The 258,862-nt window shown below is 39.3% G+C and overlaps 1 protein-coding gene and 1 long non-coding RNA gene across 4 annotated transcripts; one reads left to right on the top strand and one right to left on the bottom strand.

Annotated features, from left to right (window-relative positions):
- Window positions 1–2,674: 2,674 nt before the first annotated feature.
- On the bottom strand, window positions 2,675–18,249 carry LOC122430067. Of its 2 annotated transcripts, none has more exons than XR_006266221.1 (3): window positions 18,133–18,249; window positions 12,902–13,070; window positions 2,675–8,439 (listed from the first exon to the last, which is right to left on the bottom strand). It is a non-coding gene; the product is annotated as an uncharacterized LOC122430067 (long non-coding RNA). The 2 variants fall into 2 exon arrangements; XR_006266222.1 differs by lacking the exon at window positions 18,133–18,249 and adding an exon at window positions 15,751–15,877.
- Window positions 18,161–210,006, top strand: PTCHD4 (patched domain containing 4). Of its 2 annotated transcripts, XM_043450848.1 has the most exons (4): window positions 18,161–18,293; window positions 18,629–19,040; window positions 72,101–72,581; window positions 207,650–210,006. In XM_043450848.1, the coding sequence occupies exons 1-4, from the start codon at window positions 18,289–18,291 to the stop codon at window positions 209,281–209,283; spliced, it is 2,532 nt and encodes an 843-aa protein (XP_043306783.1). In that variant the 5' UTR covers window positions 18,161–18,288; the 3' UTR covers window positions 209,284–210,006. The 2 variants fall into 2 exon arrangements, with proteins under 2 accessions (XP_043306783.1, XP_043306782.1); XM_043450847.1 differs by lacking the exon at window positions 18,161–18,293 and having other exon boundaries at window positions 18,615–19,040.
- The last annotated feature ends 48,856 nt before the right edge of the window (window positions 210,007–258,862 follow it).

Genomic DNA, 258,862 nt, shown 5'->3' on the forward strand with positions numbered 1-258,862 from the left:
TGAACATAGAGATACATATACATTATAATTGACCCTTGTCTTGGCTGCCTAACTCTTTAATAATTGAGAACTGAGGGAAATAACAGTTCACACAGTAGCAGATTAATTCTTTTTTAGAAAGTTATAACGTTTTCGTTTACCTCATCAGGTTTCTCTTTAGAATCTATATACAGGTTTTGGAACAAAAAACATCTGGATTGAATCTAGGGTCTGCTATCTAGCAGTTATGAGAACTTAAGAAAGTCGTTTATCCTCTGGGCGCCTCAGTTAATTCAACTAGAACCCTATAATAATGAATACCGTCAACTCAACACTTTTGTGAGAGCAAAATCAAACAGTGCATGCAAAGGCCCTGGCTCTTAGTAAGAGTGCCATGAATGTTCATTATTATGATTGGAATCATTAGTATTATAATTGCTTTATTAATATTGTTGCTGTTCAGTCTCCAAGTCATGTCCAACTCTTTGTGACCCCATGGACTGTAGCACACCAGGCCTCTCTGTTTCTCACCATCTCCCAGTTTGCCTGAGTTCATGTCCATTGAATCAGTGATGCCATCCAGCCATCTTATCCTCTGGCATTCCCTTCTCCTTCTGCCTTCAATCTTTCCCAGCATCAGGGTCTTTTCCAATGAGTCAGCTGTTTGCATTAGGTAGCCAAAGTATTGGAGCTTCTACTTCAGTACAGTCCTTCCAATGAGTATTCAGCATGTATTAATAAGAAGTATTATGATAACACAACTTGGTTTATCAAACTTGTTATTGTATCACCTAAAAGCATGAGGTATTGGTTTGAGTACCTGTCACAGGGCCTGAAAACTAGTACTAAATATGAGACTCTGGTTACTGGGACTTCTGAAATCATCAAAGAGGCCAGAAGAGGAAAGCATTGAGGGTTGTCACAAGGGACAAACACCAAATCCCATTTCACAATTTATCCAGGTTCAGCCTAGTCCTATTCTGAAACAAATGCTGTGTCGTATCACTAAACAGATAAAGCCAGGCCTAACCCATTTCAGTACTCTTGCCTGGGAAATCCCATAGAAGGAGGAGCCTGGTAGGCTGCAGTCCATGGGATCGCTAAGAGTCAGACACAACTGAGCGACTTCACTTTCACTTCACTCTCACTTCACTCTCATGCATTGGAGAAGGAAATAGCAACCCACTCCAGTGTTCTTGCTTGGAGAATCCCAGGGACGGGGGAGCCTGGTGGGCTGCCATCTATGGGGTCGCACAGAGTCGGACACGACTAAAGCGACTTAGCAGCAGCAGCAGTATTTAAAACATTTCAGAAGACATGGAGGCTGCTCCCAGCTTCACTCCCATCACCTACCCATTGCCCAGCTACCCTTTCTTGCTGCTGCTGCTAAGTCACTTCAGTCGTGTCCGACTGTGCCACCCCATAGACGGCAGCCCACCAGGCTCCCCCGTCCCTGGGATTCTCCAGGCAAGAACACTGGAGTGGATTGCCATTTCCTTCTCCAGTGCATGAAAGTGAAAAGTGAAAGGGAAGCCGTTCAGTCGTGTCCGACTCTTAGCAACCCCATGGACTGCAGCCTACCAGGCTCCTCTGTCCATGGGATTTTCCAGGCAAGAGTACTGGAGTGGGGTGCCATTGCCTTCTCTGTTTTAAATACTAGGCTGCTGCATCCCTGCATAACGTCTCGGTTCAGTTCAGTCACTCAGTCGTGTCCGACTCTTTGCGAACCGATGAATCGCAGCACGCCAGGCCCCCCTGTCCATCACCAACTCCCGGAGTCTACTCAAACTCATGTCCATCGAGTCGGTAATGCCATCCAGTCATCTCATCCTCTGTCGCCCCCTTCTCCTCCTGCCCCCAATCCCTCCCAGCATCAGGGTCTTTTCCAATGAGTCAACTCTTAGCATGAGGGGGCCAAAGTATTGGAGTTTCAGCTTCAGCCTCAGTCCTTCCAATGATGTCTACTTTGGTACAAATAGCCCTTTTGTATTTACAATAAAATTTTGAAAATTAAGAGAAACAGAAGCTTAGATTATTAAGATAAAGGGATTCTTCTCATTACCTCCTTTAGATTAACAATAATATTGATATAAATGATTTCTTATTTGCATTTTAGGAAAACAACAGGGATTACAAAATCTAGTACAAACTTGATCATTTGTACAAAAACAAAACAAAACATAGTAGTTGTAGAGAGTTGTGGTGGGAATGTTTATTTCCTCCTGTATATGTGATATTTTCCTCTGCAAGCATTCTCACTTTCTTGAGCTGAAGCATTCCCCCACCCAACTAAAATTCAAAAGTTTAAAGGGAAAAAAAATCCAAACGTCACTTTTCATTTATGTTAATCTACTGCCATCTCCTCATAGCGACCTGGATTCTAGTTCATTAGTTCATCTATGAGCAGAGATTGCCCTGAGACATAAGCCAGTGTCCTTCTCCTTTAACCTCCATACTCACCATTTTTCCCAACTACTTTTGCACTGAAGCTTATTAAAAAAAAAAAAAAGACAAAAAATAAGTGGTGAATATTTAGTGGTTTAAGTTTATTTGGAGAAGGAAATTGCAACCCACTCCAGTATTCTTGCCTGGAGAATCCCATGGACAGAGGAGACTGGTGAGCTATAATCCATGGGGTCGCAAGAGTCGGACATGACTAAGTGACTAACACACACACACGTTTATTTGAAATTTTTGATCTTTTATTAAAGGATATTCTTCTGGTATAGGGGTCTGCAAACTACAGCCCAAAGGCCAAATCTCAACTTCTCTTTTTGTTTGGATTATGAGCTATGAATGGGCTTTTCCTTTTTAAATCACTGAAGCAAAATCAAAAGAAAAATAATTATTTGTAGCATGTGAAAACTATATAAAGTTCAAATGTTAGCATCCATAATAAATGTTTTGTGAGAATTCAAACACATCCATTCATTTACACATTGCCTATGGCTGTTGCCTTGCTCCAACAGCGGAGTTGAGTAGTTGTGACACAGACCATATGTTACACTCTTTTTGCTTTGCACCATTGCTTCTTTCACTACAAAATCACAGTGACAGTTCTAATTCTATGGCATTTCTGATGCCATGCACATCACTGTACCACAACATTTATTTTACTACCATGACAGATCATGTCAAAATAAGAACAAAGTGGACTTTGAATATTGCAATCTAATGGTACAGTAGACTATAGATTATTTCATTATCAAATTAGATGACAAAATATCTTTTTTATTAAGCAATGATACTTAATAAATGTTGATCTTTTCAGACTATGCACTCATCACATCTCCTACTCATGGAAAAACAACCACCAGGGGAAGTAGAAAATTTTAAGTAGAATAATCACAATAGAATTTTTTCACAAAAATTAAATAAAAATGAGGCTACAGTAGAATTCCTCAGCAGCTTACTCATTAACCAAGCAAAAAATGCATTTACCAATATTAACTTAGCAATTGAAGAAATGTAATGAGAGAAAGTAAGCAAGACTATCAAATTTTTAGCAAGAACAGTTTCTCAAGGCATTGGAAACAGTAACATCAATAGTCAGTTATAAACAAGGCAGATGATCTTGAGCAGCCTATAAACAAGGCAGATGATCTTGAGCAGCGTTCCTTGGCACTTAATGTCAAAAAATGTTACTACTACTAATCAGCTGTCACTTATCAGAGAAGTAATTGAAGAATTACTCTCTGGGACCAATCTGGATGGAACAGATGTAGGTGAGAATATTTTCAAGGAAGTTGAGGAAAACTAATTCAGTACAACCTCAAGTGGAATCTGCTAAAATGTGTTACCACTGATGATGGTAAAAACATGTGGAGCAGAAAAGGGCTTTTTTTTTTTTTTAAATTCACAGACCTTTTGATGAATTCAAGTGTTTAAAGCTTAAGGTTATTCCCTGTATTATTCATCAACAGGTACTTGGAATACTGAATATTTGAATCTCTCTGGTATCACTGAACCAGTGGTGTCAACAGTGAACTTCATTCACTCTTGTGGACTTAATCATTGTCAGTTGGATGACTTTGAACTCAAGACCAAGAATGGAATTTTTGTGAATGAGAACTTCTCTTAACCACTATTATCAAATCCTGAGCAGCTTTGAAATTAGCTTTTGTTGCTAACTTGATAATGTTTCTTAATGAACATAAAGAAAAGCAAAATAGTACTTCTATGTAAAATGCATACTTCAGTATGGTCATTTACACAACAACTGATGTTGCGGAATCACTAGTAATATCAAACTTTTTTTTTAATAATCCTTATGCTGTCAAAAGTTAAAACAACAAGCTAGATCTCCATTCTTAGACAAATTGGTAGTGGGCTAACTTACAGTTCTGAGCTAAAACTACAATCACAGTAGTATTTGCCCTTGATGAATATGCAAGGAAATTTTCCATATTTTGAAATCAATTTAATGGTACAGCTGAGGAGCTTCCATCTAAGTTTCTTCAGGTGTGGTCAAACTGCAAGGTAATGACATGTTAAAAGGCAAACATTAAGAAGAGCATCTATCAGTCTATAAAGTCCTCCCAAGAGATGAATATGTTCAATTAAAAACCACATATTTGTGTATTGTTAACAGCATTTGGTAGTACCTACTTCTGTAAAAAGACATTTTATTGATGAAATATACAAAATCTCATTTCAGATCAACATTGACAGATGGATATTTCCAACAAATTTTGATGATACAGCAAACAAAATTTGAAGGTCCAAATTTTGTCGTGAGTTTTCAGTCACTGCTCTAACAAATGACCACAATTTAGTGGTTTAAAACAATACTCATTTACTATCTCAGTTTTCTAAGTCAGAGTCTGAGTGGCAGCTCAGACTGATGGCTCCGCTCAAAGTCTCAAAAAGCCAAAATCATGGTGTCTGCAAAACTATGTTCTTTTCTGGGTGCGCTGGGAATGATTTCATTTCTAAGCTCATTTAGGATGTTGCATGAATTCAGTTCCTTATGATTGTATAACTGAGGCCCTCATTTCTTTGCTGAATGCTGTTAAGGGGCCAATCCTTGCTTCTAGATACCCACCATAATCTTTCTCATGCCTTCCAAGTGGCCCCTCCACCAACGGGGAGTCAAGTTCTTCTCATGTTTCTAATCTTTACAACTTCTTCCACTGCATCTCTTGGTCTTGAGTCTAATAGTATTCTCTGTGCTTTTAAAAGCTCATTTGATTCAATTAAACCTACCCACCATGAATAATCTAGACTAATCTATTTTAACATCCATAATCTCAATTGTATCTGCAACTTCCCTTTTGATATACAACATATTGACATATATAGAGGATCTAAGGACCAGGATGTGAACATATCTGTAGGGTCATTATTCTGCCCAACATATATAACTAAGCAAAATGCTATTTCCCAAAAAGAATCTATTCTTTTTATTAGCAGATCTGTGTTTCAAAAATATTGTCCTTTATTCTTCTTCTTATTATTATTGTTATACTTTGCATTTTCTTAAATAAAAATGTGTGCGAATGTGGTTTCTCCCTTGTTATATAAATACCTTCTTAATATCTTCAATTTTTCCTTTGGCCTATAAACCTAAAATACTTACTATCTGATTCTTAACGGAAAGTTTTCTGATCCTGTTCCAGTGGAAAAATAAATCAGCCCAGACTTTCTGGAAGGATATTTAATAATGTGTTTCAATAACTAAAACCAAAAAGACAAAACCAAACAGAAAACTGTACTAGAAACTATATTACTAGGAATTTTTCCTAGGAAATTATGGATGTGTGTGTTCAAATTTAGCAACAGATTTTATTAGCATCATTTATAAAGGCCAAAATTTGTAGTTAAGTATGTACCAATAAGAGAATGGTTAAGTAGGGTAAATCTATTTAGTACTCAAATTATTTTGTAATAAATAAAGTTATTTTTATCATCATTGACTAAGGCATTTTAACGTTTTTAATTATGCCTATTTATAATATTTAAAGACATAACCATAATTAAGTTATTTTTATAAAAATAATTGACTTAATTTTGTGAAAACATTAAAAAAAGCAATAGAAAAAGGTCTAAAATGATTAATCCTGAAATAGAGCTCGATGACTATTGTTTAGAGATGTGGAGAAATCTTCCAGAAGAAAGGGATAAAAAATAATGAGTTGTTTCTCAGGAGTGAGACTGAAAGTAGGGATTTTTAGAGAAGAGAGCCTTGCTTTTCATTATAAGGTCTGTGTACTATTTGGTTTTACCTTGATAACAGTGTAAAAATAAGGAATTGTGCATGTGTGTGTGTGTCTGCGTGTATGTTTGTGGTTTCTTCTTTAAGAAATGTGGCACGGAGGCTATCCTTTCCTCAAGAAATCATTATATCCCACAAAACAGAAATGACTGAAGAATTGGAAATAGAGCTCATTACTAAATTTGCTCCTTTTGACCAAACAGGCCAGAGCTTAAGTGAAAGAAACATAAATTGAATGAAATCTCACGGGACTTGAAAACAATCTTTTGTAGGTCACATTTTCTTTTTGGTCCAGGCTGTTCTGTCTACACTCATTTCCTGAAGAGAAGTGTCCCGAATTCTGCTGTGTTGTAGAAAGCCCTTCTTTCCCACCAAAATAAGGGAAATAATTAAGCAAAGGTCTTTTTCTCCCCAGCGGGAAATTTGACGCAGGCGGTGGAATAATTCCCTTGAATACATGAGGAGGAAAAGCAAGAAAAGGTCAGTAGATAGGCAATTTTTCTAAACAAGGAAAAATCCACGGTACACTAAGAACACAGAAAATTCTATTCAGCCTGAATATCAGAATAAGCACATGCTTTAAAGTAGGGAAAACTGATTTCAAATTTCAATAATCCTTAAGCCTACGAACCTCAGTTTTAATATCTGTAACACTGAATAAGTGATATATAGGTCACAGAATTCTTTAGCAATTAATTAAATAATGAATATAAAGTAACTAGCAAAATACTTAGCATTCAATAATCATTCAACATAGATAAGGTTCTATGTCTATTAAGGTAAACGTCTCCCGTTAAACTACATCCTTCCAAGTATCTGTAATCATATAAATAACATCTAAACCTATCTCTATAGACACTTAGATACAACTTTTAAATAAATACAAATTTATCTGTTTTACTTTCAAGTAATTATGTGATTCCTTTCACCTTAAGTACTTGAAGGCAAGAAGCACATCTAATAATTCTCATATAACTCTACACAAACCTGCATCCTTCTATTAATGTATTTGAATATTTACCTTCAGTATTTCACTTTATCTGAACACTAGCACCTGAGGTATGAACTTGTATTACCCCACTGTTATAGATGAAAAGGCAAAAACTCAGAGTGGTTATTAAATATCTTGGCCAAAGTAACATCACTAGAAGAAGGAAGAAAAGGGGTCTGAGGGATTTGAACCAGATGTGTCTACCCAGATGTGCCCAGATACCCATTATGTGTACTGCCGTCACCTGTAAAACTGCAAGGAAAGAGTTGCTGGGCCTGTCTGAGCACGGGTTGGAAGAGAATTTCCAGGCACAGAGCATCGCAAAAGGGAGTGAGTTTATTAAGAACAAAGAGCAGAGATAAAGTGGGCACTGTGAGCGCAGTGGGCTGACAACTCCTGACAGGCCAGGGAGAGTCAACAGTTTTCATGAGTTAATAGCCAAATTTTTATAGCCTTGAGACAAAGAAAATTCCTGCTGGAAGGCTGGTGTTTAGGTGATTGGGGAGCTTTGGGGGTGTTTCATGAAGTCGGCATCTTGGCCTAATTTGGAGTCAGGAAGCCTGTTAGTGATGTTCAGGGGCTTTTGGCAACTATTACAAAGGGGTTCGATTAACTTTGGAGGTATCCTTGGTTCTGGGATCCGTTTCTGTGACCTTGGTACAAGACACCATACCTGGGGCCTGGGGCAGGACTCAACATTACTGCTGCTGCTTTTATGCTTATCTTTGTAGGTGCATTGAGGTGGTATACTCTGCCTTTCCAGTGTACACATCCACATTTAATCCAGCACCAAATTATATCTATTTTCACTTGCAAGGGACCCTCAAATCATTTCACCCCTTAATATCCCTGTCCCTATTACCTTAGTCTAGCATGCTCTTGTCATGGGCTCAAACAACTGCTTTGGCTTCCTCTTGACTCTTGCGCCATCAGCTCACTGTATACACTGCAGCAGGGCTGTGTTCTAAAACCCAATCTGTGTCCACAACACTTCAGTAGCCCCCACATGGCTCTAAGGAAGAAGCTCCAACCCTTTTGCTCCCCCTACAATGTAAGCGCTGGGTGACAGTAGCCACCCTGTCCAGGGTGCAGAGGAAGTTTTGCACATTTTTGTTATTCATTAACTCTTCAGTCAGTCCACGAACCTAGTTTCCAGCCTCTTTATGTTCTTTCAGGTGACCGTTCCTTCAGCTTCATCTCTTGCAACTGCTGCCGTTGAATTGATACTCCAGCTATCATGAATGTTGTTTAGAGTCTGAAAATCACCAAAAACAGAAACAGTTATCAGAAAAGCCCAACACTGAGAAAAAGAAAGGTAAGCTCCAAGACTCAGTCTGATAAAATGAGGAGAGCTGAGGCTAGTGACAGGGCAGTTAGGAGGGCCAAACAGAGATACTTGGGAACAAAGGGCAAATGGACAATGGACACAGGCGAACGGGAGTACAGGCCTATGTCATCAGCCACAAGGACCAAATCTCTGGATCAAATATTGTCTGTATACCTGTCCTACCTCCCTTAGTGCCTTTCGTTGATTGGAAGAGCCTTTCTGGAATGAGTTAAGTAGCTATTATGCTACTACATGGTTATTTTTGCAGGCATCCTGTTAAAAACTGAGGGTGCAAGATCAGTGGGTAGCAGTCATTGCAATGTATGTAGGAAGGCGATATTGATTATTTCAATACAATAGAAGACAGACTGCACTGCATTTTATAGCGGCATAGCAAAGGAGGGGTACTTTGCCAAAGATGAGGGCTCGCAGAAAAAGGTTTCATCTCAGTTTCTATAAATGTCTGTTGATTTTGCCTAGGTCAACAAGATAACTAAATCTCCCAATGTGTAGTCTACATGTTTTATGGACATGCACAGTTGTTTATGTAGAACAGGTAAATGGTCATATGAAACTTTTTATTTCCCTATTTGAATATGAATTCATTTTGTTGACATGGCTTTACCTAGCTAAAAGGCTGAATCCTTCCCAAAGGTCACAGAGGAATTCCTCACTTTGTTTGACAGGCTGAAGACCAAATTTTTGAATGTCAAGCACACTTATAAATAGTTTGAGTTTATCTGATGTCTAATGCCATTTCACTTATATATTTTTTTTCTGAAGAAATCTGTTTTCCCCGGCATGAAAACTCTATTTGAAATTAAGTCATAGGCAGGTCCTAAGGCACCAGGACTGAGGCTCTTCTGTGTCTCTCTCTTCAATCTCCATACCACTGTGGGAGGTGGGGAGATGGGGAGTCAGCCAAGGGTCGGGAGGTGCAGTCATACGAATAGGGCAACTCAGTCTTTCATATTATGATCCCAAATGTGCCACCCCAATATTTTCAGGAATATGCTGCATTGAATATGCAGAGTGGGGACTCGCTCAGAAATCACAGTTGCAATTCCTGGGAGCAGTGGTTTACCAGGTATGGGAAGAGGGCAGAGCGGTGGAAGCCCTCCACCTAAGTGTAGGCAGTAATAGCACTGGCTGTACAAAACCGAAAGAAATACTAAGGCTGATTAAAGCCTTGCCTGCTTTTTATTATCACCGTATATTGTCATTCTAACCAATGTCAGTGGTAAAAATCCTCCTTTCTGCTGAGTTAGACCATTCCCTCTGCACCACACCCTTCCTGCAAAGTCTCTTTCTCACTATGGCAGTCTCTCTTTCTCCTGCACCTGCTGAACAAAGGCTGCTGTTCCCAGAGACAGGAAGTGTTGTCATCTGCTGCTGTTTTCTTTAGAGTGGCATCGGTGTTGCTATTTGATGCAATAGTTACATTGCAATAGTAAACGTGGAGCTCTATCCCGGGCAACATCCTACTGCTTCCCTAGTAGAATATCTCTTCCCTGGCAAATAGGATGCCCACTTCTACTCAGCAAATGGCTTCACAAAATAAGTTTGCCAAGATCTGATGGGAGAACGGCCTTATCAGGGGATAGGAGTGATTTTCAAGTCAGGCCTGAAAGTGATGAGCACAGTAGCAAATGACTGCTGGTCCTTTAAGAACAGGTTTCTTCCTGGGGGCAGTAACACCAATAAAAGCCCAGTTCGGGGCTTCCCTGGTGACCCTGAGGGCAAAAGAGTCTGCCTGCAACGTGGGAGACCCAGGTTCAATCCCTGAGTCAGGAAGATCCCCACTCCAGTATTCTTGCCTGGAGAATTCCATGGACAGAGGAGTCTTGCTGGCTACAGTCCAAGGTGTTGAAAAGAGTTGGACACGACTGAGCAACTAACACTTTCACACTTTGGAAACCAACAACCCATTTCGAGTTTAAGCTCGTCTTTCGGAAAATGTATAACTTTTCAACAAATAACAGGTAAGTAACCGCCTCCAGGGTTCATCTGGAAGAAAAAGATATTTTTCAGAATAATCTGTAGAAAGCCTTGGTAGGAATATTTGAGCAAACAGAATTCATATTGAGAGGAAGGGAGGGAGGGTAAAAGAGAGGAAATAAGGAGGGAAGGGAAATGTGTAGGAAATTCTTCCATCTTTGTAGAGCAAAAGTGTACTGCATTTGGATTTTTTTTTAGAAAAAGCAAAATTAAATTAAAAAATGCTTTAAAAAAGTGTGGTCTACATCTGCCTAAGTTAGAAAATGTGTATTTAAATGGCTGGAAATTGACTGTGTACAAAGCAGCATGTCATCTTTTTGCATTGATCCAATAAGACTCTGCACTAACTGTATTTTGGCAGGCAGTTTTTAATCTTCAGCCCAGCTACTCCCCTGTGGCCAGAGTATTCTAAGTATTTTTCCAGCCTCCATCTATCTTTTTCTAGACCCACAGCAAAGCTTGTGGTCTCCTTGTATGCTGGGCCACTTCCCACCCTCAGAGATTCTGTGTTTGATATTGTGTAAATAGTATGGAATTCTCTAGATAAGAATAGTGGACTGGGTAGCCATCTCCCTCTTCAGGGGATCTTTCTGACCTGCGGATCAAACCCAGATCTCTTGCATTGCAGGCAGATTCTTTACCTTCTGAGCCGCCAGGGAGGCCCAAATAGTAACCAGGAAAGGGAAACTGAGACTTGGAAATCAGAGGTTACACTTGTTAAGATGTAGCAAACCTAGAAAATGAACCCCATGAACTCAAGTTCCCAAAGGATGGAGGCATCAAACCTGGAATGAAATTAACATCACTTTAGCTCAATTATAAAACTTAGTTTACAAATATAAATTGTAGGCACATGGACATTTAATGATTTGACCAAGGTGATACAGCAGTTAAGCAGGAGAAGAAACTAACTAATGACTAAGACAGAAGCAGAACCTTGCTGCATGAAATCTTCTCCAGAACTTTAATCATGTTCCACCATAAGAAAATAATAGTTCTGGCAAAAACAGTCTTGATGATTTATTTATAAATGGTAGAAAGTGGATGTCTAGAGCCTTCTGCTCCTTTTGTGAATGTGTAGTATGGATATTTTACTGTTAGAATGAGAACCGTTTTTATTTTAGGTTTTAAGTATACAGGGTGCAACAACATAGCAGTGAGAAGGAATACTGCCACATTTGATGCACAATCATATGTGAAAATATTTGGGTTATCAATTAATGCAAATCCTGTCTGAACGTCCTATAATTTTTACTAAGGCAAGATGTTTGCACAGACACCTGGGTCAGTCAGTTTCATCCTATACAAATATGGTGATCAGAGACAGTGAATTTTCTAGGAGAGTTAACATCTGTCTGTATCGTATTTAAACGAAGGCAATTTTAAGATACCAAATATTCTTTGTATACATAGCTTTTTAGCATAAATAAATTTCAAACCAGAAAAACAATTCCTTTGTTAGATTATAGCTCTAATTTCCATTTAGAAAATATGGTCCACCCCCCAAATAATTTCCTCCACACAGAAAAACGCAGCACCAAAGTTAGTGTCAGATGCCCCACATTCAAACATCCTTGCCATCGCACCATACTTCTTCCTAAAAACAAACAAAAACCTTTGCTTAAAATAAAGCAACAACACAAAACAAACTAACAAAATAAACCCACATAAACTTCTGTTTGAGGAAGTGCTCTGAGAGGCAGCTCACTCCTTTCTCAGCCACAGTGTGAGTCCAGATTGGTCTAAGTCCATTACTGTGTTATCACTCCTCTCACCAGTGACTGATTTACATGACGGTTTTCTGGGAAAGAGTTCCTCGCTCTTAGAAAAGATTAAGAGAAAGAGGTGGCTTCCTTTTCTTCAGGATCTTGCTTTGCCTGGATGTATGGCCCATAGAGTCAGCAGGCGCTTGGAGTCCATGCTCTAGGGATGGGTAAAGCAGAATGAGCTTCCCCAATGCCTCAGTGGCTAAAAACCCACCTGCAATGCAGGAGACACAGGTTCGATCCCTGGGTCAGGAAGATCTCCTGGAGAAGGAAATGGAGGCCCACTCCAGTACTCTTGCTTGAAAAAATCCCATCGACAGAGGAGCCTGGCAGGCTACAGTCCATGGGGTTGCAAAAGAGGGGGAGACAACTGAACAACTAAGCATGATGGATGCACAGTGCAAAGCAGAATGAGGAAAAAAAAAAAGTTGGATTCCTAATGACACCCTAGAACCCAAATTAACCAGCTCTATAACTGCCATACTTCTGGACATCTTGTTGTGTGTAATGAATGTTCTTATTACTTAAACTAGTTGTGACTGGAAACATCCAACATGATAAAAGACCAAAACTGTCTCTAAAATTTCCCTCTCAGACACGCTTTTTCTGGATACAACCAGCCTTACCAAGAGAGTGGGAAAGCCAAGGAAAGTTCCTTAAAGCCATCACAGAAGGAGTTCAATTTTGAGTATTTTCTTCAAGCCCCAAAGCCAGCACTGCTGGAACTGCAGAGCAGTGAGTCCTCTGTGAAATGGCAAAGGGCGCCAGATGTTCCCCTCGAACACACAACAGAGGCTGAGGGTAAACAGGGCAAGAGAGACCAGGAAAGGGGTGAGAGAGTTGGCACCGTGATCGCCATACCCATCCTTCTCCCTAGACACACAGCTGACCTGCTTCATTCAGCTTCTCTTGTGACTAATTGGAGGCATATAAGAGGAAGTGATGTATGCCTCTTTCCAGACTGAGCCATAAACCCTCCGGATGTGCTCTTCCAGACTCTCTCCCCCATTCAGCTGGCTGGCTAGAAAATGGCCTTAGGAATGACCCTGGAAGCCATGAGTTAAAGGCAGATGAGTGCTCCATGGAAACAGGCCTCTGTCCTCTATCTGTTCTGCTCAGCAGGAATATCCAAAATAGACTGTTCATCTTGAACGAGGTATAAACTTTTAGTGTTTTACACTGCTGAGTTTTAGTGTTTTATTTGCTACAATTGCTCATATTACAGCATTAATTAATGCAGCAGAGTTACAGCTTTGGTGAACAGTGATATGACAAGTGAACAAGTAGGTTAATAGGTTTATAAATACGGACAACCTGAGGCTCAGAGATTTAGTGTCCTGCCCAAAATATCCATGAACTAACTTGTAGAGCTGACCTAGAACTCAACCATTCTGTGTCCAAGTTCACCTCCTTCTGGTATCCTAACCTACAAAAGGACAAGTAGATAAAATCTGAGTGGGTTCCAAGTCTTGAAAATTCACCTTGGCCAAGATATATCAGAAAAAACAAACCCTATAACTAAACAGCACAGATTATTGTGTTATCACTGACTATTCCCGAATTACACTGCTTTCACCTTTATACTAAGCTTTATTTTACGTCAGATTCACTGGAATCATCACACAACTGGTATCCACTGAATGATTTAGTGCAAATTAACCTGTAGGTTGATCTAGAATATCCTAACATCTCCTTCAATTTTGGCATATAATTTATCTTTCTAATATGATATTTGGCATTAGCTTTTAACAGTATCAAAATTAAAAACCATGCTTTTCTTCCATACTGGTATTTGGCATTAACTTTTTGTAAAATTAAAATTAAGAAACCATACTTTTCTTCTTTCTCTTAAATATTTTTTTCTAATTAAAAGTTAGTATGCTTTCATTATAGCAATGTGATTTCAAAATTTCCCACAGAGTCAGTGTTTCGTTGTTGGAGGGGGAAGTTATAGGTAAGCAATGGGAAGAGGCTACAATTATCCATCTGGCAATAGATTATAGTTGGAGACGAAAGTATAAACTCATATTTAGCTTAACATGGATACAGAGAGTTACATAAAGAACTCTAAATATACACATATTAAGGGATTAGTACAGACCCATGTATTTCCTTTCTCTGTCAGCTGAGAGGGCTTAGAAGCAATAACATCCCAAGAGCAAGCAGCACATAAGCTGCCCAGATCTTTGTTTCTGTTACCACTGTACAATAAAACGAAGCATGGCCCCTTGGAAAAATGGATGATTTTAGAACTGGAGCAGGAAAGAGAGGAGATGAGCCTGGGGTATCTTATATTGCCAGAAAATAAGGAATACTTTTAAAAAAGATATCTCACAATAATGGGATATGTCAAAGGAGCTCCCCATCACCAAAACTGGAACAATTTGGGTAACAAAGTAAGCAAAGTAATATCAAAATTATAGCCCAAAATATAAAATAACTCTCTAGAAATATCCGTGAGTCTATAGTGATACAAAATATGGAATAAATGAACAGAGTAGAACAGACAAGTATTCCATGTAGAAAAATTCCAAATAACCTATGGAGACTCCAATCTCAAGGAGGAAAGAGGTGGACCATAACGCCCACTCCTTAAGTGTAGGTTGTACATATTGACTTCCTTCCAAAGAAGACAGTGTGGAAAGGCAAATGGAAGAAGAGTAACTTTAAAGCAGAAAAACCTAACAAGCACTACTTCAGGTAGGGTATTCAAGGTTCATATGCATAGTGACAAGTCACATTGATAGAGTGTACCCTCCATAAGCTGCAGTGAAAGCAGCACTTTACCTCTGTATTCTTCTTCAACAAAACTCCTTACCCCAGTCTAATCAGGAAAAAAAAAAATCAGACAATTCCCAGGTGAGGGATATTTTACAAAGTATGTGACCGGTACTCCTGAAATCTATCAAGGTCGTCAAAAAGGAGGAAAGTTTGAGAACTATCACAGCCAAGAGGATCCTAAGGCAATAGGATAACCAAATGCAATGTAGTATCCTGAATGGGATTCTGGACCCAAAAAATGGATGTTAGTAAAAATGAAGAAAATCTACAGTATGGACTTCAGTTAAAAATAATGTTATCAATATTGGTTCATGAATTGTCATGCAAGTACCATACTAACATGAGAAATTGACATTAGGGAATTGAATGTGAGATATAAGAACACTCTGTGTCCTGTCTTCACAACTTTTCCATAATGTAAAACAGTTCTAAAATTTAGAAGTTATTTTTAAAAAAAAAATCACATCTTAATCCTATCATCTTGCAATAGACAGACATTTTAATGCTGATTTAACCTTTTTTTTTTAAATGGGTCTATCTTCATTTTTCAAAGTGGTTTCATCCTGTACATACTTGTTCACTTAAACTTTATGTCATTACATGTTTTCATGTCATTATAATCTTACAACATAATTTGTATTTATATCAAAGTAGTTCATCTTAGGAATGGATCCAAAGTTATTTAGTCAATTACCTATTGACTATCTTTATTCTTCTGTGTGCATGTGCTTATTTGGTCAGTCGTGTCCAGCTCTTTAAGATCCTATGGACTGTAGCCTGCCAGGCTTCTCTGTGCATAGGATTCTCCAAGCAAGAATACCAGAGTGGGCTGCCATTTCCTCCTTCATGGGCTCTTCCTGACCCAAGGAAGCCATCTCCCGTGTCTCCTGCATTGCAGGCAGATTCTTTACCTGCTGAGCCAGTAGGAAAGCCCTTATTCTTCTTTAATCCTACTGAATTTACTGAGGAAGGAGGTATGGAAAATAGACAGAGTAAGAAGAGAGGAAACAATTCTGACCTATCTGTTCATTGTGAGAAAGAGAGGAACCAGCCTGATCCAGAGCTGCCAGGGAAAATGCATTGGGCCCAGAAACAGGAGACCAAGGCCAGTCACTGGCGTCAGCTCTGCAAATAACTCTAACTGTAGCCTTAAACTCACGTCACTCTACAGTTCTTTATCTACAAAATGTCCTTATCCATAATATAAACCAGGTAACTTACTTGACACCAAGTAAAATTCCATTCCTGAAGTCTATTCTTCTATATTTTGCAACAAGACTATTTCTTAGAAAATTTCGCATAGGTAATACAGCCAAATATACTTAATATAATGAAGAGGGTGTAGAAAATGGATGACAGATACATTTCCTCTTTGTTGTATAGCCAAAAACAATTCTCTATCACGTGGCACTAATGGAATACATTATATAAAGTGACTGTTGGATGCACAGGGAACCATTCCGGGTGAAAAAGAGGGAGAACTAGTCCATGAATGTTGCAAGAACAATGAGTTTAGCTGAACTTAAGGAAACTGTCTAACAACAGATTGGTTCCTAGAAAAATTAGTGAGCTTTTAGTTGTGAGAATTTGCAGCCTGGGCTGGATCGAGAACCACTGGGAATATTATAGAAAGTATTTCTGTCCTGGGTAGGAATTCAAGCTGAATGGTCACCGAGAACACTTTCCATTTTTAAGGGCTAAGATGTTCCTTTATTCTTATGAGCAACACCATCTTTAGTAGTGACTCTGTTTCTGAGCTCTCTCCTGTCTCCTTGGTCTCTCAGCTGAAGAACAGATCCATTAACAAAAATAAAGGCATCAATTAGGTGGATAAATCCTTTGGCTAGTTTGTATGCTTTGATGGGTGCATCTCTAAGCATCCTGTGAAGGATGTGATTAAGAGAGTGTGAGTGAAATCATCTCTATTAGGTCAATGTAAAAAGAAGAGAAACTTTGGAGAGCAGATCTCCAGTTCACCATCAAACTTTAGAATCTGTCCTCAAAATTTCTTCCTATTCTTTCTAGAACATGAATTTGTGAAAGTCCCAATAGATAGTAAACAGCATACACACACTTATTAAAGTTTTTGAAATTGATCTAATTTGCAGGTAAAGTTTCCTCACTTTTCCATATGGCGAAGGTGGCTGTTTTATACATTAATTGACTCCAATGTGTATCCCTTCTACCTAGCTCACCTTCTTTCTTCAAACAAAGACTAGGCGTTAGGTGTCCCAAAACGTTTGTTTCTGGAATTTCACTCCGAGGGTAAAAATCAGATAGATTCTCAGTCCTCAAGGATGAGGGGCAGAAGGGGAAATGGGAGAAAAAGACTAAAACCAGTTTTAGGAACTTTTGGTCCTAAACTTCAAAAGTACGGAAGTGAATGCAATATTTTATGAGAAACCACATATTGCCTGCGGATCTTCACTTCCAACACACACACACACACACACACACACACACACACACACACACACACACACACACACACACACACACCCGAAGCCGCAGGCACTTCCAACACACACACACACACACACACACACCCGAAGCCGCAGGCGACTGCTATTGGCAAATGCCTCCTCTCCAATCACCAGAGCAAGGAAGGATCCCTAGAGCCCCAACGCACCGCCAATAGATAGGGTCTCTGCAGCCCGGGGAAAGACAGCGTGGAAGGCTTTGCAAGGAAATCCCTTGCATGCTTTGTGGTGTGTTAAAAATGCAGCATCATCCTCTCAGCTCCCTTCCTTGGTCCGACAAGCCGAATTCGAGAGCACAGGGAAACGAGGGGCGCAAAGGCTGCCTCCTCCTGAAGCCCTCGAGTCCCTCCCTCCACGCCCCCCCACCCGCTTCTGAGGCTCTCCTCGCCACCGCTCCAATGGGCCGGCGGCGCCTTCCCCATCTCCTCTTCCATTCACTCCGGAGGGGAAGGAGGAAGAGGGAAAACAAAACTCTAAAAATAACTGTTAGCCTCTTCCAAAAAGGAGAAGCTTAGCTGCCCCCCTCCATCCCCCGCTCTCGCCCTCCCCTTCTCCCCACCCGCCCCCCCTTCGTGGGGCACAAGTCTGCTTCTTACAACGCCGAGCCACATGGTTCCAGTTAGGCGCCGAACCCCACCGGGACGGAGAGGAAATTCACATCTGTGGGACGCTCCGCGCGGAACCAGCTCCAGCGAGGGAGACCGGGGGACTGCAGCACCGAGATGAAGGGCTAGACCGCGGGATCGCTGCTCATGCGGTGAGAAGGGGGCGCGGGAGGCGGCCGGGGCGGGCGGGCAGGGGTGGGCCCCGGGGCCCTCGCAGCGCCCGCTGGTCGCCCCCGCGCGCGCCGTCTCTATCTGCCCGCCTTGCTGCAACTTGCTGCAGTGTTTGAAAGAGTAGTAGGAGCGCATGGAGGTGGGGCCGGGGAAAGACCGGGCGGAGGAGAGGGGGGCGCGGGGAGCGCGGAGGGGGCGGGGAGGCGGCGGCCGCTGTGGGGCGGGGGGCCGACCGGAGCGGGTGAGACCGGGCGTGGGGGGCGTGGAGAGAAGAGGGGTAGCCCGGCGCTTACACATGTCACATGTGCTTTTTAAGACGGCCGGGAGCGCCTGCGAGCTGGATTTGGTGGAGGATGCTGCGGCAGGTGCTTCGCAGAGGGCTCCAGTCGTTCTGCCACAGGCTGGGCTTGTGCGTGAGCCGACACCCGGTCTTTTTCCTCACCGTGCCCGCAGTCCTGACCATCACCTTCGGCCTCAGCGCGCTCAACCGCTTCCAGCCCGAGGGCGACCTGGAGCGCCTGGTCGCTCCCAGCCACAGCCTGGCCAAGATCGAGCGCAGCCTGGCCAGCAGCCTTTTCCCCCTGGACCAGTCCAAAAGCCAGCTCTATTCGGACTTACACACCCCCGGGAGGTATGGCAGGGTGATCCTCCTCTCCCCACCCGGGGACAATATTTTGCTCCAGGCTGAGGGGATCCTGCAGACCCACCGAGCCGTGCTGGAAATGAAGGTGAACCACAAGGGCTATAATTATACTTTTTCCCATCTGTGTGTGTTGAGAAATCAGGATAAGAAATGCGTGCTGGATGATATTATTTCAGTGCTAGAGGATCTCAGGCAGGCTGCCGTCTCCAATAAGACAACAGCCAGGGTGCAAGTGAGGTATCCCAACACTAAATTAAAGGTATGCTCCTCCTGCATGCTTCTGCCAATTAAAGAGGCAGCACTTCATTTCTTGCCCTAAACAAGCAAAGAAAATGCAGAGGTCTCATCCTTAAGACTCAGAAGCTGATGCTTCTTTCATTTTGGGGGGGCGGTGGGGAACGATGGGCAACCGAGTGAAGAAAACAGGCAATAAATGGCATGACTAGATATTAAGCAATTCAAAGCCAAACAAATGCCAAAAATGAAAAAAAAAAAAAAAAATGGACGGAAAAAAAAAAGTTGTTTCTGAGACCCTGCAATTACATCTTTGTTCAGGGTTAATAAATCAGTGAATGGAAGGGGGAGGGGGAATCCTGAACAATTTGGGGGATTTCTTTTCATTTGGGGCTCGATGTATTTCTTATTACTGATTACACATCCCACCTGGTGCCATATCGACCCCTTTACATCTTCAGCCTTGCTTGATTTTGACATGTAGGGAGTTTGTGCTTCGCTGCCCTGCGAGTGTGTGTCTGAAAGCAGTGGGCATGAATGGGTAAGGATTCCAGGAATTATGTGTGTGTGTGTGTTTGCATAGGGAAAGAAGCAGGAATTTTCTCTGTGTGAAAATGGAGATGTGCAGCTAACGGATGTAGTAGTTAGCTGAGCCCTGTTATTTCCTCCCCGCCACACACATAGACCCTAAATCCAAACCAAAGCAAGATTATTATACTAGCCCAATAGCAAAAGGAAAAATTCCACAGTCAGCGAAAGTTGTCTTGAATGATAATTCTGGCATTAAATAGACAGTACTTTTTAAACTCTCAATTCCGATTTTGTTGCTCAAATGAGATTTCTAAACTCATTCCACACTGTCAGGATTGAGCTGCTGCAGGCAATGAGGCATGCAGTCTCCAGGTGACTGAAGTTTCAGGGACAAATGTGACTTCCAAAAGAGTCACTGCACCATTTGTATGCTCAGCCTTGAGCAGCTCAGAGGCTGCACAGTCAAGAATTCCCAAGGCAGGTGTTTCCCAAGAAGAAAGAATTTTCTTTCTTCTAATGTGTATGAGGATGTGTGTGTGCTTCTAGGGAAATCATGGAATAGAAGTGATCCCAGTGTCAATGAATGGGTGGCCAGATATAGGAAATTGCTAATGTTTCTATTAATTTATTTGATACAATCAGCATCTGTACACAATTTAGAAAAATAAATTTCTCAGGATTTTTGAGGTAAAGGGCTCTTTTTCCTGAATTGAAGAAGTTAATGCACTTGGAAACTAGGGATTCCTCAGAAAATCCCATAACCTGCCTCCTTTTAACATATTGCCCTTGTTTATGGATCCAGAGGCTGACAAGGTTTCAGCCCCTTGATCGCAGGAGCAATCCCTTGGGGTTTAGTGAGACTAGACAGATGATTCATTAGCTTGAAGTCTAGGTAAGGGCTTGCCTGCCTCACACTTATTGAAGGGAGCATGATGAATAGATGTGGTCGGGTTGCATGCTTTTCATTTCCCAGACCCTTTGCCATCAACATTATTGCTTGCTCAAGAGAAGGATGTGGTGAAGAGGTGATCTTCTTCACCTCCAGATAGTCTTTAACTGAGTTCTTTCCTATGTCAAACATCGGGTGTAAAGAAAGATTTGAAATTGTGACATATTTAAATTTCAATTTGTTTTCCCTATTTGAAGCAAGTTTGCAGTTTATTAATATGCAGTCTTAATTGAGCCCCTTATTTACTTTAGTCAGCAGTACTCTCCAGATGTAAGGGCTCTGTCCAATCAGCCACCATGGGCATTTTGTTTATCCAGCAATATCATTCTGATATGCACTGTACAAACTCCTAAGGTCTCTAATTCACCTCTTTAATAATGACTGACTGTACTCCTGTGATTTACTGGGTGCTCTTCTAGGCACATGGGACAAGTCTGGAGCAAGAAAAGCAAAGTTCTTACCCTCAGGGGTCTTAATCATAGATGTCAATGTCCTTCCTTTGATTATCTGTAAGCAGGGACTCTAATCTTTGGATCCAGAGGTGTTCCATCTAAACTTTCTGGCTGATTGGTTGGTTCATCTACATCTTGATAGGAACCAATGGATAATCATAAAAGAATGGAGTAGTTGATTACAAAGGGCTATGTAGTACTAGTGGAATTATTCTGCTAACCATAATAAGAACAGGAGAATTATACACTGGCTGTCTGATCTGTAAAGTCCCTTTTCTGCTATATTCTATCAATAATATCAATGTGTCCTCCAGTGCATTGGCTTGACTCTTTCTGTGTGCAGTCAGTGGGGTCCTTAAGCTATTTTTGGGTAAATGAATTATTTCAGAATCTTCTGAGAGGAGTGGGCTTTCCTGGTAGCTCAGATGGTAAAGAATCTGCCTGCAATGCAGGAGAGCCGGGTTCAATCCCCAAGTTGGGAAGATCCCCTGGAAAAGAGAATGACAACTAACTCCAGGATTCTCGCCTGGAGAATTCCTTGGACATACCATGGGGTCCCAAAGAATTGGACATGACTGAGCGACTAACACTTTCACTTTCTGAGAGCAGTGGATTCTCTGAAGCATCCAGATGGAATATCACACATGCTAATGTAATATAAAGTACAACTGGTGGAATTCCAGGGATACCTAGAATCCTATCAGAGTCTCCAGGGACTTTCAGGTGAAGAACTCCCTCACACAGAGTTAAGTGAGATGGCCCTTTGTTTTGTTTATATGTGACACGGAAATGATTTTAATCCATACATGACAGTGATGCTCAAAGAATGTCCCTAGGATGCTGACCCTTAGTAAACTTCGAGAACTTCTGGTGTATGATATTTGAGAGAAATTTTATATTCACAGTTTTTGGCCCTTTAATTAGTGTTGCTTTCATCTGTTACACTTGGGTCACCAATCTTCCCAACTCTGGCCGGTATGGAAAATTTCAGTGCTGGATAATGCCATTGGTGGACAGAGAATCAATAGTTGAGGGAAAAGGCAAAATAAATAGCAGGGGCAGGATGGTGTGAATAGGAACTGGCAGTCTCCTGACATAAAAAGAGCAGTAGGTCAGAGCCTGGAGAAGTCTGAAGATGTATAAACATTGATTGACAGAAAGCTTAGGTTATGACAATTGGAAAGACATCTTCCAAATATTATTAAGACACCCAAGTAGTTCTGAGCACAGAAAGGTTTAGAACTTCTGATAAACATGATTATCTTGACAAGGTGATCCAGACAGGCAGGAACACAGGAAGTTGCTACTATGGAATTCTAAAGAGAGGCTCAGATAAAGCTGATATGAAAAAAGGAGCAGTCAGCTTAGAATCCTACAAAAGAAACATACACATTTTCAAAAGCTGTGTAGGAAAGGTGCCAGGATTGGAAATCCCTACACCTATGTAATACAAACTCTACAATTGTGCCTGTCATTATCATCTTTATGTTACTATATTCCTGAGTAGGCACAAAGGTCAAGTCTTATATTCCTTCTGTACTATTCACATCCCCCCAACCCAACCTGTACATTTCTATGCAGGCAGTATTTACATCATTGATTAGTCTATTGACTAATATGTTCATTTATACTGCAACATCACAAAGCTGTTATCAACCTTCACACCTCTATGATGTGCTTTTACTTTAAAGATATTCTGTATACTCTCCAGATTTCTGTAAATTTTTTGACCCTACTAATTCAGGGGCCATTTTTTCCCACCTATTTAAGCATACATATTGTATAAATTGATACAGTGTAGCCTGGCTGAATTTTGAAATTGAACACATAGTGTTGGAACCAGTCTCCTGATTAAAATGAAACAGGCACTCAAAATCCTTAAGCAAGGACTGCTCTGGACTCCAAAAAATATTGTCATTATAATTCAAGGGGCTCAGGTGGTTACAGGTAATATTTCCTTACTTCTTAGGTAGGCCATGATGACCTCACTTTTCCATCTGGCTAGTTCTAAGAAAGTACTAACTTCCATATGTCCCTGTTTCCTTAATTTTGCCACTGAAAAAGGCCAAGTAATGAAGAAGCAGAAAAATGTGGTCCATGGCAAATGGTAAGAAAGAAGTGAAGCAATCCCCTGCAGCCTGTCTTCCCCATTAAATTCCATTAATACATACCTCTGAATAGATGTTTAAGTGAAGTATGTATTTTCCAAGGTACCACATTTAAGAAGAGGAACAAAGATGGATTTTCCTGCTTCTTAAAAGAGTGTTTCTCTGGGCACATTTTGAGTACATCTTCCTAATTTGGAAACTGTTGCCATTAATTATTTAGTTCCAATCTCAATGGAAAGGCAATTTAAGCCAACATGGAAAGTAAAAAACAAGCATTACTTTTAAAGATTTCCAAGAAAATCTATTCCATAGACTCCTTTCCCTAATTCATCCTAAAACCTTGAAAACTAGCTATGTCAGGATCTTCTCTTAGATTTAAGTTTGCATTCCTGATTCTCTCTCTTAATAATGGAAAAAAATCACTACCTTATTGAATGCTTAGTTTGTGTCTTAACTGATGTGGTATTTCATACACAGCATGTCATTTTTGCAAGCTTATGAGTCAGGAAGAATATTTTTCTTCCCATTTTATGAGTTGGGAACCTAAACCTAAAGACCAGGAGATTAAGTAAATTTTAAGAGGTCCCCATGGTAGTTCATGTTGGAGCTTGGCTTTAAATCCAGGTCTGTCTGACACTGAAGTTTATATTTTTAACCATGAATACTGTATGAATACTGTATAAATAAGGTCCTTGCCTATCCTGCACCTTTCTCTGTAACAGCAACCCCTTGTATTAAGGAAGAACTAGGGCTGTAACTCCCAAGCCATCTCAGATCCACACTGTGTCCACTGCTCTTTCATACCAGTCCCCTTGCTTACTGGAGAGACCAGCCCAGATGAAGGTATAATGAAGCTTCTCTTCCCTTACTAACCCACAGGGAGTGATGCTTCCAGGCTGGGTAAACTCTGATGTTGACCCAGGTGCTGCAGGGGTAAAATATCTGTCTGCCAATGCAAAAGACACAGGGTTCGACCCCCAGGTCTGGAAGATCCCCTGAAGGAGGAAATGGCAACGGACTCAGGATTCTTGCCTGGAGAAGTCCATGGACAGAGGAGCCTGGCGGGCTACAGTCCATGGGATCGCAAATAGTCGGACACGACTGAGCAGATAGTATCTGTCTACCATTCATGTTGTGCATGGATTTGCCACAACTTAACAGATTCCTTACCAACATGTGAGTTCACCTTTCATATTATTTCACATCAACTCAGAACAAACTAATGATCCAATGAGAGTGGGGAAGCCTGACAGGTGACCGAGTTCCGGGCCAGGGTCTTATGTGCCAGACAGGCTTGAGTCCTTCTGTTTTAAATTGGCATCAGGAAAAAGAATTGATGAGATATCATGGGATAATACAATGCAGACTAAATTGAGAAATATTCAGGAGACCTGAGTTCTGACCCCAGTTCTCTAAAGACCAGTTATGTGACGTTGGACAAGTCTCATCACCAATCTGTGCTTCAAGCTCTGGGATTTCTCTGTGACATTCCACCGTGCCATAGATAAATACCATTGCAGTGGATCTGGGGGTATATTCTAGAATATTTCTTCTCTGGGGTGAAGTAGATGTCTTGATTAGTTAGATTTGAACTATGTTGTTAAGCAATAGTGATAGTTTCCTAACTAAATAGTTGTACATATATTTCCAAGTCACTGTATCAGGATCAGTTCAGGCATTAAACTTTTCTGAGCAACCAGGTGGGCAAAAATCTTGCCTGGTATTGGGACACAGATTCTGCTCTTTGGCTTCAACAAAGACCTACTTTAAACTAAATTAAGCACATTTTAGAATGTTCTTTTCATGCTTCTTTCCGTAGTTCTGGAATTTAAGGATTAAGGTAGAATTTTTTAGAAAGTAGAGAAATGATTTTCTCCATTCTAATTTTCTTACCCTCAGCTGAGCTGATTTAGTGCTTCAGAACCACCAAGGGCTTGAGGTGGGAAGAAGTCAAAACGACACACAGAACAAGACGGAAGTATAGGAGAGCCTAGAGCCATGTATGCCCCCTAAACAAGGAAAAAAGCAAACATTTCTTTGTTCTTACTGCTCTTAAGCATTGCTTTAAGCAATACTTAAATTTAATAGCTTCCTCCTTAACCTTTTCTACTTTAATGCTATTGTAACTGAAACAAGCTATGCTGTTGTGCTTTTCAAAATATATTGTGTTAGGAGAATATTTTCATTTTAATCCATTAGTCCTCACAGCATGATAGGGCTTTCCTGGTGGCTCAGATGGTAAAGAATCCACCTGCAATGCAGGAGACTGGGGTTCGATCCCTGAGTTGGGAAGGATCCCCTGGGAAAGGGAATGGCTACCCACTCCAGTATTCTTGCCTGGAGAAATGTCTACTGGACACGATTGGAACACATTGCTTTTATCTCAGTTTAGAGTTGATCCGTCATCAGATGTGCATACCTATTCCAGATACATCCAAACATTTCTTCACATGCTCAATATGAGCATTTTTAAAGGAGAAATTTGGAAATTCCAAGATTCTGGATTTGCATGAGACAGCTGTAGATTAAACAGCAGGTCTGTTTCTTCCCTAACTTAGTTCAACAGACAGATGAAGCCCCCTCCGCATGGAGGAGTCATGGAAGTAACTCCTATCTGTGGATTGTTTCTGCCAGGCTGCTGGGGGACAGCAAGACAGCTATCACAGCCCTGGCACCCAGAAGCATTACGGCAATGCTTCTGACTTAAAAGCGTGCCAAGCTGCATTGTAAGCTACAGAATTAATTTCTTTTTGTTTCTAAAACCTTGTTCCTCAAAGTGTTGTGTTTGGACCAGTGGTATCAGCATCCCTGGGGGAACTCACTGGGAATGGAAATATCCCAGGTCTCACACCACAGACCTACTGACCAGAACCTGTGTTTTAACCAGCTCCCCAGGTGATTCATAGGCCCCTGAGAGTTTGGGAAGCTCAAGTCTCAGATGCAAGGTTGACATTAGTGTTCCTTATTCACAGCTTTGAAGTCACGGGTGTCGACTTAGACCAAAAACACCCTAAGAAAATTCAGTAATGAGCACGCACCCATCTCATGTAGACGTGTGATAGAGACATTAGAGAAATGCCTCGAGAATTATCAAGGAGCTAGTCCACACAGAAAGGCTCACCCTTCTCCTCTGTGGTTGGGCCTGTCACCTGGTTGAGCTTAAAGCCTATTACTGTTGGTCAATATTTTCCAAAAACGTTGAAATTAAATCTAAACGTGTCTTTTAAGAAAAAAAATCAGCAGCGTTTTTCTCAAGCCTCTTTGCAATTAGTTTACAACAGTAGCAGCATTAAGCCCTCATTAGCCTAATCATGTTAATATTATCTGGGCGCACAAGGCATAGGAGCTATACATAGGCACAAGGGTATTTGGGGAAAGCGAAACACAAAATTAGAGTGGAGCGGGTTATTGAAGTGGCTTTGCAATCCATGCCTTTCTCAGACAGGATTATTACGGCAGAGCCATTCATTGAAATCAAGGCTCATTCTCTGTAATTCAGGGAAATTCAGGGCCTCTGAAAGGTACCTGATGAGCAGCACTTAAAATGAACGAGTCTGTTTAGTTACAGGCTTTGCGTTGGAACAGCCGATGTTTTCCCTTCAGAGTTCCCCTCCCTACAAAGAGAGGCTTCATCTGGGCCACGCTTACTTCCTCTGTTATCTCAAGGGCTAAAGGCAGAGGATGACTCGGCTTCTGGAAAACAGAAACCTGTTTAAAGGGTTCTTAGAACTTCAGGAGAGTCTGAAAGCAGTTCCAGGTGTTCAAGGTAGATGGAGGCTTGCCTGGACATTGAGCGCTCAGCCTCAAAGTTCTCTCTGCCCTTGGAACATTCAGGTCTGTTCTCCCACCTCACCAGGCTTCTTGATTACGTGGAGGAAGAGAATGTTCAGTTCTGATGGTCACTGTGGGTCATACTAAAGTAGGTGAGGTGCACGTTAGACTCCAAGCCATTCAACGATAGTTATACCTATGGCTGATACATATTGAGATTTGACAGAAAACAACCAAAATTCTGTAAAGCAGTTATCCTTCAAAATAAATAAATTTTAAAAAGCCATTCAACTGATGTAACAGAATGTGTCTGCTCCGTGCCACGCCCTGTGATGGGTGCCGGAGACTGAGTGAAGAGCAAAAAGAGACGGGATGCGTGACCCTCCAGGAGTCTAATACAAAAGACCAAAAGCAGCTAAATTTTTCATTACAGATTATCACAGAGGAAAATGGCCTGGTGCTGTGAGAGGGGAAATTTCATGGACAGAGGAGCTTGGCGGGCTACAGTCCATGGGGTCACAAAGAGTCTCACGACTGAGGACACACACCAGCTGTGAGAGGAAGATACCAAGTCATGGGCTCTTCCTTTCTTGAGGAAGGAACCGTGAGCTGATGTCGAGCTTAGATGGTGGAAGCAAGAGTAGGAAGAGTAGGACCTAGTACCTTAGGTACATTGAATGAAAGCCACTGTGGATGGAAGTAAAACGTTGTCGTGGTGAAGGTACTAAGGGCTGTGTTGAGAATTTCTTAAGAGTTGGTATCACACAATTTAGATCAAGATCTGTGAAGCCTGATAATCCAGTTTACATCTTTACTCTGTTCCGTTAGCTCTATGACTTTGTTCAGATGTTTAAACTTCTCTGTAACTCAGTTCTGTTAAGTAAGTGTATGATACTTAAAGAAGGGCTTCTCAAATTCTCATTGTCATCTGGAGATCTTGATAAAAATGCGGATTCTGATTTAGTAAGTCTGGGATGGAGTGAAATTCTACATTTCTAGCAAGCTGAGGCCTCTGGTCCTTGAACCACACTGAGCAGGAAGAGTATAAGCACTTAGAACAGTATCTGATTCTTTGCAAACTCTTAACAAGTGCTCTCAGCTTAGCTCTTCGAGCATTGATATTCTTCTCTTATTCAGAATTGGTTAATTGATTTTTCTTGTGAACTCTTTTTTTAAATTTATCTTTTATTGAAGTATAGCTGAATTGCAATGTGTTATTTACTACTGTACAACAAAGTGGCTCAGTAATAATATATACATTCTTTTTCATGTTTTTTCTATTATGCTTTATCACAGGATATTGAATATAGTTTCCCGTGCTGTACAATAGGACCTTGTTTATCCATTCCGTATATAGCATTTTGCATGTGCTAATCCCAAACTCCCATTTCAACCTTCTCCCACTTTCCTCCCCCTTGACAACCACCAGTCCATTCTCTAGAGTGAACTCTTGATTAGATGAAAATCTTTTTGTTTCGGTCCTCAAAACTGAAAATGTTTCTATCCTATTATAGTCATTGCTGTTTCCTTAGTAAGTAGAGTATGACAGGCGTAGATTCCTCTGATTTTTGCTCCAAAGAACTTGAGCCGCCTTCATTCTGAATGTGACATGTCTTTGCTAAGGACAGTAAAGGACAAATAAGGAAACTGTGAGACCTTGGTTTCAGTGCCCACTGGGTCTGGAAATATCTCAGAAGCTGTATATTCCTGTCACTTTCAGCACAGCTAGCCTTCACCCCTTTCTCCCCTCTGGGTTTCTGTGACATTCTCATTCTCCTCTTATATCTCTGATGGTTCTCTGCTTCTTACTGGCTGACTCCCCTTGCTGCTTCCATAGTTAGAATTATTCCCATGGAGCAGTCTTTTTCCTGTTGTGTTCTCTCAATATTCTCATTCAAGCCAAACATCAGTTCTGTTCCATGTCTATAACTCTTTGAATGGCATCTCTATTCTGTCGTTTACTCAGTCACTCTGATTAACTCTTCCCTTCCCTAGACTCCCACCCAACCGAGACATATAAACAGTAGGAGCTGATTCATTCTAGGCCAAGATGGCCCTTAGTTCAATAGCATCCCGATCGCCTGAAAGCTTGTTAGAAATGCGCATTCTTGGACCTCGTTCCAGATCTGCTGAAACTGAGGATCGGGTCCCACAAGCCCTCCAGGTGCTTCTGATTCCTGCTGAAGTATGAAAACTTCTCTCCTGCAGAAGAGATGTTCAGTCTTGGCTGAGTGTAAGAATCACGAGGGGAGCTTTAAGAATGTTGATGTGGGGATCTCATCTCCAGAGATTCTTAGTCAAGAGGTGGCATGGACCCTGAAATTTTTAAAATCTCCTCTGGTGATTAATATAATGGATTACCAAGGTTGAAGACTAAGTTCTCCTTTTCAAATGTATTTTCCTTTTCTTTCTTACTGTCTCTCCCTTGGGTTTTCATTGCCTTGTACCTGTTATATCTAGGCAATAATCTAATCTCTATCACATGATTCCTCACACCTGGAAGCTAACCTGTGTAATAGGGTCATTCACAGTTCTTGATAATATTTTCCTCTGACCAAAACCTGCAAGAGTTTCTCATTACCTAGAGAAGAAATAGCAAACTCCTGACCATAGCCATTGAGAACTTTGCTTAGCCAGGCCTCCAATTTGAAACTTGAAGTTTCAGGTTGCAGTACATCTTATGCAGCAGCCAAACCAGAGCAAACCCACCCTGAATTTTCCTGTTTTCTTACCTTCATTCATAATTCAGAAAAGGTTCCTTTGGCTTGGAATTTCTTTCACACTGTCCTTCTCCAAAGTGACTCCAAAGGTAGAAACCACTTTTATACACTTTAAGAGGTGCTTTGATGGCAATTTCCTTAATCACACTCTAACTTGTATTATAAACTTTTAAGAAGTCTTTGTTAAACTGTATGTGCCTGATGAGCTAGTAGGGCTGGTGGCTTTCACTACATACATTGATCTGCCTACATGGAGCCAGCTGGTATGTGGGCAAGCAAGGAAACAGAATAAAAAGCCCATCCCAGTCAGCCTCCCCTTCTACCAGTTCAGTTCAGTTGCTCATTCATGTCCGACTCTTTACATCCCCATGGACTGCAGCACACCAGGCCTCCCTGTCCATTGAATCTTGCTCAGATTCATGTCCATCGAGTTGGTGATGCCTTCCATCCATCTAATCCCCTGTCATCCCCTTCCCCTTCTACGGCTGTGCCTAAACCTTAAAGAGAGATAGCTACTGGTGAAGTCATTGAAAATTGCCTCTCTGAGTAGTCCTGAGATGCATGAGGCTCAAGCAAGATGTTTGGGGCTTAGGAAACAAGGGGCCACCGGAATAGGGAGAGTCTTTCTCCACCTGGACACCGTACACGCGTGACTGCAGCTCAGGAGAGCCTGCAGGGACGCGGCTTGAACACCTGGTAGGGTTCCCAGATTTAGCAAATAAAAATACAGGACATCCAGTTAAATTTGAATTTGGGGTAAACATAAATTTACGTTTTTGGTATAAGTATGTTCTAAATATTGCATTCTTCACTTATCTGAAATTCAGATTTAACTAGGCGTCCTGTATTTTTTCTGGCAGCGTAGCACAGTGGGAACTCACTGAATCCCATCTGAAGACCCACGCACAGACTTTCAGAATGTCAGGGGACTAGCACCCGTTCTAATGCACAGGAGTCACCATCAGCCAGGGGGCCAAAGAGCAGAGCGTGAAAGCCAATTTGGGAAATAATAAAGATATTAGGGGCTTCCCAGGTGGTGCTAGTGGTAAAGAACCTGCCTGCCAGTGCAGGAGGTGTAAGAGACGAAGGCTCGATCCCTGAGTTGGGAAGATCCCGTGGAGAAGGGTGTTGCAACCTTCTCCAGTATTCTTGGCTGGAGAATCCTATGGACAGAGGAGCCTGACAGGCTACAGTTCATGGGATGGCACAGAGTCAGCCATGACTGAAGTGACTTAGCACAACACAGCACAAAGATATTCTAAGGACCCCCAGAATGGGTAAAAGTTTTCAGGTGCCAGAGTTTCTGTCTTATTCAAGTAGGGATGCAAGCAGATGAAATTTAAGTTCCTTTTGATATGACTTCATATGTGTGTTCTGTCCTGAGGAAGCGTAACTTACACTGGTCGTTTTAATAGTTCCAAGTCTTCATTTGCTAGTGAAATGAAAACTGAATGGATAAATGAAAGAAATCTGTTCAAAACTGCACTAAATAAATATTCCATTTAGAAGATGTCTTTTGTTTTCTATTTTATCTATGAGAAGATGAAAATATTTATACATAAGTGGAACTATAATTAAAGAAACTAAGTTATAAGATAAATAAGTCTTGGGAGTACAAGTGTGCAGCATAGTGACTATAGTTAGCAATGCTCTATTGTATATTTGAAGGTTACTGAAACAAGGATGTTGACTAATGCAGTATTCAAACAAAGCAAATCATTAAATTGTATACCTAAAACTAATACAGTGTGATGTCACATCTATCTCAAATTTTAAAAATTTAAAAAAGAAAAAAAAAACTGCCCACATTTGCCACAACCATACCTATATTGAAAACATCAATGTATGATACATAAAATAATTTCGGTCAATAGTACGGTTTCAGAAGACTTTTGTTTGCTTCTTTTTAAAAAGGGTCCCTCAATTACTGAATTTTGAGAATCATTAGATTGGAGAGAGGGATATTTATTTAGCTACCCATGCTAAATGTAGGACTGAGAGTATCATAAGCAGAAATTCATCTTTCTTAGTGCTCAAATGGTAAAGAATCTGCCTGCAATGCTCAAGACCCAGGTTTGATTCCTGGATCAGGAAGATCCCCTGGAGAAGGGAATGGCTACCCACTCCAGTGTTCTTGCCTGGAGAATCCCATGGACAGAGGAGCCTGGCAGACCATAGTCCACGGGGTCGCCAAGAATCGGACATGTCTGAGAGACTGACACTTTCACGCTTTCTAAGTAGAAATATAAAAGTCTTAACATGTAAAGTAAGAGACTTTATCGTTTCTATTCATGTGATTGTAAAGAGTGAAATTGATTTCTTAAAACTAAGGGAATTGGTTAAAGAAGTGAAGAGCAGAGGTCCTGTGTCAGAAAGAAAGGGAGGGAGGGAGAAAGAAAATAGATGATGCAGCAGGTTAGTGAAAATTTGTTCAATGAGAATATTAGCAAGCCAAAGCTAAACCCCTGGACAGGATCGGTTACCCTTTCTGTGTATGAAATGCGGCATTAAAATCAAAGATGAAGCATGCTCTTAAATGTCTGTGCCACAGCATGAAGCACATGGGCTATTTAGAACCCTTCTTATTTTTCTTTAAGATCATCATTTTTTTTTTAATAATTAGATATGTTTTTATTGGGCTGTTGTTATCCTCTCTTGTGACATATGTTCCACTCAGAAAAATAACAGTCTTTAAAAAAGGATCATTTGAACAAAACTGCTAAAATTACCCTCAAAAATAATTTAAAAATGGGTAGTGAGTCCCCCATCCCTGCAGTGATAAACTTTCTGTTTGTAATTTATCTGCAAGTCACCTTTTATTTGTAAAGCAAGAAATCACCATCCTGTTGTATATTTTAATCAATTTTTTTGGGGGTAAACTTATATAATTACATATGTATAGTGAAAGTGAAGTCACTCAGTCTTGTCCGACTCTTTGTGACCCCATGGACTATAGCCTACCAGGCTCCTCCATCCATGGGATTTTCCAGGCAAGAATACTGGAGTGGGTTGCCATTGCCTTCTTCATTACATATGTATATATGTACATATATTCTTTTTTTTTTTTTCTTCTCATTTCACTTCTTGCTTAGAAAGAAATGGGAAGGACTTCCCTGGTGATGCAGAGGGCTCCGGTTCAACACCCTGGTCGGAGAACTAAGATCCCACATGCCTCCTGGCCAAAAGACCAAAACCTAAAACAGAAGCAATATTGTAAAAGAAATGGGCGAAAAGTCTAGAGCGTCATTTCTCCCTTCCCGGGATCCAGCTCTTCTTGCACAATGCAGTTTGGGGGATGATTTCTCTAGAGCAGACTCCTGGGTGGGCAAGGCAGAGCCTGAACAACGAGCGTGAGGTTAGGGTCAGTGGGGCCCGAGTAAGTGCCCCTGGAGACCGACACCCTGCTAAGCTCCCCGGGGGCGTGAGGAGCTCAATGGCTGTTCTAGTTTAATGACCCCTTTTTTGTAGATCAAGCATACCTCTCTAAGGGAATAGCACACAAAACTGCTACTAGCTGCTCGACTTTATTATCATTACATTCTTTTCAACCATTGTTCCTTTGGGGATTATTTTTAAGGGCTTAGATCCTTTCTAGGCTATGAAACTTTAGACATCTTTTATCAACTGATCACATCAGCATGTCTCTTGCTAAACAATGTTCACTTACATTTTTAGTTAATTTATCTCAAAATGTTGTTTATAAACTGAGGTTACCCTACTTGTCTTCCTGGCAGAAAAAAATATTTTCGTAGTTGGTAACTAAATTGACATAAGATTTTTACTTCCCTTCTTGCTCTCAGCTCTGCATTCTTAAGTTATTGATGATGTTAAAGTTATAAGCATTGACAGTGTGGCCCATTTAGCTTAAAACAGCATTTTTTTTTTAATTGAGGTGGGTCATAGTTGTTAATGGATTGAGGTGGGGGAGGCTCTGATTGAGCCCCTCTTTTGAAATTATTAAATAATGATGAAGAGGGTAGTAAAAAGGAAATAGATCTATATGTGAATCTAATTCTATCATTTATTACTGTATGACCTTAGATGTGTTATTTAATGTTTTTGTCCCAGTTTTTCTATGTAAAAATGTATTATTAATATTTTTTACATGACACTAAAAGTATTTTTAGTATCTGCTCTCCATATTTTGAAATTTTCAGACACTTAGTGGCTTAATAAATTGTAACTTTTTAATCTAAATCAGCATCAAATCAACATCATAGAAACACCAAGTGAAAACTTGCTCACAATCCTACTGACCAATTTTATAAACAATTGATTTCTAGTCTTTAACTGTGAAGTACATAGATGCTATATAGAGTTCATGTCTTTCTTGAGACTGTTAAATTTTTCCATAAAAATTTACATAATTATTATTTTTTGTAGCTCAAAAGCCTGGCAAGTGATTATAGCATAATTTACTTAATTGTTCATTTACTGTTATCTTGAGAGTAGACTAGGGCTGTTTTTGGAGCTGATTTCCACATTCCTTAGCAGACAAAAGGAAGAAAGCAAAATATTCTGGCTTGTCAACAGAAACTGGAGAAAAAGAGCATTTTCTTAAGTGATTTAAAATGTTGCTTTCGTAAGTGTATGCACTTATGCAAGCACGATACAAATTTAGGTCAACAAGTTCCAGGGGAGCAGGTGTCCCAAGAAAAACCTTGAATAGAAATTAGAAGGACCTGATTTATTTATAGACCAACTACAAAATGCTGTAAATTGCTTTGTTAAGGACCACATCCAAGAGTAAGCTTATAAGAGTACCATGTGGCTTGTCCTATTACAAAGTAATTTTTAGTGCTTTTCATTTGGTATATAGCTCAATGATTCTCAAAAGGAACATTTCAGGAACTTTCCTATTAAATGATGTCTAGGTCCCTTCCTCAGACCAACTGAATCAGAATCTCTGGAGAAGGGGCCTGAGAATTGGTGTTTTCTTAAGCTCTTTGTATGATCCTAGTGGATACCCTGATTCTCAGGTTGAGAAACACTGAGAGACCTTAAACCAGAAAAAGATCCCCCTGTCCTACTCACCTTCTTTATAGATTCGTAGGATGAAAAGATAAGGGAATGATATCGCTTCCTTTGACCCTCCACTTCCAAGTTGTAATCTGGGGTCTCAAAAAAGAGAGCATTTGCCTAGACACAATCAATCACAGTACCATTTCCTTGGCACGTAAGCTGCCTCCACAAGAGCTCTGTAGCTAAAGTAAACAACTTCATTCTCTCTTGTAATTTCCTAATCTGGTATGGATTGGCCAGAAATATGATGTCTTAATCATTTTGCTCTGCTCCAAAGATGTCCAGGATTGCCAATCGTTGGGAAAATATATCCCTTGACACTTTAGAAGGCATCCTTTCTTAATACACGTCTTCCAGGAGATTAATAAGAAAACCTGTAAATATTTATTATTATGGTGATAGAGCCAAAGGAAATGAATCTTGATAGCTCAAAGAAGTATATTTCAAGTATAGGCTTTCAATTCTTATTGTCATTAGCTCCTTGATTTCCATTAGGATGACCTAAATTCCTTCATATCCTAAGATAGTGTTTGCTACTTTGTAACCAGTTCATTAATACTATTCATTGTTGGCCCATTCTTGTAATAAGCATGTGGTTTAGTCACTAAGTCTTGTTCAACTCTTGTGACCCCATGGACTGTAGCCTGCCAGGCTTCTCTGTCCCTGGGGTTTTCCAGGCAAGAATACTAGAGTGGCTTGCCACTTCCTTCTCCAGGGGATCTTCCCGACCCAGGAATCAAACCCGGGTCTCCCGCATTGCAGGCAGATTCCTTACCGACTGAGCTATGAGGGAAGCCCTAAGGAAATAAAAAAATATGTATTGCATAAATGAAGGATCAAGTGAATTAACTATTTGGCTTTTTAATTGTCCCATATTAAGCTTTAAAGAGCTTCCCAGGTGGCGCTAGTAGTAAAGAAGCTAAATGTAGGAGATCAGAGACGCCTTCCCTGGGTCAGGAAGATCCTCTAGAGAAGGGCACAGAAACCAACTCCAGTACTCTTGCCTGGAGAATCCCATGGACTGAGGAACCCAGCAGGCTCCAGTCCATGGGGTGGCAAATAGACACAACTGAAGTGCCTGAGCACACTCAAGCTTTGAGAGTATCATATTAAAGAATTGCAAAATACTCCCAGCCTTAACTTAGTCAAAATTTACTTAATCTTCAACCAAATCCCACACCTTCTATCTTTTCATCTGTGAAAAGACTATTATCCTTTTCTATATGAATGGGTTCTGGGAAGGCTAACTATCTCTAGTTTTAGCAAGCTTGAGACTTCTAACTCTTTCATATAAATACTGTAAGTCCATTCATATAAAACAGTATTAACATGATGTCTAATTACAGAAAAAGCATGTTCATTAAAGTGCAATGAATATTTAAAGTAGTTCAAACTACAGAGGAGCCATAAAAATCTAAGTGCCTTTCCTGGGTCAGTAGAAAGCTTTCCATTGGCATCCCAGTGGGTTCACAAATCTTATACTCACTCTCTTATTATTTTTAAATGGCAATTACAAATCACTTGATACAGTGAGGTTAAAGGATGTTTTCTGCATCAATATGAATGATATGGGTATGCAACACTGGCCACCAGTAACTGGAAATTATACATTGCGAAAGGAAAGCCAAGCATTTGGTGTCCCCCTGTCACTTTCATATTAAATATTTTATCTTTAGCAAAAAGTAAACATATTTTACAGAGTTGAATCCATACTTATATTTTGCAGAACCATATATAATAAAATAAAGAATTGACCTTTCTTTTATTTACTGTTCTAGAAGAGAGTATTTTTTTACTTTTTCTTACTTTTTCACAAATAGTTACTGTGACATGCCTTAAGGGAGTTTGAACTAATCCTTGTTTTGTGTGCCCATATTTTTACAAGGCTTCACTGAAAGATATTTGGGAAGGTTATCTAACCTACATGTCTCAGATAGCCCTGTTATATATAAATTGCTTCAATAAACTACTCACTATCTCTTCAGAAGAAAATTACTCCTCATATCTACTTAAAACAGGTATTTCTATTTTTCCTTCCTTCAGTGAGAAAGAAAACTGGTCTTTGCTATCATTTTTTAATCATCCTATGACCTTGGAAATGACCGTTACTTTCTCTTGGACTTCTGTTTAACTGAATACTCTCCTAAGCATAGCCCTCATTTGCTACTACGCAGTCTTTTTGTTTTTAGCAAACTTTTAAGTTTTGGGAAATTGATGTCTCCTGAGTTTTGAACACCTATGTTGTGTTCGAAAGATATACAACTTATCTTCCCTGATCCAAACATTCTCTCCTTATTTGTCTTACCCCAATCAATAGCTTTTGTCAATAGAAATGTATGCTATGCTTATATTGCTTCAGACACTGGGCTAGGTGTTGGAGTTATAGAGAAAAGTTACAGACCCTCTTTTCTAGAAACCTACAGTCTAGTGAGGAAGGAGGGCAAGTAAATGAGAAAGTAGCAGTAGAGAATGGTAACTTGAATCTTAAAGGTTAGTTCAAAATGATTCAGAGCCCAGAAAAGTCCAGAACTGGTGTTGCATTAGATTCAGTATCCTCCAGGGCTCTATAATAAAAATAAATACTCTTTACTGGTGGGAGAGATCTTTCAGGAATGCTTATTTCAATTGGTAATGCATGTTTTATTTTTTGAAATGTATTCATTAAAACTAAGGTCAGGGGAGAGCTGCTTTCCGTCAGCAGGGAAATGTTTTGCCATGATTGGTTACTCTGAAGGTTATGAAGTCAGCATAAAATCCCAATAATGCTGTAGACTTAAAAAATGAATACAAAGCAGAAAAATTTTATGGGTATGGACCAAGAAATATCAAAATGAAAAACATGAGGGTTATTCATCATCCACAAGATCTGGCCAGAAGATTGTGGGATACTGGAACTTTCCATGATACCCTCAAATCCTCCTACCCTCAGTCTTTCTTCCTAAATGATAGTGACTGGTAAGGTAATTGTGTGATTATTTAACCAGCAAAAATAAAGGATCTATGCAAGTACAAGAGGGTTGTTTCACGATTTATTAAAGATGTCTTATACTTGCATAGATGCATCATTTTGCTGGCTAAATAATCCCACAGTTATCTTAACAAAATCGTAAAACCACTATTAAAACGCTGAGCATTTTTAATAAGGACAAAGAATAGGTTAATTCTTACTTTGGAGTGGGAGGCATAATGTCTGATTTAGTAAACATCTCTGACTTAATGCCTGCTTGGATGGTAAATCAGCATTTTTGTTTCCACTGATCAAATTAGTTAAATCTCTCTGGAATAGGATGGGTAAATAAAATCAACAAAATGTATCTCACATTTTTGCTGATCGAAAGGATGTTAGATGTATGCTTTGGAGAGTTAATGTTTATATTCAAATTCTAGGACTTTAAGTCTGTGTTAAGAAACATAAAATGAAAATGTGCCTTCTTTTTTCATAAGATTTTTTTGTACTAACAAAGTGAAGTGGGGCATTAAAAAATCACCCAGTGGGGAAAAAAAATAAAAAATCACCCAGTGAATTCAATCTTTATGGATAGAAAATCGAGACATAATTGTCTGACTGTCCTAAAGCCACACTTATTTGCTCTACTTATCTTAGTAATTACTAGTTCTCTGAGATTTTGTTGTTGTTTGTTGAATTCACACATAGTACGACTGAAAGTTGGCAATCCTCCTTCTTTGAATTTTTTGGAGGCAGGGATAGACCATGGTGTTTGTGATGAAGGTCCCTGGGAACAGTTCCAACATATAATGTGAAAGAGCCAGGACTCTGTTATGTGGAGCTTGTACCCTTCCAGATAACAGGCAGGAATTCATTTGATTCTCACCAGCAGCCGAGTGAGGTGCTACCTTATATTATCTTTTATCTCTTCACAAGGAGAAAACTGAGGCACAGATGGTTAAGTAACTTGTCAAAATTCATTCAGACTACAGGGGAGTCTGTATCCTGATTGTAGTGCCAGCCACTCTTACTCCCATAACCTCTGACCCCGCGGTTGACCACTGATCACATGGGTCCCTCAATCTCTAGTTTGGTTGCACATAATATTTCTAAAGTTATTCCTGACGGTTTTCATGGGAAACTCAAGATTAAAAGTGGAAAAGGACTCACAGTATCATCAAATCCATCCTCACCCAAAACGAATAAAAGTATATTCCCCATAGCATTTCTTTTCTGAAGCAATTTAGGCAGTTTTATTAAGCTCAATTTATGTGCATCTCACTTAATTGATCGAATTTCTGCCACTTTCTTGGAATAGCTCTCTAAAGTCCTCATAAACCTAACATCATGACACTTTTCTATTATGAATCTCTCTCTTTATTATGGCATTTCACTATTCCTTTTTCTATTAACAACTTAGATTGACCCTAAATAATTCTTCTTCTAATAAGTCACACTGATTCCCAGTTTTTTAAAAGACAAGCCCACATCCCACATCCCAGTTTTGTGGAATAGGAACCGTCGTAAATAGAAACATATTTGATGTAGTTTTTAAATGACCTCTTCCTGCCCCAAATTTAGACTGGAGGAAACTGGCGGCTAAAGTTCTTCTGAATTTTATTTAGTAATCACTATGCTGAGGGTACCCATAATATTTGAAGACATGATAAACATTGATAGAGTTCTTACTATGTGCAAAGTCATAGTTGACTGTGTGTTTCTGAAGCAGTCTTCTGTCCCTACCAGCAGGGAATTTGCAACTTCATTAACATGTCACACGTGGACACTGAGTGTATAAGGCAGTAAGTGCCCAGTGAGAATGCAGACACTGCTTGCTATAGAAATGAGTTTGGAAGAGTGATCACCTTTATCTTTTCCTAAACTTTAAGGATGAAGTAGGATTTGAGCTAGTTCCAAAAGCAGAAGTTAGAGTCAGCTGAAGAAGTTTAGGGATATCACTTGAGACAAAAGAAGAGCAAGTCTGCAGAGTGTGCCCACTGGGTAATAAGTCAGCATTTTTTATTTTTTTTTTTTTTGCATTAAGCAAATGAGAATTATTTTCTTTCCTCAAACTGGCCCTGGTAGGTTAATTAGACATATAGAAAGCCCTTTTGAAACAGTGAATTATAGGACTCCCTGAGTATGCCAACATTTATGAGAACTGAAAAACTGTAAGATTTCTAGGTACTCTTGACATTGAGTGTGATAATTCTTAGTTGTGCGGCAGTTCTGTACATCATAGGCTTCTCTGGTGACCCAGATGTTAAAAAAATCTGCCTGCAATGCAGGAGACTTGGGTTCGATCCCTGGGTTGGGAAGACCCCCTGGAGAAAAAAATGGCAAACCCACTCCAGTATTCTTGCCTGGGAAATCCCATGGATAGGGGAGCCTGGTGGTCTTCAGTCCATGGAGTTGCAAAGAGTTGAACACGGCAGAGCCACTAACCCTTTTTTCACTTTCTGTGTATCATAGGGTGTTTAGGGGCATCCCTGCCCTTTATTCTGTAGACTCTGGTAGTACTGGCTCTCTCCCAAGTTGTGACAGACATAAACAGTGTCTCCAGATAGTAAGCACCAAAAGGGTGCAAAATTGCTCCCCACTGAAAACCAGTACTCTGATTCTTTGAATATGGAAGGAAGGAGTCCTGTTAGAAATCTTCCCACCTTCTGTAACACAGACCATCAGGAAAATAGTCTTTTATCTAACCTGAAGCCCTCATATTGCATGTTGTATATCCTCTTCTTCAGTGGCCTGGGAGCATGTGCCTTGCATGTCAGGAGTACTCAGCCCACTTGGAGGGGCGTCAGGCTTTTATCTCCAGAGAATGTCTAGGATGCCTAGTGAAATCCACGAAGACATGCTCGCTGATATCTCTTCTCGGAGGAGAAGAAGCTCTTCAGGCTTGTTCACTTGTCAAAATTGTAGTCCATTTTAGATTAGAAACCTATTTCAATTGTAAATTCCATTGGTGGGAGAAGCTCAGCATTTAGGAGCAAGCACAGCTGGTGCTTCCTGGATGTTAAATAATTCATCTTCCTCATTTTTGGAGAGTCAGAAGCAGCCGTGGTGAGATGCTAAATTGTCAAGGTAATATCGCAAAACCTAGTCCTTGGCACCAAGGAGGGAAAAGGCCTCCTAAATCACAGAAGCCATCCTCCATGGCTTTAGGGGAAGCCAGAGAGAGGATGCGATTTGCTAATGTGATTTTTCCCCATTTTGGTAACATGGGGAAGATAGGTTTCCCTGGGAGAATTTTATGAGGCTCCTTTAAGCAAAATCAGCCTTTCCACGTTTTATACGTTGTCATGCCTGTGTCATTCACACATATATAGTTCATTTTTCAAGTGAAATACTTTGACCCTTCTAAAATATATTTTCCCCAGAAATCAGAAACTAATAGTGGAATGGGGAAGCACTTGCTAGAAAATAGGTGACTTTGAACAATTGCCTAATGATAAATATTTCTCATTAATGGTTCTGTTCTCACAGTTGGCTATTTATTGCATAATTCATTTCAGTCAAAATTGCCCCTAGTACCTGTCCTGAGCTCATTCTGAGATTTTCATATTATTTCTTTGAAGCAGTGTTAAATCTTCCAAAATGCACAGCTCCTCCAATAGTATTCCAGAGCAGTTCATTAATGCTTTTCAGCTAACTAGTAATCTTAGAACTTTTATTTATGTGCCCTGAAAGAAGTAACATTCTAACCATAATGCTTTTTTTAACGTCTTAATGAGACAGTGTTCTTCTTCATATGTGACAGGGTCTCCATATGTTACTGCACCCGTGTGCTCAATTCAACCAAGATTCTTGACTGTGGGATGCAAATGAGAATTTATAATGCCCCAGGATTATAGATGGGCGTCCCTGATAGTTCAGTGGTAAAGAATCCACCTGTAATGCAGGAGAGGTGAGTTCATTCCCTGGTTCGGGAAGATCTCCTGGAGAAGGAAATGGCAACCCATTCCAGTATTCTTGCCGGGAAAATCCCATGAACAGAGGAGCCTGATGGTCTACATACAGTCTGTAGGGTTGCAAAAGAGCCAGACACAACTTAGCGACTAAACAACAACAACAATGAGTACAGAAACCTCCATTTTAATCCAGGCTGCTTGAGTGGTTGATCCCACGTGATACAAATATCAAAACTACCAAACTTCCATTTTTTCCATTGGTTATTGTCTAAGAGTACATTAGACAAAGGTAATAGAGGAAGTTTGCCTCCAACTGTTGTGATTATCAAGGCAACACAGATTTATACTGTTCATTTAGTTCTTTATCCAGGGACATTTCACAGAGTACATAGCCAGACAAAAAATGGAGTTTCCCGACTGGAAATTGGCCAGGTGTGATTTGTAGCAGCTATGTTCTTTTGAAAAAGTCATTGTAGTCATTAATGCAAGAGAGAGTTCTAGCAAAAACAATCTCATTTTGGGTTCATTTATTAAAGTCTTTCTTCATTGTACAAGAACAGAGAGGAAAAAACTATCCTGGTGATTGGGCCCTGGGCCAACCAACCCAGTATTCAGGCTCTGACGGTTTGAATCCAGGACATCTCAAACAATGTTAAGTTTATGGCAGTGATGCCAGGGGACAGATAGAAACATTTTGTTTCCTTCATGATGTTTTCTTCAGAAGTTAAGAGTGTAACCTGAACTCCTCTAGCTTCTTAATAACTCATCTTGCTTTCATATACCCCAGAAAGGAGCATTTATTTCAAATAAGCCTTTGTTTTATTAAGTTTCAAAGATATGTTCCAGGGGAAACCTCATTTTATGTGTGTTTTATTGCATTTGAAAATTGGCAACTTGTATCATAAGTCAGATGTTATATTGCATGTTTTAATAAAGACCTTTAAAAAAAAATTGAAAAAAAAAAAAAAAATAAAGACCTTTAAGAAGGCACAATTGAAAAAGCTGTTCTAATGTATATTGTATCAGTAAACTTGGAAGCATACAATGGAAGGAAAATAGCTGAAGAAGTTTAAGGATCCCTAAATATAATAGAGTTAACACAGTTGAAATGCTAGTTTATGACTAATATTAAAAAGGTATGAAAGAATAAACCTATACATATAATTTATAAACCTATAAATTAAATGTATATTTGCTTAATCGAAATTGAAATCATGGTTCTGGGAATAAAACTGATGCTTTAAAATCTCCATTCAAAAGAGATTAGATTCTTCACTCAAAACACTTTGTAGGAATGGGCTTTCCCAACAGAACTACTTGCATCTTGAATTCTTTTATTTCTGTAAAGGAACAACTCCAATAGGAAGGAGTGAGAGAAACAGATTTAAACATGGGTTGTTGTTGTTCAGTTGCTAAGTTTGTCCAATTCTTTGTGATGCCATGGACTGCAGCATGCCAGACTTCCCTGTCCTTCACTATCTCTTGGAGTTTGCTCAAACTCATGTCCATTGAGTCAGTGGTGTTATCTAACCATCTCATCCTCTGCCACCCATAATCAGTTAATTAATAACCCAGCAGAATAGTCATGAAAAGGCCTTAATAATGAGACATTTGAAAATTAAGCTAGTTCGGAGATGGTAAGTTTTATTTTCCAATTTGTTCTCCCAAGTAACTTGTCTTTATTTGTTCCCTTGTATTACTTAATTTATAAGTGTGAGTATTTATTCTCTAATTTTTTGTTTTCTCTGAATGTCTGCTTCAGACCTGAAGAAAGTGAAGAAAGTGTTAGTTGCTCAGCCATGTCTGACTCTTCCGGACCCCATGGACTGTAGCCCTCCAGGCCCCTCTGTCCATGGAGTTTTCCAGGCAAGAATAGTGGAGTGGGTTGCCATTCCCTTCTCCAGGGGATCTTCCCGACCCAGGGATCGAACCCAGGTCTCCTGCATCGCAGGCAGATTCTTTACTATCTAAGCCACTTCCTGACATTCAAACAAATTGTGAAGTAGCCAGGCTTGCTCGGTCACAGCTAAACCAAGACATGACAACGGCTAGAGATGCAGCGAAGATTTTATGTAAACATTTCACACTTTGTTTAGAGTTGGTTGAGCTCTCCTTTCATTCAGCGTACATTTGAATAAGATTCTCTTCTGTATCAGAGTCTGTGCTGGACTCTGGAAAAAGAAGACTTAAAAACACAAACCCTGTCCTCCAGGCTGCAGAACTTAATGGACAAAAGCCCATCTCTGGAGTCAGACAAATCTAGGATCCATCCTGATCTTGTGCCACACTTACTAGCAGTGTGATATTGACAACAACAACAACTGAACTAATGACATTCTCTCTCTAAACCTTGGCTTCTTCTCTTCAAAATGGGGTGATGATAGGAATGATCCTACAGTCAATGGAAGGACTGAAATAAGAAACACTTTTCAGTATCTACAGCAAAATAAGCAATGAGTAAGTGTCAGTGTTCATGCTCTAAACTGAAGCAACACATTTTTAAAATGTAAAACAATTATACTGTAGAGGTCTCTAGAGGAGGGACACCAAGGATCTCTTGGCATCTCAGGAACAAGAAGAATGAAAATGAACCATCCTTTCTGAGTGGAGACATGGTTTAGTCACTAAGTCATGTCTGACTCTTATAATTGCGTAGACAGTAGCCTGCCACGCTCCTCTGTTCATGGGGTTCTCCAGGCAAGAATACTGGACTGAGTTGCCATTTCCTTCTCCAGGGGATCTTCCCGACCCAGGGAGTGAACCCAGGTCTCCTGCATTGCAAGCAGATTCTTTACTGCTAACCCACCAAGGAAGTGGAGGTATTGGAATAATCAAAACCTGCAATTTTAGAAATATGACAATACAAACATTCTTAAGTGAGTTCAAGGAATTATTCTGTTCCTCATCTCTGCTGAGTTAAATAAAATAGAATGAAACCATAATAAAAGACTCTAGAGATTGTTAGTAAAGTTCATCACCCCCCCCCAAAATGTATTTTTAGAAATACGATGGGTAGCTGTCTTGCCTGGATGATTTGGGTGCGGTGCTGACTGAAGCCAGAGGGGTGGAATCTCTAGGATCTTCCTCTTCTCCTATGATTGATGCAGGAATGACACGCAGAGTTGACAACATGTAATAAACCATCCTGGCAGAGATGGAAGGGCTGTGGTAAAAGGTCAGAGAAAGAAGCAGCAGTTATATTTTTAATAAGGAATAGAGCAGATTCTGTAATTTGTGGAATTGCACAGTCTTTCGAAGGTTTGATGTGGAAATATCAACATATAAATTCTGTTTGCAAATGTTGCTTAACATTGCAGCCTCCAAATCTTATGGTGCTGTGGCATAAAAGCCCAATAGCATTTCAGTTTGTAAGATGCTGTTTGACAAGATTTTGAGGACGGTGTCATTTGGAATGTGTCTCAAAAGTATCTGTTAATTTAAACCTAAAAATTCCTCTGTTCCTTCATTTTCAAAATGCATGTCACTCATTTCAGCCAAAAAGAACCACGAACCACGGGAATAAATAAAATAGGAACATACAGATATCTGTTTTACATTCTCTAAAGTTTGTTCCACGTGTCAGCAAGCTTTTCTGTAAAATTCCAGAAAATGCATAAAGAAATGAGGATGACTTTTGTACCAATTAAACTTTACTTACAGAAACTGGAAAGGGCTGGATTTGGTTGGTGGGCTGTAGTTTGCCAACTCCTAGTTTAGGTTTTTTTAAGCTAGGTTTTCAAAATGATTAATAATATCTTCTTGTGCTGAGTATCAGAGGCCCCCCACCTCAAATCTGGTTTACAAATCGGTTTTCTTCCAGTCTGCAGAATGCAGTGTCTAGAACTGCACTTAGACTAGGGAGTCTCAAAGAAAATTAGATGAATATACTGCAGGTCTGTATTATAAACTTGCATTCAGTTTAAAGAGAATTAGTGGACATTTAAAGGATGGCTGAGAAGAATCTAGTTCCAGTGACATGAAAATATCTTCATGGTGTATTAAAACTTTCTGGAAGCAGGGAAAATAAAATGTCATATTTCCCATTTGCATGTTCAAAATTGCTCCCTTCATGAAAATGTCTCATGAGGCAAGTGCAAAAATTAAAATATTAATGAAAATACATGAAAGAGCATTAAGCTCCCCTTGTAAAAGGCCTGATAAAATAAGACTTATGCTGGACCCTGCCTAAAGTTTCAATGGGGAAGAATGAGGTTTCCCATTTTATTCCTTTTTTCTCTCTTTCCCGGAAGATCCCTGAGTTTTTGCCATTCTAATTCTCTCGTGAAAGTGAAAGTGTTGTCACTCAGTCGTGTCCAACTCTTTGCATCCCCATGGACTGTAGCCCACCAGGCTCCTCTGTCCGTGTAATTCTCTAGACAAGAATACCTTATTCTCTAGACAATAATTGCCATTCCCTTCTCCAGGGGATTTTCCTAACCCAGAGACTGAACCTGGGTCTCCCGCATTGCAGGTAGATTCTGTACTGCTTGAGCCACAAGGGGATCCTCGTTGAAGACAATTTTGCTTTAGATTTTAGATCGGAGTCTAAGCCTGAACACTGTCTATTTCTGCCTGCAAGTGAAATAACATCTCATCCTTATATCCGCAACAGTTTCATGTAGCTGTTACAGTGCATCTGATGAGCTTCATATTCTCAAAGAGGCAGACAGCCTTACTTTATAAATACTTGGCATCTGGAAGCACGTTTTTAATTTTTGAATATTGTTATGAGCTTGGCAACTATTTTTGGTGGCATTTCTTAGAGACATACAGAGTGAGAATAGCAAACATTGGACTCCTTTGAATTTAAGATTATATCCATGCCACACCATATATAAACCATGCTTTATAGCAAAATATAAGTTGCTGTATGGTTGGAGGTGCAAGCAAACTCGTATTAAAAAAATATTCACTTATATAACTGTGATATAAGTTATCACTCCAGTGGCTTAAACTAAAAGTGAAGAAGTATACAGAAAGTGCAAATGAGCTTTAGGTAGAACTTTGAGACTCAGATGAAAAAGTGAGAAAATAAAACCTGGACATTTCAAGTCAGAGTCTTTTGATTTGGGGCAACAGAAAATGTTGCCTCTTAGCATGAAAAGAATAATTAAATACTTTGATAGGGAATGCATCCTATGAGGTGTATGCCTCAGATTGGCTTCTGGACATTTTTAACGTTGTTTTTGTTTAGTCACTAAGTCTTGTCTGACTCTTTGTGAAGCTGTGGACTGCAATACTGTTATAGATACTTAAAGAAGATTTTGGATCAGGAAATTGTAATTGTGGAAAAAACACTCTGGGAGGGTTTGGGATTAACATGGAAATTTATTGAAATGAAGGAAAATTTAAAGATAAATAGTACTTGTGCATATTTATCTAATGTTTGTGCCTCCCTGGCAATGAGTAATTTTTAAAATGCGGGTTTGCTTGCACCTCCAGTCCTTTCTAAAAATGTATGTGTGATTGGGACTAATTTGTCTGAATTCTAATATTTGTTCCCTCACTTTTTCAACTTAGTAACTAATGTTGTTCCTCTGTTTGGTACACAGTAGAAACTCAACAAATTTGTTTGATACATTAGCTGAGGAACTAGACCCAAGACTACTGATATTCATCAGAAATCAGAGTGGGCAGCAGTTTGGCAGTCTTTCTTTTTGGCTACTATTCCTTGGGTTAAAATTAAGCAAACGAGAAAATACAGTCAACTCTTTGTGGTGCTGGGTTTTGTTGGCAGTTGTTTCTGATTAATCCTTTTATTGATTGATGTGATATTTATTAAGTTTCCACAGCATCAGGTGTCTGTCTAAGTGCTTTGACTAAGGCAAGACCTAGAAACTGCAGAAAAGAGCTGCAAGGTAGAAAAATAAGAAGGAGGAAACTGCAATGCAGTGGCCTACGGAAATTGCCTGAAAGTGCTTCCAGCCAATGGCATCCAGAAAAAACAAGATTGGGTCAGTGATTTGGTTGGAAAGGGCAGCTGTTTGCATCAGTTTCCATCTCTCTGTCCAGAATACTAAGCTGATAATTCTACCACACTTTTCCGCCTCTGTGAAGAACTTGTTTTATAAGGAACAGGGCTCCTCTGGCCTGGACATGGGTTGGAGTTTGTATTTCTGTTGTACTCAAGTGTATTGCATTAGCATCCTCATTTAAAGATCAAATAACTAAGGTTCCTGAAATGAAGTGATTTCTCCAAGGTTACAGAGCTGGGAAAGAATGAACTCAAATACAGGACTTCGGACTTCAGGCTTAAGTGTTTGCCTTTTTGCACATTGCCTGATAGGAAACTGTCAGGAGCCATTCTTACTCCCATGGAGGAAGCCCCTGTTTGTGGACCTATATTCGAGTTAAAAATTGCTCAATATGGGTGATGATAATAAGCGAAACCATTAAAGAGTGACTTTCCCCCCCTCTTTTCTTGGAGTTAATCAATGAGAAGAAAAGAAAGTGCTTATACCTGACGTATCATTGGTTAATATCCACACAGGTTGTGAACTTTAGGAGACTAGTCTCTGTTTTGTTCCTATAACTACGACCTTGAGCACCAAGATTCTAATCAATTTGTCAATATGTTTCTGTGCATGTCTTAAACTATACCAATCAAAAGGCATTTTATAGTGAGTTGCCCTTTCTTCCAGCAATCTAAACATTTTGAAACTTTTTACTAGTTACATAAATATTCACAAATAATTTCAGGTGGCTTTTAAAAAGATAATGAAAACTGAAGAAAAACAAAAATGAAAATGTTACTACACATTTGCTAGCAACTGTGGCCAAATGGTTACTAAGTTTCAGCTTCATATTTGGATGGTTTTCTAGATGCTAGGACATACAGTTAAAAATAGTATGACCCTCTCAACAGGAAGACTATAATTCTATCAGTTTTCCCATCACTAAATCTTAAAGAACTGACATCCTGGATGATAATCCCAGTGACATTTTGGCAAGCACAGAGGGAAATTGTATGTAGTTGTTGCTATCAGTGACCTGTGATAAAAATGGAAAGCATAGCATTAAAACTTTTTAATGACAGAACCTCTGCAGAGCTCTCAAATTCTAATTGATACTAAGGAGAGATTTTAGCAAGTTCAACAGGGTTGGTGGGCAACATGTAGGCAGTCAAGTGTTACTTTACTTAGTTAAACATTTGGTAAGAGTTGAATTTCAGAGTGTTCCAAATTGCATGCTTTGATAGGGAACTTCAGAACTGATGGCCTATATTCCTAAGTATGGAACGGTGAATGCTTTTGGAAACCAGAGGAATGGTAGCAGGGTTTATTATGAAAATTGAGAATCCAGTGAAATTTTCAACTGGAAAGAGAGCCACTTTCTCTCCTCTCTGTGATATAAATTAGTTTACTCACTAAATTGAACTTGTCATCGCTAAGTTACCTGGGAAACAGTTTTTAAACAAAGCTCTTCTCACTGAAATTAAAAAAAAAAACAAACAAACTGATATTTATATATAATGAATTGATTTCTGGATTTTAGTTAAAACTTGAGAATCAGAATGAATACCTGCCACAATCATCACCAGAAGTTTTTGTATATATCAAAGATACAAGTTCTTAGATGTTTCTGAATAACCTAATGTGCATGGTGAAGTGAAAACATTAGTCAGTTGTGTCTGACTCTTTGTGCCTACCAGGCTCCTCTGTCTATGGGATTTCCCAGGCAAGAATACTGGACTGGGTTGCCATTCCCTTCTCCAGGGGATCTTCCTGACCCAGGGATTGAACCCGGGTCTCCTGCACTGCAGGCAGATTCTTTACCATCTCAGCCATCAGGGAAGCCCAATGTGCATGGTATCTCTCTTTAATGCTTTACTAGAATGAAATTTTGCTCCTTTCTAGAAGCTACAGGGAGGCAGTATGATGGGCCACAAAAGGACAGTGTCTTGGAAATTAGGTGATTCTCATTTTTACTCCATCTATCATGAGTTGTGTTGCTTTGGATAAGCCACTTGACTTCACCCTATAAAATGTGAAGAATAATAATACTCATTTCACGACCTGTAGAGAGAATTAAAGCATAAGAAAGCAACTAGCAATGTATCCAGCATACAGTACAAACTTGATAGATTGGTTTCACGTTTTTTTCTTCCTTACTCTCACCCACTCTTTTCCACATTGTAAAGCCTCCACGCTATAAAACACTTCACCATTCATAATTTAGAACCATCCTGCATGCATGCTAAGTCACTTCAGTCGTGTTCGACTCTTCGCGACCCCATGGCCTGTTACCTACCAGGCTCCTCTGTCCATGGGGATTTTCCAGACAAGTATACTGTAGTGGGTTGTCATTTCCTTCTCTAGGGGATCTTCCCGACCCAGGGATCAAACCCGCATCTCTTAAGTCTCTTGCCCTGGCAGGCAGATTCTTTACCACTAGTGCCACTTCACTCACAATGATCCTATTGACCCTGAAATTTATAGCTAATCATTATAATCACTTATGAAAACTAGAAAGCAAGTCACACTTGATAGTTTTTCCTTTCTTTTTGGTCACCCTGAGGCAAAACCTGACTTATTCACAGTATAGGTGCCACGAGGGAGGAAGGAAATTGCCTCTGGACCATGGTGGCTAGTCTTTAAGTTAGGATGAATACTTACTAGAAAAGGCCCTGATGCTGGGAAAGATGGAAGGCAGGAGGGGAAGAGGATGGCAGAGATTGGATGGCATCACCGACTCAATGGTGATGCCATACTAAAAGTATGGTTTTTGTGGACTTCTTTCCTTGTTTTCTTTTACAGTTTTTTCATAAATGAAAAAAAAAGTGTGTAAATGTATACACACTTAAATAATGATTGTGTTTCACCTTTTTTGACCACTATATAAATGGAATTTTATGGCATGTGTTGCTTGCTAATTCTGTTGTTTTTGTATAGTCGTGTCTGACATTTTGCGATCCCATGGACTGTAGCCTACCAGTCTCCCTGTCCATGGGATTTCCCAGGCAAGAATACTGAAATAGTTTGCCATTTCCTTCTCTAGCGGATGCTCCTGACCCAAGGATCAAACCCACATCTTCTGCATTGGCAGGTGGGTTCTTTACCACTGAGCCACCAGGGAAGCCCTTGCTAATTTTACTCAAGCTTGTATTTGTGTAAGTTATCCATGTTGATTTGTTTAGCTCTCATTGGTTTATTTTCATTGCTGTTGTAGTACTTCATTGACCACTGATTTCACAAGTTATTCTAATGTTGATGAACATTTGTGTTGCTTGCTCTTTGGAGCCGTTATGGACAATACCAACATGAACATTTGTGTACAGATCTCCTAGTACCTATGTGCAAAGTTGATCAAGGCTACGTAGCTGAGAGAGGAATCCCAGAGTCCTGGAGTCTCTGAATCTCCAATTTGACTTGATGATGCCGAGAGTTCTCCAAAGTGGTCCTGTCATTAACATTCACATTTACATGACAACCAGCAGAGTAGGTGAGAATCCGATCACGGTCCAGAAGAGATGTTTTCAGATGCTGCCTTGGTAGAGACCAGTGCGCTAGGTCCTCTGTAATTCTTCACCTGTCTGTCTGTGATTGTTTTTGCTTTAAAAACAAAACTCAAACCAACATGTCATTAACCCTGTCTCTTATCTTAAAATTGTTTACCCACTACTACCTGGAACGTTAGGTTTCCAATCAACATCAATCTTTATAGAAGCAGGTGAGAAATGTCTTTCCTTTTTTAAACCCAGATTACATTTGCTCATCCCCAGGCTCCTGATCCCACATCGTTCTCCATGGTTGCATCAACATCTGCTGGCAGCTCCTGTTCTCTTGGAACGGTGGGTGGTAATTAACCCAGGTCAGGAGGCAGAGCCTTTAGAAGCACTGCTCAGCGATGTTTTCAGCATCTTCTGTCCGTTCCTTAGCTTAAATTCCTTTTTCCCCACATTCTTCCCACTCCTCCATTCTCATAGAAACAGAAGACAAAAACTAAGTCGTAGTTTTAGTTGTCAATTTTTTTTTTCTTCTTTGTTAACCACCAGGAGATATATTAGGAGCACAAAGCCGTGGGCCTATTTATTCTCTGAACTGCTCCGTCCAAAGAAAAACAAAACAAGTCAAACATTAACAATGACAAACGGAAAAAAAAAACTTTTTTCTTCCTTTTAGCATTTTGGTGGCTTATTTTAAATGCAGCCTTCTGAAAATTATTCTTATAGATCCATGATGTTCTTTTAAATTACCTCCTTCTTTTCACTATTTGGACTTCTCCTTTTAAAAGTTAACATCATTGGAGAACATTCTGTGCCGTCTCATTCTCTGTAGGTTTCTTCTCTTTGCCTTCCTCAGCGCATTTTCCTCTATTAGCGCAGTCTAAGTGGCATTTTAAAGACTTTTCCAATTTCTGAGCTTTCTTTTTCTGTTTTGGAGCTGCATGACATAGATTATGTCAGCTTTTTCTTTAAACCTTTGAAATTCTTTCTGAAATTCACAGTGTATGCCTGATTAAGCATACTTGATCAGAATGATATTTTTTAAAAAGAAGGAAAAAGAAAAAGACACAGATCTCTGTATACTTCCAGTATGATAAAAGGACCTTTGACTTCTAGAGTTTGTAAACCTCTGTGTTTCTTCAGTATAACACACCATCATTAAGTACTTTCCTACCTCCTCACTTTAGTGTTTTCACTTTTTCTCCTGGCTGCCCATGAACCTCAATCTGTCTTATTAGCATAAACTTTCTCTTTAAAATTTTTTTTGTCTTGTTCCCTTCTTTAAACCATCTCTCTGCTAATATATACATTCTTAAGTTCTTAAGAGCCCCTCCCCGCAAATAAATTAAACTTCTAACCGTGTTTCTGATGTGAAATTTGACTCATCATCACCCATCATGCTAATGGGAAGATCCCCTGGAGAAGGGAATGGCTAGCCATTCCAATATTCTTGCCTGGAGAATTCCATGGACAGAGGAACCTGGCAGGTTATACTCCATGGTGTTGCAAAGAGGCGGACACAGCTGAAGCAGCTGAGCATCTATGCATGCAAGGGCTTATTAAAGTAAACATGACTCAAAAAAAGACCTCAGTGGGAAAAGAACCTTAAAACAAAATGGATATGTGTATATGTATAACCAATTCACTTTGCTGTACAGAAGGAACTAACAAAACATTGTAAATCAAATATCCTTCAATAAAAATTTTTAAAAAAAAACATAAAACTGAGCCATACTCTTAAGGTTTTGATTCATAGAAACAGAATTTTATAGAATTTGTATTTCTATCAAGTTCCCAGGTGATGTTGATGCTGCGGGGTCCAGGGAAACACATTTTGAAAATCACTGTAGTCAAGTGAAATACTAGAATCTTCTGAAAGATTGATTTTCCTAATTCACAGAGACCCATCTTCATACTTTGTTATTATTATAAAGTCTGAGTTGTTAGTGTGGGTTCATGTGTTGCCATCTTCTAAGTAAGTGTTTCAATGGAATATTAGGAAAAGGCATATTTTAACATCATATTTCTGTGCAAAATGAAGAGGTCATTATCTAGCACAAAGAGAATAATAATAAAAGATTTAAAGAAGAAAAGTAAGAAAAAAGCAGTTACATTTTGCCTTTGATACACAGTAAACAAGGACAGTAGTGCATCATGATGAAAAGGTCCCATTCTTTGAGAAAAAAGTCTTCTTTTGGTAGGGGTGGTAAATACAAAATGTGTGCAACAACTATTCTGGAAGGTACTTCACTGTCCCTGATAAGGTAGCTCATTGCCCAGATAGCTTTAACCAGCATTTTATTATTGTTCAGTTCTTCAAAACATTTTATCTTCTTCTCATTGTTGGGGGAGTGAGAAGATGAATGAGTGAAAAGCAAAATTTTCATTGATTGCAAAGGGACTTTATTCTGATAAGAGATGGTGCCTGCAGTAACCAGGTCTTGAGAGATAGACTTGCTGACAGATTTGGGAAAGTGCACAGGATGCCAAGCCTTAGACGGGAGCAAGCAGCAAATGAACAGAAAACAGGTCTGAAGACACCCTTTCTCCCACCCCAACACTCTGCCTGTTGCACCTTTTGTGTTAGTCTCTCAGTCCTTTCCGACTCTTTGTGACCCCATGGACTATATCCTGCCAGGCTCCTCTGTCCATGGAATTTTCCAGGCAAGAATACTGGAGTGGGTAGCCATTCTCTTCTCCAGGCGATCTTCCTGACCCAGGAATTGAAACTGGATCACCTGAACTGCAGGCAGATTCTTTACCATCTGAACCACGGGGAAGCCCAGTATGCTTTAAAATCGCAAACCTCTATTCAAATATTAATAATACTACAATTCTCTGAAATCATAAATGTTTTTGAATACTGTGCCACCCTCAGCTTTGTCCTATATGATGTAACCCAAAAGGTCATCAGGCAATCTTTAACTTTTTCAAAAGAAACTTAGAGAATGCAGTACAATTAACTTCTAATCTTTATCTATAGTCCTTAATTCTAGTTCCTTTTAGTGAGAGCTTTGCCCAGAAACCTCACCTCTCAGGATCTACCCTGGCAACCATACCCAGTCACCTAATCGCAACTTCCCTTAGCTCTCCTTATCCAAATGTGCCGTCATTCTGGTCTAAACCTGTCTGCTTAAAACCGACCATTTTAGGTTGTATGCACCTGTGGGCTTTCTTTGTTTTGGTTTTCATTTTTAGTAAAATAAAACGGACTACTGCATCAATCACACAAAAAATCCCACAGCGAATCTTAGTTAAAAGGGTACAATATGCTCAAGTTGCCTTTTCTTCACCCAGGGTTTCCTACGATGTCCTTCAGGGTCCCCTATGGTGGCCTTCAGGGCCCAGAATTCCTCAGGAGGTGCTGCCTGTTTGATTCTTTGAAACCTATTTATTGAATCGGTCCTTCTTTCAGGCCCTTGCTCTGTGCCTTCCAAGGTAACAGACTGACACTCTGGGCTGACCTGAAAAAGAAGCAGTATCCAAGGTAACCATTCCCATCGGGAATTAATATTCTTAAGGTTGATCTTCTGGGGAATGTTGCCTCCACCCACTTTGTCCTAACACACACACCTATAGTGCCTGTGATAAGAATTTGGCGCCCAGAGAATAGGTGAAGGCGAGGCTTGGAAATTAATGGAAAAGATATTTGAGAGAAAGCAGAAACCTTCTTGGTACCAGTCCGGCAACCATTTTGACATAAAGAGAAAGCCATGACTTACCTGGACCCCATCCTTCTGCCTGCAAATGTAACGTCCTGTCCTTCTCTTCTGTTGTGATCTAGTGTTACAAGTCTTCACACAATTCAAAAAGAAGAGTTTTTAGCTGATAAAGCACACATCACTCTTGGTTCAGTAACAGATTTTTGAAGAGCTACTCTGTGGTAGGCAATTACACAAAACATAAGATTTATTCTGCCTCTGGTAAATTTCCAGTTTAAAAAGGAGAAGAACTAACATAATGAAAATACCATATAATGATTGTAAATGCCATGGGAGCAGTCCAGAACATATCATAAGACTTCAGAGGAAAGCGCTTTCTTCCAATTTAAATTTCTTGAAATGTTTTATATCAGTTCTAACTTTTTATTTACCACTGATTAAAAAAAAATTATCTTACAGATGTTATCTCAGACAATTCTGAGGTTTCCTAAGAAATATTGTGGCTTTAATGGTCATATTGATTCAACTTGAAAATCTGTCCATTTTATTATTTAGTTATAAGCAGCACATGTAGCAAGTTGCTAAAGTTATTCTTATTGTAAATATGCTATTGCTTCATAAATAGGAGCTCATTTTTTTTATTTCCTTATTATTTAAACTAATGTCTGTCTCTTGAAGGTGTTGCTATGGCAAATTAAATTAAAATTTTGGACCCCTCTCCCCTTTGCACACTCACACACTGCTATTTTCTTGCTTAAAATGTACTGCTGACTCATGTTGCCCTGAGTGATCAAAACTCTTTTACAAATAATTCTTAGCATATTCAATGACCTAACCTAACTTGAGTCTATTTCTGACCTGTTCAGTCTTCACAGATGCCTGACTGTGAAACCGGAAACTCATGAGGTCACCTCTAAGGATTTTCTTTGTATTGTGCACAGCAGAGGGGAGGGTGGTGTTTTTTATACTTATTTTCCTTTAAATCTGCTTTTTAAAAAATTTCTGAATCTGTCATTGCTATATGCTAAGCATATGGTCCAAAGAAGTTTCTGCTTCTGTGGAGAGTAACCAAGTCAAGGACAGAGGGTACATTGTAATAATGAAATGCAAAGTTTTCATTAAAAGGCAAATCCTTCATCTCGAAAGATTGAACAGGATGCAACCTCAGTTGACTGGTGGGAATCTCCTATTAAAGCACTAAAAAAGTATTCCAACTGAAGACTATTTTTCGGATCTGTACCACTTTCAATGAATTGAAATATTTGAGTGCACTTTAAGCACACATCCTATAAAAATTTATTCTGGGATAAATAAATGTCAGCAAATGGGTTGCCAGCCATTATAATTCCTTCTTTGTTTAATAGGTATTTTCCCATCAGGGATTGTGACATGTTTCATCAATATAGACTCTACAAGAAATGATGCCAGTTTTCTGCATTGTTGGGCCTCTTAGTGAAATTTCCTGACCTTACTGTTCTCATTCCAGTGGAAGCTCACCATAACTTCCTTGTCTTCCTGTAGTCTGTTAGCTACATAATAATTTTGGAAGTGTTCATCTCTAGCCTGTCTTAAACACTCTACCCATAACTTTACTCATTTCTAAATATCTCCTCCTTGATGTTTTTCAGGTGCCTAATAAAGCTCAAACCCCATTCCCCTCATCCCAAATAAATGTGATCTTCAGCTAGGGTAGGACCACTGTTGTCTACAGGGCTGCTAAGCCACCAATGTGGAATCACCACCTCCTTCTCCCCCCTTCCATTTCTCACCTTCAGTCAGGCACCAAGTTCCATTCATGTGCTTCTTAAGTACCCCTTTATTAACTCTCCTCTCTGTTGCCATTTGCTCCATTTAGGGATTCATTCTGTCTCCTGGATTTCTACTGGAATTTACTCATCTTCTGCTGCCCTGTCAACATTGTCCTAAAATCCTGACATCAGTTTAATTAGGCCCCACTTGTTTATTTTTGTTTTTATTTTCATGGCTAACAAGAACCTACCGTGTCACACAGGGAACTCTATTCAGTGCTCTGTGGTGACCTAAATGGGGAGGGAATCCAAAAAAGAGGGGATGTATGTATATTACAGCTGATTCACTTTGCCATACAGCAGAAACTAACATGGCATTGTAAAGCTATTATCCTCCAAGTAAAAAAAATTTTTAAAAAAACAAGAAAAAGAAATAGAAGGAATCCAAATTGGAAAAATAAAATCCTGACACACACACACAAACATAAATAAATATGCACAGGCATTTCAGACCATCCCTCAAATTGCTACCAGAGGGAACTTCTAACATATACATCTCACCAGGTCACTTCTAGTTTTACAGACTTTTCAATGGCAACTCTTCCCAGTGACTCAGATGGTAGAGTCCGCCCATAGGGTGGGAGACCTGCGTTCGATCCCTGGGTTGGGAAGGTCCCCTGCAAGAGGGAAAGGCCGCCCACTCCAGTATTCTGGCCTGGAGAATTCCATGGACTGTATAGTCCATGAGGTTGCAAAGAGTCGGACAGGAATGAGCAACTTTCACTTTCACTTTCAAGCCCCTTTTGATGTCTGTCTTGGGGTGGGATCATCCTTTTCTATCCTAGGTGAGCAATAACAAACATCATTGCTCAAGCTGCTATTGGAGGGATAGTGGCCCTCATTGTCCTTCCAGGCAGGGATCCTTTATTATTCCAAACTGGGTAGCTTAGCCCTGAGTGCCATTTTATTCCCTTAGAACCTCACTCAAGATTTCCTTGTAAAAAGCCCCAATGTGGTGCAGACAGCTGTCAGCCCCAGTTCTCAGGAGTGCTGTTTTGTGTGTGTGTGTGTGTTATGACCAGTGTTTTTTAACAGTGCATTGACAGCAATGTTGTTTGGAAAGTCTCCCCTAAAAACCTGCTTATGTAACTGATTGCAGTGGCTTCAAGTAGCCCTGATCTTTTCAGCCAAGTCAGACACCCACTTACCAAGTTAACTCTGCTACCACAAAGTACCTCCGTGTAAATGAAAGATGTTAGACTTCTTTACATAAGCTCTGTAAAAAAGAGAGCCTCTCACCTTTTTTATAAGGAGGCCTGACATATTCACCGTGAATTCTCTCACTACTTGAAAAATTACAGGGAATTAATCTCTGTTGCAGTAAAGGAAAATGATGGTGAATAGTCTTAAGGAGAATGAACCAGCCTTTTATATTTTTGTGTCTGCAAAGTAGCTTCATTTGTAGCAGGTGCTTTAAAAGAGAAAAAAAAAAAAAGGCTAGTTCTTTGTTGAGTGAGCTTAGTTGAAAGCCATGTCTGTGTCCCCTTTTTGTATTTGCACTTCTTTGTAGGCATTTTTTTCCCTTCTCTTTACTTAGATGTAATGGACTCATTTGAATGAAGATATCTGTGATCAATGGGGAAGATGAATTACATGGAATTTTTATTGACACTGCATTAGACACTGTTCTTGGCGCCCTTTGAACAAACATCAGTGAAGCCTGTGACATGTGATAGAATATTGGAGAGAACACTGAATATCTGTAGCAAGCGTGAAAACTGGTACTCAAACAAATACATTAAAATCAAAGTTTCATCAAATATTTGGATGAGATTATATCCCTTGGAACGATCCAGTAGGGTGCTCAGATAGCACGTCAGAAAACACAAAATGAAACCATGTGAGTGTAGGGTCACTTCATCTGTCTTTTGTCTGCTGCCATTTTATATGTGAAATTTAAAGACAGGTGGTAAAATAGGGAAGTTACGTGAGGTGCCTGCATGATTTCACCAGGTGCTTTTAGTTACAGGGACTGGCAGTGGGATCTGTCTGTATTGTGCAATCTGGAGGTTTGATTCTTATTTCCATCGTAGTCTTGGCTGCAAAGAAAGCCCCAGAGCTGCAGCAGGCCCTCTTCTCACCGTGGAGTTTGTCACATCCAGAAGTCTCCCTGTTTGGTGCCTAAAATAACAGCACGTGGCAGAGAGATGCATGGGCCTGCCTCACTGTCTGACCCCGGTGGATGCTGGGAGCCCCACAGTGAAGGGGCATAAACTTCCCAAGCTCAGTTGACCCTGAAAGTTTGCTTTGACAATAGATTGTTTTCTGGATTAGAGAAATCCTATGTCCAGGTGATCATTTGGCCACCTAAAAAAAATTTTGAGCCAACTCTTCTAGATTTCCCGTAAAAATACCAGATACATTTTGTCTTCTGAACTTGGAGCAAGCTCTCAGTCATATGGTGAGTAGACACCCAGGATTGGAACACAAGGACAGGATCTTTTTGTTGCTCCTTTTAGTTAAATATACCCTACTTAGGGAGCCCTGGAAACTTCCTGTATTTGTACTGTAGGCTGGGGGTGGATGGAATATCTTTGGTACCAAGGGTCATGGTCTGTTTTTAATTCATTTTAAAATCACAGAATCCCTCAACCATCATTTTGTAATTAGATAACAACTGTCAATAGAGCCCTTACAAAATAAACACAGGGTGCCATCCTTCTTTCAATATCATAAAACATTTCTCATAATAAAGCTTATGAGATAGGCAGTCCTATTTCATAACTGAAGATAGAGGCTCAGAGAACCTAAGTAACTTTCTAAAAGTCACAGAGGTTCTAAGTGGCTAAATCAGCACTCAAACCCAAGTTCTTCAAACTTTAAAGTCAAGCCGTTCTTTCCAGCCCTGTGGCCCTTGATGCTGAAGTGGTTTTTGCTTCACCATCACCGTCACGGCAACCAGGCAACCATGACCTGTAATATGTGCTGTAAGTCTTTCCTCTGAAGAACAGGAGGGAACCTCAGTCCATTTTGTGCTAAGAGCTTTGGAAGAAATTCTCTCTGCCAAAGGTTTATAGTTTGAAAAGGAAGGTAGTGATTTGTTAAAGGGGGAAGAAAAAATGATTGTCAGTTTATGAGAAGTTGGGCTGCTGAAACTTGGCCCTATTTTGAAAAATCCAGAAGCAAATTGAAACCAACCTGAAAGAGGACTGCAATTTTGATTAGAAGCCTTGTCTCCAGACTCCATGAAATAGGGCTAGGTGACCTAAGAACTGACACAACGAAGAGGGAGATTCATGTCCGGCTAGAAACAGCAATCATGTTTATGTAGTGAAGGCAATTAAACTCCCAAAGGCTGGAGTGTGGGTTGGCCCACTTAAAATTGGCCTAATTTTGAATAGTAAATTTACAGTGATGATTGCTTTCATTATAATGAGACTGTCTGTCTTCATATTTTTCCCTGTTGCCTAAAATCTAAGTAAATCAATTGTCATACCTTCTAGCATTACACATTCTTATTTACCCATCATAACTTTCTACCACTTAACTTACTCAGGTTGCCATGTGATCCAAGCCAAAAGGGATATGCAATCAAATTAAGGACGCTAGTTTGTGAATATTATTAATTAAAAAGCCTCACATAGGTATAAGACTAAAAACACACACCTATAAGTGTTCCATGAATTGATCTTGTTTAAATAATAAATTACTAAGTTTTATCTGCCTTACTAAAACTAAAGTCTGCAGTCATTAGACATAACTTAAGTGCTTCTGACTTATTCCCTTGCTTAACACTCTCAACTTTATGAGTCATTTTTTCCTACATCAGACAAGCATTTATAAATGGAATGCCAACAAATTTTAATTAGCCTTAAACAAAAACAACCAGAAAGGCAACAAACCACCAGAAAAATTAAAGCAGAAATTTATTTTATAAACCTTTAAAGATTTTTGGATAATCTTTTTCTGGAAGTTAAGTTATCCAGCCAAAAAAAGCATGCACTTTACTTTTGAGTTAATTTTTCATTCAAGTGTTTTCAAAGTTTTAATTAATTTTTATTTGTATTTATTTTTATTATTTGCTATTTTTATCTTGTGGCTATGCCATGCAGCATGTGGGATCTTATTTCCCAACCAGGGATCAAACCCTCACCTCCTGGATTGGAAGCATGGAGGCTTAACCACTGGACAGTCCAGGGAAATCCCAAAAGTTTTAATTAATTTTTAAAAGTTTACCTCCCAAGACAGCCAGAGGCTCCTCTGTTAAACATCCAGGAATATAGAGCTAAAATAGCCCATATATTTGACTAAAATATGTCACATCAACTTGGAAAATGTTAACATAGTTGCAAAGTCAGTCATGGCAGCCTCATCTCTTCATGACACCCTCATCTCCTAGAAGTAATATTGAGCTCCCTCATGGAGCTGTGAGCTAGGAGAATATCTACTTTCTTGGGTTTATCAAAAGGCTTTCAATTATTTTAATATCTTTGAGACTGAATAGGTTGGTAGTGGTAAAGAGCAATTGCATGGATCTCATTAGAATGTATATCACACACAATACTTCCAAAGCAGGTCTGTCCTTTCAGAGATTAAAAAGAAAAGGTAATTTAGGGAAGATAAAATGGACTTAAGCAAGCGTTGTATTCTTTATCTGGCATTTTACTGACATAGTTCAATAATTATCCCTCGCTGTGGCTTTGTGGTAGTTGGCTTTCAAATAAAGGAAGGACAGAGCTGGGAGGGGGAAGAAGAGCAAAAGGAGGGGGAAAGGTCAGAGCGGAAGGAACTGAGAATGAGAAAAATAGAGAGTGCGCTGGAGAAAGAGAGAGATAGGAGGGGTAGGGAGAAAGGAGGTGGGATCAGGAAAGAGGAGGGAGGATGTTGATACAAGACCATGAGATACTGTGTTAAGGTCTGATTCATCTTCAGGACAAGTCAAAAAGAGAAAAACAAATATCGTATAATAACACATATATAGGGAATCTAGAAAAATGGTCCTGATGAACCTATTTGCAGAGCAGGAATAGAGATGCAGATATAGAGAATGGACTTGTGGATACAGCCCGGGAAAGAGAGGGTGGGAGGAATTGAGAGGAGCGTTGACATATATACACTTTGCTGTTGTTGTCTCGTTGCTAAGTCACGTCCAACTCCTTTTCGACCCCATAGACTTTGGCCCGCCAGTCTCCTCTGTCCTTGGGACTCCCCAGGCAGGAATAGCGGAGTGGGTTGCCATTTACTTCTCCAGTATGTATACTGCCATTATAGCAGACAGATAGCTAGTGGGAAGCTGCTGCATAACACAGCTCTGTGATGACCTAGAGTGGTCAGATGGGGGGCAGGGAAGGGCGGCTCAAGAGGAAGGGAATATATGCATATTTACAGCTGATTGACGTCGTTGTGCAGCAGCAACTAACACCATATTGTATTATCCTCCTACTAAAACATAATACTTTAAAAAGAAAAGATCTGATTCATCTTCAGTAGAGATACAAAGGTGCACCTTCATTTTATTAAAAGATTAAGACACAAGTAACCTCACCCACAGCTGCAAATAAAGGCTACTCCACTGGTTTCTTCTTTCTTAGTATGTCAATTTCTCTACATTTCGTTGAGATATATGCCCCAACTTAATTTCCTTTAGCTGGAAAAAGGTCCTACCTTCATTTCCTATCTTCAGTGAATTTGGAAATCTAATTGGAGTGATAAACAACAATGGAAAAAAAAACAATGCATATTAATTATTGGAACAGGCCCTTTGAATGAAAATTTTATACAACCTTGGAAAGCAAAGAAAAATAGAAATTAGTAAAATGGAGCCCATAAGTGGCAACATTGTTTTCAAACTGCCTAAATCAAATGGCCTGTCTCCTGGAAGTTTTGATCAATCTGATAGTGAAGACCTCTATCATTACAATTATCTGGATAATTTAAGAAAAAGAAATCAGCTTTTGCTTAGCTTGATGTTTTATGTATATCAAATCCTCAAAAAATATTTTTAATTTGATTGGTCAAATAATTTGGGTTTGTTTTCAGATGAAAGAAAAATGCATGGGAAGGAAATGTACAAAGACAAAAATTAAAGAGAACCTCATAAGGACCATTTCTGAACTCAAGTTCAATACAAGGAAAATGATATTGAGCTACCAAGGTCCTCATGGTCTTTTCTCTGAAAACATCATTAGCCAAGGGCAAGGTCAGATCACCTTGAGAGCTAAGTGAATGTTAGCGCTGTACTCTACCGTTAGAAGCCGGGAATCTGCTGTTACTCTAAGCCGAATACCATCATTCCTTCCGTCTCAGTAGGCAGAACCACAGTCCTTCATGAGAATGAATGAACCACCATAACTCGTTTCCTTAGAAGCTTAGAACTTGAATTCAAGTTTAGAACTTGAATCTGGGACTAAAGGACTCTTGATTCTTGGCCTTCCTCCTCTCCCACTCCCTGTTTGAGTGAAATTTGAAGTCTTACCTAAGTTTATCCCTCTCACCCCCATCTACCCTTTATTCAGTTCCCTTCACATGCTTATTTTTATTCCTTTTGTGGGTGAGTCAATAGGTTTTTAAAAGGATAATATAAAATAGCATAATTTAAAAAAATAGCATAATTAGCCAAGGAGGTAGACATGAACTATAATTTTATACCAGATAAGAGCCAATGTTAAAATTTTGATAATTTCCTTTGAATAATGATATGTGCATATCTAGTTTTACATGGTTGAGTTCATGCTCTGTGTGTATCATTTTGCAGCCCTCAGCAGTTACCTTGATTCTTCAATGGATGTCTCCTGAATTCTAATGTTGTATGCAGTTTTATTTTGTTACCATCCTAATGGGCTTTGTTTTCATAACAACAACATAAACTCTTCTAAGGAGGAGACTTTATTTAGTCGTGTTAGACTCTTTGTGACCCTGTGGACTATTATCCGTCAGGCTCCTCTGTCCATGGGAATTCTCCAGGCAAGAATACTGGAGTGGGTTGCCATGCCCTCCTCCAGGGGATCTTCCCGACCCAGGGATTGAACCCATGTCTCCTTCAGCTCCTGCACTGCCGGCAGATTCTTTACGGCTGAGCCACCCAGGAAGACCTCTTACATAGCACATGGTTATAAACTAGAGTCTTCGCCCAAAAGAAAGCCTATCACAGCAGACTTTTCAGTCCTTCTCTGGAAGGGAGCTTTCTGCATTCCTCAAACTCTGGCGTGAGTGACAGCCAGCTTCTTTTGTGTAGACCAGTGTCAGCACTAAATCTCTTTTAATAGTGGATACTTGCCCTGAGTGGTCATTTCATTTTGTGAAAGACTAATTTAAAATGAAATTTAAATGAATCCTTTTAAAGGAAATGTGGGGGATAGGGTCACTAATGACACAGAGAAATAAAAAGGTCGTTGTTACATGCTTCACATTTAATGTAGATATTAACTCCACTTCTACACGTTACTTACACGTTTGTGTAAAGATTTTGTTTGAGTTGAGTAGAAATTAAATGTATTTATTTTACTATCTGAATAAGTGGGGAGGATATTCATGAGATAGAGATCTGAAGAAAACATGAATTTTACTATCTAAGAAATAAATGAATTCATCTGAGCTACTGAGAGATGATTTCCATCTAGGTAAAATGGGGCAAAGTCTTGATTTTTTACCATTTGAGAAAAACTCTCTCTGGAAATTCCTCAAAGAGGAGAAAAAGCTACTTGGTTCAGATTTAAGAGAAGATAAAAAGCTTCTTGTTTCTATGGAAATGAACATGGGTCATCTTGCGTTTCTCCTTTCTTCTTATTTATTTTTTTCCTTAGGGCAGATTTCTCTAGCCTGCTTTGTAGTGTCTGATAACTTTACCATGGATGAATCATTAAATACAGAGCTAGTGAAATCTTTAGAGATAATATAAGCCAAATCTTTTATTTTGGAGATGATATAGTTGGCATTCAGACAAGGCATGTATTCTGTCCTCTGTCACCATCCTATAGAGCAGCATACTTGGAATTCACAACCAGTCTGGACCCTGGGCCCTGTGTTCTTTCTATCACATCACAGACATTTACTGGGAAAAGTGAAATAATGCTAGATGGCTAAGTAAATAAACAGTCCCATTCAAATATTTAATTGATGCCATGTTAACAATTTCCAACATTTTCTGGCTACTACTCTAAGTGTTTTATGTATATTAACACACCTGGTCCTCACAATACCTTATAAATCTTATTTTAGCCAATAATAAAGCTGATATGCCCAGAGCTCAGGAGACTTCCACAGCTTGATGGTGATGACATTGGAACTTTAAGTGAGACAGTGGCCTCTTGAATCTGTGTACCAAACTGCTACCTTGTACTTCCTTTCATTCAAGTATAGTCACAGATTATTCAAACATATGTGCAGGTGTGTTAAGAACATGAGCATTGGCATTAAAAACAAGAATCAGATGACTGGCTATACCACTTAGCTGTGTCATCCTACTTTTCTTCCTCTTGCTAGGTCCCTGTGTCCCAGGGGGTGACCTGAGGCTACTCCAGAATAGCACTTCCTCTGAGAGTGGCTGGAGAGTTACCTAGAACACAAATAAAGTGCTTGCATCTAGAAACTGAGTCTGCCACGTGTGTTAAAAATTAATAAGCTAGAGCGTTTGGTTAGACTTACTTTACATTCTCATTGGCTAAAGCTCACATTTTATTTCAACACTGAAACCTTACTTTTTTTAACCTTCCTCTTTGAAAAAAATTTAAAAATTTACACCACTTAGTAATGTCAAGCTTAGTAAGGTCACATAAGAAGTTTAATTTATTCTTTATTAGGGCATTTTGACACTTTTAAGTCTTCCTTCTGAAAATGGCTTTTAAAAAAAAGTCCAAGTACCTTGTGGGAACTTGCTTTCTCATTATTTGCTTGTTTCTACTAAACATAAGGCTCTAGAGAAGAAATTCAAGATAACTGAAGATTTTGTTTAATCCTACTTTGTGTGTATAATCAGTATTGAGAATAAAACAGGGATATGTTAAGAAATAAATATAAGAAAGAAATCTTATTTAAACAAACAACAAGAACAACAAAATGTACCATTCTTTTAGAAATGTCACTATCTGTACCATACACAGTGGTCTTTCTTTTCAGCAATTAAAGACTAGCGACCATCTAAAAATTTCCAGTATCCTTGCGGTGTCTACCTTATTGAAAATCAATGAGATCAAAAATACAGTTGTTCTGGACAGGAGCTATGCTGCCAAATTATCTTGTACAGAAAGTATCTTAATATCAACCTAGCACATATACTGAGCAGATATGAGACTTAGTCCCCTATAATTTCAAAGTGTCATTGAATAATTTGTTTCTCTGCACAACAGTTTAAAAATTAACATCTCCTTCCTCTTGTATTTCTTTGAGAATTTATTCTTTGATCTTGTCTCTAAAGAGTTTGATTTCATTTCCTACTGCAGAGGTGTGGATTGGGTGGGAGTAATTTTAAAAGCTACACAGTAGTAACCATAAACAAAATAAGACCGGAAGAATGGAAGTGTGTTTTTTTTTGTTTTTTTTTTCTGGCATTGCTGCTCCTGGAGAGTTAATGTGATAATGTGATGAGCTTCCTGGCTGTGAGATAGCATCGTGACCTGTAATTCCATTGATTCACCTTGGAACCATTCACCTACCAGAGACATTTTTTTTTTCATGCTGCATCGAGAAATTGAAATACTGCAGGGAGTTCCTAACTGACCTCCTTCGTTTAGAGTCACCCCAACTCCCTAAATCATTTCCCACAGTACAGTGAAAGAGTGCTCCAGAAAGCAAATCATGTCATCCCCTGCTTAGAATTCACCAGTGGTTTCCTATTACAAGACAGTAAGTCCAAGTCCTTTAATAAAGCTTTCACGGTCTTTACAGAAGAGGGCCTGCTTTCTTGTCTAGTCTCAAATCCCATCACTACTCCAGTTCCTTAAACATCATTTGCTGTTCCATGATGTACGTAATCCATGATCCAGCCCCACGATGTGAGTAAATGCCTTTTCCAGGGACTCCCCAAGTCCCCTGTCTGTTCGCTAGCTTATGACACATGCTTGCTTGTGCAGTGAAAAATAGAAGAGGAAACATATTTTGGACTAAGGTCACACTAGATAAAAGAGATTGAAACAAGGATAAAGTTTGTTTTCTTCTCCACCAACTTCTATTCTCTATATATACTATACCTCTCTATATCTGACTGCCTACTAATCTCAGACACTTATGCTATCTCTTACTTTCCCTGTTTTTAGGGAAGCAGCCTCTAAAAAATAACCTGTGATTAGTTAAATACCCTCAACATGAATCACTGAGTCAAATATTATGAAGTGTTTATTATATACCAGGCTTTGTTTTGGCTCAGAGAGATTACCAGCAAATAGGATGGTGTCAGCTCCAACAAGCACACATTCTAATGAAGGAAATGGAAGAGGAGGAACTAAATGATTAAATAAGATTGTTTCAGGTAGAAATAGTAGGGAGAAGACACAATATTTCTGTTACATCTGGAAAAATCTGAATGAGCTTTTAGGCCAAGCCAGTAGGACTAAGTGCTGGGAAGAAGGTGTCTAGTTAGGATTATGTGGTTCAAAGGGTCCCTCTGAAGCTAAGCCCTCTGTGAGGAAGAAGCCCCGGCCATAGAAGAATAGAAGCATCGGGCAGAGGGGTGAGTAGTGCAGAGGCCATGAGTTGAAAATTAACTTGGTGTGTTTCAGAGTGGAAAGAAAGGCCAGGACAGCTGGAGTGGAGTTCAGGAGAGTAGTGGGAGAGGAAGCCTGAGGGCTTAGCCAGCAGCAAGCCACGCAGGGCCTGGCAGACCTAGCAAGGGGCTCTTATTTTATACCTAGTACAAGCAGAAGCCAGTAGCAGGTTTTCGGTGCATAAATGATGTGAGCTTATTTAGAACTGTCCAGGCAGGTTCTGGCTTCCATATGAAGTATACATTGAGACAGAGCAGAAGTGGACCCAAGAATATGGGTTAGAGACCTAAATGAAGAGTCTGCCTGCAACTCAGGAGACCCAGGTTCTATCCTTGGGTCAGGAAGATCCCCTGGAGAAGGGAATGGCAACCCACTCCAGTATTCTTGCCTGGAAATTTCCATGGACAGAGGAACCGGGCAAGCTACTGTCCATGGGGTCGCAAAGAGTCAGACACAACTGAGCGACTAATGCTCACTACTTTCACTTTCACTTAATGATATTAGTTCAATTCATGATAGAGCTGAAAAAATTCTTCAGTATTATGCAAACATTTTTACTCATATCACTCTTTTTATAGATGAGAAAACTGAAACTTAGAAGGGGAAATGAACCAGCCAAGGATTTCTTATCCAGTTTTTAGGAGATGCACACTGCAGCCCAGGTCACATGATTAAATGTTCCCTCCATGAATCCAACCTGACTCCTTACAAACCCAGGGAAGTTCTGCCCAGAGAATAATTATTGTATTCTTTCTTTGTTTCTCCTACATAGAAGCACTCATGTGTTGGGAAACTAATTGACTCTTCTACCACAAAAGAGTAGAATTATCTCTTGCAAATAATGTACAGAAGTGTATTTCTGGAGTGTATTGAGTAGATTTGATTGGGCCAATGGTTTGTACAAGATGGTTTATTCAATAGAGCTTTCGATTCAAGGATGTGCAAAGACTGTTTATTTTATCCTAGTGTGTGAAGTAGAGCAGGTTAAGAGAGAGAAATGCATTCAATTTGTTACATTCATTTACATATAATGAGATGAAAGCATATCTTTTATGAAGTCATTTTTTAAAAAAATGGATATTAGACAATTTTAAAAGAAGCAGTGAGCAGCTAGCCAAACCCGGTATAGACCAGCTATTTAAAAATCTGTATTTTGCCTTCCTCAAAATTTTGACTTTTATCCAGATACATTATCAGCACCCTCTTTGATCCAGAATAATCTCCAAATGAGGCCCGAGGGAGACATAAATCTTTGTTCTGCTGCTAACAATCCCTCAGAAATCTTTTTGATGACAGAAATGAGTAAAGACAGAACTGCACTTTCTTAAGTGAATAAATAAAGCCTTTAAAATACTTTTTTTTTTTTTTCAAATAATTTGAAGCACAAGTCAACATCGCAGACAGGATTTCAAAGAAGTGGAAACAAGGGCGGAGCTAAAACCTATACCAAGCTTAAAGCAAAAATAAATAAGCCCCAAAGAGAAGCAAATTGACCTGTACTGAAGGAAACAGAAGCCATCCTTGCAAAACCTCTCAGTGCCAGGGCAGGATTTCCCACCTCCTTCCTCAACACTGCCCCACCTTTCCACCTGCAGCTCATTGGAGGACTCCAGAGAGTTTACTAAAGACAGACCATTGGGAACCTGCAGCCAGAATTTCAGTTTTATTTACACGAAAAAAAGATGGGGGGATTGCAGAGATGCCGTAGAGAGTGGGAAATAACACGAAATGAAGGGGAAATACTCTCACAACTCTATTTAGCAATACATTGTTCATTTAGAGTTAGGTTGAGTTAAATAAAAAAATTGTTTTTTTATTAATTTTTATTGGAGTGTAGTTGCTTGACAATGTTGTCTTAGTTTCTACTGTATAGCAAAGTGAATCAGCCATACATATGCATATATCCACTTCATTTTGAACTTCCTTCCCATTCAGGTATCTGCTGTTCATTAAGTAAAGTTCCCTGTGCTATACAGTATTCTTGCATTAGTTATCTATTTATATATAAGATCTACAGTGTTTATATGTCAATCCAAATCTCTCAATTCCTCTCACACCCTTCCCCTTTGGTATCCATATGTTATAGTGAAGTAAGTCATACTGAGAAAAATATTGTATATTAATGTATATATGTGGAATCTAGAAAAATGGTATCAGTTCAGTTCAGTTCAGTCACTCAGTCATATCCGACTCTTTGCGACCCCAGGAATCGCAGCACACCAGGCCTCCCTGTCCATCACCAACTCCCGGAATTTACTCAAACTCATGTCCATCGAGTCAAAAAATGATATAGGTGATCTTATTTGCAAAGCAGAAATAGAGACAGACATAGACTGTTTTTATTTCAAATGTTTGGAGGAAATGGGTATATGGAGTGACTATAAAATTTTTCTTGCAATTCTTGGTGATCCTTACTAATAATATTTGTTGTTGTTCTGTCTCAGTTGTGTCCAACTCTTTGCAACCCCATGGACTGCAGCACACCAGGCTTCCCCTTCCTTCACTATCTCCTGGAGTTTGCTCAAATTCATGTCCATTGAATCCATGATGCCATCCAACCATCTCATCCTCTGTTGCTGTCTTCTCCTCCTGCCCTCAATCTTTCCCAGCATCAGGGTCTTTTCCAATGAATCGGCTCTTCATATCACATGGCCGAAATATTGGAGCTTCAGCTTCAGCATCAGCCCTTCTAATGAATGATCAGGGTTGATTTTGTTTAGGATTGACTGATTTGATCTCCTTGCAGTCCAAGGTACTCTCAAAAGTCTTCTCCAACACCACAGCTCAAAAGCATCAGTTCTTCGGCACTCAGTCTTCTTTATGGTCTAACTCTCACATCCTTATATGACTACTGGAAAAACCATAGCTTTGACTGTTGGCAAAGTGATGTCTCTACTTTTTAATATGCTGTCTAGGTTTGTCATGGCTTTTCTTCCAAGGAGCAAGTGTCTTTTAATTTTGTGGCTACAGCCACCATCCACAGTGATTTTGGAGCCCAATTACATAAAGTCTGTCACTGTTTCCATTGTTTCCCCATCTATTTCCCGTGAGGTGATGGAACTGAATGCCATGATCTTAGTTTTTTGAATGTTGAGTTTTAAGCTAATTTTTTCACTCTCCTCTTTCACCTTCATCAAGAGGCTCTTTAATTCCTCTTCACTTTCTGCTATTAGGGTGGTGTCATCTGCATACCTGAGGTTATTGATATTTCTCTCAGCAATCTTGATTCCAGCTTGATCTTCATCCAGCCCAGCATTTTGCATGATGTACTCTGCATATAAGTGAAATAAGCAGGGTGACAATATACAGCCTTGATGCGCTCCTTTCCCAGTTTTGAACCAGTCCATTGTTCCATGTCAGATTCTAACTGTTGCTTCTTGACCTGCATAATAATTTGTACTCTCTGTAAATTTCTCAAGTGTTTTGTGTTTCAACACATTCTCAAGTTCTAGGGCTGCTTTGGTATATAAACAAATACTTCAGATATAAATATCTGATCTAACAAGTCCACAATAATGTCCCTTGAGTACACAGCGCCTCACAGCCCTGTGAAAATAGCGGTGGCGACCACAGAGTTGGATTTGTGACCCTTATCTACTACCTTTCTATTTCCTGTTCTGACTCTACACCTTTATATCTTCACAAGATAAACATCTTGCCTGATGTAGCAAGTGCACAATCTCTTCATGACATAAATTCACCTTTGTACCTGTGTCTCCTCCAGGACCTGATGCACATTTTCAGAACCAGAATCCATCCTGCAACCTGCCACTGGGTTCGATATTCCATCTAACAACCACAGCCATGAAAGTACATGACAGTTGTGGCAAAATTAATTAATATTTGATGATGGCTGTCTGGGATTTCTTTCTGAATGTACAGCACACTGGTTGAGAATTAATGGCTGTGAATCTGGCTAAGCAACTCGGTGTCCACCTTTTGAATACCCTACTCTTTTGATGGGCTTGCCTTGTGGCTCAGCTAGTAAAGAATCCGCCTGCAATGCAGGAGACCTGGGTTTGATCCTTGGGTTGGGGAGATCCCCTGGAGAAAGGAAAGGTCACCCACTCCAGTATTCTGACCTGGAGAATTCCATGGACTGTATAAGTCAGACACAACTGAGCGACTTTCACTTCACTCTTGATTTTGTCCACTCTACTTCATGTGAAATTCTGAAATGACTTTTGACAATCCCACCTGAAGTCTTATCCATCTCATTTGGAGGGTCTGTCCACTGTGTTTTCTGGTCAACCTACAAGTGATGTGTTACGTTGTAATGAGTGAACAAGTGCTCACATTATATTTAGTAAACATTTCAATGCTATTAAATTATTTGTTAAAAAGCAGTATTTTCTTTTACTTGTTCTGCAGTACACAGCTGTACCCCCAAAATATAAACAAGGAGGGAAGCTTATAATGCTTGGGTGTGTTATTGTATGTGTGTATTAATGTAGGTGTGTGCATTAATGTAGGTGTGTGTGTTAGCCTTAGAAAGTTTAGCATATATTTTTAAAATACATTATTATTGTAATTTTTTAAAGATTGTTAACTTCATGCCATGCTTCACTTTTGGCCAAAACTGAATAATTAAACTTGATCATGCATAAAAGTTGTTACTATTGATTATTACAAAAGGAAATGGTAAGAATGAGGTTATGGATGAGATCAACATAATCTGTATGTACATTTTCCTATGCATGCAGCGAGTCTTGTATAACTTCATGATACTCTTTGCATCCTTTCTAATCCCAGTCATCTTGCATGGTATCTCATGGAGCTCCAAAAGGTTGAATGTAAACTCATCATATGCCACACCACCCGCATCAGTTCCACAACTGCTATAGCCTACCTCTGCCTTTTGTGCCCCTTCACTTAGAGTAAGAATCTGTTCTCTGGAATTTGCATCCCCCTAGTAACTTCAGTCTCCCCTCTTTCTGTTTTTAAGGATGGGAGGAACAGTTTTATTGGACACCAGCTGGGCGGGGTAGTGGAAGTTCCAAACAGCAAGGACCAGCGGGTCAAGTCAGCCAGAGCCATTCAAATCACCTACTACCTCCAGACCTATGGCTCTGCCATTCAAGACCTCATAGGGGAGAAGTGGGAGAATGAGTTCTGTAAACTTATGCGGAAGCTCCAGGAGGAGCACCAGGACCTCCAGCTCTACTCGTTAGCATCCTTTAGCCTCTGGAGAGACTTTCATAAGACCAGCATCCTGGCCAGGAGCAAGGTCCTAGTGAGCATCATGCTGATCCTGACCACAGCCACCCTCTCCAGCTCCATGAAGGACTGTTTGCGTGGCAAGCCCTTCCTGGGTCTCCTGGGGGTGCTCACCGTGTGCATCTCCATCATCACTGCAGCTGGGATCTTCTTCATCACCGACGGAAAGTACAATTCCACCCTGCTGGGAATCCCATTCTTCGCCATGGGTAACTATCCATCCTTGTGGTAATTGGCTTCTTACCAGTGTGGGGCAAGGTAGAACATTTCTTGAATTCTCAGGTGGAAATCTGTTTTATTTTTGCATTGGTGTATCTGTGTGATGATGTGAAATTTGACTCAGGGTGGTGTCTGTGTTCCCTTAGTCCTTTTTCAGTCAACTGTAGACTGACCAAGCCATCTTCCCCTTTATGCCAGGGACTTTAATGCTGTTCAGTGTTAGTTTTTTAAAGGACACACTACTGGAATTCTCTACTCAACTTCTTCAAAGATTATAGGATGAAGATCATGGGGTGCAAATTTAAAGAGATCCCAAATCTGCTTCACATAAAACTTTATGCTTCATACTTGTCTTGAATTCTCAGATTAATGGTGGTGAAGAGTGGATATCATGGCATGAAAATTCTGAGAGCCACCAATAAGTTCTAATCTCAAAAAACTTCTTCGTGAAGTTTTGTCTATTAATTCATTACAAATATTTTGCAAAAATATACTCAATTTCCCCACCTCTATTTAAAATTTTCCTGCAACCACTTAAAGATGTGCTGTGTTGTGCTAAGTCACTTCAGTTGTGTTTGACCCTCTGTGACGCCATGGATTGTAGCCTGCCAGGAGTCTGGGATTGCCCATGGGATTCTCCAGGCCAGAATACTGGAGTGTGTTGACATGCCCTCCTCTAGGGGATCCTCCCAATCCAGGGATCAAACCCATGTCTCTTAAGTCTCCTGCTCTGGCAGGCAGATTCTTCACCACTAACACCATTTGGGAAGCCTACTTAAAGATGAGTCCTCTAATTTTTTGATACCTGGGTGAAAACAGTTCATGAGTAGCCTCAGTCAAGGTTATTCCTTCTTATGTGTTTTCCCCAGACAAACATAAACAGTGTAGAAAGTGGAATGTGCATGTGTGTGTGTGTTTCTTGCAAAGAGAATATCAAGTCTGGGAAGAAAAGTGAGTGATGGTTCATCAACAAGATTGATGGAGTTTATCAGAATAGATATGATAATGGTGATATTGTGGTACTGTGGAAGAGTTCTGTCCCTTGTTATACAATTCCCTACATAAAGCAAAGGATAAGCTGTGAAAATGGTCTCTAGATGGTGAACCAATATTCACAGGAGTGTTTTCAGCTATAAAATGATTGCTTTGCACTTCCCGGCTTAATATCAGCCCTAAATTATAGTTTCATTATTAAGTAACAAAGATGTAGGTGTGTGGTTTAAGTCTTCAAGGTGATATGGACTCTTTTCTTATTTACTGAAATGAACATTGTTGAAAACAGCCCTGCAAAGTTGATTTATCTGGAAACACATCTTCACTGCGGCCCTGTTAGCTCATTGCCTTCTCAGTTTCCTCTTGTATAAGAAGAGGATAAACAAAAAGTCAGTTCCAATTTGACCACCGTGGTACAATAGAATTCCTACTTAAAACTAAATAATAATAATGATAATTATAACAATAATAAAGCTTTGATTATCAGTTTAAAAATGAGGCTAATGATTGAATAAAGTAATGAGGATAAAAAATAAGTCAAAGAATTGTTTTCTGAACATAATAGAATATCCTAAAGGTATTAGTCCAGAGTAACAGAGTAGACACTCAGTAAGAATTATCATGTTAGTTTTTAACCAGGGGTGTTAAGTGCAGTGTATTCAATGATGAACAGGAAACAGTCCATGGCTTCAAGAAATTGAAAGTCTTTCTTGCATTCTGTGTATCATCTTTAAATGCGTGTTCATCTTGTTAATAAAAAGAGTTTTTCTATTTCCTGAAGGAATATATGAAATTTTTTTCCACAAGTGACAAGGATAGGTCTAGACTTGAACCATTTATACTTGTTATGTTTGGGAGCTCAGTGTTTGAACTTAATACAAGATTCTTATACATCATGCAACATGATTCATAAATGAAATATGAATCATTCAAGATGGACAAAGTAAGACACCTTAGAGCTGAGAAGGCTTTTTCTAAAACTGGTGGCAATCTAATTAGGTAGTGGAAAGATTTATCAGGAAAATTCTATAAAGTATGCAATTACATATTTTATATAAATAAGGAGAAAAATTGTCCTTAGTGGTGCTGAGTTGTATCCTACACTCAGAAACAAAATCAGTGATGTTTTCATTCCTTAAAGAAAGAATAAGAACACTGAAAGCCACAGTGAGGAAAATGTTCAAAACCTAAAACCCACACCTTTCACATTTTCTTCTCTCTCAGTAATCTTTATAACCATAAATCAGCCCTGGATTGGATTGCTACAGACTCCAGAAGCCCAGTGAATGGTTCCTCTTCAGTATTTCTGTAGTTCAAGTTCTTAAAATATTCTTAAAGGAAATTTTCTGCTATGTTCTGAAAACATGGCACCAGTAGACCCATAAACATATTATTGAAGATACTTACTCCCTCAAGGGACTGTTGGTTTTGTTATGTTTTGTTTTGCTTGTAAATGGATCCTAATATTAATAGTAAAGGTACCAAGATGGAGATCTAGTGAAATGAAAAGGACATGCCACAGAGCTCGGACATCTGGCTTTCCATCCCAGCTTTTTCACTAACCTTGTATGTTTTGTTGGGTAAGTTATGTATAATTCCTTTGTCCCCGTTCTTCATCTATGAAATGAAGGATTTGGACTCTTCCATCATAAATGTTGAAGATCCCATAATATTATTCATTTAATTTCTCAATTGAAGTTAGAATTTTTTCATTCTTTTGTAAAAACCTTGAAGGTATGTATCATCCTCAGACTTCTTATCTCCATTCTGCTTTGTTGACTTGCGTGTGCACGTGTGTGTGTGTGTGTGTGTGTGTGTGTGTGTGTGTGTGTGAAAGAGAGAGAGAGAGAGAGAAAGAGATGGAAGGGGGACTTTAGGATAGAAAAATCACAGCCTTGCATGCAGAGCCTCAGATCTACAAAGCACATCTTGGTGACAGTGGTGAGACGTATGTTATGTCAAGCATCCATAAGCTGAGTCTGGCAGATATGTACCTCCTGGTGGTACACACAGCATTGTTTAAAAGTAGTCCTTTGATGAATTAGTTTACATGGTGTCAAAACTGCACAATCCAATGTTAGTTGAATATAAGGGAAAGAAGCCCAGCTCCCAGCTCTTTTTATAAGCCTCTATTTCTGTGTTCCTTCACAGATTTCTTTAAGGTTGTGAATATTTGCTCTTTAATGCTCCAGGATTCAAGCCATTCATCCTCATTAGAACTTATCCCTAAAGCTGAGTATGTCACTGAGGTGTTCTATACTTCAACCATTTTATTTTCGACTGCTTGTCTTCCTTTTATACTTCATCTTTGTGTTCTTTTTTCTGACTATTCATCCACTTAATGTCCCCAATGTCATTTCAGAAGCTTGTGTACAATACTTCTGTATCCTGTATTTTTTAAGCCTGTACCAATTTTCATATTTTGTCCTGGTGTCCATATTAGTAGGGTTTCCCAGGTGGTGGTAGTGATAAAGAACCTGCCTGCCAGTGCAGGAGACATAAGAGATGCAGGTTCCATCCCTGGGTGGGGAAGATCCCCTGGAGGAAGGCATGGCAACCCACTCCAGTATTCTTGCCCGGAGAATCCCATGGACAGAGGAGCCTGGGGGGCTACGGTCCATGGGGTCGCAAAGAGTCAGACACGGCTGAAGCAGCTTAGCACATGTGTGTGCCCTGTAAGTAAATGTACATTTGTGAAGTTGTACATGCAAGATTTAGGTATAGAAAGAAGTTAAAAATAAGCATGTGTATTCTTTCTAGAAAAGATTTCAGAGAGAGAAATACAGACTTAATTTCTTTAAAAATGCCTAAAATGACCCCTTTTAGCTCCAGCCTAATGTCCTTTCTCTGCACAAGCATAAACCAATGAGAATGCCACTAATTTAATTTATAGCTCATTGTCAGCTTTTTTTTCACCTCATTTGCTTTATGTGTATGGGTTTCCTCTTTCTGGAAGGAGAAATATGGGCTAATATCACACACAGACGCCAAGCTGGCTCCTGCTGTATCTCTTGCTGATCTTCTGTGGATAGCTGCCAGGGACATTAAGAGCCTTGGTTCACTATTATTTTTGCTGTCCATCCTCAGCTTGTTTTCTATGCCAAGAGTCTTAACTTTAGTCAGTTTGATTCTGCTGGACATGTGCAGATGACTTGTGTTTTTTTTGTGTTTTTTTTTGTGGGGGGTCAGGTGAACCCAGGGTTTTCAGATAGAAGACTTTTTCATTCATTATCCAAAACTGAGCTCCATATTCATTTGAATTTATTCAAATATTTGTTGAGCACCTATCATGTCCTAGAGTAAAAGGTATTGAACAGATCTGATGAAGTTGTCACCCAAATGGATCCTACATTCTAAGCCTGCTAAGGCAAAATGTGGGGCAATAAACAAATAAATATAAACTGTTATATTATTGATAAGTAACATAAAGTATAGTCATAAAACAGGATAAGAGATAAAGAGCATAGATGGGCAGAGAAAAGCCTTTTTAAACAAGTAAAATTGAAACAGAAAGCTAAATAAAATGAAGTAAGAGCCATATACTGATAAAAGAGTGTCTCTAACAAAGAAAACTATCCATGCAAAGGATCTGAAATAGACCTTACCTAGTGAAGGTAAGGAAAAGCATGAAAGGGCATGTGGCTGGAGCAGAGTGGGCACCTGTCTTGAGTTTTATGCAAAGTAGCCTGGAGCCATGTCATATAGGGCACTGAGAACTTAAGATGCTAAGCTATCTGAAGCATTTTGAGAGGAGAGTGTGATCTGACTTACATTTTATGGAAATGAGTCTCAATGGAGCAAGAATGGTTATGGGTTATACCTCATACATAGGTAAGAGGTTATTGCGAAGTCTTCATGGGCTATAATGGTGGCTTGAAATAGCACGGGAGCAGTGACAGGAGTAAAAAGGGATTAGACTCAGGATAGATTCTGGAAAATAGAATTGACAGGATTTGCTGACAGACTGGATATGGTATGTCAGAGAAAGAGGAGTCACAGATGACCCCAAGCTTTGAGGACTGAATAATTAAGTGAAAGAAGTTGTCATTTACTATCATAGGGGGATCATGGGAGGAATACATTGTGGGGGAAAATATGAATTTAGCTCTCTATCTGCTAAGTTAGATGCCTCTTAAGTATCCAAGTAGGAAAATGTGGGATTGGCTATATAAGACAGTATACAGTTCAGGTTCAGAAGTAAAATCTATTCAGCTGGAGCAGAAAATATAAACTTTGGATTCATCATAACATAGCTAATAACAAAAGCCATTGAATCTGATAAGATCAACTGGAAGGATAAATATTGATGAAAAATAAAAGAAGTCTAAGAATCAAGCCCGGGAGTCTTCCAATGCTTGTAGATTGGGCAAATGAAGATAATTCAGAAAAGAACACTAAAAAGGATCGGACTCTCAAGTGAGATACAAAGAGAATCAAGAGAGAATAGACTCCTAGCAGCCAAGTCAAGAAGATATTTCATGAAGGAGCAAGAGATCAACTGTTCCAATAGCTGTTATGAAATTGTGTCTAGTGAGAACTGGTCATTTGATTTAGGAACTTGAAGGTCATTGGTGATTTGACAAGAGTTGCTTTAGAGGAGAGCTGAGGGTAATTTAAAGAGATTCAGCAAAGCTGGGAAGATAAAAAGTGAAGACAGTGAGTAAAGCTAATTCTTCCAAGGGATTTTGCCCTAAAGGGAAATAATGATTGTGTGCTTGTTGACCTGCAGTAGAAACAGCTTTATAGTAAAGCGGAGAGAAGAGATGGCAGAAGCAATGTCAGTGAGCAGAAGAGACAGGATGAGATTCAGAGCACAACTAGTCGTTGACTTTATATAAGAGCCTAGACGGCTCATCTACAGTTAAGAAAAGGGAAGGTAAAATATATGGACAGATCCAGACAGATTGGTACATGCGGGGGTGGAAATTATCTTCTGTGGCTTCAACTTTGTCAGTAAAAGAGGAAGCAAGTCATCAGCTGAGAATAAATTTGGGGAAGAAGGCGTTAATGTGAGGAAAGTAAAGGCATTTTGAAGTGTCACTTCAGAAAACTGGAGAATGAATTAAAGAAGAAAATTTAGGGGAACAAACTAGGAAGCACAAGGGCCCCCTTGAAATTACTGTGCATGAATTAAAAAAAAAGAAATCAGTCAGAGAGGTTGCTGAGTCAGTACCCTCCTCCAACCATATATAGCTGCTTTGGGAGGAGTTGAGTAGGCATTGAGTTGAATTTAATCAGATAGAAACTCCCAGAAAAAAACAAAACAAAACAGAGAAAGTGTTTATAGTGTATGTAAAAGAATGACTATAATGACAGATTGTGAAAATTGTAATAGTTAGATCAACTAGACCATGTTGCAATAACAAAAAATGTGTTGAATCCACTTAGCTTAACAGAACAAAGATCAATTTCTTGCTCGTATCACAGTTTAGTGGGGGTCAGGAAGCTCTCTTTGGCAACTCTTTTCCAACAGAGATTCAGGGAAGTCAACATCTTGACTTCTCAGAGTTTGTGCTCCAGCGCAAGAGAGAATACACAAGAGGGAATAATTAGAGAAATCACACCCACTTAGAACTACCATGTCTGTGAAGTGATTTAATTACTTCTTATCACATTCTGTTGGTCCAGAACTAGACACATGGCCATAAGCTGACTGCGAGGGAGGAAAGAAAATGTAGGAGCGCAAATGGATTATTTTAAGAGCATCAAATGTCTCTTCCACATAAACCAAGCCAAACAATCAAGGTAATGAGGATTTACTCTGCCTCAGCATCATGGCAAAACACTGGTAGCATCAAATCAGTATGATTCTTTGTGGGGTCAGAGAACTACCTTAGGTTAGAGTCTGTTCTGCTTATCTATTGCTATGTAGTAAACACCACAAGGGGACTTCCCAGGTGATACTAGAGGTAAAGAACCTGCCTGCCAGTGCAGGAGACATAAGAGACACAGGTTCGATCCCTGGGTTGGAAAGATCCCCTAGAGGAGGGCATGGCTACCCACTCCAGTATTCTTGCCTAGAGAATCCCCATGGACAGAGGAGCCTGGCAGGCTATAGCCCATAGGGTCACAAAGACTCAGACACGACTGAAGCAGCTTAGCATGAACGCACGTAAACACCACAAAACTGGGCAGTATAAAACAATAACCATTATGTTACGCTCATGGAGTCCGTGCGTCAGTAATTTGGAAATGGTGCAATGAGGTGAGCTCCTCCCCACCTCTAAACTGTCTAGAGCCTCAGCTGAAAGTGATTTGAATATCTGAGATCTGGAATAGCTGAGACTAGAACAACAGTTTTCAATACAGGTTCTTTGCTCACAGGGCTGGTAACAAGTCTGGGATTTCTGAAGGAGAATCTCAGATGGGATGGTTGAACACAGCATCTAAATGGGACCTCTCCAGCAGGGTGATCCCAGGGTAGTCAGACTTCTTATATGGTAGTTTAGGGCTCCAAGGAAAAGTGTTGCACAAGACAAAAGTCCCAGGGCTGGCCTAGACATAGGAGTCACATAGCATCATATCAGTCCTATTCTACTGCCTAAGTATTGGTCCAGATCCCAGAGGAGGGCCCTGGAACTCCACTTATTGAGGCGGTGGCAGAGAATTGAGAGAGTGGCAGAGTTACATTGCAGAAGAGCGTGTGGCATGGGACCTACTGTTGTGGCCATCTTGGGGAAATGCAGTCGGCACACAGTCATGATGTGAGTGAGAGACAGAGGTGGATTCTAGAGCTGCTTGCTACAAAGGTTTTGAGATGAGATTATTGCTAATGAAAATGGCTAGGATTTGATCATTTGGGATTGCAAGACAAATGTTAGATTAAAGACATTAGATGTTCAAAGGTCCAAATTTAACAGACTTGGGTATTCCAGGATCGCCAAGGCTCAACAAATGCGGCACCTGCTGCCCCTCTGACCTCAGGTCTAGCCTGTCTCTCTCTCCCCTCTCCCTGGAAGGCTCCTCCTTAGATGTTTCCTCCTCCTGCAGGTCTTTACACAAATGTTCCCTTTCTAGTTGGGACATTCCTGGTCATGCTATTCAAAACCACAAGGGCCTCAACAGTACTTCCTATCCCCCTTTCTGCTTCAATTGTCTCCTTAAAGTTCATCATTATCTAACATACAGTATATTTTATATTTTAATATGTTCTCCCTGCAATACAATGTAAGCTCCCAAAGGATGTAAATTTCCATTTGTTCCCTTCACTCCTGTTTTCCAAATACTTCAAATAGTGCTGGTCTTGGGTAGTTCAGTTCAGTTCAGTTCAGTCGCTCAGTCGTGGTCTTGGGTAGGCCCTCAGTAAATATATGGGGAACTAATGAATGGATGATCTCTTAGCGTTTCTCAAATGGGTTATGATCTATTGTGTGCATGCTCAGTCGCTCAGTCCTGTTGGGCTCTTTGTGACTCCATGGACTGTAGCCCGTTAGGCTCTCTGTACATGGAATTTTCCAGGCAAGAATATTTTCATGGGTTGCTATTTCCTCCTCCAGGGGCTCTTCCCAACCCAGGGATTGAACCCCCATCTCCTGCAGCTCTTGCATTGGCAGACAGATTCTTTACCACTTTGCCACCTGATAGGTCCTATGATCTGTTAGAGTCATTAAACTAATTTAACATATCATGATCCACATTTATATGTAACTTATGAGAAAAAAGAGAGTAGAAAGGGATGGGAAAGATCAAAAGATGTTGCACATCATAGTGTATTATTGCATCATATTTCTGCTATAATTTAATATACATGTGTACACTAGATATTATATAAAATGCTTTTCCTAATTTGGGTCAGAGTCAAAATTTTTAGAAAAAACACTGTCTAAATACTTCTTTGGACTAATGTCTTTAGCCTACATGGTGACAGGTAAGGATTTATTAATGAGGAGGCAATTGGGAAAACTCATCAAAAGCATAGGTAGCTTCTCTTCTTGATTCTTCTGGAGATAGGATCTGGATATAGGAAGAGAAGGTATTGCCAGGGATATAATGTGTTACTTCTTGGGCACTTTTATTTTCCTCAGTTTGAACCAGTACAATGTTTAACACATAATGAATACGCTAAGGTTTGATAGTTGGCTAAAGTTTTTTTTAACAATTGTATTACATTTTGAAGTGTTTCTCAATAAGCTGGTTTTGCCCCAGGACCTAATTTACTCAGGGTCATTAAGCCCATCAAGGGCTTTCCCACAATAACCCCATTGCTTGAAGCTTTCTCATTGGAGCTCTTTTTTAGCCATGTCTGTTGCAGCCATCCTGCTCTTGGTGATAAATAATTATCCCCTTGGGAAAAGGTTGGCCAATGATGTGAAACTATCTCTATGTTTAGAAGCTTGAGTGAAAAGACCTGAGGTCCAGTCAAGTGTCTCTCAGTTCAGGTGACTTCTGGAGCTGTGTTTTCTCTTTCATGAGATGAGGGAGTTGGACCCATTGGTGCTTGACGTCTTTTCCACCTTTACTCTTTAATCAGCGAATCATTCATTTGACATTTAAGCTATATGTATTCTATCTAGATTTTTGGCTTGTTGGGGGTTGAAAGTGGGTCTCTTTGGCATCTTTTCAAGTGTCTACTCAAAGTGCCCACAGAACGCCTTTTACAAATGCTAACTTTTGCAAGGGAAGGCTTAACTTTGGTTGTTTATCTTAATGTCTCTATTTTTTGTTATTTCCTTAGTTTTCATTTCTTTATATTGATCTCTGTTCTTTTTGTAGCTGTGAAATGAACCTCCTGGGACCAAAGTTTTTAATAAGTTAAAATGTTATCCAAATGCCTGGTATTTGTAGACATTTTGAAGGAGGTGGGAAGGGAGCAGATCTTGGCATAACAAGTAGGAAGCTGAATTTTATGCCAAGCATTTTAGATAGCATTGAATATGTACTTTGTATTGTGTAGCACTATCTAACATTGCTAATAATTATGTCCTTATTCCTTAAGATTCTTATGTTCTTTGGAATCTGCCTCCATCTATTGCACTTTTTACTGCTAATGAGCTTCTTCCAGTGGTAGATGGAGTTTAGGAATGAGGAAGAATACTGTTATGTAACAATTTTACCCAGAGTAAAGAGGATATAGGCCCATTTTGGTGATCATGTTTATCTCAAGGGTAGCTGATACGCTAGTTTAGATTTTTTAAATGGAAAAATTTGTAAATAAGCCTCATGCTTTCTAATATGTTGTGCCCTTATTTTTTTACTTCTTAAATCAGATAATGAATCAGGCTTGAATATTTAAGCAGACAGGGAAAAGAAAGAGCATCAATTTATCCAGGATATGGTAGAACTATTCCTCTGTCAACTCATACCACTTCTCTGAGAGTCTGGACATCTAAGCTTTTCTAAAATATACATCTATCACGAGCAACCCTAACCATTCTCATTGATTGGAGTTGACTGTTATATCAGAATGCTCGAAGAAAAAATATTTTCCTGATGCGGGAGAGCTGCAGTTGCCAACGAGATCGGGATTTTCTGCAGTGCTGCCTCAAGGCAAACACTGCAATTCAAACCCTTGAAACGTGAAGGGTAAAAACGCACTAAGCCCATGCCATTGCTTTTCTGAAGAAAAACAAAGTCTAATCCAGATAAAAATCATTTTACAAACTGGAGGCTTACTTCTGAGATTCAGTTCATTTTCAAGTCAGCATTTTTCATACTCCAATAATGAACAAAAAGGAAAATTAGCAGAGAAAAATGAGATAAATCTTGCATTGATGTGAAGATCCTAGAGGCTAGCCTTAGGTCTCTGAGAATTGAAGAATGCTTGTACACTGATTTTCATCTGCCTTTCTGGAACATGGTGATTTATGTATGCATCAAATATCTGTGTGTCATCATTGTTGGTTTCCTCTATAATAAAAAAGTCATGCCTTCATCCAGACCAAGGTAAAACTCTGTTATTCAAGCCTTGGCTTATGGATATCACTATGTGCACTTCAGTTCAGTTCAGTCACTCAGTCGTGTCCAACTCTTTGCGACGCCATGAATCGCAGCACACCAGGCCTCTCTGTCAATCCCCAACTCCTGGAGTTCACCCAAACTCATGTCCATCGAGTCGGTGATGCCATCCAGCCATCTCATCCGCTGTTGTCCCCTTCTCCTCCTGCCCGCAATCCCTCCCACCATCAGGGTCTTTTCCAATGAGTCAACTCTTCGCATGAGATGGCCAAAGTATTGGAGTTTCAGCTTCAGCAATGAACACCCAGGACTGATCTCCTTTAAGATGGACTGATTGGATCTCCTTGCAGTCCAAGGGACTCTTGAGAGTCTTCTCCAACACCACAGTTCAAAAGCAACAATTCTTCTGCACTCAGCTTTCTTTATAATCCAACCTTCACATCCATATATGACCACTGGAAAAACCATAGCCTTGACTAGACGGACCTTTGTTGGCAAAGTAATGTCTCTGCTTTTTAATATGCTATCTAGGTTGGTCATAACTTTCCTTCCAAGGAGTAAGCATCTTTTAATTTCATGGCTGCAGTCACCATCTGCAGTGTTTTTGGAGCCCAAAAAAATAAAGTCTGACACTGTTTCCACTGTTTCCCCATCTATTTCCCATGAAGTGATGGGATCAGATGTCATGATCTTAGTTTTCTGAATGTTGAGCTTTAAGCCAACTTTTTCACTCTCCTCTTTCACATTCATCAAGACGCTCTTTAGTTCTTCTTCACTTTCTGCCATAAGGGTAGTGTCATCTGCATATCTGAGGTTATTGATATTTCTCCCAGCAATCTTGATTCCAGCTTGTGCTTCTTCCAGCCCAGCATTTCTCATGATGTACTCTGCATATAAGTTAAACAAGGAGGGTGACAATATACAGCCTTGATGTACTCCTTTTCCTATGTGGAACCAGTCTGTTGTTCCATGTCCAGCTCTAACTGTTGCTTCCTGACCTGCATTCAGGTTTCTCAAGAGGCAGGTCAGGTGGTCTGATATTCCCATCTCTTTCAGAATTTTCCACAGTTTATTGTCATCCACATAGTCAAAGGCTTTGGCATAATCATTAAAGCAGAAATAGATGTTTTTCTGGAACTCTCTTGCTTTTTCAATGATCCAGCTGATGTTAGCAATTTGATCTCTGGTTCCTCTGCCTTTTCTAAAACCAGCTTGAACATCTGGAAGTTCACAGTTTACGTATTGCTGAAGCCTGGCTTGGAGAATTTTGAGCATTACTTTACTAGCGTGTGAGATGAGTGCAATTGTGCGGTAGTTTGAGCATTCTTTGGGATTGCCTTTCTTAGGGATTGGAATGAAAACCGACCTTTTCCAGTCCTGTGCCCACTGCTGAGTTTTCCAAATTTTCTGGCATGTTGAGTGCAGCACTTTCACAGCATCATCTTTCAGGATTTGAAACAGCTCAACTGAAATTCCATCACCTCCACTAGCTTTGTTCATAGTAATGCTTTCTAAGGCCCGTTTGACTTCACATTCCAGGATGTCTGTGCCCTTAGAGAAGTTCAAACTCTGAGTTTTTCTTTTTCTACTGCTTCTTCATGTTAACTTGGCCTAAAAGGAATAAGAATACATCCTGGCCAGTGATATTTCCAGTGATTATTCCCAATTTAAGTGGAACATCCTAAACTAAATATCACACTTAATAATATAAATCAGCAAATAATTAGTTAATAATATTTACTAATAGTGTTTGAGATGACATAATAAAAATCACAGAGTATAACCATGATGGTCAATGATATAAACCAAATAATGAAGGAAAAAGATAATTTTATCAGACAGAACTGGACATAAGAGTAGGTTAAACTATATTTTAGCAAAAAATAAAAAAGGAGAAAAAGATTAGATGGCTCATTTCATTGAATTAAAACCAATCGAAATCACAAATACACACACACACTCAAGGAGAAACTAGTGAAAGGCTCCTACCTTGTGGATTTTGGGGTGAAACTGTGATGTGTATAGTAAGGACTCATAATAATTAACAGCAAATTGACAAATTCACTTTGTAATTCAATCACCTTCCTTTTCCTTTCCTCTGTCAAAGTCAAGGACCAGGGAAACTTTATATAGTTTACTGTGTTGGTACAATGTTTTGTAACTAAGAAGTGCTCAATAATTATTTACTGAAGGAATGACTTGTAATTTCACTAGCTCACAACAGAGATAAAGATGATTTTTTTAGAAATAGATGACAAGCTGTGTTTGAAATTGTGCATGTTCTTTGAAAAATTTTAGAACAATGGCTTTTAAACAAAGCCTGTGAAATGATTGTGTAATGAGGAGACCGGATTTCCAAACATGAGTGTATAGTCTAAATGTTTTCTCTTTTGTTGCTGCATCCTGTATATTCAAGGGGCTTCCCGTGGTGCAGTGGTAAAGAATCTGTAAAGAATCCTCTTTTCAGCGGAACCTCCCATTTCCTGCCTCCTAAAGTACCACTTGGGCTTCCCTGGTAGCTCAGCGGTAAAGAATCCACCTGCTAATGCAGGAGACACGGGTTCGAACCCTGGCTTGGCAAGATCACCTGGAGGAGAAAATAACAATGCACTCTAGCATTCTTGCCTGGGAAATCTCATGGAATGGACAGAGGATCCTGGCAGGATACAGTCCATGAGTCATAGGACTTGACTGAGGGACTGAGCAGGTGTGAACACTCCTTCAAAGTATCGCTCTGACCACGTGATCATCAAAATGGCTTCCTTCTGGGCCCAGAGGAAAGTGGGGCAGCTGTTTCCATTAAATGAGGAGGTAGAATCATGAGCCCTAGTCTCAAACCTGGTGTGGAGCCAAGATCAGAACTTTTATTATTTGAGTTTTCCTCTGTGGTTCCTTGACTCTATTTGCAGTTCTCAAACTCAGCTCCAGGGGCTCCCCAGAATGAGCTGAGGGTGTGGTGGGCCTGGGAAAGAAGCCAGCAGAACTCCTGGCTACTCCTGCCTGCTTCCAAACATGCACTTTACTCTGATATTTTTACATTTCAAATCCCCATAGAGACTTAGTTTGAGGAAAACTTCTTATGAATCAAAAAAAGAGTTTGACAACTGCCCATCCTCTACCTTCCCATAGTGCCCCCTTCATAATAAAATGGAAGGTAGAAACTAAATTTGAGATGAATTAAGTATATTTTATAGTCTGAGTGGCTGTACTTTGATCACTTGTTGTATCCACAGACAGCTTGTAGTCTTTTTGCTGAAGTATTTCTAGAGGTGGGATGTCTACTTAACACCTTACCTTTATCTCTTGCAGATGAGTCAAGCTATTTTTAAGATGCAGAAAATCCAAAAGGATGGAGGCAGTGAGATTGTATGGTTTCCAGAACAGAGTAGGACTGCCAAGAGACTCCAAAGGGTAGAATTAATTGTAATTTTACTGTATTCTGGGGTTAGAATGGCTGTCTTACGGGTCAGGAAAATGCATTATAAAAACACAGTGGCAAAACTAGATTCTCAGGGAAAGAATCCCATTAACTAAGTTGACAAGGGTAATATGTTAGCCAGAATCTCTGCTCTGATAACCTTTTCAAAAAGTGATTTACATTGGCAAGGCTTCGCTTTCTCAAAATGTATTAAAAAGACCAACTATTGCTCAGAAGGCTATGTGATGAGCATAAAGTAAAACTCTGATGTCTGATGAATTTTCTTGTTTCCCCCAAAGAACACTGACAAAATGCCTACCCATGCCTCCCAGATTCAATGTCATTCTCCCCTGAGAAGTTCTGTGTATACAAAACTCACATTGCTAGACCTTCCATTCTATGTTGGCCACCACCATTGATAAGCTTTCTCTCTAAGATGACTCAATATTGCTGACTATGATAATAAATGAAGTATGTAAATAGTGGTTCTGTTGGGAGTAGGAGACATTCTTTCTCCTTTGATTATTGACGAAATGAGTTTAATCCTCAGAGAAGGACCGTCTTTCTGTGATTTCCAAGTGTTCAAAGTTCCTCCTTTCTGTTCTCCCTGTGAACTTTCTTTTTGGTTTTGTTTTTTTTTTAATATTTGTATATTTTTTTATATTTTATTTTTAATATTTCTTTTCAGTTGTGCTATTTATTCCAGTCTGTTTATCCCTTTGCCCATTCTGTTCATTCTTTTTCACCTTATCCTGAAAGATGAGAACCATAAAGGAGTAGCAGGTTAGGTGAGTCCCGGTATTTCCCCAACCTCTCCAAACATGGTTACCAACACCCCATCTACTCACTCAGCTCAGCACTGCCGTGTGTCTGTAGGAGTCTGGCCAAGGGGGACTTGTCTGTCAAAGGAGGCCCATGGGCTTCATCTCTTTGCAGCTTCTAATTCCAATTTCCTTCACATTCTTTGCTCAGACCAAAACAAAACTGCTGCATGCCTGCATATACAAGGCTGCTTCTTGTCTCCTGATGTTCCTTTTCCTAGAGAGTCCCTTTCTTGGCTTTGTTCTGATTTTCATAGCTTAAGTATCTCTTGCTCTATGGGAATTTTTAATGATTTCCAAACCCCTAAATAACTGACTTCCTTTTTTGCCTATCCTTTTTTGCCTTTTTGCCTATCATCTGATTTCCAAACCCCCAAATAACTGATTTCCATTTTTGCCTGTCATCACGTTCATGTTAGGTTGCAAAGCTTTCATTAGAAAGAATCCATTTTCTACTTTTTATCCTTAGCAACTAATAGTGGGTCTAGCACCAGACAGAGGACTTCCCAGGTGGCACACAGGTAAAGAATCTGTCAGCCAGTGCAGGAGACATAAGAGATGCAGATTCAATCCCTGGGTCGGGAAGATCCCCTGGAGGAAGAAATGACAACCCATTCCAGTATTCTTGCCTGGAGAATCCCATGAACAAAGGAGCCTGGTGGGCTACAGTCCATGGGGGTCACAGAAAGTCGGATATGACTGAGCACAGCCCAGCAGCACACTACAGGAAGTATTTATAAGGTATTTTTGGACTGAGCTGCCATATTGGTCCACTATGCCTAATTGGTCTTCACCTTGGATTCCTCGAAAAGCACTTGTGCCTGTAACTTTGTTTGCACTTATCATCATCATCAACGGATTTTCTTCTCTGCCTTTCTCTTCCCTGGTCTTTGTTCTGGAAGGCTGATTCCTATGAACTGTGTCACCTAAGCTCTGTTGTCCTCTGGCTTTGGCCAATAAGAGGCATCACCAGGAGACAGTAGGACAGAAGGAGAAAGAGGTCAAGGTCTTTCTTCCCTGCTCCCTCCCTCTCTGCATTGGCACTGTTTCTCTGGCAACAGCTGCCGTCTCTGACAGATAGCCATTCTTCTGTATCTGTAGCTCTTACTGGACCCTGGAAATACTATTTCCTTCCTTTATTCCTTTCGATTTAAAAGTGGTAACAGCTTCCTGACCTTGATAGTCTCTTGTTAGCTCAACATATACCTTGTTGTTGTTTTTTTCTTTGACCTTGCCGGTATCTCTGTAAGTAGTCTTTCAATTGAGGCCTTCTTATTTATACCATCAGAGGGATTTCTACATGTCCTGCCAAGCCTTTTAGTCTCTCACAAGATATATAGCATCTCAGCATCTTGTTGGATCTGATATCCTGCCCTCAAGTCCATCTGCCTGCCTTAATTCTCTGCTTAATTCTTGCCAAGCAACCTTCTTTAAGGGTACTGACTACTACTCTCTACCATCCTCACTCCTGGCCATCAGTGGACCTACGGAGCAGTCTGCCTTGTCTACTTGAATTTGCTTCCCAGTTGACATCTGGACATCTGCTGTCATGTTCTGCCTGCCATTTTGGACCTCTCAAATTCCCAGTGTCCCTTGGATACTGGGCAGTGTATCTCCTTTTAAAGGTGAGTCTTGTGTGAGGATTCCTTTCTCCTACGTTTATAATTCCTATACTTTGCTCCCTCCAGTGAGCCGAAGTCTTGAGGGCATGTAAGCTTCCTATGGTTCATGGCTATTATGCTATGTCTCTTTTTAGAAAGATTCTGCAGAGAAAACTTAAACATGCATGCTTTTACCATCACCCTTGGTAAAATTTCAGGCTGGCATTGACAGAGGTTATGCCCTCCACAAAGGAAGAATGACAAATGATCTTGTTGGAGAATTCCATACCACCATAGTCATTTTTAGGTCATGGTGGCTATTTTCTTCCTTGTACCTAGTTTAAGCTAAAAGTAGTTTGATATAAAATTGTTGCCTTACAGTCAGATTTTCCAAAATATATATAAAAGGAGGCTGCGTGTCCTTGTTTTGTGCCATGGGACCTGTACTTTTGCAGCTGAAAATAGCATCGTTGCTCATTCTTGGCACATTTTACTGCAAGCTTCTACCTAATTTGCTGTCCACACTCACTCCAAAGTCCTTTTCAGCACTGCTGCTTTCCAAGTATTTCCTTCCCATTGCCTATCTGTGTCTCGCTTTCCACAAAGCTATTCATTTTCCAGTTTTGAGGTTGATACACATCCTTCTACCAACCTCTTTTCTCGCTAGAAACTTTATTTTCTTATTCCTGGGTAGAAAGGTTTTTTTAAATTGCTTTTTTCCCATTATTACAAAAACAATGCATTTTTAGGAAAATACAGAAAGGCAAAGAAAGTCTAAAACTGTCATCCAGAGATAATTGTTGATAAAAATTTCATGTTTATCTTTTAACTATATCTGGACATAGATAAATATGTCAGTGTATAAAACGAAATGAGATGACTTTTTATATATACTATTATGCAGCCTATTTATCTTAACTCAGTGACCGAACAATTTCTATAAGTGCAAAAAGGTAAAAAGGAGTGGGTAGCCTTTCTCTTCTCCAGGGGATCTTTTAAACCCAGGTCTCCAGTGTTTTAGGTGGATTCTTTACCAACTGAGCCACAAGAGAAGCCCAAGAATACTGGAGTGGGTAGCCCAGAGATAGATAAATATGTCAACGTATAAAACAAAATGAGATGACTTTTATACATACTATTATGCAGCCTGCTTATCTTAATTCAATAACTGAACAATTTCCATATGTGCAAAAAGGTATGCAACCTGAATGTATACTATTTTCACTAGTAGTTGTATGTTAGCACATGTATGAATACTGCTCAGATTAAAACATGGAACATTACCGTCATTCCAGAAGCCTCCTTCTAATCAAGTCATCTGCTTTGCAATTCTGTAATCATTATCCTGACTTTTAAGATAATCAGTTCTTACCTTTTCTTTATAGTTTCACAACCTATGTTATAACATACGTACAAATATGTATTATTATCTCTTCTTGGTAAACTACTTTATCAATGTAAACTAAATGCTTTATCAATGTAAACTAACTTTCTATTCTCGAAAGACTTTTGCTTTAAAGTCTTTTCTTGTACTAATATAGGTTCATCAGAATATTTTATTTATACTTTGAAAATATGTATTTTTCCATTATTTAAGTATCAACCTTTTGTTTTCTTAGGTTTTCTGTGTGTGTCTTGTAAGTTGCATATCATTGGTTGTGGAGATTTTTCCTGTCTAATCATATTTGGCTTTCAGCTGAAGAACTTAGTCCCTTGAGTTCTTTTAATATAATTTTATGTATTTGGGAGTTTACATTTACCATTTTATTTTGTGCTTCCTATTTGTTTCATACTTCCTGTATAGATTCCTATCTGTCTGTCTCTCTCATATATGTGTATTTGTGTTTGTGTGTGTGCACACATGCACACGTGTGAGTGAAGATCCTTGAGCTTACAGTTAAAAAAGTACCAGTCTTTGACATGCTCTGGATTCACGTTTCATTAGACCAGATTGACAGAAAACACAATTCGTCTCTACTAGTCAAAACAGATCCAGTGACTTGATGATAGCAAACATATAAAGCATCTCATTTAAAGCCTGTGAAAACAGTTAACAGATACATACAACTCTTTATCAAAAGATTCTGAACTTAAACTCCTCAGGGGACAGCTTGCTAATACCGATGTGTTTATACCATAGTTGTTGTTCAGTCGTTAAGTTTTGTGCGACTCTTTGTGACCCCATGGGCTGTAGCCCACCAGGCTCCTCTGTCCGTGGGGTTTCTCAGGCAAGAATACCGAAGTGGATTGCCATTTCCTTCTCCTATGTTTACACAGATGGGTGCAATAGACTACTATAGGACAATAAAGAATGCTGGGGATTGGTGCATGAGAGAATATATAGGCAACCAAACTCTTTGAAATTTAATTTTTAAAAAATCCTCTATGTATATGAGATACTTCTGCAGGCAAGATTGTATGTTCAAGAAGTCAGGAAAACTGACAGTAGAGATTTAATAGTAACTAATGAAAAAGTTGGCTTAAAGCCCAACATTCAGAAAACTAAGATCATGACATCTGGTCCCATCACTTCATGGAAAATAGATGGGGAAACAGTGGAAACAGTGGCTGACTTTATTTTTGGGGCTCCAAAATCACTGCAGATGGTGATTGCAGCCATGAATTTAAAAGATGCTTACTCCTTGGAAGGAAAGTTATCACCAACCTAGACAGCATATTAAAAAGCAGAGACATTACTTTGCCAACGAAGGTCCGTCTAGTCAAGGCTATGGTTTTTCCAGTAGTCACATATGGATGTGAGAGTTGGACTGTGAAGAAAGCTGAGCGCCAGAGAATTGATGCTCTGGAACTGTGGTGTTGGAGAAGACTCTCGAGAGTCCCTTGGACTGCAAGGAGATCCAACCAGTCCATCTTAAAGGAAATCAGTCCTGAATATTCACTGATGCTGAAGCTAAAACTCCAATACTTTGGCCACCTGATGTGAAGAGCTGACTCAATTGAAAAGACCCTGATGCTGGGAAAGATTGAGGGCAAGAGGAGAAGGGGATGAAATGATGAGATGGTTGGATGGCATCACCGACTCAATGGACATGGGTTTGGGTGAACTCCGGGAGTTGGTGATGGACAGGGAGGCCTGGCATGCTGCGGTTCATGGGATTGCAAAGAGTCGGACATGACTGAGTGACTGAACTGAACTGAACTGAATATGTATTCAACACTTGGTATGTCTCAATAATAACATTTTACAGGTATTGATTTACCTAATCCTCACAATAATCCATTGTATCAATGTATGAATTTTGTTATAGATCAGAACAATGAGACAGAATTTTACTAATTGGCTGAAGGTCATATCAGATTGTATGTGTTAGAGCCAAGGTACAAACACAGGAGTTCTGGCTCTATCCACACTCTCTGCCACTAAGCGTATGTTCTCTCCAAATCTTGATAAGTACCTAATTATTAGACAAATTAATATTCTAGAAACAAAATTAATACTGTCTGCCAGATTCTCTCAAAACTCAGATGTATTTTCCATCTGATAAAAAGAAAAAATTTACATAATATTAATATAATATGTTATATTAATATATTAATTATATACAAATACATGTAATTACTCAGTTAAGTATAGTTTGAAATTGTAGCATAATGTAGGTCTGCTTTGGTCTCCACTCAGAAACAATTTGGATATTGAAAAATCAAACAAGCCAAAAAAAGCAAACAAAATTTTAAAAGGAAAAAAGTCACCTCAATATAAGAGAATATCACCATAAGTTTTTCTCACCATTTAGACTCCTTGCTAAAAATTGGATGTTTGCTAAAATATTGCTAAAAATATCAGTGTGTTTGAATGAAAAATGTCATGTTGAAATGTTAAGCTTTCTATACCTGAAATGAATGGTAAAAATAAGGCAGAGTAATAAAAAGTTATCTGAATATGGATATCTAACATAAATAGTAATTGAATCAGCATTAATTTTATTTACTTAAAACTAGATTTTTCACCTTCCATTAAATAAAAGATTTCTTCTAAGACAAGAATGTTAAATGGGAATAGAGTGTATATATATATATATACATATATATATAATATATGTGTATATAGAAGATATATGTCTATATCATAAATTTATCTTCCTCCCTTTTTTATACATTTCTAACTTCATAATACTAAAAATATTTTGACTAAGTAAATGGCTTTCAAACAACATCTCACTATATTGGCAAGTCCTTTGTTACTACAAATAATTTTATTGCTGCACAAAAATATTAGATCATTCTAGCTAGTTACTTAGCAGAATGCCATGTGTCCTCATGTCTGTCTTTGTACCATGCTATGCTCAGTCACTAAGCTGTGTCTGACTCTTTGTGACCCCGTGGACTGTAGCCTACCAGGCTCCTCTGTCCATGGGATTCTCCAGGCAAGAATACTAGAGTGGGTTGCCATTTTATCCTCCAGAGGATCTTCCTGACCCAGGTATTAACCTTGTGTTTCCTGCATTGGCAGGAGGATTCTTCACCACTGAGCCACTTGGGAAGCTCCTGTCTTTGTACCACTTGTAAATTTTTAGCATGACCTTCATTTTATGCTGTGTGGCTTTTTCCAGTATTTGCTTAAGGCATAGAGAACCAATCCTCTCACTATGATAATTTTTATTCAACTGTGTCAGCCTAAAGGAGCAGTAAGAATGGCAGCTATGTACAAGGAAAGCAGGAGTTGGTAAGAAGTTAGGGCCTGAGAATAATTCCTAGGAATCACATGAAGAGATATATTATGTTTTATGAATAAAAATCAGTTTTGAAAACTAAATGGAAATGTGTTAGAATGGCCACAATTTAAATTAGAAATTCCTGTATTATTCATTTCACTGCAGAGAACTGAATTAACCCTATAGTCACAGGGACAATTGTAACACAGTTGAAAACAGGAAAATTTGTCTTTAACCACAAACTTAAAGAAAATCTTAACTTATAAATTATTTAATTACTTTTCCTACCTTTGAAATTCCTCCAATCTATGTTATATCTCACATCTATTTTAATTTACATTGTAGATATGCTGGGTTCAGGGCAGGATTTCCCACACTGGGCCACAGTGGCATATTGATTATTTTGAATTGAAGTTGCTTAAGAAGCAGCTGATGAAGGAAACTCTGACCATTCTCTGTCTCCCTGAAAGAAGGAAATAAATCTCCCATATGAAAGATGCCCTAGCTGTATCTGGAATTAGAAGGACACGCTATTGCCAGAGATTGGGAATTTGGGGCTGAGATGCCTGTGTAAACAAATCTCATTCATTCTTTAATTTACTATCCCACCTAAAGGAAATCAGTCCTAAATATTCACTGGAAGGACTGATGCTGAAGCTGAAGCTCCCTACTTTGACCATCGGATGCGAAGAACTGACTCATTGGAAAAGACCCTGATGCTGGGAAAGGTTGAAGGCAGGAGGTGAAGGGGATGATGGAGGATGAGATGGTTGGATGGCATCACCGACTCAATGGACATGAGCTTGAGCAAGATCCGGGAGCTGGTGATGGACAGGGAAGCCTGGCATGCTGCAGACCGTGGGGTTGCAAAGAGTCAGACACAACTGAACGACTGAACTGAAACTCTGTTTAGATTTTTCAACAATTAAGTACTTCAAACCTAAGTTTCTTTTTTTTTTTTTGTCAATTTCTCACAAATTTATCTTTTTCTTTGTCTAAAAAGTACAATAGCTGCCTGCTTTGGCCATTTCTTAAGTCCTTATTTCTATGAGAGCTCCATGAGCACAAATTAAAATTTGTTTCCTTTTCTCCTGTTAACCAGTCTGTGTCAATTTTATTATTAGTCCAGCCACAGACTGAGGTAAAGGGAAAAGTTTGCCTTCCCTGATGGGTGAAATTGTGACACACTACATGTGCATTAAATTGTTAATTAAAACATACTCATAAGGTATTAATAGTTATTTTCCTTTCTGATGCATAATCATTCGCAAATATCTTCTGAAACTGTACCCATGTATGTTGTTCAGTCCAGGTCACGTCTGACTCTTTGTGACCCCATGGACTGCAACATGACAGGGCTCCCTATCCACCTCCCAAAGTTTGCCCAAGTTCATGTTCATTGAATCAGTAATGCCATCCAACCATCTCAGACTCTGTCGCCCTCTTCTCCTCTTGCCCTGTCTTCCCCAGAATCAGGGTCTTTTCCAATGAGTCAGCTCTTCTTATCAGAGGGCCAAATTATCATTGGAGCTTCAGCTTCGGCATCAGTCATTGCACAGAGTATTCAGGGTTGATTTCTTTTAAGACTGACTGGTTTGATCTTCCTTTCCAGGGGACTCTCAAGAGTCTTCTCCAGCACTACAGATCGAAAGCATCAATTCTTCGGCACTCTGCCTTCCTTATTGTCCAGCTCTCATATCTGTACATGACTACAGGAAAGACCATGGCCTTGACCATACGGACCTTTGTCAGCAAAGTGATGTCTTTGCTTTTTAACACACTGTTTATCATAGCTTTCCTTCCAAGAAAGAAGCAATTGTCTTCTGATTTCATGGCTACAGTCACCATCCGCAGTGATTTTTAGAGTCCAAGAAGAGGAATCTGTCCCTGCTTCCACCTTTTCTCCTTCTGTTTGCCATGAAGTGATGGGCCCAAATGCCATGATCTTAGTTTTTTTTTTTTTAATACTGAGTTTTAAGCTGGCTTTTTCACTCTCTTTCTTCACCCTCATCAAGAGGCTCTTTAGTTCCTCTTTGCTTTCTGCCATTAGAGTGGTATCATCCACATACCTGTGGTTGTTCATGTTTCTTCCGGCAATCATGATTCCAGCTTGTAATTCATCAACCCTGGCATTTCATATGATGTGCTCACCCATATATGTACCTTCGGTATTTTTTTTAAGTATCTATTGATTTGCATGGAAGCTCTATATGAAATAGTAGCTTTCTATTTAAAAGAATCATTTCTACCCTTTAATCATTGTTCTGAAGGTTTAATTTAATATATGGCAAAGCAGGGAATCCTTTTTGTAGTTTTAGTAATTATGAAGTCCATTATAATTGTCAAGTTATATAGTTCTGTAGAAATATTACTAGTGAAAAGATATTCATAATAAAAGACTTATTGACTATTAATGTTGCTATTCATAAACAGCCTCTCATTTCTATTTAAATGTACCATAATACAAGGTGAAGGAACTATGTCATTCTTTTTATTTAAAAATTACATACGTGATATGACCATGAAGTTACATAGGTACTGGGTTAAAAGGTCATTCTGTTTACTGACATGTTTGCTATTTACGATTTATAGAATTTTTGTAAATGCAAAACTAGAATTACTTTATTTTCTTGGTTCTAAGATTATAATGACAGGTTAGCATAGATTACCATCATATTTAAAGTTTAAAATTTTGAATTTCATAAGCTTTTGAACCTCTAGCATAGTTTGCTGAGTTTATTGGTAATTTACTATCTTCTTTATTTTTCCTTAATATGCTAAATTAACTTCAGGCATTTGTCAAAATTTTATTCCATTACACACAAAGACTGAGTGTTGCATATGGTTGCACTACAAAAGACTAAACCTGGAAATCTCAGTTATTTGCCCTTCAAATCTTGAAATAGCAAATGTGCTTTCCTAAATAGATATATATATATATATATATATATTCAAAACTGTTTTAATGTCATGCTTTTAAATTGCTTTCAGAATGTCTGCCTGAACTGTAAGAAAGCTACATATACCACTGAAAACTAAATCTTCCTGTTCTGAGATTCAAAAACTTATTTTGAATCATGAATAAATCCAACATTGGCATTATAAGGCATCATCAAAACTTTCTGTAGTCATATTCTTTTAACATGCTTAAATTCAAACCAAAAAAGCAAAAGTACTTTGCACACCAGTAGCCTCACAATTCTCTTTCTGTCCTCCATATTACCTCAAACACAGTTTTCTTGCCTTTGTCATTTATTCAACTTTTGACATCTACTTTTTAATTTTAACTTTTAGAAATGTGTAATCTATCTAAGTATCTTCCAAAATGTATTTCTATATTTAATTTTATTTATTTTCTTAAATTTATTGCTTCCCTGGTGGCTCAGTGGTAAGGAATCTGCCTGTCAGTGAAGGTGGCATGGGTTCAATACCTGGGTCAGGAAGATCACCTGGAGAAGGAAATGGCAACTCATTCCAACATTCTTGCCTGGGAAATCCCATCTACAGAGGAGCCTGGTGGGCTATAGTCCATGGGATCCCAAAAGGGTCGGACACGGCTTAGCGACTAAACAAAAACAACAAATATTTAATTAACTTTTTAATTCAGTGCCCTTCTGAAGACATTAGTGAGGTGAAAATCACTCAGTTGTGTTTGACTCTTTGCGAACCCATGGACTATACAGTCCATGGAATCCTCCAGGCCAGAATACTGGAGTGGGTAGCCTTTTCTTTCTCCAGGGGATCTTTCCAACCCAGGGATTGAACCCAGGTCTCCTGCATTGCAGGCAGATTCTTTACCAACTGAGCTATCAGGGAAACCCCTGAAGGCATTAAGGGCATGCTTATATATGTGCTTTGCCATATATATCATATATATTATTTTATTAGCCCTTTAAAATTTTTTTCAGAGTTATTTATCTTGATATACATTGCATGCATGTGTGCTAAGTTCCCTTATTTATGTCTGACTTTTTGCGACCTAATGAAATGTAGCCTGCCAGGCTCCCGACCCAGGGATTGAACCTGGGTCTCCTGTATTACAGGCAGATTCTTTACCACTGAGCCACTGGGGAAGCCGTAATATGCATTAGATGCCCTCAAAAAATGTAATTTGGTTTGCAATTTAGTTTATACTACATTTATGAGTTATTTTATTTCATTCAGAATTCTTATTGAACACCTATTGTCTTCCAGGCACTATGCTAGGTAGTGGGGGGAAAAGGTAAGTCAGTCTGATGTGGTTCCATCATTCATGGAGATTAATTTCTAATTTTTACACATTTTAAAAAATAGGGACTCATTTAGGATATAATCAGAGAGGTAAATAGTATGAAAGGGCTATAAAAAAAGAAATCACGTTGTGGTTGATTAGTTGAAGAAAATTCAAGGGAAAATACAACTTGATGTCAGCTTCATACATAGGCAATTCTTTTAATTAGAGATGTTGCTACAGACATTTTTAATAGCATTCCTCACTTCCAAACCACTGAAAGCAAACCTACAATCTACGCTACAAACTGTGAAGAATATCTGCACTTTTGGAACAAGATGAGTGGAAACAGTGACAGACTTTATTTTTTTGGGCTCCAAAATCACTGCAGATGGTGAGTGCAGCCATGAAATTAAAAGACACTTGCTCCTTGGAAGATAAGTTATGACCAACCTAGACAGCATATTAAAAAGCAGAGATATTACTTTGCCAACAAAGGTTGTCTAGTCAAGGCTATGGTTTTTCCAGTAGTCATGTATGGATATGAGAATTGGACTATAAAGAAACTTGAGTGCTGAAGAATTGATGCTTTTGAACTGTGGTGTTGGAGAAGACTCTTAAGAGTTCCTTGGACTGCAAAGAGATCCAACCAGTCCATCCTAAAGGAGATCAGTCCTGAATATTCATTGGAAGGACTGATGCTGAAGCTGAAACTCCAATACTTTGGCCGCCTGATGCAAAGACTTGACTCATTAGAAAAGACCCTGATGCTGGGAAAGATTGAAGCCAGGATAAGGGGATGACAGAGGATGAGATGGTTGGATGGCATCACCGACTCAATGGACATGAGTTTGAGTAAACTCTGGGAGTTGGTGATGGACAGGGAGGCCTGACGTGCTGTAGTCCATGGGGTCACAAAGAGTCAGACACGACTGAGCGACTGGACTGAACTGAACTGAGAGAAGATATAAAGTCAACATGTAGATATAAAGTCAAAGACCATCTCCTTGGTCTTGTAGCAGACTGCAAATTTCCTAATAGCAGAATTCTGAGAAGAGCTCCGACTCTTTCTAATAGCAGAGTGAGATGTTGAGTGTATGCTCAGTCTCTCAGTCATGTCCGACTCTTTGTGACCCCATGGACTGTAACCCACCAGACTCCTCTTTCCATGGGATTTTACAGATAAGAATACTGGCGTGGATTACCATGCCTTTTTCCAGGGGGTCTTTCTGACTCAGGGATTGAACCTGGGTCTCTCGGGTCTTCTGTATTGACAGGTGGATCGTTTACCACTCGTGCCACCTGGGAAGCCTCAGTGAGACATGGAAGCCAAGGCAAACCTTGAAAGAGTCAGAGCAATGTCCCGTAAGAACTCAGCCTAGTACTGTAAAGTGTTAGGGAAAACGGAGCAGAGAAAATGTAGGTCATTGATGTAGGTTAACCTGGTTGAGGGCTAGAGGGGGAAGTGTGGATACCTCTTAATCTCAGAGAACCTATCATTTCAGGAGGGTCTCCACAAGCCATCCGACTTCCTGAATAGCAAAAGGTAAAAGAAAATGGACAAGGTGGATAGAGGACAGAGAGGATTTAGCGAGGGAGGACTCTAAGATGGCCAAGTCCAATCTGAGGTGTAAAGGGCAAGCCCTCCTCACCTCTGCTACCACCCCCTCAGGGTTCAACAATAACTGCTCCAGATAGCATTGCTTCCATTTCATAACCAGGGAGGTGCCAGAACACAACACGAAGGAGAAAAGAATATGAGCAAAATACAGATGATGAAATTCTACCAGAAGAGCAATTTATCCCAGAAAATAACATGCTCCATGGAGGATACGAACACCATGACCTCACTAGGAACTACGAACATGTGAAAAATAGACACAGAAGGAAACAGAAAAACTGAAGAGACAATAAAAGAACAAAAAAGGAAAAATAAGTTGGTAGAACTTGGGGAGAAAAGGGAAGGAAAAAAATAAAACCATTATTAGAGAGAAGAGCTACTTTGAAAGCAACAAAACAAGTGAAAACACATTTAGAAATATGGAACACAGAAGTGAGGAAATCACATAAAATTAAATAAGAAAGAACAGAAATAGGAAAACAGTGTGAAGCTGATTGAGAGGGAGACAAAGGCATCAACATAATGACAAGCTATGATTCTGAGGGAAAATATAGAAATATGCAACAGAAATAAAATATTCATAATTTTCTCAACTGTCTTTCAAGCTTTAAGATTAAAGGTAAATTATCTCCTTTGCATAATAGCTCAGGAAATACAGCACACATAACCCTTTCTTTAGAAAGAAATTCCTTTATGTCACTGAAAAAGGAATCAGAATAAAAACTCAAGAAGGAGAAACCATGATAAAACTATGGAACCAAAGTTGCCCATTCTTATTATTATAGTTGTGATGTTCAAAGATAATGCTGTAAAATTCTATAAATATATGTTTTATTTATCTGTTGCTGCATAGCAAATTACCCCAAGACTTACTAGCTTACAACAATGAGAATTACTATCTACCATTTCTGGGAGTCGGGAATCTGGGTTTGGCTCTGTTTCAGGATCTCTTATAAGGCTGGAATTATCTTTCAACTAGGGCAGGATCCCTTCCAAACTCATTCAGTGATTGTTCATTGGATTTAGTTCCTCATATACTGTAGGATGGATGGTCTCATTTCATCAGTTGGCTAAGGACTGTCCTCAGTTGCTTATCACATGAAATTCTCCAAAATAAGAACATGTTTCATGGAAGCACAATAAATCTGTGAGCAAGATGGGAGCCATAACCTTTTGCAAGTTAATCACAGAAAGAGCATTCATCACTTTTGCTCTAGTCTATGTTTTAAAAACAAGTGCTAAGTCTAGCTCATGCTCAAGGGTAAAAGATTACAGAAGATTGAAAACAGCAGGAGATGGGGATGACTGGAAGTCACCTGAGAAGTCTGTCTACTACTATTGCTATGCCCAAATTCTGTTTCATTCACCCATCAATATATTGTGAATATTTTCCAATGCAATGAATGTTTTAAATTATTTAAAAGTCAGTATACCATTCCACCATATGGATGTGTGATAATACTGTCAGCCCTGTGTTCTTAATAATTATGAACAGAATCTAGAGATGCTTTGCCTGGGTTGGAATCTTGGTTCCCCCATTTAGTACTTGTGAAGCCTTGAAGAGTTACTTAACTTCTTTATAGCTTCATTTTTTCATTGGCAAAATGGAGCAAATCTTAATACCTATTTCAAAGAGTTAAGAACAGTTCCTGACACATAGTAAGCACTCATTGAATGTTATCATCATCATTATCACTATTATTCCAGTGGTTAAAATGCTGCTGTGATCATCATTGAACATGCAATTTTCTTCATTTCTCTAATTATTTTCTTATGATAAATTCCTAAAAAATGAAATTGCTAGGCAAAAGGATATATACCATTCATTGTCAAGTTACCTTTCAACAAGTTTATGGTAATTTATCTTCTTAGCAGAACATGACAATGTCTGTTTCGTCACACTCTCACCAGTTCTGGAATGTTTCATATTCATAACTGATGATGACTTGAAAAGCAAGAAAGTCTATTGCATTTTCATTTTAATTTGTATATCCTTATTGTCGACCCTAAATTCTTTTTCCATTTTTTGTGAAGGTATAACTGACGTGTAACATTGTATTAGTTTCAGGTGTACAACATAATGATTTGGTATTCGTATATATTACAAAATGTTCACCACACTAAGTCTAGTTAGCACCCATCAACATAATAGACACAGAACTTTTTACTTGTGATGAGAACTTTAAAGTTTTAATCTTATTAGCAACTTTCAAATATGCAATACTTAACTATAGTCACCATGATGTACTGTACATCTCCATGACTTACTTATGTTATAACTGGAAATCTGTACCCTTTTTAACTTCCTTCATCCATTTGTCTACCACTCCACTCCCACCTCCGACAAGCACAGGTCTGTTACCTGTATCTATGAACTTGGCTTTATTTTTATTTCATATATAAATGAGATCATGTAGTACTTGTCTTTCTGTGTGTGACTTACTTCACTCAGCATAATGTCCTCAAGGTCCATTCATTTTGTCACCTGACGTTTTCTTTGGATGACTAACCAGAGTGGAATTGCTAGGTCAGAGCCTGAACTTTTTAATCTCCTTATTGGCAGTATAAACGTCTTCTTTTGTGAATTACAATTCATATTCTCTGTCCATTTTCAAGTGGGACACATTATTTGAATTATTAATTTATAATTTCTACTTTCAGAACATAAACACCTCTGGAATATTTTTTTTTTATTTCTGTTTATTTATTTTACTTTACAATATTGTATTGGTTTTGCCATACATATTGATGAACTGATTTTGGCAGGCTTTTGGCTGGTTAGAATTTACTTCCCTTTGGGGAGCAGGTTGTTAAGGCTCTGAGGAACTCATCCTCTGTCTCTGGGAAGGTAGAATTGTGCGTTTGAGCCTACTCCAAAGACAGTCAAGAGCATGTTCATTCCATCTGTGCTGTATCATACCTGATAAGTGCTTTTTAAGGTTTTGAGGGCTCCAGCAACAAGCGGAATGAGGTATATCAAATGGAATACCCATTTCAGTAAGTGCTTTATCAAAGTTGAAAAAAATAAAAAGTTGGAAAGTGATGTGGTCTGTAAAAGTCCTCAAATGGTATGACCAACCTAGAAGAAGAGGACAGACAAGGCATCTGAGAACCAAAATGGGGGAGACATGAGATACAGGAGAAGATAAGAATTGAAGGTTTGCTGGGGGACCAGTCTCAAAAAATGACCCATCTCTTCTGGCCCCCGTCTTGTATACAAATGACTAGGGATGTGTGTGTAAAGTAGAAAAAGCATATGGCACATTATGCACTTTCCAAAAGCAAGACTTTCTGTGTTAATCTTTGTTTGCAGAATGTTAAGGTACTTGACTTGCACAGTGTCAAGGTACTTTAAAAGTATTATTGGTCTAACGCAAGAATGACTGTTGTGGCACAGTGAGGAAAAGGCATAAGTGGGTATAACAGTAATGCATGGATGCTTGGAGGAAGGGAGATATGGAGAATAATGATTGGAGGTGGGGTGTGGTTATCAAAATCAACCTCAGGGAGTAAAAACAGATACACTAAAGACAAGGCAAGATTACTTTACAATATGGTGGTGGTTATTAGCCTCCAATTTAAAATAAATTAATTTTTTAAAAAGGCAAGGCAAGATTAGTTAGGCAAACTGTCAGGAATTGAGAAATTAATGGAAACCAAGAACTGGTTGGGAATATAGATATTAAGAAACAAGGGCTTCCCTGGTGGCTCATACAGTAAAGAATCTGCCTGCAATGCGGGAGACCTGGGTTTGATCCCTGGGTTGGGAAGATCCCCTGGCATGGCAACCCACTCCAGTATTCTTGCCTGCAGAAACCCCACGGACGGAGGAGCCTGGCGGGCTACAGTCCATGGGACTGCAAAGAGTTCAACACGACTGAGTGACTAAGCGCACACATACAAGCAAACACCAAAAGGATGTCTTGATGTTGGGATTAAACACCTGCTTCAGCCAGGATAGTTTTATACATTTATTAGATTCTATAACATTAAGCATCTTAAAAGAAAATTAGTGATTTACTTACTTAATAACTATACATTGAGCACCCACAATGTGACTGAATATGCTACTTACTAGGTACGTTTTGGTGAACAAGGTACATCCTGTAACTTCAAGAAGCAAATAATTACTGCAGAGAGTCAAGGTCGTGATGGAATAAGGAGAGTTTTAAAGGAGTCTCATTGGGGAAGCTTACCTCGGCCTGGGGGTGATGAAGGCTTCCCAGAAGACATGAGACAAATAGAGATGATTGTGATGACTGACAATTCAGAATTCATTAGTTGAGCTGAAGGAGGAAAGTTGGATAGTATCGTCAGCCCTAAGAATCTGCAGGTTCCACGTCCAAGGATTCAAACAAATGCAGGCTAAAAATATTTGAAAAAAATTCAGAAAGTTCCAAAAAATAAAACTTCAATTTGTGGAGTGCTGGCAACTATTTACATATCACTTACATTGCATTTACACCTATTGACATAGCACGTTGTATTAGGCATTGTAAGTAATCCAGAAATGGTTGAAAGTACATGGAAGCTATGCATAGATTATGTGCAAATGCTGTGTGATTTTCTATAAGGGACTTGAGCCTCCACTGATTTTGGTATCTGTGAGGATCCTGGAACCAATCTCCCATGGATACCAAGGCGTGACTTTAAGTTCCTAAAAGGGGCAGGAGAATGCACTAAAATATGAAGTTGAGAAGAAGCTTGGAGCGCTCAGGGAACCTCATGTATTTTGGTGTGAATACAACCTGGAATCTATAATAGAAACAGGCATACATAACTGCCTGGATTTAATAGCTCAGTTGGTAAAGAATCCACCTGCAATGCAGGAGACCCCAGTTCGATTCCTGGGCTGGGAAGATCCCCTGGAGAAGGGATAGGTTATCGACTCCAGTATTCTGGCCTGGAGAATTCCATGGACTATGTAGTCGATGGGGTCGCAAAGAGTCGGACATGACTGAGCAAATTTCACTTTCACTTTCAAAAAATGTTTAACCACTAGTCATATTCTTAGTGGCATGACCTAAAACAACCACATTTCCTGAATATTATTTTAGAATTGTTATGGGTTCAAGGAGACATGAGAGTCAACGATCAGCTAGAACATACTGAGAATTTGCATTTTACTGTAATATGTGTGTGCAGACACAGACATGTAAGTTCTGTGAGGGACCAGACATAACTATCTCTTGCACCATCGAATCCCCCAGTATCTGGAATGGTGCCCAGTAAATAAATATCTGTTAAAGGAAGTGAAAATGAATGATGCTGCCACAGCTTGATTATAAAAATGTAAGCTTAGTATGAAATGTTTTAAATTCCAGATTGGCTTCTGGCAGCTATTTTTATATTTATTGGCCAGTTTCCCTGTTTGCCGATAATTTGTGGTCAGCAAATAAAAACCAATGTTAATATTAGCCTACTTTAGACACAATTAGAAAGGAAAGTCTGCAAGAAGTAAAAATACTATGCTTTCCAAAATCAAGTCTTTTTCTTAGAGTATTGCAATGTTCTCAACAGGAGGCAATTTCCCCAGCTCCCCACCCAGCCCCCAGGGGATATTCTGCAATGTCTGGAGATATTTTTCATTGTCAAGATGGAAGGGATCCTACTGGCCTCTGGTGGGTGGAGACAGGATACTGATAAATATACTTTGGTGCACAGGATGGCTGCTACAACAGAGAAATATCCAGCCTAAAAATGCCAGCAATGTTAAGGTCAAGAAACCATAGATTTTTTGAATCAGGATCTGCTTGTTTGGTGCAGATCATCAAGAGATGGTTTTATCTTTGAACTCTTTTAGCTCTCAAAATCTGTATTTTTATTACAATGAATATAGTTGGCTCCTTAATCAAATGAAATACATTAGGAAGTAGGGAGGAGAAAATGAATTTTGACTCTTGAACGAAGTATGCTCTGAAGAGTTAGCCATTTGCCTGCTGCTAAAATGAGATGAAATATTGAAGCCAAGTTTTTCTTCTGTTTGTTTTCTTTCCAGAAGGGAGCCTGGGAAAAATTAACAAGTAGGGAATGTCTTTGGCATTTCTCCTAACTTACTCTTATCATTACTGGTACTCACCCTCCTCCACGTCTTCATGCCTTCTCTTTGTGTGTTGTCACCTCACTCATAAAGGATCCTGTTATTTATATAAGGATCCCCTAATTGTAAATATATATGTCCCTCACTTTCCCAAAATTGCTCTTCTCTTGGTGTCCTGTTCTCAATCGCCTCATGGGGTCCTGAATCAGTGTTACAATACATCACGCTTTGATGTACATACTTGATAACTACATTTTCAGGCTTTTAAGAAAGACAGTAAAACTTAACCCAAAGTTATTGATCAATGATGGTAAGGTTTCAAGCAGTGACTTATTCGAAGACACTCTTTAAAGCAAAGTTTTAACTTTGTCTTAGTTCTTTAGGATTGAATTTGTATGTAAACTCTTAACTCTGTAAGCATAAGAATCTTTAAAGATTGGTCATCATCCTTGGCTATAGTACTGGCTATAGTTAGCCACCAATAGTGGTTAAACTACTAAAATATTTCCACACTGATAGATATGTAGCTGCTTCTCTAAGCCTCATAAAACTCCATCATCATCCCCAATGACCCAACCCCACTGAGAACCTTCTCCATCTCCCCCTTGTTCAGCAACTTCAGGGTTAATAATTGCCCCAGTAGATGCCTTCAGATCTTAACAGCTTCTGCTCTGACTGGCTCTTTTCAACTCACACACACACACACACACACACACACACACACACACACCAGGTTGTTAAATTGTTTGAACCGTGTTTTGATTACATCCCCAGCTGTAACTGTTGTCAAGGTATTCTATCATTATTGTTGATAGGGGTGGTTCTTATCTTCCTAGATCCCAATAAGTAAAAGTAGGTGGAAAGCTTCCTTTTCTTGATATTTGGATACTTGTTTGAATATTTTCAAGAAAAATAGAAAACCTCAGATATGAACCAAAACTTGATCTACCACAATATCTTTCTTAAAGCTCCAAAAGTATATATTTGTATCTTTCTGCAAGAAAATTAATTATGGTAAAAAATATCCATGGCAAAAATATTTCTATTCTGTTTGTAACCATTTCAAATATGAAAGACAGAGAATTATAAATAATGATATATGTTAAGCACAGTTTTCTGACTCATAGGGATAAAAAGTACAATGTAATTATATTTACTTGGAGAAAAATAGTAAATGAAGGAAATGAGCAACAGGAAACAAGTAATTTAAATTATCAGAGTGCTAAAAGCATATTATGAAAGATTATAATATAGAAGCATGATAAAAAGGGAATGACATCATTCAAATTTCAAGCACTAAAATTTATTAAAAGAAGATCCTTTTAATTTCAAAATTAAAGTTGTTTTAATAGTGATATCATCATTATTTTTTAAAAGTCCAATCAAAACAAGAGGTACAAAGACAAGAGTAAAAAATAATTTCAAGTCTCACCACTCATAACAGTCATCATTACCAACTGGTGAGCCTCGATCTGGATGTTACCCAATGCACTTCTGTAGACATAAGGATAAATAGATGGATGGATGAAGTTTAGATTGATGACAGATTGGAAAATAAAATGCTAACATGCTGTATTTTATCATAAAAGATTACATTTAATTTACTTTAAATTTGTAAGAAGCAAAAGAATTTTTGGAGCTAAAATTTTGCTAAACTTTACAAAATATTCAAAAAACACAAGAAAAATTCATTTCTAGAATTTTTACAAGAGAAAAAGCCTATGCAAAATATTAGGAATTGCATTTTTTAAAATATTTGTTTTCCTTTTTAAGGCCCCCCATCTCTTCCATATTATGAAACATTTTTAACTCAGCACAGTTTATCTCCTTATAGCTCTCTCATAGAAATATATACATATTTCTAACATAGCCTTTATGCCCCCAGTTGTTTAGTTTGAGTTCTACAGTTAAATAGAGTCCAGGCTCATCATTAGCCTTTTGTCTGAATCCATACACAATTATTCTGCTGTTTTGTCATTTATTTAATAATTGTCCATTATCTATTGACTTCCTATCATAGAATGTGAGCATTTAGCCTGTTTATACCACCTCAGCTGCACACGCTTCACTCCTGACATCTTTTCATTATGGCTATATCATCACATTGATTAAGTCAATGGTTAATGATTACATTAATATGACTAAATATTTTTCAGAACTGAGCCATGATTCCATTTCTACCCTGTTCAGATTTTTTCCTCAAATTAGTCATTGCCTTGCTTTTCTAGGTTAATGTTGCTAATTCTTTCCAAATTCAGTGTTATTTCCCACATGTCAGAATGCTTTAGGTAGTTGGTCAGGTCAAGTTTTCCCTCTTGGAGATGTTGCTTCTGGACAATATCTCCAGAACCAGTCAACTGATTACTTTCTAAGTCTGCTACACTATTGTCACCTTTGGCTGAATTTGATCTTGAGGATCCCCTTTTCTTATGTCCTGTGATGGTAATCCTACTTCCCAAATCTTCTGTCTTCTTGTTTACATCATTAGGCTTAATTTCAGAGATGGAGAGTCAGTAGACATAGGGATTTATTTGGGATTTATTAGACTGCAACACAGGAGATACAGATTCAAGAAAGCACTTGTTTTGTGTCCAACCAGATTACAAAATGGAGGAATCTTTTAAAGGCAAAACTGCAAAGCTACAGTTAGTTACGTGAGTTGTTGGTCAAGAATTATAATTGGAGCTGGCAAGAAGTAAGGGTGCTTGTTAAGCAAGGGTTGGTTGGGCTTGGAAATGGTTAGTAGTTACAAGGGGGAACTACCTTAAGACATAAGGTTGCAGCTGGCAGACGTTTTAAAAGCAACTGGTGTACTTGGGTTTGGTCTAGTTCGTAGAAAGTTCAAATTCTCAGGGGTGCAAGTAGGGTAGGATGTAGGGACCAGATCCTTAGCTGGAGGCCTTCAGCTCCATTTTGTACGGTTAGATTATGATTACATTATTACGATTTCAATCTGTCATTACATGGAGTACATTCCAAGAAAGGCAGCTTAGCAGGTAAATTTTTGAGATCTTTTTCTATCCTTACATCTTAAAAATAGTTTGGCTGGGCATTAGTCAGAAACTTCTTTCTGAAATTTGGAGGCATTTTCCCATTATGTGCTAGGTTCCATAATGTGGTTGCTACAGTTACCAGATGCTAGTTTAATTCCCCAGGCATCAAAAGTAACTTGATTTCACGTCTCTTAAACTCTATTGTTCTGAAATGTAGGGTTCTGAATTGGTGCGGATATTTTTTTCATTCTTACACTGGATGAACAGAAGGTAATTTTAGTTTGAATGACCTTTACTTATAAGTCTCCCAGAGGGTTTTTCTTTTTTAATTTCAGCAATCATGCTTTCAATTTCCAACGAGCTCTTTCTTTGTTTTCTTACTGTTCCTTTTGAAGTTCAGTTCAGTTCAGTTCAGTCACTCAGTCATGTCTGACTCTTTGCGACCCCATGAACCGCAGCACGCCAGGCCTCCCTGTCCATCACCAACTCCCGGAGTCCACCCAAACCCATGTCCATCAAGTCAGTGATGCCATCCAACCATCTCATCCTCTGTCGTCCCCTTCTCCTGCCCTCAATCTTTCCCAGCATCAGGATCTTTTCAAATGAGTCAGCTCTTCTCATCAGGTGGCCAAAGTATTGGAGTTTCAGCTTCAACATCAGTCCTTCCAATGAACACCCAGGACTGATCTCCTTTAGGATGGACTGGTTGGATCTCCTTGCAGTCCAAGGGACTCTGAAGAGTCTTCTCCAACAGCACAGTTCAAAAGCATCAATTCTGCGGCACTCAGCTTTCTTTATAGTTCAACTCTCACATCCATACATGACCACTGTAAAAACCATAGCCTTGACCAGATGGACCATTGTTGGCAAAGTAATGTCTCTGCTTTTTAATATGCTATCTAGGTTGGTCATCACTTTCCTTCCAAGGAGTAAGCGTCTTTTAATTTCATGGCTGCAGTCACCATCTGCAGTGATTTTGGAGCCCCAAAAAATAAATTCTGACACTGTTTCCACTGTCTCCCCATCTACGTCCCATGTAGTGATGGGACCAGATGCCATGATCTTAGGTTTCTGAATGTTGAGCTTTAAGCCAACTTTTTCATTATCCTCTTTCACTTTCATCAAGAGGCTTTTTAGTTCCTCTTCACTCTCTGCCATAAGGGTGGTGTCATCTGCATATCTGAGGTTATTGATATTTCTCCCCACAATCTTGATTCCAGCTTGTGCTTCTTCCAGCCCAGCATTTCTCATGCTGTACTCTGCATAGAAGTTAAATAAGCAGGGTGATAATGTAGAGCCTTGACGTACTCCTTTTCCTATTTGGGACCAGTCTGTTGTTCCATGTCCAGTTCTAACTGTCACTTCCTGACCTGCATACAGGTTTCTCAAGAGGCAGGTCAGGTGGTCTGGTATTTGAAGATATCATTTATAATTTGTGAAGTTTCTTCTGCTTTCTTCAGAATCACACTGCTCCCAATGTTCTTTTTCCTGTTTGAGTTTATATATTGCCTATGCAATTGTCTCCTCAAACTGTCTTGTGATCTCTTCCATGTCAGTTTTTTTAAAACATATTAGGAACTCTTTGTGCACGCTTGGGTAGCGCCAACCGGCACGCTTCATGGCCGAGTGCTCCAATTGGCATCAGAGTACTCTTGAGCAGTGGTGCTCAAATCTGAGTTTGAGATTCAAACCTTAGCATCTCAGACATACCTTGAAGGCTTGCTAAAACACAAAGTGGTAGTGCTAGGCACTACCCTTAGATTTTTATTCAGTAGGTATGGTGCTGGAAAGAAAAACACAATATGAGAGTTGTGAGTTAAGTTTTTTGGGGGTAAAATGAGGACTATAGCTCAGGATACCCCATTTCAGACTGCTCCAAAGAGGTGGAGGAAAGTATTATATATGATTTTAGTGGAGGAGAGTATGTACAACCAAGCACATATTTTGCCAGAGGTTTGCTGCTAGTCATGAGGAGCAGACTTTACTGTTAACGATTTTAGTGCTTTTTTAGATATGAGAAGATGCAGAAATTTGGACTCATAAAAACCTCCTGAAAATATCTTAACTATCTGAAGGCATGTTCTGCCAGTTTTTCCCCGCAATGCCTCATTCCCGATCTTCACTCTGAACCCCTCCCAGGGTGCGTTGAAGGCCAGCAGTTGCAATGGCTAGTCTCTTCATCCTTGTAGAGGCAGATGGAAGTGTCAGTCTTTAGTTGGCAGATAGAACTTGAGAATTTGTGCTTGTGAGAAGTTTGCAGGTGATGGTGGTGTTGCTGATCGTGGAGCCACAGTTTAAAAAGCACTGGTCTAGGGAAAGCTCAATTCGATTTCCTGCCTAATGGGGTTACCTCTGCTACTAGAAGCAGAGCAAAGGATCAGACTGGGAATGTCACTCTTCAATACTGACCTTTCTCTAAAACCTTCAGTTTTAGAAAGTTCTCATTCCAGAGCTTTTTTTGGTACCTAGTATCTTATAAATTACAGTCCCTCTTATAATTTAATCAGAAAATAAACCTCACCCTATTTGACAGTCTAGCTGTTCCTTTAAAGAGTTCAACTAGACTTCCTCTTTTCAACCCAACCTCCCATTTCCTGCCTCCCAAAGTACCACTTAAGAGTTCCCTGATGGTTCAGTGGTAAGGAATCTACCTGCCAATGCAGGAGACCTGGGTTAAATCCCTGGGTAAGGAAGACCCCTTGGAGGAGGAAATGGCAACCACTTCAGTATTCTTGCCTGGAAAATCCCATGGACAGAGGAACCTGGTAGGCTACAATCCATAGGTTCACACAGAGTCAGACATGACTGAAGTGTCAGCACAATGGCTGGTTCATTTTGTAGAAACCAGTATTCTTGCCTGAGAAATCTCATGGACAGAGGAAACTGGCAGGTTACAGTCCATGGGGTCACAAAAGAGTCGGACACATCTGAGCAACTAAACAACGACAAAGTACCATTTGACTCCAATTCCTGAATCCTTCTAAGCTCTCTGCATCTTAAGTCTGCCTGGCATCCTTCTGTTCAGACACACACATTTCATTTCCCCCCACGCTTAGTTAATTATTCTTCTTTCACCTGCTTTCCGTTTTCCTCCCACTTGTTAACATTTCATCCATTATTGTCTCTATTCTCAATTTCTTTTTTTTTTTAATAAAGTATATACCTTCTTAAAACTATTTCATGGAAATTATAGCCATTACCTTTTAATAACTGTTGAAGGAGTATAATCTGTAAAATTACTGAATCACAATGCTCTACACCTGAAACTAATACAATAAAAAATGAAAATGAAAATAATTATTTCATTTAATAGGGCTCCAGGAGGAAACATGTGTTCAATCTACTGTTTTATTAAAAATCTCTCTTTCCTTCTTTGCCTTCACCCTACCTCATTTCATAGTTTCTTTTTTCTAGAACAAAACAAAGTTATAGACAATGGACACAGTCATAAGTATATGGTTTCTCCTTTATGATAAGAGTTCTGTCTTATCCTGTGATATACCCATGAATTCAGACTGTGTTCTAACTTGTAGGGCCAGTGTGAACTACCCAAGGTTTTGGACAGAGTTATGTGTCAACTTTCTCAGCTCCTTCATTTATTTTGGTCTGTACTTGATGGTATTGTGATCACAGTTTATTATTTAAGTTGTGGATATGCCCTTGTTTCACTAAGGACAACTTTTTCTATAATTTTTATTTTCTGTTTATACTAGTAAACTTCAAGGAAGAAGACTGGATTAGAAAATTGCATTCGCCCATTTTCAGTTGAAGTTATGATTTATGAGAATTTTAAATACCCTGAATTTTTATGTAACCTAGCTTGAGATAAAATGAAAATTACCCACTTGGAAATTCTTTAAGCTCCCTGAAAAAATCTTTCCAATAGCTGCACAGTTTTACTTCATTTCTTTCCTTTATTAAAAAAATTATTTTAGAAAACTTAAATCTATTTCATGTATAACTTTAATATTTAAGTTTACTAATCTTTGAGTTTAAATAGAATTTTCCAACTTTACATAAATATATATCTATGAAAAGCAGTGAGTGTAAATTTTTAAGAAAAAAATATCTTTTAAGGATGAGCCAAAAATGATATAGCAAATATATTTTTTCAAATTTTCTGGTGTGATTCCTAAGATTATTAGATGTTCAAATATATTACCTGAACCAATGAGTGCAAAAACACAGAGCGCAAAAATGTACTCGCATCAAGTACAGGCATACTTGTCAGACTTCATGCCCAGTTTTTGGTTCCATCAATGTAAGCATGTCACTGGTAGGGGTATTCAAGAGGAAAACACAGCTATGTGGAAACAATAGCTCCCTCTGTACTTCTGAGATCCTAAAGTTAAAGGCTTTACATGTTCAGTAGCCCTAATTCCTTTTGTCTGAATTTAATGTGCAGTCCTGTCTTGGTTTTATTTTGTTTACCTCAAGAGCCGATGAAGTTTTATGAAGCAAGAAGTTTTACCAATATCATAGGGAATTCAAATCATATAAGATTATAAACATTTACTGATTATTGTAAAATGTATGCAATATATCGAAACTGTATATATCTTTTTACTATAGGAATTTTGCAGATTAATCAGTAAAATGAACATGACTCTAACATGATTCGAAATAAATCAAATCACTAGGATTTAGAACAATAACTAGAGAGATTGATGAAGGCCATACAGCACATTATTAGGAATGAATTTGTTCAGCACTTAATATAAAATGTGCCATATTACATCATTTTCTTTTCTTTCTCTCTCTTTCTCATATATATTCTTCCTAATATTTTCCTTGACTAGGTCTTAGAGTATAGTGTGTATTTATAGAGGAGTTCAGGTTTCCAAGACATCTTTTCCTGTCCACCTTCCTGCCTTCTCAAACATATCAAGATACCGTTTAAGGTGTTTCCCATACGGCACTAAAGCTGCTGTCTGAAAAAAGTAAAAGATTCAGAGAAACACCCTTTTCATTAGGCTACAGGCTCACAGGGAGTGTATTTACAAATATGACCAGTTGGATCATTTCTATTTCTTTGTGTACACAGAGCCGTAAGTTTGTCATTACTCAATTCTAGATGCTAGACTGTCTTTAAAGCAAGAAGCAATATTGTCATTTATTCTGGATTATATCATATAAACTTATATTTCCTCCATTTTTATTCCCCAAAATGCATTAATTTAAGGATGGGAACTTAGCACACTATTGAGTTCCTTCATACCAACAGTTTTGATTTTCCTAAGAAATAATTGATTTCACTTTTTTACCCATTATTACACTAACCCTGGGGGCTTCCCAGGTGACGCTAGAGGTAAAGAACCTGTCTGCCCGTTCAGGAGACATAAGAGACATGGGTTCTATCCCTGGGTTGGGAAGATCCCCTAGAGGAGGGTATGGTAACCCACACCAGTATTCTTGCCTGGAAAACCCAATGGACAGAGGAGCCTGGTGGACTACAGTCCATAGGTCACAAAGCGTTGGACATGACTTAGTGACTGAACACACACGCACACCAACATCTACACCATGATTTATAGATGCCAGGCCCCAAGTAAAGGTTGCTTCTTTTTCCTTTGAATTTCTTACGTCATTAATTAAAATTAAGCTTCTTTTAAAATAAGTGATTCACGCTGTTGTAATATTTTGGGTTATTCCGAGACCTACTTAAAGGAGAGTAATATTGAAATGCTTATTTTACCAGATCCTTTAAAAGGTACAATGCTGCTTTTAATACTTCAAGAACAACAGTGCTATAAAGTACACTTTTATTTTTTTAAGTATACTTTTAAGCCTGCATACCTACAAGTGGTATCTTGCTTTGTGACTGTTTTTTCTTGAAAAATTGTCTATCTTCAAATATATTCTAATAGATTTATGTTAAAAGTCAACCTAATTTAACACATGTTCATAGCATTTGAATTCATTTATTAAAGCACTCAGAGTGAGGCGAAACTATAGAGATTTTTTAATTTAAAAACATTTTCTCATTAGTATCCCATCAAAAAGGCACAAAATAATAAGAATAATGATGAGTACATGCAGCTCATGAGAAACATGAACAATAATGAAGTCCCTACTAAGTCTGGCAGGAACTCTGTTAGAAATGTGCAAGCAACCTAAATGTCCATCCACAGAAGAATGGGTAAAGAAGATATGATACATATATCAGTTAGTATCAGTTCAGTCTCTCAGTCATGTCCAACTCTTTGCGACCCCATGGACTGCAGCACTCCAGGCCTCCCTGTCCATCACCAACTCCCAGAGTTTACTCAAACTCATGTCCATTGTGTTGGTGACGCCATCCAACCATCTCATCCTCTGTCGTCCCCTTCTCCTCCTGCCCTCAATCTTTCCCAGCATCAGGGTCTTTTCAAAAGAGTCAGTTCTTCACATCAGGTGGCCAAAGTATTGGAGTTTCAGCTTCAACATCAGTCCTTCCAATTCAGGACTGATTTCCTTTATGATTGACTGGTTGGATCTCTTTGCAGTCCAAGGGACTCTCAAGAGTCTTCTCCAACACCACAATTCAAAAGCATCAATTCTTCAGTGCTCAGCTTTCTTCACAGTCCAACTCTCACATCCATACATGACTACTGGAAAAACCATAGCTTTGACTAGATGGACCTTTGTTGGTAAAGTTATGTCTCTGCTTTTTAATATGCTGTCTAGGTTGGTCATAACTTTTCTTCCAAGGAGCAAGCATCTTTTAATTTCATGGCTGCAGTCCCCATCTGCAGTGATTTTGGAGCCCAAGAAAATAAAGTCTGTCACTGTTTCCACTGTTTCCCCATATATTTGCCATGTAGTGATGGGACCAGATGCCATGATCTTAGTTTTCTGAATGTTGAGTTTTAAGCCAACTTTTTCACTCTCCTCTTTCACTTTCATCAAGAGGCTCTTTAGTTCTCAGCCATAAAAAAGAACAAAAGTGTGCAATTTGCAGAGACAGAGATAGACATAGATACTGTCATACAGAGTGAAGTAAGTCAGAAAGAAAAACAAACATTGTATAATATCACTTAAATGTGTTGTTATATTGCTTAAACGTCTTCTGAGTAGTAACATTAGATATATTAATGTCAGTCTATGGCAGAGATGTTTATGCTCATCATGCAATTTCCAGGCCCCAAATAGTTAAGCTCAGTAAATAGTTCTGGCCAATTAAATCCCACAAAGGATGTGTGTGTCACTTTGGGGAGTAATAGTAAGGGTCATATCGTTTGTTTATCATTTCTCAGAGATGACTATTGTTAATTGTCTAATGATCTAGAAAAGTGATACAGATGAATTTATCTGCAAAGCAGAAATAGAGACACAGTTGTAGAGAACCAACATATGGATACCAGGTGGGAATCCAGGAGGTGTGATGAGTTGGGAGATTAGGATTGACATATATATACTTCTATGTGTAAAACAGATAACTAATGGGAACCTAATGTATAGTACAGGGAACCTTACTCCATGCTCTGTGGTTACCTAAATGGGAAGGAAACCCAAAAAAAAGGAGGATATATATATATATATATACACATACATACATATAGCTGATTCACTTTACTGTGCAGCGGAAACTAGCACAACATTGCAAAGCAACTGTGCTCCAATAAATTTTTTTTAAAAAGAAAGAAAAATATGCAATAGTTATCAATATTGTACTGTCAAACTCCAAAAGGTAGTTCAGTTGCAAAAAAGAGCCACTTTCCTGTGATATTTTCAAATCTTCACAGTATATGGAATATGGCATAAGAAAAGAAATATTATTTCAAACTAAATGTTAGTGTTGGACTAAAGTTTATGCTGCTAACCACTGAGAGTTATCGCAGCCTTCGAACAATCAAATAGCTATGAAACAGATAGAAACAGACCTATTGTGATAGGATTAAGCCATTCATTCCCAAGATAAAACTACTTTATGTAAAAGGTTTGTTGTAGATACCAATTGGAGAAGGCAATGGCACCCCACTCCAGTACCCTTGCCTGGAAAATCCCATGGATGGAGGAGCCTGGTGGGCTGCAGTCCATGGGGTCGCTAAGAGTCGGACACGACTGAGCGACTTCCCTTTCACTTTTCACTTTCATGCATTGGAGAAGGAAATGGCAACCCACTCCAGTGTTCTTGCCTGGAGAATCCCAGGGACGGGGGAGCTGGTGGGCTGCCGTCTATGGGGTCGCACAGAGTCGGACACGACTGAAGTGACTTAGCGGCAGCAGCAGCAGTAGATACCAATAATTAAATAATCTGTGCATAAATCTAGAAATGCATTCGAGGTATTTAGAGTTGTCAACCTACATTTTTTTCCCAAGAGGAAAACATTCTTCCAAGTAGTAACTTTAGATACATTATTATCAGTCTATGGCAGAGATGTTTATGCTCATCATGCAATTTCCAGGCCCCAAAGAGTTAAGCTAAGTAAATAGTTCTTGCCAATTAAATTCCATAAAGGATGTGTGTGTCACTTCTGGGAGTAATAGTAAGGGTCATATCATTTGTTTCCCGTTTCTCAGGGATTACTATTGTTAATTGTCTGATGCCTATAGACTTCCTTGAATACCATTATTTCATATCGTCTGTCCAGTTGTTTTTAAAAAAAAAACAGTTATAATAACTGTTTTAATGTTCTTGTCTGCTAATTCTAATATTTGTTGTTTCAGGTAGGTGGGAATGGTTGATCTGGCCCCTGTGATTGCAAGTCCAAGCCAGTGGGCATTTAAGATTAAAATGCTACTACTACAAAATTTAGTCTATCCTGACTAATACACATATATTATCCTTAAATCATTAAGATTATGAGCACAGCATCTGTTTTGAATATTTGAAATAAAAAGAAAATCCACAGTGGTTTAAGACAAGTTCGATTTTCTATTCCTTTTTATTATTAATTTTAAGGATTTTCTTGTTAAAGTTATGAGACTTTCTATTAGTAGTAAGAGGGCTGTCTCAAATACTGAGGATTCTACACAATATATTTTTGAAAACTAAAGTGGATTTGATTGCCTTCAGCCTCCAGTGAACAGTCCTGCTTATTATCATTGAATTATGTGGACCTACTCTTAAATTTGAATGGTAGAAATACATTTACAGTATTCCTTGGGTTGGAGGGGGTGGGGTAGGAACATAGAATAACTAATTCAGATTAAACTTTATAAGAGATGCACCATATGTTGCTTGGTCTGAAAATTCATAACAGAAATAGAATGCACAGCTTTAGCAATAGTATTTTTGTGTAGTCTTAACAAGTCATGGAAATATGACCTGCAATAACAGATGTATCTTAGGTAATAAGTCTCAAAATGGGATTTGAAAATTCATATGCTACGCAGTCCACTTCAGTCTTTATTGAATGAAACTAGGCTGGTTTTTTTTTCTCTTAACTATCAAATTCTTTACATCATTTCCTTTTTTTCTGTTTAAAAATTATTTAATATATTATAGGCAATTTAAAAAATGATGAAAAGCATTTATGTTCCCACTACCTTAAGATAATCATTTATAAATGTTTTTGTTATCTTCCAGTCTTTATCTGTGTGTGTGTGTGTGTGTGTGAACAGTTTACACTGTAGCATAGTGTTTAAGAACTATGGATTGGATTCTGTACTGTACACCCTGGTTTGAAATCCTTGCCTTGTCATTGCCTAACTCTTTGATCCTGGACAAGTTACTTATCCCGGTATATCTGTATAACATGGAGAATATATTATCTACTGCATGAGGACAGATTGACAAGCTGATGGAATAATATTTGTAAAGTACTTAAAACAGAGGCAGGCATGTAATACACACTTAGTGCTGCAATTGTTACAGATATGTATTTCTATAGAATTTTCATAATTATTTATATTTTGACTACATTCTGACATTTTAAGGGTCTGTAATTTACTGAATTAACTTCTAATATTTATTCAAATTATTTCTAAATGTCATGATACAAGGAAATCTTCATAAATGTATCTCTGATTCTGTTGAAATGTTTCAGAGTAGGCTTATTGTGTAAAATGTTTTATAAGTGATGCTTTTCCAAAAGGGCTGCACCAATATATAATTGGTTTCTTGGATTAATTATTTTAAAAAAAGAATTGATATTTCTTTCATAATCAACTTAAAGCAGAAGTAGATTGAAAATCACTTCAAAATTTTAAATCCTTAAATACTTATAGATTGATAAGCTTTCTCTCCAGCCATATATAATAATATCTCTCAATGAAAAGAATATATCCCAGTGCAATATTTATTTATTCAGAAATAGCATGAATGGAAATAGAAGTAAAATACAAAATAAAGCTAGATATGCATTCTCAGATATCAAAAATTAATATATAATGAAACTAGTACATAATAAAAACTTTATTACATAGTCATTAAAACTCTCCCCTCAAACAGAAGAGTGCTTCATAAACTATTTAAATAAAAATCCAATTTAAGCAAAATGTGTGAAAGAGGGGGAGATGGGTCTAAAACTGTAGGAGTGGAAAGGTTCTGGAAGAGCGGAAGTACTGCTGTGGCCACACTTGTGTATCTACCCCACTGATACTGTAGCAGTACTGCTAGTGCCACAGAGTACTGATAATTCCTTGTATTAAAACTACAGTGTTAGTACTGTCAGTCAATACTAATGAAATTAAATGATGCTTGCTCCTTGGAAGGAAAGCTATGACAAGCCTAGACAGTGTATTAAAAAGCAGAGACATCATTTTGCCAACAAAAGTCCATATAGTCCAAGCTATGGTTTTTCCAGTAGTCATGTACACATGTTAGAGTTGGTCCATAAAGAAGGCTGAGCACCAAAGCCTTGATGCTTTCAAACTGTGATGCTGGAGAAGACTCTTGAGAGTTCCTTGGACTACAAGGAGATCAAACCAGTCAATCCAAAGGGAAATCAACCCTGAATATTCACTGGAAGGACTGATGCTGAAGCTGAAGCTCCAATACTTTGGCCACGTGATGCGAAGAGCCTGCTGACTGGAAAGACCCTGATGCTGGGAAAGACTGATGGCAAAAGGAGAAGGCAGTGACAGAGGATGAGGTGGTTAGATAGCATCAGTGACTCAATGGACCTGAATTTGAGCAAACTCTGGGAGATAGTGGAGGACAGGGGAGTGTGGTGTGCTGTAGTCTGTGGGGTTACAAACAGTCAAACATGACTTAGCCACTGAAGAAAAACAAGTTAATACTAATACTGCAGCTGGCAATGCCATATATTAAAACATATTATTAATACTAGTACTGCAATCCTTACCACATACCTCTGCGGTAACTGCCCCACCTTAGTGAACTTTTTGGTTTTTATGGCCATCTCTTTCACCGGACACAGGTTCTCTGAGAACAGGGTTTATACCCTGGTTATATTGCATTTCAAAACCTCGTAGAAGGCTTAGTGCAGAATAGGCACTTAATAATACATGTTTGTTGTACGGATCAAAAGTATGAATCATCACAAGTAATAAAACCGATGCGAAGAGCTGACTCATTTGAAAAGACCCTGATGCTGGGAAAGATTGAGGGCAGGAGGAGAAGGGGATGACAGTGGATGAGATGGCTGGATGGCATCACCAACTCAATGGACATGAGTTTGGGTAAAGTCCCAGGAGTTGGTGATGAACAGGGAAGCCTGGCGTGCTGTGTTTCACGGGGTCTCAAAGAGTTGGACACAACTCTTGAGTGACTGAACTGAACTGAACTGAATATACAGTCATCCCTCAATGTCCATGGGGTATTGGTTCCAGGGTCCCCCGATACCAAAATCTGTAAATACCCAAATCCTTCTACAGTTGGTGTCAGTGGGTTCCACATGCATGGAGGTTCAACCAACCCTGGATCAAAAATATTTAATGGCAAAGTGGAAAAAGAAGATATCAAAAGAAGAAACACGGAAGGAGTTAAAAAGGTAAACTATTGAGTTAGGATGTGAAGTCTTTCCCACAGGAAATGTTAGGGGAAAATTATACATTTGGAAGATACTCTGATGTTTAGCTTCTGCTCCTGCAATCCGTTTTGGCAGACAGCATTCAAAATTGAAGGAAGTTTCCAATTTACTCCAGATAGTGTTTTATGTGATGTTATCATTTAAGCAGTCAGTATTTTCTTGGGAAATTACTTCATAGTCCTTACTTACATCAATACATCACCCAAATACTTTTTCTTAATGGAATATTTTTGTATGTGCAAAGTGCTTTGAACAAGATATGCTTGGCCTCATTCTACTTGCCATTAATGCAGTTTATATGCTTTATGCTTTACATACTGATTCCAATTTTTAAAATTCTCCTGTGATTTTAATCTAAACCAATGTAATATTTTGTGTTCACATCAGAATGTTTTCTGTAGGGATACCTCAGATCATTTAACCTGATGGGATTCTTTCCAAGATATATAATGTAGGAGTGATATTACTTATATTCTAAATAAGATATGAAAGGGCCCAAAGATTACTTCTTTTTTTGTCTCCCCAAATATTACTTCTTGGTTAAAGATCTCAACCAAACTCAGAAATAAAACTCCCACTAGTTTGCAGGTAGTGCATTTTCTCAAAATGGTTTTCCCCACAAAGTAGAATTCTTAACTTTTGTTTTTTATAAGCCAGACCATTGGAAATGATGATGAAAGATAAGGACCTCACCCTCAGGAGTAAAAACAAACACACACATGCACAGAGTCAAACATTTTTATTGTTGTTGTTTTGCATACGATTGATTGCCAAAGCTATCCAAGCTCCCCAAAGAACATTTATTATCCAAAAGTTAAGGATGAACTCCTTGTTCTGGAGGGTATATTTTACCACTGATGTTGTCCTCACCACCATCATTATCATCCTCATCATTATAGTCATTTAGAATTTTCATTGTTCCTGAATCTATATTGCTTAATCTCAAAGACAAATTGTGTGTGTGTGTGTGTGTGTGTACATGTGTATAGGGCTTCCCAGGTAGCTCAGTGGTAAAGAACTTGCCTGCCAATACAGGAGATCCAGGAGGCATGGGTTTGATACCTGGGTCAGGAAGATCCCCTTGAGGAGGAAATGGCAACCCACTCCAGTATTCTTGCCTGGGAAATCTCATGGACAGAGGAGCCTGTCAGGCTACAGTCCATGGGGTCACAAAGAGTCAGACATGACTGAGCACAAACATGCATGTGTGTATACATACTTATTTTACTGTTACATTAGTAAACATTTGGTGAGTATTTTCTTTGCGCCAAGCACTCTTTTAGAAGCTAAATAAAAATGTCTGTCCTGAAGGAGTTCATATCTCTTAGTGTTGATAGACTGACAACAAATAATTACAGAGTAATTGGAGTACAAGGACAAGCAAGCTATAGCAGAGATAGATAAGTAAATGCTACAGCAGTGTAGCCCAAGAGACAACTAATTCCTTCCTGGAGGAGCTCCATCACCAAAGCTTACATTCCAACAGATGTGGAATATCAATATTTTATCAAGAAAATAAACTCAAATGACTTCTACCACCATTACCATTTATTTCATTGTCTGCTACTCTGGAAAATGTATTTATGCCCATTTTTTCCCCAATTTTTTTCTAGTATATGCACATACCCTGCCTCCCTGACCTACCCCCTCCAATACATGTCAGAAAAATTACAAATTTTTTGCGACAGCATAATCAGGGACTAAATGTTGCTTTGTCTCTCTTCTAAATGGTTTTCTTGGACAGGCAGTATATCTTTTCCTCTGAAATTTTCTCCTACCCTGAATCATTGGTGTATTATCTTTGTATGTTATACAACATCTCTATCTTGTTTTTTTTCTTCTCTAACTTGGGCAGCTTTTTGGGACCCTATGGACTGTAGCCCGCCAGGCTCCTCTGTCCATGGGATTCTCCAAGCAAGAATACTGGAGTGGGTTGCCATTTCCTTCTCCAGGGGATCTTCCTGAAGCAGGGAACAAACCCGGGTCTCATGCATTGCAGACTGTCGGTCAGTTGTATCTAACTCTTTTGAAATTCTTCAGACCAGAATACTGGAGTGGGTAGGTGTTCCCTTCTCTAGGGGATCTTCCCAACCCAGGGATCAAACCCAGTCTCCTGCATTGCAGGCAGATTCTTTATCAGCTGAGCCACCACCAGGGGAGCCCAAGAATACTGGAGTGGATAGCCTATCCCTTCTCCAGGGGATCTTCCTGACCCAGGAATTGAACCAGAGTCTCCTGCATTGAAGGTGGATTCTTCCCCAGCTGAGGTACCAGGGGAGCCCATCATAGTAATATATTCATACACAAACTAATCCATTTTTATTTTGTGCTGTTGACATTTATCTTCTTAATAGTCTTCTATTCTATTTTCTGGTAGACTGATACCTGACCAACTGTTTTTTCCTAGGATGTAAAGAAGGATCTTCTTATGTGGAAAGGATCTTCTTAGGTGGAAAGGTCACTTAAGCATCAAAATATGAAAAAATTCCCAGCCTTCCTTGTTTTGAGTTCAGACCATCCTCGGTTATTCAAGCAATAATTACTGAGTGAAGGATGGCTATACACATTGCAGGACTTAGTGTCAAAGATCTGGGACTCTTGTCCAAAAATTAAGAGTCTCAAGATGCAACAGCAGAACACTAAACCAAGTGTGGGGCTCTTCTCCGCATGAAGCTTGTCGTGATTGTACAGGTCACATTCCCATGAAGAGAGCCTTATCTTAATGTATACTATGTGCCTGGCACAGTAAGTGTCCAGACAGCCAAGAAAACCAGGAAAAAATCACTGCTTCCCAGGGAAAACAGACAGGTAAACAAGACAATTGCTTTACTATTTTAGTACAAATAAATCAGCACAGCACCATAATCTATAGAACCATAATTTCAGTGCCTAAAAAGCAATTTAGATATATACTGAAGACTTTCTCTAAAGTGCCAAAAGGAAATTAATCAATACATAGATAAAATTAGGAGATGTATCTCTTTTCTTTTCCTATGTTCCAAATTGGATGATCCCTGCCTGTTGTGAACTGAATATTTTTGTCCCCTGAAAAATTCACAGACCAAAACCCTACAGGCCAATATGATGATGTTAGGAGGTAGGGCTTTTGGGAGGTAATCAGTGTGAGGGGAGGTTGTTAGAGTGGGCTCTTCATTAATGGAATTAGTGTCCTTATAAGAGTCACAAGAGAGCTAGATTAAAGAAAAACACCAGTTGCTCAGTTGCTCAGTGGTATCCAACTCTTTGTGACCCCGTGGACTATAGCCAACCAGGCTCCCCTGTTCATGGAGTTTTCCAGGCAAGAATACTGGAGTGGGTTGCCATTTTCTCCTGCAGGGGATCTTCTTGACCCAGGGATCAAATCCATATCTCCTGCAGCTCCAGCACTGGCCAGTGGATTTTTTTACCACTGGCTGGTGGATTTTTTTGCTGCCTGGGAAGCCCCAAAGCACCAGTTAGGAGAATATTATAGAAATCTTGGCAAAAGACAAAGGAATAGAGAAAGTAGGACAGGTTCCAGCTCCTTATCCCATGTTGATCCTTTCTATTTCTCATTTTAAAGATAAAATTTACAATTATAAATCAACTATACTTCAATTTAAAAATCTAAAAGTTATAAAAAGATAAAATTTACAGACAGGTAGCAGTAAAAAAAATAAAGTTAGAAGACTATGTGTTTGTGGCAAAACTCTACAGTAACCCCTGTGATTCCCAGATCTTGATATTCATACCTTTGTGTGATTCCCCTTTCCTTTAGGCTGAGTCCCAGACCTATGGCTTGCTTTAAATCAGTAGCATTCAGCAAGGGTAATGGACGTTGTGGCCATCACTATGTTTCATAGCACCGTGCCCTCTGCCATGCACAAAGACTAGCTACCTTGCCAGCCAAGGCCCCAATTCTACAACCACAAGGAATTGAATCTAGCCAACAACCACGTGAGCTTAAAGGTGGATCCTTTCCTGGTTCAACCTTGAGATAAGATCTCAGCCTAAGCCAACATTTTCTTGTAGCTTTGAGAGATTCTGAAGCAGAGGACCCAGTCATTCCATGTCCAGACTTGTGCCCCACAAAAACCGTGAGATAAAATTATGCCTTGTTTTAAGCCTCTACTTTTGTTGTTATGTGTCTACGCAGTAATAGATAATTCGTATGACATAGGAAAAAGGTAAGAAGGAAAAGACCGTAGCGACTAAACATGAAAACTACAGCTTCTCAGAGCTGGGCAGTACCCTGTGAATTATAATAACAGTAAATGGCCAGTAAGGGTCTGGTGTCTGTACCCTTGGGTTTGGAGTTTGCTTTCTTTTATAGTACTTATAAGTAGTCATAATTATAATAATGTAAATTTCCTTTAAAAGAAATATTATATATTTATTTGTTTGGCTGCTCTGGGTCTAAGTTGCGGCGTGTGGGGTCCTTAGTTATATCGTGAGAGCTCTCAGTTGTGGCGTGTGGGATCTAGTTCCCTGACCAGAGATTGAACCTGTGCCCCCTGCAAGGGCAGGCAGATTCGTAACCCCTGGACCACCAGAGAAGTCCTTGGATTATTTTCTTTTCTAATATTTATTTTTATTTCTTTGGCTGCACTGAGTCTTAATTGTAGCCCGTGAACTCTTAGCTGTGGTATGTGGGATCTAGTTCCCTGACCAGAGATTGAACCTGTGCCCCCTGCATGGGCAGGCAGATTCGTAACCCCTGGACCACCAGGGAAGTCCTGGGATTATTTTCTTTTTTTAATATTTATTTTTATTTCTCTGGCTGCACTGAGTCTTAATTGTAGCCCGTGAACTCTTAGCTGTGGTGTGTGGGATCTAGTTCCCTGACCAGTGAGCCAACCTGTGTCCCCTGCATTAGGAACATGGAGCCTTAACCACTGGACCACCAGGGAAGTTCTATAAAGTAAGTTTTCAAGTATTTGCTTGACTCCTGTCTCTCCCAAATAGACTTTAAACTCACTAATACCAGGGAATAGTGGGGATGTGTCTTTTTTTTTTCTCCATTGTATCTCTAGGCTTAGCATAGGAGGAGTAGTCACTCAAAAGTGCATCTATTTAAAATATTTGGTGGATGAATAAAAGAATAAGCTTCATCAAGTTCCTGGGATCTAGTATCTGAGGTCCAAAGTGGTACTGTAGGGACATCTGACAGAGAACCCTGAGGATCTGGGTCTATGTACACACATGAGCAGTTACAGTATTTCGTAGAGAAGATCCGTTTTTATCAGGTCCAGGAAGATCTTGTTGAACTCTAGTCCATTGCAATTGAAAGACAACATCCCTTTGATTTTCTTTGTTCACCCCATCTCACCTAACTTTCAAACTGAAATGTTTCTCTGCTGAGTATTGTCTTTTGTCTTCTCAATGTTGAAAAGCAAAATATTAAACTATAGAACACTACTTTATGATTCATTTTTCACACTCTTTGCTCTGGTGGTATGTGTGTGACCTGCCCACTCACTCTTTAGGTCCCCAGACAGATTGTTCCATCAGGGTTTTAGGAAAATTGGCATCAAATCTGCAAAGACAGGTTTTTGCTCATTTCCAAATTCCCAAATGCCAACTTTTCACATCATTTTCTCTCCTAAAGTGTATTCTGAGACTTCTCACTGTTCTGTCTTCTAATTTCCGCCTCTTTGATATGGTATTATCTGTTGTCTTTTCGATTTTTTCCTTCTGTCCCACTTTATTTATCTACAGATCCAAGCACCTTTATTCTTTCTCCTTGATTATCAATGATGCCATCTCTAGTAGTTATATTGGAGTTTAATTTATCAACGCTATTGGAAATTTAGAGTAAATCTAGTGCTCATTCAACATAATCTTTTTTTTTCACTACGACCAAAGTAATATGCAGTCAAGACATGTAGATAAGAAACATGGGTAAGAAAAAGGAAAAAGTCCAACCATCAAGGAATAACCAATTGTAACATTGTAGTAATTTTCTTCCAATATTGCCTTGTGGTAAATAAGGAAGAAAACTGGACTATCCATTCTTCTTTACAGAAATATGGCAGTATGGAAAAGTGAAAGTGTTAGTCACTCGGTCATGTCTGACTTTTTGTGATCCTGCAGACTGTAGCCTGTCAAGCTCCTGTCCATGGAATTCTCCAGTCAAGACTACTGGAGTGGATAGCCATTCCCTTCTCTGGGGATCTTTCCGACCCAAGGTTGGAACCCAGGTCTCCTGCACTGCAGGCAGATTCTATACCCACTGAGTAGGTGGGTAAACCCCCAAAGAGTAACCTGTACCCTGACCAGGAATTGAACCCAGGCCACAGTGATGAGCTATCCAAGAAAGTTTCAACCAGGACCAACACCTAAAAATGCTACCTAGAACATTTTGTGAAAATCTTTTTTTATGTAGCAAAGCGAATCTGGCAGTGAAGGAAGAGAAAGATAAGAGGTTACAGATGACAAGGGAGCATAAATCTGGACTTGTAATTGTGCCTTGAAGTCAGCATTTGCCCTAAGGGAACTGCTGACCCCATGGCCTAAGGCTTGGGTTTCCATGATGCCTGAGCAAGATGGGAGAAAAAGCCTGTCCCCTGAGAAGAGAAGGGGCAGGATTGGGCTCTCACACCTGATCAGGAGCTTCAGAGCATGGTACCTTTTTCGGTTGAACTTGGAAAAATTGATTCTGCAGAAGAAACAGTGGGCAATGCATGTCTCTTTAGCCCCTGGTGCTGGGTGAAATGAAAACAGACAAAAAATTGAGGATTCCTATCTATAAATTCTACATTCAGAAGCAAACATAGATGCTTTTTTGAAAAATATACTTTAAGTGCCATCTTCAAATAAATTTCAGAAAATCAAGTATCAAAAGAGCATATGCTCACAGACAACACTGGGCCAGGGTCAACGGAAAAAACAAACTGCAGAGTCAGAGCTTAGAGATTGCAGGTCTTTGAATTGTCCAGTATAATAAACAAACTAGGAGTGTTACATGCATTTAAAACATTTAAAGAGGGCATTAAAAGATTGATAAGGGGATTTTAAGATTTTCAAAACCGATGAAGCATATTTCTAAAAGAACAAAATCGAATTCTAGAAATTAAGCAATAAATATAATAATTAAAAACTCAGTGGATGAGACAAAGAAAAGGTAAAGTGAAAAGTAAGAGCTAAAGAATTGATAAAATACTGGGCCTAGAGACCTAAATTATGAAAGAAAGGCTAAGGAACATACAGGATAGAATGAGAAGGTTTAATGAACAGTAGTTTATAGTCCCAGAAAGAAAGAACAGAAAGAGTAGCATAAAATTCGTACCTGAAGAAATAAAGAGTAAGAATATTTCAGAATTTATAAAAAGATTCAATTTCTCAGAGTCAGAAAGTTCAAAAGAACTTAAGCAGTCTAAATAAAAACATATCCATACCCAACCAACTACATTATACTGAAATTGTAGAATACTAAGGACAAAAGGAAGATTTTAAAAGCAAAAATATTAACTGGAATGAAAAGGAAGACATCACGGAATAAAAATTAAACTGACATTTTGACCACTGTGAAAAGTAGAACATAATTATCTTTAATGTACTGAGGAAAAATGACTATCAACATGGAATTCTATGTCTAGCAAAAAATGTCTTCTATGAGTAAGGGTAAAATAATGACTTTTTCAAACAAAAAAGAAACAGTTAAAAATGAATTAACACTAAAGGAACAGCTAATGAATGTTATTCAAGAAGAAAAAAAATGACCTCAGAAAGATGTGAGCTCAAGAAGAAATGTGAAAAAGAAAATGTAAACTTTTGGTAAACATTATATGCACCAATAATAATATCTGATAACAAATATGTTATATAACCAGTAACATCTTTAAAGAAAATTATTATTTTTTTGGGGGGGGGATGACAAACGGAGGGTGGGTAAAGGTATCAAGATGGAAATAAATGTCCGGGAGAGAGGAGACATGGGTGTACCTATTGTTGATTCTTGTTGATGTATGACAGAAAACCACAAAATTCTGTAAAGCAATTTTCCTTCAATTAAGGGAAAAAATATCCAAAGTCTAATTTGTTTTTAAATTAAAGGTATACTGCAAAATAAGTACATATTACAGAAAATTAATAACTAAAACTTTGAAGTACATATAATTGAATAATGGACTACAACTTAAGAGAATGTGTACAATGAAGCTAATATAATATTTAGAATAGCAGCTAAAATGTTAGGAATATCTTAACAAAAGATGTTTAAGGTTTTTATTGAAGAAAACTATAAAGATTTATATTTAAAGATAGTAAAGGGGACCAAATTAAATGAAGAAACTTGTGATTTTCATGGGTAGGGAAACACAATGTCATATAGGCATCTGTTTTTCCAAATTGATCCATATACAAGCAGTAAAATAAATGAAGGTAAATGAACTTCAGTTCCATGATTCAATGTGGGTTAATTTCAAATGTATGCTATGTGAAAAAAAGAAGAAGAAAAGAAAGAAAAGCTAATCTTAGAAAAAGATATGCAGAATGATTATATTTATTTTAAATGTAAGCAAAACTAAATAAAATATTGTTTAGGCATACATACGTATGAGGTAATGTTTTAAAGAACAAAATGATTAATATAAAAGTTAAGAGAAAGGCAACCTCAGGGAGGAGAGAGAAGAGGGAAAATTTAGGGAAGAATATTTGTAGTACTGAGATTTCTCAGGTGGCACAGTGCTAAAGAATATGTTTGCCAAGGCAGGAGACTCAGGAGACGCAGGTTCAATACCTGGGTCAGGAAGATACTCTAGAGAAGGAAATGGCAACCCCTCTCCAGTATTTTTGCCTGGAAAATCCCATGGACAGAGGAGCCTGGCAGGCTACAGTCCATAGGGTCACAACGAGCTGGACGTGGCTGAGCACGCATGCATGCATGCACTTTGTAATGTTATATTTCTTAGGCTGGGTGGGATGTATACAGATGTTAGGTTTTGTTTTCTTAAAATGCCAGAAACATGTTTAAAGAAAATTATACTTCTCATTTTGGGAAGTATAAACCTTCACCCTAAAAACGGAATTCTTAGAATATCAATTTTATATAAAATGTTTAAAACAGGTTACCATAATCCAGCTAATGAGTCCTGTACCTCATGATTGTAATAAAATATTGCTGCTCAGTTTCCAGGGAAGATAGTCTTCTTTTCCTATTGCCTTTTTTGTATCGTCGCCTTGCAGAAGTGAATGGATTCTGTCACCTTTAGATTTGTCGTTTGTTTTTCTCACCTGCTTAGCATCTACCTGTCTCCCTCTGATGATTTCTGCTGAACACGATTCATTTATCCACATTTTCAAATGGCTCTTGGGTCAATTTCCTTTTTCAGATTTTAAGCAACTGGAAATAAGAAAAGATGGAAAGAGGAGCTGTACAAAGAAGGGAAGAGAAGGAACAAAGGAAAGCCCGTGGATTCCCACTTCTCTTCCTTCGTGGCTGAGGTGACAGTCAGGGAAGACTCTGACCCCATAGTTTAGACCAAGTCACATTTTCCTGGCATGTCCTTGTAGGATTCCACATTCCCCTACCCACACTGGCACGTGATATTTTATTATCATCGCTTAGTGCCTCTCTTCACCCACTAAACCATCTGCACAATGAAGTGAGGAGCGAGTTTGCCTTATTCTGCATTGTACTTCCAGTGCCTCATTTGGTGTTTGGCAAAGAGCGGGTTTTCAATACATGTTTGTTGAATGAATGAATGGACAAGAGAGATGCTCCCAAGCTTCATCAGCAAGTATATAGGTTGTCACAGCAGCCTCAGAAGAACACAAGGGCCCCTGTCCTTTGCTTCCTCTCCGTCTTCTCTGCTCTTAGCAATACTTATTAGTTAAATGGAAATCTTCCAAAAGGGTTTGTTTTTAATTGAAGTGTAGTTGATTTATAATATCCTGTTAGATTCAGATGTGCTGCATTATAATTCAATGTTTTTGCAGATTTGATTCCATTCTGGGTTACTACAAGATAATGGCTATAATTCCCTGTGCAGTACAGTCTATCCTTGTTGCTTATCTATTTTATACATAGTAGTTTGTATCTGTTAATCCCATAGCCCTAATTTGTCCCTTCCCCCATCCCTCTCCCCACTGGCAACCACAGGTTTGCTTTATATATCTCTGAGTCTGTTTCGTTTTGTATATACACTCATTTATATTGTATTTTCGATTCCACAGTAAATGATAGCATATACTGACTTTCTCTATCCAACTTATTTCACCAAGCATAGTATTTTCTGGATCCATCCACAATGTTGCAAATGGAAATATTTCATTCTTTGTGTGGCTAATATTCTTCTGTGTGCATGTGTGTGTGTGTGTGTGTGTGTGTGTGTGTACTGTTGTTGTTCATTGTTCAGTTGCCCGGTCATGTCTATCTCTTTGCGACCCCATGGACTGCAGCACACCAGGCCTCCCTGGACCTCACCATCTCCTGGAATTTGCCCAAGTTCATGTCCATTGCATCAGTGATGCCATCCAGCCGTCTCATCCTCTTGCCCTCTTCTTCTGCCCTCAGTCTTTCCTAGCATCAAGGACTTTCCCAATGAGTTGGCTGTTGGCATCAGGTGGTCAAATTACTGGAGCTTCATCTTCAGCATCAGTTCTTCCAATGAGTACTCAGCGTTGAATTCCTTTAAGATTGGTTTATGTGTATTACAACTTCTTAAGTCAGTCATGTGTTAATGGGCACTTAGGTTGTTTACACATCTTGGAATATTGTAAATAGTGCTGCTATGAGCATTGGGGTACATGTATCTTTCGTATTAGCATCTTTATTTTTTCCATGTATATACTCAGAAATAGAATTGCTGAATCATATGGTAGCTCCATTTTTAATTTTTCAAGGAACCTCCAAACTGTTTTCAGTGGCTGTCCTAACTTACATTCCAACCAACAGTGTACTAGATTCACTTTTCTCCCAACAGTATACTGGGTTCCCTTTTCTCCACACCCTCTCCAACATTTGTTATTTGTAGACATTTTTATGATAGCCATTCTATTAGGTGTGAGGTGATACTTCCTTGTGGTTTTGATTTTCATTTCTCTAATAAGTAGTGATGGTAAGCATCTTTTCATGTGCCTATTGATCAGTTGTATGTCTTCTTTGGGAAAATGTCTATTCAAGTCTTCTGCCCATTTTTTAATTGAATTGTTTAGGTTTTTAGATTGCTTTGGGTTGTAAGTGCTGCTTGTATATTTTGGATATTAACCCCTTGTCAGTTGCATCATTTGCAAATATTTTATCCTATAGGTTGTCTTTTCATTTTATTTATGGTTTCCTTTGCTGTGCAAAAGTCTTTAAATTTAATTAGGTCCCATTTATATTTATTTTTGCTTTTCTTTTACCTTGGATCAGGAGACTGTTCTAAGAAAATATTACTACAGTTTATGTGCTAAAGCATTCTGCCTATGTTCTCTTCTCAGAGTTTTATGGCTTCAAGTCTTACACATAGGTTTAAATCATTTTGAGTTTACTTTTGTATATGGTGTGACAAATATTCTAATTTCATTGTTTTATTTGTAGCTGTCCAGTTTTTCCAGCACCACTTGTTGAAGAGGCTGCTTTTTCTCTACTGTATATTCTTACCTGCTTTTTCATAGATAAATTGACCATAGGTGCACCTGGGTTTATTTTCAGGCTCTGTATTCTGTTCCATTGATCAATTTGTCTGTTTTTGTGCCAATACCACCCTGTTTTGACTACTATAGCTTTGTAGTATTTTCTGATGTCTGAGAGGGTTATTCTTCCAGCTTTGTTCTTTTGTTTCAGTATTGCTTTGACAATTTGGATCTTTTGTAGTTACATACAAATTTTAGGATTATTTCTTCTAGTTTTGTGAAAAATGTCCTGGGTATTTTGATAGAGATTGCATTAAGTCTGTAGATTGCTTTGGGTAGTATGGCCATTTAAACAATATTAACTCTTCCAATCCAAGAACATGTGATATCTTTCCATTTTTTGCACCTTCAATCTCTTTCATCAATATTTTACAGTTCTCAGAGTATAATTAATATGTGTCCAGCCCATTCTCAGGTCAAAAGCTCACATTAAAGTTTTTATCATGTGTCTTTATGGTTCATCAAGACTAGGTAATTTAGAAGAAATAATTATTGCCGTCAAGTCTTCTGTTAATTTTTTGTTTTGTCTTTTATTCTTCAAGGGCATTTTTTTCATGTCATATTCACCTGCTAGAATTAATATGTGTCAGAGATGGATTGGGAATGCTGCCATGCTTTTTCATAGCTGTTTTTTGAAAGTTCTTTAAATAATGTATTATTTATTAGTATTTACTCCTTATTTTTGAAAAATAAAATTTGAGAGACTTGGATTTTTAATGGTGCAATTATAGTCGGTTTGTCTCAATCCTTAATTGATTTTCATAAAACTGTGGTGTGTGCTTGCTCCAGCTGAAGGTCTACCTTTTCATTTTAGCCTTTGCAGTTATTATTGTAGAAATATAGAGGTATGAGATATTGGTAAAGAATCCACCTGCCAATACAAGAGATGTGGGGATACAGTTTCAATCCCTGGGTTGGGAAGATCCCCTGGAGAAGGAAATGGCAACCTATTCCAGTATTCTCGCCTAGGAAATCCCATGAACAGAAGACCCTGGCTACAGTCTGTGGGGTCCCAAAAAAGTTGGACACAACTGTGTGATTAAACAGCAACAGATAATTAATACATTTAAATCCCCAGATTTTGAGTTCCTCCAGATTAGATTTACAAATCTGCGGGTCCTAGCACACAGCACCAAGATATAGTAGTTCAGTTCAGTCACTCAGTCGTGTCCGACTCTTTGCAACCCCATGGACTGCAGCACGCCAGGATTCCCTGTCCATCACCAACTCCCGGAGCTTGCTCAAATTCACGTCCATCGAGTCGGTGGCGCCATCCAACCATCTCATCCTCTGTCATTCCCCTTCTCCTCCTGCCTTCAGTCTTTCCCAGCATTAGGCTCTTTTCACATGAGTCAGTTCTTCGCATCAGGTGGTCAAAGTATTGGAGTTTCAGCTTCAGCATTAGTTCTTCCAATGAATATTTAGTACTGATTTCCTTTAGGATGGACCCGTTGGATTTCCTTGCAGTCCAAAGGACTCTCAAGAGTCTTCTCCAACACCACAATTCAAAAACATCAATTCTTCAGGACTCAGCTTTCTTTATAGTCCAACTCTCACATCCATACATGACTACTGGAAAAACCATACCTTTGACTATATGGACCTTTGATGGCAAAGTAATGTCTCTGCTTTTTAACATGCTGTCTAGGTTGGTGATAGCTTTTCTTCCAAGGAAAAAGCATCTTTTAATTTCATGGCTGCAATCACCGTCTGCAGTGATTTGGGAGCCCAAGAAAACATAGTCCGTCACTGTTTCCATTGTTTCCCCATCTGTTTGCCTTGAACTGGTGGGACCAGATGCCACGATCTTAGTTTTTTGAGTGTTGAGTTTTAAGCCAACTTTTTCACTTTCCTCTTTCACCTTAATCATGAGGCTCTTTAGTTCCTCTTTGCTTTCTGCCATAACGTTGGTGTCATCTGATATCTGAGGTTATTCATATTTCTCCCTGCAAGTTTCCATTCCAGCTTGTGCTTCATCCGGCCTGGCATTTTGCATAATGTATTCTGCATATAAGTTAAATAAACAAGGTGACAATATACATTGACTGTATATTGACTGATATACTCCTTTCCCAATTTGGAACCAGTCTGTTGCTCCATGTCTGGTTCTAACTGTTGCTTCTTGACTTGCATACAGATTTCTCAGGAGGCATGTGAGGTGGTCTGGTATTCCCATCTCTTTGAGAATTTTCCACAATTTATTGTGATCCACACACTCAAAGGCTTTAGTGTAGCATAGTCATTGAAGAAGAAGTATATGTTTTTCTGGAATTCTCTTGCTTTTTCTATGATCCAACATATGTTGCCAATTTGATCTCTGGTTCCTCTGCCTTTTCTAGTCATTTATTAAGTGTTAGTCAAATGAAAAATAAATAAATAAATAAATGTTAGTCAAATGAATGAATGAATGTATGCTTTGGAAAATTCCAGAAAAATCACAAAAATAAATAAATTTTGTGCACAATCATCAAAGAATAAAAATATCTACAGGCCTTTATTTACAATCTTTACATTAAGCATGCACAGCAGTGTACGTATTTAAATATGTAAATCTATGATTTGCATTTGTAAATATTTTAAATTTACAAAATAAAATGAGACTTTTGCAATCCTCAATCAGAGATTTTTCCTCAAACTGATAGTCTTAGCAAATTAGGCATATCCTAAAGACTCATCTTAATAAATTACTGATATCTGCATTCAACTGGGTTGAAATAGCACTAATAACTAAATCATTTCTCTTGCAAAACTCTGCCTAAAAAAATTAATCCACAACCAAGTTGCCAACTGTTGTCACAAGCTTCAAGACGTCTAGAGAATGCTTTCATTTTATGTTAATATAAGCACGTGAAAAATATTTTTCAGGTTATCTGACATATGCTGAGTTCCTCAACTGATGACTGAGACAGGAAGAAACCAGAGGTAATTTTTTTTTATACCTGAGAGAAAAAACAAGACAGAGTTTTGGTTTTTTTTCCCTCTTTCTCCCTGGGTGACATCTGCCAAGTAACAAAAAGTGTGTCTCACTTTGCAAAACTGAGCAGTGTCTCCTAGGAAATCACAGAAGGGTAAACGCTGGTTTGCTAGGAAACAAGGAAGCCTGCATTCTCCCAAACTAGAACTTGCAGGTATGTCTGTACCTGGAGGTTAGGGCCACCTTGCCAACTTCGCCAGCTGTGACAGAAGTGACAGAGAAAGATCACCATGACCCTGCAGCTTATATATTCTGTCCTGGAATCTGTTTTGTATTATTGTTTTGAGGTGCTTTTTTTTTTAATGGTGTTGTGTTTGCTATTTTCTACTCTTACTGTAATCCGTGAAAATTTATGAAGGACAACCACTGCATACTCATAAATTATTATAAGGTAGAAAAATTATTTTTCTTTAAATATATCAACCAAAGAGTTCTGTCTTTTTCAAGTTATTCTGAGAGGCCATGAGCTTATGCTGGTGATGGTGCCATTGTCCAGGGTGCATTTGCAGCTGCCCAGTGGGAATCTTTTCGGATTCTCTGCAACACTGTTTTGAACCTTTTTGAGAGTAGCAATGCTTTATCCTTTGAGAATGTGTTTGATTTGGTATAAACAGTCCCAAGTCTAGAGGACATGAACCAGGTGAGTGGCCAAGTTGCATAACAGTTTTTCATCCAAGGCTGAGATGGACTGCTGGGGAGAGATATGTCCTGGGGCTTGGGAGCTTTCTACACCAGAAAGGGAAGCAGAATAGAACTGGGTCTGAAATTGCAGTTTTCTTTCTTTTATTTTCCAAGATGCATGGCTTGTGGAATCTTTAGTTCCCCAGTGTTAATCGCTCAGTCATGTCCGATTCTTTGCAATCCCATGGACTGGATAGCCCACCAGGTTCCTCTGCCAATGGAATTCTCCAGGCAAGAATACTGGAGTGGGTTGCCAGTCCTTCTCCAGGGGATCTTCCCGAGCTAGAGAACTCCTGCATTGCAATCAGATTCTTTACCACTGAGCCACCAGGGAAGCCCTCTTAGTTCCCCAACCAGGGATCAAACCTGGAATCTCAGCAGTGAAAGCATCCTAACCACTGGGGTGCCAGGAAAGTCCCAGAAATTACAGTTTTCTAATGTGACTGCTAGACGGGGTGTCAACACAATTTCAAAAGTGTCCACATTCTAGGAATGTTTGCAGCATTGAAATCAGTTTCTAACTTACTTTGCAGGATGCTTTTAAGGGAATGTTCATGTATGCCTTTTTAATTGATCTTTTTTAAGCAAAAATCATATAGTACTAACCATTCCTTATCCTACAAATTTCACCAATATCAGTTCATTAAACTGCATAACTCAAGGAGATCTATACTCTCACTAACTCCATTTTACAGATGAGAAAACTGAAGTCAAATAACTTATTCAAGGTCAAACAACAAGCATTGTGTTTCAATGATCTTCCACTCAAGTTCAGCTCCAGAGCGTTTAGTATGCTTGTATGTGGCATTGATTTTACTGTCCTATGGCTATGCCTCCTATGCAGCATGAATTCCTAGGGTGAACCTCTGCCTCCCAATTCATGCTCTTTCCCCAGTCTGGGTATATCAGACAAGTTCCATCAGGAAAACGGATACTTCAAGCCAGAAGAGATTTAATATAGAGGATCAGGAGCTTCCAAACCACTAGAAGAGCCCATAAATGCAGAACAGGAAGGGCTCTGGAAGTCTTCAGGAAACTGGGAACCTGCAGACACGCCAGCGGTCTGTGGCTGCCTCCACACGGCACATCGCACATCTGCCAAAGCACACGTGACTTTTGCATAGACTGGAAGAACACAAAGGTATACACAAGTACATTCTCCAAGGTCTGATTGGAGAACTTCTAACCAGCAGTCCTGCTAGTAAACATTCTGGAAAATGTAGCTCCCATGTATATAGCTCTTGCTTGACAAAGGAGAACATAGAAGGGAGCAGTGATGCTCGTTGCTGACAGACAGGCCTGCTGGAAGTCAGGGAAAGTTTGTTCTAAAACAATCGATATTATGGCTCGCTAAGCAGGCCAGATAATGAAAGGTCTATACGTTAGCCTCAGTGTCAGAGAATCAATATTTATTAGTTATTTGTCCTGGACCAGCAATGAAACAGGTGCCATGGGAGATGTTAGATTTACAACCACCTTCCATATTTTAATATTGATTTGACTGTAAGTCTGGGATGGCCGATTCCTCCCTCTTTAAATTCAATAGAAAATCGTGTGAGTCCTGATCTTAAGCAGGAGTGAATAAAATAGAACGGAAAGAAAAATGGAAACATGTAAATTGGTTTTTCTCTTCCCTTATTCTCTGTGTGACTGCTTTCAAGCCACATTTTTCAAAGTGCTATTTCTCATATTTAAAAGCACAGGAAAGTGGCAAAGGGAAATGCCTGTTTTTACCACCTTTTAAAGAGTACGGAAGTTAAAGCTTTAAGTATTTATGGTTTTAATTTTAGGCTCAGATGCAATACAGTGACCTAGAAAGGCTAATGCTTCACGGTATAAAGTTTGAAAAATACTCGGCTGAATGAATATTCAGCTGGGGAACTCCCTTTGGAGATGGAAAAATTCATTTGTTAAATTGCGCTCTCGCTCTCTCTCTGATTTTATTTGGAAAGTCATTCACTAGGGTAAATATATATATCGGCAACCTAGACTCCAAGCTTTGCTAAGCACCCACCTAATACTTCTTCCAAATTACATTGCATGGGTTGTAATGCAGGAAACATGACATGGTAATAATTTAAATCCAACATACAGACTAGTTTCAATTTGTTACAATGCCCAGTGAGATTATATAATGACATTGGAGATGCGGTTGAAGTGTTTCTATGCATTTCTCTCTATTTTCATTTATGACTTTCTTTGTGGTCACTTGTGAGATCCAAGACAAAAAGATCATGAAAGAGCGGTGGTCAAATCCATTTCGACACTGGATGAGAAACCTTTGCAGAAATAAAACAACTCTGGTCATTATTATAGTTTACATCTGTGTAATGACAGTGATTTCATGTTACGTCACTGTTCTTTACAACATTTCTAGTTCAAAGGAACGGTATCTAAATCACATAAAGTTCCATTTGTTGTAGAATTCCAAATGAGGTTAAGAAAAGTATAGAGTTTCTCATCAAATCAGAGACAAGAGATCAGTTTCAGAGTGAGAGACATTTTAGGAGAGCTCATTTAAACAGAACAGGAAGAAATAAATAAATACCAGGTACAACTGTGTTGAGTCTGTTGAACACCATGTACTTCCCTGAGAACCTGAGCCTTTATGAATTCATTTATCCTCCCATCAACTTCTGCAGGTACATTTATTTATAGCTCTACTTTAGAGATGGGGAAGCAGAGAAACAAAGAGGTAAACAGCTGGTCCAAGATCACATAGCTGATAAAGGGCCAGCCTTACTCCATATGCCTCACATTGAGTCTCTTGATAAAAGCAGCATCAGAAGAATAAGACAGAAGTTTGCCCTGCAGTAGAATCAGACTATACTCCCCACTACAGCTCATACAGGCTGTTCACCCAACTGGGTCAGTCCTTTTCCTTTTGTTTGGGCAACTGTTTTAGCTCCAGATTCAGTGTCACTCTCTCCCCTGCTATTCGTATTTAACTCTTGATTTCGATGTACCTGTAGGACAAGGTTCCCAAACGTAGTTCTCCAACCAGTGACATCAATGCCACCTAATTCTCAGGCCCCACTCCAGATTGAAAGTGAAAGTGAAAGTCACTCCCTGTGTCCGACTCTTTGCAACCCCATGGACTATGCAGTCCATGGAATTCTCCAGGCCAAAATACTGGAGTGTGTAGCTGTTCCCTTCTCCAGGGGATCTTCCCAACCCAGGGATCGAACCCAGATCTTCCACATTGAAGGCATATTCTTTACCAGCTGAGCCACCAAGGATGCCCAAGAATACTGGAGTGGGTAACCTATCCCTTCTCCAGTGGATCTTCCTGACCCAGGATTCTTTACCAGCTGAGCTACCAGGGAATTAACTGAATTAAAATTTCTGGGAGTGTGGCCCAGTCATTCAAGCTGTCATAAGCTCTCGATGGCATCTTAATACCCGTGAAATTTTGCAACCACTGTGGGTGATCCACCTTCATGGCCTCTGAGTTCTCTGAATTCCTCTTACCAGGTGACTTTCTCCACTTAGCCTCAGGCACTCCCTCCTATGGCCATCAGCAAGTCCTTTCCCAGCACACTTCTAAATCTCAATGTCATGCCTTTGCTCTCTGAACACCACCTGTATCTTTCCATCTTACTCTTTCTTGTACCCCGAACTCTCCTTCCACCCCACTGTAACCTCTAGCACACTGCTTCTACCAGCTTGCACTGTCCCTCATCCCCTCATAGCCCCTCTTTCTTCCTTGAAGAGTGAAAGTGTTGGTTGCTCCGCTGTGTCTGACCTTTTGCAACCCATGAACTGTAGCGCACCAGGCTCTTCTGTCCATGGAATCTCCAGGCAAAAATACTGAAGTGAGTCGCCATTCCTTTCTCCAGGGGATCATCCTGACCCAGGATTCTAACCCACGTCTCCTGCATTGCAGGCAGATTTTTACCGTCTGAGTCACCAGGAAAGTCCTCTTACTTACCTAGCTTAAATTCCATGATTAATTATTATAATCAGTCTCTCAGGAAGACCCTCAACTCCCTGGTCCTTTCTCATGCGGCTGACCTCACCTGGTGAAATAATAATCATGGTTGAATCTAATTCTGCCTACTCTGCACCTGTGTTGCAGAACATGCTTGAACAAAAATACAAAAGCAAACTGACTTCTCTCTTTAAATTCGTGGACATGCATACCTGAAGTTGGTCCTGATGCTGCCTGGCCATCATCCCCAGTCCACTTTCTGCCCCACTCACCTAGATGACAATCACACCTTCTCGTCTTTCCTCAGAGATCCAACACCTTCGTCCCACGTTCACTTTCAACTCATGATCTCACTTTATGTTTCACTGAGAAATTAGGAATATTCAGCAGGAACTTCCTTGGATTTATCAACTGCCTTTTAGCATCTGTAGCCAATGCTTTCTCTCCCTCCCTACTGGTTTCTAGAGTCAGTCCCTCTGCTTCTTCACTAGATTATTGCTCCTCAAAGAGTGGTCGCTGGTCCAGCAGCAGTGATATCACCCGAAAGCTTCTGAGTCACACAGAATCCCAAGCACCATCGTTCCACCAGATAACCCTTATACAGTCTCTGATGACCCCCATGCTACCAAAGTCAGTGCTTAATTCTCAGTCCTCATCTTTCTCCACCCATCAGCAGTGTTTTACAATTGATGAGTTCCTCCTTTTTGAAGTGTTTTGTTCACTGACCTATCCATTTTCTTTCTTGGTTTTACTCCAGTGCCGTTGCTGGCTTTTCAGTCGCCTTTACAGGTGTCTTTTCTTTTTCCTCTCTTCTTACCCTGAGTGCCTTGGACTCAGTTCTTTGTCATCTTTTCCATATACGTTCTTTTTTTCTCAGTGATCTAACACAGTCCTTGGATTTAAGTTGCCATGTGCTGACAAATCCCAGGTGCATATCTCCAGCCCAGACGTCTATCCTGAACTCAAGCATGTCATGATGCTCATGTACCTAATAGCCGTTTGGTGCCTGACAGACATCATAAACCAACAGGTACAGAACAAAATCCTGACCGTCCCCCAGAGACCCGCTCTACCTCCTGCCTTCCCTATCTAACAACAAATTCTCCATCTGTGGAAAGTCCCTTGACAACTCTCTTTCCCTCACACAATCCATTAGGAAATAATGTTAATTTTATCTCCAAAATATGTCTAGACTCTCACTGCTTCTCACTCTCTCCTCTGTTATCATGCTGGTCCAGCCCATCTTCATTTCTCATTGTGCTACTTTAGTAGGTTCCGAATGAGTCTCCCTGCTTCTGTCTTGCCCCTTTACAGCCCATTATCAAAAAGCAGCCAGTACTTTCTACCCTCCTTATCTCTTCACTAGTTTTATTTTCTCCATAACATCTATCACTACCTAACATTATATGCTTTGTATATACTTATTTATTGTCTATCTCCCACATTGCAGTGTAACATCAAAGAGTGAGAACTCTTTTTTGTTGTTGTTGCTTTGGCCCAGGACCTATAGGATTCTTTTAAAACAACAGTCATATCATGCTTTTCCTTGGTTCGAAACCGTATAGTAGATTCTGATTCTACTCAGAGGAAAATCGCAAGTCCTCCCAGTGTCTGCAAAGTGTTGCATGACCTGGCTCCATGATCACTCTGAGACTTCCTGCAATTCTTATTGCTCACACCGCCCCAGTCATATGGGATTTCTTGCTATATTGTTTTTTTGTCATACTAGACTTGCCTTTGTCTAGAGCCTTCCCTAGTTCCAGCTGTTCCTTCTGCCTGCAACACTTTTGTATTTGATTCACTCACCTCCTGCGATCTACCTTGACTACTTCGAGGTTGAGACTGGAGTCCCTTTGAACAAATCTGTCTATCCTCTTCTACTTGTTTCCATCACTTGCATATATTCTAGCATACTAAGTACTTTACTTATTTCTTATATTTGTGTTTCGTATCCCTTTTGTCTGTCTAGAACACAATCTGTAGAAGGACCTTTGGCTGATTGTTGTGTCCTAACTGCTTAGAACAGTGTTTGGTACATGCTAATAGATGTTTAAAGAATAAATGAGTGGCTGACTAAGAAGATGAATAATGTGCTTCTGCCTTGTAGATGCAACTTGGAAAAAAACACCAAAGAGGAGGAAAAAGAGTGTTGCCTGGAAGCTAGGCCTATTTTGGATTTACCATTACTACCTGTGAACACGGAAAAGGAACCAAAATTTTATCAGCTTCAGATTACATGTCTATCAAGGGAGAATTGTGGTATCTATTTTATCTATTTTTTTTTATATAATCTTTGAGAAAATGCTAGGAAAACAAAGTGTTTTATAAATAAGGGGCCATATAAATTAGTCTAAACTGAAACACTTTTGAGAGTAAAAGAGGATACTCTTGATAATTGTAACCAGAGTGACCAGTGAAAACCAGGGCATGGTCATCTTACATATATCAGATTCATTTGAGTTCACCTTCAAAATATACACCTAGAATCTCATAGTTTCCATCACCACTACCGCTACTACCTTAGTCCAAGCCATCATCTTTTTTTCACCTGGTCACTGCAATAGCCTCCTGTTTTGTCCTCTCTAGTTCCCTATAAAGTGTCCTCACCTGCTCACTCTGAGTGATGCCATTAAATATAAATCAGATCAAGTCACTCCTCTGTTTCAAATGGTCCAGGGGCTTTGCATGTCTTCATGACCTCAACTACTTAGCATGACCAAATGATCCATTTTATCATTGACTTTCCCTCCAGTGACTACTTCTCATTCTTGCCCACCAGAGCTCCTGGCTATTTCTCCAACACGGCAAGCATGCTCCTACCTCAGGGCCTTTGCACTTACTATTTTCTCTGCCTGAAAGTCCTTTCTCTGCCTATTCACATGTCTCCATCCCCCTCAGCTCCCTGCTTAAATGCCACTTTATCACCCATATAATAAAATGACAAGTCCTCCCTCTGGACCACAACGCCACTGGCACTTTCTACCCTCCTTATCTCTTCACCTGTTTTATTTTTCTCCATAGCATTTATCATTACCTAACATTATATGCTTTTTATATACTTGCATATTGTCTGTCTTCCACATTGGAATGTCATAGCAAAAAGTGAGAACTCTGCTTTTTCTGTTGCTACAGCCCAGCACCTAAAACTGTCTAGCACCTAATCAGGAATCTGTACATTTGCTGAATAAATGAACAGATGAAAGAAATTGAAAACGTAATTAAATGCAAGAAGTCAGATATGGGTCAACTTGTATAAAGAAATCACAGCCAAGCTAGGGTATGCTGGTGCATTGGTCTTGATGAATTCCTCTCTAAATGTTTTCACGGTGTAAGGCCTCCCTTGATGTGATTTGGTATGTGGGGAAGGGACTATTAAGACAGCCGTGGTGGTAATGTAGATGAGAGGTGGCAGAAAGCACAGGGCGTGCCAGCTGGTGTTACTCCACTTGAGTTCATGCAGACATTTGAACAATGCAGAGCTCCCCATGGCATATTCTTGTTTTAAAAGAATCCAACATATGAATTCTTTCTCTAATTTGACTACCGTAAGAACAAATCTCTTAAAACAATGCAAAGTCACAAATGAAGAGGTAGTGATGATATACTTCATGGTTGATTTCATAGTTTAATTTAGGTATTTAACCTAAGAACAGCCTTACACAGAAAGACTATGTGCAATACATGAGAACAACATAAAGGGGAATGGCTTTAATTCTATGACAAGAGGCTCCTTCAAAAGATCTGGTTTCTAAATTTGTGACTCTATTACACAAAACAACTTACTGGAAATGAAATATTCACTTTAAATAACACTGAAAAAGCAGTTAAATGATATCTTTTTCACTGGAGTTACTTTGCACATGGACCTTGTTTAATTTTAGATTTAGGAAGAATGAAATACTTAAAGACTAAGTTAAATAATATTGTGCGTATCCAGTCATTTCAATTGTTTTATAAGATTTAGAAGTATGAGAATTTATTTAAAATCTCCCTTTTCAAAACTGACATAGATTTTACAGTCAAATACAAACAATTCCCTTCACCAAAAGATGAAAATAACAGAATCAAAGTGAGTGAAAGAGAAAGTGAGTGAATATATAAATTTGAGGGTTGCAATAGTGGTGGATGGAGTAAAGAGATGTCACTTCAATATAATCCCAAATTTCTGAAGCAGAAGATATGGTTTCAGAAGTTTGAGGAGGCTATTTAAAAAGAAAGAATATTGAGAAGTAAGCTAAAAATCATAGGGGCCAAGTTAAACTGTTTATATGTGCTTTAGCAAGTTAAATCACACACATGTATTTTTATACGACTAGATTATGTTGCTAGATTTACACCTATAAAATATGCTAGAAACCAAGCAGGTTAATTTTCCTTTTTTCTCGGCTTTATATTCAGAAAGCTTTCATCTGTAGTACCTTTCAATGTAATAGTTTTGTGAGGAATTTGGTGACATGGATGTACATGTACATAGGTATACATGAGTATTTTAAGTTGTTAGCAAATGACCAAGCTATTCTACAAAGCATTTATAAGGATAGCACCTCAAGTTGTCCTAAGTTTAGTGTAATAATCAAATCAAACATAGCAACTTACTCATTTTCCAAATTTTATCAATAAGTCATCGTTTTTTATAATGCATGGTAATCAACTGTTTAGGAAATTAATATAATCATCAGGCAAGTTTCTGTTGTTCAAAATGGAGAAGAAATAAGTCATCATTATCAATGTATTTACGGCAAGGCATTTTCCGCTCAATAATGAAGACTAGCCTCAATGTATAACTGATAACTGAGGACTTTTAAAAGAATGGACTTCGGTTAACTATTCGAATGTGATTAATAAAACCATGATTTTCCAACACTTGATTGACCTATGTGTTATAGCAAAACTAAAACTCAGTTATCCAGAGCTATATCTGAATCCAGTTCATCTTGCAGGATCCATTAGGAATTTGCTTAACTTAAAGGGTTTTCTAGTTTCTTAAGAAGTCATATGGTCAAGATGGATAAATGTTGATACTTGCTTTGAAAACTCTCTAAACTAAAATTATATCAACCAAGCTCTCTCTGTCACACAGAACTATTGCCCTTGAAGATCCCTGTGTTTCTTAATGGATCCAGAACTCCTTCTTGAGAAACATGTGGACTCCCCCTCAGGTAGAGCCGCAGTGCTCATTGTGGCGGGATGGTCTTCCTTTCACCATGTCTTCACTTGGCTTCTGATCTTCTTTACAGACATCAACCCAGCCTTCCACTTGGTTGATAATGAGCATATAGTTTCTTCTTTTATCAGTCGTACAGAATTTCTGCAGGCTAGGGTCTTGTCAGAAAGCGTAATCTCAAACTCGTCTCTCCTAACTCTGATCAAGAGTGCAGGAACAAGAAATGGTCTTTATTGTGTGTGGCTTAAATAGTGTGAAGTTTTTCTTCTAGATGCTTTACACTTTTTCCCTCTGATGAATAATAGCTTAAGCTTTGTGCCAGGGTGCTATTCTAAAGCCTTCACACGTATCAACTAATTTAATCCTAAGAATAAATCTGTGAGGTGGATAATATCATTACTCCTACTGTACAGATGACTACACTGAGCCAGAGGGATAAAGTACTTGTTCAGTCATACATATTCAGAAAGTGGCAAGGTTGGCGTCCAAACTCAGGGCAATTTGTCTCCAAAGTCCATGCTCTTAATCTTTGCACTATACCATGCACAACTAGCCATGCACTTGTACCAAAATATTCAAGTCCCTCGGAACCATGTCTTTGTTTAGCTTTCCTTTGGCATCAAAACACCTATTGTGTTGATGGTCATCTTAAGAAGTAGTTTTATAAAACTTAGCATTGGACATGTTGAAAGATACTGCTCTGGATATAGAGCTCTACATCATACCAACTACCCTTTAGGAAAAGGAATTTCTCAGGTGTCAAAAACAAACATATCAAAAAAGGTGTGCTTTCATCATGTGAGCATTAATCCAGTCTCATAATTTACTGTGTTTGTCCCTTTATTCCAGCCCCTGGAAATCTCCAAACCTAATTCCTACTCCACCTCTATCTCCCATCTTTGCCCTTTGTATTTTGTGCACTGACCCTGCCTACAAGAGTATTTGCAGCCTTATTTCCCTGCATTTGTCTTGCTTGTGCTGTTATTTGTGCCTCTTTAAATCACTTCAAATGCAGTTTTAAGAGCAAGCATGAAAATGAATTATCATTATTACTAAACAGATCCAGTAAAGATGGAATTTTCCACAGTTTATTGTGATCCACACAGTCAAAGGCTTTGGCGTAGTCAGTAAAGCAGAAATAGGTATTTTTCTGGAACTCTTGCTTTTTTGATGATCCAGCGGATATTGGCAATTTGATCTCTGGTTCCTCTGCCTTTTCTAAAACCAGCTTGAACATCTGGAAGTTCACGGTTCACGTATTGCTGAAGCCTGGCTTGGAGAATTTTGAGCATTACTTTACTAGTGTGTGAGATGAGTTGCAATTGTGGTAGTTTGAGCATTCTTTGGGATTGCCTTTCTTTGGGATTGGAATGAAAACTGACCTTTTCCAATCCTGTGGCCACTGCTGAGTTTTCCAAATTTGCTGGCATATTGAGTGCAGCACTTTCACAGCATCATCTTTCAGGATTTGAAATAGGTCAGCTGGAATTCTATCACTTCCACTAGCTTTTTCATAGTGATGCTTTCTAAGGCCCACTTGACTTATCATTCCAGGATGTCTGGCTCTAGGTGAGTGATCACACCATCGTGATTGTCTGGGTTGTGAAGATCTTTTTTGTACAGTTCTGTGTATTCTTGCCAACTCTTCCTAATATCTTCTGCTTCGGTTAACTCCATCCCATTTCTGTCCTTTATTGAGCCCATCTTTGCATGAAATGTTCCCTTGGTATCTCTAATTATCTTGAAGAGATCTCTAGTCTTTCCCATTCTATTGTTTTCCTCTATTTCTTTGCATTGATCGCTGAGGAAGGCTTTCTTATCTCTCCTGGCTATTCTTTGGAACTCTGCATTCAAATGGGAATATCTTTCCCTTTCTCCTTTGCTTTTCACTTCTCTTCTTTTCACAGCTATTTGTAAGGCCTCCTCAGACAACCATTTTGCCTTTTTGCATTTCTTTCCCATGGGGAGGGTTTTGATCCCTGCCTCCTGTACAGTGTCACAAACCTCCATCCATAGTTCATCAGGCTCTCTGTCTATCAGATCTAGTCCCTTAAATCTATTTCTCACTTCCACTGTATAGTCATAAGGAATTTGATTTAAGTCATACCTGAATGGTCTAGTGGTTTTCCCTACTTTCTTCAATTTAAGTCTGAATTTGGCAATAAGGAGTTTGTGATCTGAGCCACAGTCAGCTCCCGATCTTGTTTTTGCTGACTGTATAGAGCTTCTCCATCTTTGGCTGCAAAGGATATAATCAATCTGATTTTGGTGTTGACCATCTGGTGATGTCCATGTGTAGAGTCTTCTCTTGTGTTGTTGGAAGAGGGTGTTTGCTATGACCAGTGCATTCTCTTGGCAGAACTCTATTAGCCTTTGCCCTGCTTCATTCCATACTCCAAGGCCAAATTTGCCTGTTACTCCAGGTGTTTCTTGACTTCCTACTTTTGCATTCCAGTCCCCTATAATAAAAAGGACATCTTTTTTGGGAGTTAGTTCTAAAAGGTCTTGTAGGTCTTCATAGAACCGTTCAACTTCAGCTTCTTCAGCATTACTGGTTGGGGCATAGGCTTGGATTACCGTGATATTGAATGGGAATACCAGACCACCTGACCTGCCTCTTGAGAAACCTGAATGCAGGTCAGGAAGCAACAGTTAGAACTGGACATGGAACAACAGACTGGTTCCAAATAGGAAAAGGAGTACATCAAGGCTGTATATTGTCACCCTGCTTGTTTAACTAATATGCAGAGTACATCATGAGAAATGTTGGGCTGTAGGAAGCACAAGCTGGAGTCAAGATTGCAGGGAGAAATATCAATAACCTCAGATATGCAGATGACAGCACGCTTATGGCAGAAAGTGAAGAGGAACTAACATCCCTCTTGATGAAAGTGAAAGAGCAGAGTGAAAAGGTTGGCTTAAAGTTCAGCATTCGGAAAACTAAGATCATGGCGTCTGGTCCCATCACTTCATGGGAAATAGATGGGGAAACAGTGGAAACAGTGTCAGACTTTATTTTTCTGGGCTCCAAAATCACTGCAGATGGTGATTGCAGCCATGAAATTAAAACACACTTACTCCTTGGAAGGAAAGTGATGACCAACCTAGATAGTATCTTAAAAAGCAGAGACATTACTTTGCCAACAAAGATCCCTCTAGTCAAAGCTATGGTTTTTCCAGTGGTCATGTATGGATGTGAGAGTTTGACTGTGAAGAAAGCTGAGCACCAAAGAATTGATGCCTTTGAACTGTGGTGTTGGAGAAGACTCTTGAGAGTCCCTTGGTCTGCAAGGAGATCCAACCAGTCCATCCTAAAGGAGATCAGTCCTGGGTGTTCATTGGAAGGACTGATGCTGAAGCTGGAGCTCCAAAACTTTGGCCACCTCATGCGAAGAGTTGACTCATTGGAAAAGACCCTGATGCTGGGAGGGGTTGGGGGCAGGAGGAGAAGGGGACAACAGGGGATGAGATGGCTGAATGGCATCAATGACTCAATGGGCATAGTTTGAGTAAACTCCGGGAGTTGGTGACAGGGAGGCTTGGCGTGCTGCAATTCATGGGGTTGCAAAGAGTCAGACACAACTGAGCGACTGAACTGAACTGAACTGAAAGATGGAATACACATGTTGACAGAAAGGTACACTATTCCAGTGCTTGTGAAATGTCACGAGTATCTACATTTGCCTAGCAAGCATTTTAGGGTCAAGAGCTGGAGATAACTGCTCGCTATACTTCCACCTCGGAGAAGGCAATGGCACCCCACTCCAGGACTCTTGCCTGGAAAATCCCATGGACAGAGGAGCCTGGTAAGCTGCAGTCCATGGGGTCGCGAAGAGTCGGACATGACTGAGTGACTTCACTTTCACTTTTCACTTTTATGCATTGGAGAAGGAAATGGCAACCCACTCAGTGTTCTTGCCTGGAGAATCCCAGGGATGGGGTCGCACAGAGTCAGACACGACTGAAGTGACTTAGCATACTTCCACCTCATTGCTCAGTTGGTAAATCATCTGCCTGCAATGCAGGTGACCCGGGTTCGATTCCTGGGTCGGGAAAATGCCCTGGAGAAGGAAATGGCAACCCACTCCAGTATTCTTGCCTGGAGAATCCCATGGACAGAGGAGCCTGGCAGGCTGCAGTCCACAGGATCGCAAGAGTCGGACATGACTTAGCAACTAAACCACCACCACCACATACTTCTACCTCTGAGTTCACAGCCACTCAGGTTTCTGCTTATTCAGTAGAGGTGTTCAGACTTTAGGCTTACATCCAAAAACTGAAGGGAGATGAAGAAATTTGAGAGTCAAGCCCTAGATCTGGCTTAGAAACAAATGGAAAAGAACAGAGCCCATTTTAAGACCATAGAGGTAAGGAGGAGCTCTGGAAACATAGAGACAAAAGAAAAGGGTGATATTCTGGTTCCCAATTTACAATTAATGATAAACCAAGGACTCTTGGAATAAGCCATCCAGTCTGGGCTTTCCGAGAGTCAACTGAATTATATACATTAAGAGAAATACCTCCAAAGTGCCTCTCCCAGCACATAGCATCCAATACTGGAGATTCTTTTGGACGAATATGAAAACACTCTTAGTGGGAAGGGCCTCTATTATGTGACCCTGTTGACTAATATAGTTAGTTAGCTTTCCTAAGACCTTGCTGACATTAGCTGAATGGATTAGAGTTTTGATGAAAATGAGAAAACAAGAGAAACAAGAGGCAATCTTAAGCACGGGGCCCTTCAGAGAAATACTAGGGTGAGTGACATCTTTAGGGGGAGAAGTCAATAAAGGAGAAAAATACTGAATGCAGTTGTGAATGCACTGAATTTTTGGTGCCTTTAGAATATGTGAGTAAAGAGACTGGAAACCGTTTGATTATATGTGGCAGACACACCAAAGAGTGCTCAGGAAATCAGTTTAGAAATGGTCAGTTTAAGGGTTTGCTTGCTCTCAAGCGAGTGAAAGAGAGCATCTAGGAGTAGACAGACATTTAGGTAGAGGAGAAAGAGATCCAGAACAGAGCCCTGAGTGGGAGTAGATGAACTGGCCAGAAAGAGAGGCAGAAACCAGTGGAGATATACTGGACGTCGAGGACCAGCGTGTGTCCTCTGTGACCTGGCTCCATCCTCCCCGGGAGGACCCTGCAGCATGTGTGAGGCTCTCAGAGGACCACTTGCAGGACACAGGGCACTCCATCAGCTCTGGGAGCCATGCAAGGAAGAGGTCTTGTCTGAGACAGAAAGGCCTTCAGAAAGGAAAAACATCAGGAGCAAAGGCATGCAGGTGAACTCTCTGTGAGGCAAGTTTATAAAAGTACAGACAGTTTGCCTTTGTTGGAGAATAAAATGTGAGGGGAAAGCAGAAGCGAGGAGAGACTTATTCACACAGCAAACAAGCCTCAGCCTGGGCTCAACACTGTCCTAAGTATCCTCCATAAAGGAACATTGAATCCTGCTCGCAATCCCAGAAGCAGCAACGACGAGAATCCTCTTTATGGAGGAGGGAGTGAAGTTTAAGGAAGGGAGGTGGGTTGTGTGAAGTCTCCCCCAGCAGCGGACAGAATGGGCCTCCTCACCCAGTCTGGGTCCGGAGTTGATGTTCTTAACCACCTTACCCTGAAGCTTCCGCAACATGGAGCTAGGAGGAAAGAGGGAAATAGTAGGCACCCAAGAGCACGTTTCTCGAAGGAGGGAGATTCTGTGTGGAGAATAATGCCGAAGGGCTAGGTGGGAGTGGTTCCCATGCTGCATGGAATTTGAGGCCCCCCTTGGGTTTTGTGGCCCCACGTGGACTTCTGCAGTATTCAAAGTCACCTTCAGATCTCAACTCCCCCCCAATAAAAGTCACCATGGAAACTTCCCTGATAACTAGCGTCCAGTGGCTAACACTCCACGCTTGCACTGCAGGTGGCCTGGGTTCGATCCCTGGTCAGGGAACTAGATCTTACATGCTACAACTAAGTCCCAGTGAAGCCAAAATAAATAAGTAAGCAGATAAAAGTTAAGCATGTATCCTTAAAAAATATCACCGTGATACTGGGAGGATTTATGACCCACTACCTAGGAAAATTCCTTGACTCCTTCCAGAGGAGCGTTATTACTATTCCTGCCATTGTTATGTCATGATTATGCTAATGATGCCTTTTATCAGCTTCAGGCCAAAAAAGGAACCTATGCATTTATTCAAAGAATAGACAACCTAAATGAAAATGAGAACTTATTGTTTCTTCACATCTTACTTGGAGAATGTGCTTAAAAAGCAAATAGCATTTTAACAGCAAGTAAAAGAAGCATTTCATTGCTCTTCAAACAGTCGTGCTTGTACAATTACCGGCTTACCTCCATCTGAAATTACCACTAGGAGTGTACACCTTTACTCATGCATTTGATTTGTGGCTTTTCAGCTACTATTCGACAAAACACTTGGCTTTCAATGTGCACCTTCAATCCCGTGTTTGGCCATCTGAAAAGACTTCTTTTTCCAAAGACGGAAAAACTCTATTAAAGAGAAAAGTCCCGAATGCGTATCTATAACTTTCACTGGACCCTGGTGATATTTGCACGCGTCATGGTAAGGCCAACAAGCTGCCAAGGGACTTGGAGCAAGGAGGCGGACTCCAGGGAGACCTGGGTGCAGCTTCTGCTCGGTGGGGAGTTGGTATGCTCAGCAGGACACGGCCAGACCTCACACTCAGGGACCTCAAGAGTTGATTAATGACCCTTCTTGGGGAGATGCTGCCTTATAGAAAGTCTTCAGTGTCAAATATAAACCGAAGTGCTCTTCATAAATCATGTGAAATAAGGATGCTGCCATTTCCAGTGGCCTGACCAAAATCCCCTAAATGCACGTCTATCCAGACGTCTGTCCCCTAAATGTCTGTCCTGCTCGATGGAAGGAAAACAAGGACCCTCTAGGGCAAAATCATCAGATATTCAAAGCTCTCTCTCTCTCTCCCTTCCTCCTCCCCCCGTCACCAGCCTCTCTGTTCCTGGTTCTTGTAGCGTTCCTCCTTGACAGAAGTCACTAGGCCAAACCAGCTTCCCCGAATCCACACTGTGAAGGACTTGTGATCCAGCATTTACAGATTGACAGACCCAATTAAGTTTGGGCTGAAATCAATTCACACTAGTGTTATTTCGGCTTCAAGTTAAACCCCGTTATGAACTCTCTCCCTGGAACACACATACACCTTCTTAAAGGTATTTTTTTCTAGGTATCCTCAAAGAAATGAGAGGTCTTGGGAAGTTGTAGTGCAGAAGTTCCTGAGATCAGAGGAGACCGCTTGAAGGCCTTCCTTGAAGGGAAACCTGACTGACAGTTTATGGACGACAGAGGTGGGGGGCTTCAAGGCGACAGCAGAATCTGCCCACAGGTAGAGAAGGACAAGGTGATCTTCAGGAATTGCCTTTGAGCCTCCTCCAGCTGATGAATAACTGTTTCAAGAAGTAATTGCTAAGGACAAAAAAGCCTGTCCTGTTCATTTACCATCCCCTCTTAGAACCACATCCTGCTTTATCCATGGTCCTATGGGCACACAGCCTCCCAGGGTCCCTGCTTTTATGCAGAAGAAAAACTTAACCCCCCGTTCATTGCACCATTGAACTTAATCTGTGCTGTCCTCTGTCAGCTTTTCCCATCACAGATATGAATGCCTTTAACCTTGCATATCTAACATACCGATCTTTGTGTTTTTGGAGTTGAGCTCTCCTTCTCTGTTAATAAGAAATATGCTCTGCTGCTGCTTTTCAGACTCTAAGTCATGTCCGACTCTTTGTGACCCCATGGACTGTAGCACACCAGGCTCCTTTGTCCATAGGATTTCCCAAACAAGAATATTGGAGTGGGTTGCCATTTCCTTCTCCAGGGGATCTTCCTGGACCAAGGATCGAACCTGAGCCCCCTGTATTGGCAGGCAGATTCTTTACCATTGAGTCACCAAGGAAGCCCTGATATCCCTATTTCATACCTATTTCTAAGGGAGTTTATGATAAGAAAGAGTGTTCCTAAAAGCGTATTTCTTGCTGAATAGGAGTATTATAAGAATACTCATTTTTATATTGAGCAAGCAGTTGTGTCTTGGGAGTCCCCAGGTAGATAAAAGGCAAGTTTCCTTTCCTTAAGGAAATTTTATGAGATTACCTTACCACACACGCATGGGTACATGCTAAGTTGCTTCAGTCGTATCCAACTCTTTGTGACCCTGTGGACTGTGGCCCACCAGGTTCCTCTGTCCATGGGATTCTCCAAGCAAGAATACTGGAGTGGGTTGCCATGCCCTTCTCCAGGGGATCTTCCCTACGCAGGGATAGAACCCGTGTCTCTTACATCTTCTGCTTTGGCAGGTGGGTTCTTTACCACTAGAGCCACTTGGGAAGCCCTACCACACATGGCACAAGGTTAATAAGTATTAGCTAGTTATTGTCAACAACGTGTCCCATTAAACAGAAAGAGGAAGCCTGATGTTATTACACTTAAGAGGAAAAAAGGGTCAAATTACTCCTACTTTTGCCTGAATTCTCTGAAAAGTGAAAAACAGACAGAGTGTGTCCTGAGGAATCCAAGTAAGTGCTTCCTTACATCTCTGAATGTTTAACCATTTTTAAACAACCAGAATGAAAAACAATATAGAAATTCATATTCAGATGTAGTTCCATGGGATGTTTTTATGGCAAACAAGGTATTAGAGCAGGCATACTCCACACTCCCTCATAGGTAACTAAAAGGAAATTTGGAGTATAACATTACTCTTCATGAGTACACTAACTTCTTGATAATACTGATAGTTAGAATATGAAAGCACAAACATTTCCAAGACCTTGCCTATGTATGTGAAGTTGCTGGCTTACTCTGAGCTGATGCAGAACTATCACTTAAAGTGTAAGTTTTGACAGCACTCCACATACTTTCTAAGCATGCATAGCTCTTATAAATGTTTCATTTTGGGTTTTCTGCAAAGAAAATCTCCTAAAATATTTTCTTTAGTGCATGCTGTAGACCCCTGGAAATACATAGAAATATGATGATCTAGTGACACTGATAGCTAAAATTTTGTAAGACTTGATGTTGTGGAAACTAAAAAGAAACCTCTTGGATAAATTCTACTTTAGGAATCAATGTCCCTATTACTGACTTTCTGTCAGATCCCAGACATCTATGTGCAAGGCGAAATTAAAAATGTATCCTTGGAATTATTTAATATAGCTGAATGTTCAGGTGTAAAATATTGTCGTGTCTGCAGAACATCCGGCTCTGTTGCCCTTTCAAAGAGTGTGCCTCCGTGCTGACCCCAATGTGCTGCTTCTCCTCCCACTCACTTCTTTCTCCTTTTTCCTTCTTTTCCATACACTTCAGAAAAATCATGCTATTTTCTGACAGTTGATGTAAGGACGCTGACCCAGCTTCAACCACAGGACATGGAGGTGGACAGAATGCGTCAAAGCAAGTTTCTTACCTAAGATTACATTTTGTCACAGAAAAAGTGAATCTACATGGCTGTAGAAAAGCTATAGAAAAAAAAAAAGAGCAGGAGGCATTGCCCCATTGTCATGACCTCTGACTCATCCATCTGTAAAGAGGGTGGGCTGCTCCCACTAGTGTGAAATCAAAACTACACGAGGGATAGAAAGAGGCCACAGTCAACCACAAACAGATACCTAGATGTGAAGTAGGATGTCAAGGTGGCCAGTGCTGGAATCCAGTTGCAAACACACTTATTGTCCTTAAATCATCTACAAAATAGCACCAAAGCCAGCAGGACCCACTCCCCAGGCAATGATTCAAATCCCTTCTAGCAGCCTGGAGTTCCTCTCCAGAAATTCACAATTCCACATCTATGAACGTTTATGGCATCAGGGTGTCATAAACTAAAATGCAACTGGTGATTTGTCATTGTTTACAACATTTTACTTACTGCAAGAAGGGAAGGGATCAAGTTATTTATGTTTCCTTTAAGACAGGTAGATACTCAAAGTACTTGCAAGATTCAGGGAATAAGGGTTACAGTGAACTGCTACAGAAGCATCCCTTTGGGCTTATCAGGTTCTCTTCCTTATTATGGGTTTATTAATTATAAATGTAAAGAGTAAAGAAGGGTAACTGCCGATAGGTTCTTGATATTCAGTGACCTATTTGAATTTTGCTTACTTTTATATCTTCCTTCCTGGAGTTAAAATCCCTAATTCTTAAATAAGCTTTTAGTTTTAATATGTAAATTGTCTTTTTTAACGTGGATTACTTTACTTGCTTCACCATTTTTTTTCATCTTGTACTGATCATAAAGATGTTGCATATCAAGCTGCTTACATAACAGTTGATAGGAATTCCCATTTAAAATTGTCTAGTTATTGGAATTGTGTTAGGTACCAATTCATAACTTTAACAGCTTCATTCTAAATGTAGCCAATTTTAGAGCACTACTATCCAAGAACCTTCACTATATCCCAGATATGGCTAGATTCAACTCAAATCTTGTTTTCATTTATGAATTTCCACTGTAAGGTGGGAAGGCCATGATTACTTATAATACTTTTTCTCTCAACCACCATTATTATAAGTTCCTTATATTAGTACATTGCACATTGACTCACTCATTCAGCATTAAAAAAAAACAAACAAACACATTTATTGGGTATCAACTGAACCAAGAACTATCTTAGCTCCTGGGAGGAAGATTATTAAAATTAGGTCGCTGTCCTCAAGGCACAAAGCATCAAGTAGAGTGGGCAGAAATATATCAAGTCTAGGAATTTCTATGCACTAAGATAGATGCTCTAATGTGATATAGTATAACATTATGTAATACAATAGCTTAGGGTTATACACAATACATAGTGGTATAATAAAGATAGAAGACATCAGCTTTTTCAGGATTGGGAATGCTCAGGGAGATAACATTGTTTGGGGTGAATGCTAAAAAGGAGAGGTTAAATGGTAGACCAGTTACCTACTGGTATAATATAATTCAAATCAATGAAGACTAAAGAAAAGGCTAAAAGTAACTTTAGAGTTTTCTTCCCTAGTAGTTTAAAAAGGCCTTTTGTGAATTTCATCCCCAGCAATAGGTCCCTTCCTTAAATAAGATCCACTTTAACTCAGAATTTCTGTAGATTTATTTTTTCCTCTTTCCTATTTATGGAAATAATTGTCAGTGCCAATTTTAGAAGCTATTCCTTGCTAAATTTGAGATGAAAATTTTTCACTCAGATAAGTAATGCTCTTTTCAAAATTATTTGGATAAGATTTTTTTTTTTACTGCCAGAGGAGCAGTTTTTTTTAAACTCAGTGCATGTGTACTTCAGTTCAGTTCAGTCGCTCAGGTGTGTCTGACTCTGCAAACCCCATGGACTGCAGCACGCCAGGCTTCCCTGTCCATGCGTCCTTAGGTAAGCCAATATCCTAGAAAAACAGAGCTACTGAATGAGGAAGTCCCCCCTCCCCTCACACGGACCACAGATTGTTTATGTGAATAATGACAGACAAAACAAAACATTAAAAGCCTTTTATTTTGAAAAACTAACATAGTGTATTCAGTTCAGTTCAGTCGCTCAGTTGTGTCCGACTCTTTGTGACCCCATGGACGGCAGCCCACCTGTCCATCACCAATTCCCAGAGCTTGCTCAATCTCATGTCCAGCGAGTCGGTGGTGCCATCCAACCATCTCATCCTCTGTCATCCCCTTCTCCTCCTGCCTTCAATCTATCCCAGCATCAGGGTCTTTTCCAATGAGTCAGGTCTTTGCATCAGGTGGCCAAAGTATTGGAGCTTCAGCTTCAACATCAGCCCTTCCAATGAATATTCAGGATTAATTTCCTTTAGGGTTGACTGGTTTGATCTCCTTGCAGTGTCTTACCAAGCAAGAATAAGAATTAAGAATTAAAATAAGAAGGAAGAGAGGAGGAACAGGGAGAGAAGAGGCAATTATTTTTGTCTTTTTAATGCACAAACCTAGTAGCAAGATGGAAGTTACCAAATTATAAATTCCAGTTCAAGTTATTTCCTCTTTAACCATAATATTACAGGAAAATTTACATAGAAATAGAAACCATATTTCAAAGTCCATGCTCACATTTTTCACTCTAGCAAACAGCATTGTTTACATGCTTTCATTTGCACATGGGAATAAAATATTTCTCCCCAAAACCAAGCCTGAGACAAGTTAAACGTTTGAATTGTGTTCCTGGTGAGACCTCATCTATGTGCAGAAAGGTCCCAGAACTACCAGATTAGACCTGGGTACTGGGTTAGGTGGGCTTCCCAGGTGGCCCAGTTGGTAAAGAATTCACCTGCAATGCAGGCAACACAGGAGATGCGGGTTCTATCCCAGGTTGGGAAGATCCCCTGGAGGAGGGCATGGCAACCCACTCCAGTATTCTTGCCTGGAAAATCCCATAGACAGAGGAGTCTGGCAGGCTACAGTCCTTGGGGTTGCAAAGAGTCGGACAGGACTGAAGTGACTGAACACACACGCATGCACACACGCGTGGACGCACACACACACACACACACACACACACACTGGGATAGGTGGTGCAGAGGAAGACCATTCTGGGAAGGTAAACTTCAGATTGAAAGGGAATCTGGCCTCAAAATAGCCACACTTAGGAAAAGAGCCCTAGTAGAATGTTCTTCTCCTGCTCCCTTTTTTTTTTTTAAATGAGATCCAGTTCTGGCTTCTATACCATAGCATCTTATACCACATAGATTAAAAGGTGGCTGTTTTATCTGTCACTCTTTATTCTTGACACAGATAATATCAGGCAAAGAGCTCGGGTAAATGTGAGTAGCATCACTGGTTCCCAGCCGGAACTCATGGACAAAAGGACCAGCAGTGAATGAGAACCCTGCTAGTTCAGCATCCTGCAGAGAAAGACTAACACGGGGAGACTGCTCATCCCCACAGAGAGCTCCTGCCCTCTCATAGTTCTTCCTTTTTATCTTTTATTTTTTATTGAGGTGCTGTTGCTTTATAATATTTTCAGATGTACACTGTGATTCACAATTTTTGAAGGTTATGCTGCCATTTCTAGTTATTATATAATACTGGTTATATTCCTTATGCTGTATAATATATCCTTGTGACTTATTCATTTTCTGCATAGTACTCTGTACCTCTTAATCCCATATCTCTATCTTCTTCTGCCCTCTTTCTGTCTCCCCACTGGTAACTACTAGCTTGTCCTCTATACCAGTGAGTCTATTTCTTTTTTGGTATATTCACTAGTTTGTTTTATTTTTTAGATTCCATGTATAAGGGATATCATACAGTATTTGTCTTTCTCCCTCTGATTTATTTCACTTAGCATAATACCCTTCAAGTTTACCCATGTTGTTTCAAATGGCATGATTTCATTCTTCTTTGTGGCTGAGTATACACACACTGTACCTTCTTTATCCATTAATCTGTTGACAGACACTCAGATTGTTTCCACATCTTGGCTATAATGCTGCTATGAGTATCAGGTACGTGTATTTTTTCAAACTTGTGTTTTCATTTTCTTTGGATATATACAAACCCAAGACGAATTCCTGGATCATGTGGTAGTTCTATTTTTAGTTTTTTAAGGAACCTCCATAATTTTTTTCCAGAGTGACTGCACCAGTTTACAGTCCCACCAACAATGGACAAGAGTTCCCTTTTCTCCACATCCTTGCCAATGTTCCAGTTGCCACTGGACAATGATACTGGATTTCTGGGCTTCCCTGATGGCTCAGACGATAAAGAATCCTTCTGTAATACAGGAAACCCCAGTTCAATCCCTGGGTCCAGAAGATCCCCTGAGAAGGGAATGGCTACCCACCCTAGTATTCCTGCCCAGAGAATCCCATGGACAGAGGAGCCTGGCAGGCTACAGTCCATGGGGTTGCAAAGAGTTGGACATGACTAAGCGACTAAGTACACACACACTGGCTTTCTACCAAATGACCTTGAGTCTCAAGAGTCCTGCAACTGTATAGATTTTAATGAATTAATTATACTAGTTATCAGATTTGGGTGCCAGACATTGCATGTGCTAGTGCTTTACGTGTATCACTTTGAACCCCACGTCTACCCTGAAGCCAATATCATTTTCTCCACATTGTAAATTACAAAACTGAAGGCAGGTTATTTTCCCAAAAATTATTAGTGATGGAGCTGAAATTCAAATTGAGACCTATGTTCTTTCCACTACGTGCTATTTTTTGCATTTAGATAATAACATTATTTAACCTAGGAAATATAATCTTAGAATCTCAAAATATTAGAGCTGATGATCAGTGCTTCACGATGTGTAATGTGCATGTGAATCATTTGGGAACAAGTTAAAATGCAAGCTCTGACCCAACAGATCTTGGATGGGGCCTGAGTCTCTGCATTTCTAAAGAGATCCCAAGTCAAGCTGATGCTGTCTGTCCAAAGTTCATACCCTGAACAGAAATGCATAAGTTATCTTATAGATAACCTAGTCTTTCTGTAGGATTTAAGTGACAGAAAATCAGAGATCTGTCACATAGAAATAAAGGATAGTTATATCTCACTTTTTATCAAAGAAGTAGCTGTTTTCAAAAACAATCATATCTCTTTAGCATAATATATTGTATACCACATATACACATACACATATTTAACTGATAGACTTCATTTAAAAACTGAAGTTTCCCACCCTCAGGCGAGATATCTGCCCTTGGCCACTGTCAACCCAGAATTCACCTTTCCTCCTCACCTCGGTGGTGACTTTCTGACCAATGCCCTGTCAAGGATTCTACACTATCATAGTTACAATACTGAAGGGAGGACGTCCTTCACATGTCCTTTCCTAACACAAATGAGTTAAGCCCCAGGCCCCTTGATTACAGCATGTGTTTTGTGTCCGCTGGCCTTGACAGAAGGAGGAAGATGAGCCGGAGTCCAAGGCAGGGGTCCTGGAAGCCCCTCGGATGGCACCCAGATAGAACGGCCGCCTCTGAGCAACAAACTGCTCATTAGTTCAGAATGCTGCGATAATCAATCCCCAGAACCTGTTCTTTGCTCAACTGAAGAACCGAAATTAAAGAGGCCTGTTCAACCGGGAGCTAGTTGGGAAACAAGCCATGATGAATTGTCCCTGAGACTGAAAGGAGACTAAGTCGCAGTCCTGCATCTCACAGGAAGGAAGAGAAAAAAAGAAAACTGGACAGATGTCTTGAGAAGGAAAGAGACTAAAAGCAGTGGAGAAAGTCACAAAAGCTTTTGAATTCCCTGTTGAGGTTGACACAGGTCCTGGGCTCTGAGAGATAGAATCATGGCAAAATATGAAGAAGCTATGATGCTTCTGGCTTTCTTTTAGGGTTACAGTAAATCCAAAAGGGACTCATCAAGTTCTTGGGGAACAGAATCTTTGTTTCAACCACATGAGTTGTTGGCGTAAATTAAAGGACTTTCCCTGATGGCTCAGTTGGTAAAGGATCTGCCTGCAATGCAGAAGAACTGGATTTGATCCTTGGGTCAGGAAGAGCCCCTGGAAAAGGAAGTGGCAAGCCACTCCAGTATTGCTGCCTGGAAAAAAGACAGAGGAGCCTGGCAGGCTTCAGTCCATGGGGTCGCAAAGAGTCAGATACAACTGAGCAACTAACACTTTCATGACCAAGAAAACAGAGAATACTAGGAAAATGCCCTGCCAGTCATACCTAAACTTCTGTCTATATGTAGCTGCAGATATTCACCATAAAATCAATATATTAATAAACAGGAAGTAGGAAAAATGATTCATCATAACTCACCCAACAAATATTCATTCAATGCCTTCTTTGTTCCAGATATTCTTCTTGGTAGTAGGGATATAGCAATAAACCAAAGTCTCTTGCCTTATGAAGCTTAGATGCTGTGGAAGAAAACCACACTCTCAGTAACAAAAACCATACATAATATGATATCTGGTTACAAGTATTGTACAGAAAAACAAATCAAGATAAGGAAAAGAAACTGAACTGATGGGTAGTGCTATTTTACATAGAATGGTTGGAGGAATTTTCTCTTAGGAGGCAACATTTGAGTAGAGGTTTGAATTGAGTAAAAGGAAAGAAAGAAAAACTTAGAGGTAAAGGCTTGTATTTGTGTTCTTTGCTTGAAAACATTACAATCTGCTCTCAGCTGTTTTTTGTTGTTGTTTGGGTTTTTTGGTTTGTTTGTTTTGTTGAGCAATGCACAGCATGCAGGATCTTAGTTCCCCAGCCAGGGATAGAACACATGCTCCCTGCAATGGAAGCACGAAGTCTTAACCACTGAACCCCTAGGGAAGTCCTGAGCTCTCAGCTGTTTTTGAACAAGCCTCAGTAAAAAGTTCTTACAGGGTTCTGGGACCTGATCTCTCAAACTACCAGTTACAGAATGCGTGTTATGGGTCAGGTATTGTGCTAAGCAGGCCACATACTTTATCTCCTATAATCTTCATATGACTTTAAGGGAGATGCCATAATCTTTTCTTTACAAATGGGGAAACTGAGACTCGTGGCATTAAGAAACCTGCCCAGCATACTCAAAAGCAAGTGGCATGCTGAAATTCACTCCTGGCTCCATCCACTTGATGTCACCTCCAAACATGCTCCCTCATTTTGAGTGCCTCTGTACCACTGAGTTTCAAAGTCATCTTAATCTTCACGTTTGTAAAAATTTGAAGCAGCCTGTTAGACATCCTTCTCTTTCTCCTTCCCGTCCTCTCATGCTTATTCTGAAGTGGGTCTCCCCTCTCTGGGCTTTTCCACATAGTCAGGGTTCCACCAAGCTGGACGTCAGTAGGACAGTATTGACCAGGAGTGACCTGGACCAACCATCTGGCTGAGCAAATAAGACATGGCTTAGGAGAGGGCAAGGCTCAGAAAAGGAGACTGTTGATGTTGACCATGAGATTGAATTTCTTGCAGAACTCAGAGAATAAAGGATTCAGCGGGCAAGCTACGAGCCTACACAGGTAGAAATATTAAGGGCAGTGTTAATAAGACCCAGAAATGTCAAGGGGAGCTCTATCTGAGACAGTCTTTTGACTTCCATTCACACTTTGTTAGTGACAGCTTTCAGCCCAGCACTGCCAAGTACCACTCAGATATCAGAGGATTTCAAGGGACTCATACCCTTGGCTGGGACAGGGAGCTTGTCCCGAGAGGACTGAGGTGACACTGATCCCCTGAGCTGATTCCATGGAAGCTCTTTACCTTTGCAGTCAAACTTTCTTACATGTTCAAACTCATTTTTCCATCCAACAAATAAAAGTTAAGACCAGGAAAACCTAACAAGGAGCCTATACCATTTTCAGCAGATTTATAGGCACCATCATCTTGAACATGACACATAAATCTCAAATGTGAACTCATCTTTGCTCTTGGCATTGGAGCAGAAAAAGGAATCAAATGAAGGGCACAGGAACCACACTATATGGTTATGGCAAGTGGGAAAATAATAGTAGTAGGCGTTCCATTCTTAACCCCAAGGGCATCTGGTTGAAAATGAGAGAGAGATGGAGTTAGTCCTGGTTGTTTTACACTGTGCCTCATGCAAGTTGAATTTATGTGAGAGGACTCTGGAAAAACAGGACAAAAAATGTTTTCAATAATCTAACTTGTGTAAGGACAGAGATCTTTGGTTATATTGATGGAAAGAGTAGTAAGACAACTAGAATTTCTAAAAAAGAAAAACATACAGTATGTATTTCTAAGTCCCAGAAATTAAGAGGAAAGAGTATTAAAAAAATAAAACTATTTCCAAAAGCACATAGAGGAATCTGTCTATGGAATATTTTTATTTTCCCCCTTACACTTTAATGTGGAGAGTATTTTAAAATACCATTTCTATGATGAAAATATTTAATTCACAACTCAGGGACTACTCAATAAGTTTGATTAATTTCTGTTAATTAATTTCTGTATCCATTCCTGTCCCCCAGCCTGCATCAGTCTTAAAGACAGCAGCACAAGAGGAAGCTGAGAATAGGGACAATAAGAATCAAATACGTACTAAGAGCTAAGAAAAGCAGAATAAACAACCAGATAGGCAATCACAAGTAGGAGCTACCAGAAATGGTATCAACCACAGAGATATATGAGACAATAACTGAATCTCAGTAGGATTCTTGACTATAATCAGGAATAAGGTAAGCAGAAAGAATCGTTAAGCTGGAAAACCAATAAAAAGAGTAGCACTTGATGCTAAGTCCAGATGACTGTTTTTTGAAAGTAGGAGGTCCATATATATTTATTTTTACCAGAGTTACATTGCAGATGAGCTGAACCTGAAGATGAAGGACTGGCCGGTTGTAAACATGGGTATGTAGTTCATTGCACAAGGGCACTGGGCCAAGGGAATAAGTAGAGATTGAAAACCAGCCCAGGTTCTGCCAGCTAAACTATATGCTCTGGATGGGGTTGGATCCATCTGGAGAAAGGGGTACCTTCTTCTGATTCTCATGATTAATCCTTTTGCCAAGTCATGAACCAATGGCATTGCAACCATGTTGAACACACCCTCTCTCTCTCTCTCCTGCCTGCAAAGGGGCCGACCGAGCCAGAGGAAGCCCTGGTGAAGGAAAGCAGACACACACATATAGAGCAGGAATGTGATGGCGAAGAAAGGGACGACTAGGGAGAGGGAGAAGGGAAAAGAAAAGGAAAAGGAACAGTCAGAGTGAAGGGAGCAAATCAAGATATAAACTCTGAGAACTTTCTAGAATAAGTGTATTTCATGATCTCTCCCAACAATTATCTGGCATTCAGGAAGTCTCTCAAAGCTAACATTTATTTGAAAATGAGAAGTTAAATTCAATATCTATATTAGTTAAGATTAGGCTTAGCTATGAGCAACAGAAATCTATAAAATAGGAACTTCAACAAAATAGAAATCTGTTCTTCTCTCACATAGAAGTTTGCACAGTCCAGAGCATGTGCAGTGACTGTCCTGTGGTCTGGAACCCAGTGTACTTCCAGGCAGCCATCTACAGAGGCTGCCCTTGTTCTCAGCATCCAAGATAGAGATTCAGCCATCATACCCATGTATTTAGCATTAAGGTGGAAGAAGTACGTGCATAAGCGATCTGTGCCATTGCCTCTTAAAGAAACTTGCTGTAAGCTGATATACTGCATTTTCACTAACATTTCATAGGCTAGAATTTAGTCACATAGCTTCACCTTGCCATGAAGGAGGCTGGGAAATGTTTTATATCAACTTTCCTTGCATGCTAAGTCTCTTCAGTTGTGTCCAACTCTTTGCGACCCAATGGACTGTAGCCAGGCACCTCTGTCCATGGGATTCTCTGGGCAAGAATACCAGATTGGGTTGCCATGCGCTCCTCCGGGGGATCTTCCCAAGTGGCCTTAAGCACAGCTAAAAGCTAAGGCTTCAAAGAGGGAAGGATGGATATTTGGATAGGAAAAGCCTAAGGATATTAACAGCTAACTGACAAAGGATAAATGTTACCAGGTGGCAAATAGAGGGGTAAATGTGTTAATGTGCTAATATTTAAAGGAATGTAAATTGAAGGGTGGCACTTTTTCTTAGCAAATTAACCTCCCATAAAGAAAAAAATAAATAAATTTAGGGCATAGTTTATGGGACAGAGTAAAAGTTGACAGTGGTCATCTTGGAACACTGCGGCTACAAATAATTTTTTTTTTTCAAAAGAGCTTGTCTTAAATTTAGAGTAGTGACAGTAATAATCTTTTCTTTAAATGTGAACACTTTTTAAAAACTACGCTTCTTTAACTTTTGCTGTAGACAGTTTGAGACCTCATCTCAGCGACCTGAACCAACAGTGTGGTAAATGGTATTACACTTCGGGGGTCACCTTTTCTTCTTTCTATAATCTCAGCGACAATCAGCAGAATCTATTTAGCTGTAGTTAAGAGGTTCCCAGTCCTCCTGTCTTGTTCTTTTCTTTGACACTTGAGTGGTAGCCGTCATTCTGGGAAGAGAAGTTTAGCTAAAAGCCAATGTGTCTATCCATTCTTCACACTGTGTTTTACTTGCCTTTCCCAGCTCACATCTCTGTAATGTTCCTCTCTAATAAGATGTGTGTGTGTGTACCTTTATCAGGGTTGTGAACTCCAACAAAAGACAGTGGTAATAAGCGGGCACATTCAGGAGAAACAGCCTAGTCAGGGGACAACTACTATGCATACGGGCATTGATTTAGTCCATGTTGGATGGTTCCAAAACTGATCTTCAGCCCTTCCCTGTCCTCTGGGATACAGATGCACACAGCCAGCGTTTCCCTTTCAATGTGGAAGTAGGTGTCTAAAATGCATCCTAGCCAGAGCAGAATGCATGACCCCCTCATTCTACATACAGGTGCCTCTTCCCATGTCTCCCCACCCAACACCCACAGTTCATGAAATTACAAGCTACACAATTAATTGCTCAGGTAAAAATCCTTGCGTATTTGTTCTTTCATCTTTCTTATCTCCCTCTCATTCATCAGTTAGGTCCTGTTTGTTCCATTTTGCAATTATATCCCAAATCCACTCCCCACACTCTCTCCAGTGCTACCTTTGGTCCAAGCCAGGATCATTTCTGGCTTAGACTGCCACACTAGCTGTCTGTGCAATCAGGTTCAGCTACTGCTTCAGCAAGAAATATCCAAACTTCAGTGACTTAGCACAATAAAGGATGACTTCTAGTAAGGAGATTCTGCTCCATGCAGTCATTCAAGGACCAGGTTCCTTCAAGTAGACTTTGTCATCACTTACGTCCTCAAAGTGCAGCATCCAGTCAGAAGATGGGAGAAGAAAGAATTTGCAGGTATTCACAGGAGAAGTTTCAGGACTGAAGCCTTAAATTGACCTATACCATTTCCACCGAAATCCCGCTGGACAGAAGCCAGTCAGTCATAGGGCCCCGCCTGCCTGCAGGGGAGACTGGGTAATGTAGTCTTCCTGTCGGGCCAGCAGGAAAATAAAACACGCTTTGGTGAGCACACAGCATTGTTTTTGTTACACCCATTTCCTGCTTCTGTAACAGTGAAAGCATCTTTTCAGATAGATTAAAAGTCAGAGTATGCCGCTGCCCTTTTTAAAGCCTTGCAAAAGCTGCCCACTGCAATTCTATCAGAATGCAAGTTTCTCACCCTTGTTGTGAAATCCTACATGATCAGGTACCTGTGAGTCTCTCTGACCTTGGTTGCTTCTACACTTGCTTTTTGTTTACTGTTTTCTGACATTGCTCAGCAATTCTAAACTCACGGTCTACTGGGGCTATGGCATCTGCTTGTCCCCTCTGCCGGAACACTCTTAGTCTTGTTTTATTGCACTTTCCAGATATTATGGTGTTTTTTGTTTGTTTGTTTGTTTTACAAATTGAAGGGTTTTTGGCAACCCTGCGTTGCGAGGTGATAACAGTTTTTAGTAGTAAAGTGTTTTTTAGTTAAGGTATGTAATTGGTTCTCTTTTTTTAGACATAATGCAGTCTCACACTCAATATTGAATACACCTTAGTATAATATAAACATAGCTTTTATGTTACACTGAGACACCAAAAAGTTTGTGTCACTTGCTTTATTGTGATGTTCTCTCTATCGTGATAGTTCTGAACTGGACCTGTAACATCTTTGACATAAGCCTATAGCTCCTTCTTATCATTCTGATCTCATCTTAATTGTCACCTCTTCACAGAGGCTGTTCATAATTAACTCATTAAAAGTAGCCACCATACACACCTAACATCTCATTTTCTGTTAGATTACTATGTGCTATTCTGTTTACAAAATTTATAACTATATATTATTTATTTATTTATTGTCTAAAACCCCTTTACTCTATTAAGAGCAAGAAGCTGGTATCATTACAATAATGACTGGTAGAAGATATGCATAAACTATTAATTTGATGACTGAATGAGCAAGTAACTATTTCAGTTAGATATGTGTTTCGGTTCAGCTTAAACATGATTAAAACTTATTTCTCTCACCTGTTAATAATTCCTGTATAAGTATGTGCGTGCTAAGTTGCTTCAGTTTTGTCTGACTCTCTGTGACCCTATGGACTGTAGCCTGCCAGGCTCCTCTGTCCATGGGATTCTCTAGGCAAGAACACTGGGGTGGGTTGCTTTGCCCTCCTCCAGGAGATCTTCCCAACCCAGGGATCGAACCTGCATCTCTTAAGTCTGTTGCATTGGCAGGCAGATTCTTTACCACTAGTGCCACCTGGGAAGCCCCAATTCTGGTATAAAAAGCCATGTTTCAACATCAACTTCACAGAATCAAAGTACAAGAGCCTCTTCCTTGTTTCTCTTCTGGCTCTATGGGTTTTGCTAACCTGACTGGTCCACCATGGCTCATGCCTCATAGACCACCCAGCGAGCAGGTGGGGTTAAGCTTTTATATCCAGACTCAGAAGTTGAACACACCATTCCCTCTTGTATTCCATTGCCCAGAACTTAGTCATGTAGTCATACTTAGTTGCAGCAGTAGATGAAAACTGTGTATACTTCAGTATACACAGCTATGTGTCAAGATAAAAACTGCAGGTGAATGGTGTTCCGTTATTATAGAGGGGAAATATACCAGAAGAAAACTAAAAATCTCTGCCATAGTATTTGCAATAATTTTTTAATTTCATTTAGAATTTTACAAGGAAAAGTGAAAGTGTTAGTTGCTTTACAAGGGAAAAAACACCATTAATAACTGAACCTGCAATATGGATTGACCTCCGTAGTATTTATGATTGTTAAATAGCTAGTCAAGTAGAAATACTGTACAAATATTCTAACATTAACTGCCAATCCCTTTTAAGTATCTGTAATATCTTCACAAAATTCCTACTATAGAACTAGCTCTGTTTTAGCTCTGATTCAACTTATCTGGCATTCGGTTGCCCTGACTCTAGTCTCTTACTCACTCCTACATCCCACACAGTGTTATTTCCCCAGGCTGATCTGGGTTCTTCTTGGTTCAGAGCCCAGTGGACTAATTGCAAATAACTCGACCTCAAGTTTAATGCAAAGGCATTGCATCTTTATTACTTTGACTCTGTCAACGACCTTCCTATTCCTTTAGCTAGCTCTTTTTCTCCTTAGAAATGGCCTAATCTATGCAAATTTTAAAGTGACGTGAAAGACTCTCAGTCACATCTGACTCTTTGCGACCCCAAGGACTATACAGTCCATGGAACTCTCCAGACCAGATTACTGGAGTGGATAGCCTTTCCCTTCTCCGAGGGATCTTCCCAACCCAGGAATCGAGCCCAGGTCTCCTGCATTGCAGGTGGATTCTTTACCAGCTGAAACACAAGGGAAGTCCAAATTGTAAAGGGTGGCTATGAACATTTTGAAAGGGTGGCTTTGTAATACAAACATGATCTATCTCAGCTCCAAAAGCCTGTGAATGTCCTCTGCAACTGCTCTTGGAGGTGGGTTTAAGAGGACTTCTGGTTTCACACAGAGAAGATTAATTCTAGTTTGAGTTTAGGCTAGGAAAAAAAAAAAAAAATTACTGTGAAGCTCTTATCTCCAGTGGAAGTTTCCTGTCTCCTTTTGAGAGTTCATATCCATAGCTCCACTCACACACCCATCCCCAATCACTAGTAGACCTTACTGTTTCAACTAATTAAATTAAAAGTTCTGCTTGGGTTTTACTTTTTCTATTTCATATGCATTTTCAATGGTTGCAACTGTTTTTACCATCTTACTACTTGGATTTACTTTTTTCTTCCCCTTATGAGTGCCTTTAGCACTATAAGGATAGAAATAAATTTTCAGGCATATTTATCTCCAAGAAAGTAAGATGAGATCCCTGAAGATAAATCTTTCAAGCTTCCAATAACTCTACATTCAAAAAAAAAAAAATATATATATATATAGTATTCATTTGGTACCTGCAAGCCTTCAAACCTCTTTACTCCAGCGTCTCAATTTACTTGTGTTTGGGAAAATTTATTAAAGAATATATGCAGAAAAATCAAGTGTTTTCCTCAATATTGGCAGATGATAGAAATGGGTTATGGCATCCTTAAAAAAGGAAGGCTAAAAAGAAAAGCTTTCAAGCCCAGGACACCCCAATTTATGGAGTTCCTGTGTTCTGACGCATCAGCCTACACGATAATATGAATCATCTGTATGTCAGAGTCTTTGACCATTTCACTGGTGCATTTTACTTGGCCTGACTTGTTATTTGAATGGTGTAGGCTGAGTGGTGATACATACAGTTCTAGACTAGGCTTAAGACATGACCTTGAGCAATTTACCTTCTTTGTGGCTTTGGAATTTTAGAAGGAATGACCAATTTTTTTCTTCTGATTCTTTGAAAACATAGTACTTGTTTTATCCAAAATAGTAGTGTTGAAACTATTAGTATAAATTGAACTGTGAAAGATAAAATGGTGTTTTAAGTGCAGAGTTGCTCACTGTATGTTTTATTGTAATTTAGCTCAGAGAAGGAGTCTTTAGAAGACCAAAAACTGCATTTTATTTAAATTCTGATATTTTAAAATCAAAAGATTTCTTTAGATGATAGATTGAGGAGTGCCAACCAGAAGGATATAAGTACAAAGCAGTTTGATTTTTCTCCAATTATTGCCTTCGATATAAGCCTTCACATTTTGGACAGATTCTGTAATTTCAGATCAGTTTTAGGTGTTCCAACTCAGTCTGTTTCACTCTAAATCTTTAACTTTCTGTCCCATCAGCCAACATTCACTAGTTGTAGGATGGAACATGGCATACTTCTCCCCAACTAACCCCTTGGAGGGAATGTATATGTATGTGGTTATGGTGGATGGTGAATGGGAAGCTTTGGTTTAGAGATACCTGCTTCTGCCCTCTTTTCTAGATCTAGCTCATCCATAATTTCGAAGGAGAAGAGGAAATTAGGGAGAGCAGACCTTAAGCAACTGGGTACATGTAGCTGATGGGGAGAAGACTTCCTGCTGCGGCTCACAGTGGCCCCACGTGCTGCTGACAACATCCACAGGTGTAGTAGTCTCCGCGTGGATGATGAGGTGGAACAGGGTCTCCCTTCAATCCTATAGCATATAGGTTCCTACATGGAGTAAAACCTCATTTGGCCAGCTTTGGTTACCTATATCTGGGCTCCCATATTAACCTTTCTGGAACTAAAGGAACTGCTAAGATCTTCTTCCACCCTCTCGGAGAACCAGGAGAACTCAGAGGAGAATTCCACTACCCTCTTCTCCCAAGTCACACTGCACTTCAGTCCCCAATCATTCTGCTGATTGTCAGCAACTCCAGCCGCTTTCCCGTACTTGGTGGAACCGGCAGCCCAGAAGCAACCAACAGTCTCTGTTCACAATCACAACTTCCAGGCATGCACACACATCACACTCTCCCAAGAAACTTCTCCTCATACACTAGGAGACAACGCTAAAATGGACCTCAGAGTTTGCAGCTCAGAAACTTGATAGCTGGTATGTGAAAAAGATAAGCTTAGAGCACCGCCAGCCACCACCAGCCATCCTCTCTCTGCCCCAGATTCCTCACTTTCTTTCTCATGCCTAACTCAATGGTTTCTTTCAGACTGTTACTGATTTTGTGGGAGTTATGCATTTTCTCAGGATCCTTTCTGCTCCTCTGTCCCAGGACAGGGCAATTCTGAGGCGATGGGAAAAGTCCCAGTCTTTGTTTCTAATAAACATAGTAAATATACATGACAAACACTATAATGTATTATCAAATTTATCACAAATAGAACGGCATTATCAGTAGTCCAACTTTTAGTGTGTGCATTTTATTTATTTTTTTTTTAATTTTTTTATTAGTTGGAGGCTAATTACTTCACAACATTTCAGTGGGTTTTGTCATACATTGATATAAATCAGCCATAGATTTACACTTATTCCCCATCCCGATCCCCCCTCCCATCTCCCTCTCCACCCGATTCCTCTGGGTCTTCCCAGTGCACCAGGCCCGAGCACTTGTCTCATGCATCCCACCTGGGCTGGTGATCTGTTTCACCATAGATAGTATACATGCTGTTCTTTTGAAACATCCCACCCTTAGTGTGTGCATTTTAGATTTCACTCTTCTTTTGACTTTAATTTTCTTCTATGTGAAAAGAATTTCTCTTATACCTCCCATGAGTCAATTCTACCAACTCAGAAATTTCTGGAAACTTCCCATAACTTTAGTTCAGGTAAGATGCAGATTCCAATTACTCATCTCCATCTCCATTGTTAACCTCTTGGCCCAATCATTTAATTGTTAGTGCTTGTTTATTCATCTGTAAAAAGGGGAAATAATGTTACTGACTCGCTTCAAAGAGTCCTAGAGATGAAATAATAAAGAGAGAAAATGGCATAGGGATTGAACTTGAACTATAAGCTCATAAATCATCATTTGACAGTTGAGGATAACAAAAATATTTGTCACTTGGCTTACAGTAACTATTAGTTTTAAAATCCAGCCCTCCAAATCAAATACTTCATTTTTAACACTAGAGAATATTAAAATCTTTAAAGTCTTATTTAATATTAATAATATGTTGAGATAGGACTGTTGTTCTTAATGTAAATATGTCAAGGGATGGTGCACTGAATTCATAATGGTTTGCAGTAGTATCATATGAGCAATTTCCCCTTTAGGTAAGCATTCAATGCTTATTACCAATGGATGGCTCTTCTCCATAGCCAGGCATTGTCATTAATCTGTAAAGAAAATCTTTTCCTGTTTTAACCTGTACTTAAATTCTGACTGTGCCTCAGTAATGGGAAATACTACAATATGAACCTAATACAGAAACCCCCACACCTAGTAATGTAAAGAAGTACTGGCAGACTAAATACATTGTTTTCTTGAATAAATAAGAACTTAAAGATTTAAACTCAGGTTTTACAATTCATATTGACAAGTATTTGGGGGAGCCTGAGGCAACCCTCCTCCTGGCTCTACTTTTAAGCAGAGAGGTGGTAAAAAGTCCATGACATTTAATTAGGTTTCTTTTTCATGAAATTACCTTGTAGACCTTTCAATATGGATGGTTAATCACTACCTTAGGCAGACATATTTTATTGCCCCAAATTTGAAATGAATTCTAATAAAGGTTCAAGAAGTAGCTTTGGGGAATTTTGACAAAGTTGATAAAAGTGGAGAGAAAAAAGAACCTCATAATAAATACTGTGCTGTTTTCATGCTCTCTTTAGACCGACATGTGCAGTATTCATTCCTTTCTTTTTCCTTTCCTTTATAGATTGGCATAACTGTATTAGTCAGGGTTCGCAGAGAAACAGGACCAATATATTTATAAGGAAATAATAAGGAACTGTTTCATGTGATTATGCAGGCTGAGAAGTTCCATTATATGTATGCAAACTGGAAACCCAGGAGAGGTTACAGCACATAGTTCTGTTGCAGGAAGGGGAACCCCTTCCGGGGCCAAGAGTGGGCTTTAGTTTAATACTCCGAAATGAATTGGCCCGGAAGACACACATGCTAACAAAGGAAAATACTTTATTGGAAAAGGATCCCTGGGTGGAGAGCAGTGGGATAAACAACATAAAAGAAAAAAAAAAATCAGTGTCCTGTTAACACTTGTGAGTAAGGTATATTCTGAATTAATCAGAGACCAGCCTTCTAGATCTGGCGTATATTATTATTTTCTAATCGGCTTTTTTTTCCAAACTTTAAACTTTTTATTTTGTAATGGGTTATAGCTGATTAACAATGTTGTGGTAGATTCAGGTGAACAGTGAAGGAACTCAGCCATACATAGAGATGCATACAGTCTCCCCCAAACCCCCCTCCCATCCAGGCTGGCACATAACATTGAGGCAGGTTCTCTGTGCTGTACAGTGGGTCCTTGTTGGTTACCCATTTTAAATATAGCAGTGTGGACATATGTATCCCAAACATCCCCTCCTCCTGGCAGCCATAGGTTTGTTTTCTAAGTGACTGGGAGAATTTTAAAATCTGATCCAGAGATGGCGTGCATCAGAATTCTTTGTTTAAGAAGCAAGTTTCTGAAGTCCAGCTCAATCTACAGAAAAATGTCTGGGGAAGGGGTTTTAGAATCTGCATTTTAACACCTCTGCAGCATAAATCTCAAACATGCTGAAGTTTGAATCTCTGCTTACAGACTCTTTCTTTGCAATAAAATGAATTAAGTGAAAGTGATAGATGCTCAGTTGTGTCCGACTCTGTGACCCCATGGATATGGGATTTCCCAGGCAGGAAAACTGGAGTGGGTTGCCATTCCCTTCTCCAGGGGATCTTCTTAACCCAGGGATTGAACCTGGGTCTCCTGCATTGCAGGCAGAATCTTTACCATCTGAGCCAAATATGAAGTAACTGATGCCTAAAAACAGGAACTGGTGTGGAAAGAAAGAGTCGGGACTTTGGTTTTGAACTCTAGCCCCACCACTGATGGAAAAATGGCTTTCTAAAGGAATTTCTTCTTCAGAGTTTACATTTTCCCTTTAAGGAATCATGATTTCATCTGATCAAACACCAGTTCACCATGAAAATATAAAACCCTTTATTTCAATTCTTCTCTTTCCCTGATTTTTCACTAGACTGAAAAAAAAAAGTTGTAAAATAGAAAGAGCAGAACGTTGCCTTAGTTTTTTGGAATTACAGGTCACCCAGATTGAAGAAAAGCTAAACAGTGTGAAATGCTCATCCTCATTAGAGGAATGAGTTCAGATTTTTCTTGGTGGGGACAGTATCCCAGTGGAGACCACCATAAAGTGAAGTCCAGAGAACACATACCATCAGGATCCTCCACTGCTAATAAAGTCGATTTGTGCCAAGCAGAACAAAGGAAACTCCTTGAAACAGACAGGAGCTGAATTAACTATCACTTATAGGAGAAGCCACTGTTTTGCAAAGCCATGCTTTCTGAGTCTGAGGTTTAGCTCACTGCTGGACAAGACTATTTGCCTTTCTTTTGAAAAACTGCAGGAGAGAAGAATCCTAAATTATAGCAACTGATGAAAAAGTGAGAATTTAATTATAACCAAAGGCCATGACCAGAAATTTCAGGTAAGTCACACTGTATGTGTAACAATTTCTAAATAGAAACAAAGTTGCACTTGAGATATTTCTGATTTGTATCACCTCTAATGTAATCTCTATAAATATGTAAATGGAGATTTTGCTGCAGGGGACTAGTTACAAAGATGCTGGAAGAACTAGAAAATCAGAAGCAGAAGGGAGGACTTTTGTTGCTATTGCTGTTCAGTCGTTAAGTCATGTCTGATTCTTTGCGACCCCGTGGACTGTAGCCCGCCGGGCTCTTCTCCAGGCAAGGATACTGGAGTGGGTTGCCGTTCTCTCATCCAGGGGATCTTCCCAACCCAGGGATTGCACTGGCATCTCCTGCGTCATCTTGCATTGGCAGGCGTATTCCTTCACCACCGAGCCACCTGGGAAGCCCCACTGTCACATGTGCTGCTGGCAGAAAGTGCCCCAGAAACCACAAGGAAGAAGAAAACCACTTCTCCCCTTCCTGCTGTCTGCTCCTGTACCAGTGCCCATCTATGGAAGCCAGCTGGCAAGAGACTCTAGAAAATACATTTTCAGACAACCACCACCCCGCCCCACACACACATGACACAGAGCAGAATGCAAAGGAGTGGGGGTTGAGAGCGAGGAGCAGATGACTGTCACTCTGTTTGTACAATGTGGGGAAGAAATCAAGTTATGAGAGTATAAAAACAAGTGGTAGACAGAGACGAGGCAAAAAGACAGGAAATGTTTTCTTCACCTTTAATGTAACGGGAGATTAAATGAGGAAGATTTATGTAAGAACTTCTGCTTCTAGAATAAGCGGTCAATTTGGAGTTGAGACTTATTGAAAAATTCCCTGCAGTTGTTAATTTAGTAACTCACTGTTGAGTATATATTATGCTCCACAGCCATGCCAGGCAAGGGTAGCTGCTTTTGCAACTGCAAGGAGTGTGGTTTTCCAGTGCTGGGGATAAGATACCGTCTTATCTGTGCCTTTAGGATTTTTATAAACTGTATAATCTGGGCAGAGGATTTATAGATGTCTAGTAAACAAGTGCCTGCATCTAAACGAATCATTTTTCCTTATGGACTGTTCTAAAATGCAATTCCTTGGAGGGAGAGCGAGGGGTGGATTCACAAAGCTGCCTGTATGGAGGGGACCTAGCTTTTCAACAATGCCCTGCCTGAAACAAGAGAAAGGAGAAATGCCCTGGGTTTTCCCTCCCTCTTGCCCTCCAGGCTCCTGTTAATGTCTCCCTTCGGCCAAATCTAGCTGGGAGTCAGAGAGCAAGGGACCCTCAGAAATGTAATTTCCAGGAGAAGGACTCAGAATGGATCCAAGAGCAGTGAGCAAGTGATCGTCACAAGTTCTGACCACCCCTTGACTTGACTGGTATATGCAATTACTTGCCCTTGTTGTTATTGTTTTGTTCAATGTCTGTCTTCCCCATTAGAACATAAGCTTCATAAAAAGGTGTCCTTCATCAACTTTGTTTTCTCCTGCATCTCTAGTGCCTACAACAGTGCCTGACACAGTGCACCATTAAGAGATTCTTTTACACAATGAGGGGGTCGTGGTTTTTAAAGTAGTCTTTTCTGGAGTACAGTTGCCTTACAGCAAAGTGAATCAGCTATATGTGTATGTATATCCCCTCTTTTTTTTAATTAATTAATTTATTTTAATTAGAGGCTAAATTACTTTACAATATTGTAGTGGTTTTTGCCATACATTGACATGAATCAGCCATGGGTGTACATGTGTTCCTCATCGTGGACCCCCCTCCCACCTCCCTCCCCATCCCATCCCTCAGGGTCATCCCAGTGCACCGGCCCTGAGCACCCTGCCTCATACATCAAACCTGGACTGGTGTATATCCCCTCTTTTTGAGATTCCTTCCCATTTGGATCACCACAGAGCATTGAGTAGCGTTCCCTGTGTTATACAGTAGGCTCCAATTACTTATTTATTTTATATATACTAGTGTATATATGTCAATCCCAACCTCCCAATTCATCCCACCTCCCTTCCCCCCTTGATATCCATAAGTTTGTCCTCTATATCTTAAGTATCCGTTTCTGCTTTGCAAATAAGTTCATCTGTAGCATTTTTCTAGATTCCACATATAAACTTTAATATATGATATTAGATTTTCTCCTTCTGACTTACTTCACTCTGTATGACAGCCTCTTATAGATTCTTATACATAAAATCTGAATACATACATACAATCTGAATAGATTCTTATACCAAATGAGACAATTGTTATTCTTAACTCAAAATATTTAGGACGTGCCCTTCTACCCAAACTCTTAATAAATGTCTTATTTTTCTTCAAAACCTCTTAACATCTTGAAGTCCATGATTATCTCTGACCAAGAGAGAAGACTATATATCTCTTAGAATAAGGAATATTTAGGGAAAGGCTGCTAAGGGTTGGGAAAGAGTGCTGTGAATCAAACCATACCAGGTGGTAGAAAAGACTTAGATTCAGGATGAGTTTGCTGCTCACAAGGACTATCTTGATTTCGAGGATCAGAGATCCTGGCACAGCTAAAAGAATATATTTTTCAAATACATTCTCTTTATTGTTTACATGGAAATCATGTAGGAAGAGAAAATTAGACTGGAAAGCTTTTCCTGAAAGGTTTTATTAAGGGAAAATGTGATTTTTGCTTATTTAAGCAACAAATAAGAAGATAGTAAACAGTCCAAAAAAAAAGAGCATACGGCTGTGCTTTTAGGAACATAAATATTCACAAGCAGTATGTCCTGCCTCTGTGTGGTAAATGTCCACGCTACAGAGGGCTGGCAAACATGGATTTGAACTGATTAATTCATGATCCTGGGGTGAGTGCTTTGAGTACCTCTACAGCAGCAAGCATCCTAGGTAGGTGAAACAGGAAGTGAATAACATCTCCTCTGCTGGCCCGTTAAAGTCATTACGTGAACAGAGAGACAAAGCAAAGCACCAAAATATTAGCTAACTAAGCAATATCCATGGACTAATGTCTCCAACCAGGAAAGTCCTAGAGAGAATCAAAGTGCTTTATACATTCAATAAAGAGTAATGGAAGCATGCTGTTTTAGTCTCTAAGCCGTGTCCAGCTCTGCAATCCCATGACTGTAGCCTGCCAGGTTCCTCTGCCCATGGGATTTCCCAGGCAAGAATACTGAAGTGGGTTGCCATCTCCTTCTCTAGGGGATCTTCTTGAGCCAAGGATTGAACCCACATCTCCTGCATTAGCCCACAGATTCTTTACTGCTGAACCACCAGGGAAACCAATATAAGCATGCCAAGATCCTAATTATCCCCCACTCGGGGCTCACCACTACTGGTCAGATGTCATGAATACTGATTAGTTCATTGATTAGTTCATCATGAATATTGATGAGCTCCTAAAAGCGACTGAACTGAACTGAAAAGCAGCTAAATACAAAAGTGTTTATTTAAATGCCAATAGCAGTTTATTTCAGACTGCCCTTAAAATATTAGAGACATAAACTTGAGATACTGATCCTGATATTTTGGGGGTCAGATCAGAACCAGGGACTGTGGTGTGTGGATTAGTCAGGATTCTCCAGCAATACAGAATCAGTAGGAAACACTAATATGTGTGTGTGTGTGTGTGTGTATACACACACACATATACATATATATATTATATATATATATACGTATATAAGATTTGCTATATAGGAATTGCTTCATGTGATTATGGAGACTGTGGCCTACATTTTGCTCTAGGCAAGCCGGAAAACCAGGAAAGCCCCCTCCCCAACTGTGGCATAATTCAATCCATGTCCAAAGGCCCAAGAACTGAGGGGCCTGTGGTGTAAATCTCAGTCTGAGTTTGAAGGCCTGAGAACCAGGAGCACCCATGCCCAAGGGCTGCAGAAAGTGGATATCTTGGCTGGAACAGAGAGAGCTCTTGGAGGTGGTCCCTGAGAAGCTGTGACCACCGGTTGACCCTTGAGCTAGATCTGAACAAGTGGAGATTCCTGAGCCTCTGCCCGTGCTAGGAATGTGCACGCCACCTACTAGCAGCCTTTTCAGGGATGCAGCCTTGAGAAGGTATGGTGTTGGTGAGACCTTCTGGACTGAATATGTGACTGAGCCCAGTGAAAACTTCGCTATACACTTTCAAGGTTCTGTTGGGTGGATGGGGAGATGACTCATCTTGCAGCCACCCAAGAGAAACCTCATATGTAAGTTCCCTTGCTTGTTAAATCTGCCAACTCTTAGTCTGGAGTAGCTGCTGCTTCTTTTGGTCTATCCCTGCCTTCCATGTACAGGGGCCGGTTTGCAAACCAACAGAGTGAATTTGTGCTTCCTCCCCCTTTTAGTTCTATTCTGATCAGCAGTGGACTGGATGATGCCTGCCTGCGTCAGTGAGGGGCATCTTCTTCACTCAGTCCACCGTCTCAAATACTAATCTCCTCTGGAGACGTCCTCATGGACACACCCAGAAATGATATTTTTCCAGCTATCTGGGCATCCCTTAGCCCAGCCAAGTTAATGAGTAATTATTAATATGTAATGTCCTAATGTCATGAACTAGAAGACAAGGAAGGAAGGGAGGGATGAGGGGAGGAAGAAAGGAAGGACAGACTTTACCAAGGAAATCTAAAAAAAAAAAAAAGTTTAAAAGTAAGAAAAAATAAAATTGGGGAGAGAAGGAAGTATGAAATGGATTGCAAAAGGAAATTAGATGAATAGAGAAAGAAAAAAATGGGGTTGAGATGCCTGAGTCCCATCAGCAGTAGGTTGATGGGGTGGGAGGTAGAGTGGCTGTGGTCACTCCTCTTCTGCCTATTTTTTTTGAAAGTTTTTTTGGCTCCACCTCGAGACCCCAACCAGGGATCCCCATGCCCCAGCAGCGGAAGCACAGAGTCGCTACCACGGGACCACCATGGAAGTCCTAAAGGGTTTTTTTTTTTAATTTTTATTTTATGTCGGAGCAACATATGTTGGAGTTGACTTATAGCAATGTGTTAGTTTCATGTGTACAACAGAGTGATTCAGTGACACATACACATGTATCTATTCTTGTTCATGCTGATGTCTTTAAACACAGCCATTGCAGTGGTGGGAGACTAAGCCTGTTACTGACAACTCTGGTTGTTTTTGATTCAAGGACACCAGGAGCCAGCCCCCACGCTTGTTTTTATTCATTTGCTCTTGCTGCTTTCTGAGGTAATCATGGATCAGCCCATCTTAAAGAGAAAGATGTCACAAATATTTGAGATCAGAAAACCAGGGGCTGTTTACTTTCCTTTGTTCTAGCTTCCAAGACCTAGTTTCGAACTCAAGACGTGCACTGATGGAAAGATGAAGAAGTAGTTGATGAATAAATAACTACCTGATGATCGTAAAAGGCAAAATAGTTCCTTTAAACAAAACAGAGATTATACCTTGGGATCTCAACAAAATTCCAAGTGCCTAAAAAAAATATGGAATGTGTGTGTGTATGTATACCTTTACCTGTGCAGTGTACCAGATGTCACGCTGACCTTTCAACTCCTCTTTTAGCTTCACAGACAAGTCTCAACAGGTCCCTCCATTAAAAAGAAGAGACCCTAAAAACAAAGGAAGCTGTTGTCTTCTGATGTTCTTTCAGAAAATTGAAAACCAGATGAGATCTTACGAACCTCTTAGTGCAAATTCTAGATGTGAAGATTGAAGGTCAAAAAGGTTAAATGACCAGTGCAGATCCACATAGCCACAAAGAAGTAGAGTGATTTTCCCTAGTCAAGGGGGAAGGAGAGCCCCCCCCAACTGCCATGTCTCCCATGAGGACAGATGGCTCACTCCTTATATTCTGAGGAACAGTTTCTGCTTTTTTTTCCTAATGTGATGCCTATGCAAGGCCTCCAGTGTTACAAGGCAACAGACACCAGATCCCAGCAGGGGTAAGATTTGGAGTCCAATTACTCATCTCCATCTCCGTTGTTAACCTCTTGGCCCAATCAGTTGTTGTTAGTGCTTGTTTATTCATCTGTAAAAAGGGGGGGATAATATTATTGACTCGCTTCAAAGAGTCACAGAGATGAAATAATAAAAAGAGAAAATTCATAGGGCCTGAGTTTGAACTATAAGCTAATAAATCATCATTAGACAGTTGAGGATAATGAAAGTATTTGTCACTTGACTCACAGTAGCTATTTCCTTAGTTTTAAAATCCAGACCTCCAAATCAAATGCTTCAGTTTAACACCAGAGAATATTAAAATCTTTAAAGTTTTATTTAATATTAATTGTATGTTGAGTATATGATTGTTGTCTTTATTGTAAATATGTTAAGGAATTGTGCACTCCATTCATAGTGGTTTACAATAGTATCATATGAACAACTTTCCCTTTAGGTAAGCATTCAGTGCTTGTTACCAATCTGCTTCGAATGGTGTGAAAAAATATTTAAGCAAATGTTACCCTGAGATGAGAGAACTGGGCTGGTTTTGCAAATCTGTGGTCTCAAGTGTCTGATATGTATTCTCTCTGATATTTAATCTGCTTTCCTTGCAAGATCACTGTCTCAAACTACAATGATAATTTCTTTTGCAAGATGAGAGTTCACTTTTAGATTCCTTTTGACCATCATGATTAAAGTAGCATTTGGAATATCCATTAATGTGAACAAACCATTCAAAGCATAACTTATGGTTTTAATTTCGGTAAATATATGTTAGCAGTCATTGTATACCAGGCTTCCTACTAGGTAGTCTGACGTTCAATTCGTGTGGTATTCCTAAGAAAGAGAAGTATTTTAGAATAAGGGAACCATTATGTCTTTTCTGTTTACATCACTATTATTATTTCATTATTCACATGTTGTAATCTCCTCAAACAGCTCATTAGCCACCCACGGTTTCCCTCTCAGGAAAGAAGTTATTAAAACAGATATTTCATGAAATGAAGTTAGGAGGAAAGATATGGGCCCTTAGTGATGGAATTTATATAATTGTGGCATAATTAGATATGAAAAAAAAGATTTGGTGGGCTAAATTTTCTTTTCTAGTAGAAACCAGCACATTTTGTTAGGACAGTATTGACAGAAATCATGGTTGGATCTCAACAGCCTGGGTTATTGGAGAGGAGAAGTAATTCTAGCTCAGACTGGGTTGGCAAAGAGTGCTGTCAGGGAAACTGACTCAGTCCTAGGGCAACCTTGGGCATTATGTACACAGAGTATCCCCAGAAAATGGGACAGAATCATATCTCTATTCGCTTGACCCGTGCACAAGAGGCTATGCACTGCTGGGGCCACATAGAACAGTTACCTCTATTGGAAACGTTAGTCAATGTCAGGAGTTGCGGAGTTGGGGGGAGGGGGCAGGTGTATTTAGAATCGGGGGGATCAGTGTCAGTAGCAGTGTTGGGGAGGTAATTAGAATCAGGGCTCCAAGCTTTAAGCAGGAAAAGAAAGACAAGCCCCCAACTTATAGGTCATGTCAAATGAGCAAGATCTGAAGTGTGGGGACAGTGCTGAACATTGCTGGCCATCACAGAGTCTGAAGTTCATGCCAATAGCAGTATCTGGACATTTAGGGGATCAGGTTTTAAGACTTCAGATCCTAATATTCTTTTAGTCGAGTCTCTCTTTAGGTCTGTTGATGCAGGTTGTGTCCTAGTTTTATGAGATGTGGTTCTAAATGACGACTTAGTTTTAACAGCCTATGCAGTGATAATCTAGTCTGCATTGTGTTCAGTCTACGTAAAGGCCAACGTGAACTATTGGACAGCGTTCTACAGTGTATTTCCGTCTTAAATTCTGACCAGTTTCACATGTGAATTACAAGGGATCTGCCCACATAAAGGTTTAAAGAAATTTTTTTCTCCAGCTCCTTCTCCAAAGTCCCGCCCCTCCTCTCTAAATTAATAGAGCAGCACAGCTTGGCTGGAGTTTGGGGGTAGGAGAGTCATGGAAACCAGGTTTCTGCAGATCTTTGCTGACATCTGCAGGGGACACAGAAAGCTACCTGCCCCCTTGACACCCTATATCCAGGTAGAATGGGAAGTCCAAGCTCCCACTCTGTCTCTGCTGATGTCACAGGAGAGTGAGGGGGGAGGGCAAGGTTTCTTTCTTTTTTTTAATGAAGGCTAATTACTTTACAATATTGTGGTGGTTTTTGCCATACCTTCACATGAATCAGCCATGGGTATACATGTGTCCCCCATCCTGACCCTCCCTCCCACCTCCCTCCCCATCCCATCCCTCAGGGTCATCCCAGTGCACCAGCCCTGAGCACCCTGTCTCATGCATCCAACCTGGACTGGCGATCTGTTTCACACTTGATAATATACATGTTTCACTGCCATTCTCTCACATCATCCCACCCTCACCTTCACCCACAGAGTCCAAAAGCCTGTTCTTTACATCTGTGTCTTTTTTGCTGTCTTGCATATAGAGTCATCGTTACCATCTTTCTAAATTCCATATATATGCATTAATATACTGTATTGGTGTTTTTCTTTCTGGCTTACTTCACTCTGTATAATAGGCTCCAGTTTCATCCACCTCATTAGAACTGTTTCAAATACATTCTTTTTAATAGCTGGGTAACATTCCATTGTGTATATGTCCCACAGCTTCCTTATCCATTCGTCTGCCGATGAACATCTAGGTTGTTTCCATGTCCTAGCTATTGTAAACAGTGCTGTGATGAACATTGGGGTTCACGTGTCTCTTTCAATTCTGGTTTCCTCAGTCTGTATGCCCAGCAGTGGGATTGCTGGGTTGTATGGCAGTTCTATTTCCAGTTTTTTAAGAAATCTCCACACTGTTCTCCATAGTGGCTGTACTAGTTTGCATTCCCACCAACAGTGCAAGAGGGTTCCTTTTTCTCCGCACCCTCTGCAGAATTTATTGTTTGTAGACTTTTTGATAGCAACCATTCTGACTGGTGTCAGATGGTACCTCACTGTGGTTTTGATTTACATTTCTCTGATAATGAGTGATGTTGAGCATCTTTTCATGTGTTTGTTAGCCATCTGTATGTCTTCTTTGGAGAAATGTCTGTTTAGTTCTTTGACCCATTTTTTTGATTGGGTTGCTTGTTTTTCTGGAATTGAGCTGCAGGACTTGCTCGTATATTTTTGAGATTAATTCTCTGTCAGTTGCTTCGTTTGCTATTATTTTCTCCCATTCTGAAGGCTGTCTTTTCACCTTGCTTATAGTTTCCTTCATTGTGCAAAAGCTTTTAAGTTTAATTAGGCACCATTTGTTTATTTTTTCTTTTATTTCTATTACTCTGGGAGGTGGGTCATAGAGGATCCTGCTATGATTTGTCAGAGAGTGTTTTAGGGCAAGGTTTCTTGATGATGTTTGTCCGAAGTAAGCTGGATATTGTCATAAATATTGCCATCCTGCTGGATCACTCACTTTCTGGTCCTTTGGATGGAGAAAGAAGATTATGGGGGATTTTGTTTCTGTCTGTTTCTTTTGGCACTTCTAAGTTAAGGGCTTCTCCAAAAATCTGCACCAAGCCCAGCTCCAAACCTGGGATATATGGAAGGCAAAAAGACAGAACAGGAAACTCACCTCAAGTTGTTAATGTCCCAAGGCCCCTGGCCTGTGTACACTCTTCATTCCACTTCTCAAAGTCTTATGCTTGTTTGTTTTTTTTAAGTCTAGAGCTTTTATGATTATACTTGGCAAGAGATGGAGCAAGACATGAGTTTTCTCCATGTTGTCTGAAACCATAAGTCTCACTTCAAGAACAGCATTAATTGTTATAATCATTAACAAACCACGTTCTTCCCTGTGACTGTGCTTCTGGGAACTTGAACTAATGTAAAGTTAAGACCAAGATCATTTGGCTGGCGTTTTCTTGGGAAACGTTATTATTGACTTCACAGGGAGATAAACAATCTTCTACTGAGAAGAGTTTTCTCAATTCCAAGCAGTCATTTCCAAAATCCCTTCCCATCAGTTCCACTTGGCCAATAGAGACCTATAACTGCATCCAAGATTTGAAGGCATGTTTGTTTCAAAGGGTGTTTTGGAGGATACAATAAAATACAAACATTATATTGATGTATGCTATTCAACGAGGTCCTCCTTTGGAAAACGAAAATGGGGAGAAACATGTCAGACTTGAAATTTTTTGTCTTTTTCTGCATGAGTGGCAATATTTTAACTCAATAAATGATAATAACCCATCACAGTAAAAATCCACAGAAATCTATAAGTGGGTCCAAAAACATCCAGGTCACACTATTATAAAGTTAGTGAAATGATGAGGGTGAGCCATCCAAATTTTTATAACCAAAAATTTTTACATGAGCCACATCATCACAGGGTTTTGCCATAGCTACCACCCATCTCATGCTGATCTGATGTCAAGATTTACATTAAAGGCATAATCCGGTGCAGATTTCATTATTCTCTTTCTATAAATGAAGAAATTAGGATTCAGGGAAGTTAAAAAATTTTGCCCCATGTCACACAGCCTGAATATGGCAGCATACAGAAAGAAAACGAAAGAATCTAGGCTCCAAAGGCTCAGCTTTAACCCCTGCTCCATCCATTCCCTCAAAGACAGTCTATGCCCCAGGCTAATTCAGGCTCCAGCTCTCAGTGCTATTAAGGTTTGTATTATAGCTCTTCCTGAACTGGTTTATGCTAGCTGAAGCTCATCCCACAAGTGGAAGTGATGTCAGCTTGGAGGACAAGACAGAGAATGGGGCTTGGCACATGCCCACTAGCATCAGGAAAGCAGCCTAGAATATCTTTTGTGCAATGCCTGCTTTGAACTGGTTGAACTGAAATGTCTCATGTTTCACTGGGTTTTTTTATTATTATAATTCAATTAATATTTATTAAACACCCAGTGTGTGAAAGTGCTCATGGAGGGATGGGACCCTCCTATAGATCCAAACTGAATTGAGAAACTCTTGGCCACAAGACAGGATACACTTGTCAGCTCCCAGGCTTCTGTCAACTCCTTGTGTTTGGCACACTCCCTTCTCATTCTCAGCTCCCTTCCACGCTGTGAGGACGGACACAACACTTGGTGATATTGTCCAACTTAGTGCAAACTACTGTCAGCATTTTTTTCCAGAGCCACTGCACATCAACCCATCCGATTGCTGGACTTTGATCCTTAACCCCCTTCAATCCTTTATCCTCATGGAGCCAGAATTCTGTATAAAAAACAAAACTAATCCTGACTTTTTTGCCTTGCATCCTTCAGTGGCTCCCCATTGGACTGAAAATAAAAGCAAAACTCTTTCACATCATCTACAAAAGCCCAGGATTTTTCAATCCATACTGTATCTCCAGCCACGTTCTACAGTTGTTTCTTAATGACTCAGCCATTCACATATGCATGTGTCCATGAGGGTGTGTATGTGTGTTTGTGTGTGTGTGCGTGTGTGTGTTTTCTTCTGAGTTCTTCTAATTTTTGCTCCAGTTCACCACCTTTGTACATCCTGTTCCTTGTGCATGAAATGATTCTTCTGTCTTTCCCCAGTACTCATCCTTCAGGTCTTCTCAGCTCGGATGGCATTTCCTTCGCCCTCCCCGGATACAAAGTATGTCCTTTGTTGTTCTCTCCACCAAACCCAGTCGTTTCCATCATGACATTTAAGTGCTTTGGTAATCTTATATTCACTTGTATGTTTATTTATTTGATATCTCTCTAGCTCGTTAGATGGTAAATGGCATTTTCAAAGAATATTTCTTGAGCGAATGAATGATTTTCCAATGATCTCTTATTGAAAGTCTACTCTTATTTTCATTTTGTCCCATTTACTAAAACCCAGATATAAGTCTCTCCACCTTCTGCAAAGTGCATAGAAGGCACAGAATTGAACCAAAATGATAATTTTTTCACAGGCTCTTTTGCACATCCAGAAGGCAAATTTCATTGCTGGAATCCTCCTCCCAAGATATTCTAAGTCAGAGGTGTGCACATTTTTTCTGTAAAAGGCCAAATGCTAAACATTTTCAATCGTATTGGCCATGAGATCTCTGTTGTGACCCCTCAACTCTGCTATTGTAGGGGGTGAGAAGCTGTAGGCAAAAGGTAAGTGAATGTGCATAAATAAGTTCCAATAAAATTTATTTTCAAGAGTCAGGAAGCAAATTTGGGGCAGCAGGCTAGTTTGCCAACCCCTGTACGTACATAATCAGCTCTAGATGACACATCTGTATTGCCTAGATTTGTGCAAAAACCTCCTGTCTGATCCTTTTTCACCTGCGTCCTTGCCTTCTATTCCCATCTCAGCCACCAAGGTGATCTCGTCCAGTGGTCTCCCATCTCGCTCCACATAAAAGGCGAAGTCTTCACTGTGATCTGCACGGCTGAGTCTGCCCTCATCTTGATCTCTCTGATAAGTGGTAACTGTGGGCCTCCCTGGTAACTCAGCTGGTTAAGAATCCACTTGCAATGCCAGAGACCCCAGTTCGATTCCTGGGTCAGGAAGATTCCCTGGAGGAGGGCATAACAACGCACTTGGGTATTCTTGCCTGGAGAATCCCATGGACGGAGGAGCCTGGCGGGCTACAGGCCACGTGGTCGCAAAGAATCAGACACGACTGAGCGACTAAGCACAGCATAGTAATGTGCTCAGTTAGCTCTTTACGACCCTATGGACTGTATAGCCCACTAGGCTTCTCTGTCCATGAAATCTTCCAGGCAAAAATAATGGAGTGGTTTGCCATTACCTTCTCAAAGGGATCTTCCCAATTCAGGGATCAAACCCGCATCTCTTGCATCTCCTGCACTGGCAAGTGAATTCTTTACCACTGAGCTACCTGGGAAGCCCCTCCAGCCCACACTGGCCTTAGACTGCTCCTTGACCGTGTCAGGCAGGTGCCTGCCTCGGTGCCTTTGAACTTAATGTTTCTTCTGCCTGACATACTCTTCTCCTGAAGACATCAAAGCTATTTCGTCACTTCTTTCTGGACATCCTCCAAAGTTGTTCTCATGGTAAGGTATTTCTCATCCACTCTAAAATTGCCTCTCTCTACTCCAGACACATATGACTCCCCTTTTTTGTTTTCCTGATTCACCAATACATAATGCATTCTATTTTGTGCTTATTTATCTTATTATTTGTCTTCTTCAGTAGAATTTACCCCCATGAAAACAGGGGCCACCTCTGTCTTCATCACTTCTGCATCCCTAATGCTATAGTAGTGCTTAGGGCATAGTATATTATATACTCAATAAATATATATTGAATGAAAGAATGGACAAGGCAAGTCATTTTCCCTTATAGAATTCCTGTGCCTGAGCCAAGACACCATCACAAGTAATTTTTTTCCTTTTAATATTCAAGAAAACAAGTCAAGTTTCTAGTTGAAAAAATATATATCACATTGTGTTCATCTTTGTACTCAGATTAAGAATGCTTAGTAGTTATATTTTAGCAATTTCATTTCATCTGAACTGACTCTCTCTACTGACAGGATGAAACTAGAGGGAGGGAAATTGTTTCAAAACTCAAAAAGAAGTTTTATCTTATTTCTAAATTAAATGCATGTGCAGAAATTGGTTGTTGAGAAGTTTTACTTAAATTCCCTGGGTATTTGTGAGTGTATTGACCAAACCCTTAGCTCATGGGTCAAAATAATGTCAGAAAAACTCTTCTTAGATCCAAGAACGAGTGATTTTCCTAGCTTTCGGAAAGCACTATGTGAATCTATGTTTCCTTTGTACTTTAGAACAAAGGAAACCAAGTTTTTCAGAATTTGTAAGTGTGCATGGGTTACTTATAAGCGTATGAAATTGACTCAAGGTAAGGCATATTTGACAAGTACACCGACAAAAGAGAGAAAGATTAGAATTTGGACTTATTTATATGTGATTAAAAGGAAATCAAAGTAAAGAAAACTAGCTGACAGTTTTTAAATTGGATGCTTTGTTTGAAATGGAAGGGAAAACCATTGCTAATTAATCTTCAGGCTGAAATCATTGTTAAGACCTCTTTCTTTATCAATCCACATCCCCTTTGTCTTTCTGTGTTTCGGAAGCGTTTTCTTCATTTCAGCTCTCCCATATATTCATTTTCCTGAGCTCTTATAGTTTCGCCTCTGAGTGACACGCAGTGTCTTGAACATAGAAGGTAAATGAGTGCCTGTGCCCTGGATTAAAGTATCTTGAATTCTTATTTAAATATTTCTTAGATATGCCCTTTTTCAATGAGACTGTAAACCCCTCAAAATAAAAGGTATCCGGACCTTCTTTCTCTAATCCTTAATACCCAAAACACACTAGTTATTGAAATACCTATTGGATTTGATTATTTAAAAATAAAACCATTTCTACGCAGGATATATTTTAGAAATTAAAGAATTATAATTTTTCAGCATTTAAAATGAAGCATTTTATGGAGGTTCAAGAGGGAGGGGACACATGTATACCTACAGTGATTCATGTTGATGTACGGCAGCAGAAACCAACACAATATTGTAAAGCAATTATCCTTCAATTAAAAATATGTTTTTTAAAAAAGGAAGCATTTTAGTAAAGCCTCGTCTTGTAAGAGGAGCCAGACAATGTTAATTTATCCAAAGTCAGACAAGGTATTTGTGCTGCTGCTTCTGCTGCTGTTACTGCTGTTTGGAAAATCTTTGCTTCCCCAGAGTTTTCACAATAGCGAGTGGGAAATAAGAGTTCAGCTAAGGAAATAACACTCTAACGTTAGGTATTGACTTGCTTATTTTATTTTTAAGGCATCAGTGGGTGATCTCCCACTGCATTTATCTCAGGCCAGTAGAAGATTTAGTTTTTAAAAAAGAAAGGAGGAAGGCAGGGGGAAAAAAGCCTCTGGTAGGAAGAAGAAAAAAAGAGGCAAGATTTAGAAGACTAAATCCAAAGATTCCCTTCTTAGAGTCTAAAGGGAGGATATAAAATAATGACAATAGTCATAATAATAATAAGCAAGTGATTTGTGAAATACTGGGATTTTATTCTGATCTATGAACCAAGCTCTCTGCCCCTTTGGGGTCAGTATTCTCCACTCATTCCTTCCCTCCTTGCGCTTATCCACTGTGCATCTGTAATACACACCATCTCTCACCGTCTCCCACCTGACTTCTCTCACAGGAATACTAAATTGGTTTAAATCATGTGGGAGCGTTATAAATACTGTTTGGTGATGAGAATAAATTGGTTCAAATCACACAGGTACTTTCCTAAGTGCAGACTGATGAGGAAGTTTAGATATGCCGTAATTCATAAACAAAATGAAGAAGGTTACCTGGCAAGAGATGAGAGGTAGGAACAATTTTTGTATTTACGAAATGTAAAGGGAAGAGAAATAAGCACATCCTAAATCGTTCTGCGAGGCCAGTAGTACCCTGATTCCAAAACCAGAGACCTCACAAGGAAAGAAAGCTATGAACCAATATTACTTTTGCATACAAATGCAAAAAAGTTTTTACAAAACATTAGCAAACAAAATTCAACAACTTATAAATAGGATTATACCCCATGACTAAGGGGAATCTATCCCATAAATTCAAGGTTAGTTTAATATCTGAAAATCAGTTAACATAACACACTATCTCAATAGAAAGATCAGAAACAACATGATCATCTCAGCAGACATAGTAGAAGAGGTATTTGAGAAACCTCAACACCCTTTTGTGATAAAAGACGCTCAACCAACTAGGACTAGAAGGGTACTTTGTCAACTGGATAAAAAATGTTTGTGAAAGCCCAAAGCTAACATCATATTTTTAAATGAACATTTTTCCTTTAAGATTAGGAACAACAAAAGGACATCTACCCTCACCATTTCTCTTTCTTTTTTTTTTTTTTCATTTATTTTTATTAGTTGAAGGCTAATTACTTTACAATATTGTAGTGGTTTTTGCCATACATTGACATGAATCAGCCATGGATTTACATGTGTTCCCCATCCCGATCCTCCCTCCCGCCTCCCTCCCCATCCCATCCCTCTGGGTCTTCCCAGTGCACCAGCTCTGAGCACTTGTCTCGTGCATCCAACCTGGGCTGGTGATCTGTTTCACACTTGATAATATACATGTTTCGATGCTGTTCTCTCAGATCATCCTACCCTCGCCTTCTCCCACAGAGTCCAAAAGTCTGTTCTATACATCTGCATCTCTTTTTCTGTCTTGAATATAGGGTTATCGTTACAATCTTTCTAAATTCCATATATATGCATTAGTATACTATATTGGTGTTTATCTTTCTGGCTTACATCACTCTGTATAAGATACCATTTCTATTTAACATTGTACTGGAATTTCTGGCTAGGACGGTAAGGCAAGCAGATGAAGTAAAAGTCATTCATATGAAAGGAGGAAGCAAAATTATATCAAAGATAACATGATCTCATTATAGAAAATCCTAAGGAATCCACCCCAAAATGTTTGGAACTCATAAAAGCATTTGGCAAAATTGCAGGATCAGTATAAAAAAGGGAATTATACTTCTGAAAAATGAAGTGAAAGTGTTAGTTTCTCAGTTGTGTCTGACTCTTTGCAACCCCATGGACTACAGCCCACCAGGCTCCTCAGTCCATGAAATTCTCCAGGCAAGAATACTAGAGAGGGTAGCCATTCCCTTCTCCAGGGGATCTTCTTGACCCAGAGATCAAACCTCAGTTTCCTGCATTGCAGGTGTATTCTTTACTGTCTGAGCCACCAGGTACTAGCAATGAACAATCCAAAAGTGAAATTAAGAAAACAGTTCCATTTAAAATAGCATAAAGAATAAATTTCTAAGCAATGAAATTTACCAAAAGCAACACAAAATTGCACTCTGAAAATTATAAAACACTATTAAAAAAAAAAACTTTGAAAGACCTAAGTAAATGGAAAGACATTCCATGTTCATAGACTAGAAGACTTACCATTAATCCACAGTAATGAGGACCGGTGGTACTGGCAGAAGCATAGACATGTAGATCAGTGGAACAGAACTGAGAATCCAGAAATACATTCTTCCATTTATAGTCAATTTTTTGACACAGATGCCTAGATAATCCAATGGGGGAAAAGTGATATTTTCAGCCAATGATACTGGGACTGTTAGATATCCATATGAGAAAGAATAAAGTTGGACTTCTTCACACTGTAAGTAAAATTCAACTCAGAATGGATCATAGACCTAGATGAAAGATCTAAAACAATAAATCTCTTAGAAGAAAATGTAGGAATATCTCTTCATGACCTTGGTTAAGCAAAGTCTTCTTAGATGTGACACTAAAAGCAAAAGCAACAAAAGATGGATAATTTGGGCTTTCTCAAAATTAAAAACTTCTGTACTTCAAAAGATAGCATCAAGAAAGTGAAAAGACAACTCACAGAATGGGAACTGCAAGAAGCCCAGATTTGTGGTATATGCAATACTCTATAGCCATGCTCTGAAGGGAAAGGCCTCTTCTTGACCCAGATCTATTAATACTTGGATGTTCTGCTTTAGTCTTTTACTTCTTGTCTCTTATAACAGCAAATACTCTGCCACAAATAGATACCTTCACACTTAAGCCCTTCACTGGATTCTTCTCCAGGGAGAAATTGACCTGTCTTCCTATTTCTAGAGAAGTAGGGAGATTCTGACATCCAGTGGCCCTACCACCAATAACGACCTAAAAAGCAAACTTATTTCTCTTCTTCCTCTTTCTTCCCTTCTGTCCTTCCTTCTTCTGTTCTCATTCCCACTTATTTCTGCACAGTGACATAGAGTTCTTCCTCTTGCAAGAGATGCATGTCTTTCTGGAGTGACTTTGCCTTTACTAAAAGGATGTCTACATCAGGTTGGGAGGTGCTATGCCATGCTCAGTTGTGTCCGAATCTTTACAGGCCCCCTGGACGATAGCCCACCAGGCTTCTCTGTCCGTGGGATTTTCCAGACAAGCATACTGGAGTAGGTTGCCATTCCTTTCTCTAGACTGGGAGGTAGAGGGCTCCGTTATCCTCCCAATGAGTTTTACCATCAGCAGACTTCTCCACTGCTGTTTAGCTCAGGTCTTTGTGTTTAGTTTGTTTCCAAGACCCCTTGAAAAGATCTGTGGGTGGTAGCATGCACTCATTAAGCTGACCCTGAATCTCCAGCACTACTGATGAGACCTTCTTTCACTGACCCTATATTTCTATGCTTCTTCATGAGGCAGATTCCTTAGACACTATATATGATTTATAATTTTGTCTAACTACTGCAGAGAGGATAAAACGGAGAACAGAGTCAGGTCAAATAGTGAGAATGGTACTCCTTAAGCAGACATTTAAATATTAATATTAGAATAAAAGATTCTGGAAGTGCCCTAGAATTTTAGTTATAGAGTTGTGATAGTTAAAATGCAGTTTCGAAATATAAAATGTGGGACTTCCCTGGCAGTCTAGTGGTTAAGACTCCACCTTCCCATGTAGGGGGGTGTGGGTTTGACCCCTGGTTGGCAAGCTAAGGTACCATATGCTTCACAGCCAAAAATCCAAAACATAAAACAGAAGCAATATTGTAACAAATTCAATAAAGACTTTGTAAATGGTACACATAAAAAAATGTTTTAAAAAATCAAAATGCTGTTTTGGAAGGATTCGATAATAATGAGTAGAAAACTGCAGCTTTGATGTGATGTGTCTATGATATGGCTTCTATATGTGCAACACCAGGCTCTGTGCTCTTTCACTGATCATATCATAGACAGAGTGTGGAAATCGGTCATCCAGCCGATCAACTGTCCTCCTCTCTGGGTTCTATGCAGTGGAGACTATACACCCAAGGAGCTAAAGGAGAGTCAACTTTTGATCCTTATAAATGAAGGCACACTATTTTCTAAAGTCCCTGGTAAAGCTGGAATGGTGACCTTATATGGGGCCAGAATCAATGCAGTGATCCCTACTTAATGAATCTTGAATCTAGATATTTTCCCCACCTACCTGTAGGAGAATTAGGTCTTGAAGGCATCCTTCCCTAAGATTTCCTTAACAGTCAACTGCATGGGAGACTGGTTTGCCTCACAAATCCAGTTGCTGTCAGAAAAGAGACCAAGGTTAAGAGATGAATAACCTGCCTTCCTTTAGATGGGCAGTTCCAGGAGATGTGCCTTCTCAGGATGAAGAAGCTGAGGGCAAGCCCTGACCCTTCTTCTTCATCTGTTATATAAGTAGTGTAGGAAAAAGAAATGGGGTTCAGTTTGTTTATTGTTTTAGAGGAATAGTGGCCAATCCAGTGATAAATTGTTACAAGTGTTATCAGGCTCTCACCATCAGATCAGCTATTGCTAGTGCTTAGAAGAGTGTGTTTAAAGAGAAAAAGGAAAGAATGGGAGTGTCCTCTCCAGCACTATCTAAATGAGAGTAGAACTGAAGTCTCCTCCTCACGGAAAAGAGAAGTAGGGGTAAGTATTCCCTTTCCAATGTGCTAGAACACCAGAAATCTTGGAAGCTCAGAGGCACACATGCATTAATCAATTTTACAATAAATATTTACTAAGTGCCAAGTACTGCTTTAGGAAAGAGACATATAAAGATCAAAGTAAGACACAAATACTGCCCTCAAGATTGTGGTCTACTCTCTTTAGGGTGAGTTGGGCTTCCCTGGTGTCTCAGACAGTGAAGAATCTACCTGCAATGCAGGAGATATGGGTTTGATCCTTGGGTTGGGGAAGATTCCCTGGAGAAGGGAATGGCAACCCACTCCAATATTCTTGCCTAGAGAATCCCATGAATGGAGGAGCCTGGTGGGCTACAGTCCTCAGGGGAAGAGATGACTAAGCGTACACACACTGAAGATTTGAGTTCTGGTTCTGAGTACCAAAAGAACTCTGTAAACTTTACATGCCTCTGCTTCTTCTGAATCTCCATTTCCTAATCATTTAATGAAAGGGGAAAATGATCTGTTCATGAGACTCACATGCAGTGATGTGTCTCAGGACTCCTTTTGTATACGTCTCCTCCTTTATGGGTTCCACCTTTGCAAGAACACACACATTACCAACACAGGTCCATAGTAGGAAAGGATATGAATGAGTTATTCATCTAAAGGAATGAAGAACCATGTTTACATGGTGGATCTTCGCAGGCATATTTCCATTTTCATGGAAGACTAACCACTTAAGTTGAATCATGATTTGCATGCTGTAGGAGCTTAATTAATATCTGCTGATTAGTTGATGGGTTTCCTTGAGAGACATCTGTTTTATTAAAGATTCCCATACCAGTTAATGTAGTCTACCCCTTGAGAAATCTCAGAAAGTGTCAAAGAGATAATACGTTTTAGAAGTTACTGACATTATTTCATCAGCTCTTTACTTAACATTTCTGGGTCCTAAATTGTTCTCAGTTAATTAGAGGTGAAAAATGTTCTGGAAAGAGTAATGTGAACCTGCTTTGGGGTTTTGTTGTTGTTGTTGTAATTGCTGAAATGCTCCTGGGTTTTCTTATGTCTCTAAGGATCAGAACTTTCATATGGTCACATAGGCGAACTCATCCTGCCAAGGTCCAGTTAGTTGTTTCAGAGCCATAGTTATCTGAGAAGTTTTCATTTGACTCTTTCTTTTCATCATTTCTTGATTACTCTTTGCCTAATAGAAATGGGCAGGATAAAGTCCCTGACGATTCTCAACACAGAAAGGAATAAGATTTATCCCATGACAGCAATAAGAGTTTCGTGCAGCTTTCACTCCTTGAGGCTATGTTTGGTGGCCTGGTGTGTTATCCTGATTAACTGTCATCTCTTTTGATGACTTCAAGAAAGAAACACAGCAGTGGGCTGTACTACACTGTGAGCATTCAGCTAAGACCCCAAATGAATGTTCAACCGTAAATAAAAAGTGATGGCTACTATTTATTGAGTTTTTAATATGTGCCAAGGACTCAGGTAAACACTTGATGTGGATGATCTTGTTTATTATCCTGAGCAACACACTGTCAGGCTGTTGTTCAGTCACTAAGGCATGTCCAGCTCCTTGCTACCCCATGGACTGCAGCACGCCCCTGGGAGTTTGCTCAGATTCACGTCCCTTGAATCTGTGATGCCATCTAACCGTCTCATCCTCTGCTGCCCTCTTATTTTGCCTGCAGTCTCTCCCAGCATCGGGGTCTTTCCCAATCTGCACATGAGAAAATTGACACGGAGAGGTTGCTGCTGAAGGTGTGGGGGTAGGAAGCGATGCAGCTGGGGTGTGAACTGGGGCGTGAACACAAGAGCCGCACTCAGGGCCCCCCTTCTAGTCTGCTATCCGCCCAACCACTGTCCTCTATCCCTACCTAACCACTGTCCTCTATCCCTGCCTTCGGGAATTAACATCTAACTTTTTCTGAGATGACTCCCTTGGTTAATTTATGCTGTGATAAAGCTAAGTTCAGCTGTAGATCACTGAAAGGGGACAGATTACAGGGAAAGACAGTGAGAAGAGGGCCTTTTCAACTGAAAAGAAAGCCTGTACTCATCAGGGATATATTCAAATGACACCAGTTCTGTCACCTAGAGAGGACCCTCTAGGAAATGGTCTCCTTGCTCGGCGCCCCGCTGCTGGAACTGAGCTGGCTGCCCTGAAACCCTGCTGTGAACTTTCTGGAAGTGAGTCTGGTTTGTTCTGTGAGCTGCAGAATGAATCAAATTCGTGGCTGGATCAGGATGGCTGCTATCCAAAAGTCTACAAGCAATAAATGCTGGAGAGGGTGTGGAGAAAAGGGAACCCTCTTACACTGTTGGTGGGAATGCAAACTAGTACAGCTGCTATGGAGAACAGTGTGGAGATTTCTTTAAAAACTGGAAATAGAACTGCCATATGACCCAGCAAACCACTCTCATACACACTGAGGAAACCAGATCTGAAAGAGACACGTGCACCCCAATGTTCATCGCAGCACTGTTTATAATAGCCAGGACATGGAAGCAACCTAGATGCCCATCAGCAGATGAATGGATAAAGAAACTGTGTAATATACACCATGGAATATTACTCAGCTGTTAAAAAGAATTCATTTGAATCAGTTCTAATGAGATGGATGAAACTGGAGCCCATTATACAGAGTGAAGTAAGCCAGAAAGATAAAGAACATTACAGCATACTAACACATATATATGGAATTTAGAAAGATGGTAACGACAACCCTATATGCAAAACAGAAAAAGAGACACAGAAGTACAGAACAGACTTTTGAACTCTGTGGGAGAAGGTGAGGGTGGGATGTTGTGAAAGAACAGCATGTATATATCTATGGTGAAACAGATCACCAGCCCAGGTGGGATGCATGAGACAAGTGCTCGGGCCTGGTGCACTGGGAAGACCCAGAGGAATCGGGTGGAGAGGGAGGGGGGAGGGGGGATCGGGATGGGGAATACGTGTAAATCTATTGCTGATTCATGCCAATGTATGACAAAACCCACTGAAAAAATAAATTAATTAATTAAAAAAAAAATTCATGGCTGGAAATCTCCCTTTCAGCTTCTTGCCTGCGGGATGAGAGTGATTCTATCAGCGTAGCCTGAATAAGAGCATTCATGTAAGGAATGCCACAATTAGCTGAATCCAGTTAACCAAAAGCCTCTATCTGTTATTCAACACTTTTCTGTAAAGAACTTCCAAGGACAGAGAAGGCAAATTTCAAAACAGTCACCACAGAAGAAAACTTTTAAGCTTTTCTCTAGGCCTGGTATACATTCAGTGCAAACTCCCACATTTCTGCAACTTTGTAATATTGTTCACTACTGGCTGTCATTCATGGGCACACTAATTGTGTACCAGATATTTGTATAAAAGGATTCAGGTGTCTGGGTCTCCTTTAACACAGCAATTCTTTGAAGCAGGTATTACTTGTTTTTTTCCATTTTGCAGATTGGCAATCTAACCAAATGATGGAGTTCATTATTTGCCAAGGTCACACATCTAATAGATGGTAGTGAGAAAGCTTGGGATTCCCAGGTGGCTCAGTGATATTGAATCTATCTGCCAATGCAGGAGACGTGGGAGATGCGGGTTTGATCCCTGGGTTAGGAAGATCCCCCTGGAGGAGGGCATGGAAACCCACTCCAGTATTCTTGCCAGGAAAATCCCGTGGACAGAGGAGCTGGGTGACCTACAGTCCGTGGGGTTGCAAAGAGTTGGACACAGTTGAGCAACTGAACATACATGCACAGTGAGCAAGCTTAAACCCACAACACTCAGTTTTTCAAGCAGTATCCCAAATTACCTTCCTTTTATTGATGCATAAAGATGATGAGCCTGAAGTATCTTATTCAGTAAATAATAAAAACTAACGTTTATTGAGTGCTTCCTGGGTTCCAAGCCTGCTCTAAGTGTATTACAACTCTTACCTCATTTAATCTTCATCTTAATCCATTAAAATAGGTAGCTTTTTAATCCCTATTTTCCAAACTAGGAAAATGAAATACACAGAAGTTAAACTAATTCACCCCAAACCACACATCACAGTGATGGAGCCAGAACTAGAAGCAAAATATGTTGCCCCAGAGTATGTCCTTTTAATTGCTACGTATAATGCCTTTTTCCCTTGTTTCAAGAACTGGTTGCAGAAGAGGAATACAAGCCTAATGCATTTTAGAAAGATTTCCAATAAAGTTAATCAACCAATAAAAGCGGAATCAAAAAGGAAGTTCTGGTTGATTAATTTAATGACGGTTCAAATAATCAGATGATCCAATTCCTGAGCTTCTCGTTTAATTGAGTTTCCACTGATTTCAGGCCATTCTGTTCAGAGAGAATTCTCATTCATGGGATGTTAAATTTATCTTCATTGGTAAGAAAGGCAGCAAAACCTTGAAGGATGCTCCCAGAAAACTCTCCCTTTGAAGCATTATGCTTTTATCAAGGATTTGTGCTACAACTTTGAAGATTTTCTTTTGAGTGATATTCATAAGAAACCACAACTGTGCATAATTTAAATTTGCTAAGTAAGAGTCCTTCCATTTCAAACGTGTTTCTTAATGATTGAAGCAGACATTTTAAAAGCATTCTCCAGCTCTTGGTGTTATAGAAATCCTCAGTCATCATCACTTCTCCTCTTTGTAGGATAGAAGTTCCCCCAAGCTTGTAATTAATGAACCATTAAATTCAGGCATGCGGATATGATATAGTTTTCAAATGGGACAAATGGGAGTGATTAAACTTCAAAGTGATGACATTTTACCATATCTTCCTAATGGGAGGCACTCAAGCAATGTCCTTCAAATGAATGAACTAATTTTTCTAACTAATTTTTGTTCTTTGAATGTCTTTAGCTCGGTAAATACTTAGAGTATCTTTATTTTCTTTTCTACAAGTTTTTTTTTTTTTCTTTTATATAATCTCTTACTCTAGGTCTTTATTTTTTAAGTACATGCTTATGTTTAGTTTGTGTGTGTGTTGCTCAGTCATTTCGGTCGTGTCCAACTCTTTGTGACCCTATGGATGGTAGCCCTGCAGGCTCCTCTGACCATGGGGTTCTCCAGGCAAGAATACTAGAGTGGTTTGCCATGCCTTCCTCCAGGGGATCTTCCCAACCCAGGGATCACTCTTGACAATTGTAAGCTTTTTAGTCCCACCAGTCATTCTCCCATCCATTGCTCTCTCTGCTTAAAGCAATGACTTTTTGTTCCTCGTGACTCCTCCTCCCTTCTCCTGTTTTAACATCCATGTTATCTTCCTTTCTGAGCATCTTTCCACTACCCACATGCCCAACTGGCTTTCTCTTTTTAGTGAGAGTACAACTAAAATATGACTGCCACCAGAAAACCATCCCTTTTCCTAGTGACATGATTTGAAAATTCGGATCCTCCAGGGATTAACTCTGATCCAGTGCTCCTGTTCCAACTCTTATACTTCTAACTCCTACACTCAAAGAATTCAATGCATAAAGTCACCAGTAATAAAAATTTTAATTAACTCATTTTCCAAAACTACTTATTTAGTATAAAATATCAATGTCCTCCAGCCAAAGACCATCTGGAATACTAAGATAATTGAACAAATTTGGGTTTATTGCCTCTCTGCAGTCAGGAAGAACACACACCATTGGGGACTATGAAGCATTTTGGGAAGAAGATTTTAGAATGGACGGCTACGATTTTTTGAAAGTGTTAGGTGATTCGGAAGAGGGTTGAAGGCAGCATGGTTAAGTTACTGTCAGGAAGAGAGGGTAAATCTGTCATCAGTGGTCTTTAACAATTCTTATACCTAGAAGGCAAGAAGACCAGACCAAGATTAAAGTGTGATTGATAAGGAGGCAGAAATCAGGACTTGCCTGGTGGTCCAGTGGTTAAGAATCCACCTGCCAATGCTGGGGACACAGGTCCCCTCCCTGATCTGAAAGAATTCCAGATGCTGAGAGGCAGCTGAGCCATCACACTGCAAGTACTGCATCCAGGCACCTAGAGCCCATGCTCAGCAGCAAGGGAAGCCTCTGCAAGGGAGAAGCTTGCGCACCCCAACTAGAGAGTAGCCCCCACTGGCCGCAACTAAAGAGAGCCCATGTGCAGCAACAAAGACCCAGTGCAGCCAAAAATAAATAAATACAAATTTTTGAAAAAAGAAGCAGCAGCAATCAACCCTACCAGGCTTGATGAAAGGATGTTTGGTCTGTTTTGTTTTGGACAATGTTTGCATTTTGTCTGTGCTCAATCACAATTAGAGTGGTCTTATTTTGCTTCAGTCTGTCCCCAGTCACAAAGTGATCCTGTCTGATGCTTTTTTTTTTTTTTTTTTGCCAGACCATCTGTGGGCAACAAGACAACACTAAATCTAGCTGTGAGGGCCAGACCAGTTCCAGGCAACAACAAGACCTACTTGACAGCATTCGGCTACCAGGGCTGCTTTTCCCTTTCTCAAAAATATATTCCTTTTGTAAAACTGGAAGACATGGAAAGCACTGGGAAGAAAATGAAAAGCTTCCTGGGAGTTATTTTCTCCCAGAATGGGAATACCAGATTGAGGGAGAGACTGAGAAAGCAAGCCATGCTGGCTTTGCAGTGGAGTTCAGCTCTTGGCAGCACTGAGTTCCTGCAGCAAGGAAATCTGAAAAGATAAGCTCAGAGTTGCCCTCAAAAGCCAACTCAGCTCTGGTGGGAAAGAGAGTAGGAACCAGGTTGCATTGAGAAGCTGGCATGCGTGTGTGCTAAGTCGATTCAGTTGCATCTGATTCTTTGCAACCCAATGGACTGTAGCTCCCCAAGCTCCTCTGTCCATGCGATTCTCCAGACGAGAATACTGGGGTTGGGTTGCCATTCCCTCCTCCATCGGAAGCTGGCATTTCAAGTCAAATGTCACATAGCTTAGAAGGATCACATAGCTTAGAAGTCCAATAAAAAATCAAAATGAAAGAAGGGCACTCAAAGACTGTGCTCTGGGACAACCTAGAGGGATGGGTGGAGAGGCAGTGGGAGTGGGGTTCAGCATGGGGGGACAAATGTGCACCCGTGGCTGATTCGTTTCGATGTATGGCAGAAACCACCACAACATTATAAAGTAATTATCCTCCAATCAAAATAAATTAATTAATTTTAAAAAAAATCAAAATACTTTTCCACCAGAGCTTAATGATGATTTCCACAAACACAACTGCTGAACACATAGTTAACCAAAGCAGAAATAACTGCTCAGGGAAAGTAGAAAGCTTTCTCTGGAGTGAGTCATTGAGGAGTATTATTTTTAACCTTTATTTTTTTAAAATTTTTTATGTTGTTACAACAGGAGATGTCAAACTCTCATGACCTGCTGAGGGCTTACCATGTTCAAGTGAAAGGGTTAGACCCACCAGTTCATCTTCAGAACAGAATTAAGAAGAATCCAAAGTCCACCAAGAAGCATATTAGAGCCATAAATATATCAAAGAAAACCCCAGTAATTGGGTCAGTTACAATTACTTCCGATTGGATTTTATCCTTGTTAAAACTGTTTTCCTTGGAATTCTTGATTTTGGAGAGATTGAGTTTGGGATTAAAATGGCAACTGTAAAATTTGTATTAGATTTACAGAAGAAAATCATTACTTTAAAAGAAGTCACTTGCAGCCTAGCCATGAACCGAAGAGAATTTCCTGTAGCCCTATCAGGCCGTAGTGTAGAAGTTTACACCGGAAGTGCAGGAGTTTAGAGAAATATTGTATAATGTGGGTTGGAATCAGTTTTCGGAGAAGTTCCATCTCACTTTAGAAGTCATGTTTATTTGTTATAGAGTGATTGCCTGGGGTTCATATGGGATTATAATCAGTCCTGAATATTGTTCACCTCACCTAGGACTGAAATGAGTTGTGTTTGGTGTCAAAAATCTATTTTTTTTTTAATCTGTTAAAGTATTTCCTCTGGCTGACCTGCACTGCCATGACTAAGGATAAGAATCTACATATTCTTTATTTTCTCATTTCTCAATTGTGAGTAGCAGAATTTATTAAATTATTGTTCAATATGATATGTTAGCAAGTGTCCAGCTAAGATTTCCTGGTTATTGCACAATCCTTCCATTTTCCTTCATTTAGAAAGAGGTCTCCCCAGCAACATCCCTGAAGAATGTTAGATATTCAACACACATACACATGCAAATATTTTATTTGTATTCATTTCCATCCTTGCATTGTTCTCTCAGTTCCAGTTCTGTCCAAATCATTTCTACTCCTAAGAGTTCTCTCTCTTTTCTTTCATGAAACTTTATCAAAATAAATGTCAGCTATCTAATAATGACCCAGGTGAGACAGATATTTCTTATATTATTCTAATATAGTTTGCAAATGTATATTATTATAATATAGTGAGGAAATTATGATCAAAATTTGGCAGTCTTCTTTTGAAACATTAAATAAAGTGTGCAATTTGGGCAATATATTATCTCTGCCAAGAGAAAAAAATTCGTTTATAAATGTTAAAAACACAACTACCTTCCCTTAATTTACAAGTGTTGTGCCTTTATTCATGTTATACCATCAGTCTAGACCATCATTGGCATCGTCCTCTGCTTACTAACACCTTTAGGAGCTTTCCCTGATCTCTCAGAGAGAATCAGCTGTATTTTCACAGTACACAGCAAACATCTCTACTTAACAAGAGTGCAAGCCTTCCTTTCATATTATGCAAGTTAGCCACTTGCATGTTAGCTTTCATCACTCAAGAACATAAACACTGTTGTTCATAAGACAAACTGAGGCCTTAGCTGAGGATTAAGGATTTTGGTGGGAGTGAGACAAAAGCAAAGAACTGCTAGGACTGGGGTACCAGGGAGCAATATAATGGAATTAGTTCACATCGTTGTTCAGTGGGGCAAGTCACACTTGTGTATATTTCATGCATCATCATCTCAGATGGTCTTTTGAGTAGATACCAGTATTTTAGTTTCAGGTAAGGTGTTTGAACTGAAATAGGACTCTCAGAATACGGGTGAAAATATAGTAAATAAGACCCTTTTTAAAAGCTTCGGTGACAGTTAGGGCTTCTTTCAGGCAAGCAGATGTTCAAAAAATGGTTCTAGCCTCAGAATGAAAACCAGTTAAGAAACGAAGTTAGAAAACAGGATCCTTGTTGTTAACAGGCCAATTGGACAGAGCAACAACATAATTCCAAACCCTAATTTCTCCTTGTAGGAGCCACGTTCTGTGAAATCATTAAGCAGTTTTTTGTCTGGATAGATGGAAAGGTGGGTAGGTGGATAGATGGATAAGTCAGACAGACAGATAAGGTTAGGTTAATGTGTTTTGGGACTTTGAGGTGTTTTTTTTTTTCACCATTTTCTTTCCATTTTCCCCAATTTTTTTATGAAAACGTGTCTTATTTTTATAATCAGAAAAGGTGATTAAAACATATGTGTCCATGTAATATCATTTCTTCATTTGACTAAACCAGTAATTCTCAGTTGGGGGCAATTTTGTCCCCCAAATAGCCTTTGGTAATGTCTGGAGACATGTTTGATTGTCACAACTGAAGAGTGAGCTATTGGCATCTAGTGAGTAGAGGTAGGGATGCTTCTAGACATCCTACAACATACACAATGGCTTCTAAAATTCAAATGTTTTAGAAAATATAACCTCTGCCTCAGAATTAGCCAAGTAAAAATAACTTCTGGACTGATGAATATTGGAAAAGATTGTGTTTCTTGTTTACCTTTAAGTTTTATTTAATTGACTAGCAAGATCCTCATGTCTTAACAAATTCTAATAAATATATATATTTGGGTTGAGTTGAATTTAAAGTGTGTTCTTTTGAACACAATTAATATAGGTACAAAGATGCAGTGTAAATTTTTGAATTAATAATTAAGAAGTATATTTTTCTAGACCCATCTTGAATCAAGAATTAAGGTTGATTTATTCAGTAGGAAGTTAGTGGGCATCTATCACTTTGTCAGATGTTCTGCGGAGTATAAAAGTAACATAAAAAGCATTCCCTGACCTTGAGGAATTTGCAATCTAACCAAAAAGATAGAACATGTCCTGAGAAAGTCATTTTGTTCCAGAGCAAAACAACACACGTTTGTGTGCCAAAATGAGTAGTAAATTAGTGCAATAGGAGTTTAAGAAACAGAAAAAAAGTCAGTATGTCTGGAATTGTCAGAAATGGCTATAAGACAAAGAAGAGAATTGAACTAACAGACTGATGGGTAGAATTTCAACATAAGCAGCAATCAGGGGAAGGTATTGAAAGGCAGAGAAAATAACGTGAACAAAACTTAGAAAGACTGATAATAAACAGGTTGATAAGGAGTGAGAGAACTACCTAACTGAGCAGGTATTAGATTAGAACTGCAGTTCGGATTTAATTATGGGGAAACCTATTTAATTATGGTGAAAATCAAATGGGTATTATTAGTAATACTCTACAGAGTGAAGTAAGAAAGAGAAAAACAAATATCATATATTAATGTATATATGTGGGATCTAGAAAAATGGTATAGATGATCTTATTTGCAAAGCAGAAATAGGGTCACAAACATAGAACAAATATATGGTTAGCGAGGGGGAAAGCAGGTGGTGGGAGGAGTTGGGAGCTGGGGATTGACATATATACTCTATGAATACTATGTATAAAATAGACAACTAATGAGGACATACTGTATAGTGCAGGGAACTTTACTTAATGCACTGTGGTGACTTGTAGGGGAAGAAAGTCCAAAAGTGAGGAAATATATGTATATGTATGGCTGATTCATTTTCTGTATAGTAGAAACTAATGGCCCAAATGGTAAAGAGTCCGCCTGCAGTGCAAGATACCTGGGTTCAGCCCCTGGGTCGGGAAGATCCCCTGGAGAAGGAAATGGCAACCCACTCCAGTATTCTTGCCTGGGAAATCCCATGGACGGAGGAGCCTGGCAGGTTGGGGTCGCAAAAGAGTCAGACAAGACTTAGTGACTAAACAACAACAATACAACATTGTAAAGCAACTATACTCCAATAAAAATTAAGAAAAAATGAAAACCCTGTAAAATATCTAAACCTGTGAGTGGGATAAACATGCCATCCCCAAAGCTGTGTTTTCAGTTTTCATCACAGAGTGATTATTTGACCTCAAAGGACTTAGCTTCATCTTCCCACACGTACAGACCTTTCTACTATATAAAGCAACAACCTGGCCTACATAACGTATCTAATATTCCATAAAAGTGGCCAAAAGCAGAGACAAGCCAGATTTAGCCATAGCCGTAGGTAGCATTTTCCCCACTGTGACTACAAAGATAGCAAGAGTCCCCATTTCAGAATAGAAGTCCTCTAATTAAGGAATGATTTTAATTACTTTAACTAATATCCTAATATTATGTTTTTGTCAAGGGAATCAGAGAACAAGTATTCCATTTGGTCAAGGAGTCTTACAGAAGATAGAAATGAATAATTAATGTTGTTCAGAATTGTTAAACTCAATTCAGTACACATAGATGTAGAGCTAGTCATTTGTTTCAAGAAAAAATAGATCGTTGGCTCAAAAAAAAAAAACAAAAACTTGCCTTATACTTAAATGTACTCTTCAGAACCCTTTCTAATGATTAGGATAAACTTATCTTTCCTGACTGGAGACCCAGAAGAAATAACATTGGAGAATGAATCAGCTTTATACTGTGGACAAGAAGAGCTCCAATGCAATAACAATTGATAAGTAATGAAAAAGAATTCCCAAGAAGAATGAACCAATGTGTCTTTAAAATAAAAAATTAGCATTTATACCATTAAACCTATAGATACTGTAGTCAAATTAACTATAAAATGAGAATTCTTAGATACCCATAAAAGAGGTTTTGGTAAACGTGAACTTACCTATAAAATTTGTTGGCTGGACTGTTTATAATAGCCAGGACATGGAAGCAACCTAGATGCCCATCAGCAGACGAATGGATAAGGAAGCTGTGGTACATATACACCATGGAATATTACTCAGCCATTAAAAAGAATTCATTTGAATCAGTTCTAATGAGATGGATGAAACTGGAGCCCAGCTGGTGCACTGGGAAGACCAGAGGAATCGGGTGGAGAGGGAGGTGGGAGGGGGATCGGGATGGGGAATACGTGTAATCTATGGCTGATCATATCATGTGACAAAACCCACTGAAAAAATTTAAAAAAAAATAAAAAAAAAAAAACAACACAACAAACCAAAAAAAAAAGAAACTGGAGCCATTATACAGAGTGAAGTAAGCCAGAAAGATAAAGACCATTAGTACACTAACACATATATATGGAATTTGGAAAGATGGTAACGATAACCCTATATGCAAAACAGAAAAAGAGACACGGATGTACAGAACAGACTTTTGGACTCTGTGGGAGAAGGCGAGGGTGGGATGTTTCGAGAGAACAGCATCGAAACATGTATATTATCTAGGGTGAAACAGATCACCAGCCCAGGTTGGATGCATGAGACAAGTGCTCGGGCCTGGTGCACTGGGAAGACCCAGAGGGAGCAGGTAAAGAGGGAGGTGGGAGGGGGGATCTGGATGGGGAATACATGTAAATCCATGGCTAATTCAAGTCAATGTATGACAAAAACCACTACCTTACTGTAAAGTAATTAGCCTCCAACTAATAAAAATAAATGGAAAAAAAAATTTGTTGGCTGGGAAAATGTTTAGCTGCATATAATAGCCTCAATTACAGTGGCTTAACCAAACAGAGATTTTGTTTTCTTTAAAGAGAATTCAAGAGGAAAGTAGGCCTTGGTTCTTATTGATGGCATCATGATGCCATTTAGAACAAAGGTCCTTCTGATTTTCTAATAAGCATCCTTAGATGACTTCCAATTGCATTGCATCGCCCAGAAGTGCCTCATGTGAACCACTCCTAGCTGAAAGGTAGGCTGAGAAATATAGTTTTTAATTGTGTGCATTGCAGCCCCAAATAAAACTTAAAAAGAATTATAAAACTTAAATTATAAAACTTAAAAAGCATTATAGAGACCAATTAGCAAATTCTTTTCAACAACACAAAATCAGTGATTATGCTAAGACCCTAATCATTACAATAAGTTTGTTAAAGCACTGCTAAGTGAATTGGGTAACACATAGCTCCAATATCCAGGTGCCACACAAGTCTATTTTCTAGGATTGCTTAAACTAGGTCATTTTTTGCCTTTAAACTACATTTTTGTCTAATGAATTTCTTGGAGAACAGCCCAAGCACAGCTTGTATCCATTCATAGAGAATGTGTGTAGTGTTGATGATCCTACAAGAGCAAGAGTGATCCATGAAGATTTCCAGTCAGTCAGAAAGTTTCCAGTTGTTATTCCTGGGTGATAATTGACAGAGCTAATCCAGAGAAGTGAAAAAAAGGGGTAATTGAAGGTATGGTATCATACTTTTATTTTCCCAGCCGCTTTCTCTCTATTTTAGTAAAGAACCAAGTGGTGGTATCTTAAGAGCTGTCAAGCTCCTAAAAAAAAAAAAAAAAAAAAAAAGAGCTCAGTATCTCACTGTATCTGGCACAGAATAGGTGCTCAAGGAGTAGTTCTTGACTCAACCTTTATCTGTTTACCCTTATCAAAATGTGTACAGAAACTGGTTAAAAAGAAGCATTCTCCATCCACTGTAATGGAGCAATCAAACATTTAGTCATCACCCACTCTGTGTGGATAAAAGCTCTCTGAGAAACTGCTTGCTATGATCTCTCCCCAAGAAGGTCTTATTCTGCATTTTGTGTGACCTGGCAGATTTTTTCTGACTCACATCCAATGTTAATTAATCAAATCTATAGGAATTGGTTTCTAAGCTATTTGGCTATCAAGCAGATTATTAACATTGTAAAATCAATTTAAAGCCATTTTCAAGTGTTTAAAATCCCCTTATAATTTCCCAAATCAGCATATAAGTCAGTTTGAGATGGAGGTTGGGGACTATCAGTCAATACATCAGTTGATCAAGCACTGAATTGATGTTGAGCAGCATTTGAAGATGGGTGAATAACAGCCCCTGCCCTTGATGATTTATGATCCATTTAGAGAGACAATAAATGTGCAGGGGGAAAATCATGAAATAGTGTCACATTGCATTTACAATTTGTCAAATTAATAGAAAAGACAATAAATGATTCTTTTTGCCCAGAATACCAATTAGTTTGGACTTGACTAAAGTAGAAACATGAATCAAATATATCCTGGTATGTAACTGAAATTTGAGACCTGGTTAGGGGTATCACAGCACTTTGAAGATTAGAGTGTGACATCCTGGTTAGCATAGATAAGCTATAAAGAATCCACTTGAACCACAGGAGGCAATGAAAACAATTGTTCTTTTCCTTCTCTCTTTAAATTAGGTCATGGGACGAAAGGAGTATTTGAGCTTCTATCTGGATGGCGGAGAACTAAAGAGAATTTGCCCTTCAAAGACAGGGTAGCAGATGCCTATTCGGATGTGATGGTGACCTACACCATGACCAGCTCCCTGTACTTTATCACCTTTGGCATGGGTGCCAGCCCGTTCACCAACATAGAGGCTGTGAAGGTCTTCTGTCAGAACATGTGTGTCTCCATCCTGTTGAACTACTTCTACATTTTCTCCTTCTTTGGCTCCTGTCTGGTCTTCGCTGGCCAACTAGAGCAAAACCGTTACCACAGCATCTTTTGCTGTAAGATCCCTTCTGCAGAATACCTGGACCGCAAGCCTGTGTGGTTCCAGACAGTGATGAGTGATGGACATCAACAGACATCGCATCACGAGACGAACCCCTACCAGCACCACTTTATTCAGCACTTCCTCCGTGAACATTACAATGAATGGATTACCAATATCTATGTGAAGCCATTTGTGGTCATCCTCTATCTCATCTACGCCTCCTTCTCCTTCATGGGGTGCTTGCAGATCAGTGATGGAGCCAACATCATCAATCTACTAGCCAGCGATTCCCCAAGCGTTTCTTTTGCCATGGTTCAGCAGAAATATTTCAGCAACTACAGCCCTGTGATAGGATTCTACGTCTACGAGCCCCTTGAGTACTGGGACAACAGTGTCCAGGAGGACCTTCGGAGACTCTGTAGTGGGTTCACTGCAGTGTCCTGGGTGGAGCAGTATTACCAGTTCCTGAAAGTGAGCAACATCAGTGCCAATAACAAGAGTGACTTTATTAGTGTCCTGCAAAGTTCATTTTTAAAAAAGCCAGAATTCCAGCATTTTCGAAACGATATCATCTTCTCCAAGGCAGGAGATGAAAACAACATTATTGCTTCTCGCTTGTATCTGGTGGCCCGGACGAGCAGAGACAAGCAGAAGGAAGTCATAGAAGTGCTGGAAAAGTTGAGGCCTCTGTCATTGTCAAAGAGCATCCGGTTCATCGTGTTCAACCCCTCCTTCGTGTTCATGGACCATTACAGCTTATCTGTCACTGTGCCTGTGCTGATTGCAGGGTTTGGTGTCCTCCTGGTGTTAATCCTGACTTTTTTCCTAGTGATCCACCCTCTGGGAAACTTCTGGCTAATTCTTAGCGTCACCTCAATTGAGCTGGGCGTTCTGGGCTTAATGACACTATGGAACGTCGACATGGATTGCATTTCTATCTTGTGCCTTATCTACACTTTCAATTTTGCCATTGACCACTGTGCACCATTGCTTTACACGTTTGTATTAGCAACTGAGCACACCCGAACACAATGTATAAAAAGCTCCCTTCAAGAGCATGGGACAGCCATTTTGCAAAATGTTACTTCTTTTCTTATTGGGTTGGTTCCCCTCCTATTTGTGCCTTCGAACCTGACCTTCACACTGTTCAAATGCTTGCTGCTCACCGGGAGTTGCACACTTCTGCACTGTTTTGTTATCTTACCTGTGTTCCTAACCTTTTTCCCCCCTTCTAAAAAGCACCACAAGAAAAAGAAGCGTGCCAAACGAAAGGAGAGAGAGGAAATCGAATGCATAGAAATTCAAGAGAACCCTGATCACGTCACTACAGTCTGAAGGGGGTAGACGAATGGATTATTTTTCTTTTCCAGTATTGCACAATGATGCAGGGCCGATAAAGCTCAGACCTCAGCTGCTTGGGCTGGCCAGGGGTAACAAGGCAAGGCAGATGAAGAGTGAATTATTTATGACACGTCAAGGTGTCCACTTCCAGGGGGGCAAGAGGGACTCAAAGAAGGGTAAAAAGCTCTTTGAAACCTTGTTCTCCACTAAAGATAAGTTTCTGGATGTGATCTTAGAGCTCATCCAAGGAACGGACAAATCAAAGGAGGGTTAGAAGGCCAAAGGAAAAGGCTACTTTTAAAAATAAAATGATTAGGAGAGATTGAGTAGAGAGATGGGGGCCTCCAAATAGCAGAGAAGACTTCAGAAATGTCAAAATTGCCGTGGCACTTTTCATATTTGTTTTTTGAATAGGTTGGTCAAAGGAAACCTATGCACTTGGGAAGTACACATTTAATCCTGTCTAAACCAAAGGACTTCCCGACTCATTCTACATGTACATATATATGTATATATGCCATATATACATATACTTAGATTTGTCTTTAGTGTACATCGATGTCTGTGTGGAGGGAGGTGCCCTTTTGCAGGCGGGCTGGACTTTCTTTAGAGAGTCCAATCAGCCTTAGGCAAATCTAGATATGTTAATGGCCACTCTACATCAACTCAAGTGGTGCAAGAGCATTGTTCAACTGTGCACTAGGCAAAATAAACAGATATGGGCCCATTAAATTCATACACCATGTTGTCAATCTTTGGGATTCTTGCTTTGGATGACTTTGCAAAAAAAAACACAAAAGGCATCTGAATTAATTACCATGGGGGCAAGGTTTCAAATCTGATGTTAATGCTAAATAGTTACTATGGCTTTTTATTGGCTTAAAATGGTTCTCTGTATTTGGAAAGGCTGATTTAGCTGCTTTTAGGGAGCTCACCCACTGCAAATGAGCATGTATTGTCCATACAAATGTGTACAAAGGTGCAAAAGTGTGTGTGCGTGAGAGAGAGAGAAAGTCAAGGTATTCCATAGTTACAGTATTCGCATTTTAGATGGTGAAAATATACTGCCATGGAATATAGATAATGAACATAGGAGAAAGTGGACGTAACTCGGAAACTTGTTGGAGAATGAAATAGAGTAAATGAACCATCACTGTTCATCACATGCCCTCAACTGGTTCTTAGTGTAAAAAAAAAATATTCTAATCCCGTAAAGTCTAGTGTGTTCCTTGCATTAATATTTGGAACATTAACCCAGGCCACGATCACCACAGTAGTGATCTCTATATCTACTGCAATATTGTTTTGCAGCTTCTTGCGATATCGTTTTTCTTGTTACCTGAAAAGTGCTTGTTGGTTGGCCTGCCTTCTAGGGTGATTGTTGCTCTCCATGAGTGACATAGTAACTAACTGCTGCTGAATTCTCTCTCAAAAAAAGTACTGAGGTAAATGTTTTCATTGCATTAAAATTTACAACTGTTCCCCAGCAGATAGACCCAATCTGTTGGGTGCTTCCTTGGATGAATGCTGTGCTTCCTGTCACAGAAAATTACTAGAAAATGCCTTTTCCCATACCAAGTGGTAAAATCAGTTAATTTTCAGGTAGGACTCCACAAATGTCCAATGATCATAAAATCTACTAGTCAACTCTTTTAACTGGAAGAGCACTACTCTCTGCCACCAACTTTTGTTGCATAATTTAAATGAATTTAGAATATTAAAATCTCTAACAAGCAAACAAAAAGCTTCTGGATTCAGGTTCAGAAAAGAGATGGAAACCATTCCATTCTGATTTCAGTATTTAAAAAAAAAAATGAAATTGGTAGGTGAATGAAGTAATGAAACCAAATAAGCATACTTTTACAAATGAAGGATTTACCTGAATATTAAGGGAAAGAAGAACTGTTTCTTTACAGTTTCTTTTTAGTTAAATGAAGAACATTTAACTAAATTTTATTTTATTACATGGGGAGTTTGTTTTGTCCTACCTTGAGGTTATTGAGTTTCTATTGGAAATGATCCATGTCTTCTCAGTTGTGTTCATGTGGGGAAAATAGCAATAGATGGAGTATGGAAAATACTTGCCATGACATAAGATTATTGTTCATACATTACGTGTAAAGTCACATCACAAAAGTCTAGCCTTTTGCCTCCTGAGCTGCTCTGCTAGGATGAACTGGTATTTGACACTAGCAGACCTATAGATTTTGGTCTTACATCTGAAAAGGAAGTTTTTGAGGCATTGGGTGTTTGGAGGGAGGAGAGGGGACTCTTCTTTCACAGTTGACTCATCATTTGTGAAGATTGGTTTTACATCCTTTTCAAAAGATGGGAGGTCATCAACTGAGAAATTCCATTAGCTATCAGCCCATTTCTTTGTAAAATGTGCCATACTCCATTATTTTACCAGCTTTTAAAAAAGCTTGCCTATTTGAGTCATTTTTTTTTCTTGATTTCCTTAGACAATTCCACATGCAAAGACTGGCAGGTTGGTTTATAAAGAAAGGATCAAACATGCCAGTTGCCAAATGCATGTGGGAATAGTGGCATAGCTACCCCACCACTGGGACAGTTCTAATATCGTGCCCCCATCATTGAGACAGTCTCTATTTGGACAGGGGAAACAGTTCTTTTTTAGGTTAGATCTTCAAGGATCAAAGTGACTAAGAAAAATATCAATTTCTCATTGTTCAAGTGACTAGAGGTGTGGAATTTTGGAAGGGACATTATCTTTTCCAGGACACCGTGGTACTCTTTAGTGAACTGCAGCAATAATTTATTGAAATGGAATTTCTTGTTCTGGAAGAGTTAATATACCACACAAAATGCCCTAACTTAGTCCTTGGAAGCAATTTAAGTCTAGGAAGAATGTAGAATGTAACTGAGCATCGTCTGACCTCCCAACCTCACTGTGAAACAGACATTTCTAAGAATTCCATTCACTGAATGCCAAGATGCACCCTAAAATAGAAGATCATGATTTGCAAGTGACACCAAACCTCTGCCTTTATCAGTAGCTGGTGTACAACTCTTCAAGTTTTTCAAGTTTACTCCCACTACCTTTAGTCCCTTTGTGAAATATTGATGGTGTTCAAATTAGAAACTTTTCTACTTCTAGAAGATGACCAATCAAGTCCTAGAAAAGAAGAAACCTATGGGAAATATCTCAGATGTGTGGAATATTTTATTTTGCTGAAACATGATTTTCCCCTTAAAGTGAGAGAATTTTAAAGTTTGCAAAAACCAAAGTCCAAACCCTTTCTGAATTTAAACTGGAATGTGGATTTGTTTCCTCCCACTGGAATTTAAATTTGAATTAGAGAGCACTGTAAAAGCTTCACTCTCCATAATGGTTACTAAAGCTTCAAAGAGGTACTCACCTAAATGATAGAAAAGAGATTTGGCTAACAGATTCTTTCCCACTTGTCATTAAAGGTAATCGTATGCCAACTTAGACCTTGCACAAGTTTTTTAAATGAAAAGTATACTTAAATGTCATCCCATGAATTCTTTCAGGGACCAGTGAACCTCTTTGAAGGTTGTGTATGAATATTCTATGAAAGAATTATTCTCCACTGTGGCTGTATCATGTGAGTGTTCCTTTCTCATTTTCTATTTGTTTCCACGGACTTTTGGTTTTACCTTGTGAGATTAGAAGAAAAATTAAGACAAATGAAGCTCCTACCATGTCCTAATAGCCATTCTTGATTGTTGAATTCAAGAGGATGAGAGCTTTGTCCATTTTGTAATTACCCATTGCACTTTCCCATAACAAGCTGATCCTCCTAGGCTTGTGGTTAGAGCTAGAGATTAACTATTGCCATTCAGAATTACATGTATTTTTTATAAGTTGACTGTAAATATTATAATTACAGTCATATATTTTTATGACCAAATAGTTATGAATGCCTAGCACTATGCATGCATTGTTACTAATAGTACACAGACTTTTAAAGACACTATTTTCTTGGTGATTGCAACTTTTAGTAAAATTCTATCACCTATTCATAAATGCCTTGTAGGTTTTGGTCCCAAGGGCCTGAAATTCACAGAAATTTCCATCCCAGGAGGAACAGTTTAAAAGCTGCCCTCCCTGGATCTCAATGGCAGCAACCTCTTCTAGAATGTCCTCTGGAAAATCCTGGAGAATAAGTCTGGCTTCCAGGTAAAGGACATAGCAGATTTTATGTTAGTCAGTGATTAAGCACACTATAGTGTCCTGTGTTTGCTAATCTCAAAGTGAACCATACCAAGCCTTGAGAATGGAGTTTAGATGTTCTCTCCTGTGGGCTGGGGAACTCAGTCATTTCTTCGACCTCTTTCTAGAGGAATCCTTCTGTTCAGTCTATTTTGTTGATATTTGCAAATGGTACTGATAATCCTTTCAAATGTGAGCCTGAAAACTGTCCTTTATACCAAACTAGACTTAGGAGCACTTTCATTCCCTTTAAAAAACAAAAAGCAAAACAAAGCAAAGACACTTGCTTTTTCTGTGTTATAAAAAAAAAAAAAATGGTGACAAATTTTATGACACTGACTCAAAACCTATCTAGCGCTGAATTGGCATGCCCTTGAAATCTCCCCATCTTCAATCTAAATATAAAACTCAGCATCATCACTGTGGTGCAGGCATTTATCCCAATCTTTTAAGCAGTGATTTGCCAAAAGGTTGTGGAGAGGGGAAATGAGCTAAATATTTTTCTATGGTTTGTCTTCAGAATTATGACAGCAAATATATTTACCAAATGAGAGCAGTGAAATCATGAATGAGAGCAAAAAGCCTGTTTGCATCAGGTTCAGCACAGGAGGGACTATATATAGACATCAAAACAGCAAATTACTTTGATTTCTAAACTGAATGGCCAAGGTTTGATCCACCATGATGTTTTAGTTGGAAGGGCAAGGATGTTGTTCTGTGCTTGAAGTGTGGAACTAGATCAGGCAGCAGTTGAAATAAGATTGAAAGGATATTGAGAAATAATGTCTCCTGCATAAAAATTAAGATGTCTATACATTGGGCAGAGAACAGGTAGGAAAATTCCCTATATTTTACATTTTAAGATATAGCACAGAGAACTGCATGGTGCCTCAAAACTATAGATTCTTAACTGCTAGCAAAATTGAACAAATGCCAACAAACTCCATTTGAAGATTGCCTTCTCATTTGTCAGATTCATAACCTGACCTTTGCGAGTAAAGTGCTCCTGAATTTCCAAGCATGAATCAGAACCATAGATCATTTTGTGAATGAAAGTGGGATACTAGCCTGTCTTCTTGAAAACAAGCTTCCAGTTAGTACCCAGATAAGTATTATTTGGGTGGGCTGTTGGCATTGCTCTGACTTTGTGCATCTTTGACATACAATGAATATTTTGTTGATGTTTTCTCTGTACTTAATTAGGGCCTCTCTGTTGCTGCTAGAGAAGTTCCTTGCTTTTCTCATGATAGGGAAAATGATTCAAAGAGAAAGCACATGACCATGTATTTAGTTGGGTCCCACTCTTTGGGACACTTTGGATTGTAACCCACCAGGCTCCTCTGTCCATGGGATTTCCCAGGCAAGAATACTGTGGTAGGTTGCCATTTCCTTCTCCAGAGGATCTTCCTGACCCAGGAAAATCCACATTGCAGGTGGATGTTTTACTCACTGAGCCATCAGGGAAGCCCAAAAGAGAGAAGTATATAGGGTTAAAAAATCAGATACTGGAATAGTATGGCTGACTAGTCTATAGACAATATCAAATATCTTCTGCAGCTCTAAAGATGTTGTCAAGATCAAATGGGCTTATACCTTCAATTGAAAAGCTCTAAAAGCTAGATTTTTTTTTAATATAACAAAGTATTTATTAAAAATCATTGCAAATTTTGCACTTTCATAAATTATGTAAAGACAGTCCCTACTCTTTTTCCCAGCTGAAGTTTTCCTTAAGAAAGTTCTTATGGGTCATACTATTTATGAAGTCTTAAAAATCAGAAGGAAACTTTAGAAACAAAAAGATAAGAACACCTACTGGTTACGTGTAGTTCCTGCTTGATGTCACATGTCTGTACTTATCTGAACTGGGGTCTTTAGAAGTCACGTGTCACTGTGTTCTGATTTCCCACATGGCTGGTGGCATGGCCAGGTAGTATAGGATGGCTTCACTTCCCTCTATTTCCATAGTCATTAGAGCAACTGCATTACGCCAAGGGCTCTGTCAAACCAGTAGAGAAATAAGAACTTTAATGCTTGGGACAATTTTGTTGAAACATATCCTAGGAGGAGCTAGAGAGACTGCCATCAGTAAGGGCCAAGGGAAGGTTATTATAAATGTGTCACCTTTTGGTCTTGTTTAAATTTATTAACTGTGATTTTTGCACAGCCAACCTGCAGTGTGTTGTGGGGAACATTTAAGTTATTTCATGTAAAACAGTCAACAGAATCTCTCCCTGGAAACTGAAATAGTAATACCTTCCATATTCTGTTTGGTTGATTCACTGGTTATTGGTAGACACAAGAGAGTTGAAAGAAAACCAAACTGTCATATTCCTGTATGGTCTACTGTGGTATGTGGCATCTCTTCTGAGGGAGAGTCAGGAAATTCTGGCACCTTTTTTTCTCAAACATAAAATGTGCTAGATGCTAATAAATTAGACTTTAAACTCCCCAGTGCAAGTTATCTCAAAGTTTTAGCAGAGTTTAAGCAACAATTTTATTATACTTTCCTGTTAATTATGCATATTTTTTAGCAATAGATTTTCTTGCTCTTAAATAGGGAATCTGTCACAGTTGAAAAGGGCAGCGATCTCTCCAAGCTACCTCAAAAGGGTATTTAAAGACAAAATGGCAGGCAACCTTTGATTAAATGGCAATATGTTAAAGCCACAAAGCAATATTATTTGTCAGCTCTTCTTGATGCTCTTTTACTTTGTAAATTTAGACTAGCCTAAATGTGAAAGGAATACCCTATGTGCAGTTCTATTTGTGCATTCTGATTAATAATATTCATTTATATGAAATCTCTCAGGACTGTGGTCTGGTATCTCTCTGCAGACATCTCAAAACGTGGTTCAGAAGGAGAACATCCTGACATTGCCTGTGAGGCAGTGGTCCACATAGTGAGGTGCACAATAAAATAATCTGTGGAATCTTCAGTAAAAAATCCAAGTGCACTTCTTATCAATAGAGGGAAAACTCTTGTTTGTTTGCCTTAAGCAAACAGAAAGAGATGAAGTTGCCAGTATTTGGCCCTGTACTTAGGTTTTCTTTTTCGCTAGATGCCATTACTGTTATTTTTAGCTAAAGTGGGGTTCTGAAACAGAAGTCACTTCTGGAAACATTAGAATCCGTGAAAAGAAAACTGTTAGTAAGAAACACTCTCCACTCATGCATAGACAGTTTGTAGGAATGAGAGTTAATATTGAGCACTTTTATTTCCTTTCTTTTCCTAAAACAAAAACCCACTTGCTCTTAATCCTAGCTAATCAAATGCTCATTTCTGTAACAAAATAAAGGATAATGATAGGAACTGTGAAATCATGAGACTCTAATGTCTTATCTAGGCATTTATCTAATGGCAAACCAGCATTTTCAGACATATTTCTCTGCAAGAACATTCTTTTGTTTAATATTCTGTGACATATAGATTCTTGCCACCTCTTGTTCATGAAAACAACCTCACTTATCACTTCTAAAATAGTGCAAATAAACTAGTAAACCATTTAAAGCTCTCTTCTCTGTAATTCTGTATCTTGGGCTCTAAAACTAAAACTCCTTATTGAGAAAAGTTTAAAAAAGAATTCTGAACAAAAGTGTCAATGTCAAAAAAAATATGTATATTTCCTAAGTTATATTCTCACCCCAACATATCTTCAAAATAGGGGACTGCCTGAATGGGCAGTTTTTAAATCTCACTAAGAAGCAAGAATTTCCATGTGAGTCCTTCAAAAGTCTCCAAATTTCCTCAATTTGGTCTGTCATCAAAATTTATCTCAATTCTTTCTAAGCAAAAAAATAATTTATAAACCAGATTTTTCTGACTACAATAAAAATAAGGAAATAGCAAATTATTCCCCACAGGTGTGTATGTGCAAACATATATTTAATAATTAATCTCCTAACTCAATCAAAAGAAATTATGTTGCAAACGTTCCCTTGTTTATTTCTTTGTTTTCATACTTTGTGTACAGAGATACAATAATTTTAATTTTCTCAGGATTACTTTGTTTAAGAACTGTGTGATCTAAAGTCTAAAGGTAAAAATCTTAAGAAAAATAACACAGTCTTAGCTACTTGCAAAAATGTCATCTCAGTTATATTTATTATAATACCATAGGCAAAGTTATTCACAATATTTCTGACTATGTTGACCTTTTATTTTAAAAACAACAAAAATCTGGCTCCATTAGTCATAATAAGGAACAGTTAATATATTAAAATAGTGACAGATGATACTTACTCTTTTATTATGAGGGTCCGTTAACTTTACCAGTTCTTTCTAGATCACAGTCTCACATGCTTCTAACTAGGATACTCATAGATTCACTTTCCTCACTTTCATTTCTTATTGCTATTATTAAATGCCCCACAGAATGTCATGTTCCATGACCTCTTCCTCTAACCTCAGTGAGATCCTTGGGCTCCCTATTCTTTAGAGAAAGATTCTTCTAGGCTAGGAATTAAACTTCTTAAATATAACATCCCATGACATCATAGTGTAACATAACAATCTATACTTTTTCAGTCTTTTATTGAATTACAGGTTAAAAATTATAAAATTTACCCTTTAAAAATACAATGCATACATTTAAAATAATTCCATGATAGTATATATCAAGGATTCCTACTTGGTTAGGCTAAGGTTTGCAGCAAACACAAGATACCTTGGCATTCTTGAAACATATATTTTATAAATCTCAAAGTTTACAAAATAATGTATAAATCACTGAAGTGTTACTGAAATAGATGGCCTTTGTGTGATTGCCTGCACACAGGCTAAGTCACTTCAGTCTTGTCCAACTCTTTGCAACCCTCTGCACCGTAGCCCCCCTGGCTCCTCTTTCCATGGGATTCTCCAGGCAAAATTACTGGAGTGGGTTGCCATGCCCTTCTGCAGTGGATCTTCCCCACCCAGGAACTGAACCCACACCTCATGTCTCCTGCAATGGCAGGCACTTTCTTAACCACTAGCACCACCTGGGAATCCAGATGGCCTTTAAAGATCCCTAATAATTGTATTAACTTCACATCTAAAGTAATTTATCATCAGTTCAAAAAAATTCTGTCTAAAACATCTCACTTCATTCAGTTTAGTTACTCAGTTGTGTCCAACTCTTTGCGACCCCATGGACTGCAGCACACCAGGCCTCCCTGTCCATCACCAACTCCCGGGGTTTACTCAAGCTCATGTCCATTGAGTCAGTGATGCCATCCAACCATCTCATCCTCTGACGTCCCCTTCTGCTCCTGCCCTCAATCTTTCCCAGCATCAGGGTCTTTTCAAATGAGTCAGCCCTTTACATCAGGTGGCCAAAGTATTGGAGTTTCAGCTTCAACATCAGTCCTTCCAATGAACACTCAGGACTGATCTCCTTTAGAATGGACTGGTTTGATCTCCTTGCTGTGCAAGGGACTATCAAGAGTCTTCTCCAATACCACAGTTCAAAAGCATCAATTCTTTGGCACTCAGCTTTGTTTATGGTCCAACTTTCACATCCATACATGACTACTGGAAAGCCATAGTTTCTTCACATTTCATTAGAGTAGGAACATTAACTACAAAAGTTTCATCCAACCAAAAATTTTCATACCATGTGAGAACTCAGAACTGGAGCTCAGAGAGTGGTACCCAGGCTTAAAGACAGAGCACATCCTTCAGGCTGCACATGATACATTTCCAGATCTGGATAAAATTATTCATGAACTGTCAGCACCATTTTCAAGTCATTAAAGCCAAGAATATTCTATCTTTGAATACCAAGTCCACTGTATATAATGAATAATGTAGTGTCATTACAGGGAATCCATGGATGACCAATATTTCACCAGGTTTAACCTGATGTGAAAATCATACTGAATTAATAATCCATAATCCACTTCCTCATGACTCAGTTGGTAATGAATCTGCCTGCAATGTAGGAGACCACAGTTGAATTCCTGGGTCGGGAAGATCCGCTGGAGAAAGGACAGGATACCCACTACAGTATTCTTAGGCTTACTTTGTGGCTCAGCTGGAGAAGAATCCGCCTGCAATGCAGGAGACTTGGGTTCAATCCCTGGGTTGGGAAGATGCCCTGGAGAAGGGAAAGGCTACCCACTCCAGTATTCTGGCCTGGAGAATTCCATGGACTATACAGGCCATGGGGTCGCAAAGAGTCAGGCATGATTGAGTGACTTTCACTTTAACTTTCACTTCAGTTCACTTTAGAACTTTTGTTATTACAGATTTCATTAGTGACATCATTTGCATGCATAACCAGAGAACTCTAATAACATTTCATGTTATCTATCATTTCATATTTTTTCAAACAAGATGCCCAGAATTTTGTCTGGAAATATTTGATATACTCAGTAGCCATTTCCTATCCAGATTTAATATTTCAATCAGTAGTATATTTTGCATTTATCCTATTCAATTTTTTTTCTAAAATAATTTTCTTTAGAGTTTTTTTAATTAATTTATTTATTTATTTTACTTTACAACATTGTATTGATTTTGTCATACATTGACTTGAATCCACCATGGGTGTACATGTGTTCCCCATCCTGAACCCACCTCTCACCTCCCTCCCCATCCCATCCCTCTGGGTCATCCCAGTGCACCAGCCCCAAGCATCCTGTATCCAGCATCGAAGCTGGACTGGTGATTCATTTCACATATGATAATTTACATGTTTCAATGCCATTCTCCCATATCATCCCGCCCTCGCCCTCTCCCACAGAGTCCAAAAGACTGTTCAATACACCTGTGTCTCTCTTGCTGTCTCGCATACAGGGTTATCGTTACCATCTTTCTAAATTCCATATATATGCTTTAGTATACTGTATTGCTGTTTTTCTTTCTGACTTATTTCACTCTGTATAATAGGCTCCAGTTTCATCCATCTAATTAGAACTGATTCAAATGTATTCTTTTTAATGGCTGAGTAATATTCCATTGTGTATATGAACCACAGCTTTCTTATCCATTCATCTGCTGATGGACATCTAGGTTGTTTCCATGTCCTGGCTATTATAAACAGTGCTGCAATGAAAATGGGGTGCACGTGTCTCTTTCAATTCTGGTTTCCTCGGTGTGTTTGCCCAGCAGTGGGATTGCTGGGTCATATGGCAGTTCTATTTCCAGTTTTTTAAGGAATCTCCACGCTGTTCTCCATAGTGGCTGTACTAGTTTGCATTCCCACCAACAGTGTAAGAAGGTTCCCTTTTCTCTACACCCTCTCCAGCATTTATTGCTTGTAGACTTTTGGATAGCAGCCAAAGGTACCTCATTGAGGTTTTGATTTGCATTTCTCTGATAATGAGTGATGTTGAGCATCTTTTCATGTGTTTGTTAGCCATCTGTATGTCTTCTTTGGAGAAATGTCTCTTTAGCTCTTTGGCCCCATGTTTCCTTTGGTAAGAATGAGCATGTCTAGAAAGGAGTGAAGTAAGAACTTGGCAAAATTAAGCTGGACAAGTGAGCATATTTGCAGAAGATAAAGTTTAGGGAAAGTATCACTTGTTATCATTTATATGTATAACGAGCTGAAATTGCCTACTGCTTTTTCCCCAGCTTTACTGAGATGCAGTTGACAGATAACATTATTAAGTTTAAGGTGAACAGTGTGTTGATTTGACACACTTACATGTTGCAAAATGATTACCAACCTTGCGTAAGTCAACACCACCATCACATCGCATGATTACCATTTGTTTTTGTGGTGAAAACATTTACGATCCCTTTTCTAATCGTAGTCTGTCATATCACAATTTAAATTTTACCATGGCACGTGTTCCTGTCTGATATAGTTTATGTTCACTTATTTTGTTTTCCTACTGCTTTTAATAATGGCAGCTGACGTGGCAAAGAGTCGATTATACAGGTCCTTCCGCTTAGTGGATACTCGCTAATTAGTTTTTCAGTGAAAAAAATAAATGAAAGAATCACTTGCCTCTGACTTGTTTGCCTATGACCAAATGAGAAGTGAGTTATTGAACAATCTCAATCTGTGAAGGCTGATTTACGAATGTCTCTGGAATTCTCTTGTATAGCTAGTTACATGGGAATAAGTTCCCATTTAAGGGAAGAATTTCAGGTATGCCAAAATTCACTAGCCTTTCTAGTAAGTTGAAATGCTAGAACCTAGAGCTTTAAATATCTTAATAGTGAAATAAAAAGGAATGTGATTTGACATGAAGTAAAATAACAAAGGACAGGGATAAGGGATGATTAAAAAAGAAAAAGCAAGAAAAGCTAACAAACAAATGCAGAATTTCTGAAGAGGGAAAGCAACACCTCAACTAAATTTTATAAGTATAATAAATGTTGAAAATGATTGACAATGAATGAGATCTTTGGTCTCAATATTGCAGCTATTGAACTTGATCTATGCCAGACTGAGGATATATTTTTAGCCATTGTCTAGTGAAAGCAATGGTTGACAAACCCATAATTCATTAAGAAAATCCACCACCATGAAACACCCCAAAGGGCCCTCCTCAGCCAAACAAATATGATAAAGAACTGCTGAAACTTATATTAGTCACATCCAAAATGCCTCTAGAAGTAAAAGATCTTTTGACTTATGTTCCAATAGTTTTTCTTTACATATTTTATCTAAATACTTAGAGGACTCAGGTTTTTTAGTAAGAGGAAGCCATAACTGAAAGTTCACAGGGACAGAAAATAATTGTTGATTGGAAGAAATTTTTCAACAACTGAAACTTTGAGCATTTATCTTGGAGCTTGGAAAATAAAATAGCATAATGAACCAGCCATATCTTTCACCAATTCATCCAACAAACATTTAATAATCACTTTTAATATGTCAATTAATGGGCCAAGTCCTATCCTAGGATCAAAAAAATGTTCAAATAATTCAGAGGAATATTTTAATGTCTTTTATAAAAAGAGGAGAGTGACTATTTGATTTAACCAAACAGTTGTATTATGAAACATTGGCAAGACCAGAATTATCAATTACTCACTGTTATCCTAATCTAAGAATTGTTCAATATTTTTAGACAGTGTTTGTTTGCCATAATAAATAGCAGTTACTTTATTAATTGTTTTGTTTGCTGAAAGTGAGTGCTAGATGAGTTTGGAACAAAATGATAAGGTAAAAAGCCAGGACAGGTTAATCAATAGATTTGTGTTATTTACAATGCAGAAAATAAAACCTTTGAGGGTGTAAATCCTTTTAATCACTATTAATATACTAAAACAAGTTAGTGACTAAAAGTATAAACAAGTTCTAAAACTCATAATTTGATCCAAAGGGGGGGAAAAAGCTGATAAATAGACCAGTTAGACCAAAACTGAGGCAGATAAGAAAAAAACCAAGTAAATAAAAAAGGAAAACTTGTTTTGTGAAAGAGCATTACCAAAGAATGTTAATGAGCAATCATTCCTGCCCTGTTGCCACCTCCGCTCACTTTATCCTGTGTGACAATGACTAAGACATATTCAGAAGGCTGGCTCACAGAGAGGAGAAATCTTGACTATTGTGAAAGAAGAGTCCATCTAGGTATGGAGGGACAGCTTTTCTCTCTTCACTTGAAGCTCCAAAACGCTGGTCCAGTTGAAAATTTAGCACTGGGAGGATTGTGAGATCTCAAGCTTTGGACTGAGATTAATCTGAGATTTATATTTTCCACTAACATAATGATTTGAGAGGCATCAAACAGCATCTGCTTTTCTCCTTTGTTCAACTGGGCCTGGATATGTCAACATGTATTTCTTAGTTGAACTGTACTCTCTTCAGTAGAGAACTGGTGAAAAATTGTATAAAATTATTTTAAGTCTAAAAAATTGTAAAGACCTTACCACAAGAGAGAGAATTCATTTTTATGAAAGTGTTTTATCACCACTGTTCATCCGTAACCTAAGGAAGTAATCTCAAGCAAGTGATTCAAATAACTTAGTGGTCTGGTGAACTTTTACTCTGTAGCTTAAATATCCAATGTATTTGTAACCCTCTGCTCCATTGACAACCCTCATCCTGCTTGGTAACAGTATCTTGGGGAACTGGAGATACAAATTCAGAGGAAAAAATTATAGCTGATGGCAGACTTAAGGAGAATGGATAGCAGTACTATTATAAAGAAAGAAAGAAGGCTAGGTAGATGGGGACCCCATTTTCTACAAGGCACAAGAGAAGAGTCTACAAATCCATAATCCCTAGATTAGGATGGACAATGACATAAATCATCAGACAAATTGGAAATTGATCAACTATGTTTCAACCTACTAGTGTTTTTTTGTTGTTATTCGTTTCCATAGTAACATCCTCAAAATTTCCTGAATTTTCTTTTTTTTGAAATGTGGATTTCTTCTTGTTCTCTTTTTTTTTCCATTTATTTTTATTAGTTGGAGGCTAATTATTTACAATATTGTAGTGGTTTTTGCCATACATTGACATGAATCAGCCATGCATTTACATGTGTTCCCCATTCTGATCCCCCCTCCCACTTCCCTCCCCATCCCATCCCTCTGGGTCTCCCCAGTGCACCAGCCCTGAGCACTTGTCTCATGCATCCAACCTGGGCTGGTGATTTGTTTCACTCTTGATAGTATACTTGTTTCAATGCTACTCTCTCAGAACATTCTTGTTCTCTTAGTTAACAGATCATTTTATGTATTCCTTTCTTTTAATTTTCTTGAGTGCAGTATTAGGCAGTGTACGGAAAAAGAGGAAATGTATTCTGTGGTTTCTCCCCTAAATTGCTTGGGATCTATTTGAAGATGCTAACAGAGGAAACAGTCCTGAGTGATAAAACACGGAAAATGGTTGATAATGACTCCCGTGGTTCATAAGTTAGAGTTAAGAGCATCTGGGCCTCAAGGCCTGTTGGCTTTAAAGGGGAATAAGTGTGTGAAGAAAAGGCAACTTCATTTGAAGAACACAGTGGACCAGCTTAAGCCAAGGATCCCATTCCCTACAGTCATTCTTGCTGGTGGAAGATGCGTGATGGAGGGAACCAGACCTAACCTGTCCCCCAGCCTCCTCCTCCCTGGCCTCCTCTCTGGCCACAATCCCCTCTGTCCTCTTGTGTTTGCTGTTCACACTAACTTGAATGCTTTTTATCCACTCTTCTAGCCATAAGTGGTCTTCCCTTTTTTTCATGGTATTTATTCATAAATACTATGCCATTAGAAAGGCCTTCCATGACCATCTCATAAAAGCACAGTAACACTCCTTCCCTCCTTAGCACTGTGTTTGTTTATCATTGGTCTGTCCCCAGTAGGTTAAAAGCTCTATGAGGGCAGAGGTTTTTTTCTGTTCTACAAATCGCTATGAACTCAGCACCCTAGAACAGTGCCAGGCTTATAGTAGGCATTCAATGAATATTTGGGGAAAGAAGGAAGAAAGGCAGGATGGAAGAAAGGGAAAGAGGAAGGAATGAAAGGAGGAAGAGAATTAGATCAAAGTGTGGACCAGTTTCAGGAGGTGCTTGAAAGGTTCTGGTGTTTTAGTTTATAAAGTTGAAGCCATTGGATGTATCTCATTTTCTAGGAAGTAATTCAGTGTTGCTGTTGTTTAGTTGCTAAGTCTTGTCTGACTCTTTTGCAAACCCCTGGACTGTAGCCCACCAGGTTCCTCTGTCCATGGGATTTACCAGGCAAGAATATTGGAGTGGGTTGCCATTTCTTTCTCCAGGGGATCTTCCTGACCCAGGGATCGAACCTGCATCTCCTGCATTGGCAAGCAGATTCTTTACGGTTGAGACACCTGAGAAGCCCACGTCAGAGTAGACTTACTAAAAAATTAGAAAGTTCCTAGCCTATGAATTCCTTGCCAGGTAATATTAATGTCAGCTTTCCCTTTCCTTAAATATTTATCAGTAGCTTAAATTTTAACAAAAGCTATGGTCTCCTTTGACACAGCAGGAATTGTGTTCATACCCTGTCTTACCGCTGAGAAGGTGAAACTTTATCATCCAACCACAAATTTAAGTGAGAGAAATCACTATGCTACTTCTTCCTGGCTAAGGCGCTCAAAGCTTCTGCCTGAAATCTTTTCAGTTGGAATTTTAGTTATTATGTCCACAAGCACCCAAAGCTAGCCTAACATAAATATAAGTTAAATATATCATCTGATGCCCAGGAACATTTTCTTCTTCCTGCAAAATGAATAATTTATTGGTATTTTACCTGCTGTTCCCAAACTCATATTAATGATTCATTTATTACTCCCCAAAACAGATGCTCATAATTAAATCACAGGTTCTGTGAGATCATTAGTCCTCTAATGGCTGCAAGAATTAAGAAGAAATTTTGTAGTTTAAATTCACCAATTTAGAAAGAAATGTACAAAGCAATTTTCTGTACAGTTGATATTTGCTGTATCATTCTTCTGGAAGAAATCTCTTATCTTCTAAATTTTCGTTATTCTAGAACTCATTTTATTTCTTTAACACCAGCATATTTATTATTCAATTCTAACAACAGAAATTCCAACTCAGATGGCTAGTGAAGTGTAGCCTTGTTGCTTATTCAAAATTTTTTTATTGCTTTTTGTTTTATGTCTTATTTTATCCTCACTAGAATTTCTCCAAAGTAATGTAATTTATGTTGGTGAAACAGTATTACATTATTTGTGGCAGAAAATCCTTTATTAATTGTACCACACAGGTTTCAGCATACATGAAGTTTTCTTGGGTTTTGTAGATATTTGGGAGATGGGATAGGTATTTTATTTCCATTAATATTTTCCTCTCTACCCTGTGCTCAGCTAAAATTGTTGCTTATATTTTTATCCACCTGAATCTTGAAATTGAGGTAAGCTGAATGTATACAATATTTTTTCGTATGCATTATGTTGTCCTACAAAAGGAATTTATTTATGGAGGAAGGTGATAAATATTATAAACTAAAATCACATTTTCTTCTTATGTCTGCCTCTGACTCTGAACCTGGGGGTGCCTGCTACAAAATCAAGTATATTTCTGAGAACCTTCCCTCTCCTATAATTGCTGGAGTACTCACTCAATCTTCTCACGTGGTATATAATTTCTATCGGAACACTTCCTGGGGAAGGTACAACAGGGACTGCATTAACAACACTCAAGTTTAAATGTCCATAGATGCTCTGGTTCTGCCATTCTTAGCTCACAAGCTAAATCAGCTGAAATGTTTCAGAAACGTTTATGTTTGGATTTGCATTTGAGGTGTGAAAAAAATAGCATCCTTAAACATATTATCTTCAGTCCTCAAGGTACTGATATCTAATGATCTCTAGCTAGTTTCCTCAAAAACTATTCTAATCAAATTTGCTTTGGGATGTCAAGTGTTAAAGTACCAGTGAGTAAAAGAATATTTAATGGCAACCATTTGTATGTTTAATTCTATGTGTGCAACATAATGCCATCTTTACTAGACAATTTACTTCACCATTTTTCATTGCCATTCTCCAAAGGAAAATAAGCAATTTGTTAACAGTTTATAGTATTCAGATAGGATGGAAGAGACACAGCCACACTTTTAACAGAAACACTGTAGCTTAAAATGGTTTGGTAAAGGTATGAGATTGGGTCAGCAATGCAATACTGAAAAAAATTAGAATGCAATAAAAAATGTAGATATTACATGTGACTTCTTCACACTACCCAGACTGTTCATTTCTTATTTGGACACAGAACTATTTTATCTCGTTGAAAAGTGATTGTCAGGATTATCAGTGTGATGCTTCCTTGCTCCTGGACAGGAACTGTAAGGAGTGAGATATTTTGAAATGATGTAGTTTTGCAGGACAGAGGTTAACTCCTGCAGGAAACTGGGAATTCACATGAAACTTTGTATTGTCACTATGTGTCTGTTCGTAGGAGTCTGGGTAGGAAAAAGTTTTCCACTTTACTGTAGATCAAACACCATTTCCTGCAGGCAGCACAATTCACCAGCACATGGTTACCCCACTCTGGTATAAAACTGTTGAAAGAAGAGAAAAAGTCATTGTTTTGAAAATATGTAAAATGACACCATATGCATTTTTTTTCAAGTGAGGCAATACTATGATAATACAAATTATTGTGTCTAGGTTTTCTCCAAAAGATCATTTTGTTGGATTCAGAAAACTCGAAAATTCCCTAAGCATCTTTCATCATAAATTTTGTCATGCTTCAGCTTTTGGCAGTTTTGATAATTCATTATTGATTATTAATATCATTATTTAAATACAAATACTGTTCCCTTCCCATTATGAAAAGCTATTACAAACATATATGGATTTCTATAAAGGTTGATGACTATATGCTTTTTTATATTAGAAAATCATATGAAAACAAAATTAATCTGATGAATGCTGTTAATTATTTTAACTTTTTTATTAGGTATAAAATGTTCGTAAAATTATTCTCTCTATAACTTACCAAGATTTATCAGCTTGTGTAATTTTTTATAATCAGAGGAGTCTGGTTTTCTAATTAAAGTTTTGTCAAAGAAAATAAGTTGTGTGGCTTTTTTCTTCCTTGCAAGCATATTATTAAAAATGCCAAAAATACATCCAGATTGTCTCTCCTCCGCTATGCGGTATGCAAATAAAATCGTATCCAGCCAACACACCTGGATTTGGGGATATTTTAATTTCCCATTTTGGGGAAAAATAAACCAAAAAAAAAACCCTTATGCATATCTGAATACCATTAGAACAAGCAAACAATTCATAGAGGTCCAATCACACCTCCTTAGAAATTCATTCCATCCACTCTCGAGTTTAGGGAGAGGGCGAACACGATATGGTAAATACTATCAACCTCCCCTCAAACAATACGGCCAAATTTTTACATCTCGTAGGCCCTAATTATTCCACTCCAAACCCCAAATTAAAATATTTACTATTACTGAGATTATTATAATCACTAAACCTCAAATCTCTGATAGTCTAAGAATGGGGACCAGCGCAACCGTAAGACGTGAAAGGGAAAAGTCTCTCAGTCATGTCAGACTGTTTGAGATCCCATGGACTATACAGTCCTTGGAATTCTCCAGGCCAGAATACTGGAGTGGGTAGCCATTCCCATCTCTAGGGGATCTTCCCAACCCAGGGATCGAACCCAGGTCTCCCGCATTGCAGGCAGATTCTTTACCAGCTGAGCCACAAGGGAGGCCCAAATCCGCACTCTCATGGCCAAATTGCCTATGAAACAGATAAGTACAAAGGAAATGTTATCAGATACAGTGCTTAATTGAAACTTTTCTTCTCCGAGGAACCAATTTGCTGAGAGCAGACTGCATGAGATAAATCTAAGGATGACAAGCATGGACACCATGACCACCGTCATCAACTTCAGGGCCAGGAATCTTGTGCTTTACCTTCTGTGATCTAGAAAGCTTACTACTTTTAACAGTTTCGCATCAGGATGCAAAAGTCTCTGGAAAAGGTGATACTGTAGATCAATAGTGATAAAGTTTAACAGCTTAGCATTCCATTATTCATTAACAATTTATCAGGTATTAGCCAAAATGAGAGTTCCTCTTTTTTTCCTCTGAGGGATAGTGTGTTAGTTTTCTAACTGGAAGAAAGGGAAGGCTTATAGGGTGAGTTAAATTTCACCTCCTCCTTAATTTACCAAGGCCCAGAATGATTAAAAAAAAAAAAATTAAGTGTAAGTATTTTCAACGCATGCTCACTTGTCTCAAAATATCCAGTTCTGCTTGAGCAGGTGCTGCAACAGGCTGTGATGTAGATATTTTAATACAGAAAAGACAATATAAACTGTCACCCACTATGACCCACCATAACTAAGAGCTGAGCTGTTCATCTGGGCTTCTATCCTCAGTTTAAAAGGATAAAGCATCATCCTTTATATATTAAACACTCTACACACCACCAACCATAAGTGCTTAGCTTTGCTAAACTGGGCCCACTGGCTTCTAATTTTCAGGATGAATGGGATTTTTTTTCCATAGAGAGTTGATGGTGCTGTGTGCGCAGTTGTGTCTGACTCTTTGTGACCCCATGGACTGTAGCCTGCCGGGTTCCTCTGTCCATGAGATTTTCTAGACAAGAATAATGGAGTGGGTTGCCATTTCCTTCTTCAGGGGATTTTTCTGACCCAGGGACTGAACCCACGTCTCTTGGGTGTCCGGCATTGGCAGGCGGGTTCTTTACCACTAGTGCCACCTGGAAAGCCCAGAGAGTTGATAATACTGAAGGGGGGGAAAAAAAAGTGACCTATTGGGAGAAAAAGGTTTTGATAATTGCTATTTGGTAAAGTAGTGAGTACAAAGTTTGGTGACCCATCAATCCAGTAGTAGAGAGAAAATCAATACATACCTAAGCCATCTCAAAAAGAGCCACAAGGGCCACATATTGATAAAAATCATTCAAATCAGGAGAGAAAATGAATATATAAGCAAGGTGCCCATAGAATCTGACTTGCAGAAAGCATTTTAGATAAAATTGCCAAAATCTTACTTGCAAATGGCTGGGGCTTTACACATTCTTGTGGTTGGAAGGCTGACAGCATCAGTAAATGAATAGAAATGAATCTTGCTGAAGGGAGGTGTCATCCTCAGCCCTTAGAGTCAAACGTTGTTTTACATCTTCATTATTGATTCAGAACAACCGATAAACCAAATCTGCATCTGATAATAAAGCAGTCAGTGTTCCTAAACCTCACAAGGGAAGAAAATCAAGAAATACAGACATAAAGACATTAAAGAGGCAAGCATTAAAGAGCCCAAAAGAATTTGGCTGAGAAACATACAGGGAAATTTACCAGAAACCTAGGTTTGGAGGGTGGGTTAGAAAAACAAAACATGCACAAAAATAGTTAAATCAACAGAGCTCAACAAAGCTATGAGAAAGCAAGCTGAGAATGCATTTGTAGTATTTATAAGACATAAATAGCCAGTGCTATTTGGGGTGACATACAGTATTAAATTGAGAGATGAAAATAGTTTTTATATACCATAGAAATTAAGGGACTGGCCATTTTCAATCCCCAATAACATTTGGGACAAGTTGGAAGGATCTATAGTGAGAGGCAAGATTGAAAGCAGTTAGCTGAATACACTAATAGAAATAAACCACGGCTCAGGAGAAAAATAGAACAATGACACACAATGGCGATGCAAGTCAGAGTCAGAAAGGAAATAGTAGATCTGAGCCAATACTCCCAAAATATGCACCATTTGTTCCCTCTCTGTTGAGTTCTCATGGTGATCTGTGCTCAAAACAACAATCGGTAGCATTTCTAGAAGCAGAGAATAAGTTCCATTACCCCAATTATGAGAACCGTAGGAGATAAAAGGAGACACTATTTGCTGTAAACCTGGCTTTCTGAAGTTTTAGGTATGGGATCTTTTCTTCATATAAAAATCGGCGTAACAACTGCACATATAGAGCAGATGAGTATAGTAGACTGAAACCAGGAGTCTGTCACTCCCACCATTCTGCTTCCAAGCCCTTAAGCTCCCTGGAAAATTTTGAAAACCATTGGTAAATGAAAAAAAACCAGAGAATCTCTGCCTCTCTATGTCTGAGTGACAATAGTTAGCCTTGCCTATGAAGTGAATGAATTACATTAATGATATCTAAGGCCTCTTCCTGATTTCTCTGGTCACTATAGGTATGGCCTCTGGAAATCTGGCAAATGAAAACCATCATAGCTTTTCTTAACACTGACTAGCTAAACCGTGCCAGAAATGGAGACCTTTTTCGTGGTCAACTTGCACTCTGCACTCCTCAGTATTTACAGCCTAACTTCTCACCCAAGGTTGTAGTCATGTCTACAGACATCCTGCTTCCGTTTGCACACTGCTGACAATAGAGGACTCACTCCTTTTTAAGGCAGCACCTTCCGTCTTCAGATAATTGTTAGAAAGCTCATCTTCACATTGATCTGAAACTTACGCCCATCCTTTGGCACAGTCAAGATAAATCTAGCTCATCTTTCCCAAAACAGATCCTCAGTATATAAAGATATCTCTCTTATTCCCCTGAGTTCTCTCACCTTCCAGAAAAGTCGAAGAAAGTAAAATCTCCAGCCCCTTCAACTATTGCTCAGATAATGCAATTGGCCAGCCCCTCTTTATGCTGATTTCCTGTATGAGCGTGCCTCTGCTTCTAAGCGACACTCTGGAAGCTCCCTGCCCAGATCTGGACACAGCCTGAAGGTTGCGAACCAAGAGGGAACATTTATCACCTCCGTGTGCAGCCTGAGGTCATCTGAGTGGTCCCAGCTACCACTTCCCATTGTTAGCACAAGCGCAAGACATGGTCAAATAGAGAGCTCCGTTACTTCTCAAAAGTTCTTCAGCTATCATCTTGCAGATGAGGCCCTGGGAACCCACTCTTTCTTTATAGTCCAACTCTCACATCCATACATGACTACTGGAAAAACCATAGCTTTGACTAGATGGACCTTTGTTGACAAAGTAATGTCTTTACTTTTTAAAATGCTCTCTAGGTTGGTCATAGCTTTTCTTCCAAGGAGTAAGCATCTTTTAATATCATGGCTGCAGTCATCATGTACAGTGATTTTGGAGCCCAAAAAAATAACGTCTCTCACTGTTTCCATTGTTTCCCCATCTATTTGCCATGAAGTGATGGGACCGGGTGCCATGATCTTAGTTTTCTGAATGTTGAGTTTTAAGCCTAGTTTTTCACTCTCCTCTTTCACTTTCATCAAGAGGCTCTTTAGTTCTTCTTCAGTTTCTGCCATAAGGGTGGTGTCATCTGCATAACTGAGATTATTGATATTTCTCCCGGCAATCTTGATTCCAGCTTGTGCTTCATCCAGCCCAGCATTTCTCATGATGTACTCTGCATATAAGTTAAATAAGCAGGGTGACAATACACAGCCTCGACATACTCCTTTCCTGATTTGGAACCAGTCTGTTGTTCCATGTCCAGTTCTAACTGTTGCTTCCTGATCTACATACAGATTTCTCAGGAGGCAGGTAAGGTGGTCTGGTATTCCCATATCTTTAAGAATTTTCCACAGTCTTTCATGTCTGGAGTCTTAATTCCTGATTTGAACAATTAAACCAAGATGTCTAAACAATAGAAGAATATGAGCTCTGGAAAACTTTAGCTGATTTACAATTGTGTTAGTTCCAGGTATACGGTAGAATGATTCAGGTATACATATGTTCCTTTTTCACATTGTCTTCCATTGAGTCTTTACTGTGCTATATTATAGCTCCTTGCTGGTTATCTATTTTATATATATTAATGTGTGCATTAGTTGATCTCAACTCCTAATTTATTGCTCTCTCTCTCCCTTTTGGTAACCATACATTTGTTTCTATGTATGTGAGTCTATTTCTGTTTTGTAACTAAGTTTGTTTGTGTCATATTTTAGATTCCATGTCATACAATATATATCTTTCTCTTTTTGGCTTACTTCACTTAGAATGATTATCTCCAGGTCCAACCATGTTGCTGCAAAGCCACAAAATATTCAAGCAGTTCTCCTTAAAGCCCTAAGGTATGCTTTCTTCCAGCCTTCTTCATGGGAATAGTTATTACAATTACACATCTTGCCTACTACATCTAAGACATAAAAGGTGGGTTCTGAAATAAATCATCCTCTATGACAAACTTCTCCTTAGGAGACCTTGTCCATAATGGGGCCAGCTTCCTGGAAGGCAGGTTGCCCTTCTGAGTTTCCTGATCTGTTGGTATCCTGACTCCACAATCTTCAAGCCATGGAATAATGGGCAAATGGTCTAACTTCTCTGAACTTCTTGCTTCTCACATATAAAATTATGCTTTTAATAACTATTTACTAGCACTCTAGTATTCTTGCCTGGAGAAACCCAGGGACGGGGGAGCCTGGTGGGCTGCCGTCTATGAGGTCGCACAGAGTCGGACACGACTGAAGTGACTTAGCAGCAGCAGAACTTCATGTTTTTTTTCTTTCTTGCGTTCCACTACCTGGAGTATTCTCTCTCAGGGCAGTTTAACCAGATGATGTGCATATATTGTGACAGACTTCAGGGCAAAAAGGCACTAAAATGCAGGGACTTCCCTGGCAGTCCAGTGGTTAAGACTCTACCTTTCAGTGCAGGGTGTCCAGGTTTCATCCCTGATTGGGGTGCTGAGATCCCACATGCCTCACATCAATGAAAAAAAAAGAAGAAGCAATACTGTAACAAATTCAATAAAGACTTTTTAAAAAAGGCACTATAACACAACTTCAAATATTTCCATCACAGCCCCTCTGTAGCCTCTCCTGGTCACAGTTGGGCTGTAGAACGTGGAGCAACACTATAACCACAAGAAGCCTGGCTTCCAGGACTGCTTGTTCTTTTTCTGGTCCATAGAGCTGCCACGCTGAAATGTTTGTCCAGTCTTTCATTCAGTAGCCTACACTCATCAGTCATTCATTGTGCGCCTACTCCATTATAGGCTCTGGAATAAGCACTGGACATTAGGACAGTCTTCCCTGAGTAGCACACATTTTAGCAAGGGTCATCCCACATGGTTTCCAAAAGTGCTAAGGGCAATAATAGCTGAATATGGCTGAAGTCTGTACAAAGTATGGAAGAGCTCAAAGAAAAGAATGTTCAGTTCTACCTGATTGGAAGTGAGCGTTGACAACTAGAAAGACTTCCTAGGGAACATTTCTGGATGAGATCATACATTCTCTTAGGAGACAGATCTTTTTATCTTAGGTGCTATTGTCCTCCTTGGAGACCAGCCGAAGGTTCAGGTACCAAAGGAGACTGAGACATAGAATTTATTTATATTTCCTGATAAAGTTATAAGGAAGGGGAAACATAGACTCTTACCAAAATACATGGAGTTTGAGACTCTCCTCATGGTGAGTCTGGAAAATTAACTATAGTCAAGGTCTGGTGGAGCCCATGACCCTGATCCCACTCCCAAACTCTACCACCTTGCCTGCTGCCAGGAAAGACAGCCTCAGGAACAAAGGTTTTCTTTGGTGCGCTTGCATTTGAAGGTAAAGACATTGTACTGTCTGAAGGATATTTCCCTCAAGCTATGACAGATTCTGGTGGGCCATCATTTGTAGCTCAAAACAAAACAAAGCATGACCTGATGTCAGCTGCCCTGAATGTAGGCTTTGTTCTTGCTCAGACCAAGTGTGAAATGGAGCTTAGCACATCGTTTTGTTCCTCAAAAGAAAAAAGGAAAAATCTGCATATACCTGAAACAACAGTGAGTAGTATCGGGTTCACTGGAGATTTTAAAAGGGAAGTCAACTCACACAGCGAGAACATAACATGATTTCCATTTCCTTCCCATTATTAAGGGACTTTTAGCTGCCTCTCTCCACTGTTTGTGTCTTCCGTTGTTTTCTGGAATAATTTTCACTTATTTAAAATCTTCACCTTCCCCAAAGAATTCAGGATGCATTTGGATTTTATTTAAGTCTTTATAAAAAGGATGATACACTTGTTATACACGGGTTTATTTTAACTTTGGTGACCTGTAGTTACAACCTGTCCTGCGTAGGAAACACATGTCCCAAGTCCCCTTCTTTGTGCCAAAGTCCCAGTTGGGAGAGGCATTTTATGTAGGCTTAGGGAAAATTGAAACAAACGACATTTCCTTCTGTTCTGCTTTGAATATACAATGCTCCCAAGAGAACCTTGGAAAGAGCTTTCTGGGATGATTGAGTCAAACCCAAAATGAAGGACAACAGCATTAGAGAGTAGCTCAGAGAGATGACTAGAAAAATAAAGCTCTTGTTTCCCCACAGCCTGTGCTGGGCATGTGGAGACAGAGAAGCTTCTGGGTGCCTTGAGGATGGAATAAAAAGACATTGAGGGAATAAGTGTCTGATGAGACCTAGAAATTAGGCCCAATAACAGAAAAGTTATTATTGACAGCAAAGAGCCAGGGCCACAGCCCTAGCAATGAGTGTGGAGTCAAACCAAACCAACCTCCTTATGTCACAGACCCAAGAGGATCCAGAAGAAACTACATGAATCCAAAGTCTTCTCTCTCCATCATGCACTCAGAGACCATATTGCCAGAAAAGAGAGAGAAAACATCTAAAAGCCTGAGCGTTTAACCAAAAGGAAGTGAATGATCCAAAAGATATTATTTAAACCAGCACTGATAGGGAGTTACATTGAAATTTATTAAACACTTGACCAAACAATCAAAAGGGACTGAATATTGAATCAATGTGCTCTACAGGAAAGCATGAATTCATAAAGGTTGGAGATAACAAGAGACCACACTTCAGATTCATCCTGGCATGTTTATCCTACTGGTTAATTAATTATTCCTCATGGTACTAAAACTCACATAAACAAGACATTTAAGGAATAAAGAAGGCATATATACATAGGGCATTTAAGACCGGACAAACAACAGCAAACAGGAGATGTCAACAAAATTTTGGAAGCTTGAAAACAGATCAAACTTTGATAGCTGATCTGGAAGACCAAATGAGGGGGAAACCAAGACTGTAAGTTGCACAACTAATGAGAAGCATGCCAGTTTCCACTATGAAGCTCTGGAAAGTTAAGGGACTGAAAAGAACATGCAAGTTAGTGTTACAAGTGAGTCTAGAAACAAGAGTTGAACTACTCACCCAGACCCAGACATCCTTCAGATCAGAGAGCGTCCCTCTCCCAGCACAATGTCAGGTGGAGCTGAATCAAATGAGGGCAGAGTTTGCAGGATCCCAAACTGGGCTAAGAAGCTCTTTGTCTTGTGGGAAAGAAGACTCTGGTGTGTGAGAACAGACAAGAAGTGGGGAACAGATGGAAAGGGAAAAAGAAAGAACTGTAGGGAAGCTGTAAGAATTGGGAAGAATACAGAAAGAGGGAAGAATGCAGTGTTCATGTTGGACACCCTCCAAAGACCTACTTGACAAGGTTCTGTCCTCTTGTGTGGAAGAAAAATAAGAGCAAGTTAGATATAGCAGGCCCACTCTCCAGGCCTCTGATTTTTGTAGTGTTTCAAGATATCAAAATAATTTATTAAACCTCCAAGGGGGTCCATAGATAAATTGTCTTGGATACATGGGGATGGCCCATTAACCCTCAAGTTTGTAACTATCACACAGATGCTGGCCCACCCCACTGCAAATTAATAGGAAAGGAATAGGATTGAAAAGCAAACAACACCAAGCCATGAGTCAAATTTTTTGACTACACATTTCCCTAAAATTGGAGAAGGAAATGGCAACCCACTGCAGTATTCTTGCCTGGAGAATCCCATGGCCGGAGGAGCCTAGTGGGCTATAGTCCACGGGGTCGCAAAGAGTCGGACATGACGGAGCGACTTCTCTTCACTTCACTTCACTTTCCCTAAAATAACTAACAGCTTCCCCTTCAGATAAGAAAGAAAAGTCTCTGATCCAAAAATTGTACTATTAAAATTATGGCAACTCCCCTGGTGATTCAGTGGTTCAGACTCCATACTCCTAATGCAGGGACTGAATTTGATCCCTGGTCAGGGAACTAGATCCCATATGCCACAACTAAGATCCAGCACAATCAAATTAAAAAAATAAAACATTATAGTTTTGTAGATAAAATTAAGAATAGGGATTGAAATTCCTAACATTAGTTTTAATCTCTGCTCTAACACTCAGCACTTAATGAGCACCTACTAGGTGTCAGACACTGTTCTAGACACTTGGGACGCAGCATTGAAAGGATAAACAAGGTCCCTTCCCTCATCGAGCTTAGATTTGAGCAAAGAGAGAGATAATATGTGAGGAAATGTATTGGGGGAAAAAAATAATCATGATCATTGTTATCATGGAAATTGAATCCTGTGTGAGAGGAATTTAGAAGGGAATGGGGAAAGTCCTCTTTGTGAAGATGAGAGTTGACCTTTCCCCTGAAGCAGCCAATCACAGAAAATATCAGAGGAGAGAGCTCCAGGCGAAGGGAACAGTGGGGGCAAAGGCTCTGATGGAGAAAGCTGACAACCAAGGCCAGTGTTACCGGAGCACAGTGGGTAGAAGAAAAGCAGATGGAGGAATGCTAGCCAGGAAGGTACCTTAAAGAACTTGGATGTTATTCTAAATACAGGGAAATCCACTAAAGAGGCTTATGTTAGTGATTAACATACTCTTTTTTAATAACAAATAATTGGAAGAAGGAGGATTTGGCAAGAAAGGAAAATAAACAGAAAGGGTCAGTGAAATGTGTGGACTCCTAGGAGGGTGAGGTGTTGAAAGCAGAGACAAGGGAAGAAAGAGGAATTAGCAGCCATCTGGGTATGATGCAGCTGAAAATCTTGAATGAAGAGAGAAACATATGTATTGAATTTTGCAAGTCAGTAGAAAATAGAAAAAGAGCCCCTTGAGGAGAGGTGGGGGAGGCACTTCCTTACTCTTCAGTGCGACCATTGGGGAGATGACCCTTTCAAAATCTTTTGCAATGACAAAGAGCAGAGAAATGCGAAGCCTAGGTAGGAAGGAAACATAATAGCAAATACTACTCTGATGGGGAATTTCCAATAGAAGAAGCAGGCAATGGATAATGCTCAAGAAGACAGTGGACCACTCTGATAGCATGTCGTGGAGGAAAGGCATAGACCCAGGGTGTATTTCATACAAAGTGAATGTTGTTTTGTTGTCGCTGCTCAGGCGCTAAGTTGTGTCCAACTCTTTGCTACCCCACAAACTGCAGCACGCCAGGCAAAGGTAAAGGTGAAGGGCACAAAAGAGAACAAGGGCACAAAAATCTGTGAAATGTAGATCTGCCTCAAAATAGAAAGAAATTGCTCTGCTGATATCTCCTCAGTGAAAAAATGTGCAGCAAGAGCCGGTAGAAGACATGGAAGGTATGAAAGTAGGAAGTCATTTTAAAAAGTGGGCAATGGAATCAGGCAGGTATAAACCTCATCTCACAGCATTGTCATGCAGGAAATGTAGCTTTCTATAATCTTCTATAATAGAACCTATCTTTACCCTAGGACTCCACTCCACTTGGTGGCAAGAGCTTGACGATGATCAATTCAGGATCTTACTCTTTTCTTAAAGCTTACATTTGACTTTTGTTGTTGTTATACCATACATATTTCTTGATCTTAGTTCTCCAACCAGGTATCAAACCCATGCCTGCTGCAATGGAAGCACTGAATCTTAACCACTGGACTACCAGGGAGTTCCTACATTTGACTTCTAATATAGATTGGGGCTTAGCACCAGGGCATGCAAGGTATGACATAGCACTTATGGAAATCTCTCTGGTATCCACCAAGATGTTTTTGTTCCTATGGGGTCTTGAATCCTGAGTTCACACACATCACTGTAGTTGTCCTTGAGCTCTAGCTCCAAAGCTCTTTCAAGGCCAGATTACCCTTAACTAACTTTGTCCTGCTATGAAACATGGATTATTCTGCTGCCCAAAGCAGGGATTCCAGAAGTGTTAATGCCAAGTATTAGGAGATGAAAAGAAGGAAACAATTATCCAATGTGTGGATATCAAGGAACTGATAGATCAGGGGGTGAACTGGTTCTTTTATGTGGATCATACAGTTATCATAAATGATGACAGAACTAGAGACGAATAGCAAGGTGAGCATCCAGGAGTATAAATCTTCAGGGAATGAGAGGAGAGAACAGGAGGCCAACCATCAGCAGTATGGATTAAAATGATGATATCTGAGCTGAATGCACTAAGGTTCGGAGGAGCTGGGTGTTTCTTTGTTTTCACTTTTTTATTTGTTCTAATGGAGGAAAGAAGAGAAATGGCTTGGAAGCAGCATTTGAGAGTCAGAGGTACACCTGCATCATTTTCTGGCCTTGAGGTTTATGAGATGAGAGAGAGAGAGCGAGTCTTTATTTGAGAGAGGACTGAGAGATACCTTATCCTCCCAGAAGAACCTGGTTAAAGAAAAGGCGAGGTTGTGGAAGGAAGGTCCAGAGAACTATTTGAAGGTAAAGACAACTCAGCAAATCACAGACCAGTGGAGAGAGGAAGCTGAGGACTGGGTCAGTGTAGGGGTTGTACAGAGAAGTGGGAGAGGAGCTATCAGTGAATCACAGGTGACAGGGAGGCTTAGACGTGTAGCCTTCCCAGATCACTTAAACCCCCTGAATGGCTTCTATGGAGACTGGGATGTATATATGCACTCCACTCCACACAGGGAGATGTGCAAGTTAAATGAAAGTGCTGGGAAATATTGATATGCCCAAGCCCATGAGGAGTGGCATAAGATCACACTTGGGCACCTCAGTCACCTAAATCAAAACATCCTGAGAGAAGTGTTACTCCAGAATGAAGCATCATGTTGCATCTCAAATGTCCAAGGGCCATGGAGTTTCAGGGGAAAGAGCAGGCAGGGAAAGCTTTGGTGTCTACTGGGTGAGAGTTGGTGTGTGATGTGGAAACTCACCCAGGACTGGAAGATGGGGTAAAGTTAGTACAGAGGGAAAAGAACATTCCAGCTACACTGGTCTTCAAGTATTTCCCTTCTTTGTTATCACTTCTTGAGGTATGAGAAACCCCTCCTTTTACACATGGTTATTCCCTCTGAGTGTATTGGAATAATGCTGTTTTTTTTATCACTCCCACCTTTTATGTAGATCTAATTTCCGGATCTAGTTTATTCAGAACGTCAAAGCTAAAAAGGCTCATCTCTGTATTCTCTTTGACATCCCAACATCTACCAGGAAGATTCCCTTTCACAGGTCATTTTTTTCAACCATGTCCCCCTTTCCATGTATTGCTGTTACTGTTGTTTAGATGCTAAATTGTATCCAATTAGCACAACTAGCAATTGTGTCTCTTGTGACCCCATGGACTGTAGCCCACGAGACTCCTCTGTCCACAAGACTTCCCAGGCAAGAATACTGGAGTGGGTGGCCATTTCCTTCTCCAGGGGATCTTCCCAACCCAGGAATCAAACTTGGGTCTCCTGCTTGACAGGCAGATTCTTTACCACTGAGCAAAAGCCCCTTAAAGAAAACTTTAGATATACATTTAATTTTTAAACTATAATATATATATATATATTTACTAGATATGATTCTATGGAACGTAGAGTAAATATTTAAGAAAATGAATTAGATCCAAATATATTGGTCTAGTCCAAGAGAGCTACCCTTGATGTATATTTTTGTTGTTGTTGAAGTATCATTGGTTTACAATATTGTATTAGCTTCAGGTGTATGGTAAAATGATTCAGTTATAGTTTTCAGATTCTTTTCCTCATATAGGTTATTATAGGATGTTGAATATAGTTCCCAGTGCTACACAGTAAATCCTTATTTTGCTCTATTTTATATATAGCAGTGTGTATCTGTTCATCCCAAACTTCTAAGACATCCCTTATCCCTCTCCTTCCTTTCCCCTTTGGTGTCCACAAGTGTTTTCGATGTCTGTGAGTCTGTTTCTGTTTTGTAAATAAATTCATTTGCCTTATTTTTCATATTCTATATGTAACTGATCTCACTGTTGTCTTTGTCTGACTTACATCATTTAGTTTGATCATCTCTAGTTCCATCCATGTTGCTGCAAATGGCAACGTTTCGTTCTTGTTTATGACAGCAATATTCCATTGTATGTATGTGCCACATCTTCTTTATCCATTCGTCTGTCGATAGACATTTAATTTGCTTCCATGTCTTAGCTATTGCAAATAATGCTGCTATGAACATTGGGGTACGTGTTAAGTATACAGTTTCTATTAATGCATTAATAGAGCTTGATGCTGTATTTATTATAGAAAGATATTTGGTTCCAAATTATAAAACAATCAGGGACTATAAATGCAGAAGAAAGTCTTCAAATATTTCTTTGAAAATTTGAGAATCTCTTCATTTTTCTTTGTAGTTCATTATTAAATTAAAAGTAACTGCTTCCTATGTAGAGCTCCCTATGTGCCAACGACTGGGTGAAACACGTTCCACACCTCATCTCATTTAATCTTCATAAACATGCCATGAAGTAAACACAACACTTTTTCCAGTTTTATTGAGAAGTAATTATACCACTATGTAAGTTTAAGGTGTACAGCATGATGGTTTGATTCAGTTAACATCCATCATCTCAGAGAGATACAATTTTAATAAACCAAATAAAATCTTCTCCTTGTGATAAGAACTCTTAGTAATCACCCTCTTAACAATTTTCCTATATCTATAGCATGTGAAAGTGGCTCAGTTGTGTCCAACTTTTTGCGACCCCATGGACTGTAGCCTGCCAGGCTCCTCTGTCCATGGAATTGTTCAGGCCAGAATACTGGAGTGAGTAACCATTGCCTTCTCCAGGGGATCTTCCCAACCCAGGAATCGAACCCACGTCTCCTGCATTGCAGGAGGATTCTTTACTGTCAGTCACCAGGGAAGCCCAAGAATACTGTAGTGGGCAGCCTATCCCTTCTGCAGCGAATCTTCCCCACCAAAGAATCGAACCAGGGTCTCCTGCATTGCAGGCAGATTCTTTACCAGTTGAAACATACAGCCGTGTTAACTGCAGTCCTCATGTTGTACATCACATCCTAGTGCTTACTTATCTTAGAACACAGAGTTCATACCTTTTGGCCACCTTCCTCCAGCTCTTCTTTTGCCTTATCCCCAAACTCTGATCACAGGTTTGATCCCTTTTTATGTGAATTTGGTATTTGGGGGCTCTATGTCACTTTTGTTTTAGATTCTTCATGTGAGGTCACGCAGTATTTGTCTTTCTCTGTTTAGCTTATTTCACCTAGTAAGCTCTCAAGTTTCTTCCATGGTATCCCACAAAGTGGGAGTTCCTTATTTTTCATGGCTGAATAATACTCCATTGGGTAAATACTACTCCTCTCCATTTTCTTAGTTAAGAAATTGAGGTACAGAGAGGTTAAGTAACTTGCCAGAGATCACACAGTTAGGAATGGGTCCATCTGGGGCTAGAGTCCAGAGCGATGCCTAGCCTCTTAACTATGTTTTGCTGTTTGAGAGTCAGTATGAGCTGTGAAAATCCAAGCCTCAGTCTGACACCTATGAGCTAAAGTGAATATATGTATGTACATGCTCTTGAATCCACAGACAACAAAGACCAGTCTTCCAGAACTTCAAGGATTTGAATAACAGGTCACAACCAGTGACCAGAATGATTGAAGGGTTAGTTGAGGACATTTAATGGAGGAGCCAGTTGGAGCTTTCAACTACATGCTACACGGTGTCACCCTAATAGTCGCCACCAGGATAAAGAGCATTGGCCTCTCTTAATTTTTCTAAGATGTTCTAAAGCCAGTTGGAAGGTAACACCTAAAATAAAATGGCAAACAAACTCCTAGGAAGAACACTGTTTCTCTGCATCTGAGATGGTACTTTCAAAGGCATTTGTTCTGCCAGCATCAGACTCATTCTTATTAGAAAAAAGGAGGAGTGATCTGATTATGATGGCCCTAAAACTTTTGGATCTCCTACCTGGCAAGCAATTTTACTTTCTTAAGCATTTTGATAAATTAACTTTGCTTTCCTGCCAAAAGGCCTCGGCTGAGAACACCCAGTTATTAGTACAAATCTAAGGAGCTATCACCCTATCCTATTTTCAACTGAACTTGACCTTGAAGAAGTGTTAAGTATGACTTGTTTAGAGGGGAGGAAGAGAGAATTGCTTCATTCTCCTGCCTCTGTCAGCATTTCTTTATCAGAGGAATTTCACACCAAGAGGAACCTACGACATAATGAACTACTAACGTGTGAAATCCTCTGGAGGAGGTGGACTGCTGCTCTGCAATGATGGGGCTGAAAATGTCCTACTGTAAATAGATTTTCATAAGGCATCCTTGTCACTTTGCCTAGTGAAATAAAGCAATTTTCCCATCATGGAAGCTTTAGGTGGGACATGGGAGGAAAGAGAAAAAATGCTTGGATCTTTTTATGAAGGAAGCTTGCTGTCGTGTTCCACCTGCAATTTGATCTTCAAATCATATGAAATCCATATGACCTACATTCCATAATAAAAAAAAGAAACCAAGAAGATGGCAATTTATTGACAACTGATGGTTCTAAATTTTAAAAAAAAATTAAAGTGCTAGCATTTTCAGTTGGGATTTGTCAATTCTGTCAAAGTTCCCTGAATGGAAAGTTCGGTTTTTCTGACCATCTGAATCCTCTGCACTGCACACCGATCAGCCTCACTTCCAACTCACCTTTTTGCTTTGTCACCAAAGACAATGTTTCAGAGTCATTGATTCTGTTCTCGCCTTTCTCAGCACATCTAGTCAGTCACCTGGTCCCCTGGTATTTTTTAAAATATGTCACACACCTACACTTTCACCCCCATCTCCAATACCACCAACCCTTCTCTGGATGCTGCTCTAGGCAATGACTTTTATTTTTATTAATTTTTAATGGAATATAGTTGTTTTACAATGTTGTGTTAATTTCTACTGTACAGCAGTATATGCATATACATATATCCACTCTTTTTTAGATTTCCTTCCCATTAGGTCATCACGGAGCATTGAGTCGGGTTCCCTGTGCCAAACAGAAGGTTCTCATTAGTTATCTACTTATACATAGTGGTGTATATGTGTCAACAGCAATATTCCCGTTCATCCCGTCTCACCACCCCCCACTGGTAACCATAAGCTTGTTTTCTACCTCTGTGATTCTATTCCTTCTTCACAAATAAGTTCATCTGTAGCATTTTTCTAGATTCCACATATATGTGATATTATACAATATTTATCTTTCTCTGTCTGGCTTACTTCACTTAGTATGATCATCTCTAGGTTCATCCATGTTGCTGCAAATGGCATTATTTCATTCCTCTTATGGCTGAATAGTATTCCACTGTATAAATGTACCATATCATCTTTATCCATTCCTCTGTTGATGGACATTTAGGTTGCTTCCATGTCCTGGCTTTTGTAAATAGTCCTTCAGTGAACACTGGGGTCTAAGCATCCTTTTGAATTTTGGTTTTCTTTGGATATTTAGGCAATGACCTTTATACAAGAGAAATCTGACCATCTTTAGTGGCTCCCCATTACCATCAAGATAAAGTGCCAGTACCTCAAAACAATTCATGCAAGCCATACTTGCAAAAGATTTTCAAGAGATTTTGATCCCTAAAATAACCCCAAACTCCCAAATCTGCACCAGCAGGAAGCAGGCTGAGAACCTTCTGTAGCCTTCAGGAACGGTACACTCTCCAGTGCTCAGGTCAGATTGAATCATGGACAATAAAAAGGCAAAAAAGAATTCCCTTGGGCAAAGCCAGAGGTCACTGAAGCCAAAGGACAAGAGATTTCTTCTGGTGGGAAAACCAGAAGCTACTAGATGGAGCCAATTAATGAATTTACACTGCTGCCCAGGTAGGGACGCTTCAAAATGCCTGCTAGGTTGAATTTGATAAATGCTATCGCTTCCCTGGTGTCTCACATGGTAAAGAGTCCACCTGCAATGCAAGAGACCTGGGTTAAATCCCTGGGTCAGGAAGCTCCCGTGGAGAAGGAAATGGCAACCCACTCCAGAATTCTTGCCTGGAAAATCCCTTGGACAGAGGAGCCTGATGGGCTACAGTCCACGGGGTCACAAAGAGCAGGACAGGATTGAACGACTTTCACTCACTTCACTCATGGCTCTGTGATGCAGTACTTCGCATTCCGTGCTTTTCTGAATGAGAGCTTTTGTGGTGGTTATTCACTTCCTACCCCTGCCATGGTCTATTATGTGGGGTTGGGAGTGACGGGGTGTCACTGGACCACAGATGCCTCACACAAACCTGACACAGAGAATTCCCATCTCTCAGAGCTTCTGGGCTCTTACAGTGCATTAACCAAATGGGATTTCAGAAATTGTCTTCCTTGGTAAAGGTGGTACCAGATAGAGAAATGTGTTCCACCTATGAAAAGAAGGGTGCAAACTGGTATTTGGGTAGCAGAAAAATGAGCTGTGCCAGAGACTATTTTCCCCCATTCTCTCCTTTTCTCATAATAATCAGACTGCATATTTTAGCCATGGGGAATATACCCCTGCTACTGCTAAGTCACTTCAGTCGTGTCCGACTCTGTGTGATCCCATAGATGGCAGCCCACCAGGCTCCCCCGTCCCTGGGATTCTCCAGGCAAAAACACTGGAGTGGGTTGCCATTTCCTTCTCCAGGAAATATACCCCTTCTCCAGGAAATATACCCCTACACCCCCAAAATATTAAAGAACACTTTTCTTAATCTTTGTTGTAATTAGAGATAGCCATGTGACTAAGTTCTGGCTAAAGAATTGTGAACAAAATGATCTGTAAGACTTCCAAGTTGTATCCTCAGAGTGGACATGCCCTCTTCTCCTTTCCTCCTTCCTTCTCTCTGGATGTGAAAGTGATGAGAGGATCTGGAAGAACCATGTAGGCTATTTAGATGATACTACCCATTGAGAATGGCAGAGCAGCAAGGTAGAGGGAGCCTGGGTCCCTGCTGAGCATGAATCCCATGACGGCAACAGACCGCCTACTAGAAAATAAACTTCTGGCTTGTTTGAAGTTGTTTCTACTGTTGTTTCTATTTATTTAGATGTTAACGAAAATGTTATGAAACAAGTTAATGACTGTATCTATGACACCATGGATAATACTATTTATCCTCCCACTGTCTCTTAACAAGTTCTTACAAAGACTTGCACTAGTATTTCAGAGTTGATATCTTCACTGATGCCAACAAATAAAACAAAACAACCACTCCCACGTGTGTCATGTGTTCAACAAATTGATTTCATCTTCCTCTTGGGCATATAGGAAGACTCTTTTTGCCCACACCTGTTACAGGTGGGTTGGATCATATGACTCAGTTCTGACCAATAGAAAGTAGGGGGAAGTGATGCACAGCACTTCCTGGCATGATTCATAAAATCTTCCTGCTAAAGTATCCACTCTCATCTCCTCCTCTTGCGGTAACCTTAGAGATCTCATGTTGAAGATGGAGATGTCACCAGACAGTTGTGAAGGACCCTGATCCTAAAGGACTGCATAAAGCAGAATCCATCTGCCTACTGGTGTTGACATGCAACAAGAACAGGCAATACATTTTTAATTGTTCTAAACTACTGAGATTAGGGGGTTTTGACTTTTGGTTTGTTTGGGGGCTTTTGTGGGTATGTAGTGTTATTACTGAAGCATATCATGGCCTTTGTTTTCGTAAAATGTATCAGGAGAAATATGTTAAAAGGCTTTAAAATTTGGCTGTCACTACATGAGAACTGATTTATGTCTGTCTGTTAATCCCTTTCATTTGAGGGATTAACAAGCACACATGCACACACACACACTTTCATGCATCTACTGTTTTAAAAATGTTTCTTCAACATTCTCTCCTGTTTTTTGTTTCTTTCTTAAATGGCCATAACACAGGGTTGAGATGTTTGCTGTGGTGTTGGGTTTCTTTATTCCTTTTTAATTGAAGGCCAATTACTTTACAATACTGTAGTGGTTTTTGCCATACATTGACATGAATCAGCCATGGGTGTCCATGTGTCCCCCATCCTGAACCCCCCTCCCACATCCCTCCCCATCCCATCCCTCAGGGTGGTCCCAGCGCACCGGCTTTGAGCACCCTGTCTCATGCATCGAACCTGGACTGGTGATCTGTTTCACATATGCTAATATACATGTTTCAATGCTACTCTCTCAAATCACCCCACCCTCACCTTCACCCACAGAGTCCAAAAGTCTGTTCTTTATATCTGTCTCTCTTTTTCTGTCTCACATACAGGGTAATCACTATCATCTTTCTAAATTCTATATATATATGTGTTAATGTACTGTATTGGCATTTTCTTTCTGACTTTCTTCACTTTGTGTAACAGGCTCCAGTTTCATTAGAACTAATTCAAATGCATTCTTCTTAATAGCTGAGTAATATTCCATTGTGTATATGTACCACAGCTTTCTTATCCATTCGTCTGCCGATGGATATCTAGGTTGCTTCCATGTCCTAGCTATTGTAAACAGTGCTGTGATGAACATTGGGGTTCACATGTCTCTTTCAATTCTGGTTTCCTTGGTCTGTATGCCCAGCAGTGGGATTGCTGGGTCATATGGCAGTTCTATTTCCAGTTTTTTAAGGAATCTCCACACTGTTCTCCATAGTGGCTATACTAGTTTGCATTCCCACCAACAGTGCAAGAGGGTTCCCTTTTCTCCACACCCTCTCCAGCATTTATTGTTTGTAGACTTTTTGATAGCAACCATTCTGACTGGTGTCAGATGGTATCTCACTGTGGTTTTGATTTACATTTCTCTGATAATGAGTGATGTTGAGCATCTTTTCATGTGTTTGTTAGCCATATGTATGTCTTCTTTGGAGAAATGTCTGTTTAGTTCTTTGGCCCATTTTTTTGATTGGGTCGCTTGTTTTTCTGGAATTGAGCTGCAGGAGTTGCTTGTATATTTTTGAGATTAATTCTTTGTCAGTTGCTTCATTTGTTATTTATTATTTTCTCCCATTCTGAAGGCTGTCTTTTCACCTTGCTTATAGTTTCCTTCATTGTGCGAGAGCTTTTAAGTTTAATTAGGTCCCATTTGCTTATTTTTTCTTTTATTTCCATTACTCTGGGAGTTGGGTCATAGAGGATCCTGCTGTGATTTATCTCAAAGAGTGTTTTGCCTATGTTTTCCTCTAGGAGTTTTATAGTTTCTGGTCTTACATTTAGGTCTTTAATCCATTTTGAGTTTCTTGGTTAGTATGTCTCTCTACATTTCTGGGATTTCTTGGCTAGTATATCTCTCTACATTTCTGGGGTCCCTGGGGCAATATGCAATGATTGTTCTACTTATAGTCAGTGGGAAAACCTGCTTTTCTAACTAGACATTTCTGTCTAAGATGAAGGCACAAAGTTTATAACAGAATATTTATTGATTTTTCCCATTTTTTGAGGGTGACCTTGGGGGACTTGCTTTTGTTTAGACAAGGAAATTAGTGCTATAACTCCCAGGGATAGTTTGAGTTGGTCAGATAACTCCCAGTACTATTAAATGTTAAGAAATATTGCTAACCAGTGAGCATTTTTACCTAAATCTTGTTGTTTTAGAAAAGTTCACACAAATCACCATAATGGGCAGAGAGAGTTATCAAATTGTACAATATGACTGCTCCCTTTAATGTAAGCTTTTCTTATTTTAGTTCTGTCAAAGCCTCATTTATTACCCACTGTGCTGCTGAATCTTTAGATGTAAAATAAACAATACCAACAAAACCAAAATAATTCAGAACGTCAGTGTGGTGTATTTTCTTTATTGAAAAAACGCACTTGAATAACACAGCTGTGGCTTGAAAAGAAAAGAGAGAGAAATTATTTTAAATGTGTGGATACAGAGCAACTGACAGAGAGGAGAAATAATCCATCTTTCCCCAGCACAGTAGCCAAATACTCCCTTCAGCTGAACACACAACTGGGCAAGGAAGAACAAATAGGAAACTAAAAACATCTTCTGAATATTCTCATAGAGAGCACTTACAAATGCTTTATACAAGTCGACTTGACAAATTATGCTTCTAGAAGTTTCCCAAATAAGAGTCTGAATTCTAACCATCTACAGGAAGCAGTACTTGGCAGTTTCAAAGACATTTTTACAACAATAAGTTATCAAGAAGCTCAATTGCTATCACAACAATAAAAAGCTTTAAGCTACTCATTGCCTCCCCATTGCTGAGGAGGCCCTTTCTCTCTTGGGTCCTTGTTTTTTAATCACTCATGAAGATTGCAAAGCGGGTACTTAACAATCTATGTTGCATACTGATGACTAAACTTCAACAAGAACACTTCAGCTGGCTTTGGTCATCTATTTTTTCCAAGTTGAAAAAATAAATACACAAAACAGACTAATTTTTTCAGAATTTCAAAATATGTATTAGAATCTGTCATTTTTTTTCTGAAGCTCAGTGAACAGGTGAAGTGCTTCTTGGCCCCAGAGGATAACACCATATGCCTTGTCACAGTTCCCATTATTATCATGACTCATTCTCTCCATGTCATGAGTACTAGTACATTCGAACCTGCTCTTACAGAGAATAACATCTTTGAGGTGAAGTCTATTGTTGTTAGCATCTATTCAGCAGCTCTTCATACCTATTCACAGATGGCACAACTATAGAGACAATTCACAATCTCTGAGCCATACTTTCTGAGGCCAGACTCTCATTCACCTATTTACTCACAGGTGTCTCAGCAATGGACACTGGGATGGAGATGAAGAGTTGTCTGATGTTTTTACAAAGCCTCAGGTTTAAGGCTTGCCATCGGTGATTTCAGATAGATCCTTAAAATGAAAACCCAATGAGAAAGAGAGCACTCCAAGGGTCCTAACCCAGTTGAACTTATAACCAGAACAGCCTATTGTGTTGGTCCTACTAAGAAATGTGTAAAATTTCCAAGTTCAGGAAAAACTACTAGGCTTTCTATAAATAGAGCCAATTGCCATAAGTAAGACATACACAATTTTTCCATTTCAAAGAACTCCATAAATAATGCGATTATTACTAATCACAAGTCTTTATAAAATTTTTGGTTGAGAGATTTGTCTATTGTATGCAGGTATACATATATGTATATAAAGACATATATAATGCATATATATGATCACATAAATTGATGAATGAGTAGAAGAAAGAAAAAAGAAAGAAAGAAACAGAGAGGAAGGAAGAAAGAAGGAAGAAAGGAAGGGAGGGAGGGTTATTTCCTCAGATTCTCCCATAGATGCACAGATATATTGTGTAGCTATAATGCTGTTTGTCATCTTACAATTTTGATAGCACACTGCAAGTCAAAAGCCCCAAAGAGATAACCCTGGCAGAGTAGGATTATGCTCCAGTGGATTCAGGTTAAAGTTTTATCTCTGTTTGAGAACACTATTATCTTTCATTCCAACATTTTCCCGTATCATATTCTCTAGACAGAGGTAGCTGCCTTTGGAATCAAGGTGGCTATTTCTCTCCAAGCCCATCTTAACCAAATAGGCACCTGCTCCAGATCTTCCTCGCTCACCATCCCACAAATACATTAAGTCCTTGAATCATTCTACTACTTAATTTACTTGTTCATCTGCCTCTAGATCCTTGATCTCTCTTTCTATACTCTGAAAGTCCGAATCATGTCTCTTTAGCTCGATTTTCTAGCCTCTGCACCTTACAACCACACCCACAAAGATGCATATTAAATTCACTTTAGTGATAGAGCTGTTCTAAGGCTATGTGAGTGCCATATCACTGATTGTCACATCACCATAAACTACTCTGTATGATGCTTGGTTAAGGAAGTGCAGAGTAAGATTTGAAGGAAGACGTCTGATTATCTAGCAGCTCAGCTAAGGGATTATTTTCTATAAATTATTTTTATAATTTCCAATAATTATATTAAATAATTATTCTGGGTCTGCTTCTCATGGTTCCTTTTTTTTTTTTTTTTGGCCCTGCCTGAACTCTAAAGCCTTCAGTTTATCCTCTACATCGATTAAGCCCAAAGAAGGTAGTTCTGGTTGCTCTCTGATCTTGCTGGGAAGTCTCAAGCACTTTGAAGTTCTCTGGTTTTATCTAAAAATTTGTCTCTTTCAACATGCCTTCCCAGTTGTGTGCATTGGATACATGTCACACTATTTACACTGAGATGCTTTTCAGGGAAGATGATCCATCATCTTTGGTTTTATACATCTTTCTGCAATACTGCTCCCATTGCTCCAGTGAGATTGTGTTACTATTTAAATTTACAAATATCAAATTTAAAACTTTTAAAAATTCTCTTCAGTATTATTTTGCAGTCTCTTTAGGATGAATGGAAATCTTCCTATATTTTTCTCTCATTCTGACATTTATAACATAAAAGACAAACCTAATTACAGAGGAAATCATTTTCCTCCAACAATTCAACCTGCCACTCAAAGTATTTGTAATCTACCCATAGCTTGTCTGAAAAATAACTAGAATTTATTTCCTTTCTCATTTGGAAAGATTATATAGCCCACCTTCTTGTTTAGGATGTAATTACAGCCAACTTTTAAATTTCTTTTACCAGATTGCCACAGACTCCTCTGAAAGCTACCCTTAGTATATGTCAGACACTTCTACCTTCCTTAGCTATGGTTTAATTTAAGTCTCTCTTCCCCTTAGTGATATTCTTTTTGTAGAATAACAGCCCATGCTTGGCATACTTTACAAAACACCCATCTAGCTTGCAGTAGATAAAGCAGCTGGAAGAGCTCCAGTTCAGGAAGCCTTCTCTAGCTCTATCATTAGCTCTCGCTGCTTTCTCAGAAGAGGCTTTGGGGCTCCCCGAGTTTTAAAACCTCCAGGAATGAAACATGGATAAGTTGCCTGACTTCCTAGGACAAGTGAACACTTTAAATGCTCATTGATTTGAAAGTTTGGTGTGAGCAAGAGCCCCTGTTTCATGGAATAGACAATTTTCATTCTAGACTATCACAACCTAATTAAACCAACCAAAAAATAAACAAGATTTGCACTCCATTATCACATTGACTTACACATACTTAGAACCAGAAACCAGGTAAACCAAACTGGGTGGCGGGGCGGGGGGGGGGGACGTTATTCTTTCTTCTCAGTGTCACAGACCCCAAAATCAGTAAATACTAGGTTGATACTTAGTGTGTGATTGACTCCTGGGGTTTTCTCTGACTCATTGCTCTTAAGCTAGTTGACTCTCCTCTTATCAGTGAACTTGGAGACAGCCTAATGCACTCCTGTTTCAGAGACAAGGGTCTCAGGTTGGCACAGCCAGATATGCCACCTCTTACAGGGGACCCTGTGGTCATTTGTTGCTGCCTTTCTGTTCTGGCTTTATCACTTACATTTTAAAACAAAATTTTAAGACAATACATACCAATATGCTATTTGATCCCCAGGACAGCATTTGAGGGTCTATTATTATCTTCATTTCCAAATAAGCAAACCAAGGCTCAAAGAAATGAATTATTTTCTCAAGGCCTCATTGTCAAAAGCTGATTCCTTGATTCCAGTTGTCTAACCCCAGGACCAAAGCTCTTGTTTGTTATATCATGGTGCCTGCACATTTTTAATAAACTTTAAATTTATACCTTCCTTAGTTATGAGAGGGAATATCACACATAATCATATCATGGTGCTTCTCTCTGCATCTCTCCTCTTTTAATCTCTCTGAAGACAAGTATTTTAAACACCTGCAGTGAATGATTGTTTATTATATACTTTTATGGCCCAGATATATAAAGGACTAACACCTACTGAATTGCCCTTGGTAATTATAGCATGTGGGAAGAAAACCTATCATGCCTGCTTACCTTGACCTACTTTAATGAAGTGATAATGTTTATTATTAGCAGCCCACCTCCAAATGTTCCCGATCTCCATGCCAGTGTGTCTCAGCTAGAATAAATGCCCAGTTAATCAGAAGTGTTTTAGTTTGCCTCAGTAGGACTCTAATAATGCTGGTGCTTAATTCTGTGTAGATATTATTCAACTGTTCTGCTTCCCATGATACACTTGAAAATAAATGCATCATTCTAAAAATGTTATGCATAATTTTACACTCAGCAGAGAATTTACCAAACATGTACTCTAGAAGACAACAATTTGACCTTGACAAAGGAAAGTGAGATGGATGACAAAGAGCTGCTCTTCCAACTTGCCAAACAGTGCTTTTTCCAGCCACATCATGGACATCTTGGCTAAGGACCACAGAGTGGTTCCACAGAGCCTCTCCCATCACCAGCAGGGTATGGACCAGAGCATCCAAAACAAGTTAGGGATTAGGTGTGGGTGGGTATTACAGTGAGCACTGGTGGACTTTTTCCTGGTAAAGGAGTCAAAGGAGATGATAGTCACGTGTTGCGTTGCTGTGCTTAGTCGTTTAGTCGTGTCGGACTCTTAGCGACTCCATGAACTGCAGCCCGCCAGGCTCCTCTGTCCATGGGGATTCTCCAGGCAAGAATACTGGAGTGGGTTGCCATGCCCTCCTCCAGGGGATCCTCCCAACCCAGGGATCAAACCCAGATCTCCAGCATTGCAGGTGGATTCTTTACTGACTGAGCAACAGTTGTCCCAAGAAAACGAAACCTTTAGACTTCTCCTTTTCTACCTTAAAATGTGAAAAATCTTGATCTATAATAAATATTAAGGAAAGCACCAGAGCTTGCCTCTAGAATAGTTTTGTAAAGAGCATTACCACTTGTGGACTCTTGACTATCAGGTCATTCTGAACAAAGTCAGTCTCCTCCCCTCAACCTCTGTTTTTTTGTATTGTGTTTGTTTGTTTGGCTTTTTCTGCCTCCACAGTTCACATCAACCAGAAGAAGCCAGAGTCAGGGGCAGTCAAAATAAAATGCACTGAACATAAATATCTTGGTTCTAATTCTAGCCCTATAACAAGCTTATGACCTTGGGCAAGATATGTAATTTTTCTCTGCCTTATCAGCTGAATCAGAATAATACTCATCCTACTCTTATCACAAAGCAGTGATGAAACTCTGAAAAGTACAAAGCACAATGGAAATAAAAGATATTGTTATTAAGCAAAACTCTGAGCCTAATGACTCTTACCAAGTGCGCTTTGCCATCCTTTTGTTTCCCTTGTCACTATAAGAAAACAAGAGGATATCAAAGCCACTAGAGGTTGTTCATGTCATCAGATATCACTAACACCTCTTCTCCAGATGTACAGTATGGTGAATGTGAGCACAGATTCCAGGATTTACACATCTGGGGGTAAATGCTATCCTTGTCTCTTACCTGCTCTGTGACCCTTGTCAAGTTATTTCACATTTCTGAGTTTCAATTCTTCACCTAAAAACAGGGCAATATATTCATCAGTAAATCCCATCTCAAAGGATTATTATAAGGATTAAATAAGGTAATGCATATAAAAATATTTTACAGAAAAATGCTTGCAAAACTAGGCACACAGTAAGTGCCTAGTAAACATCGCAAATATTCTCTCTTGACATCTCTTCCATTTGATATAAATAGGATCTGCTTGAAATAAAGAGTTCCAGACTCAATTAAATTTGGAAGATGTTGATTTAAATTAGTTGTTACATGCAGATTTCTCAGAATCATTAATACGTTAATGTACAGGGCAACTCTTCAAAAAGGAGAGCTAGTATCTAACATTTGCCCAGGGTATTTGAAGATTAGAATCCTTGATTTTTGCAGAAGCTTTTCAGGAGAGGGATTTTATATATCATACTTTAGGAAATCTTGTTCTCACAAATCAGACATTCTTAAAATTGTAGTGAAATTCCAGAATGTTGTTTGCTTCAAAATAATGGAAGAAGAGGGAGAGGGAGGTAGTGGATGAGGATAAACAAGGAACAAGATAAGTTATGTGTTGTTCATTGTTGAAAGTGGGTTATAGATATATTGGAATTCATTATATTATTCTTTCTCTTTTGTATATACTTGAAAAATTTCATAAAAGTTTTTGAAAAGATATTAAGCAAACACACACATGAAGTCCAAGAGAACAGACTAATCTTTAGAAGGTCACAGACCCATTCAAGCAAAGGTAAATTATCTGCTTCTCTCACTAACTTGGAGATAAAGCTCTTCACAGACCTGAAAGACTCAAAAGTCACTTGTAGAGACAATAGTCAAAGAGAACCCAAGTAGCTTAATTGTCTCTCTCAAACGCTTATGCAACCACAGCCAAAGCCAACCGATGTTCAGGCAGAAGGTAAAAGAGAATCAGCTTCTGAATAGCAGAGAAACCGATGTGCCAAACATTCAATTGACCTGATGAAATAAGTAGACTTGACTTGAAGGGTCATGTATATCTTTCATTTTAACTAAAGCTGTCTTTTGGGAATGCCAAGGTTTCCAACTGCCAGGGAATCTACAGGGACTCACAGGTGACCTAGAACCAATTTCATTTGCCAAAGGGCCGAACTTATTATACAAAGAGAATTCGCTCTACTGATAACAATAAAATCACCAAGCAACTATCACTTGACTTTTCAGAAAAATTCTCCCTCATTGCTCTCTTGTTCTAAATGTCATTATTTTAAACATACCTCATTATTTTTTATTATGCCCAATTAAAAGTACTTGCATATTTGCATCATGTATTTAATGATTTAAATTCTCTTTAGGGCATTAACAAAATTCTAATATTGTACATTTAACCTTTAGAAAGTTCTCAGATAGTTAACCTACTTGTCGCCAAGATTTGTGTTCACGAATTAGTCATCTTCCAGCTAGACCATTTCATAGTCTCCTAGCAGGCCCTTTTTATTCATCTCTTATATGTCTACAGCCCACTCAAAATTTATAAAATGCCTAAGTCTCTTTCCATTGTCTAAATTTCCTATTTCCACTCTCCCTCCTCAACTAAGAGTCACCTTTGTAATCAAGTTGGACACTTCTTATTTTGTTCCTACTATATATTTCAAATAAATAAAAAATAAATTTAAAATTATTCTATTAAATTGTAAATATAACGGTCTCTGTTCTCCTTTTTACAAAAAAAAAAAAAAAATCAGGTTGCCCTGGTTTGACTTCTTCTTTTTTTTTTTTTTTTAATGAGTAAATTTTTTTTTCAATTGTAGTGGTTTTTGCCATACATTCTTATTTTCTAAAGGCTTCTGGTAAGGGACATTCCTAAGATCCTTAATGAAGGGGAGAGGGGGGAAGAGGAGGAAGTAATTCAGGTGTGAGAATCCAGCAGTTTCTGCCCACATGGGACCCACATCTGAGAACTTGCATCTGCAATGACCTCCACATTAACTGTCATGACCAGGAGCATCTGAGTTCAGGATGCCCACACTATCCTCACTGAAACTGCACTTGACTTGGAAAAATCCCAGAGAGTGCTCAGAGGCATCAGGACCAAACCTGACTCCCTAACCTGGCATCCCTTCCCCTCAGCAGAAGACCCCTACCAAATGCTTTTGTCAATTATAAAAATATATTTTCACCAACCACACTCAAGTCTGCCCAGTACCTCTTCTGTAAGAGAAAAAGTCAAATTACTGTGGAGTGAAGCTGCCCCAGAAGGAGACACAGACTGACCTCCTCAAATCAGCCCTGGGTCCAGACAAGCTTTCAAAAACCCAATTCAATAGACCATCAGTCCCTTATTCACTAGATTAAGAGGGGCCTGGCATGCTGTAGTCCATGGGGTCAGGGAAAGTCGGACACAACTGGGAAACAAGGTGTGCAGAGGAGGATTTTGAAAATGTGGGTCTCCAGCATGCTGCAGTTGATAACTCTGCCATTATATTAGAACAGGACTATTCAGCTAAGACAGGTGACTTCAATATTCCTAAGGTACATTTTTATTTTGATATTCCTTGTAAATCACTTTTCTCCTGATAGGGTAAATAGGGTGTGGGTAGGAGGTCAGAGGACCAGCATTTGTAAGCTAACATCTCTATAGATGCCAGACATCATGCGAGCACTTTAGGTGCATTCTTCACAACCAGTAAGCTTGCTATTCTGACTGTAGAGAAGAAAAACTGAGTTTCCAGGAGAAGCAGACCACCAGTTAGTGGAGAGATTCTAAAACTAAATTCAGACCCTAATCACACCACACCCACACATACACAAATACTAGGAGCCCAGGGATGTGGATGGACATTGTCACTGAGGACAGCTTTGAACTTTTTCCTTTCCCCACATATAATTAGTCGTGCAGGTTCAAGCTTTCCAGATGCATCTCATCCTGCTCCCTTCCTGGACACACTAATGGTCACTATTCCAATTCAGGACTCCCTTCTTTGTCCCACCTGCGTAATCTCCCAACTACCATCCATGTCTTCAACTCCTAAAATGCACTGCCTAGAATGAAATGCAAACTCCTAAGACTAACCTATAAGGCTCCCTAGGATCTAGCCCCTTTTCACCTGTACAGCCTAACTTACTCCTACACACTCTTTGATCAATATAAACCATTTTCTATCCTCTATTCATGCCCCTCAGGGACTACCCCACCCCACCCCCTCCTATACAACAAAATCTAATCCAGCCTTTAAGATTCTGTTTAAACTGCTTCCTCCTTGAAGTCAAACCATCCACCTAGCCATCCATCCCCTGACCTTCCCTTCCTGTTAGAAAATCAGCTCCTAGAGGTTTACATTCGTATCTGATTCAACATCACTATTCAGGTACATGTTGGACCAAAGTCATACAACTAACCAGGGAGAGAATACACTTCCAACAACTCCCTCAGCAAGGTTCTCTCCAATCAGATTGTTGCTTGGAGTTTTGCTGGAATCACACAGGGGTTTGTCCTGTTCAGAACAGTCAAAGCCAACCAAAAGTGTCTCCTTCAAATGCATAGGAGGAATCTCAGATGCCGTTTCTGAATTATCTGTGACAGATGAGCTTGCGGACTTGTGAAGTCTAAGCATTTCATTTCAGGGATTTGATAAACAGACATGTGGAATGAGAAACTATTAACTAAATAACATTTTCTCCCAGAAATAAAAAAAAAAAAGATAATGTTGGTTCGTAAATAAGTCTTCATTAGCTCTCTAATGGCCTATCTGCCCACAGAACTGACTCCTTCATTTAACTAAATTGCTTTTCTCGCTAGCCTCCACATCCCTCACATTTGGCATGACAATTTCAAAAATCTACCATATTATGTATTGAGCTGCGCTGTGTTCAGTCACTTAGTCGTGTCCTACTCTTTGCAGTCCCATGATGGACTGTAGCACACTTCTGTCCATGGGATTCTCCCAACGAGAATACTAGAGTGGGGTGCCATTTCCTCCTCCAGGAGATCTTCTCAACCCAGGGATCGAACCTGCGTCTCTTACATCTCCTGCATTGGCAAGCAGATTCTTTACCAGTAGCACCACCTGAGAAACCCATGTATTGGGATTCTCACTTAAATAAATATACTGCATTCCAAGCAACCACTCTGGACATTATTTTGAATTTCTGGGGAACTAAACTGAGTGTTCATTTCCAGACAGTCTGGTTCATTTCCAGAATAAAAAACAAGAAGTTAGTGAGCAAGTATCTGAATTAACCTGGGAGAGAAAGCAGGAAGAGGTAGGTGTTTTAGGTGGGAAAAAAACAGTCTCTATCTCATTTCAATAACCTAGGTCAGAATTTCTTGAATCACGAAGAGCATTTCCTTTTCCTTTACTACCAATTACCCACATCCAATAAATCACCAACTCATCCATTTTTATTTCCAAAACACATCTATCATCCATCTTTTCCTCTGAAGCCTGGGTCAGAGACCTGCATCACTTAAATTGACATCCCCCTATTCCTTCTTAAAACTACCCTTCCATGCTTCTTAAACCAAGGAGTGTATAAGAACCGCCCAGGATGTTTATTTAAACGTAGATATAAATAAACACCACTGGATTTAAATATCACACAGATTTAAATAGGTACAACTCCACAGAGAGTCTGATGTAGGAGGTGTGGAAGCCTGATGATTTCCATTTTAAATGAGCATCTCAGACAGTTCTGATAGAGGTGCTCCAGTTGCCACATTTGGATGAGAACGAGGACTACACTGACTTCAAATATATGATCCCAAACGGAAATCTGGAAACAATCTGCATGTACTAAAA

The sequence above is a fragment of the Cervus canadensis genome, chromosome 28 (assembly GCF_019320065.1).
Source record: "Cervus canadensis isolate Bull #8, Minnesota chromosome 28, ASM1932006v1, whole genome shotgun sequence".
NCBI lineage: Eukaryota > Metazoa > Chordata > Mammalia > Artiodactyla > Cervidae > Cervus > Cervus canadensis.

Coding starts and splice junctions, on each gene's coding strand:
- PTCHD4 (XM_043450847.1), top strand. CDS start 18,615: ATGTGCTTTTTAAGACGGCCGGGAGCGCCTGCGAGCTGGATTTGGTGG. Junction 19,041..72,100: donor GAGCCGTGCTGGAAATGAAG/GTGAACCACAAG, acceptor TCTGTTTTTAAG/GATGGGAGGAACAGTTTTAT. Junction 72,582..207,649: donor AATCCCATTCTTCGCCATGG/GTAACTATCCAT, acceptor TCTTTAAATTAG/GTCATGGGACGAAAGGAGTA.